The sequence below is a fragment of the Bos javanicus genome, chromosome 5 (genome assembly GCF_032452875.1).
Source record: "Bos javanicus breed banteng chromosome 5, ARS-OSU_banteng_1.0, whole genome shotgun sequence".
In the NCBI taxonomy this organism is placed as follows: Eukaryota; Metazoa; Chordata; class Mammalia; order Artiodactyla; family Bovidae; genus Bos; species Bos javanicus.
In genome coordinates this window covers 37,360,969-37,649,326 of record NC_083872.1, presented here as the reverse complement: position 1 = coordinate 37,649,326, position 288,358 = coordinate 37,360,969, and the positions used below count along the sequence as shown (strand labels likewise).

Genomic DNA, 288,358 nt, shown 5'->3' with positions numbered 1-288,358 from the left:
AAGGCCTCCTTGACCTCTTTCCAGGATGTCTGGCTCTAGGTGAGTGATCACACTCATGAAGATTTTTTGTACAGTTCTTCTGTGTATTCTTGCCACCTCTTCTTTATCTGGGTCATGAAGATCTTTTTTGCACAGTTCTTCTGTGTATTCTTGCCACCTCTTAATATCTTCTGCTTCTGTTAAGTCCATACCATTTCTGTCCTTTATTGAGCCCATCTTTGCATGAAAAGTTCCCTTGGAGAGATCTCTAGTCTTTCCCATTCTATTATTTTCCTCTATTTCTTTTCACTGATCACTGAGGAAAGCTTTCTTTAATTCTCCTTGCTATTCTTTGGAACTCTGCATTCAAATGGGTATATCTTTCCTTTCCTCCTTTGCTTTTCACTTCTCTTTTTCTGACAGCTATTTATAAGGCCTCCTCAGACAGCCATTTTGCTTTTTTGCATTTCTTTTTCTTGGGATGGTCTTGATCCCTGTCTCCTGTACAATGTTATGAACCTCCATCCATAGTTCATGAGGAACTCTGTCTATCAGATCTAGTCCCTTAAATCTATTTCTCACCTCCACTGTATAATCATAAGGGATTTGATTTAGGTCATACCTTAATGGTCTAGTGGTTTTCCCTACTTTCTTCAATTTAAGTCTGAATTTGGCAATAAGGAATTCATGATCTGAGCCATAGTCAGCTCCCGGTCTTGTTTTTGCTGACTGTATAGAGCTCCTCCATCTTTGGCTGCAAAGAATGTAATCAATCTGATTTTGGTGTTCACCATCTGGTGATATCCATGTGTAGAGTCTTCTCTTGTGTTGTTGGAAGAGGGTGTTTGCTATGACCAGTGCATTCTCTCGGCAAAACTCTATTAACTTTTGCCCTGCTTCATTCTGTACTCCAAGGCCAAATTTGCCTGTTACTCCAGGTGTTTCTTGGGAGAAGGCAGTGGCACCTCACTCCAGTACTCTTGCCTGGAAAATCCCATGGACAGAGGAGCCTGGTAGGCTGCAGTCCATGGGGTAGCAAAGAGTTGGACATGACTGAGCAACTTCACTTTCACTTTTCACTTTCATGCATTGAAGAAGGAAATGGCAACCCACTCCAGTGTTCTTGCCTGAAGAATCCCAGGGACAGGGGAGCCTGGTGGGCTTCCATCTATGAGGTCGCACAGAGTCGGACACAACTGAAGTGACTTAACAGCAGCTTAGCAGCCAGGTGTTTTTTGACTTCCTACTTTTGCATTCCAGTCCCCTATAATGAAAAGGACATCTTTTTGGGGTGTTAATTCTTGAAGGTCTTGTAGGTCTTCATAGAACCGTTCAACTTCAGTTTCTTCATCATTACTGGTCAGGGCGTAGATTTGGATTACCGTGTTATTGAGTGGTTTGCCTTGGAAATGAACAGAGATCATTTTGTCGCTTTTGAGATTGCATCCAAGTACTGCATTCTGGACTCTTGTTGACTATAATAGCTGCTCCATTTCTTCTAAGGGATTCTCACCCACAGTAGTAAATATAATGGTCCTCTGAGTTAAATTCACCCATTCCAGTCCATCTAATTCACTGATTCCTAAACTGTTGATGCTCACTCTTGCCATTTCCTGTTTGACCACTTCCAATTTGCCTTGATTCATAGACCTGACATTCCAGGTTCCTATGCAATATTGTCCTTTACAGCATCGGGCCTTGCTTCCATCACCAGTCACATCCACAACTAGGTGATGTTTTTGCTTTGGCTCTGTCTCTTCACTCTTTCTGGAGTTATTTCTCCACTGATCTCCAGTAGCATATTGGGCACCTACTGACCTGGGGAGTTCATCTTTCAGTATCCAATCTTTTTGTCTTTTCATACTGTTCATGGGGTTCTCAAGGAAAGAATACTGAAGTGGTTTGCCATTTCCTTCTCCAGTGACCACATTTTGTCAGAACTCTCCACCATGACCCATCTGTCTTGAGTGGCCCTATGTGGCATGGCTCATAGTTTCAGTGAGTTAGACAAGGCTGTGGTCCATGCTATTAGATTGGTTAGTTTTCTGTGACTGTGGTTTTCAGTCTGTCTGTCTTCTGATGGAGAAGGATAAGAGGCTTATGGAAGATTCCTGATGGGGGAGACGGACTGAGGGGGAAACTGGGTGTTGTTCTGATGGGTGGGGCCATGCTCTTTCTATGTAAGAATTAACAGTTACACAATTACTGTACTCCCAGACAATATCCAGTTCAAAGCAATGTCTCACCTCTTATATCCTCCTCTAAAGCACTTATCCAAGCCTTAATCCATAACAAGTTCTTTCTGACCCTCTCTCACTCAGATGCAGCTCAGGTCACCATAGTGAGTGATCTCTCCAGTGGAACAAGTAAGAAACACAATGGTTCAGCTTTACATATGTTCACGGTGGCTTTGGCTGGAGTGACACTAAGAGGTTAAACACCTTTTCACAGGTATATTAGTCAGAATAACCATCAATGGTGAGTTTATTTTGTTTGCAAGAAAATCAGAGAATTCCAAAACTCTCTAGCATCTCCTTTTATTCATTTTTTCTGAAGTCTGTTTGTGCCCTTTGACCACTATCTATTGCCTTGTTTTTCATTTTGTTATATATTTACACTTTTCTGTTATGTATTTATGTTTTCTAGATATAAAGCTTTTATAGATAGCACTAAAATTTTGTGTGCTTAGTCATCCTTATTGATATTTTTATGATTTATGATCTTTGTGACCTAAAAACTACTTCCTTGTATAAAAGTCATAAATATATCCTTTTGAAAAAGATCTAATATCAAACTTTTTTTTTTTTTTCACACTAACCTCCTAGAATTTATTTTATGTGTGGTAAGAGGTATTAATATGATTCCACTTTTTTTCTAGTCTGGATAACAAAATATCCTGATATTTAAAATGTATTGGATAGTCTTTCCTTTCCCCATCCATTTATAAAAACTTGATCTTTATCAAGCTTCCAAAGATGTGTGGATCTGGCTCTTGATTCTGTTTTTTTTCCACTGTTTTTTCTATCCCTGAATCAGTAAACAGTTTTCATTGCTACTGAGTCTTATTCCTTTCTTTCATAATATTCATAATTTATAATTAAATACATTTTTCAGTAATGTGTAAGTTTCTCATTAGACCACAAAGTTCTATGTGCTAAGCTCAGTGTTTTGCACAGTGTCTAATACACAGTGAAAGAAAGTAAAGTCGCTCAGTCGTGTCTGACTCTTTGTGATCCCATGGACTGTAGCCTACCAGGCTCCTCTGTCTATGGGATTTTCCAGGCAAGAATACACAGTAGAGACTCACTATACATTTGCTGAATGAATGGATGAGTGACTAGAATAAAGAACTCATATTAGAATATCATCATAATACTCAAGTAGGTCAAGCTGAAGATGGCAAGAGTGGCATATTAATGGCAAGAAGGTTTAACAAGGTTTAACAAGGACCTAGAAGAAATAAAAAAGAGTCAATATATAATGAATAATGCAATAAATGAAATTAAAAACACTCTGGAGGCAAGAAATAGTAGAATAACAGAGGCAGAAGATAGGATTAGTGAATTAGAAGATAGAATGGTAGAAATAAGTGAATCAGAGAAAATAAAAGAAAAACGAATTAAAAGAAATGAGGACAATCTCAGAGACCTCCAGGACAATATTAAATGCTACAACATTCGAATCATAGGGGTTCCAGAAGAAGAAGACAAAAAGAAAGACCATGAGAAAATACTTGAGATAATAGTTGAAAACTTCCCTAAACTGGGGAAGGAAATAATCACCCAAGTCCAAGAAACCCAGAGAATCCCAAACAGGATAAACCCAAGGCGAAACACCCCAAGACACATATTAATCAAATTAACAAAGATCAAACACAAAGAACAAATATTAAAAGCAGCAAGGGAAAAACAACAAATAACACACAAGGGAATTCCCATAAGGATAACAGCTGATCTTTCAATAGAAACTCTTCAAACCAGGAGGGAATGGCAAGACATACTTAAAATGATGAAAGAAAATAACCTACAGCCCAGATTATTGTACCCAGCAAGGATTTCATTCAAGTATGAAGGAGAAATCAAAAGCTTCTCAGACAAGCAAAAGCTGAGAGAATTCTGCACCACCAAACCAGCTCTCCAACAAATACTAAAGGATATTCTCTAGACAGGAAACACAAAAATAGTGTATAAATTCGAACCCCAAACAATAAAGTAAATGGCAACGGGATCATACTTATCAGTAATTACCTTAAACGTAAATGGGTTGAATGCCCCAACCAAAAGACAAAGACTGGCTGAATGGATACAAAAACAAGACCCCTACATATGTTGTCTACAGGAGACCCACCTCAAAATAGGGGACACATACAGACTGAAAGTGAAGGGCTGGAAAAAGATTTTCCATGCAAATAGGGACCAAAAGAACGCAGGAGTAGCAATACTCATATCAGATAAAATAGACTTTAAAACAAAGGTTGTGAAAAGAGACAAAGAAGGTCACTACATAATGATCAAAGGATCAATCTAAGAAGAAGATATAACAATTATAAATATATATGCACCCAACACGGGAGCACCACAGTATGTAAGACAAATACTAACAAGTATGAAAGGAGAAATTAACAATAACACAATAATAGTGGGAGACTTTAATACCCCACTCACACCTATGGATAGATTAACTAAACAGAAAATTAACAAGGAAACACAAACTTTAAACGATACAATAGACCAGTTAGACCTAATTGATATCTATAGGACATTTCATCCCAAAACAATGAATTTCACCTTTTTCTCAAGCGCACATGGAACCTTCTCCAGGATAGATCACATCCTGGGCCATAAAGCTAGCCTTGGTAAATTCAAAAAAATAGAAATCATTCCAAGCATCTTTTCTGACCACAATGTAGTAAGATTAGATCTCAATTACAGGAGAAAAACTATTAAAAATTCCAACATATGGAGGCTGAACAACACGCTGCTGAATAACCAACAAATCACAGAAGAAATCAAAAAAGAAATCAAAATTTGCATAGAAACGAATGAAAATGAAAACACAACAACCCAAAACCTGTGGGACACGGTAAAAGCAGTCCTAAGGGGAAAGTTCATAGCAATACAGGCACACCTCAAGAAACAAGAAAAAAGTCAAATAAATAACCTAACTCTACACCTAAAGCAACTAGAAAAGGAAGAAATGAAGAACCCCAGGGTTAGTAGAAGGAAAGAAATCTTAAAAATTAGAGCAGAAATAAATGCAAAAGAAACAAAAGAGACCATAGCAAAAATCAACAAAGCCAAAAGCTGGTTCTTTGAAAGGATAAATAAAATTGACAAGAATGAACATCAACATTTTAGGAATCAGTGAACTGAAATGGAGAGGAATGGGTGAATTTAATTCCGATGACCATTATATCTACTACAGTGGGCAAGAATCCCTTAAAAGAAATGGAGTAGCCTTCATAGTCAACAGTAGTCAAAAATGCAGTACTTGGGTGCATTCTCAAAAATGACAGAATGATCTTGATTCATCTCCAAGGATTCATTGATGAATGAATTTCAAAGAGTTCATCCATTGATTCAAATGAATCAATGATCTTGATTCATTCAGCATCACAGTAATCCAACTCTATGCCCCAACCACTAATGCTGAAGAAGCTGAAATTGAATGGTTCTATGATGACCTACTAGAACTTCTGGAACCAACACCTAAAAAGATGTCCTTTTCATCATAGCGGACTGGAATGCAAAAGTAGGAAGTCAAGAGAAATCTGGAGTAACAGGAACGTTTTGCCTTGGAGTACAAAATGAAGTAGGGCAAAGACTAACAGATTTTTGCCAAGAGAACACACTGGTCATAGCAAAGACCCTCTTCCAATAACACAAAAAATGATTCTACACATGGACATCACCAGATGGTTAAAACTGAAATCAAATTGATTATATTCTTTGCAGCTGAAGATGGAGAAACTCTGTACAGTCAGCAAAAACAAGACTGGGAGATAACTGTGACTCAGATCATGAACTTCTTATTGTAAAATTCAGGTTTAAATTGAAGAAAGTAAGGAAAACCACTACATCATTCAGGTATGACCTAAATTAGTTCTTGTATGATCATACAGTGGAGGTGACAGATAGATTCAAGGGATTAGATTTGGTAGACTGAGATCAGAAGAACTAAGGATGGAGATTTATAACATTGCACAGATTTGTGATATTGACCAAAACCATACCAAAGTAAAAGAACTGCAAGAAGACAAAATGGTTGTCTGAGGAGGCCTCACAACTAGCTTAGAAAATAAAAGAACCAAAAGGCAAAGGAGAAAGAGAAAGATATACCTAACTGAATGTAGAGTTCCATAGAAGAGCAAGGAGAGATTAAAAAAAAAAAAGTCTTCTTAAGTGAATATTGCAAATAAATAGAGGAAAACAATAGAAAAGGAAAGACAAGAGATCTCTTCCTGAAAATTAGAGATACCAAGGGAACATTTCATGTAAAGATGGGCACAGTAAATGACAGAAATGACAAGGAAGGACCTAACAAAAGCAGAAAAGATTAAGAAGAGGTAGCAAGAATACACAGAAGAATGATGCAAAAATGTCTTAATGACCCAGATAATTGTGATGCTCTGTTCACTCACCTAGAGCCAGACATTCTGGAGTGTGAAGTCAGGTGGACCTTAGGAAGCATTCTTATGAACAAAGCTAGTGGAGATAATGGAATTTCATCTGAGTTATTTCAAATCATAAAGGATGATGCTGTTAAAGTGCTGCACTCAATATGCTAGCAAATTTGGAAAATCAGCAGTGGCCACAGGACTGGAAAAAGTTTTCAATTCAATCCCAAAGAAAGGCAATGCCAAATAATCTTGAAACTATGGTTCAATTGGTATCATTTCACATGTTAGCAAGATAATGCTCAATATTCTTCAAGGTAGATTTCAATATGACTACTGGTCATACATTCAGTAGTCATGTATGGATGTGAGAGTTGAACCATAAAGATGGCTGAACAGTGAAGAACTGATGCTTTCAAACTGTGATGTTGGAGAAGACTCTTGAGAGTCCCTTGGACTGCAAAGAGATCAAATCAGTCAATCTTAAAATTAACACTGAAGATTCATTGGAAGAACTGATGCTGAAGCTGCAATAATTTGGCCACCTGATGTGAAGAGCCAGTGTCATTAGCCATGTCATTGTCATGGTCATTAGAAAAGACCATGATGCTGGGAGAGATTGAAGGCAGGAGGAGAAGCGGACAACAGAGGATGAAATGGTTGGATGGCATCACCGACTCGATGGACATGAGTTTGAGCAAATTATGGGAGATTGTGAATGACAGGGAAACCTGGTGTGCTGCAATCCACGGGGTCACAAAGAATCAGACGTGACTGAGCGACTGATCAACAACAAAGACTTTAATAGTACTTGAACCAAGAACTTCCAAATGCACAAGCTAGATTTACAAAAGGGACAGGAACCAGAGATCAAACTGCCAACACCCATTGGATCATAGAAAAACCAAAGGAATTAAAAAAAAAAAAAATCTACTTCTGCTTGACAATGCTAAACCCTTTGACCATGTGGAATTTACCAAACTGTAGAAATTTCTTAAAGAGGTGGGAATACCAGACCACCTTACCTGTCTCCTGAGAACCTATATGTGGATCAAAAAGCAACAGTTAAAACTGGACATGGAACAATGGACTGGTTCAAAATTTGAAAGGAATACATCAAGGCTGTATATTGTCACTCCTGCTTATTTAACTTCTTTGCAGAGTACATCATGGGAATTGCCCAGCTGGATAAATCACAAGCTGGAAACAAGATTGCCAAGAGAAATGTCAATAACCTCAGATATGCAGATGATACCACTCTTATGGCAGAAAGTGAAGAGGAACTAAAGAGCCCCTTGATAGGGGTAAAAGGGGAGAGTGAAAAAGCTGACTTAAGACTCAACATTCAAAAAGCAAAGATCATGGCATCTGGTCCCCTCAATTCATGGCAAAAAGATGGGAAAAAATTGGAAACAGTAACAGATTTTATTTTCTTGGGCTCCAAAATAACTGTGAACAGTGACTGCAGCCACAAAATTAAAAGATGCTTGCTCCTTGGAAGAAAAGCTATGACAAAACTTTGTTGTTGTTGTTCAGTCACTAAGTTATGACTGACTCTTTGCAACCCCATGGACTGCAGCATGCCAGGCTTCCCTGTCCGTCACCATCTTCCAGAGCTTGCTCAAACTCATGTCCATTGAATCATAGATGCCATCCAACCATTGCATCCTCTGTAGTCTCCTTTTCCTCCTGCTTTCAATCTTTCCAAGCATCAGGGTCTTTTCTAATGAGTTGGCTCTTCATATCAGATGGTCAAAGTATTGGAGCTTCAGTTTCAGCATCAGTCCTTCCAATGTATATTTAGGATTGATTTCCTTTAGGGTTGACTGATTTGATATCCTTGCAGTCCAGCAGACTCTCAAGAGTCTTTTCCAACACCACAGTTCCAAAGCATCAGTTCTTCAGTGTTCAGCCTTCTTTATGGTCCAACTCTCACATCCACACATGACTACTAGAAAAACCAGGAGTGTGAAGTCATTCAGTTGGGTTCGACTTTTTGTGACCCCATGGACTGTAGCCCACCAGGCTCCTCTGTCCATGGAATTTTTTAGGCAAGAGTACTGGAGTGGGTTGCCATTTCCTTCTCCAGGGGATCTTCCTGACCCAGGGATTGAACCTGGGTCTTCCACATTGCAGGCAGATGCTTTACCATCTGAGCCACCATGGAAGACTGAAAAATCATAGCTTTGACTAGATGGACCTTTGCTGGCAAAATAACGTCTCTGCTTTTTAATATGCTTTGCCATCCAAACATCTTATAGTCTATTGCCCTCTTATGCCTTCAATCTTTCCCAGGATCAGGGTCTTTTTTAATGTATCAGCTCTTTGCATCAGATGGCCAAAATATTGGCACTTCAGCAACCATCCATCCAATGAATATTCAGGGTTGATTTACTTTAGCTTGGATTGGTTTGATCTCCTTTCTGTCCAAGGGGCAAACCTAGAAGTGTATTAAAAAGCAGAGACATCACTATCACTTTGCCAGCAAACAAACAACTCTTTTTCCTTTTTTCATGATCCATTCTGTTCAGTAGCTCAGTCATGCCCAAGTCTTTGTGACCTCATGTATTGCAGCATGCCAGGCTTCCCTGTCCATCACCAACCCTTGGGGTTTGTTCAAACTCATGCCCATTGAGTTGATGATGTCATCCAATAGCAATGTCAATAATAAATGCTTACTTAGTAATATGTCCTAGGGTCCAATTGACAAGTATCTTATAGTAGTTCATCTAATCCTCACAAATATCCCATGTGTATGTGCACTTTATTACAGCTGTTTAAAGATGAGGAAACAGGACAGAGAATTTAAGCAACTTCCTTAAGGTCATTCAGCTGGTATATGGTTAAAACAGAATTTGAACTCAGGTAGTCTTGCTGTATGGTTCGTGCTTTTGGAGGAGAGAATTTAAATGTTTGTGTTCATAGCTTATTTTATGCAGACGTTGTCAAGTCTCTATTTTGAAATGTTTTTCTAATCAAACTATTTTTTAGAAAGATAATTTGTTAATTGCATAAAGGGAATATTCACGGGTAGGTCTGGTTTCATTGGCGAAAGCTATGGAACTGGACTCTTCAAGTCTGCTTAGTTATGGCTTGAAATCCTAAAGGAAAATTTTCCGTCTTTCAGGATCCACATATTAGAAATGATCATATGCATAGATACACATTACCTTTTCTTCTCAACTATCTCTGTTTTCTCCAGAGTCAGATGTTTTCCAGTGTTCAGGTGGCAAGCTTCCTTCTACATAATAGACACCTAGAGCTGAGAAGCAGAAGGAATTGAATCAGCAACCACCCCCAACCCCTCTAACTGCTCTGCCTTCCCCTCACATAGCTTTTAATCTCTTTAAAAAGAGCTTTGTTTAGCTTGAACTTACAGTCTTTGTACCCATGAAAGTTGGGGTTGGAATTAGATTGAGTTTGTCTTTTATCACTCCCTGTTTTTAAAGTGGGCAGATCTTTAACAAAATTATAAGCCTTCTCATTTTTCCCATGAGTGTCTCACACAGAGCTATTAGAGATTCTACCAGGAAGAGAGTTCCCACTAATTTTTTCCTCCAGAAAAATTTCACACCTGTCTTTCAGTTTGGATTCCTCATAGTCTCTGGACTACTGATGGCCCTGTGCTATTTGGACTTATTTTATTTAGTACACATTTCCTATAATTTAATGGGGTTGAAGAGGAAGGAAGTTTAATACATGTTCTCTATCTGTCATCTTGAACTGGCAATCAGAATAGAAACACTTTGTGAATTCTTGAAAAAGATTTCAAATTTCCCTAGATATATTGCTTGACTTTTACAGGTACAGAAAAATTAATGATTTAATTACTATTTCAGACAAAACAGAGCCATCTTCTATCACATAACTGGAAGTATGCCAATGATCACAAACCTTGTAGAATTTTGCAGAAGCTTTTCTTGGCTTCTCCATTGGTGGCAAATATATTTTGCCACTTGCTTTCATTTTCATTTTATTTTAAAATTAATTCTCCAGAGTGCTGTGCAATGCTTAGTAACTCAGTTGTGTGTGACTCTTTGTGACCCCATGGTCTGTAACCTGCCAGGCTCCTGGGTCCATGGGGATTCTCCAAGCAAGAATATTGGAGTGGATTGCCATGCCCTCCTCCAGAGGATGTTCCCAACCCAGGGATCAAACCTAGCTCTCCCTCATTGCAGGCAGATTCTTTACCATCTGAGCTACGAGAGAAGCCCAATTCTCCAGGGTAGGGTGTCTTTTTTTCCAGATAAGGTGAAACAAGGAATAAAACATTTTTTTTAATATATAATATAATAATATGTATTTTTAAAAAATCTCTCCATAGCCTTTATTGTTTGACTTATCAACCTCAAGGTTAAATGGGAAATTATTATAATAACTTTTAAAACTAATTATAAAAGTGGTTCATGTTCATTATAGAAAATTGGGGAAGACATACAAACATAATAATGAAATAAAACATATCTCCTAATCTTATCATCAAAATGAGGAACTTCTTGAATCTCTACTTGGCCTGTGACTTCTCAAAGTGTTTAATAATGAGAACCAAGAAATTTATCAAGGACTTTGCTCATCTGGTCTTTCTAATGATCAGTCAGTAAGTTGCTTTCCCAGAGTTATACAGCAAGCAGCACTAATGAAGACTTTAGAATTAGTTTTTCTTTACCAAGGCATAACCTAAGCTCTAAAAGATTTGACAAATTGTAATTTTTTTACATGTTCTCTTTATTTTTTTTAATTTTTTGGTCAAAATATAGATTCTTCAGTCATTCTGTACTGACTCTAAAAGTCAGCAATTCCAAACCTGGCTTGCCTGTATTTTTCCTCTTTTTGTTTGTGCAAGTAAGATTTGAAAAATGCATGTGGGTTTTGAAACTCCTGCTGCACCAGCCACGATTTCCCATAAAACTGGGAACATTTATTTGTATATATGAAGACCTGGACAGCAGTACTTGGTCAGACGTGAGACAGATGTATGTGTGCACAGCTGTTTGTGTTTAAGGACAGAATACAGACATAAATAAGGTTAGATATTCTTGGTTTGATGCTAGAATATTTTCATACACCATATTCAAAGGAATATCTGTCAGAACTGAAAACAAGGGGAAATTTATCAGAAACAGAGCACAGACCCCTTCCCTACAGCCAGGAAAAACAAAACCAATATGGGCCTATGAAGCTACAGTCTTTTAAAATAAACTTCACTGTACAAAAGAAAACCACCTTATTTATTCATAAAAATATTGTCAGAAAGTACTGTCATTTATGAAATTAAAGACTAGAGGTAGATTTCTCTGGCTTTTCTGTTGCTATCAAAATTGTTATTATGTATAAAGCTAATAACACTAGAATACAAAGCTCCATGAAAGAACACTATCGCTGTCTTTGCCATTAAGTTTCCTTCTTTAGCTAAGACATACTGACATCCTTTTTCTTTCTCATTAAAAAGCTTGTAATGAAACAAAAACCAACACTTCTATAGTATATATCAATGGCCAAATGATTTCCAAAAGATGTTTTCTTGTGCATGATACAAAAAGCATAGAATAAAAAATGACAACTCTGAGACTCAGGGTCACAGAATTTTCTAAGGAATCCTAGAATTTGTTTTTTGTGATGATGACCCTGAAGTCTGAGAAGTGTGCCTCAGAAAACAGACTAACAGGGAATTTTAAAAATTCCTTTGTTCTTATTCTTTTAGCTTAATCTAGTTAAGAAATATTATTTACATTATGTTCTATATTGATAAAGTAAATTAATTTTAAAGCAAAATTCATTGAAATAACCTTTTCTAATTAATGGTATAGATAATATTTATTTTCACACTATATCTGCCAAGATTTTCATGTTTCAAATGCTCCTTTCCCTCTCCCCAGGGCTTCCCTTCAAGAAAATCTCTTTAACAGCTTAGAACAACTCTTCAAAGTAACTACACATTTTGTTTAGAAGGTACTCTTGTTTTGATGAAAATCCTAAAACAACTCCTTTAAAGGGTTTGTTTAAAAGAATCCAAGATGCAGAGATATCCGTAATACTGAAATGTTACACTTTATTTACACAACTTTGGACTTTGAAGAAGTGTTTTGTTTTGTTTTCTTGTCAACTCAATAAATCATATTGAGAATCATGGGTGACTTACAATGTTCAAGACCCAAAGAAGACAACTTAAAGTAGTCTGTCCTTTTAACCTCTACTATGATAACTTGGCCATTATTAGCTTAAGACATGATGAAAACAGAAGACTAAAAGAATTTTCTGTTAGAATTTTTGCCTATGTAATTGAAGCATTTTATACTATGTCTCAAATCAGAAACACTTGCTAAGATTTTACATGTATTCAAAAATTGTAAAATTTCTCTATGTAGCCCTTGTTTTTCACAATTTTGAGAATTACATATTTTAGGTCATTAAATATAAAGAGAAATATAACAGGAAAACAATGGAAAGAAAGTAAAATTATGAAGCAATGAAAAGTCCTTTTCGTTCATCTCATATACTTGAAATTAATACGTGAAGCGGTGTTGGAAAGAAGTTCATACTGTAAAACAAAGTGTGTTTTTATTTCCATGGATATATGGTAGCATCATAATTTGGAGGGGGAAAAGTAACCTGAAGAGTTTTATATTCCCAAGAGGAAGCTTTTTAAATTAAATTATTTTTTGTATAAACTTCTTGAGAGAGTTCAGATTTTGTGACTTGATTATTTTATTCTCAGTCTATTATTCACTTTGAGTACAGCAGTTCCTCTACATGCAAACCTTCAAGTTGTGAACTTTGAAAGATGCAAAAGTGTGTTCCATCAACTTTAGGCATGAGTGGAAACTGCAGCTTGCCTTCCATCTCCTATGGCTGATGATCCTTCAGCTCTACCGTCTCCCACCCCCTCTGCCTCCTCCAGTCAATAACTCTTCTTGTCTATTCACCTGATGCCAGTTCCTATATGCCATCTGTTGTACTATACTACTGTACTTTTCAAGGCACTGTACTTAGAGATTAATTTTTTTTTGTTTGCTTTTTATGTCTTGTTTGTGTGAAAAGTATAATAAACCTATTACAGTACAGTACTATATAGTCAATTGTGTTAGTTGGATATGTAGGCTTAATGAACGAATTGGACTGTTGAACGCACTCTCAGAACAGAACACATTTGTATATAGGGTGCTTTCTAAATAGTCTTAAGAATAAAGACTGAAGGCTACTAGCAGAGAAATAAAATTTGCAAATTTACAAAGTAAAGTACTGTTGTGAGTGACAGGGAAAATTATGCACTATATGGTGATGCAAAGATTTTCCCCAATACCTGTTTTCCCCAGTGCTTGTTTGATGCCATGCCTGTCAACGTAATACCTACAGCACTGGATGACAATGGCTTGTTTTCTTCTTGGTCTTTAACCTTGGACTTCACCAGGAAAAACAGGATCATATTTTAAGTCATTTTTTTATACTATCCACTTGGATAACGTTAGTTTTGTAGAAGAAAGAGCCAGTTTCACCACATGAAAAATAAGAACAATACATCATAGTCCATCTGATAGTATCACCATTCCCAAGAGTGTTCTATGTGGAACTTTTAGGCCCAAGCAATTTTAACTTCTTGGTATCAGAGGAGCATCATCACTTCATCTTGTTCCCATAAACGTGTGTCCCAAATTCTCTTCTTTGATTCATTTTCTATGACACCAACCCAACATACACACACACCATTCAATTTACTACTTCTGAGTCACCAAGCAGAATAACTATATTAGGTATAGACTTCTCAGTGGGCCTGAACAGCCTCTATGAAGCCTGTGCATTGGTGTATTTGTGTTTGTCTCCAGATTCCATCAGGGGGCTACTTCCCCACCATAACACCTCAGTGGCTCAGTTATAGAGTTCCTGGCCAATGAGATGTGAATGTAATGGGAAAGAGTGAGAGTTCTGCCCATCTCATTATAAATGAAATATTCCAAGCATACAAAAAATTGTATACAATGAATCTCTGTATATAATCTCTCTATATAATAGCCTTATTAAATCTCAATATTTTGCCATATCTGCTTTAGATCTCTCTCTTGTTTGAAGCAAAGTATCACTAGAACAGATATGGTTCAGTTCATCATGCCACCCACTTTGAACCCAGTCCACCCCTGCCCATGACATATATGAAGATCAGCAGTATTCCACATTTGGTGGATATCATTTCCTTGTGTGGCTTTGTACTTCTACTGTATCCTAAATACATCTATAATCATTGTGTATTATTAACCTGTTTAGTTTACACAGAGATTTTAGTACCATTTTTGTATTTCATTCTACAACTCTTCTTTCTTTCAGTATTATATGGTTGAGATTTTTATTGATTTTGAGTTATTGTTATGTATACATCTAGAACCTAAGATATGCTCTTTATAATGTTTCTGCATTCTATAAAAAATACACTCACTGTAAATAACGAAATCCAAAAAATATTGCAAAAGCACTTCAAAAGTATGTCGTTATAAAACTGCCAAATTAAACTCTATGTTTACCCATTTAGCCAGTAGACAAGCAATTACTCTGTAGGAAATGTCCTCAAAAATGAACAAATTAGTTGACATACGAGACTGAATGGTATGTTCATTCCTTACTTATAAGATATCAAGAATCTCTCAGACGACCAGCTAAGAGCCAGCAGGAGTCCCTGACCACTGGGAAGGAAAATATAGATCCACACAAAACGCAGTAGGATGAAAGAAGGAAGAGAAAAAGAGGAGGAGAGTGAGCTGGGACCGGATCTGCACCCAGGGGGTTGGGGAACTGAAGCAGGGATGAGATCCCCACATCGGGGCAATCAGTTGGGACAGAGTAGACATGTTTGAGGCTGTCAGAGAGTGAAGCAGCTGATCTGTGAATGAATGGAGTGAGAACCACACAGGCAATTTGTGCTGTGGGCCTACATACCCCAGACAGGGACACACGCCCACTGGAATGAGCAGCAGCTGGGAGCTGGAGTCTAGAGACTGGAGAGCAATCCCAGTGCAAGGACTGCTGTTGACTTCAGGAAGATGGCTGGAGAAGACAGGAGGGAGGAGATTGCAGCACAGAATGCCTTTGGAGGAAAGCTGAGCAGCCAGGGAGGTAGAGTGCTACTGCTGAGTCATGCACAGAGGGTGGAGCCATCTCTGTAGCCACTCTATCCCAACAGGCTGGTGCCAGCAGCTGACCAATAGCGAAAGACTCCATCAAGGAACCTTTGAGTTCCTGACACATTGCAAAATAGAGAAGGTCCAGCCAGGAAGACCTTTTTGAGTGCCAGCTGATAGAGGCTGGAAAAGGATTCTAACAGTGTTATGTCTTCTGTGCTCACAGCTGCTGGCTTCACTGCACACCTGGCGCTGCTGAGGTCTCCACAATCCAAGAAGCCACAGCACCACCACACTCAGTACTCACTGGGGGAGAGCTGCCAGAGTCTAGAAAAAGACTTTAATAGCAGCATGTCTCCGGCACTTGTGACTGCCAGCTTCCCTGCATACCTGGCACCTCTAGGGTCCCTGTGATCCAAGCAGCCATACCACTGCCACACTCAGTCCTCACTGGGGAAGAGCTGCCAGAGGCTAGGAAAGAGTCCTCAAAAGGCCATATTCCCCATGTCTAAGGCCTCCAGCTTCCCTGTGCACCTCTCACTGATGGGGTCAATGCAATCCAAGCAACTGTGACACCTCCACACCTGGTCGTCACTGGGGCAGATCCAAGTCCACCAGGGCAGTCTTGGGAGAAGACTTCTGTGGACGACTCACATGCAGAGATGGGGATAAAACCACAGTTGACCTCTAGGGGTGGAATGGCTAAGGAAGAGGATTGAAAACCTTTAACCAGCTATACAAGCTTCAGATTAAATCTGAATGATCAACTAGGTAGATTCTGTGTCTATGGAATATATAAAAGGACAACCATTGTTCCCAAAGAAAATGCCCTAGCTCTGGCAGCTGTGGACATTGGAGGTAAGAACGCACAGGAGTAGGACCAGATTAGCATCTGAATTGTCCCCACAGTAGGTCCAGAAACCAGTCCTGCTTCAGATTTGGAGGGCCTCCTAGGAGGTAAAGGTGGGCTCTGGCTCACAGTGAGGGAAAGGAGGCCAACAGCTGAAACTCAAGAAAAACATTTATTATTCTTATATTTTGATTCATTCTGTAGTTGGTTTTAGGGATTCCTAGGTGGTGCTAATGGTAAAGAACCTGTGTGCCAGCGCAGGAGACATAAGAGACGTGGGCAGATCCCTGGGTCAAGAAGATCCCCTGGAGAAGGAAATGACAACCCACTCCAGTTTCCTTGCCTAAGAAATCCCATGGACATAGAATCCTGGAGGGATACAGTCCACAGGGTCACAAAGAGTCAGGCACTACTGAAGCAACTTAGCACATGTAGCTGGCTCTGGGATCTTTCTCTTCTTTTTTCTTCTCTGATGCTGAGGTTGTTGTTTTTTATAATTATTATCTCCATTTAGGCTGTTGAAAACTTTTCTTTTTTCAATCACACTGTATTTCCTTTATATACTTCTACTTCTTGGCTTACTGTAGTTCTGTGCTTTTTCCTTTATTTTTTTTCCCCCACCATATTTGTTAGTCTATTTATTCTCTTTGTTTTATACTTAAGTTGGCAGTCTGCTATGGGCTTGTTTTCTGTTTTGTGTTTTATTTAATTTTGTTTTGAATTGGTTGATATCATTTTGATTTTCCTTTGCCCACTGAGTCACTCTTTTATTCTTTGTTTTCTATGGACTCTTTTGGTTTTGTTTCTGTGTGTATGTTCCTTTGTTTTTGTTTCTTTGTCTGATTTTGCCTTTACCATTTGTCTGGGGTTCTTTTATGTTTCTTTCTTGTCTGTTTGTCATCTGTTTGTTTTAATCTCATTTATTGCAATAACAGACAGTTTGTGGGATCTTGGTTCCCCGACTAGAGATCAGGCCTGACCTCTGGAGTGGGAGTGCTGAGTAGAGGACACTAGACTGCCAGAGAACTCCTGAACCCAGGGTCTATTAACCAGTGAGAACTCAATGAAGGCCTCCACCTGTATCCAAGACTATCATCACCCAACTGCCAGCAACACCCAATGCAGGGTGCCTCACCCAAATAGCAAGCAAAACAAGAACACAAACCCAATCAGCAGCAGGCAGGATTCCCACAGACACAACAAAACCTGCTTGTCATACAAACCTGCCCATCAGAGGCAAAAAAAGTCTCCTCCCACCAGAATACAGTTACAAGTTCTTCCCAAGACAGAGCCTACATAATCCACTGGACCAACCTCAGCCACTGAGGGTGGAGACCAAAAGAAAAAGCAACTACAACACTATATCCTGAAGAAAGGAGACCTCAAATAAAGTAAAGTAGATAAAATGATAAGACAGAGAAATATTGTGAAATGAAGGAACAACATAAAAACCCACAAGACCAAACAAACAAAGAAGAAATAGGCAAACTACCTGAAAAAGAATTCAGAGTAATGATAGCAAAGATGATCCAAAAACCTCAAAAATAGAATGGAGAAAATGCAAGAATTACTTAACATATTTAACAAAGGCCTAGAAAAAATAGAGAATTAACAAAAAATTATGAATAACAGTTACATAAATTAAAAATACACTAGAGGGAATCAAAACCAGAATAATTGAGACAGAAGAATAAATAAATGAGCTGTAAGATAGAATGGTGGAAACATCTGCTGAATAGCAGAATAAAGAAAAAAGAATGAAAAGAATTGAAGATAATGTGAGAGACCTCTGGGACAATATTAAATGTACCAACATTTGAATTGTAGGGGTTCCAGAAGAACAGAAAAAGAAAGAGTCTGAGAAAATCTTTGAAGGGATTACAGTCTATAACTTTCCTAACATGGGAAAGGAAATAATCAAGTTCAAGAAGTGCAGAGAGTTCCAAGGAGAAACATGTCAAGACACATATTAATCAAACTAACAAAAATTAAACACAAAGAAAAAATATTAAAAACAGAAAGGGACAACAAGTAACATACAAATTAAACTCCATAGGATTTGCAGCTGATACTTCAGCAAGAATTCTACTCACCAGAAGGGAATGGCAGGATATATTTAATGTAATTCAAGGGCAAAATTTATAACCAAGATTATTCTGCCCAGTAAGGATCTCATACAAAATTTATGGAGAAATAAAAAATTAACAGACAAGCAAAAATTAAGAGAATTTGGTCCCATCAAAGCAGCTTTACAACAAATGCACCAAACCCACCACACTTCTTTTTTCATGGGATTCTCCAGGCAAGAACACTGGAGTGGTTTGCTATTTCCTTCTCTGGGATCTTCCCAACCAAGGGATTGAACCTGGATATTCTGAATTGCAGTTAGATCCTTTATCATCTGATCCACCAGGTTGGCTAAAAATACTTCCATATAGGCAGGAAAAACAAGAGAAGGAAAAGACCTACAAAAACCCAGAACAATTAAGAAAATGTCAATAGGAGCATATATATTAATAATTACTTTAAATGTAAATGGATTAAATGTTCCAACCAAAAGACACAGACTGGCTGGATGGATACAAAAAGAAGACCATACACATGCTGTCTACAAGACCCTCTTCAGACCTAGAGACAAACAAAGAATGAAAGTGAGAGGTTGGAAAAAGACATTCCATGCAAATGGAAATAAAAAGAAATCTGGAGTAGCAATTTTCATATCACATAAAATACACCTTAAAAGGAAGAATATCATAAGAGATAAGGAAGGGCACTAGCAAATGATCAAGGGGTCAATCCAAGAAGCAGACATAACAATTGTAAATATTTATACACCCAACATAAGTAGCACCTCATTACGTAAGGCAAACACTAACAGACATAAAAGGGAAATTGACAGTAACACAATAATAGTAGCATGCTTTAACACCCCACTTACACGAATGGACAGATCAGCAAAAAACAAAAAACTAATAAGGAACCACAAGTCTTAAATGACACATTAGAACAGATGGACCTAATTGATATCTTTAGACATTCTATCCAAATGCAGAAGAATACACTTTCTTCTCAAGGGCACATGGAGTTTTCTCAAGGAGAGATAACATCTTGAGTCACAAATCAAGCCTTGGTAAATTTAAGAAACTGAAATTATATAAGAAATCTTTTCTGACTACACTATGAGACTAGATAAAAGTTACATTAAAAAAAAAAAAAACTAAAAACACAAACACATGGAGATTAAACAATATGCTTCTAAATAACCAACAGGTTACTGAAAAAAATCAAAGAGGAAATAAAAAAATCTGGAAACAAATGACAGTGAAAACATGATGACTCAAAACCTATGAGATGCAGCAAAAACAGTTCTAAGAGGGACATTTATAGCAATATATCTTATCTCAAGAAACAAGGAAAACATTGAATAGACAACCTAAACTTATATCTAAAACAACTGGGAAAAGGAGAGAAAACCCTTAAATCAGTAGAATGAAAGAAATTGTAGAGATCAGAGTAGAAATAAATGAAAAAGAAGTGAAGAAAACGATAGCAAAGATCAATAAAACTAAAAGCTGATTCTTTGAGAAAATAAACAATTGACAATTCATTTGCTAGACTCATCAAGGAAAAAGGGGAGAAGACTCAAATCAACAAAATTAGAAATGAAAAAGGAGAGGTTACAACAAACAATGCAGAAATACAAAGCATCATAAGGGACTATTATGAGTAACTATAGGCTATGGTTTTTCCTGTGGTCATGTATGGATGTGAGAGTTGGACTGTGAAGAAGGCTGAGCGCCGAAGAATTGATGCTTTTGAACTGTGGTGTTGGAGAAGACTCTTGAGAGTCCCTTGGACTGCAAGGAGATACAACCAGTCCATTCTGAAAGAGATCAGCCCTGGGATTTCTTTGGAAGGAATGATGCTAAAGCTGAAACTTCAGTACTTTGGCCACCTCATGTGAAGAGTTGACTCATTGGAAAAGACTGTGATGCTGGGAGGGATTGGGGGCAGGAGGAGAAGGGGACGACAGAGGATGAGATGGCTGGATGGCATCACTGACTCGATGGACGTGAGTCTCAATGAACTCCGGGGGTTGGTGATGGACAGGGAGGCCTGGCGTGCTTCGATTCATGGGGTCACAAAGAGTCGGACACGACTGAGCGACTGATCTGACCTGATATACCAATAAAATGGACAACCTGGAAAAAAATGGACAGATTCTTAGAAAAGTTCAACTTTCCAAGACTGAACTAGGAAGAAATAGAAATTATGAACAAGCCAATCAGAAGTACTGAAATCAAAACTGTGATTAAAAAAATCTTCCCAAAAATGAAAGCCCAAGGCCAGATGGCTTCACAGGTGAAATCTATCAAATGGTTAGAGAAGTGCTAAAATCTATCCTTCTCAAAGTCTCCCAAAAAATTGCAGAAGAAGGAACATTTTCAAATTCATCCTACAAGGCCACTATCACCCTGATACCAAAACCAGACAAGGACAACCCAAAAAAAGAAAATTACAGGCCAATATCACTAATGAAAAGAGATGCAAAAATCCTCAACAAAATTCTGCAATAGAATCCAACAACACATTAAAAGGATCATACACCATAATCCATTTGGGTTTATCCAAAGGATGAAAGAATTTTTCAACATATGTAAACCAATCCATGTGATACACCATATTAACAAGAAAAGATAAAAGCCATATGATAATCTCAAGAGATGCAGAAAATCTTTTGACAAAATACAGCACCCATTTATGATTAAAAAAAAAACTCTTCAGAAAATAGGCAGAAAGAATCTACCTCAACATAATAAAAGCCATATATGATAAAACAACAGCAAAAATTATTCTCAATGGTGAAAAATTGAAAGCATTTCTTCTAAGATCAGGAACAAGACAAGGGTGCCCACTCTGGCCACTATTATTCAATAGAGTTTTGGAAGTCCTAGTCTCAGCAATCAAAGGATAAAAAGAAATAGATCAGATCAGATCAGTCGCTCAGTCGTGTCCGACTCTTTGCAACCCCATGAATTGCAGCACGCCAGGCCTCCCTGTCCATCACCAACACCCAGAGTTCACTGAGACTCACGTCCATCGAGTCAGTGATGCCATCCAGCCATCTCATCCTCTGTCGTCCCCTTCTCCTCCTGCCCCCAATCCCTCCCAGCATCAGAGCCTTTTCCAATGAGTCAACTCTTCGCATGAGGTGGCCAAAGTACTGGAGTTTCAGCTTTAGCATCATTCCTTCCAAAGAAATCCCAGGGCTGATCTCTTTCAGAATGGACTGGTTGGATCTCCTTGCAGTCCAAGGGACTCTCAAGAGTCTTCTCCAACACCACAGTTCAAAAGCATCAATTCTTCAGCACTCAGCCTTCTTCATAGTCCAACTCTCACATCCATACATGACCACAGGAAAAACCATAGCCTTGACTAGACGAACCTTTGTTGGCAAAGTAATGTCTCTGCTTTTGAATATGCTAAAGAAATAAGAGGAATCCAAATTGGAAAGAAGATTTAAAACTCTCACTGTTTGCAGATGACATGATGCTATACATATAAAACCCTAAAGATACTATCAGAAATTACTTGAGTTAATCAGGGAATTTGGTAAGGTCACAGGATATAAAATCAGTACACAGAAATTCTTTGCATTCCAACACACTAACAATGAAAAATCAGAAAGAAAAATTATGGAATCAATCCCATTTACCATTTCAGCAAAAAGAATAAAATACCTAGGAAAAAACCTACATAAGGAGACAAAAGAACTATATACAGAAAACTATAATACACTGATGAAAGAAATCAAAAAGGACATAAATAGATGCAGAGGTATACCATATCCTTGGACTAGAAGAATCTATATTGTGAAAATGACTATATTACCCAAAGCAATTTACAGATTCAATGCAATCCCTATCAAATTACTAATGGCAATTTTCACAGAACAAGAACAAAGTATTTCACAATTTGTATGAAAACACAAAAGATGCTGAATAGCCACAGAAATCTTGAGAAAGCAAAAGGGAGCTGGAGGAATGTACCTTGACTTCAGACTATACTACAAAGCTACAGTCATCAAGATAGTATGGTATTGGCACAAAAACAGAAATGTAGATCAATGGAACAATATAAAAAGTTCAGAGATAAACCCATGTACCTATGGAAACCTTACTTGTGGCAACAGAGGCAAGAATATACAATGGGCAAAAAACAGTCTTTTCACTAAATGGTGCTGGGAAAATTGGATAGCTATGTGTAAAATAATAAAATTAGAACACTTCCTAATGCCATTGACGATAATAAACTCAAAACAGATTAAAGGCCTAATTAAATGTAAGACCAGAAACTGTAAAACTGTTAAAGGAAAATATAGGCAGAATGCAGTATGACATAAATCGTAGTTATATCTTTTATTACCCACCTCCTAGAGTAACGGAAATAAAAACAAAAATAAACAAATGTGACCTAATTTAACTTAAAAGCTCTTGCAAAGGAAACCACAAATAAGATGAAAAGACAACCCTCAGAATGGGAGAAAATAATAGCAAGTTAAACAACTGACAAAGGGTTAATCTCCAAAATATACGAGCAACTCATGTAGCTCTAACCAGAAAAACAAACAATTCAATAAAAAACTGGGCAGAAGATCTAAAAGGACATTTCTTCAAAGAAGACATACAGATGGCCAACAGACACATGAAAATATTCTCAGCATTGTTCTTTATTAGAGAAATGCCAATTAAAATGAGATCCTCACAAAAGTCAGAAAGGCCATCATCAAAAAATTTACAACAATAAATGCTGGAGAGAATGTGGAGAAACAGTTGGTGTCAATGCAAATTGATACAGCCACCAGGGAAAACAGTATGAAAGGTATCTTTAAAAACTAGGAATAAAACTACCATATGACCTAGCAGTTCCTCTGCTGGGTATATACTCTGCTGCTGCTGCTGCTAAGTCGCTTCAGTCATGTCCGACCCTGTGTGACCCCAGAGACGGCAGCCCACCAGGCTCCCCCGTCCCTGGAATTCTCCAAGCAAGAATACTGGAGTGGATTGCCATTTCCTTCTCCAATGCATGAAAGTGAAAAGTGAAAGTGAAGTCGCTTGGTCGTGTCCAACTCTTCAACCCATGGACTGCAGCCCACCAGGCTCCTCCGTCCATGGGATTTTCCAGGCAAGAGTACTGGAGTGGGGTGCCATCGCCTTCTCAGATATACTCTGAGGAAACCACAATTCTAACAGGCTCGTATACCCCAATGTTCATTGCAGTATGATGTACAATAGCTAGGACATGGAAGCCACCTAGATGTCCATAAACAGATGACTGGATAAAGAAGTTGTGGTACACATACATACAATCAAATATTACTCAGCCACGAAAAGCAATGAATTTGAGTCAGTTCCAGTGAGGTGGATGGACCCAGAGTCTGTTATACAGAGTGAGGAAAGTCAGAAGATAAAAGCAAATATTAACACATATATATGGAATCTACCGAAAGTGGTACTGATGAACCTATTTTTAGGGCAGCAATAGAGACAAAGACAAAGAGAACAGACCCGTGGGACACAGTAGGGGAGGGAGATAGCTGAATTGAGAGAGGAGCATTGAGAGAGATATACTACCATATGTGAAAAACAGACAGCCAGCGGGAGAAGGCAATGGCACCCCACTCTAGTACTCTTGCCTGGAAACTCCCATGGATGGAGGAGCCTGGTAGGCTGCAGTCTGTGGGGTCGCTAAGAGTCGGACACGACTGAGCGACTTCACTTTCACTTTTCACTTTCATGCATTGGAGAAGGAAATGGCAACCCACTCCAGTGTTCTTGCCTGGAGAATCCCAGGGGCAGGAGAGCCTGGTGGGCTGACGTCTATGGGGTCACACAGAGTCGGACATGACTGAAGTGACTTAGCAGCAGTAGCAGCAGTGGGAATTTGCTATATAATGCAGGGAACTCACCTCACTGCTCTGTGACAACCTAGAGGGGTGGAATGGGGTAGGAGGTGGGAGGGAGGTTTAAGAGGGAGGGCACATATGTATACCTATGGCTGATTCATGCTGATATATGGCAGGAACCAATACAACATTGTAAAGCAATTATGCTCCAATTAAAAATAAATAATTTTTTAAAGATTAGATTAAATTTTAAATAAAATAAATACATTTTAATTAAAGATAAATCTAAAAATATATAAAATGTTTTAAAAGATACCAAGGTTCTATACAACTTTTAATATTCATCTGAATAATTTATAAAAAAAGTTATTTCAACAAAAATGATCCTTGAAGTGAACATACATACACATTTATTCTATTAACAGTTGGAATGAAATACATTGACTATTAATTTTAATGAATGAAATGTCTGATACAGAAAAATATAATGAGCTTATCTCAATTTGTGTGAAAAATTATATCAAATATATATATATATATATATATATATTTTATAAAGGAGCAAACTGCTTAGATTTACTGAATCAATTGTAAACTTACAACCACAAGAAGGAGCCTTCCTGAAAAATACAAGTCACATACTTTGTTCCTAAATTACTGATACAATGATGGCAAAAAGCCAAACAAAGAAGGAGATAGTGAACAGAAAGTGAAATATTGAATCTACTGATTTTTATGTTCCATTAAGGTGCTATCTAAAAACATATTGTCAATTTTTAACGGACAATATTTGTTAAATGGGCTTAGACCTTCCCTTTTACTTGTACATTATTAAATTATATCAATGCAATGGCAATAACAATAAAAACTACATCTTATCAAGCTTAATATTTGCATGATACCGTATAAAGTGTCAATAGTGTACAGATGATATACTATACATAAAATACATACATTATATAACAAATGTATAATTTTCTTGACAATCCTTTAAGGTATGTTTTCAAGGGGGTTTTTTGTTTTGTGGTTTTTTTATTTTGTTGTAGTTCTGTTTCATCTTATGATTTAGGAAATTGAAGTTCAGAGGGGTTAGGAACATTTTCCAAAGTTACTCAACTAATAATAAATGGCAGACTCAAGCCCATACCTATGATATTCTAAAGTAAGGTTGCCAAATTTAACCGATACATGTGTGACAACCAGTTATTTTTAATTTCAGATAAACAACAAATGTTTAAAAACAAGTAAATCCAATGTAGAATTTGGGACCTACATGTGCTAATTACTTGTTGCTTACCCAAACCTTATATTCACCTGGGAGTCCTGTTTTAATGGACAACCCTGCTGCTGCTGCTGCTGCTAAGTCACGTCAGTCATGTCCGACCCTGTGCGACCCCATAGACGGCAGCCCACCAGGCTCCCCCGTCCCTGGGATTCTCCAGGCAAGGACACTGGAGTGGGTTGCCATTTCCCTCTCCGATACATGAAAGTGAAACGTGAAAGTGAAGTCGCTTAGTCATGTCCGACTCTTAGCGACCCCATGGACGGCAGCCCACCAGGCTCCTCCGTCCATGGGATTCTCCATGCAAGAGTACTGGAGTGGGTTGCCATTGCCTTACTATAAAACTAATTCAGTCTTAACTCTGTTATTTTGATCTCAAAAATTAGAAAGTCTGTCATGGATGAACAGCCACTCTTCTGCTTGTCTAGACAAGTGAAGGTCAGTGATCTGGGTCTAGTTGCGCTTTCACTGGAGTAGTTCAGTGTTTCCCAAACGTTAGAGGATGTAAATACCATCTAATGTGCTTATTGTAAATATACATTCTCCAACAACCTTTGGCCTGTATACTCCTAGAAGTAAAATTTTAACAAGTCTCGAGATGTTTCTGATGTAGGCAGTCCTTGGCCTACTACTTGAGAAACAGTGAAATAGCTGCTTTACTCAAGAAAAATATAATGACATTGGAAAATGTGTTAGAAAAAGTTAAAATCATTTTAGGGACAAGGTGAGCCACCCTGTGAAGTCTGACTGAAATTATTATAAATGCAGTTTGAAAAAACATAAACTGAGGAAAAAATATAATTGAATGTCATGCTGTCATGACACCCAGAGGTCAATAATATTTCTTAATGGAGTAACCAATTAAATTCAATGTTCATTTGATAGGCTACTAACATTCTTCTGGATCCTGGCCATGGGAATTAAGGCTGATATCCTTGAACATGCAATATACATCAAAATTTAATGTTTCCTTTTCTTCAGGTCAGAATTACTCATTTCCATGACAAAGTCTACTTTAATTATTTAGGTTGGCCATTCAGGCAGAGATGATTCAATCAATCTGACCTTCTTCCAGATGATTAATTACTTCCTGATCCTGAGAATCTTCATGTAGATTAAGAAATTAAAATGAGAACCAATTTAAATGAATGAGTGAAACTAATTGTTTTTCTGCTAAATGGTATAAAGGAGCCCAAATCCCAAGAAATCTTAGAAAGATATCATTAAATTACTTTGAAGTTTGATCTCTCCATATTCTTTCAAATGCTGCCTGCAGGTATTCTAGCATCTGTATTTTTAACCCTTTTTGCTCTTTCAGTAAGGTATTGAAAACGGGGGCAAGAACCAGGGGAGACATGCTAAACCCGGAGATGAAAGAGTAAATACTAAAGACATTTTAATGTTAGAATGAATAGAACTTGGAAATGTATTTGATATGTAGAATGAGAGTGATATCAATTTTTCTCTATTGTCATCATAATGATCATTTTATTAGTAATTCTTTTTAAGTAATATGGTGTCAATGTTGGTATCTATTGGACTGTGAACAATTCAGTTTCTTTTTTCTTTAATTAGAGGATGGCTTGATGATGGCTATTCTTTTAAAATGTCCACTTTCAGCAACAGTCTCACTTCCCCTGTTTTGCTGTTTTCTCCCTTCTGAGAAGAACTGAATGCCACCAGTAGGTGACAGCTGATCAAGACATTTACATTAATCATCTTAATTTTCTACATTATCCAAATGGTTTTCTCAAGTTGTGTATACTTAAAGATAATGTTGAATAGGTTTTGACTTGCAGTTAATCTCAGAGCCATGGCTCAGGTAACTAGGCACAGTGAATCTTCAGAAAGGTAATGACATGTGAATTATTTCCCAGCCATAGTAGACACTGAAACCCTTTTTTCTGAAGTTCCTGTCATGGACCTGATGTTCCATCAAATACACATGCACAAACATACTCACTTAAAACTGTGTATTTTATTTGTGTTAACAAATTTTGGACTTACAGCAGGAGACTTACATAGACTTCCTCCATGAAGATATTTTGTTGTATGTCACTACTCTTTCTGGATAGTCGAGTTGCTGGGTAAATGAGATTGTACCATTCTGTCCTCACAGGAATTACATATTCCCATCAGTAGATATCATGTGTAACCCCACCAATCTAAAGAATTCTGGGTTCTTTGCCTTTCCACATGAATTTTTTAGTTGGCTTATTAATTTTTTAAAAAAAATAGTTACCCGGATTTTGAGTAGGATTGCATCAAATCTATAGATTGGTTTAGGAAAGATGGCCAAGTTACCAAATTGAATCTTCCAATTCATGAACATGGTCTTGCAATTCATGAAAATATTCCTCCACTTGTTTAAGTCACCTTTATTTCATAAAGTTTATTTTTAAGTTCTAGAATTTCCATTTGGTTCTTTTTTTTTTTTTTTTTTTTCAGCTGAATTTTCATTTCTCCATTGAGACTTTTATCCACTGAAAACATGTCTTTCTGTTTTTTGGGGTTTTTTTTTCTGTTTGGGGTTTTGTTTTACTTTATTAAGAAGAGTTATAATATTACTTTAAAATCCTTGTCTGATAGTTTCAATATGTAGTTCATCTTAGGTTCAAACTGTATGAATTTTTTTTCTCTTGAGACTGTTTCTTTTTCTTGGTTTTTCATATGTTGTGTAATCTTCAACTGTATCCTGGGCTTGATGAATTTTAAGTTGTGAGGATTCTAGATTTTGTTCTTTTGCTGTGATAAGCATTTGCTTTTAGCAAGCAATTTTCTCCACTGAGCTTGAACTACAAACTGCTGAATATCTTGACTGACTTCTTTCATTTCAGTTCAGGTCTTTTGCCTTTACCTGGTTGCTTGACTCTGCTTCATGCATGCATTGTTCAGGTGTCAGTCGAAAGTGTTGGCAGATAGAATTTAAGGATTCATATTTTGGCTCAGTGGATCACATTTTGGGGATACATGTTTCTAATTTCACTGGCCAGAATGTCTGGATCTTTCCACATGAACCCCTACTCTTTTTGTGTTTATTCCCTGGAGTGCACTTAGCCCAGGATAAGAGCTGCTGAGAAGGGAATTTATTTAAGGAGAATACCCCCTGTTTGCTCCTTCAAGTGAGCATAGACTCCCCATCAGTCTGTCTTCTCCTCACTGTCCAATACCTTCAGGTAACTGTTTTATGTGTTACTTCCAAGTTTTAAATTATTTTCTGCTGATTTTTCTTCCTGCTGCTGCTAAATCACTTCAGTTGTGTCCAACTTTGTGCGACTCCATAGACGGCAGCCCACCGGTTTTCTGCCGTCCCTGGGATTTTTCTTCCTAGTAGGGTCTTAATCCATCGATCTAAGAAATGAAACCCTCTACATAAAAATCTGTTCTTACAAATTACAGAAACACCATTGAATCTATGAATTCATCTTGGGGTTGTTTGAAATACCATCTCTACCCCACTAAAACAACTCCCTAAAATTCTGTTGAGTCCAACATGACTATATTATCTCAATTATTTAGTGATGGTCATTCTTTAATATCTAGCTTCCAGTAATTATACATGTTACTGTGATACTACATTCTTTCTTTCATCAGTATGGTCATCAAATGGCAAAAAATTCAAAGTTATAAACCCCTGGTCATTGTTTTCAGAAGACTTAAAAAAAATAGGAGAGATACTGTATAGTTTTGACTTCTGTGAGATTTAGAAGTTCCACAGGATCTGTTTTCTCATGCTGTCCTTCACGCTTAGCTCTGTTTTAGGTGTACTACCGTGTTCTGCCAAGTTTCTTCTTGACATCAACTTTAATTTCTCTTTTTATGCAGTGCATTCACCAATTTACTCATTACATATTTATTTTCTAAACTTTAGCTTCCTTCTCCTAATTGCATTTTTTTCTCTACTTATTGTCTCCCCCGTTTTCTTCTCTTTTAATGGGCCACCCATAAAGCCAGTAAGTAGCCTACCTTTGCTATAATTTTTAACTGAGCAGTTTTTGTTTCATTCTTTCATTCTCAAATCTCTACCCATTATGACAGAGACTGGTTACAAAAGTCTGCATTTCTTTCCTTCCTTGACATCATCCATTTTCCTCCAACAACTGACTTAGGGTTGTTCTTGGAATAGTGTAAATATTTGCTTAGGATTTTATCCTAATATCCCACTCTGTGAGACATCCATGCTGATAAAACAGCAGAGATATGTCACAGAGAATTTTTTACATTCTACAACTTAAACTTAAGGGGATCTTTCTTTAATTAAAATTTTTTATCTTATTTCTGCTCATAAACAGCACTGAATTTCCAGGCCCCTTATTTGCATTTTTCATTTCCTTTATAGTTATCATGTCTTGAGGTCTTGACTAGACATCATCAGAAAAGTCATTTTCACTTGAGTCTGAGTAGGACAGGGAGGCCTGGCATGCTGCAGTTCATGGAGTCACAAAGAGTCGGACACGACTGAGCTACTGAACTGAACTGAACTGATGAGTAACAAGTGGAATCTCTCTCTTAGGCATACTCTAGGTTTCCCAACAGTTTCAGAACAGAGCAGATCACTATCAGGGCCACTGTCTTTGAGTATCCAAAATCACATAGGTCTGGACATGTAATCAGAGAGGTCAGACAAGATATAAATCAGCTATCAATAATTATTTTAAAAGTACTTTTTACCTGTAGGTTAAAAAAAGATAAGATATAGTTCTATACAGATAGAAAATAGTTCTGCAGTACTTACAAAGGAAAATCTAATAGTAAGTTGTAATTAAAAACATTAGCTGTTTTAGTAAAGTCTGGGAATTAGTGATGTAGGGCTGGTGAGTTGGCAGAATTAAAATATTCTTACAGTTTTGCTCTGTCAACAAACAAGTGTGGGCAAGTAACAATGTGCTAAAGCTCTTATCTTGATGAAGAGACACTAAACTGGGAACAAAAATGACATCATGTGGTGGGCAGTGGGTCAGTGTCTTATTTCTATAGAAGAGTGGAGAAATCTGCATTTGATTACAGGCATCAAAAAAGGAAGGGTATTTCTGAGAAATAGACCTCCACTGCAGGCATGTAGCCAGAATCTGCAGAACAGGCTGGTCAGGAAGGGTGGTGGGCGTTAAGGGCCCAACCCTTTACAAATCATCTGGGAACAGCAAAAAGGAATTTCTCACACCTGGTCAGAGCCTTGCACTCTGTGGGTGGTATGGTCCACAGCTGTACATAATCTAAATATGCTAGCATCTTTTATGAGCTGCCTGTGGTGGAACACAAGAACATAAAAATATTGTGACCTAAAGAAATTGCCCTACTTTGAACTCTGGGAAAAGTTGTAAACATTGCTGACATTTTTTTATGTCAATTGGATTGTAGTTTCTAGCATTCCTTCTTAATTGATTTTGACTTGACTGAGAAATACTGATAACTACAGTATCCTTAAGAGTTATATCTACAATTGTCCAAAAGTCTTTAAGAAACTAGAGCACAGTACTAAAACTGCTTGAGATAAAAGTTTAAAAATGACTTTAATAATCATGAACATGAGTAGTCAGGAGAGACTTTTAGGCAAAAATCTGAAGATTTTTATTTGTCTCTAATGTCCATTTCCTATCCCTTGCCTATTGAACTGGATGCTCTCTGAGCCATCATGCATTCTGTGCTTGCTTGCTGTTTGGAGTGTCCTTGGAAAGGGCTGGGAATTCCTTTTTACTTTTCATACAAAATTAGCACACTTAATAAAGACAGCATGCCTACATTCAACTCCAATGTCATTGAAAAGGGAAATGAATTGTTCAAAACGAGGAAAAATACTAATTTGAACACATTGCTTGATATGTCTGATTTAGGATAGTACACTAAATCTAGTGAAAAACAGAGGGGAATGTATTAATAAGCTATTACATTAGAGCAAAGTAAAAAAGACACTTATTTGAATTGGAAGTAGCAGCATGACTTATGATCTGGGAAAAGGGAGCTAATTGGAATAGTTTGAGCTTGGGACAGGCTACATGTCTATGAGGATGCTTGACAAAGACAAAAAATATAAAGCATGCTAAACAAAAGTTGTACTTACTGATGGGAGTCAAAGATCAATGTCCAATGTCTGCTAAAAATTGAGAAGATTCAGAGAACAAGCCATTCTATTAATAACAAGGATCAAATATTTTGATATGTTTAACTGATACATCCTCTTCCTTATAACTCTGGTTGGGAAGTGAAAAATATTAAGGAAACAAGAAACCAAAGAAATAAAGAAAGAAACATGAAAAGAAAGAGAAGGGAAAAGCAGTCCTGCTGAGTTGACACAGATGGCAGTTGGGGTCCTGGAATGGGAAATAAGAGCAGTCTTTAGACAAACTGAAGCCTGAGTTCACTGAGGAGTACTCTGGGCTTTAGGAAATTGATCTTTGTTTTGTCCAATATCTCAGTAAACATCTGGAATGTGTTGGAATTGTTTATATCAGCCACTTGCTTCTGATGAACAGGCCAGTCTTCAGAACAGCCAGATGCGAAGGAGATCAAGGAAGAAAGCCCATGTGAGAATTACAAAGAGCTTCTTCTGGCCTAGTAGAATCTGCACTCCTGTGAGAGAGTGATATCATTCACATCCCATAGCTTTTGTCATTGAAAACATTTTGCATCCTCTTCTGTTGGCATCTGTCAGTAACACCATTATCTCATTGTAACAAAGGATAAATTCTAACTACTAGTAGAGGAGATAGCAGAATTCACTTCTAAGTTAGCAAGTGGAAATTTTTTTAGGTAGCAAAATCACATACATATACAGGAATATAAAGAGAGCAGAAATAAAATAAAATGTATTAATGTATTAATATTATTTTAAAATGCATTAACATTACAAAATTAAAAGTGATCAAGATTAATTCCCTTCTTAAATGATTTTTGAGATTAGGTTAAAAAAATCAGAAAATATTTTTTAGGTAAAATGTACTGCTGCTGCTGCTAAGTCACTTCAGTCGTGTCCAACTCTGTGTGACCCCATAGATGGCAGCTACCAGGCTCCCCCGTCCCTGGGATTCTCCAGGCAAGAACACTGGAGTGGGTTGCCATTTCCTTCTCCAATGCATGAAAGTGAAAAGTGAAAGTGAAGTCACTCAGTCGTGTCTGCCGGGGTCCAGCTCCGGTGGATCCAGGGAATTCGAAGCGGGGACGGCATCGGCGAGGATTAGGAAACAACTGCTTAATTAAACTTTAATTAAGGATATAAAGAGTAATGGAATAAGGATAGCTCAGTGAGGAAATTCAGTGGAGAAAAGAGGCTGAATAATTCAGCCAGAAGGTAAGAGAAGGAACGACATGGTGAGACCAAGTTTCGGTGAACAAGGCCCGCACTTTATTTTCCAAAGTAGTTTTTATACCTTAAGTTATGCATAGAGGATAATGGGGGAAGGGGTAGAGTCATGCAGCAAGCCAGGCTTTCTTCCTGCAAACTTATCATATGCAAAAGCTTAGGTGATTTGCATCATCTTCTGGCCCAGAGGCCTGTTAACATTTTAAGACCCTTTCTTCAGAAAACTTATTTTTCTCTAAAGGTGATTGGTCAGGAGCCACCCTCCAAAAGCATTAGATAAAGTTGCATTCCTACAGAGCAAAGGTGTGGTGGGCTATAACAAGAAAAAGAATTAACTCAAGGGTCCCAGGTTACAAACATTAAAGCTACTTACACCAATTATATTAATCAATACACTGCCAGGGACACAGCAGGTAAGGGATATGGAAACTTAGCAGCAAACATTGGCCCAACAAGTGAAAATCCCTTCACCAATACAATTTCTAATCAATCTTTTAACTACTCAAAAGAATCTGTGTTTAGACAGTTTAGAACATCTCCTGCCTCTCACAGTTGGGAGGCTCTGAACAATCACCTGTGGCCAGAAAAACCTATTCAGGCAGGCTAGAGGATTTCCAAAGGAGTTTGTAGGTTGAAACACTGTCACACCCAGGAATTATTAACTGGAGCTGTAACCTAACTCTTTTTTCAGAGAGAGGTAGTGGGGACAGCCCCCCGTAAAGTCAGAGGTGTAGGTGAAAGCACAAAGCAGAAAGTAGGCAGACTCTGGTTTTGGGGGTAGATGGGGGACTCCTGAGGCTCGATCCCGCCTTTGTGTATGCCGAGCCTCCTTCCTCATGACCTTTGTCATGGGCGGAGTTCCTCACACTGGCTCCTGGCAGTGATAGAATTCCAGTTGAGCTATTCCAGATCCTGAAAGATGATGCTGTGGAAAGTGCTGCACTCAATATGCAATATGCCGGCTCCTGGCACGCGACTCTTCAAGACCCCATGGACTGCAACCTACCAGGCTTCTCCATCCATGGGATTTTCCAGGCAAGAGTACTGGAATGGGGTGCCATTGCCTTCTCCGAAAATGTACTAAAAACTAGATAATACTACATACATGCACACAATGGAATGGGCAAAAAGTGAAAAGCAGAATGATAATATTAATAACAGAGAAGGTATAATTTAAGAAAATTACAAAATAGGGTAATGACATCATATGACTAAAAATCGTAACTCATATATATCAAATAAAAAGAAGATAAATATGCAAAACAAAAACAACGTAAATACATATAGAACTTGATTAAAAACTTGCAGTGTCAGATTTAGTATAACTCCTTCAGAATCAGACATACTTAGTAGAATACATAAAAGAAAGAAATATTTTTTAAAAACCAATCTACTGCATTATTTCCCACAAACAAGCCTAGATGAAATAAAAAATAGTAGAGCTTTTAAAGGCTACATTTTTTATCATAAATCAAATAAAATATAAAAAGGTAATAGGAAGTCTTTATATATAGAACAATCTGTAAATTAGGAATTATCTTTCTAAAGAAACTCTAAATAACAAGCTAAAACCAAAAACTATAGAACTATATACAGAAAAAAAAAAAAAAAAGAAAGCATTATATCAAAATCTCAGATACAGCTAAAACTGGAATGCCTTCAAATTTAAGGAAGGAATACAATATAAAAACTAAGACTGGCAGAATTAACCAAAAAGATACATGGACAAAAATCAAATATAAAATTTCATAGCTGATTTTTCTCTGATCTTAAAAACAGGTAGTCTCAGGATATATTGTATCTTTACCTGACTATAGTAAAAGGATATAAATATTCTTAGTTTATTTTATCAAACCAGACACCTCAATACCAAAACCTGATATGTATGCTCTGTGCTTAGGCATTCAGTCATGTCCAACTTTTTGTGACCCTATGGACTATAGCCCACCAGGCTTCTCTGTCCATGGGAATTCTCCAGGCAAGAATACCGAAGTGGGTTCCCATGCCTTCTTCCAAGGGATCTTCCCAACCCGGGGATCAAACTCAGGTCTCCTGCATTGCAGGCAGATTCTTCACCATCTGAGCCACCAGGGAAGCCCTGATATGGTACCAATAAAAGAGGAAGAGAGAGACAGAGACAGTGAAAAAGATATAAATAGAAACATAGAGAAAAAACAGAAAGAGGAGAGAAAACTATTGGCCAATCTCTAAATACAATATTAGTTTAAAAATCTGATTAGTAACTCAAAAATGACCATTTTATGACAAAGAACAGTTGATCAAGGAATACAATGTTAGTTCAATACTTTCTTCTGCTTCTGGCATACCCATTCGATATATATTAGACTGATAACGTCCCACAGCATTTGAATGCTCTGTTCTATTTTCACTCTCTTTTCTCTTTGTGTTTCAGTTTGGGTAATATTTTTTGACCTCTCTTCATGTTCACTTGTGCTTTCCTTAGCTTGTTGCATCTACCCGTGGGCCCATCAAAGGCATTCTTCTTTGCTGTTAGCACACTTTAGATTGTTAGCATTTCCACTTGATTTTGTTTGAATAAATGTACCACGTGTGCCTGAAAAAAACGAGATTATGTTCTTGTTGGAGGCTGTGTTCTATGTAGGTTAATTACTCCTTCTGCATTTTCCGTATTCAATTGAGAAAGGTGTATTACAGTCTTCACTAAGATAGCAAATTTGTCTCTTCCTTTCTTTTTAAACTGTTATTGGATGCATACAGATTGATGATTGAGATATCTTTCTGCTGGAAGAGATCATTGTATAATGTTCTTCCTAATCTTCAATAATGCTCTGAGCTTTAACGTCTATATTTTCTTTGGTAAGAATAGTCACATCAGCTTTACTTTGGGTAGTGTTTGTATGTTATAGTTCTTTTCTCTTTTTTAAATTTATTTTTTAATTGAAGGAAAATTGCTTTACAATGTTGCGTTGGTTTCTGCCATAAAACAATGTGAACCAGTCAACTTTATATATGTATATATATATATATATATATATGTGTGTGTGTGTGTGTGTGTGTGTGTGTGTGTGTATTTATGAAATATATATAGCCTCCTTCTTGAGTTTCCCTCCCCTCCTCCACAACTCACCTCTCTAGGTCATCACAGAGCTGGCCTCCCTGTGTTATACAGCAGCTTCCCACTAGCTATCTATTTTACACATAATATTGTATATACATCAATGCTACTTTCTCAGTCTGTCCCACCTTCCCTTTCTCCCATTGTGTCCACAAGTCAGTTCTCTACAACTGCATCTCCATTGAGTTCAGTTCAATTCAGTAGCTCTGTCGTGTCCAATTCTTGCTACCCTGTGAACCGCAGCATGCCAGGCCTCCCTGGCCATCACCAGCTCTCAGAGTCCACCCAAACCCATGTCCATCGAGTCAGTAATGCCATCCAGCCATCTCATCCTCTGTCGTCCCCTTTTCCTCCTGCCCCCAATCCCTCCCAGCATCAGAGTCTTTTCCAGTGAGTCAATTCTTTGCATGAGGTAGCCAAAGTATTAGCGTTTCAGCTTCAGCATCAGTACTTCCAATGAACACCCAGGACTGATCTCCTTTAGGATGGACTGGTTGGATCTCCTTGCAGTCCAAGGGACTCTCAAGAGTCTTCTCCAACAACACAGTTCAAAAGGATCAATTCTTCTGTGCTCTATCACATCCATACATGACCACTGGAAAAACCATAGCCTTTACTAGATGGACCTTTGTTGGCAAAGTAATGTCTATGCTTTTTCATATGCTGTCTAGGTTGGTCATAACTTTCCTTCCAGGGAGTAAGCATCTTTTAATTCATGGCTGCAATCACCGTCTTCAGTGATTTTGGAGCCCCAAAAAATAAAGTCTGACACTGTTTCCACTGTTTCCCCATCTATATGCCATGAAGTGATGGGACCAGATGCCATGATCTTAGTTTTCAGAATAATGAGATTTAAGCCAACTTTTTCACTCTCCTCTTTCACTTTCATCAAGAGGTTCTTTAGTTCTTCTTCACTTTCTGCCATAACGGGGGTGTCATCTGCATATCTGAGGTTATTGGTATTTCTCCCAGAAATCCTGATTCCAGCTTGTGCTTCTTCCAGCCCAGCGATTCTCATGATGTACTCTGCAAATAAGTTAAATAAGCAGGGTGACAATATACAGACTTGACATACTCCTTTTCCTATTTGGAACCAGTCTGTTGTTCCAAGTCCAGTTCTAATTGTTGCTCCCTGACCTGCATACAGCTTTCTCAAGAGGCAGGTCAAGTGGTCTGATATTCCCATCCCTTGAAGAATTTTCCACAGTTTATTGTGATCCACACAGTCAAAGGCTTTGGCATAGTCAATAAAGCAGAAATAGATGTTTTTTTGAAACTCTCTTGCTTTTTCGGTGATCCAGTGGATGTTGGCAATTTGATCTCTGGTTCCTCTGCCTTTTCTAAAACCAGCTTGAACATCTGTAAGTTCACAGTTCACCTATTGCTGAAGCCTGGTTTGGAGAATTTTATTTTATTTATTTATTTTTTCAAGTTTTTTATTTATTTTTTTAAATATAAATCTATTTATTTTAATTGGAGACTAATTACTTTACAATATTGTATTGGTTTTGCTATATATCAGCATGAATCTGCCACGGGTGTACACGTGTTTCCCATCCTGAAACCCCCTCCCACCTCCCTCCCTGTACCATCCCTCTGGGTCATCCCAGTGCACCAGCCCCGAGCATCCTGTATCATGCATCGAACCTGGACTGGCCATTCATTTCACATATGATATTATACAAGTTTCAATGCCATTCTCCCAAATCATCCCACCCTCGCCCTCTCCAACAGAGTCCAAAAGACTGTTCTATATGTCTGTGTCTTTTTTGCTGTCTCTCATACAGGGTTATTGTTACCATCTTTCTAAATTCCATATATATGTGTTAGTATACTGTATTGGTATTTTTCTTTCTGGCTTACTTCATTCTGTATAATAGGCTCCAGTTTCATCCACCTCATTAGAACTGATTCAAATGTATTCTTTTGAATGGCTGAGTAATACTCCATTGTGTATACGTACTACAGCTTTCTTATCCATTCATCTGCTGATGGACATCTAGGTTGCTTCCATGTCCTGGCTATTATAAACAGTGCTGCAATGAACTTTGGGGTGCATGTGTCTCTTTCAATTCTGGTTTCCTCAGTGTGTATCCCCAGCAGTGGGATTGCTGGGTCATATGGCAGTTCTATTTCCAGTTTTTTAAGAATCTCCACACTGTTCTTCATAGTGGCTGTACTAGTTTGTATTCCCAACAACAGTGTAAGACGGTTCCCTTTTCTCCACACCCTCTCCAGCATTTATTGCTTGTAGACTTTTGGATCGCAGCCATTCTGACTGGCATGAGATGGTAGCTCACTGAGGTTTTGATTTGCATTTCTCTGATAATGAGTGATGCTGAGCATCTTTTCATGTGTTTGTTAGCCATCTGTATGTCTTCTTTGGAGAAATGTCTCTTTAGTTCTTTGGCCCATTTTTTGACTGGGTCGTTTATTTTTCTGGAATTGAGCTGCAAGAGTTGCTTGTATATTTTTGAAATTAATTCTTTGTCAGTTGCTTTGTTTGTTATTATTTTTTCCCATTCTGAAGGCTGTCTTTTCACCTTGCTTATAGTTTCCTTTGTTGTGCAGAAGCTTTTAAGTTTAATTGGGTCCCATTTGTTTATTTTTGCTTTTATTTCCAATATTCTGGGAGGTGGGTCATAGAGGATCCTTCTGTGATTTATGTTGGAGAGTGTTTTGCCTATGTTCTCCTCTAGGAGTTTTATAGTTTCTGGTCTTACGTTTAGATCTTTAATCCATTTTGAGTTTATTTTTGTGTATGGTGTTAGAAAGTGTTCTAGTTTCATTCTTTTACAAGTGGTTGACCAGTTTTCTCAGCACCATTTGTTAAAGAGATTGTCTTTTCTCCATCGTATATTCTTGCCTCCTTTGTCAAAGATAAGATGTCCATAGGTGCATGGATTTATCTCTGGGCTTTCTATTTTGTTCCATTGATCTATATTTCTGTCTTTGTGCCAGTATCATACTGTCTTGATGACTGTGGCTTTGTAGTAGAACCTCAAGTCAGGCAGGTTGATTCCTCCAGTTCTATTTTTTCTCAAAATTGTTTTGGCTATTGGAGGTTTTAAAAATATGGAACGCTTCATGAATTTGTGTGTCATCCTTGCTCAGGGCCACACTAATCTTCTCTGTATCATTCCAATTTTAGCATATGTGCTGCCGAAGTGAGCACTGGTTTGGAGAATTTTTTTTTTCTAAATTTTTAAAAAATTTATTTATTTTAATTGGAGGCTAATTACAGCTTCCAGATGTTCAAGCTGGTTTTATTTTTTATTTATTTTTTAAAATATTTTATTTTATTTTTAAACTTTACAATGCTGTATTGGTTTTGCCAAATATCGAAATGAATCCGCCACAGGTATACATGTGTTCCCCATGCTGAACCCTCCTCCCTCCTCCCTCCCCATACCATCCCTCTGGGTCGTCCCATTGCACCAGCCCCGAGCATCCAGTATCGTGCATCGAACCTGGACTGGTGACTCGTTTTGTACATGATATTATACATGTTTCAATGCCATTCTCCCAAATCTTCCCACCCTCTCCCTCTCCCACAGAGTCCATAAGACTGTTCTATACATCAGTGTCTCTTTTGCTGTCTCTCATACAGGGTTATTGTTACCATCTTTCTAAATTCCATATATATGCATTAGTATACTGTATTGGTGTTTTTCTTTCTGGCTTACTTCACTCTGTATAATAGGCTCCAGTTTCATCCACCTCATTAGAACTGATTCAAATGTATTCTTTTGAATGGCTGAGTAATACTCCATTGTGTATATGTACCATAGCTTTCTTATCCATTCATCTGCTGATGGACATCTAGGTTGCTTCCATGTCCTGGCTAGTATAAACAGTGCTGCAATGAACATTGGGGTACACGTGTCTCTTTCCCTTCTGGTTTCCTCAGTGTGTATGCCCAGCAGTGGGATTGCTGGATCAAAAGGCAGAATGGCTGCGATCCAAAAGTCTACAAGCAATAAATGCTGGAGAGGGTGTGGAGAAAAGGGAACCCTCTTACACTGTTGGTGGGAATGCAAACTAGTACAGCCACTATGGAGAACAGTGTGGAGATTCCTTAAAAAACTGGTTTGAAGAATTTTAAGCATTACTTTACCAGCGTGTGAGATGAGTGCAATTGTGCGGTAGTTTGAGTATTCTCTGGCATTGCCTTTCTTTGGGATTGGAATGAAAACTGATATTTTCCAGTCCTGTGGCCACTGCTGAGTTTTCTAAATTTACTGGCATATTGAGTGCAGCACCTTCATAGCGTCATCTTTCAGGATTTGAAGTAGTGCAAACTGGAATCCCATCACCTCCATTAGCTTTGTTCGTAGTGATGCTTCCTAAGGCCCACTTGACGTCTCATTCCAGGATGTCTGGCTCTAGGTGAGTGATCACACCATCATGATTATCTGGGTCGTGAAGATCTATTTTGTACAGTTCTTCTGTGTATTCTTGCCACCTCTTCTTAATATCTTCTGCTCCTGTTAGGTCCATACCATTTCTGTCCTTTATTGAGCCCATCTTTGCATGAGATGTTCCCTTGATAATCTCTAATTTTCTTGAAGAGATCTCTAGTCTTTCCCATTCTATAGTTTTCCTCTATTTCTTTGCATAGATCACTGAGGAAGGCTTTCTTATCTCTCCTTGCTATTCTTTGGAACTCTGCATTCAAATGGGTTTATCTTTCCTTTTCTCCTTTGCATCTCCATTACTTTCCTGCAAATATGTCCATCAGCACATTTTTCTAGATTCCGTATATATGCATTAATATACTATATTTGCTTTTCTCTTTCTAACTAACTTCACTCTGTATGACAAGCTCTAGATTCATCCACATCACTACAAATGACTCAAAGTAGTCTCTTTTATTATTCCATTGTATATATGCACCACATCTTCTTTATCCATTTATCTGTCAATGGACATCAAGTTTGCTTCCTTGTCCTGGCTATTGTTAATAGTGCTGCAATGAACACTGGGGTACATATGTCTTTTAGAATTATGGTTTTCTCAGGGTATATGTCCAATAGTGGGATTACTAGGTCATATGGTCACTTCATTCCTAGTTTTTTAAGGACTCACCATATTATTCTCCATAGTGACTGTAATTCTTTTTAAACTTTCTGTGTACTTATATTTAAGAGGTCTCTTGTAAGCTGCCTGTAATAATCTTTTGGCCCTTCATCCGTCTGACAATCTATTCTTTTTTTTTTTTTTTTTTGAACTATTTAGACCATTTACTGATAGACAGGTAGATGTATTTCCCACATCTTCTAGAAAGAGGCCTGTCACCCCGCGACAGGAAGCATCACCAGAAGAATGACTTTCACCAACAGCTCCCTCAGGGTCTGCCTCAGTTGCAGGGGAACCTTCACCTCCACATTTCCCTGCTTTGTCCAGAGCTGCACGGCACTTGGAGATTGAGCCAGTTGTAAATGCCTGGCCATTTCAATACAACCTGGGACAACTCTGAGGGCAATACCTACCTCAGAGCTCCCTGCCAAGTTGGCAAAGAATTTGTTGCACCTGAATTTCACTTCCACCTATTCCTCTGCCCAATCTCCTCCCTTCACCACTGTTAAGCACGGTTCTCATGATACTAGTTTTCAGCTAGAATTTTTCCTTGGCTTTTTGCTGTAGTTGAATGTCAAATTTTTATCCCAAGATATTTCTTGTTTTATGATTCCTATTGCTTATGGTTCACTCAAACCAAACTCTTTAGTGCTTCATTAATGTATCCCCAAAATCACCGCTACTTGCCATTTTCCAAGTTACATTTAGTAATTTTCTCTTTAAACGTTCGCTTTAGAAATCCTACCTGTTATCCATGTCACTATTTAAGTACTACTTTTTTAATGAAAATTTCATTTATGCTCCAGCAAGATCTCATGAGTTTGCTTGGCTCTACATCTTCCTGTTGTGTGTGTGTGTGTGTATTAGTCACTTAATCTTTGAGACGCCATGCAGTAGCCTCTGTCTATGGAATTTTCCAGGCAAGAATACTAGAGTGAGTAGCCATTCCCTTCTCCAGGTAATCTTCCTGACCCAGGGATCAAACCCAGGTCTCCTGCATTGCAGGTAGATTTTTTTTTTTACCAGCTGAGCCACCAGGAAAACCCCATCTTCCTGTTATATAGTTTTAACTTGTCCTTCGGTGCTTACTAAATTCTGTCTAACATTATACTGACTTGTATATCTCTACTACCAAAATGTAAAATTTAGAAGTCAGGTACTATTTGGTTATATATATATATATATATATATATATATTCATTAATCACATTTTGCTCAACAAAGAATAATAAACATTCAGTTCATTTCAGTTCAGTCACTCAGTCATGTCCAACTCTTTGCAACCCCATGAACCACAGCACACCAGGCCTGCCTTTTCATTACCAACTCCCGGAGTTCACCCAAACTCAGGTCCATAGACTCGGCAATGCCATCCAGCCATCTCATCCTCCATCGCCCACTTCTGCTCCTGTCCCCAATCACTCCCAGCATCAGGGTCTTTTCCAATAAGTCAATTCTTTGCATGAGGTAGCCAAAGTATTGGAATTTCAGCTTCAGCATCAGTTCTTCCAATGAACACCCAGGACCGATCTCCTTTAGTATGGACTGGTTGGATCTCCTTGCAGTCCAAGGGACTCTCAAGAGTCTTCTCCAACACCACAGTTCAAAAGCATCAATTCTTCGGCGCTCAGCTTTCTTCACAGTCCAACTCTCACATCCATACATGACCACTGGAAAAACCATAGCCTTGTCTAGACAGACCTTTTTTGGCAAAGTAATGTCTCTGCTTTTCAATATGCTATCTAGGTTGGTCATAACTTTCCTTCCAAGGAGTAAACGTCTTTTAATTTTATGGTTGCAATCACCATCCGCAGTGATTTTGGAGCCCCCAAAAATAAAGTCTGACACTGTTTCCACTGTTTCCCCATCTATTTGCCATGAAGTGATGGGACCAGATACCATGATCTTAGTTTTCTGAACGTTGAGCTTTAAGCCAACTTTTTCACTCTCCTCTTTCACTTTCATCAAGAGGCTTTTTAGTTCCTCTTCATTTTCTGCCATAAGGGTGGTGTCATCTACATATCTGAGGTTATTGGTATTTCTCCCAGAAATCTTGATTCCAGCTTGTGCTTCTTCCAGCCCAGTGTTTCTCATGATGTACACTGCATATAAGTTAAATAAGCAGGGTGACAATATACAGCCTTGACGTACTCCTTTTCCTATTTGGAACCAGTCTGTTGTTCCAAGTCCAGTTCTAACGGTTGCTTCCTGACCTGCATATAGGTTTCTCAACAGGCAGGTCAGGTGGTCTGGTATTCCCATCTCTTGAAGAATTTCCACAGTTTATTGTGATTAACACAGTCAAAGGCTTTGGCATAGTCAATAAACATTGGTAAATGAATAAAAGAGTGAATCACATATGTATTCAAAAATAAACTGATGTCAAATTGTATAGAGATTGTCTAGTGTGGGAGCCTATTCTCTCCCCCTTCAACTTTTATTTTCACTATATTTCTGCAGTCTTGGGGGTGGGGGTATTCAGAGTACCTGTAATGATTACTTGTACCAAGGTCAGCCTCTTCCTTGCCTCTTCTCTTTAAGCCTGACCACCTTCAAACCCATCGTACAGAGAGATGATTTGGAGCAAGTACAAAATATTTCTCAAAGCAAGATAATATGTTTGTTTTGATTTACAGTCAATCTTAAAGTTTAAAAATTCAGTATTTATCCACAAAGTGCTTTCAGCACCTCAGAACGATAACATAACTCAAATCCAAAGTGCCATTATGTTGTTATCTTCAGTTTCTTGGGTTATGCAGTCATGCTTATTACTCATGTAGTTGGATACTTTACATTTAACAAATACTTCCCAGAAACAGTCCCACCCTAAATAAAATTGTTCAAAGTAAAGACACTTAGTTTTAAAGTATAAATAAATAAATGATGAAACTTGTAAAATGATCTTTTAAGCCCTATTTGGAACAACAACAACAAAAATGTCAATGAGAAGCTTTATACATGATGCAGAGAAACACATTTCTGCATTAGCTAAATTCCTTTCTGTCACCTGTGAAGGATCAATTGTCATGTTCTATAAAACTATATGAGTCATGAGTTTCCAAAAAGTACTTATCATTGCCCATCATCAGCTTATGTGGACTTGGAGTTTAAGAAAACAAACACTAGAGTCTCAAGCTTGAAACATTAATAATATAGTTGAAAGAGATTATACCAGGCAATCTCTCTCCCATCACTGGATAATCTGATAAAAGCTATTTGGGTTGTATTTACATAAGAAAAATAAAACTATTTAATTCAGCAAATCTGGTTTTTGAAATGGGTAAATTAATAGCCAATTAATGATGTATTTAATACATATAAATACATTGATGCAGCCTGTATTTAATACATATAAATCATGTAAATAAAATAACATATATGTTGTGATGTGCATAATTTTAAGCACTCCTGTCTCTACATTCCACTATTAAATTGAAAAGTAGCTGAGGATGAACATCAAGGTCAAGAGTGAGGACTCTGAAAAACTAGACTGCCTTTGTTCAAATCCCAGCTCAAAAGTTAACTATGTAATCTTAAGCAAATTAATTAAAATCAAGGTTCTTACATATTGCTTACCTTGATTGGAGAGTTGGTTACTGGATGTAAAAATTTATCAAATTCCATTTGACTGAACATTTAAAATGTGTGGATTTTATTTTATATAAATTATATCTCAATTAAGAAGGACAAAATTGCTTTAAAATTATCATTACTGTAAGAAGTGGGGGGAAAAATCACAGTAGTTATCACATAGGTTTGTTTCATGGCTTAAATAAGACAATGCATTCAAAAATTCACATCAAATCATAACTGTTATCATTTGAATAAGCCATCAAAATTTTGCAGGGTAAAATTTGTTTTGAACTAATGAGGAAACAGTCTCAGAAATGTGTACTAACTTGCCAGAGATTTGAAACAGAGTATTAAATCGTGGTCTGCTGAAAGTCAGAGTTTTCTGCACTCTAAGAGAAAATTACAGTGTGGACATTTTAAAGGAAGTTTAAAGTTGGATTGAATGAGCAGTTAAGTGGAGATTCCGGTTTTTCTTGCAGTTTAACCATGAGAAAAGAACTCAGAGATTCAAATGTTTCAGTTTAAAATATTCTGCTTGCAATAAATTTTAGTTTGAAAGTTTACAATTGAAAATTTTATAGTAGTAGTAGTGTTAATCGTTCAGTCGTGTCTGACTGTGCGATTCCAGAGACTGTCGCCCAACAGGCTCCCCTGTTCTTGGGATTTTTCAGGCCAGAATACTAAAGTGGGTTGCCGTTCCTTTCTCCAGGGGATCTTCATAACCCAGGGATCAAACCCAGGTTTCCTGCATTGCAGGCAGGTTCTTTACCATCTGAGCCACCAGGGAATAAGATATAATAGAAAGGAAAAGTAATATTAGGGAAGATAGGAACTTCATTCTTGCTTTCTGCTAGCTACAGAGGGACTATTTCTTTGTCTCAAGTATGTTTAGAACTGGTAATTTTCATACTGACAGCCTAATGGATGATACTACAGAACAGAAAAAGAGACTCTATTTCCTCCTCAGACACATGGAGAGATATACATAAACATATGAAATTGGCTTCAAACTCATTGGTTATATGGTCCGAAAAAAGAAAACTACCATGAAATATATGGTTTGTCTACATAAACATATTTCCAAATGACACTTTGTAGGTTATGAAATATCTAAAATTATTTATCATTCCTATATTTAAAAAGTTTCCAAATTTCTGCTAAACTACAGATGAAGTTAGCTCCACTTTTTAGCTCATCACCTTTTGCCATATGATGAATATGATCTTGGGAATTAAGCAACACTTTAAATACTAAATTATAAGCTTTGATTCTATGTAAGTATTATAAATTCATTTATATATTATTATTCATTCTAAGTTTTGAAATTCTAACAGTTTTAAAGTTTTTTAATATATACCATTTTTAAAAGTCTTTATTGAATGTTATAATATTGCTTCTGTTTTATATTTTGGTTTTTTGGCCAAGAGGCATGTGGGATCTTAGCTCTCTGAACAGGAATCAGTCTCACCCCCTGCATTGGAAGGTGCAGTCTTAACCACTGGACCACCAGGGATGTCCCTGAAATTCTAACATTATAAAGAACTTATTTAAAAGATTTGACTATTTTTTAGAAACCTTATTTAAAATGCTTTTTATATTGCTTTGTTCAGTTGCTGTCCTGTTCAACTCTTTTCAACCTCATGGACTGCAGCATACCAGGCTCCACTGGCCTCCACTATCTCCTGCAATTTGTTCAAATTCATGTCCAACTGAGTCAGTGATGCTATCTAACCATCTCATCCTCTGTCTCCGCCTTCTCCTTTTGCCTTCAATCTTTCCCAGGGTCCTTCCAGTGAGTCAGCTCTTTGCATCAGGTGGCCAAAGTTTTGAAGCTTCAGCTTCAGCAACAGTTTTTCCAATGAATATTCAAGGTTGACTTCCCTTAGGATTGACTGGTTTGATCTTGAGATTCAAGGGATTAAAGAGTCTTCTCCAGCACCACAATTTGAAAGCATTGATTCATTGTCACTCAGCCTTCTTTATGGTCCAACTCTCACATCTATACAAGACTACTGGAAAAAACATAGTTTTGAGTAGATGGAGCTTTGAGTAGATGGACCTTTCTCAGCAAAGTGATATCTCTGCTTTTTAATACTCTGTATAGGTTTGTCATAGCTTTACTTCCAAGAAGAAAGCATCTTTTAATTTTGTGGCTGCAGTCACCATCCACAGTGATTTTGGAGCTTGAGAAAATAAATTTGTCACTGCTTCCACTCTTTCCCCTTCTATTTGCCATGAAGGGATGCAACCAAGGCCATGATCTTATTTTTTTGAATGTTGAATTTCAAGTCAGCTTTTTCGCTTTCCTCTTTAACACTCATCAAGAGACTCTTCACTTTCTGCCATTAGATTGGCATCATCTGTTTATCTTAGGCTGCTGATATTGCTTCTGGCAATCTTGATTCCAGTTTATGATTCATCCAGCCCAGCGTTTTGCATGATATATTCTCTGTGTAAGTTAAATAAGCAGGGAGACATAATACAGCCTTATTTTACTCATTTTTCAATTTATATAGCAGCATCTTAATATAAAAAAATCACTATGTTTCCTTTATTCATCTGTTAAATAGCACTAGTAGTCACATTCAGAAAGAAAATACCTTTACTGAGTTTCATATACAAAGGCATCTTCAATGAACTTTCAGTTTAGCAAGGGGAAATCATATTTTTGCTGAAGGGGCTATAATAAAAATCAATGACAACATTTAACCCAAGACCAGTGTTTAGGAAAAGGCAATTTATTCTGAATAGAGAAAGTTTGTATGTGAAAATCTTATCTTTGATATAATAAGAATACAGTAAAGAGTATAACTGAGGATGATCTGAAAAAAGGAATCAAAATAAGCAGTGGCACAAGCACACAAGAACAGAGATTCGAGAGGAGAAAAATAAATAAGAAGATTAATAGCAATTGGTATAACTAAACATTTCAGGTAGTAGAGAAATGAGAGATAAGTATTTGAAAGGATGGTCGGAATCAGAATTTGAACGTCTGAAAATGCTAAGATAAATAATTTGCACATTTACTCTCCAGCCTCTGAAGTCCTGGCTTTATCTTTATTCGAAGAAGTGGTTCTCAAAGTGTTGTCTAGGGAACATCGGAGCCTCCATGAGGTTTTCAGAATCCACGAAACTATCTTCATAAGAATACTAAGATATTCATAGCCACTGTTACTCTCATTGTCCCACAGGTTTACTGCGGAGTTTCCCATGATGTGGGACATCACAAAAGATTAATTGCACAAGCTGATGTGAGAATCCATGTGTATTCTCTTAAGGTAGACATTAAAGACATTTATGAAACAAAAACACATGCCATTTTTCTTGATAAGTGTGCTTTGTTTTGGAGAATATAGTTAATTTTTATAAAAATATATAATTTACATCAATATGTATTGGCTTATTAAAGTTAATTTATAATAAACTAATAAATATTTTTGAAGTTCTCAGTTTTCATATATATATATATGAATACATATACCTATACATATATCAATGCAGATGTAACTCAGCTGAACAAAAGCTCTTTGGAGTCTTCACCAATTTTTAAGAGCTTAAAGAGGCCCTGAAACAGAAGGTTAGAGAACTGTTGCTATAACAGTAACTTGGCCTTGGTACAATTCTATCATGGCCTCTAGAGAACACATCCAGCCATTTTGTAAACATGCAGAAAACTGATTCAATCACCAAAATAAAAGAACATAATTAAAATTTTTAATAAGCCTGTATATCTAAAAATATAATTTTGACATGTAATCAATGTAAAACAAGATATAATGAATTCAAAAGAACATCATTTGAAATCCCACTTATCAATTCTTCTTGAGACTTCAGTGAAAAAGCTTTTCTACCAGAGGTGCCAAATCCAAGTTCAGCTCATTTGGCTCAGACCAAGGTCTCTCGAGGCCTCCCTGATTCAAATCACCTGAGCAGCTGTCTTCAGAGGAAGATCCCTAGGTCTTACCAGAACTTCCAATCGTCTCTTATGGAAGATCCCATATGCATTCAATCAAAAGTTGCACACTGTTCTTATGAACACTGCCATTTAAAATTCTTGTTTTAGGATATTTGTGGTGTACTTAAAGAATTGACAAAAAAAGCATCACAAAATGGTGGTTAAAACATACACTGTGTCAAACATTTCACTTAACTGGAATTTCAGTTACCACAGATAGAGGTATTTTTCTATTAGAAGGTATCTCATTGTCAGGCAACAGTTGAGAACCCTGACCTTTACAGAACTTGTCCAGAGAAAAATAGTTACTCATGGGTCCCTGAAAGTGAAAGTATTAGTCACTCAGTCCTGTTCAACTCTTTGCAACCCCATGGACTGTAGCCCACCAGGTTCCTCTGTCCATAGAACTCTCCAGGTAAGAATACTGGAGTGAGTTGCCGTTCTCTCCTCCAGGGGATCTTCCTGACCCAGGGACTGAACCCAGTTTTGCATTGCAAGCAGATTCTTTACCATCTGAGCCACCAGGGAAGCCTATGGGACCTTGCTGCTGCTGCTGCTGCTGCTAAGTCGCTTCAGTCGTGTCCGATTCCCATAGACGGCAGCCCACCAGGCTCCGCCATCCCTGGGATTCTCCAGGCAAGAACACTGGAGTGGGTTGCCATTTCCTTCTCCAATGCATGAAAGTGAAAAGTGAAAGTGAAGTCGCTCAGTCTTGTCCAACTCTTTAGCGACCCCATGGACTGCAGCCCACCAGGCTCCTCCATTCATGGGATTTTCCAGGCAAGAGTACTGGAGTGGGTTGCCATAGTGAGACATAAATTCATCAGACATCACTCTGCCATCATGGAAGAAGAAAGTGTGGATAAAACCTGAGCTTTTGAGACTTTTAAGGTATACAAGAGAATCACCAAAGATTACAAAGCCAATATTTACTATATGATCATTTACAGAAAAACATTGCTGTCTCCTGCTCTAAATGAATACTTCTTAAACGTTAACAAATTAATCTTTCAGGACTCTTGTTAAAATGCAGATTCAGTGGATCTGGATTCAAGATTCTTATTTCTAATCAGCTCCCAGGGGATGCTACTGGCCCACTGGCCACCACAGAGCAGGTGTGAATTGCAAGACTTCAGGCCAACTGCAGTCCTACTGAACTGGAAGCTGTACTTCACTGGGATCCACGGATAAGCCTCATGCCCACTGACTACACCAGAAGAACTGATGTAGATTAGAAAAAAGGGTGTGACCCTTGACTTCAGACGGAGCAGAACCAGAATCCCTCCTTATTAGGCATGGGGATGCATGTGTGCATGCAAAGTCATTTTAGTCGTGTCCAACTCTTTGCAACCCTATGAACCTTAACCCACCATGCTACTCTGTCCATAGGATTCTCCAGGCAAGAATACTGGAGTGGGTTGCTGTGCCCTCCTCCAGGGGATCTTCCTGACCCAAGGATCTAACCTGCATCTCTTATGTCTACCTGCATTAGCAAGTGGGTTCTTTACCACCGGGGAAGCCCAGTCATGGGGATATCTGCATGCAGCTCAAACTCTCCAAGCCCCTATTTTTTCCACTTCTAAAGTGGGGACAAGAATACTTTGTTCACCCACCTCATAACTATTGTGAAAATCAAACATGACAATGGAAATAATTTATAAATAACACTAACACATATGGAAGGGTTACTATATCCACGCTACTATGGCAATTAATTTACAAATAAAGAGATTGAGTATCAGCGAGGCAAAACAACTTGTCAGGATTCACACTGCAGACCAAAGAAGAGTTCAACTGGTATTCAGTCCCAACGAGTAGTTACCTGCTCCCACACTTTTTATGACCAAATGATTGTGCAACTTTTAAGGTCTTTCAGCCCTATTCCAACGTCTGTGTTGGTGATTTCTATTTTTTTTTGCAATCGTACTCCAAAATATATCTCCATGAATAAATGAAAGAAATCTACAATCTGGGGAATAGGGAAAATGCTGCAAACCATATTGTACACATTTGACCTTGCCAAGAAGTCAAAAAACAATGAAATAAATCAAAATTGTCTGAACCCATATATTACATCAGAGTAACTTTGTTAATTAAGGTCAAGTTTCCAGAAATCCAGGAATGGTCAACTCTTAGGCTGACTAATCGTATATTGAAGGAAATAGCAGTATACACATGCTTCAATTATACAGTCTCCTGATTTTTGAAATCACCTTTGAGCATTACTCTCAGGACAGTTTTTGGCAGCAAAGCCTCCATCTGCTTATAATTTCCCTTGCATTTTCATGGACTTTTCAGTCCTTGCTGCTTTACCCAGCAGGAAGTCAAATTGGGTGAATCATTTCCACCAGGCAATCCCCATCTCTGCAACTCACTTTCATTTTCCCTTCATGCCCTTGGTAAAGGGTCATAGCCCTGGAAAACTGTCTTTGAAAGAGGAGCAACAGCATCCTCTACTGACTGTGGGTTACAGCGTCAAAGGGGCACCAGTTCCCTTCAGTATTTCAGTGGGATTTGCACCATTCTTCTTTAGTGCCCTTGTCAGTGTTTCTTATGTCTTTATTTTAGGCTGTTTAAGAATGAAAATAAAACCTTGGTATTTAACTTTTAAAGCCACTTTATTGAGGTATATAACTAACATGCAAAAAACTGTACATATTTAATATATACAACTTGATGAGCTTGGAGATAAGACTAAAATCATCACCACAATCTATACCATAAACATACAAATCAGATCACAAAGTTGCCTTCTACTCTCTATTATTGTTATTATTTATGATAAGCATAGTTAACATAAGAACTGTCATCCTGAACACTATTGGTGGGAACATAAATTGGTAGAGTGACTGTTGAAAACAGTATGGAGGTTTCTCAAAAAACTAAGAATAGTTTTTTGTTTTTTGGGGGACAGGGATAAAAGAGATGACTTCTGCTGTTTTTGCTGTAGAGTGGTTACCTTAGAAGTATTTGAGTGGAACATGCTGAGTTTCACTTATGCAAAGCTTTAGTTGTCTCTTACGCTTTATATGAAATGGATTCACTGGTATGAGAAGAAATGAAGAACTTCCAGATAGTAGCCACTCACCAAGACTCTTTTACACAGCAGCATGTTAGTGGTAGTTTCTGCTCCCGAGGCAGCACTTCTGGATCCTTCCTAAGCAAATTGTATTTGTTCATTGCTTGCCAGAGATGAACAGAGAAAGTTTTGTTTCATTTTGTAAGTGCTATCCTTCTGAGTTTATTTGAAGGGAAACATTTCATGTAATGTAGTTATAGCGAACACTGGAAAGATTTATTATAAAATTATATTCTTGTATACTTTGTAAATGAGTCTCACTAGGTTTTTTTTTTTTCTTTAAGCATAAGACTAAACTTAAATTTGTTAATTTTAATAGAATCCGGCACAGGAAGAACACAAATTGTGTAAATTAACATAAATTGTTCTTGTTCTAATATACATATATTTTTCTATTTCTGTCATGCTTGGAAAACTAGTAAATAATATGTCTAAGATAAAAAAAAAAAACTAAGAATAGAACTACCATATGGACCAGCAATTCCACTCATATATATATACCAAAAACACTAATTCAAAAAGATACCTGCACCCCAATATTAATAGCATCATTATTTACAATTACCAAGACATGGAAGCAACCTAAGTGTCAATCAACAGATGAATGGATAAAAGAAGATATGGGTTTTTTTTTTAAAACTTTACAATATTGTATTAGTTTTGCCAAATATCGAAATGAATCCACCACAGGTATACATGTGTTCCCCATCCTGAACCCTCCTCCCTCCTCCCTTCCCATACCCTCCCTCTGGGTAGTCCCAGTGCACCAGCCCCAAGCATCCAGTATCATGCATCGAACCTGGACTGGAGACTCATTTCATACATGATATTATACATGTTTCAATGCTATTCTCCCAAATCTCCCCACCCTCTCCCTCTCCCACAGAGTCCATAAGACTGTTCTATACATCAGTGTCTCTTTTGCTGTCTTGTACACAGGGTTATTGTTACCATCTTTCTAAATTCCATATATATGCGTTAGTATACTGTATTGGTGTTTTTCTTTCTGGCTTACTTCACTCTTTATAATAGGTTCCAGTTTCATCCATCTCATTAGAACTGATTCAAATGTATTCTTTTTAATGGCTGAGTAATACTCCATTGTGTATTTATAATTAAGGAACTATTCAGCATAAAAATGAAAGAAATTTTGCCATTTGCAGTAATATAGAGAGTCTCACGGAGAAGGCAATGGCACCCCACTCCAGTACTCTTGCCTGGAAAATCCCACGGACAGAGGAGCCTGGTGGGCTGCAGTCCCTGGGTCGCTAAGAGTCGGACAGGACAGAGCAACTTCACTTTCACTTTTCACTTTCATGCATTGGAGAAGGAAACGTCAACCCACTCCAGTGTTCTTGCCTGGAGAATCCCAGGGATGGGGGAGCCTGGTGGGCTGCCGTCTATGGGGTCGCACAGAGTCGGACACAACTGAAGCGACTTAGTAGCAGAGAGTCTTAGGAGGCATTAGGGAAGGAATTGGCAACCCACTCCAGTATTCTTGCCTAGAGAATCCTGTGGACAGAGTGGCCTGGTGGGCTGCTGTCTGTAGGGTCTCACAGAGTCGGACACGACTGAAGCGACTCAGCATTCATACGTGCATTGGAGAAGGAAATGGCAACCCACTCCAGTATTCTTGCCTGGAGAATCCTATGGACAGAAGGGCCTGGTGGGCTGCTGTCTATAGGGTCACACAGAGTCAGGCATGACTAAAGCAACTTATATAGCAGCAGCAGCAGAAGGCATTATGGTAATTGAAATAAGTCAGACAGAAAAAGACAAAAACTATATATCACTTATATGTGGAACCTAAAATATACAACAAAGAAGAAGCAGACTCACAGATATAGAGAACAAATTAGTGGTTACCAATAGGCAGGTGAGAGGAGCAATATAGAGGTGGGTGAATGGGAAGTACAAGCTATTGGGTGTAAGATGGCTCAAGGATGTATTGTACAACACAGGGAATACAGCTAACATTTTGTAATAACTGTAAATTGAAAGTAACTTTTAAAAGTGAGTCCCTGGTAGCTTAGCTGGTAAAGAATCTGCCTTCAATGCAGGAGACCCTGGTTCGATTCCTGGGTCGGGAAGATATGCTAGAGAAGGGATAGGCTACTCACTCCAGTATTCTTGGGCTTCCCTGGTGGCTCAGCTGGTAAAGAATCTGCCTGCAATTTGGGAGACCTGGGTTTGATCCCTGGGTTGGGAAGATCCCCTGGAGAAGGGAGCAGCTACCCACTCCAGTATTCTGGCCTGGAGAATTCCATGGACTATACAGTTGCAAAGAGTCAGACATGACTGAATGACTTTCACTTCACTTCAACTTTTAAAAATTGAATACTTTTTTTTTTTTTTTAAGATTTTAAAGTAAACAGTCTCTCTACTATCCCTGAGACTCTAGGTTTCCAAAGGGGTACACACCCAATCTCTCGATACATATAACATGTTTGTATACTGTGAAACTAGTTCACAAAAGCATTATCTATGATCCCACAGGTCATGATGAAAGTAGTAATGACAGTTAACACTTTAAAAACTTATTGGAGAGAGAAATCTAGGAAAATGGTGTAGTAAGAATTCATCAAGAATCTGTTTTCCCACCTAGAAAACAATTGTACTGGCAGAACCTGTCTGATATAACCATTTTGGATCTCTGGCATCTACTGAAGCTTTGCAACTTCCAGGTGATGGCTTGGACAGTAAATTGTGATCAACTTCAGTCAATTTGGGGGCTTCCCTGGTGGTTCAGATGGTAAAGAGTCTGCCTAAAATGCAGGAGATCTGAGTTTGATCCATGGGTTGGGAAAATCTCCTTGAGAAGAGAATGGTAACCCACTCCTGTATTCTTACCTGGAGAATTTCATGGACAGAGGAGCCTGGTGGGCTACAGTCCATGGAATCACATAGAGTTGGATATGACTGACTGACTATCATACATACTCTTTCAATTTCAGATTTAACTCAACAGCATACCCATAGCCTGTTCCCATTCCCAAGGAAGACAGTCATGATTTGTTCCTGGAGGAGCTTGCACATAGCTTGAGGAATCCAGGGTGAGCAAAAAGGACCTGTCCTGAAAGTGTGGGGGACATATGTTTGTTCACTGTGAGCTGCTTCTGATCATGACAATACAGATATGGAGACAGGCAGTTACTATGAAACACATCCCCACATACACACCCACTGTTGCAATCCCCTCACTCTCAGCCTAAAGAAACTTCCAGGAGATTTAAAGGGCGAGATCTTTTTCCCTCCTTTGCTTTTCTCTTTTTCCCCTTTTGGGAGCCAGACATTAATGACCAAGACATTCAAAAGCAATTGTATTTGAATTTAGAAAGTCACTGTGCATGGTTTGGAAAAGAAGCAGACTCAAAAAAGATCTGAGAAGACTTTACACTTACATCCAAGTTGATTGTTGGCACAGAGATAGCCTATAACAGTCCAAACCAAGAAAGAAACAACAAAGAGCAAATCCTTTTTGAAAAAGAGAATCTGACTGCCAGAATTTCTACATAATTAAATTTAAATGTTCCATTTTCAACAAAATGTCACAAGACATATCAAAAAAAAACATGTAAGTATAGACCATTCATTGGGAAAAAATAAACCAACAAAACAAAAATGCCCCTGAAAAAAGACTAGATGGCAGACCTACTAGATAAAGATTTTAGAAAGATGCTCAAAGAACTAAAGGAAGATTTAGAGAAAGTCAAGAAAATGGAAATAAATGGAAATATCAGTAAAGGCATAGAAAACCTGTAAAGAAATTTTTAAAAACTATAATTGAAAAGTAAAATACACTAGGGAAATTCATAGGTAGGTTTGAGTGGCAAAATAACCCATTAACTTGAAGACAGGATAATTTAAATTATCAAGTCTGAGAAACAGGAAGAAAAACAATTGTAAAAACAAGTGTGAATAGAGCCTAAGGGACCTGCGGCACACCATCAAACAGACCATCATATGAATTGTGGGAATCCCAGAAGGAGAAGAGAGAAAGGGGCAGAGAAGTTATTTAAAGAAATAATGACCAGGAACTTTCCAAATCTGATGAAAGATATGAACAAAAGTGTACAGTAAGCTCAATGAACTCCAAGTAAGATGAACTAAAAGAAACTCAAATTGACACACGTTAAAATCAAACTGTCCAAATTCAAAAAGAAGCAGAGTATTGGAAGCAGCAAGAGAGAATTAACCCATCATATTCAAGTGATCCTTAATAAGATTTTGGACAGATTTGTCACCAGAAACTTTGGAGTTCAGGGAGAGGGAGAGGGTGGGAAGATTTGGGAGAATCGCATTGAAACATGTAAAATATCATGTATGAAACGAGATGCCAGTCCAGGTTCGATGCACAATACTGGATGCTTGGGGCTAGTGCACTGGGACGACCCAGAGGGATGGTATGGGGAGGGAGGAGGGAGGAGGGTTCAGGATGGGGAACACATGTATACCTGTGGTGGATTCATTTTGATATTTGGCAAAACTAATACAATTATGTAAAGTTTAAAAATAAAAAAATAAAAAAAAGGCAGTGAGCTAATACATTCAAAGTGTAAAGAGAAAAAAAAAAAATCAACCAAGAATCCCATATCTGGCAAAACCAGACAAAGATTAAGATATTTCCAGATAAACAAAAGATGGAGCTTATTACTACTAGTCTTGCGCTGTAAAAAATGCTATAAGTACTCCTGAAAGTTGAAATGAAAGAACACTAGCTAGTAACTTAGTTATAAGAAGAAATAAAGATGTCAATAAAGGTAAATAAGTGACTCATTATAAAAGCTAATATTATTTTAAAATTTGTTTGTAGCTCTAATTTTGTTTTCTACATGATTTAAGAGAATAATGTATTATGAAAATCAATTACTAACTTATGCTTTAGATCACATAATGTATAAAGCTATACTTACATGACATCAATAACTGAAAAACATGGGAAGGAGCTGTAAAAAAATGCTTTTGTGTTTTTGAGGTTAAGCTGGTATAAATTCAAATTAGAATATTTTAACTTTAGAATATTAAATGTAATCCCCATGGTAACCACAAATAAAATAGTTATAGACTATCACAAAAGGCAATAAAAGTGGAATTAAAATACTTTAAAAAAGTTATTGACTAAATACAAAAGAAGACAATAATTCAGGAAATGAGGTACAAAAAAAGCATCATAGAGCACACAGAATATAAACAGCAAATAACAGATGTAAGACCGTATCAGTATTTACTCTAAATGTAAGAGAATTAAATTCTCTAATTAAAAGATAGAGATTGGAATAATAGATAAAAAAATATGATATACTGTTATGTTAATTATATGCTGTTTATAAGAGACTCAGTTAAGTTCAGTCACTCAGTCGTGTCCGACTCTTTGTGACCCCATGAATCGCAGCAGGCCAGGCCTCCCTGTCCATCACCAACTCCCGGAGTTCACTCAGACTCAAGTCCATCGAGTCAGTGATGCCATCCAGCCATCTCATCCTCTGTCGTCTCCTTCTCCTCCTGCCCCCAATCCCTCCCAGCATCAGAGTCTTTTCCAATGAGTCAACTCATCGCATGAGGTGGCCAAAGTAGTGGAGTTTCAGCTTTAGCATCATTCCTTCCAAAGAACATCCAGGGCTGATCTCCTTTAGGATGGAGTGGTTGGATCTCCTTGCAGTCCAAGGGACTCGAAAGAGTCTTCTCCAACACCACAGTTCAAAAGCATCAATTCTCCTGTGTTCAGCTTTCTTCACAGTCCAACTCTCACATCCATACATGACCACTGGAAAAACCATAGCCTTGACTAGACGAACCTTTGTTGGCAAAGTGATGTCTCTGCTTTTGAATATGCTATCCAGGTTGGTCATAACTTTCCTTCCAAGGAGTAAGCGTCCTTTAATTTCATGGCTGCAGTCACCATCTGCAGTGATTTTGGAGCCCAAAATAATAAAATCTGACACTGTTTCCACTGTTTCCCCATCTATTTCCCATGCAGTGATGGGACCAGATGCCATGATCTTCGTTTTCTGAATGTTGAGCTTTAAGCCAACTTTTCCACTCTCCTCTTTCACTTTCATCAAGAGGCTTTTTAGTTCCACTTCACTTTCTGCCATAAGGGTTGTGTCATCTGCATATCTGAGGTTGATATTTCTCCCAGCAATCTTGATTCCAGCTTGTGCTTCATCCAGCCCAGTGTTTCTCATGATGTACTCTGCATATAAGTTAAGTAAGCAGGGTGACAATATACAGCCTTGACGTACTCCTTTTGCTATTTGGAACCACTCTGTCGTTTCATGTCCAGTTCTAACTGTTGCTTCCTGACCTGCATATAGGTTTCTCAAGAGGCAGGTCAGGTGGTCTGGTATTCCCATCTCTTGAAGAATTTTCCAGTTTCTTGTGATCCACACAGTCAATGGCTTTGGTATAGTCAATAAAGCAGAAATAGATATTTTTCTGGAACTCTCTTCCTTTTTCGATGATCCAGTGGATGTTGGCAATTGGATCTCTGATTCCTCTGCCTTTTCTAAAACCAGCTTGAACATCTGGAAGTTCACGGCTCACATACTGCTGAAGCCTGGCTTGGAGAATTTTGAGCATTACTTTACTAGCGTGTGAAATGAGTGCAGTTGTGAGGTAGTTTGAGCATTCTCTGGCATTACCTTTCTTTGGGATTGGAATGAAAACTGACCTTTTCCAGTCCTGTGGCCACTGCTGAGTGTTCCAAATTTACTGGCATATTGAGTGCAGCACTTTCACAGCATCATCTTTCAGGATTTGAAATAGCTCAACTGGAATTCCATCACCTCCACTAGCTTTGTTCATAATGATGCTTTCTAAGGCCCATGACTTCACATTACAGGATGTCTGGCTCTAGGTGAGTGATCATACCATCATGATTATCTGGGTTGTGAAGCTCTTTTTTGTACAGTTCTTCTGTGTATTCTTGCCACCTCCTCTTGATATCTTCTGCTTCTGTTAGGTCCATATCATTTCCGTCCTTTATCTAGCCCATCTTTGCATGAAATGTTCCCTTGGTATCTCTAATTTTCTTGAAGAGATCTCTAGTCTTTCCCATTCTGTTGTTTTCCTCCATTTCTTTGCATTGATCACTGAGGAAGGCTTTCTTATCTCTCCTTGCTATTCTTTGGAACTCTGTATTCAAATGCTTATATCTTTCCTTTTCTCCTTTGCTTTTTGCTTCTCTTCTTTTCACAGCTATTTGTAAGGCCTCCCCAGACAGCCATTTTGCTTTTTTGCATTTCTTTTCCATGGGGAATGGCAAACCACTTCAGTATTCTTGCCTTGAGAACTCCATGAACAGAATGAAAAGGCAAAATGATAGGATACTGAAAAAGGAACTCCCCAGGTCAGTACATGCCCACTATGCTACTGGAGATCAGTGGAGAAATAACTCCAGAAAGAATGAAGGGATGGAGCCAAAGCAAAAACAATACCAAGCTGTGGATGTGACTGGTGATAGAAGCAAGGTCCGATGCTGTAAAGAGCAATATTGCATAGGAACCTGGATTGTCAGGTCCATGAATCAAGGCAAATTGGAAGTGGTCAAACAGGAGATGGCAAGAGTGAACGTCAACATTCTAGGAATCAGTGAACTAAAATGGACTGGAATGGGTGAATTTAACTCAGATGACCATTATATCTACTACTGAGGGCAGGAATCCCTCAGAAGAAATGGAGTAGCCATCATGGTCAACAAAAGAGTCTGAAATGCAGTACTTGGATGCAATCTCAAAAACGACAGAATGATCTCTGTTCGTTTCCAAGGCAAACCATTCAATATCACAGTAATCCAAGTCTATGCCCCAACCAGTAACACTGAAGAAGCTGAAGTTGTACGGTTCTATGAAGACCTCCAAGACTTTTCAGAACTAACACCCAAAAAAGATGCCCTTTTCATTACAGGGGACTGGAATGCAAAAGTAGGAAGTCAAGAAACACCTGGAGTAACAGGCAAATTTGGCCTTGGAATACAGAATGAAGCAGGGCAAAGACTAATAGAGTTTTGCCAAGAGAACACACTGGTCATAGCAAACACCCTCTTCCAACAACACAAGAGAAGACTCTACACATGGACATCACCAGATGGTCAACACCAAAATCAGATTGATTATATTCTTTGCAGCCAAAGATGGAGAAGCTCTATACAGTCAGCAAAAACAAGACCAGGAGCTGACTGTGGCTCAGATCATGAGCTCCTTATCGCCAAATTCAGACTTAAATTGAAGAAAGTAGGGAAAACCACTAGACCATTCAGGTATGACCTAAATCAAATCCCTTATGATTATATAGTAGAAGTGAGAAATAGATTTAAGGGCCTAGATCTGATAGATAGAGTGCCTGATGAACTATGGACTGAAGTTTGTGACCTTGTACAGGAGACAGGGATCAAGACCATCCCCATGGAAAAGAAATAAGAGACTCACTTTAGTTCAAAGACAAAAATAGGTTTGAAGAATGGAAAATAATATTTCTTGCAAATACTAAACAAGAGAGCCACAGGAGAAGCTATACTAATAGACAAAATGACTTTAAATCAAATAAAGGTATGAGACAAAGAAAGACATCATATATAAGTAAGAGTTTCAACACAGCAGGAAGATATAATAATTAGAAGCATTTATACTAATAACAGATGACAAACATACATGAAATATAAATGGACAAAATTGAAGAGAGAAAGAGACATTTCTGCAATAATTGACACCAATGCTCTACTCTCAATAGTGGATAGAGCAATCAGACAGAAGTAAGGAAATAGAGAACTCATAACACAATAAACCAATTAAATCTAACAGACATATACAAAACTGTAACAACAACAGAACACACATTCTTCTCAACTGAACAGTGGACATTTTCCAGCAAGGAATATATGTTAGGCCACAAATTAAGTCTTAACAGGTTTAATAAGATAGATATCATACAGAGTATTTTTTTATAACGGAGTATTTTTTTTTCATCTAACGATGAAGTTAGAAAATAAAATAGAACTAAAACTGGAAAATGCACAAATTTGTAGAAATTAGACAACATACTCTTAAACAACAAATGCATCAATGGAGAAATCACAAGGGAAATTAGAAAATACTTATAGATGAATACACTGAAAATTATGTGGGTGCTGTCTCATCTGACTCTTTGAGACCCTATGGACTGTGGCCTGCCAGTTTCCCCTGTCCATGGGATTCTTCAAGTAAGAATACTGGAGTGGGTTGCCATGCACTCCTCCAGGGAATCTCATCCCAGGACTTAACCTGTATTTCTTGCATTGGTAGGTGGGTTATTTACCACTAGCACCATTTGGGAACATAAAAACAATGCTAACTAGGCAATTTATTGTTACAAGCACATTAAAAAAGAAGAGATATCTCAAATCAACAAGCTAACTTTGCAACTTAAAGAACTAGAAAAGAACCAACTAAAAATAAAACTAGCAGAAGGAAGAAAATAATGATTAGAGATAAATGAAACAACATAAATATAATAAAGAAAAATCAATAAAACCAAAAGTTGATTCTTTGAAAATATGAACAAAACTGAAAACCTTTAGTTGGCCTAAGAAAAGACAGAGTAGAACTGAATAACTAAAATAAAAAATGAAAGTGGCGGCATTACCATCAACAATAAATATAGACAACAAAAAGGATTATAAAGAGTAAGATGAACAACTTTGTGCCATCAAATTGGATAATTTAGATGAAATGGACAAATCTGAGAAACACAAAACCAATCAAGATTGAATCACAGAGATATAGAAAACATGATTAAACTGAAACTAGTTAGGAGGTTGAATCAGAAATCAAATGCATTCCAACAAAATTCCTGAACTTAATGGGTTCACTTGTGAATTCCATTGAACATGTAAAGAAAAACTAACACCGATTTTTCTCAAACTTTAAAAAAATAATTTGAAGGTGAGAGAACATTTTCTAACTTCAAATTTCTCATCCTATGAGGACAGCATTCCTCTAACATCGAAGTCAAAGACACTAGAAGGAAAGGAAACCACAGACCAACACCCTTATAAACATTGATGCAAACTATGCAACCGAAAATATATACTTGCATATAAAGGAGTAATATCCAGAATAAAACCCAACAATAACAGCAAAAACAAACAACCTAATTAAAAAATGGGCAAAGAACTTGAATAGACATTTTTCCAAAGAAGGTATATGAATGACCAATGAGCATATAAAAATGCCAAAATTATTAATCATTAGGAAAATGTAAATCAAAACCACAATGAGAGAGCACCTTACATCCATTAGTGTGGCTACTATCAAAAACATTCGGAGAAGGCGGTGGCACCCCACTCCAGTACTCTTGCCTGGAAAACCTCATGGACAGAGGAGCCTAGAAGGCTGCAGTCCATGGGATCGCTGAGGGTCGGACACGACTAAGCGACTTCACTTTCACTTTTCACTTTCATGCATTGGAGAAACATTAAAAATAATCACTGTCAGTGAAGATATGGAGAAATTGGATCTGTTCATGGGATTGTAAAATGGAACAACCACTTTGGAAAACAGCATGAAGCAGTATGGTGGGTCCTCAAAAAAATAAACACAGAACAACCATATTATCAATAATTTCACTTCTGGGTATACACCCAAAAGAAGACAGAGTCTCAAAGAAATTCTTGTACATCCATCTTGACAGAGCATTATTCACAATAGCTAAAACATGAAAGGAATCCAAATGTCCACTGACAGTTGAATGGATAAGCAATGGATTATGTATACAATGAAATATTATTAGTCTTAAAAATAGAAGGAAATTCTGACACATGCTACAACATGGATGAACATTAAATGGGGAATTACTGTTTAATGGCAGAGTGTTTCAGATTTCCAAGATGAAAAGAGTTCTGAAGATGGATGGTGGCGATGGCTGAAGTACTGAATATCCCTAAACTGAACTTTTTAAATGGGTAAGGTGGTAAATAACATGTACTTCATATCTTCCACAATAAGAATGTTTAAGCAAAAATGGTTTTTAACCTAACTTATGAACCTGACCTAGTGCCAAATTTTTATAGATTAATATTTTAGCCACAAAGTGAGAAAGATACTACTAACAGCTCACATGTATAGTTACCATAATGTTCATAAAAAGTCTGTTATTTTCCCAAGGTCATAGAGCTTACATAAGCAGCAGAACTGGAGTGCAGACCTTCAGAACCTGCTGCTTGGTCACTAGAGCCCTTTTGGAATTATTTTCTATGTTTAACATTAAAGAAGATAGCTAATTTAGGACTTTCTACCATTCAAGGCATATTCACAAAAAATAGCCCATTTAATCTCATAATTTATATATTAGGAGGGCAAGCAGTGAAATTTTTCTTCCCACCATTTTACAATTTACAACATTGAGGTTAAAGTTGTGTGTCTATTATGAGACCCAAAAGATAGAAAATGCAAAGTACATCAAAAACTCAGGCAGACTTAACTATGAAACACTGTGAATGAAATCTTTTTGCTTTGTTTAGTAAACTGAACAGGTTTTGTGCATTAAAAGTGTTGATCTACTCCATTCCAGGACTGCGTTATTTCCTCACAATTAAATACTAAATAGTTTTGTTTCTTCTGGTTCAAAATGGCAGAGTAGAAGGATAGGCACTCATCTCCTGCTGGAGCACCAAAATCACAACTAACTGTTGAATAACCATCAACAGGAGGAGGATGCTGCTGCTGCTGCTGCTGCTAAGTCGCTTCAGTCGTGCCCGACTCTGTGCGACCCCATAGACGGCAGCCCACCAGGCTCCCCCATCCCTGGGATTCTCCAGGCAAGAACACTGGAATGGGTTGCCATTTACTTCACCAATGCATGAAAGTGAAAAGTGAAAGTGAAGTCGCTCAGTCATGTCCGACTCTTAGTGACCCCATGGACTGCAGCCTACCAGGCTCCTCCGTCCATGGAATTCTCCAGGCAAGAGTACTAGAGTGAGGTGCCATTGCCTTCTCCGAGGAAGATGCTGGAACCTACTAAAAGAAGATACCCCATGTCAAAAGACAAAGAATAAGCCTCAGCAAGATGGTAGGAGGGGTTAATCATGATAAAATCAAATCACATAGCCGCTGTAAGGATGACCCACAAACTGGAGAACAATAATACCAAAGAAGTTCTCCCACTGTTGTGAAGGTTTGGGACCACGTGTCAGGCTTCCCAGCCTGGGGACCCGACAAAGGGACTAGGAAACCCCAGGGAAGCTGACCTTGAAGGGCAAAGGGACTTGATTACAAAACTTCCACAGGACTGGGGGAAACAAAGACTCAAGTCTTAGAGGGTACAAACAAAACCTTGTGCACACCAAGACTCAGAGGAAAGGAGCCATGACTCCACAGGAGACTGAACCAAAACTACCTGCTAGTGTTGGAGGGTCTCCTGTGGAAGCCTGGGTCAGCAGGGCCTCACCACAGGAATGGAAGGACTGGCAGCAGCTTTCTGGGAAGTTCCCTTTTGGCCTAAACCCTGCTGGAGGTCACCATTAACCTGACCATACAACCCTTAGATCAAACAGCTGGGTTGCCTCAGACCAAAAAACTACCAGGGAGGGAGCTCAACCCCACTCATCAGCAGATAACTGGATTAAGTTTTACTTGATTAAGTTTTAATTGTAAGTTTTACTCTACAAGGCCCTCTCAACAGTTCAGTTCAGTCCCTCAGTCCTTTGAGACTCTTTGTGACTCCATGGACTGCAGCACTCCCTGAGCTTACTCTAACTCATGTCCATCGAGTCAGTGATGTCATCAAACCATCTCATTCTCTGTCGTCCCCTTCTCTTCCTGCCTTCAATCTTTCCCAGCATCAGGGTCTTTTCCATTCAGTCAGTTCTTCCCATCAGGTGGCCAAAGTACTGGAGTTTCAGCTTCAGCATCAGTCCTTCCAATGAATATTCAGACTGATTTCCTTTAGGATTGGTTGGATCTCCTTGCAGTCCAGGGGACTCTCAAGAGTCTTCTCCAACATCACACTTCAAAAGCATCAATTCTTCAGCACTCAACTTTCTTTATGGTCCAATTCTCACATCCATACCTGACTACTGGAAAAACCTTAGCTTTGACTAGGTGGAACTTTGTTGACAAAGTACTGTCTCTGCTTTTCAATGTGCTGTCTGGGTTGGTCATAGCTTTTCTTCCGAGGAGCAAGCGTCTTTTAATTCCATGGCTGCAGTTACCATCTGCAGTGATTTTGGAACCCAAGTAAATAAAGTCTGTCACTGTTTCCATTGTTTCCCCATCTATGTGCCATGAAGTGATGAGACCAGATGCCATGATCTTAGTTTTTTGAATGTTGAATTTTAACACAGCTTTTTCACACTCCTCTTTCACTTTCATCAAGAGGCTTTTTAGTTCTTCTTCACTTTCTGCAATAAGGGTGGTATCATCTTCATATCTGAGGTTATTGATATTTCTCCTGGCAATCTTGATTCCAGCTTGTGCTTCAATCAGCCCAGTGTTTCTCATGATGTACTCTGCATAGAAGTTAAATAAGCAGGGTGACAATATACAGCCTTGACGTACTCCTTTCCCAATTTGAAACCAGTCTGTTGTTCCTTGTCCGTTTCTAACTGCTGCTTCTTGACTTACATACAGATTTCTCAGGAGACAGGTAAGGTGGCCTAGTATTCCCATCACTTGCAGAATTTTCCAGTTTGTCGTGATCCACACAATCGAAGGCTTTATTGTAGTCAGTGAAGCAGAAATAGATGCTTTTCTGGAACTCTCCTGCTTTTTCAATGATCTGTTGGATGTTGGCAATTTGATCTCTGGTTCCTCTGCCTTTTCTAAAACCAACTTGAACATCTGAAATTTTCACAGTTCACATAGTGTTGAAGCCTGGCTTGGAGAATTTTGAGCATTACTTTCCTATCATGTGAGATGAGTGCAATTGTGTTAGACAAAATATAAATTCAAACAGTTGAATATTGCTCTCTACCCCATCAGATCAGAAAAAATTGACATGTCACTGAGAATGTAGATATTCTAATATTTGTACACAGAGGCAGTGGTAATTTAAATTTATTCCATCCCTTTAGAAAGTAGTACTCTGGCAATTTCTGGTGAAGTTGAAGACAGGTGGACATAAAATCTTATTGTTCCCAAGGATCTTCTCCCTCTCTTGGGAGAAGATTGTGAGTCCTCACTCATTTCCATACATCTGGCCATCGTGCCCTGTAGCGGAAGTATATTTCCCCGTCCCATTGCCCAGGATTTGGTCATGTGATTTAATTTGGCCAACTGAATATGAGTATACATGGTACCCCTTCTATAAACAGAAGTCATTGCAAATTTCTGTCAGCCCCATGCCCCTATTTCCATAAGGGTGTGCACTAGGCAGGAGCTATTTCCATTGAAATTGCAACAATTAGAGTAAAATATTTTAGAATTTCTGAAGAGATTTTCCAGTTACAGACTTCTTTTGGTTAAGAATTCTTTTTTTCTTTTTTTTTTTACATGTAAGGAAAATGAAAGCAAAGTCCCAATGTATCACACAAATATCTTTATTATTCAAATGTTTATAAATTATATGATTTTATTTATGCATAAAAACATTTCTAGAACATGTTATACATTTTGTAATAATGTTTGTAACTGGTTTCAGGCACATAGTGCAAAATACTTCTTTTCTGATACAGAGATCCCTAAATGTTTATTTAACCACACTGGTACAAAATTGCTTTAGTACCTTATATGGTACAGTATACCCCTAATAGTTTGAAAAATAAAAACTTTGTGGGTAAAATTACTATACTACTATTTCCTGGCAAAAATCTATCATTAGATTCAGCTTCCTTGGTTTATAGAGGAGGTTATCATAGAAAAATATTATCTATGATTCTTTTAAAATCAAATGGTTGTATAATACACAATTAAATTATTCACCTAAAAAAATCTTAATACCTGAGCATTTACTCATGAATAGTTAATTTTTATACTATCTTTCATGTTCTGGATTTGAGAGACCTCAGATATAAAATAACTTGAACTCTCTAATAAAAATTTTGCATATGTAAACATAATTTTATGTTTACCAAAACAGGTTCTTCAAAATGTCAATAATTCTTAATTTTCTACTTGATTAATAAAATACAGTACATAACTTTGAGAAAATAAATTTTTTAAGAGTAGACATATAGGCGTATAAGTTATAAAGACATGATAGAATATAAACATTTTAAAAACAATATATTGCTCTTATAAGTACAATCAAATTAGAGGTAGGTGTTTTTAAGTGAAATTCTACTATATCATATCTTATTCTGTATTATACCCACAAAATTTCATGTTTAGTATTTAACCCAACTATATACTTTAATTACAAAACTATATTATATTTTAGGATGATTTTTTTGAAGCACCATAATGCACAGTTAAAAATTAAAGGAAACATAAAACAAGGTATCTAAGCTGTATCAGTAGAAAGTATAATGGCTATGTACTTTTTTGATGTGACCATTGATTTGTTATTCTCCTGACAGATTCAATAATGTTTATGATTTAAGTTCATTTTCCTAATTTTTACTTGCTCCATTTTAACAAGTAGAATAAGCATTTCATTGTACAGTAGGATGTGAGCAGAGATTTACATGTGTGTTTACAGGCATAACATAATTCTGGTCCAGTGCAATCTGTTAACAGCAGTATTATCTTAGCATAGTTCAAACATCCCTGTATGCCCTACCATAAATTATTTCATCCTTTTAAGGATCCTGATTAGAACCATGTATCATTCAGTTTACTTCAAAGGCCTTGAAAAATCAAGCAGTGATTGACTCCTCATGAACATCCTAGAAAAAAGGCACAAATATTTTAGACATAAATCTCAGGAAGGAATAAAAAAAACAAGCACCAGCTATTTGCAGGTTCCAGAGAATGTCTCCTCTTTGGGACACACTTTCCTTCTGAATGTTCATACTACTTGAATTGGGAGACCAGTAGTCATGTGAGGAATACACTTTCCACAGAATCCTCCACATCTGCCATAGACTTTGGTTCCATCCTGAAAAGAGAAGAGGCAGAGATACAGGAGAATCTGTTACATGCTGGTATCTGTGTGCACAAGGCAGAAAAGCAAACGCTTTGAATCATGTGGCTGAAATAATTAGCCAAAGTTTCCTATAACAATTACACTTGAAGTCAAAGATTATGCCATTTCAGGATTAGTTGAAATCTGTGGTCACAGGAATTAGAGAACCCGAGATTCATATTAGCCACTTGATGATTATAAACCACACTTTACGTTAGACAATTCATCTCAATCCATGTATTTTTCATCAAGGTATCTACTTGCTTCAATGAGTTTATTAAAACCTCTCACAATTTGTTGTCCAGTGTTTCTAACAGACTGAATAAAAGAAAGGTATTAGGATTTTATATAAGATTCTCATGGACTGAATAAAAGAAGGATATTATGCAAACTTGACCTTAACTTCAAATATCTCCTGGAAGCATTAGAAACACAGCTTAAAGAAAACATAAAAGGTGATAGAATGGAGGGAAAAAACTGGATTGAAAGTAATACTTATAATTAGACACAGAGTTAGACACAACTTAGTGACTAAACAACAACAAAAAAGGAGATTCTTCTTCGCTTTTTTTTTTTTTTTAGAAAAGCAGAGCTGCTAACTGAGGAATGGGTGGGCAGAGGCTGGTGAAGGAAGTGATGAGGACAGGGTAGATTTTCTTTCCAGACTGTCCTCCAACTTTAGGTCCAAAAGTCAAAAGGCCTTTTGATAGGATGAAACAAAAATAGTTTGAACTCTTATGGTTTCTGCAAAAGGTAAGTTTTGCTTTATTTATTTATGTTTTTCTTTTTTTAATCTAAGGAGGAAGGATAGGAAAGGAAACTGGGTTCCTGAAACTTTTGAGGATAAAGAATGTTTTGAGATCAGGGGCTTTTGAAGTTGCCTCTTCTTTCAGAAGCTTTCTACACTCTAGAGAATCTGAGTAAACAGAGAAGGGGATGGCAGTAAAAATTCCAATTTATATACATTCCTGTCCTCAAATGGATCAAGTAAACCCCTAATCTTGTTTAACTTTACTAGGAAATGAAAATATGTGTTCATTTCCATAAGTACATTTGGGTTTCATAAGTCAGAGTTTCATTCACACCATGTATCAGATCTCAGGAAATACCTTCATGCGCAAAATCTTTGATTGAGGAAGAAATTCTTAATTAAGTAAACAAATAGTCTTTACAATAAAACTTAAATGCGAAAGGAATGATTGTACTAAATATTCATTTTTACTGCTGCCCTTGGCCAGCTGTCATTTAACCAGAAGATACCTAACAACTGGATAAAGTCAGCATTGCACTGTCTAAATTTTATACCTGCTCAGAACATATTTTAACTAAGTAATTGATTTATTTCCATTCTTCTACCCAAAAGGATGAGACCTAAATTTGCCAAATAAATATTTAGAAATAAATAGCCATTTTCAAAGCCTACTGTTTACCCATATGATAGAAATAATACAAATATAAATTCTTTAATTATTAATTAAAACACAATTTCATAATAGTCAGAAATAAAGTATTTTAAAGTCTGCAAATATCAGAAAATTGAATTTAATTTACAAGTAGTATTCATATATAGGAATGAAGTCACTTTTAGCAAAAGAAAGAAAAGTTATAAAACCTTGGAGTCGGCAGGGACTGTTGATGGTACTGATTTAAATGGTGCAATATAGGTGAGAACAGAAATTATAACACAGATCTTGATTTAATGTACATCAGGTCATGCTATCTAAGATGTGGTAATTCTAAGTACCAGGAGCCATCTCATAAGTTTTATGTGCTAGCACACTACACCAGCACCAAAATTAGGAGGACAGCACATTAGATAATACTTTAGATAATACATGTGCTATAGGAAAAATTAAAATCCCAGTGCACCGGCTCTGAGCTCCCTGTCTCATGCATTGAACATGGACTGGTGATCTGTTTCACACATGGTAATATACATGTTTCAGGGCTATTCTCTCAAATCATGACAATATTTTCTAAATAAAGATAGATGAGGAAAATGTTCATACAACCATAAAAATATTCCTAATTCTTGAAGAAACTATAAAGGATGTTCATTAAATGACAAATGACTCCGACATCACTAAATCACTAAATCAAAGCAGTGAGGAAAATAAACCAAAAATTTACCTCTCACTTTGAAATATTAAAATGTAAGTCTTTAATAATTAGAGTATAGCTAAAAAGACTACCTCTTTTTGAAGCACCTGTTTTACAAACCATTAGCCCCAAACTTGAACTACTTAAATCTATATGCTCTGGCACTTGATTTCATGCACAGATATGTATAGCCTAAACATTAATGTGTATATATATAAAACCTCCATAAGCACATGAAAAAAAAAGAACCACATTCCATAATTTCATGTTAGTTATACCTCATCATAATGTAACATACCCCATTATATGAAAGAACTCATTAGTCATTAACTTCATAATTCTGGATTTAAGGTAGAGGAATTTAATACTACTTCACAGCACAGAAGTATTTCAGACAGGCTTTTTGGTCCAGCAGGACTTACCTGTGATCTGTGAATGATCACAGAGGCATAACTGCCCTGAGCCAGCCACTTTGCTGTACTGGATATCTTCATCCCAGTTCCTGCCAAATTAATGCTGAACTGTCCCTTGATTATAAATAAAAAATAAAAAAATAAGACTAGATGGAATTAGTAAAAAAATATTTAAGCATGTACTTGGCTGGAAACACATGATTTGGCATGATCTAAAAAACTTGCCTTTCTAGGTTCTTTAGAAAATGAAAGAACATTGATACAAACCATACACTTTCTTACACTAACGAAATGAACAAGCTAAAGATTTTTTTAACTTATTACAAATAAATCTTCTCAATTACAAGGGAAAACTGAAATAATGCCAGATTGTGTTATTTGTTGAAGAGTAATTCTGTCCAGTCCTTGGACTCTAGCAATTGACAGCTAGAGCTTACATTACTTTTTTTTTTTTTTTTCCAGGTTTTAAATATCTCTTTGCAGTAGATAATCTTATTTACATTGATACAGAATCATTTTACATTCTTAGAGCAGACACTAGCAGATGCTTTATTTTAATAAATTATGGGGGGGAAACAGAAAAGACACTAGTCAGAAGGGTTCTCCATTAGCCTGTCTTGCCACAGCGGGGGGATCTAGAAACACAGGGGAACCTGCACGTCCCAGAAGCCAAGGCTGGGAAATGGTGCTTGGTCTGGCTGGATGCTGGAGAACCTTCGATTGCTGAGACTACGTTCTCCTCTGAACAAACACTCGTATGGGAAAAGACAATGATTCTCAGCATTGAATAATTTAAACATACATCTGAAAACAAGTCAGTAGTGAGTGGTGAGACCCAAGGCCCTGATAGCAGCGGGGCAGGGCTGGGGTTGAGAGGCCCTCAGTCAGCCCCAGACCATGCCAGCTGAGGTCCAACAGAAGGGCAGGAGCCCCACTTACGCGTGCCTTAGAACAACACAACTCCACTGTCGGGGGACAGGGCCACCCTGTCCGTCCTGACGGAGATCACAGCCCATGTGATCAAGAGTGGCCTCTGCAGGGACTGTCCTCTAGGCATCACCCCAGGCCCCAGGCCCCCAGGTTCCAGCTGCTCAGTACCTTTGGGAATTAAAACCAACTCCAGCTGAAGGGTGGGTGACACCAGCGGGGCATGTGCCCCAGGTTCCCGGAAAGGACAACCTGTCAGGAAAGACTCATTCTGGAACGTCCCGGAGGTTTGCTGAGAGGGAAATCAATCACGTCACAACTTGGTGCAGCTTAAGGCTTCATTTTCAAGCTGTAAGCATGGCCTTTAATTCTTTAACCACATTCAGTTCCAAATTAAGAGTTTCAGCTCTGCAGGAAGTGTCCAGCCGTCTGACTTTGCCAGAGCCTGAAGAGGCCAAGTTACCTACCCACAGACAGGAAACTACCAGCCCTGAGGCCAGCCATGCCTGACTGCCCAGGGTCTGTCCCGTCCGCAGTGACCTTCCGTGAAGAGCTGCGTGGTCACGAGAGTTTGCTGTTGCCAAGGCGGCCCGGAGGCCTCTGCAGGCAGGGGCTCAGTGCTGCCGTGGGGAATCCTCCTGCGTCCAAGGTGCCCTGGCCACGAGGAGGTGCTGCTGCTCCCTGCCTAGTTCCCAGTGGACCGTTTTCCAGTGCTTGCGTTGGTGAGGCCGTTCACTGTCCCTTCCACGTCGGTCTCGTCCTCTGCGTAGCTCAGGATCAGGCTCTGCTGCCGGCTTGTCAGTCTCTTTGGAACTCTGATCTTGATGTGAATGTAGTGGTCTCCGTAGCCATAACTGTTAATCCGCGGGATGCCCTCCCACTCATCCGAATCTTCTGATCTGACTGAGTCCCAGGGGGGATCGTCACGTTGATGGTCTCGTACAGGCCCTGCGTTCTGGCGGTGCCCCCGAGGATGGCCTGAGCTATGGAGATGAAGAGGTCCGAGTGGATGTCTGCGCCATCCCTCCGGAACACAGGGCTTTTCTGCACCCTGAATGTGATGAAAATTTCTCGTTTTCCTACAGGCATCCTCACAGTCTGGCCATCCTCAACTCCGGCAGGCACGGGGATCACCACCTTCTTCTTCTGCTTAGCCTGTCCTCCTCCTCTGCACACCACAGAGGGAGAAGTGATGATGGAGCCCCGGCCACCACACCTCCGACACGTGGAGCGCATCACAAAAGGGCCTGTGTTTATGGTTTCCATGCCGGAGCCACCGCAGTAGTGGCAGTGCTGAACTTTGGTTCCGGGCTCGTTCCCTTTGCCATCACACCGCTCACAGGTGTCAGTGATGTTCACGGTGAACTCCTTGTTGACGCCCTTGGCAGCTTGATTGAACGTCAAGTCCATGATGTACTCCTGAGGCTGATTGAACACACTCTGGAAATCGCCAAAGGAGGAGGATGAGAACTCCCCAAAGATCTTCCTGAAGAGCTCCTCTGGGTCAACCGTGGGACCTCCTTTCCAGTAGCTCTGCCCAGAGCTGCCGGCCCCAGGATCGAAGCCAGCGGAGCCATAGGTGTCATACTGTTTCCTCTTCACTTCATCACTCAGGACCTCATAGGCCTCTGCCAGCTGGGAGAATTTCTCCTTGGCTTTGGGATCATCCTTATTCGTGTCTGGGTGATATTTCTTGGCAAGCTGGTAATAGACTTTCTTGATCTTCTGGCTGGCGTTCCGGGGCACTCCTAGTATCTGGTAATAATCTTCTTTAGCCAAATGGGTGCTCGTGTGGAAGGAGGCAGTACAAACAAAAGGGTACCGTTTTATTCCTGTGAAGCTGACACCGGGTCTCAATGTCAGCAGCGCCCCGGGACCGCGACCTCCCAGGGAAGGCGGGAAGGCGGTGACGCTCAAATTGCGGCCCAGCGACGCCCCACCACGCCCCCCATGGGCGGCTGGGCCCCTTTCCCCGCTGCAGCCGGCAGCCGCGGGGTCCCCACAGCCACCAGCAACCAGTGTGTGGAGCGCCGCGCCGCCATCTTGGCCCGGGGACACTTGGAGCTTACATTCCTATAGCATCAGCAACAGCAAGTCTAGATAGAAGGGGCGTCATAGGGACTGGTACCAGACTAGCATTTATCCAGTTTCAATTTTTGACCCCTCATTGCTAATTTCACTGATAAGTTACATCTATTTAATGTATTTCCTTCTGTTATTGTGCCCTTACATCTATCACACAAAAACTATTGAATATAGTATTATGGTCCCAGCTATCACATCCTTTTAAGTACCCAAAAGTGTTATGCAGATATGTGATACCACATGAATTACACACATGGTATGTGAGCCCCCTAGTGGCATTATGGTCTAATTATTTTCAAGACACAAGAACCATTTTATGTCAAAATATTCTAGACTATCACTGTTAAAAACTAAACTTTAAATATCTGTTAAGTAAGAAAGCACATGACTAAAATGGATAAAATTTGTGGCATTCATGTATATGATCTCACAGTACAGAATCACACACTGAAAAGCTGAAGTATTTAATGAATGCTAACTAAGCCTATGCCAATGTTCAATATACATATAGATTTAGAGCTATATTAGGCCAATCTTAGATCACATCACAATATTCTGTGGCCTAGGGCACAGGAATCTTGAGCAAAACTGTGATAAAACATTAAGGATTATGTTATGTGATGGGAAATATTGTCTTTCATGAAAGCAAAAGTAAAATAGATTTCACATATATTTGTAATATAAATTACTACAATTGCTAAAAATTATGTATCAATTCAGTTTATTAAGTTATATTTCTTATCAATCACATACTTATTTAAAATCAAAATAGATTCAAATGTATTTATAATACAATGATAATATATGCAGAATTTTCCCCAAAACAGAAATAATTTGTTTTAGATAAATTCCAAAGAAAGTTTATTATTATATACATCATTTGGTTATGGAATTTAAAATACCTGTATGTTTGCTTCATTGATGTAATCCTAGATTCCAAAAGAAGGCCTAGGAACCCAGTGTGTGTGTGTGCTTAGTCACTTAGTCATGTCCAACTCTTTGCGACCCCATGAACTATAGTCCTCCAGACTCCTCTGTCTATGGGGATTCTCCAGGCAAGAATACTGGAATGGGTTGCCACGCCCTCCTCCAGAGGATCTTCCCAACCCAGGAATCAAACCCAGGCTTACACATTGCAGGAGGATTCTTTACCAGCTGAGCCACCAGGGAAGCCAAAGAATACTGGAGTGGGTAGCCTATCCCTTCTCCAGCAGATCTTCCCAACCAAGGAATTGAACTGGGGTTTCCTGCATTGCAGGTGGATTCTTTACCAGCTGAGCTACCAGGGAAGCCCATTAGGGAGGTAGGCAGCAGCCAAATTATGCAGAGACTTCAGGGTATGTCAGAGGTGTTAGATTTTATATGAAGAAAAGGCCTGCATTGCAGGCAGATTCTTTACTATCTGAGCCATCAGGAAGGCCCATTCAGGTACTCAGAAAGTGTTTTTAAATGGATGAATTAAGTGCAATATTATAAATATTAAATTTTAGCACCATAAAAGTTAATATATAAATACATATCTAAACCCTTTATACTTGTGATAATGAATGACATTAACACTAGACACATCAGAATTTTATATTAGTAAATATTTAAATTAAAACTAATTCTAAGGATATATTCTATTATTTGATACTTAGTCATCTGATACAGGTTTTGGACTAAATACTTAATCCCACATTAACTCATAAGTCAGCTTCTTGCCAAACAAAAGAAATGGAAATATATTCTGTGAAGTAGCTCTTCTGTAACTAACCATTTATGGCACTCTTGTTGTGTCTTGCAGTATTTTCACAACTTAATATTTATCATTTACCTCCCTGCTCAACCCTGCTGGGAAGCATTCAAATGTATATACACTGGAAGTGAAAGAAAAAAAATCCAACTGAGTAATGAGAGAGTCAAGTGGTCATTAACACAATCAGTTGGATCTAGAAATATCTATTGCTTCTTTCCTCCAGATTAATTTTCAAGAGCTTTGCTTACGTCTTTAGTCCTTCTTCAAAAGCTACATAATGGTACTAAGAAGTAGAAAAACAGATCATCTGAAACTGGGGATGATATCAATTGAGGTAAAAATACATTTCATTCATTTGTTCAAAATTGAGTGGCAGACTTGGTGTCAAGTAGCCACAGGAGTGGAAAGGTCAATCCTTATCCCAATTCCCAAGAAGGGCAGTACTAAAGAATGTTCAAACCACCAAACAATTGCACTCATCTCCCATGCTAGTAATGTTATGCTTAAAATCCTGCATGCTAGGCTTCAGCATTATGTGAACTGAGAACTTCCAGATGTTCAAGCTGGGTTTAGAAAAGGCAGAGGAACCAGAGACCAAATTGCCAACATTTGCTGGATCACAGAGAAAGCAAGGGAATTCTAGAAAAACATCTACCTCTGTTGCATTCACTGTGCTAAAGCCTTCAACTCTGTGGATAATAACAAACTGTGGAAAACTCTTAAAGAGACAGGAATACCAAACCATCTTACCGGTCTCTTGAGAAACCTGTATGCCGGTCAAGAAGCAACAGTTAGAATCTTATACAGAACAACTGACTGGTTCAAGATTGAGAAAGGAGTACGATAAGGCCTATTTACTGTCACCCTGTTTATATAACTTATAAGCCGAGCACATCATGAGAAATGCTGGGTTGGATGAATTACAAGCTGGAATCAAGATTACCAGGAGAAACACCAACAACCTCAGATATGTGGATGGTACCACTCTAATGGCAGAAAGTGAAGAGGAACAAAACAACCTCTTGATGAGGGTGAAGGAGAAGAGTGAAAAGGCCAGCTTAAAATGAAATAGTTAAAAAACTAAGATCATAGCAACCGGCCCATCACTTCATGGCAAACAGAAGGGGAAAAGGTGGAAGCAGTGACTGATTTCCTCTTCTTGGGCTCTAAAATCACTGCAGACATTGACTGCAGCCATGAAATCAGAAGACAACTCTGGGAGATGCTGAGAGACAAGAAAGCCTGATGTGCTGCAGTCCATGGGGTCACAAAGAGTCAGACACAACTTGGTGACTGAATAACAACAACTATGGGAGTACAGAGAAAGGTCTTAGTCTTGATCTGAGAAGGGAAGCATGGACTGATGGTTGCCAGAGGTAGGAGTCAAGAGGAAGGGAAGTGTGTGAGGGTGGACAAAAAAGAAAACCTTCCAGTGACAAGATGAATCACAAGTGGAAGTAAGGTGATTCCAAAGAACTAAGATTTCAACAAATAGGAATGTCTTCCTTGAATAATTAGCTTCATTAAAGGAAAATATACTTATGGATACAGAGGGAAAGCATAGAAATAGATGCAAGCTTTAAAGTTCCACTTCTTGGACTGACTGCTTGGTTCATACATCCCCATTATGTCATTAGGTTTTACAGTTTTAAAGTTTGTCCCCATAGTGGCTGTACTAGTTTGCATTCCCACCAACAGTGTAAGAGGGTTCCCTTTTCTCCACACCCTCTCCAGCATTTATTATTTGTAGACTTTTGGATCGCAGCCATTCTGACTGGTGTGAAATGGTACCTCATAGTGGTTTTGATTTGCATTTCTCTGATAATGAGTGATGTTGAGCATCTTTTCTTGTGTTTGTTAGCCATCTGTATGTCTTCATTGGAGAAATGTCTATTTAGTTCTTTGGCCCATTTTTTGATTGGGTCATTTATTTTTCTGGAGTTGAGCTGTAGGAGTTGCTTGTATATTTTTGAGATTAATTGTTTGTCAGTTGCTTCATTTGCTATTATTTTCTCCCATTCTGAAGGCTGTCTTTTCACCTTGCTAATAGTTTCCTTTGATGTGCAGAAGCTTTTAAGGTTAATTAGGTCCCATTTGTTTATTTTTGCTTTTATTTCCAATATTCTGGGAGGTGGGTCATAGAGGATCCTGCTGTGATGTATGTCGGAGAGTGTTTTGCCTATGTTCTCCTCTAGGAGTTTTATGGTTTCTGGTCTTACGTTTAGATCTTTAATCCACTTTGAGTTTATTTTTGTGTATGGTGTTAGAAAGTGGTCTAGTTTCATTCTTTTATAAGTGGTTGACCAGATTTCCCAGCAGCACTTGTTAAAGAGATTGTCTTTAATCCATTGTATATTCTTGCCTCCTTTGTCAAAGATAAGGTGTCCATATGTGTGTGGATTTATCTCTGGGCTTTCTATTTTATTCCATTGATCAATATTTCTGTCTTTGTGCCAGTACCATACTGTCTTGATAACTGTGGCTTTGTAGTAGAGCCTGAAGTCAGGTAGGTTGATCCCTCCAGTTCCATTCTTCTTTCTCAAGATCGCTTTGGCTATTCGAGGTTTTTTGTATTTCCATACAAATTGTGAAATTATTTGTTCTAGCTCTGTGAAGAATACTGTTGGTAGCTTGATAGGGATTGCATTGAATCTACAAATTGCTTTGGGTAGTATACTCATTTTCACTATATTGATTCTTCCAATCCATGAACATGGTATATTTCTCCATCTATTAGTGTCCTCTTTGATTTCTTTCACTAGTGTTTTATAGTTTTCTATATATAGGTCTTTAGTTTCTTTAGGTAGATATATTCCTAAGTATTTTATTCTTTCCGTTGCAATGGTGAATGGAATTGTTTCCTTAATTTCTCTTTCTGTTTTCTCATTATTAGTGTATAGGAATGCAAGGGATTTCTGTGTGTTGATTTTATATCCTGCAACTTTACTATAGTCATTGATTATTTCTAGTAATTTTCTGGTGGAATCTTTAGGGTTTTCTATGTAAAGGATCATGTCATCTGCAAATAGTGAGAGTTTTACTTCTTTTCCAATTTGGATTCCTTTTATTTCTTTTTCTGCTCTGATTGCTGTGGCCAGAACAGTGTGGAGATTCCTTAAAAAACTGGAAATAGAACTGCCTTATGATCCAGCAATCCCACTGCTGGGCATACACACTGAGGAAACCAGAAGGGAAAGAGACACGTGTACCCCAATGTTCATCGCAGCATTGTTTATAATAGCCAGGACATGGAAGCAACCTAGATGTCCATCAGCAGATGAATGGACAAGAAAGCAGTGGTACATATACACAATGGAGTATTACTCAGCCATTCAAAAGAATACATTTGAATCAGTTCTAATGAGGTGGATGAAACTGGAGCCTATTATACAGAGTGAAGTAAGCCAGAAGGAAAAACATAAATACAGTATACTAACGCATATATATGGAATTTAGAAAGATGGTAACAATAACCCTGTGTACGAGACAGCAAAAGAGACACTGATGTATAGAACAGTCTTATGGACTCTGTGGGAGAGGGAGAGGGTGGGAAGATTTGGGAGAATGGCATTGAAACATGTAAAATATCATGTAAGAAACGAGTTGCCAGTCCAGGTTCGATGCACGATACTGGATGCTTGGGGCTAGTGCACTGGGACGACCCAGAGGGATGGTATGGGGAGGGAGGAAGGAGGAGGGTTCAGGATGGGGAACACATGTATACCTGTGGCGGATTCATTTTGATATTTGGCAAAACTAATACAATTATGTAAAGTTTAAAAATAAAACAAAATTAGAAAAAAAATAAATAAAGTTTGTCCCATCTATTTTACTATGAAAGGGATCTAATGCATTCCAAAAAGAGAACTGATTCTAAAATTTATATAACTTTATATTTATATTTATTTTATAAAGAAATTAAAATAATTAAAACAAGTTTGAAAAAAAAAAGAATAAAGTTAAAGGACCCACACTACCTTGTTTTAACACTTATTATAAGGCTATCACTGGAAAAGGGCATGGCAACCCACTTCAGTATTCTTGCCTGGAGAACCCCATGGACAGAGGGGCCTGCTAGGCTTCAGTCCATAGGGATGCAAAGAGCCAGACACAATCGAGCCAGACACAATTTAGCACACATGTGAGCATAAAGCTGTCACAGGTGGTGCTAGTGTTAAAGAACCTGCCTGCCAATGCAGGAGATATAAGAGATGTGGGTTTAATCCCTGGGATGGGAAAATCTCCTGGAGTAAGAAATGGCAACATGCTCCAGTATTCTTGCCTGGAAAATTCTACGGACAGAGGAGCCTATCAGGCTATGGTCCATGGGGTCAAAGAGTCAGATGCAACTGAGCACACACACACATCCACACCCAAACATAAAGCTATCATAACCAAGGCAGTGCTGTGATGGTGAGAGAGAGACATGGATCAGAACAGAGAGTCAGAAACAGACTCAAAATATGTGCAATTGACACATGCCACACCACATGGCAAGTGGAATCTTAGTTCCCTGACTAGAGATAGAACCTGTAGCCACTGCATTGGAAGCACAGATTCTTAAACACTGAACCACCAAGGAAGTCCCCTCCATTTGATTTTTGACAAAGGTGGAAAGGAGAGAAACAACTGCCTTCTCAACAAGTGGTGTTAGGACAATTGGATGTCTATAGGCAAAACTCTTCCAACTTCATACAAAATTAGTTCAAAATCAATCATAGGTCTAGATGTAAAACATACAACTATAAATTTTTTTAAGAAAACATAGCAGAAAATCTTTGTAACTAGGACTAAGTCAAAGAGTTCTTAAATATGACACTAAATGTCATAAAGAAAAAAAATGGTAAATTTGAATTCATTAAACTTTAAAACCTCCACTTAAGTATAAGACACTAAAGAAAAAGAAGAGATAAGGTCCAGACCATGAGTGAAACATTTGCAAACCTTATATACAACAAAAGATTTGTATCCAGACTATATACAGAACTTTCAGGACTTCCCTGGTAGTACAGTGGATAAGAATCTGCCTGCCAATGCAGGGGACACAGATGTAGAAAGATTTGCTCCTTGGTGTAAGAAGATTCCACATGCCATGGGGCAACTAAGCCCATGCACTTGGAGCCCATACTCGACGACAAGATAAACCACTGCAATGAGAAGAACACACACCACAACTAGAGAGAAACCCCTGCCACCACAGCTAGAGAAAGCTGATGAGCAGCAACAAAGACCCAGGGAAGCCAAAAATTAATTAACTAATTTTAAAAAAAGAACTGTCAAAACTATAAACATTAATGAACAATTAGGAAACAAACAACTTAATTGTTTAGATGAGAAAAGACTTGGATATACACTTTACCAAAAAGGATACTCAGATGACAAATAAGCACATGAAAGATGCTTAACATTATTGCTGCTGCTGCTGCTAAGTCGCTTCAGTCGTGCCCGACTCTGTGCGACCCCATAGACGGCAGCCCACTAGGCTCCTCTGTCCCTGGGATTCTCCAGGCAAGAATACTGGAGTGGGTTGCCTTAACATTATTAGTGAAATATAAATTAAAACTACAAAAAGATATCACTGAAGATGGAGAAATAAAAAACTTGACATTACTAAGTGCTAACAAAGAAGAAAAACAACTAGAAATTTAATCTTTGCTGATGGGAATTTTAAAATGGTACAGTCACTGTATCAAACAGTTTGGATGGGGGGTGGGTAGGAGGGAGGTCCAAGAAGGCCGGGATACATGTATACTCATGACTGATTCACATGGCCGTACAGTGAAAACCAATACAACATTGTAGAGCAGTTATTCTTCAATTAAAAATAAACTAAAACAACAAAAATAAACTAGTTTGCAAGTTTCCTATAAAGTTAAACATACATATACCATATGACCCTACAATCTCACTCACAGGCATTTATCCCAGAGAAATGAAAATACATGTACACACAAAAACCTGTACACAAACGAGCATATCCACTCTATCCATAATTTCCAAATTCTATAAACAACCCATTTTCTTCCAACAAATGAACCCTGTAGGATAACTGTATGACATCTGATTGATGAAACAATGCTTAGCAATGAAAAGGAACAAATTATTGACACATGCAGCATGCAAAAAACAGATGGACCTCAAAAGCATTACATTGACCAATGTAATGAGAAGGAGGCCAATCTCAAGAGGTTACACATTGTGTGACTTCAATTCTATGACATTTCTATGTCATCCCAGAAAATGCAAAATTAAAGCAATGAAGAAAAGATCAGTGTTTACCAGGAGGTAGGTGGGAGGAAGGAATTGACTCCATGGAGGAAGTGTGAGGGAGTTGTTCTATATTCAGATTATGGTGCTAACAACATGAATTTGCATACATGTTTCAAACTGTATACTAATAAAGGCAATTTTACTGTTAGCTTTTTCAATTTAAAATGTGAATGGATATAACATCTAAAGAAAAAAACATTCCAATTGACTTGAAAGCAAAACCCAACTACATTCTATATGTAAGAAACACATTTCAAACAAAGTGACTCAGAAAAGCAAAAATTAAAAGTATGTGCGGCAGTGAAGAGAGAATTACTGTGCTGACTTACGGTGATTGTCTTAAAAAAATTAAAATAAATTAATTAATTTTTAAAAAAAGGATGTGCAAGACTACACGGACTTCCCAAGTAGTGCCAGTGCTAAAGAACCTGCCTGCCAATGCAGGAGACAGAAGAGATGTGGGTTTGATCCCTGGGTCAAGAAGATACCCTGGAAAGGGACACGGCAATCCACTCCAGTATTCTTGTGTGTAAAATCCCATGGACAGAGGAGCCTGGTGGGGTTATAGTTCACAGGGTTGGAAAGAGTTGCACATGACTGAGGTGACTTTGCACACACACATGCATGCAAGAGTATACCTGGAAACTGGGCATAAAAAGAGAGCAAGTGAAGCAAATCCTGATAATGTAAAATAGAATTCAAGTCTGAAATCAGGAAAACATGACAAGGAAGTGCTGAAAACCATGATCCACAATGAAGATATAGCACATGAATATTATACACCAAATAACACAGCTACTTTTATGAAGCATAACTACAGGAGATGAAAGGAGACATAGGTAGAAACACCCTAATAATAGGAAATTGTAATATACCACTTTTAGCAACAAGATAGGTCAAGAGGACAAGAATAAGGAGAAAGAGGATCTAAGCAATATAATCAAAAGGGTATGCATATATATCTAACTCGACACATTATAACAAAGGATACACATTCAAAATATTTAAAAACTGGCTCCAAATACTCAAAATGTATGCTGGCCATGATCCTTTGGCACTGGGCATTTCTCCTGTTCTCGTATAATCAATATTAATTACAAAATAGCTAAAGAGATACACATTGGGGATTTCTCTTTTTTGTGGCTCTGTGAAAAGTACCAAACATTTTACTTCACTTCACTTTTGATATATGTATTCTAAAGTCACATCACACTCCTTAACTTCATCTTATATTACAATGTGGCAAAGTTTATTTTCCCTGAATATTGCCATATGTGTCCATTCTCTTTTTAGCATTTATGTCCTGGGGTGCCCTGTCATATGCAAACACAGAGGATGTGGTTTGGATGAATGCTAAACAACAGAATAAGTTCTTTCTGTGACATTAAACATCTGGAGAGTATTCATGAAAATGTTGTATAAATTAACACAGAATCTGGTTTATATATTTGACAGAATATCTTCAAGAATACTGGGCAGTTTGTACTCTTAGTAACAGTAACTTCAGGCAATTGGACACAGACTGGGAAAAAAATGGGCATATCTTTTTTTGGAAGCACATACTTATGCCCAGTAACATCTAATTTTGGAAATAAAGCTTTGTGTTCCAGAAATGCCTAGAGAACTCTGTGGGGAAGACATCTCACCTTGATGAGCAGGAGGAGCATTTTATTACTATAATGATGCTGCCTTTGACTTTCTCAAGGATCTTAGAAAGGTTGTTGACACAGAGTGTCTCTTTCTCCAACTGTAAACTGGGGTTACCTAGTTTATAACTACAAACTCTCTCAAGATATTGTAGGGGAAAATGACCATTTATTACTTATTTGTGTATCAGTCTCCTGTGAAATTTATTGATGTCTCATTGACCAGGGGCTTCTGAGGTGGTGCAGGGGTAAGGAATCTGCAAGAGATGCAAGAGACAAGGGTTCAGTATCTGAGTTGAGAAGACTCCTGGAGAAGGAAATGGCAACTCACTCCAACATTCTTTCCCGGGAAATCCCATGAACAGAGGTATAGTCCATGGGATCACAAAGAGTCGGACACAACTGAGTGACTGAGCACAGCCATAAATGTTTGTTTACAAGTCTCTATGTGAACATATGTCATACATCTTCTCATTTTCCAGACCTTATTCAATTCAACATGTTATACAAAGGACCAGCTTTCCAGAACTTCATGATCTTCCCAAAATGATGGTACCTTGTAGCAGACTCTTCACATCTCTAGGTGGCATCTTCAATTTCCTTCTCTCTGATCATATCAAGTACATGACCAAAAGGAAGAGATTAGAAGGAAAACGGATTATTGGACAAAGCTGACCAGTCTTGACATGAGTTGGTCATTGGAGAATGAATAATCTCCATTTAAAAGAGTAAAAATGGAAATGTTATTTAAAAATACATATATGAGGGAAAAGATTGTTTAGAGCAGTAAAAGTTTAAGATTACACATCCTTGACCTTGGAACAGGTGTTCAAAGAGATGCAATATAAAACTTCAGAAGGGGGAGTTCATCAGGGGAAACACAGTCCTGGGCAAAGAACTAAATAAAAGATGTAGGTCAGAGAGTCATCATCTTGGAGAGAGACCAATCGTCTGGTAGACCAACATGAGAGAAGGAGAGAAAGAGAAGAATGGACATGAATCAAGCTGCCCAGGCTCAAAGATTGAGTGAGACCTTGAGATTCCTCTGAAAAGTTATCTACCTTAAAAAACAGAGCCAAGAAAGGGAGCACTTTTGGAATGACAATTTGAAGAGACCTGTGGACTAAAGAGTGAAACATAGGGAAAGACAGGAATAGAGGGGAATTTCCTCAACTTGATAAAGAAAATATACCAAAAGTCTGTAGCCAACAATTCAGTTAATGATGGAAGTTTGACTGCTTTCCCCCTAAGATCAGAAGCAATTAAAGCATATTCACTATTGCCACTCTTCAAAATGCTAGAAGTTACAGACATATGTACTAATATGATTCTACTTATATAATAGACAAAAAAAGACAAAAATTACGGAAAGGAAGACTAGATTAGTGGTTTCTAGGGGATAAGGTGAAGCTGGTGGTGCAAGGGGAGTAGTTGTCATTATAAAAGTCCTTGTGATGATGAAAATGTTCTGTATCTTGATGTAGTGGTGTCAATATCCTAATTGCAATATTATACTATAATCCTATAAGATGTTACCATTTGGGGATACTGGGTACATGGGATCCCTGTATTATTTCTTAGAGCTACACGTCAACGGTTATCTCAGAACAAAATGTTTGATTTCAAGCAATAAAAAAATTATAAAATACAACAACCATTTAAATTCTCTTGAAATCACTGGTGCACTAAGCACAGGCAGCTGCAACCGGCCCACTAAGCGTGGCTGTGAGGAGCTACCCCGCGGCCAAGGTCAGGGGCAGAAGCCGGGAGGACCCCATGCCTGAAGGGTGGCGGCCAAGAGGAGTTACCCCACATCCAAGAGGAGTTACCCCACGGCCTTGGAATATGTCCGAGGTCAGGGGCAGCGTCTGAGAGTGCCAGGCTGCGATGGCGCAGGAATGGCCAAGAGGAGCTACCCCGCATCCGAGGTCAGGGGCCGCGGCCAGGAAGAGCTACCCCATGCCCCCAAGCCCGAGGCCAGGGGCTGCAGCCGGGAGGAGCAACCCCACGCCTGAGGCCAGGGGCAGCGGCCGGGAGGACCAACCCCACGTCCAAGGAGCAGTGGCTGTGTGGGCGCAGGAGGGCCTAGAGGAGCTATCCCATGTTGAAGGTCAGGAAGGGTGGCGGTGAGGAGATACCCCTCGTCCAAGGTAAGGAGCAGTGGCTGCGCTTTGCTGGAGCAGCCCTGGAGAGATACACCACGCCCAAGGTAAGAGAAACCCAAGTAAGACGGTAGGTGTTGCAAGAGGGCATCAGAGGGCAGACACACTGAAACCATACTCACAGAAAACTAGTCAATCTAATCACACTAGGACCACAGCCTTGTCTAACTCAATGAAACTAAGCCATGCCCATGGGGCAACCCAAGATGGGCGGGTCATGGTGGAGAGATCTGACAGAATGTGGTCCACTGGAGAAGGGAATGGCAAACCACTTCAGTATTCTTGCCTTGTGAACCCCATGAACAGTATGAAAAGGCAAAATGATTGGATACTGAAAGAGGAACTCTGCAGATCATTAGGTGCCCAATATGCTACTGAAGATCAGTGGAGAAATAACTCCAGAAAGAATGAAGGGATGGAGCCAAAGCAAAAACAATACCCAGCTGTGGATGTGACTGGTGATAGAAGCAAGGTCCGATGCTATAAAGAGCAATATTGCATAGGAACCTGGAATGTCAGGTCCATGAATCAAGGCAAATTGGAAGTGGTCAAACAAGAGATGGCAAGAGTGAATGTCGACATTCTAGGAATCAGTGAACTAAAATGGACTGGAATGGGTAAATTTAACTCAGATGACCATTATATCTACTACTGCGGGCAGGAATCCCTCAGAAGAAATGGAGTAGCCATCATGGTCAACAAAAGAGTCCGAAATGCAGTACTTGGATGCAATCTCAAAAACGACAGAATGATCTCTGTTCTTTTCCAAGGCAAACCATTCAATATCACAGTAATCGAAGTCTATGCCCCAACCAGTAATGCTGAAGAAGCTGAAGTTGTACAGTTCTGTGAAGACCTACAAGACCTTTTAGAACTAACACCCCAAAAAGATGTCTTTTTCATTATAGGGGACTGGAATGCAAAAGTAGGAAGTCAAGAAACACCTGGACTAACAGGCAAATTTGGCCTTGGAATAAGGAATGAAGCAGGGCAAAGACTAATAGAGTTTTGCCAAGAAAATGCACTGGTCATAACAAACACCCTCTTCCAACAACACAAGAGAAGACTCTACACATGGATATCACCAGATGGTCAACACCGAAATCAGATTGATTATATTCTTTGCAGCCAAAGATGGAGAAGCTCTATACAGTCAGCAAAAACAAGACCGGGAGCTGTCTGTGGCTCAGATCATGAACTCCTTATTGCCAAATTCAGACTTAAATTGAAGAAATTAGGGAAAACCACTAGACCATTCAGGTATGACCTAAATCAAATCCCTTATGATTATACAGTGGAAGTGAGAAATAAATTTAAGGGACTAGATCTGATAGATAAAGTGCCTGATGAACTATGGAATGAGGTTCGTGACACTGTACAGGAGACAGGGATCAACACCATCCCCATGGAAAAGAAATGCAAAAAGCAAAATGGCTGTCTGGGTAGGCCTTACAAACAGCTGTGAAAAGAAGAGAAGTGAAAAGCAAAGGAGAAAAGGAAAGATATAAGCATCTGAATGCAGAGTTCCAAAGAATAGCAAGAAGAGATAAGAAAGCCTTCTTCAGTGATCAATGCAAAGAAATAGAGGAAAACAACAGAATGGGAAAGACTAAAGATCTCTTCAAGAAAATTAGAGATACCAAGGGAACATTTCATGCAAAGATGGGCTCAATAAAGGACAGAAATAGTATGGACCTAACAGAAGCAGAAGATATTAAGAAGAGATGGCAAGAATACACAGAACTGTACAAAAAAGAGCTTCACGACCCAGATAATCACGATGGTGTGACCACTGACCTAGAGCCAGACATCCTGGAATGTGAAGTCAAGTGGGCCTTAGAAAGCATCACTACGAACAAAGCTAATGGAGGTGATGGAATTCCAGTTGAGCTATTCCAAATCCTGAAAGATGATGCTGTGAAAGTGCTGCACTCAATATGCCAGCAAATGTGGAAAACTCAGCAGTGGCCACAGGACTGGAAAAGGTCAGTTTTCATTCCAATCCCAAAGAAATGCAATGCCAAAGAATGCTCAAACTACTGCACAATTGCACTCATCTCACATGCTAGTAAACTAACGCTCAAAATTCTCCAAGCCAGGCTTCAGCAATATGTGAACCGTGAACTTCCTGATGTTCAAGCTGGTTTTAGAAAAGGCAGAGGAACCAGAGATCAAATTGCGAACATCCTCTGGATCATGGAAAAAGCAAGAGAGTTCCAGAAAAACATCTATTTCTGCTTTATTGACTATGCCAAAGCCTTTGATTGTGTGGATCACAATAAACTGTGGAAAATTCTGAAAGAGATGGGAATACCAGACCACCTGATCTGCTTCTTGAGAAATCTGTATGCAGGTCAGGAAGCAACAGTTAGAACTGGACATGGAACTACAGACCTGTTCCAAATAGGAAAAGGAGTACGTCAAGGCTGTATAATGTCACCCTGCTTATTTAACTTCTATGCAGAGTACATCATGAGAAACGCTGGACTGGAAGAAACACAAGCTGGAATCAAGAATTCCGGGAGAAATATTAATAACCTCAGATATGCAGATGACACCACCCTTATGGCAGAAAGTGAAGAGGAACTAAAAAGCCTCTTGATGAAAGTGAAAGAGGAGAGTGAAAAAGTTGGCTTAAAGCTCAACATTCAGAAAGCGAAGATCATGGCATCCGGTCCCATCACTTCATGGGAATAGATGGGTAAACAGTGGAAATAGTGTCAGACTTTATTTTTCTGGGCTCCAAAATCACTACAGATGGTGACTGCAGCCATGAAATTAAAAGGCGCTTACTCCTTGGAAGGAAAGTTATGACCAACCTAGATAGCATATTCAAAAGCAGAGACATTACTTTGCCAACAAAGGTTCATCTAGTCAAGGCTATGGTTTTTCCAGTGGTCATGTATGGATGTGAGAGTTGGACTGTGAAGAAAGCTGAGCACTGAAGAATTGATGCTTTTGAACTGTGGTGTTGGAGAAGACTCTTGAGAGTCCCTTGGACTGCAAGGAGATCCAACCAGTCCATTCTGAAGGAGATCAGCCCTGGGATTTCTTTGGAAGGAGTGATGCTAAAGCTGAAACTCCAGTACTTTGGCCACCTCATGCGAAGAGTTGACTAATTGGAAAAGACTCTGATGCTGGGAGGGATTGGGGGCAGGAGGAGAAGGGGACGACAGAGGAGGAGATGGCTGGATGGCATCACTGACTCGATGGACATGAGTCTGGGTGAACACCGGGAGTTGGTAACGGACAGGGAGGCTTGGCGTGCTGCGATTCATGGGGTCGCAAAGAGTCGGACATGACTGAGTGACTGTACTGACTGAAATCATCCTAAGGTTATACAACAGTTGGAGAAACATTCAAGAAAATCTATGAAATATAGGTTAGAAGAGTAAGCATCTGTGACATTTGAACCATGACCTGTCTATGGCCTGTCTTCTCTTTTCCCCACCTCAGCAAGATGATAGCTCCACTCTTCATGGGTACAGCTAAGAATAGAGGATTTTATTTCCCCCACCTCTCTGTTAGGGATAAGCTTTCTCCAGGGTATATGTCAAGGGCAGCAGGAGGCAGGCAGGACACCAGCCCTCCTCATCTCACCCAGCTCTGTGCTACAGAAGCTGGATCAGAGGTAAGAACTACAGAGATCTGCAGCTCCTGTCCACCACTCAGTCCTTACTGAGTGGTCAGGAGATCTGCCCCAGGCAATGTTGGCCAAGAACTCAAGGCCTGAATCATTCCCACTTAAAATCACTGGTAGGGCACAGGTTTCATGCTGAGCAGTACAAGCTGAAAAGACCAGGGAATAATATCCTGACCCATCATTCTGCTTATAGACTGGGGATCTAGATCTGCAAAGTGGGATCTACCCACTCAATCCACAGAATGGGTGCAAAGGCTCTTCCTCAGGGAAAAATCAAGTTGTAAGAACAGAGAGTTTCACAGATTTTCTTAAGTAGCCTGAGTATTTGGGACAGAAAATGAGAAAGTTCAAGCCTAAAGGGGCTATTGAAAAAAAAAAAAAGAAAAGATTTTAGTGGTGTGTAGTTAAGAGGAGCATGGGAGTAACTGGATGAGAGTAACAAGCAAAACAGTAGGTCAGATCTCAGTTTAACAGAGAAAATCAGGGAAAGAGATAGCTAAGAATGTCTCTTTTTGAGGTTTTTCTGACCTGACCTCAAAGACTGACCTATAAGCCTACGCCGGCCCTGGGGCTTGAGTTTAATTGGCTCAGACCATAGAGTAATTTATGCCTCCAGGATGTTATTGAAAGAACAGAGCCATCATCTACCAATTAGTAGTGGGTAAGAGTTGAGTGTGATATCAGTAGAGGCAGACCAGCTAGAAACTTCATCAAAGAGAGCCCAGCTAAAAACACTGTCTTTCCAGAAGGATTGGGTGACTGTGTACATGTCCCAGGCTGAGCCCTCTGAGGAGTGACACTAAAGGCTACATATCACAGGGGAAATATATGTCACTGAAATAGCCCAGTCAAGGAGCTAAACAAATAAACAACTAAGCAAACAACAAATCCTAAAGGGGAAGGGAAATTTAGCATCCACTGTTGCTAAAATATACTATCTAAAATGATCCATTTTCAACAAAAAATTGTGACACATGCAAAGAAACTGGAAAGGATGACTCATATAACGGCAGAAAAGGCAGCAGAAACTGCCTCTGAGAGGTTTCAGATGTCAGAGTGTGCAGATAAAGATTCAAAGCAGCTATTAAAAATATGTCCAAAGAACTAAAGAAAACCCATGTTTAAAAAAGTAAGAAAAATGATAATAATGTCTCATCAAAAGAGAGTATCACTAAAGAGATAAACATTATATTTATAAAAAGACGTAAAGGATAATTCTGGAGCTGAAAAGTACAATAACCAAAATAAAATTTCACTAGAGGGGATCAACCAGCAGATTGGAGCTGGCAGAAGAATCAGCAAACTTGAAAAGATACCAATAGTGATGATACAAGCTGAAAAAGTAGCAAAAAAAAAAAAAAATGAAGAAAAATAAATAGAGCCTCAGAGAAATGAGGGACACCATAAGTACACAAAACCATGGATGATGGAAGTACCAAAAGGACCAGATAATATATTTGAAGAAATCCTGGCTGAAAATTTTGTAAGTTTGGTGAAACTACATTAATCTACACATCTAAGAAGTCAACGGATTCCAAGTGAGTAGACACAAAGAGATCCATATCCAAATATATCACAAGAAAGATGCTGAAAGTCAAAAACAAAGGAAAAAATCTGAGAGCATCTACAGAAAAATAAGCACATATATGGGAATCTCAGTAAGATAAATTGCTGAGTTCTGTTGTTCATCTAGAAGCCAGAGGACAGTGGGATGGCATATTTAGACTCACAGACTTAGGGAATGAATTTAAAGTTGCCACAGAAGTAAAGCATACAAGTAAAGATAATTTCATCAATAGCAACTATAAAAGACATTATAATTGTATGTTTCTTTATTCTCAACTTATTTAAAAGTAATTGTTTAAACCAGCATGTATGTAATTATACCATTGACCAGTAATATACAGAAACGTGGGCTTCCCAGGTGGCGCTAGTAGTAAAGAACCCACCTGCCAATGCAGGAGATGTAAGAGACACTGGTTTGATCTCTGGGTGGGGAAGATCCTCTGGAGAAGGGCATGGCAACCTCCAGTATACTTGCCTAGAGAATGCCACAGACAGAGGAGTCTGCTGGCTATGGTGCATAGGTTGCAAAGAGTCAGATATGACTGAAGCGACTTAGCACACATACAGAAATTTAACATACTTGAAAAGATTGCCACAAATGAAGCAGGTGGAACCAAAGATGTTTGGGAATAATTAAATGAAAGCAGCTGATAACTGAAATCCACAGGAGGAAATGAAGAGAAGCAAAAAGTTTCACAGACACACAAAAAAACTCTGTGAAATTTAAGTTCTCTCATTTCTTACCTCTAAAAGATATAAAATTATATAGTGAAAGTGAAAGTTGCTCACTCGTGTCTGACTCTTTGCAACCCCATGGACTATACAGTCCATGGAATTCTCTAGGCCAGAATACTGGAGTGGGTACCTTTCCCTTCTCCAGGGGATTTTCCTAACCCAGGGATCGAACCCAGGTCTCCTGCATTGCAGGTGGATTCTTTACCAGCTAAGCCACAAGGGAAGCCCCAAATTATATAAAGTAATATTATAAAAATGTATTGTGGGTTTGTTATATAGGTTAGATGGTGTATGCGTTACAAATACAACAACAGAAAAGGAAAGGGCAAAAAGTATATGTAGGAGTAATACTTCTATGTCACTGCAATTAGGTAACATAAATCTGGAGTAAATTCTATTAAGATGTACACTATAAGCCCTAGAGCAACTATTAAGAAAGCAATTAAAAACATAGTGAGTTTTCTATATATAGGTCTTTAGTTTCTTTAGGTAGATATATTCCTAAGTATTTTATTCTTTTCGTTGCAATGGTGAATGGAATTGTTTCCTTAATTTCTCTTTCAGTTTTCTCATTATTAGTGTATAGGAATGCAAGGGATTTCTGTGTGTTGATTTTATATCCTGCAACTTTACTATAGTCATTGACTAGTTCTAGTAATTTTCTGGTGGAGTCTTTAGGGTTTTCTATGTAGAGGATCATGTCATCTGCAAACAGTGAGACTTTTACTTCTTCTTTTCCAATTTGGATTCCTTTTATTTCTTTTTCTGCTCTGATTGCTGTGGCCAAAACTTCCAAAACTATGTTGAATAGTAGTGGTGAAAGTGGGCACCCTTGTCTTGTTCCTGACTTTAGAGGAAATGCTTTCAATTTTTCACCATTGAGGATAATGTTTGCTGTCAGTTCTAATGAGATGGATGAAACTGGAACCTATTATACAGAGTGAAGTAAGCCAGAAAGAAAAACACCAATACAGTATACTAACGCATATATATGGAATTTAGAAAGATGGTAACAATAACCCTGTGTACGAGACAACAAAAGAGACACTGATGTATAGATCAGTCTTATGGACTCTGTGGGAGAGGGAGAGGGTGGGGAGATTTGGGAGAATAGCACTGAAACATGTATAATATCATGTATGAAACAAGTTGCCAGTCCAGGTTCGATGCATGGTACTGGATGCTTGGGGCTGGTGCACTGGGATGACCCAGAGGGAGGTAGGGGAGGGAGGAGGGAGGAGGGTTCAGGATGGGGAATGCGGGTATACCTGTGGCGGATTCATTTCGATATTTGGCAAAACTAATACAATATTGTAAAGTTTTAAAAATAAAATAAAATTAAAAAAAAACATAGTGAGAAAATTATTAAAGAAATTAAAATGTTACACTTGAAAACATTCACTGAATTTTTAAAAAACAGAAAAAGGGAACAGAAATGATATGACATATAAAAAACAAAATGGCAAAGATACAGATATATCAATAATAACATTAAACAGTCCAATCAAATGGCAGAAATTCAACAAAATGCTCTCTGTAGGAGACAGTATTAAGAGTCAGAATTATATAAGTCAAAAGCAAATGGGAGGAAAATATATATACCACGTACTATAAACAAGCTGAGTTGCCACTATAATATCGGATAAATTAGACTTTAAAACATAAAATGATACTACAGATAAAAGGGAACGTTTTATAAAGACAAAAGTGTCAATATATCAGGAAATTATGACAATTATAAACAGACAATCATGTGCAATAAAAATCTCAAATAAATTACATACAAAGTAAATGAAACTAAAAGATTGATGTGAGAAGTAGATAATTCAGCAATAATAACTGCAGTTTCAATAGATAAAATAACTAGGGAGATCAACAAGGAAATGGAAGAGTTGAACAATACTTTAAACCAACTAGCCCTGACAGACATCCAGAGAACACTTCACCCAACAACAACAGAACACACATTCTTTCCAAGCACACACTGCACATTTTCCAGGATAGCCATATGCTATGCTATAAAACAAGCCTCAATAAATTTCAAAAGATTGAATAATACAAAATGTATTTTCCAACCACAATGGAATGAAAGTAGAAATCAGTAACAGAAGGAAATGTGGGAAATTCACAACAGAGGATGAGAAGATTAGATAACATCACTGAATCAATGGACATGAATTTGAGCAAACTCTGGGAGATAGTGAAGGACAGGTAAGCCTGGTGTGCTGCAGTCCATGGGGTTGCAAAGAGTCAGACAAGACTCAGTGATGCAAGAACAAAACCACCACACTCTTAGATAACCAGTGAGTCAAATAAGACATCACAAATGATAATAGAAAACACTCAAGATGAATAAAAATGAATGCACAACACCAAAACTTAAGGAATTCTGCAAAAGAAGTATTTAAAGGGGAATTTATAGTTGTAAATGCCCATATTAAAAGATAAAAAGGCTCTCATTCCAATGACCTAAACTTCTACCTTAAGCACTGAAAAAAAAAAAAAAGGTAGGGGGGGGAGCAAATTAAATCTAAAGCAAGCAGAAGGAAAGAAATGATAATGAATAGAGTGGAAACTGAAGAAACAAATGAGAAAAATTACAGAGAAAATCAGCAAAATCAAAAGTTGGTTTTTTGAAAAGAACAAAATCAAGAAAAGAGAGGAGATTCAAATCACTGAAATCAGGAACAACTGCAAATCTTACAGGACTATAAAGGATTATAAGGCAGTACTATGGACAATTGTAAGCCAACAATTTAGATAACTTTGATGAAATGGACAAACTCCTAGGGGAAAAAAACTACCAAAATAGACTTAAGAGCTAGAAAATCTGAAAAAATCCACAATAAATAAAGAGATTGAATTAGTAAATAAAACAACATTCAAAAAGAAAAGCCCAAGCTCAGATGGCTTTGCTGGTGAATCCCACCAAACATGACTTTTTCACAAACTCTTCCAAAAAACTAGAAGTGGGGGTGTACTTACCAATTTATTCTATGAAGCCAGTATTTCCCTGATACCAAAACCGGACAAAGGCATCACAAAAAAAGAAAATGATAAGCCACTATCTTTTCTGTAAACAGACAAAAAATTCTCAACAAAGCATACCAAATCTAGTGACATACAAAATGGATTAGATATCATCAAGGATTTCTCTCAGGAATGCAAAACTGCTTCAACACACAAAAATCAGTGTGATACACCATTTCACTATCACTATAGTAATGAACAGTAACCACAGGATTATCTCAACAGATGCAGAAGAAGCATTTGACAAATCCAGCATTCATAATGAGCCTCCCTGGTGGCTCAGCGGTAAAGAATCTGCCTGTCAATGCAGGAGAAGCAAGAGACACAGGAGATGGGTTTGATCAGGTCAGGAAGATACCCTGGAGGAGGAAATGGCAGCCAACTCCAGTATTCTTGCCAGGAAAATCCCAAAGACAAAGCAGCCTGGTGGGCTACAGTTCATAGGGGTCACAAAGAGTCAGACATGACTGAACACACACACAACATTTATGATAAAACCACTTAAATTAGGAATAGAAGGGCACTTCCCAAATTGATCAAAGGCATCTACAAAACACTCACAACTAACACAATAAATAATAACGGACTTAATGCTTTTCCTCTGCAATCAAGAATAAGACAAGGATGTCCACTGTAGCCACTTCTATTCAGCAGTATACTCAAAGTTTTAGACAGTGCAATGAGGCAAGATAAAGAAATTAAAAAAAAAAAAATCCAGACTGCAAAGGAAGAAGTAAAACTATTTGTAGATAACATTCCTCTGTATACAGAAAATCCTAAGGAATCCAACAAAAAATTATTACAACTAATAAATGAACTTAGCAGGCTTGCAGAATACAAGATCAATTTACAAAAATATGGATAAAAATTAGTGATTTACTGAGGCCTCAGATTTTGCAGAGTGTCTCCTTACTGGAAAACTCTCTCTGACAAAAGTCTTCTTTACCTTAAGCTGGAATCTTCTGTCCCATTAATATCTCCTTGAGTAACACATACCGATGCCACTGCTCTCTCATGGCACTCTCAACATACTTAATGATAGTTAATCTAACCCCTTTTCCTGGCTACCTTCTTCATTTTCTTTACAAAACATGACTTAGACCTTCCCCTTTTCCCCCCTGATTCTACACCTAGATAGATTAAAATTTTATCTTTCTCAGGCAGAAAATTTTAAATAAATATAATATTCCAGTGTCAAGTACAAATAAATCTTTTGGTCTCAACATTGTTTTGGTACCTTAGAATTATACTGGGCAGTTTAGACATTACTACATGGTCTACATGAGTCATATTGGACTTAGGGTGGTTGAATGAAAAAACCTACTGCACAATTGCACTCATCTCACACGCTAGTAAAGTAATGCTCAAAATTCTCCAAGCCAGGCTTCAGCAAAACGTGAACCGTGAACTTCCAGATGTCCAAGCTAGTTTTAGAAAAGGCAGAGGAACCAGAGATCAAATTGCCAACATCCTCTGGATCATCAAAAAAGCAAGAGAGTTCCAGAAAAACATCTATTTCTGCTTTACTGACTATGCCAAAGCCTTTGACTGTGTGGATCACAATACACTGAGGAAAAATCTTCAAGAGATGGGAATACCAGACCACCTGACCTGCCTCTTGAGAAATCTGTATGCAGATCAGGAAGCAACAGTTAGCACTAGACATGGAACAACAGACTGGTTCCAAATAGGAAAAGGAGTACATCAAGGCTGCATATTGTTACCCTAATTATTTAACTTATATGCAGAGTACATCATGAGAAATGCTGGGCTGGAAGAAGCACAAGCTGGAATCAAGATTCCTGGGAGAAATATCAATAACCTCAGATATGCAGATGACACCATGCTTATGGCAGAAAGTGAAGAGGAACTAAAAAGCATATTGATGAAAGTGAAAGAGGAGAGTGAAAAAGTTGGCTTAAAGCTCAACATTCAGAAAACAAAGATCATGGCATTCGGTCCCATCACTTCATGGGATATAGATGGGGAAACAGTGGAAACAGTGTCAGACTTTATTTTGGGGGCTCCAAAATCACTGCAGATGATGATTGCAGCCATGAAATTAAAAGACGCTTACTCCTTGGAAGAAAAGTTATGACCAACCTAAATGGCATATTCAAAAGCAGAGACATTACTTTGCCAACAAAGGTCCATCTAGTCAAGGTTGTGGTTTTTCCAGTAGTCATGTATGGATGTGAGAGTTGGACTGTAAAGAAAGCTGAGCACTGAAGAATTGATGCTTTTGAACTGTGGTGTTGGAGAAGATTCTTGAGAGTCCCTTGGACTGCAAGGAGATCCAACCAGTCCGTTCTAAAGGAGATCAGTTCTGGGTGTTCTTTGGAAGGAATGATACTGAAGCTGAAACTCCAGTATTTTGGCCACCTTATGCAAAGAGTTGACTCATTGGACAAGACTCTGATGCTGGGAGGGATTGGGGGCAGGAGGAGAAGGGGATGACAAAGGATGAGATGGCTGGATGGCATCACTCACTCGATGGACATGAGTTTGAGTGAACTCCGGGAGTTGGTGCTGCAATTCATGGGGTCACAAAGAGTCGGACACAACTGAGCAACTGAACTGAACTGAATTGAAGTCACTTTCATATCACTGTGCTGTGTGCTGTGCTTAGTCACTCAGTCATGTCGGAGTCTTTGCAACCCCATGGATTGTAGTCAGCCAGGCTCCTCTGACCATGGGATTCTTCAGGAAAGAATACTGGAGTGGGTTGCCATGCCCTCTTCCAGAGGTCTTCCCAACCCAGGGATCAAACCCAGGTCTCCCACATTGCAGGTGGATTTTTTACCTACTGAGCCAGCAGGAAAGCCTAAGAATACTGGAGTGTGTAGCCTGTCCCTCCTTCAGGGGAACTTTTCGACCCAGGAATTAAACCTGGGTCTCCTGCTTGCAGGTGAGCTGCCTGTTCAATTCAGTTCAGTCATTCAGTCATGTCCAAGTATTTGTGACCCCATGGACTGCAGCATATCAGGCTTATCTGTCTGGTACCAACTCCTGGAGCCTGCTCAAACTCATGTTTTCATCAAGTTGGTGATGACATCCAACCATCTCATCCTCTGTCATCTCCTTTTCCTCCTGCCTTCAGTCTTTCCCAGAATCAAGGTCTTTTCCAATGAGTCAGCTCTTCCTATCAGGTGGCCAAAGTATTGGAGCTTCAGCTTCAGCATTAGTCCTTCCAATGAATATTTAGGACTGATTTCCTTTAGGAACCCCCAGGGAATCTGAGTTTTAAAGCCAGTGGGATTTGATTACAGAACTTTCACAGGTCTGGGGAAACAGACTCTTGGAGGGCACAAACCAAACCTTGTGTGCACCAGGACCCAGGAGAAAGGAGCAGTGACCCCACAAGAGGCTGAGCCAGACTTGCCTGTGAGTGTCCTGGAGTAGCCAGTGAAGATGTGGGTCAACAGTGGCCTGCCATGGGGTCGGGGCACTGAATACAACAGCCCTGGCATGAGTCCTTTTGAAGGAGGTTGCCATTATCACCATTTGGTTTAGCTGCTAAGTTTTGTCTGACTCTTGCAACCCCATGGACTGTAGCCTGACAGGCTCCTGTCAGGACTTTTTACTGACTGAGCTAATGGAACCCCATTTCCACATCAAGTTTGGCCTCAGGCCAAACTACAGGCAAGGAACACAGTCCCATCCAACAACAGAAAATTGGATTAAAGATTTACTGTGCACCCTCCCTATCAGAGCAAGACCCAGATTCCCCCACAGCCATTCCCTCCAATCAGGAAGTTTCCACAAGCCTCTTTTCCTTATCCATGAGAGGGCAGACAGAATGGAAACCACAATCACAGAAAACAAACTGATCACTTGGATCACAGTGCTGTCTAACTCAATGAAACTATGAGCCATGTCATGCAGGGACACCCAAGACAGATGGGTCATGGTAGAGAGTATTGAGGAAATGTGGTCAGGTAGAGAAGGGAATGGCAAACCACTTCAGTATTCTTGCCTTGAAAAACCCATGAACAGTGTGAAAAGGCAAAAAGATATGACACTGAAAGATGTGGATGTGACTGGTGATGGAAGTAAAGTCCACTACTATAAAGAGCAATATTGCATAGGAACCTGGAATGGAAGGCCCATGAATCAAGGTAAATTGGAAGTGGTCAAACAGGAGATGGAAAGAGTAAACATCAATTTTTTAGGGATCAGCGAACTAAAATGGATTCCAGATGAGCTACTTCAAATCCTAAAAGATGATGCAATTAAAGTGCAGCACTCAATATGCTAGCAAATTTGGAAAACTCAGCAGTGGCCACAGAACTGGAAAAGGTTAGTTTTCATTCCAGTCCCAAAGATAGGCAATGGCAAAGAGTGTTCAATTCTTTGTGTTGACATCCAGTCACATCCACAACTGGGCATTGTTTTCATTCTTTGTGGAGCTATTTCTCCACTCTTCTCCAGTAGCATATTAGGTACCTACTTGCCTGGGGAGTTCATCTTTCACTGTCGTATCTTTTTGCCTTTTCACACTGTTCATGGGTTTCTCAAGGCAAGAATAGTAAAGTGGTTTGCCCTTCCCTTCTCCTTGGACCACGTTTCCTCAACACACAACTGCACTCGTCTCATACACTAGCAAAGTAATACTCAAAACTCTCTAAGCTAGGCTACAACAGTATGTGAACCAAGAACTTCCATATGTTCAAGCTGGATTTAGAAAAGGCAGAGGAACCAGAGATCAAATTGTCAACATACATTGGATCCTAAAAAAAATAATAGAATTCCAGAAGAACATCTCAGTTCAGTTGCTTAGTCATGTCCGACACTTTGTGACCCCATGGACTACAGCTTGCCAGGCCTCCCTGTCTATAATTAACTCCTGGAGTTTTCTCAAAACTTGTGATCTAGGCACTTCCTTTGCCTAGATTTGTGCTTGTACAGTACTGAATGCATTTTTGTGGGGAAAGAAAATGAACACAGGCCACATCTTCATTAAATACAGTGGAAGATGGATAATTAGTATTACAAAAGATGCTCTTTTCAACCACTTACTCAGTAAAGGAATTTTCCTGCTTCGTAGCTGGCATTTGTGTTTCTCTACAAACCATAAAGTCAAAACCTTTATTTGAAATTTTCTTTGTACAGTATGCCAAATCAATATCAGTTCAGTTCAGTCACTCAGTCGTGTCCAACTCCTTGTGACCCCATTGACTGCAGCAAGCCAGGCTTCCCTGTCGATCACCAACTTCTGGAGCTTACTCAAACTCATGTCCATCAAGTCAGTGATGTCATCCAACCATCTCATCCTCTGTTGTCCCTTTCTTCTGCCTTCAATCTTTCCCAGCATCAGGGTCTTTTCTAGTGAGTCAATTCTTTGCATCAGGTGGCCAAAGTATTGGAGTTTCAGCTTTAGCATCAGTCCTTCCAATGAATATTCAGGACTGATTTTCTTTAGGGTAGACTGACTGGATCCTCTGCAGTCCAGGGGAATCTCAAGAGTCTTCTCCAACACTATAGTTCAAAAGAATCAATTCTTCAGTGCTCAGCTTTCTTTATAGTTCAACTCTCACATCCATACATGACTACTGGAGAAACCATGGATTTGACTAGACAGACTTTTGTTGGCAAAGCATATCTCTGCTTTTTAATATGTTGTCTAGGTTGGTCATAACTTTCTTCCAATGACCAAGAATCTTTTGATTTCATGGCTGTAGTAACCATCTGCAGAGATTTTGGAGCCCCCCAAAATAAAGTCTGTCACTGTTTCCACTGTTTCCACATCTATTTGCCATGAAGTGATGGGACCAGATGCCATGATCTTAGTTTTCTTTTTTTTTTTTTAATTTTATTTTATTTTTAAACTTTACATAATTGTATTAGTTTTGCCAAATATCAAAATGAATCAGCCACAGGTATACACGTGTTCCCCATCCTGAACCCTCCTCCCTCCTCCCTCCCCATACCATCCCTCTGGGTCGTCCCAGTGCACTAGAGCCAACTTCTTCACTCCCCTCTTTCACTTTCATCAAGGGGCTCTTTAGTTCTTCTTCACTTTCTGCCATAAGAGTGGTGTCATCTTATATCTGAGTTTATTGATATTTCTCCCAGCAATCTTGATTCCAGTTTGTGCTTCATTCAGTCCATCATTTCTCATGATGTACTCTGTATATAAGTTAAATAAGCAGCGTGACTATACAGCCTTGAAATACTCCTTTCCCGATTTGAAACCAGTCTGTTGTTCCAGAAAGGAGTAAGACAAGGTTGTATATAGCCACCCTGCTTCATTAACTTATATGTAGAGTACATCATGGAAAATGCCGAGTTGAACTGAGCAAAAGCTGGAATCAAGATTTCTGGGAGAAATATTAATAACATCCGATATGCAGATGACACCACCCTCATGGCAGAAAGCGAAGAAGAACTAAGGAGCCTCTTGATGAAAGTGAAAGAGGATAGTGAAAAAGTTGGCTTAAAGCTCAACCTTCAAAAAACTAAGATCATGGTATCTGGTCCCATCACTTCAGGGCAAATAGATGGAGAAACAATGGAAACAGTGACAGACTATTTTCTTGGGCTCCAAAATCACTGCAGATGGTGACTCTAGCCATGAAATTAAAAGATGCTTGCTCCTTGCAAGAAAAGCTATGACCAACCTAGACAGCATATTAAACGGCAGAGACATTACTTTCTCGACAAAGGTCCGTTTAATCAAAGCTATGGTTTTTCCAGTAGTCAGGTATGGTTGTGAGAGATGGACTATAAAGAAAGCTGAGTACCAAAGAATTGATGCTTTTGAACTGTGGTGCTGGGGAAGACTCTTGAGAGTCCTTGGACTGAAGCAGATCAAACCAGTCAATCCTAAAGGAAATCAGTCCTGAATATTCATTGGAAGGATCGATGCTGAAGATAAAGCTCCAATACTTTGGCCCCTTGACTCAAAGAGCTGACTCTTTGGAAAAAACCTTGATGCTGGGAAAGACTGAAGGCAGGAGGAGAAGGAGATGACAGAGGATGAGATGGTTTAATGGCATCACCAACTTAATGGACTTGAATTTGAGCAAGCTCAGGGAGCTGATGATGGACAGGAGAGCCTGTCATGCTTCATTCCATGGGTCACAAAGAGTCAGACACAACTGAGTGACTGAACTGAACTGACTAAAATGTACTGGAATGAGCTACCAGGGTAGCCCTCATATCCCTTTACCAGGTTCTATTTGTATTTCTGGGTCTAAGATTTATATATTTATCTCAGTTAACTTTTTTCATATTCATTTGAGCCTATAGTTCTAGTGACCTCCTTTAAGTGCACTTCTCTAATACAGAAAAAGTCCTCTTTTTTTTAACATTAAGCATATCTTCTATGCCATTTGATGGAAATTGTGAATACAAAATTCCTGGAAGAGACAATACAAGCAAACTGTTGACTACTTGTCTTCAAAATGACATCAATATTATAATTAGTCCTCCTGTGCATGATTTTAAAATTTTCAATAAATCTACCTAATGATGCTATATTCACCTAGCTTTTATCTCTCCATCTTATTATAAAAATATTGCTCGCTCATAACAACTCTATAAAATCCTTTATTAAAAATGAGATAGTAAATTTCTTCTAGAAAACACACTTTGTACTAGAAATCTCAAAGGTGACATAAAAAAATATATGAAGAGGACCCTGGAAAAGAAAGAATAAAACCAAGAAGACATGGAAATGTATTACTTCACAAATAATAGAAAATTATTCTGAGAATGTTACAGGCCCAGGAAGCTAAAATAACTGATGTTAGTAGCAGTGTAATGAAAGTCACATGCTTGTGATGCATTTCTTTACCTTGTAATATATGTCTATTCATTTCTAGGAACTAAGTGGAAAGATTAAAAATAATAAAGCATTGTGGAAGGAGAAACAGGATCTAAACTATTTTAAATTCTTATATTATACCTTTCAAACAAATGCAATATTAGCAAAGATGCTTTTCTTCCAAAGTTTATCTATAAGCTTTGCAATAAATTTCATCTAAGAAGTTAGCATTTTCTATTTACTTATGTTTTTGCAGTACTGTGGTCAAGAAAATAAATGAGGACAAATATTATTAATTTTTTTCAGTGCGAAAATAATAAACAAATATGAAATACCTGTGGGCATCTGGCAGCACTATAGCAATCTCCAGCTGTGGCAAATGGAACTGCATTTCCAAATATTGTCTGGGCAAAAAGAAGGTCTGTAGCTAGAAAATAATAAATGAAACTTTTCAGCACTAAGACACTGTATTCAAATCTTCATTGAATACAAAACATACAGTCTTCACATTATATTCTTAAATACATTCATATAATTAATCCAAAACTTAAGCAAAACTGTTGCACAATTGTCATATATAACATAGATTAGGCTCTCAAATTTTTATTTAACATAAAAATGTTCATCTCAAAAACTGCCCTAAAAATGGCAGGGACATCTGTAACTAATCCAGATGTTTTAAAAGCTAAATATGTGCTCTATTGTATTTTAGATCATAGTGAATATCTAAAATAGATAAAGTGGGGTCAAGGAACAAAATTAGAAGAAGCATTATTTAAATATAAATAGGTGTGGAGGCATGGGTTGGCAGGGACTTACCACAGGGATGGTGGCACTGGAAGGTCCCCCAGTGTAAACCCCCTTGGAGTTAACCATTAACCCTACCATAGAGCCTATAGACTCCAGGCTGGGTCACCTCAGGCCAAACAACTACCAGGAAGGGAGCACAAACCCACCCATCAGTGGATAACTGAATTAAAGCTTCATTGAGCAAGGCCCTGCCCACCAGAGCAAGACCCAGTTTTTACCATCACCATTCCCTCCCATCAAGAAGCTTACACAAGCCTGTTAGCCTCATCCATCAAAGGGCAAACAAGTAGAAGCAAGAAGAAGGATAGTTTTAAAGCAGCTAAAACAAAACCACATTAGATAAAGTTAATCATGATGAAAATGCATAAAATTATATCCCAGATGAAGGAACAAGATAAAACCCTAGAAAAACAAGCAAATGAAGTGGAGATAGGCAACCTTCCAAAAAAAGAATTCAGAATAATGGTAGTGAAGATGATCTAGGATCTTGGGAAAAGAATGGAGGCAAAGATTGAGAATATGAAAGAAATGCTTAGCAAAGACCTAGAACTAAAGAACAAACAAACAGAGATGAATGGTACACTAGAAGGAATCAACAGCAGAGTAACTGAGGCAGAAGAATGGACAAATGACCTGGAGGACAGAATGGTGGAAATCTCTGCCACAGAACAGAATATAGAAAAAAGAATGAATAGAAACGAAGACAGACTAAGAGACCTTGGGGACAACATTAAATACACCAATATTTGCATTATAGGAGTACCTGAAGGAGAAGAGAGAGAAAAAGCACCTGAGAAAATATTAGAAGAGATAATAGCTGAAAACTTCCTGAACATGGGAAAGGAAACAGTCAACCAAGTCCAGGAAGCACAGAGAGTTCCAGGAAGGATAACCCAAGGAGGAACACACCAAGACACATACTAAAGATAAATAGGGAATTCCAGTGGCTAGGACTCAGTGCTTTCACTGCTCAAGGGCCCAGGTTCAATCCCTGGTCCAGGAACTAAGATTCCACAAACTGTGGTGTGACCAAAAAAACAAACAAATTTTAAAAAAGATAAATTATGACAAAGCAATATGCAAGTGCTTATAGAGAGTACACATTATCAATTCATTTAGGGAATTCAAAAACACCCAGCTAAAAAGTATGCTATTTCTTTGATTTCTTATATTATTACATTATATTATTATTTCATTCCTATTTTACTTTTTCTAATGATGTTAACAAAATTTCTTGATTGGAAAAAATGCTGGGGATTCTACATAAAGTATCAAAAAAATAGAGATCTTGGCTCAAAAATAGGAGAAACCCTGAAGATAAGCTGGACCAATCACTTTTTGATGCTTAAACCACTTAATATTACAACTAATGTTCATTCAGTCAGTGGATTTCACCTCTGCTAACGTTGTTTCAAATACTTTTCAAGAAGACTGCAAGACCACTGCATGCCCCAGTGATGACACTAGTCCCCTAGAGGCAATCCCCAAAGGTAGTATCTCTGGAAATATTTATCATATCTCTAAGAGTAGTTTCCAAATCCAGGAGGCCTTCCGTGGTGTGCCAGGTCAGCCTGTACCCAATCATGAGAACAAGTTTGGTGTGTCTTTTCCTATCTGCATGCAAAATAAGCTCATGATGGTAGCTTAAAATTGGTCGTGGTGGGAATATATACCTCAAGAAACTGAAAAATAATACAAATCAAACTTTTTCCCTGGTTGTTAAGAGTTGATTGTTGAACATTTACCCATTGCTTATGTATGTCACTTAGGGTTAGGCTGAGGCAAACAGACACAATTTTCAAATCATCCTTTGCTGTGGTCTCCTACACCATTACCTGGATAACCCCAAAATAGCTTTCACTTAAAGAGTCCAAAGAAAGCTGAAAGCCCAAGAATTGATGCTTTTGAACTGTAGTGTTGGAGAAGACTCTGCAGAGTCCCTTGGACTGCAAGGAGATCCAACTAGTCAATTCTAAAAGAAATAAATCCTGAATATTCATTGGAGGGACTGATGCTGAGGCTGAAGCTCCAATATTTGGCCGACTCACTGAAAAAGATGCTGATGCTGGGAAAGATTGAAGGCAGGAGGAGAAGGGGACAACAGAGTACAAGATGGTTGGATGGCATCAACAACTCAATAAACATGAGCTTGAGCAAGCTCCAGAAAGTAAAGGACAGGAAAGTCTGGCATGTTGCAGTCCATGGTGTTGCTAAGAGTCAGACACAACTGAGTGACTGAACAATAACAGGTCCCAAGCTAAATGCAATTATCCTTTCATGTCACAATTAACATTTCATGCCACAAATCCCCATATTCTGTCTGTTAGAAAATCACAGAGTGTGCCTCTTTAATATTCCTCTCAGGTTCTCATGCTCTCTGTCTTAAACCTTGTCCTTAATAATTTAGACCCTCATCACTTTCTATCTGAACTATTATATTATTAATAATATTAGCTTTCTAATCATCTTCATGGATAAAATTTGTTTTCCCTCCAAATAAGTCTGTTTCCTCCTTTGCTTATACTTTTACCCCAAAGGTCCTCATAACTCAAAAGAAAAAAAATATATAAATTCAATGTATAGTTTAGTATACATTGTCATTTATGATCTTCTTTCTGGGAAATTCTTTAACAAACTGCTACCAACATCCACTCATTTTATGCTTAGGCAAAACTGGATGACTTAATCACTGATGGAACCAAGATGCTTCACCATCCCATGCTTTGTTCAAGATGTCTTTGCCTCCTGAAACTCCATTTTCTCTCTTTGGTTAATACAAATTTGGCTTCAAGATTTCCTGAAGATAGCTTCTTGAGGAAAGTTGACTCATTCAGCAAATATTTCTTCAGAACATATTATGTATTGGGCATTATTATAAGTACTGCAAGTGAATGAAACAGGGCCCGATGGACTCTGAGTGCTACCAGAGAGAGAGATAAGTAACAGAGTAGATACTATCATATGTTACAGGTGATTATTGCTATAGGAAAAATAAACAACCAGGAAAAGGACAGGGGAAAAGGAAGTTTAGGCATGGAGAGGGTCTAGGATGCATTCATTGGGAAAGTATATTTAAGCAGAGACTCAAAAAATATTAAGTGGTAAATCCAACATATAACTGTGGGACAATCATTCTAGGCAGATAGAACAGAAAGTGCAAAGGCTTTATGGAGGGATGGGGTAGATGCTTGATGTATTGAAAGAACAGCAAAGGGACAAGTGTGTCTGAAGCAGTTCATGCACGGGAGGAATGTGGAGGGAAGGAGCAGAAAAATAATGGGTTGGGAAGGTCGTGTTGAGTTTTACTGGCCACTGGCAAGGTTTTTATTTTATGAGTTAGATGGGAGATGTTTGGAGAGTTTTGAGCAAAGGTTGGAATTGTTAAAAAGATGAAAGCAGATCATGTGTGAGGCATGACATGGCTTGTTTTATGGATCACTCTGGCTTTTCTGCTGAGAAGAGAATCTAGGTCAGGAGTAGGAGGAAAGGTAAAAAGGAACTTGAGCACTACGAGAGTAAACAGGGATGCCACTCCATAGGTATAAGAATTCAGGTGGAAAAAAATAATATAGACTTCTATCAAGGTAGTAGCTAATGAGGAATATCAAAGAGGGACTTGGTGTGTGTCTTAGCTCAAGCTGCCCTAACAAGCTCAAAGACTGGGTGTCTTAACAGAAACTTATTTCTCCCAGTTCTAGAACCTAAGATCAGGTGCCAACATCATCAGGCTCTGATGAAAGTCCCCTATCTGGCTTGTAGAACTTGGTAATGGATGGCATGCAGGTGTGAGAGAAAGGGGGGAGTTAAAGATGTTGCTATGTTTCAACAAGAGTAACTAGAAGATTATAGTTGCCATATATTGAAATGGTGAAAATTAGGGGTAGAAGGAGTTTTTGTGAAGAAACATTGAAAGTTGAGTTGTGGATACATTGTCAGGTACCTATTAGATGTATGTATGCTGAGAAGGGAGTTGACTCTTGAAATTCAGGGCAGCAGTCCAAATTGGAGCTATACATTTGGGACTGTCATTTAACAGATGGTGTTTGAAATCTGTAGGTTGAAAGAGACCTCTAAGGAAATGATGGAGTCCTGAATTTCTTCAATACTCATTGTTGTAGAAGATAAAGAACCAAGTTGAGAAACAGTGAGAAAAATGGAAGAAAGAGTGACCAAGACAGGTACCAAATGATGAGCGTGTGGACTCCTGGAAGCCAAATGCTGCTGATGGATCGAGTGAAATAAAAACCAAGAATTTGTCACTGGATTTAGAGAAATGGAGGAAAAACTGGTGATGTAAGAGAGAAAGGAAAGCTTGCTGAAATAATGTTCTGGAGTTGGTTCCAAGCAAGAAACCCAAAGCACAAGTAGAGAGGGTTGCCTCAAATGGGAGCGGGAACAGTTCATCCACAGTAACCAGGAGAGAAGGCAAAGTCTAGGTCAAGGTTTAGGTGGGTTAGTAGTTGTGATGTTACCAAAAGTGGGATCCAACTGCTTGCCACTCTAAAGCCAATAAAGAGTCAGAAAGCGAAGTCACTCAGTCATGTCCGACTCTTTGTGACCCCATGAACTGTAGCCCTCCAGGCTCCTCCATCCATGGGATTTTCTAGGCAAGAATATTGGAGTGGGTTGCCATTTCCTTTTCCAGGGGATCTTCCTGACCCAGGGATTGAACCCAGGTCTCAAGCTAATAAAGAGTCAGAAAGTGAAGTCACTCAGTCGTGTCTGACTCTTTGTGACCCCATGAACTGTAGCCCTCCAGGCTCCTCTGTCCATGGGATTTTCCAGGCAAGACTGTTGGAGTGGGTTGCCATTTCCTTCTCCAGGGGATCTTCCTGACCCAGGGATTGAACCCAGGTCTCCTGCATTGCCGGCAGACTCTTTACCATCTGAGCCACCAGGGAATCCCAAATAGTTAAGTGTGGTGAAAAGGAAAGGTTGCTTTATTTCAGAGACCAGCAACCAGAGGACTGGGCAGGCTCCTATCCACAAGCTGGTTCCCCCACCACTGACAGTCAGTGGGCAGAAGCTTTTATAGACAGAGGGAGGGGGCTACATGCAAAAACAGCACAGTCAGCTCTGAGAGTCATCTTGGAATTAGTCGTGCAGTAGTCTGATCAGAGTCATCCTGATTGTTTTAAGTACAGTTAGTTTTTAGTTCCAGGCTTTCCAGGTAGTGCTAGTGGTAAAGAACCTGCCTGCCAAGGCAGGAGACATAAGAAACTCTGGTTGGATCCCTGGGTCAAGAGGATCCCATGAAGGAGGAAATGGTAACCCACTCCTTGCACGGAAAATTCCATAGACAGAGGAGCCTGGAGGTCTATAGTCCATGGGGTCGCAAAGAGTCAGACACGACTGAAGCATCATGCACACACACACACACAGTCTTTAGTTCCAGGATCAGTTTCTTCCCATTTCTTTAAGGCCAGTTCTCAAAATTGTGGCAGCTTATGTCACAGCTACAGTCTGATGATCATCATGTAGTTATCTTCTTCAACATGGTGGGAGTTTCAGTATCTATAAGACAGCTCAAAGGATATGGCTCAGAATATTATCTATAGCCCTTGGGCTTCCCTGGTGGCTCAGACGGTAAAGCGTCTGCCTGCAATGTGGGAGATCCAGGTTCGATTCCTGGGTTGGGAAGATCCCCTGGAGAAGGAAATGAGAAGGAAATGGCAATCCACTCCAGCACTCTTGCCTGGAAAATCCCATGGATGGAGGAGCCTGATAGGCTACAGTCCATGGGGTCGCAAAGAGTCAGACATGACTGAGCGACTTTACTTTCTTTCACTTTGGGAGAAACTAAAGATCTTTGACTTTGCTTAATGACTATTGGTCTCCTTTGACTGTTTTCCTTTGTTTCTGCATTTTCTCACTTCTCTGATTAAACTTACTCTTTGGCTAAAGTTTCTCTACAGACAGAAGGCAAGCTGAGAACATGAAGGGCAAGGACCATAGGGTCCTGCACCATTTCAGTGGTAGTTTGCAGAAATTCCATTCTTGTTGTTCTTAGTTTCTCAATGAGAGAGGAAACAGATCATCAGTAATTAGGGACTAGAGTGGAGGTATTAGAAATTTTAGAAACTTGAAGCTGGAGAAGAAGCTGTGAGTTAGACATTGAAAGGGGTGGAGGAGGAATGGAGTAGGGTCCATGCAAGCTCAGGAGTCAGCATTTAAAGTAAATCAGTCAGGAGGCCTGTGTATTATTTGCCACACACAAATTTCATGGTGCAGATGCAGAGCAGGTGCAAGGTTTAATTTAATCAAGACTGGAGTTTTGGCACACAAGTCTGAGGAAGGACAATGAAAGCAAGTGGAAAGTGTATACATTTAATATTGTATCTTCAGAGCCCAGCCCAATGCCTGGCAAAATGGCAGGTTTGTTAGATAAATGAATGAAAAATAAAAAGTTAATGAACAGCAAATCAGTTCCTAAATGTCCATTATTTACTCAGCAATGCTGACACAGCATATATTATTAAATAATAACATTATTTATAGAGCACTTACTACCTACAGGGAATTTACTAGGTATGTTGCAAGTATTATCTCTTAATTCTATCCAAAAACAAAACATAAATAAAGAAAAGAAGGAAAGAAGACATAAAAAAAAAAAAAAAGAAAAAGCTTGAGAGGCATCTTACTTTAGGCTTAGAGAGACATGCCCAAGGTCACAGACTAGTAACCAGATGCAGACAGCTTACACTCAGGAGTCTAACTTCAGTTTATGATCATATCCAAAGCAGCATAATCCTTACCCACTACAGTAACGGTGGGTGTTTAGCACATGGTAGCCACTATTACTGACAGTAATAGTTCACCATCATATGACTGCAAGTTAGAGATTACGTATTCATGCATTCACTGTCTCAACAAACATTTTTTTGTTTCTTTTTATGATTTAGGCACTGTGCTAGGCTTTGGTGATTTAATTTTGATTTAGAGTTTCTGCTTCTGAAATGAACTTCTTTGCCTTTTCATGTCACTATGTAATATCCAGGAGGGTAGACTGTCTGATGGTCAGTGTATGTCAGGGTTCATAAATATACTTCAACTTTACTGTTCTGTAAATTGATTCCTAGAAAGGCAGCTGGTCCATAATCTGGGATTGTGGGTGGGAGGGACTTTATCTCTGCAATGCCAGTTACTAACTCCAAGAAGTGGGGCAAGTCACTTAATTCTGTAAGTGTATCCTAATTTTATCACTTGTAACAATATGATGAAATACTGCCTTATCTAGTATAAGGTCGTTAAAAAAATCAAAACAGACAAAGTATAAGAAAATATTAGACAAACTGTCACCTGAAACTAATGTTAATTATTACTTTAAACCTTTCCAGGAAGCTTATACAACTACATTTAAAATATTGATTTCCTTGTTTTTAATGTAATTTGGAATTTTAGGGTACAGGGTTATACCTCGGAAGGGCGATATCTTTACTACAACAGTATCTTTAGTAATAACAGTGTCATTACCACCACATTTTTATTAAGAACTCCCAAGGTCTATACTGTTGAATTGAAGTATGTAGCTAATAACACTTTTTTTTAAATTTTAAGTAATTATTGTACTATGCTAGACCCCAGTCACCACATACACCATATAGCATATTGTTAAACTTGCACCAGCAAATAAATGTTTCTCATTATACAACTAGAGATTTAGTACTTACTTTTAATTTGCATGGAAGTAAGATCAATTCTTATTTTGCTAAAAACAGTGTGTCCAGCAGCCATATAGTCATTTTTACATTCACAGTCTTGCCTCCTGCTTCCATTAAAGGGACATTCATATGGATTTCGTAGTCTATAACAACATTAGAATATTTTGGTGTTAGGTACAGTTATTAGACCATAATGTAAATAGTAACTTTGGAAGTGGGAGGGAAAAAGAAACCCTCTTCAATATTTTTTGTGTCAACAAGTTAAATGTGAAAGAAGTAAAAATCACTCAAGGTTAATGTACAAAATGATCAATGGGAAATTCAAGACCAGTTTGTAGAAAAATAATTCAGCTGTAGTTCTCCTAGCTTTTGTTACCGAAATGAACTTGATTTCTACGAAAACATACACAGGTCTTAAATTCTACCCTCCTCTGTTGTCCCATTGCTCACCCACAGCATCCCCTTATTCAGTCTTTCTGTGAGTACATGTTAATAACCAAAGTTTTATTACTGAACAGGCATGGACAACATCTGGCTTATGTCCTAATATGTCCACCTGCTCTTAAATTACTTGTCCCACTGCGAGCTATTCAACTACCACTCTGATCTCTGGAACTTCTAATTCTCTTTATGGTCCATAAAAATGCACAGAGAAGGCAAAATATAGCTCATACCTAAAACCATACACTTCAGAAAAGTTGTCTTCTTCACCTTTGACCAATGATATATATTCCTTAGGGTTCTGCAAGTGCATGCCAGCACAATAGATCTAAAGGGAAAATGCAAAGATCTGGAAAAGCTTGTTTCAAAGTCAATGGTCAGTGTTAAAATCAAATAGAAACTGTTTACGTAATACCTTTGTTATTCTTCCTTTAATGTTAAGGTAATAGTCACCATCCTTGGTAATGTTGTTTTTCATTTGTATTTCTTTACAGCTGGTAAATGTTTTACCTTCAAGGACAAGTGAGTACAACTTATCAACAATGAACATATTACAGACACAACATGAATTTAACTTAATTATACCAATATTGTTATACTCTGAAAAAAGAAACCTTCATTTTGTGGAGCTTATGACTACTCTAAATATTTTTTTCAAATTTTAACTAAAACTTCTTTAAAATACTTAGTTTCTAAATATATTTTTGAAGTCTTAACTTACAGTCACTGACATAACATTTCTTTTGAGCATCTGGTTTTAAATGCTTTAAACATAAATCACTGGACAGACCATTATCGGCCATACATTCCACTCTTCTCTCCATCATCCCAACTCCACAAGTCACAGAGCACTGTGAATAGAGCAAAATTGGAAGGTAAACTATAAGACGGATAATAAGGCCAGTAAATACACATCTCCTCCTCCCTGACTAGGTCCTTTTGGAACAAATTGATGATCAGTAACGTCCAGGAGGCTGGAGAGTCACAAGTGGGATTAATCCTTAATAGACTGAATCTATTCTTTCTTGGTTACTAACTTCTTTCCCTTCATTTTGTATAGTTATCTCAGCAATATGTTGTAAATCCTTGATAAATATTATTTAATGATGGTTATTCAAACTCCTGAGTTTTTACTCAGTGAAACAGGTTAAGTTTGCATAGCAATATTTACCTGCTTTCTATCAGTTAGATTGGAAATGGAGCAGGGTGCAAATAACCTGTATTACTCATATGTTACATTTATTTACTTTTTCACTGAACTAAAAAATACTGCTTAAGTATTGCTCAAAATGCAAGCCACTGTGCCAGGCTCTCTGAGGAACAGACACAGGATTAGTCATAAACCAAGTTATAGGAAACATAGAGACTAGATATTTGTACAAATAACGGATAGTGATTGTTAGAAAACAGGGGTATGAGTCAACTCTGATATCTAGATAGATGTGCAGATAGCCATGCACCCCACAACTAGAAAGTCTCATTCATAAGATTTTAAATGCATAATTACATACTGACCTTGCTCCATTTTCCGACTTTCCAAGTGGCCATATGCAAACAGGTCTTAAAATTGCATTTGTAAACCTGAGGGGAAGGCAGCACAGGGCATACTCGATAGTCTATAGGCCACAGCTCATGAAGCTTATGTTTCTCCATAGATTGGACCCCAATGCAATATGTAATCCTTTGTCGATAATTAAATCCACAGTTACCTGCACACTGAAAAATACAGTGTTACAAGGGGTGAAGAAGATGCCCTTCAATTTAAGGGTTCACTGCTTAGAGTTTCCCCACACAATCCTATATATTAGCCTCGTTTACAGATGGGTAAACAAAGGTTCAGAGACATTAGGCAACTTTCCCAGTAAATGGAAAGGATCTGGATTCAGGACTGACTATTTGTAGTGCCTATGTTTTTTGCTCATTTGGGTTCTTTTTTTACTTCGCTTATTTTTCTTGTTGATATTTAAGAATAGCTTAACTGAATGAAAAGTTATCTCCTGATAAGCACAGATTTGGAAAAATGAAACATCAATGGTTCTTAACTGAAATAAAGAACATTTATTAGTGTTAACATACTTGTAACTCTATATAAGTTTAGCATACATCTATCTTCATACACACAATGTGATGTATATTACCATTGACTAGAATAGGTAAGTGATTTAGATATAAATGAAAGATCCAGAGCAAAAATGGGCAAACAAATTTCTGACTCCAGGAAAAAGGAATAACAAGGAATAGAGTTACCTTCTAACCTAAAACAACAGAAACACCTGGACAAAATATATAAAACAATAGCTCTTAAAACACTGGATATTAGGCGATAAAGGATAGTGGTCCCTGGGAGAGGGAAACAAAGTGACCCTGTAATTCCTCCAGCTTCCTGCCTTGAGAGAGTGCCCAGGTTTTGGAACAAGGAAAGGGACCCCAGTGGGACAGCAGAGTTCAGACTAGTGTAAACATGTGAGGACACCAACTGAGGCCAAGGTTGGACTGATCAAAAAATGAATCACTGTATCTGGCACTCACACAGGACCAGATACAGTGTCAGTTCCCTTCATTCAGACTGTAAAACCTTATATACATGCAGCAATAGGTACCGTATTCAAAAGGGTCTTGTGGCACAGTAGAGGGGAATAGCTAACCCTAGACTAAACAATGCACTGTGCAAGCATGCTAAGTCACTTCAGTTATGTCTGACTCTCTGATCCCATGGACTTAACCCATCAGGTTCCTCTGTCCATGGGATTCTCCAGGCAAGAATACTGGAGTGGTTTGCCATGCCCTCCTCCAGGGGATCTTCCTGACCCAGGGATCAAATCTAGGTCTCCTGCATTGAAGGCAGATTCTTTACCATCTGAGCCACCAGGGAAGGCCTAAACAATGCTTTGGGATTTTCTTTATGTAAGACCAGTGTCACAACGCACCTGTCTCACATAAAAAAATTGTAAGAGCTAGACAAGAAAAGAGCAAACTGCTTACAAACAAAATAACTACATTCTGGAACAAAGTTCAAAATATACATACAGATACAAGAATAAAAACTATCCAGTAGCCAACACAATAACAATCAAAATTCACAATAAAAATAACTAGCACGCAAAGAGACAGGAAAATATAAACTATGATGAGAAAAATCCATCTATCAAAGCCGATCCTGAGGGGTGAGTGACATCAGTGAAAATAGCAGAGCAAGAATGTCTGAAAATGTTCTCTGCTATAAACGCAGTGAGAAAACTGGCAAAACTTGTGAAAATCAAATTTTTCCGAGCTTTGTAAACTAACCAAAGGCTTGCAGCAATCCTAGAAGCATTTATTAAAGAAATAAGGCTAAGTCTTGGGAAGAAGACTTTTGTATGTTTTAGGTGCCCTATTCCCATTCCCCCTCTCCAGCCCTATCGTGGCCTTGAAAATCAATACCTCTGCAAACATAGATAGGAACAAAAGCCTGGAAGCCACCAGAGGAACTGAACTGTCTAAGCCTCATTTCCAGAAAACTATCATTATTTGAACTGTTGGGTGGTTTTCTGAAAGACCTCCCTTGCAAGTCTCTATTTGACTTTATTCAGCATTTGCCCAGTGCTAAAAGCCTTCTCCTTGAGGGCATTTTTGGACACAATTAAAGGCTATGTTTAACTTTGCAACTTCCACAGGAGGTGGATAAGCAGGCAATCAATGGGCAAATCAAAAAAGTTTAAAAGGAAAAGCTTGGAAAAGAAATGTCCTAAGTTTGCAACAGCTCTAGATAAACTTGTGGATGTCCATGGCCTCCTAGTTGTTTATGACTCTGTTGGAGCCTTTAAAGCCTTGTGGACAAGTGTTTATCTAGGGCTGTTGCAAACTTAGGAAATAACTGAGAAGCGCCTACACTCTCACTCCTGACTGATGTCAAGATTCTGCATAAGCAGGAAGTAAAGTTAACGAACAGTTGTCTGTTAAAGGTGCTCACACATTACACAGGGCCCCTTGGCAAAGACTGGAGATTATTGGTTCCAAATAACTCAAAAAGTAATTGTCCAGTCATAAGTTTAAAACTAAATTAATCACATAGAGACTTTAGTGACCACATGTGACAAAGAAAATAGATGTTACAGTTAGTTCAGAAAAGTCACAAAGAACAACAAATAGTAGTAAAGAAACTATGGGGAGATGGGAGAACATGTATAGAAATCCATGTAGACCCATAAACAAGTAAATAGGTTGAATTAATAATCAAAAAATTTCATATAATCAAAAATCCATGACTAGAGGCTTCATTGGTGAATTGCCCCAAATGTTTAGAGAAGAATTAGCACCAACTCTTCCAAAACACTTCCAAAACACAGACTAGAAAAGAACACTTCCTGATGAGACCAGTATTTCCCTCACACCAAAACTAGATGAAGACATATCAAAGAAAAAATACTACAGACCAATATCTTTTATGAATATAGATGCAAAAACACTCAACAAAACACTAAAAAAACAATCCCAGAAGCAAATAAAAAGGATTGTACATCAAGACAAAGTGAAATTTATCCCAGGAATGTAAGATTGTTTCAATATATGAAAATCAATCAATGGACTACATCATAAGAATAGACTCATATACAAAGACCACATAAGTATCTCAATAGATGCAGAAAAAGCATTTAACAAAATCTAACACATTTTTATGATATAAACACTAAGCAAACTAGGTATATAAGGACATGATAACAGAATCTACAAAAAATTAATAGCTAACATATTTAATTATGAAAATTTTCCTCCAAAGAGGAAGGTGTCTGTTTTTACCACTTGTACTCAACAGATTTGGAGTTTCTAGCCAGGGAAACTAGGCAAGAAAAAGAAGCAAAAAGCATCCACATTTAAAGGAAGAAGTAAAACTATGTGAATTTGCAAACGATATACTTCCGCATATAGAAAAGTAATCTACACAAAAAAAGAAATAAATGTGCTGTAACATACAAAAATTAATTATATTTCTGCACATTATAAATGGATAAGCAGAAAATGAAAAGAGTACAATTTCATTTTCAGAAGCATAAAAAATTAACAAAATTCTTAGAAACAAAATTAACCACAGAAGTGTAAGGTCTGCACAATGAAAATTATAAACTTTAAAGCATCCTTGAAAGAAATTAATAAGACCTAAATAAATGAAAAGACAGGTCATATTCATGGATTAGAAGACAATTAAGATGGCAATATTCCTCAACTTGATCATGATTCAATGATGCTCAAGTTTACACACAATATGACAAGCTGATCCTAAAATTTACATAGGCATGTGAGGGACACAGCATAAGCAAATAATCTTGAAAAAGAAAAGCAAAATTTGTTCCCTCCAGTTCCTGATTTCAAAACTTACTATAAAACTACCTTACAATAAAACCATGATTATGTGGAACCAATATAAGGATAGACACATAGGTCAGGTAACTGAATTGAGAGTGCAGAAATAACTCTTCAATAACAGATAATTCAATGCAGAAAGAATAATTTTTCCAAAAATTGTGTTGAAATATCTGGATAGCCACATGCAAAAGGATAAAGTTGGATCCCACTTTACATCATATACAAAAAAATAATACAAAGTGGATCACATGCCTAAATGTAACAGCTAAAGTTATAAAATTCTTAGAAGAAAATATAAACTTTGTAACCTTATTTTCTTAGATATGATACCTAAAGTATAAGTGAACAAAAATAAATATGACTTCATCAAATTAAATATATTTGTACATGAAAAGACACTAAGAAAATTAAAACATAGGGTGAAAATTTACAACTGACATCACAGAAATACAAGTATCATAAAAGATTACTCCAAACAATTATATACCAACAAATTAGACAACCTAGAAGACATGGATGGATAAATGGATAAATTTCTAGAAATGTACAGTCTCCCAAAACTGAACCAGGAAAAAACAAAATATATGAACAGACTGATTACCAGTAATGCAATTATATCAGTAGTAAAGCAACTCTTAAAAAACAACAATCCAGGACCAGACTGCTTCACAGGTAAATCCTACCAAACATTTAGAGAAGAGTTAACATCTATCTATTCAAAATATCCCCAAAATTGATGAAGGAACACTTTCCAATTCATTCTACAAGGCCAACATTAGCTTGATACCAAAACTTACAAAAACTAGACAAATATCTCACACACACACACACATACATACATACAAATACAGGTCAATATCACTGATGAACATAGATGCAAAAATCCTCAACAAAATATTAGCAAACCAAATTCAAGTGGAGTTTAGTCCAGGGATGCAAGACTGTTTCAATATCCACTAGTCAACATGAATAATGCACCACATTAAGAAAATGAAGGATAAAAATCATATGATTATCTTAATAGTACAGGCAACATACCTAAATATATTAATAATAAAAATTATATATGATAAACCAATAACTAACATCACACTTAATGATGAAAAGTTGAAAACTTTTCCTCTAAGAACAGGAAAAAGTCAAGAATACCCACTTATCACCTTTATTCAACATAGTTTTAGAAGTTATAACCATAGTGGTCAGATAAAAAAAGAGACAAAAGGCATTCAAATGGGAAAGGAAGAAGCAAAATTTTCACCATTTGCAGAGGATAAGATATTATATATAGAAAACTCTAAAGACTCCACCAAAAATCTATTAGAGCTAATAAATGAATTCAGTTAAGTTGTGGAATACAAAATAAATGTACAGAAATCTATTGCATTTCTATACATTAATAATGAGCTGTCATAAAGACAAAAAAAGTTTAATTCCATTTATAGCCTCCTTTAAAATAATAAAATATCTAGGACTACATTTAACCAGTAAAGTGAAATACCTGCACTTGGCAAACTATAAGACATTGGTGAAATAAACAGAATAAGACACATATAAACAGAAAGATGTAGCATGTGCATTTGGACTGGAAGAACTAATATGTTAAAGTGTCCATACTACACAAAGCCATCTACAGATGTAATGCAATCCCTATCAAAATATCAGTGGAATTTTTCACAGAAGTAGAACAAAGAATCCTAAAATTTGAATTGAATAGCCACAGCAATCTTGAGGGAAAAAAAAGGTTGGAGGTACCAAACTCTGCTTTCAAACTATACTATAAAGCTATAGTAATCAAAACTCTATGGTACTGGCGCAAAAACAGACACACACATGAATGGTACAGAACAGAAAGCCCCCAGATGAACTTATGCTTATGTGATCAATCAAACAACAAAAAAGCTAAGACTATACAACGGAGAATAGACAGTCTTATCAATAAATGGCATTGGGGAAACTGGACAGCTACATGCAAAAGAATGAAACTGGACAACTTTCTTACAACTTATACAAAAATAAACTTAAAATGACTAGAGATTTAAATATAGTGCCTGAAACCATAAAACTCCCAGAAGAAAACATAGGCAATATATTCTTTCACACCAGGCTTAGCAATGTTTTTTCTTTTTTTTTTTTGTATACATCTCCTTAGGCAAGGGTAAGAAAAGCAAAAGCAAACAAATGGGTCCTCGGCACATTAAAAATCTTTTACACAGCCAAGGAGACTATCAACAAAATGAGAAGGCAGCCTACTGAATGGGACAATATATTTGCAAATAATGCATCTGATAAGAAAATACCTAAAATAAATAAACTTACACAACTCAGTATCCCCCCCCAAAAAAAGCAAACAATCCAGCTGAAAAATGGGCAGAGACTCTGAATAGACACTTTTCCAAGGAAGACATACAGATGGCCAACAGACACATGAAAAAATGTTCAGCATTATTAATCATCAAGGAAATTCAAATCAAAACCATGATATCACCTCAGACTTGTCAGAATGGCTATAATCAAAAAGATTAAAAAAAAAAAAAACAAGTGTTGGCAAGGATGTGGAAAAAAGGTAACCCCCATGCACTTCTGGTGGAGATATAAATTGGTACAGTCACTGTGGAAAATAGTATAGAGTTTCCTCAAAAAATTTTAAGTAGAATTACCATATGATCCAGCAATTCCATTTCTGGATATTTTTCTGAAGAAAATGAAAACACTAATTCAAAAAGATATATGCACCCCAATATTCATAGCACCGTTACTTACAACATCCAAGATATGACAGCAATCTAAGTTTCCATAAATAAATAAATAAATAAGGTATATACTTCATATATACACCTTAAACTTGTACAGTGCTGTGGGTCAATTATACCTAAATAAAATTGGAAGAAAAACATTTTTTAAAGCAGCCAACTATGCAGGGCCAGATGCCAAACTGTTCCTGGTAGTTGGTTTCCCAGTTATCACCGCTTGACACTTCAGAAATGCACCAGAATTTAACATGTATGTCACTGTTCTTGTATTTGCATCATCTAATCTCCCAGCGCTTTTATTTCTTAGGTTAATATACACACTATTACCCGCTCCAGTATTCAAATTCAGACTCAGTTTCAACTGTATCAAATTTGAGATTCAATTTTACTTTCTAAGAGTGAAAATCCTCAACTTCCTTTCTTTGCCTTACCTGGGATGAGTCTCCTGTTATCACGATATACTTGCAGGGAGAGTTTCTGCACTTTTTGATTGCGAGAGGTCTGGTTGCGAGGTCACAGAAACTCTCACTCACTTCAATGTTTTGTGCATTCAGGCACTTCACTTGCCGATATGTCTCTCTTTTCTTACATGATATTGAGCACTAGAAATACAATGATGAAATGAAGAACACTCTCTCACTGAACGGCTGTGTGAAAGCTTACTTGACAATACTCACATCCAACCATTCTCCTGCCACCCAGTGGTACTGTGTGCAGTTCCGATGCCAACACTCTCTCTGAAAATAAGGCCGTGTGGATGGATCACACTTTTCCTCCGCCACCCGACCAACTCCTCTCAGTCTGCAGTACACATCCCGTTGCTGAACTCCGGAGCCGCAGGTCACAGAGCACTATGAAGAAGCCCAAACGATTTGAATAATCAACTAACAAACATCAAATTATGTAAAAATCACAAAATAGAGTCATGACCTATTTTCTTGTTTCTTTTAACATAGCCTGATATTATATCACAAATAAGAAAATACATGCAGGAAGTATTTTTAACATTGGTCTGGAGCAGCTATTCGAATACACAAATAGATGTTCTTTATTTTGCAATATTTATTCAAGTTGTATAGAAACTATGACCTGATACTCCATCCGAATTGGTAATTCTCTTCTGACTTAAACATGCTTAATATCTACAAAATTTGCCACAACATTCAATCAAACTATTCTACTATTACATTGCTTTTGAAAATTATTTAAATCCTTACACTGTATGCATAATTTCCCTCAAAGCAACAATAATTTCCAAGTTTGGGTTCTATTCATCTTTATACCTACAGTAGGTAGTATAGCTTGGGATCCAAATATTTGTTGACTAATGATTATATTTCAATAAAGAGGTGTTTGAGGAAACTGCATCAACTTACAGTTTACCTAGGCAACCTTGCCTTAACCTCTCCAGGTCTCATTTGCCTTATTTACACAAAGAAGATTTTGCATTGTTTGTAAAATTTCATAGAACTTGTTCCACACATTTATTCCTGACAGCAGATCTCCAAAGGACATACCAAGACTGAGGTCCTGAGACTCAGAGATGTTAGGTCATTTGCCTGAGCTGCTGCCTGGAGTCACTGGTGAAGCAGATTTAAGCTCACTTCTTTTCAAACTCTCCTTGTGCTGCCTCCAGGGAATGGAGAAGGACTTGGCAGCCTCTCAGGGCTTTTTCAGCTCCACAAGGCCAAGCCGTAAAACAACAGAGCCTGACCACAACCAGGAGCTGTGATGCCAACAGTAATAAAGTATGGACAATGTCTAAGGGTATTTATTTAATTTGTGAGCTTGGTTTTTATACTCTTTGTTATTCCAGAAGGGACTGGAGGTCATATTGAGTGTTATGTGGGGCCTTATCATTGTTCCCAACTGTGATAGTATAAGGGTAAAAATTCAGGTTTTTCATTAAGGTCTTTATTTCTACAAGATTCCCAGAGTCATTGATCTCTCTTTCCTAACAGTAAATATTTATCTGCAGAATATAGTTTCATCATGAACTTAAAAAAACATTTAAAGCCACAAATGCTAAAAAACGTAGTTCACTTGATAGATTCAAATTTCTCTAATAGATTCTTATATCAGTTTTACTCTAGAGGCCCCTTTAAATTTAGTTTTTTGGGTTGTGTCTGTAAATAGCAACCACTGACTCAAAAGAGAATTTTTATATTATTTTTTAACTTACGAAGAATACTCTGCATATCCACGTAGCTTACTTATACGCGCATGCTAAGTTGCTTTAGTTGTGTCTGAGTCTTCATGATCCCATGGACGATAGCCCACCAGACTCATCTGTCCCTGGGATTCTCCAAGCCCTCCTCCAGGGGATCTTCTCGACCCAGGGATCGAGCTCGTGTTTCTTCTGTTGCCTGCATTGGCAGTCTGGTTCTTTACCACTAGCACCACCTCGGAAGCCCGTAGGTTACTTATACTAACCCTCAATCAATGCTTTTGCAGTTGAATTTTGCCAAGTTGTTGAATGTTTTAAAAAAAAAGACATGGCTCCTTTGTATGCAGATAATAATCACATATTATTTTGTATATTTTGTCCAGGGCACAATATTAAGCAGGTGAAGATGTTGGGATGTGATTTTGCTTATTTCAACCTCTGGCGAAAATGTTTAGCCTATAAAATAAGACTCCTGCAAATATTTTCCAGCAATAATTACAGAAATATAAACTATATTCAGAAAACTTTCTACCTCTAAACGTGAAAAAAAAAATATTCCTGAGAAAGAAATTCACAAAGACAGCTTAGTAAAACATTTTGTCACACAAATATAATATTCTGTAATGCAATAATCCAAGTTGCTGATTGATCCTGACTGACCATAGCACAGGTTTAGAAGACTCCACTGAGGCCACGAGTAACTACTATTGTGGAGCTTATCCTCAAAGGAAACAAACCAACAAACAAAAAAAATGAAAAAAACTGGACTATTGGACTACTGCTTGCTTTTCTTTTCTTTTTTTAAGAGAGAAGAATATAAAAGAGTAAACTGATGTATTTCAGATTTGAACAGAGAAGAGAACCCATTGCTTAAATGAAATATTTCTTAGCTGAGTGTCATCAATAACCCTAACTGCCAAGTCCAGCAAAAACTTTTCTTGTCTTTTCTTAGTTAATCTCACTGACACATTCAGCACCACTAATCATGTTCTGTTGAGCTATTCTGGCTTCAATCCTCTCTGGTTCCAGGTACTTTTCTCTTGGAGTCCTTAATTGACTTTATTTTCTTTGTTTAGCCTTTAAATGTTAGTGTTTCCCAGGGTTTATAACTTGCTTCTCTTTATACCTTCTGAGGTCTCTCTGAGCAATTTCTTCTATATACCAATAATTTCTAAATCTGTTCTCTCCAGCTGGAATGGCAACCCACTCCATAATTCTTGCCTGGAGAATTCAATTGACAGAGGAGCCTGGAGGGCTACAGTCCACAGGAATGCAAAGAGTTGGACACAGCTGAACAACTAACACTACTTTTTATACTTTTTTATCTATTGACAAGATTTTCATGTGTTTTCTACATAGATTTATCAAAGGCACCTCAAATCCAACATTTCCAAAGGAGAACTTAGGGCCTTTGCCCATTAGCTCCTCTTCCAGTTGTAAATGCTGTGAAGATATGATACCTCACTCTTAAGTCCAGCAATATATTACTATTAGAATGACCTCCCAAGGTATATCCCTAACTCCAAAATAGGCACCCTTATTCAACAGCTTTATAGAGCCACATATTTATAAGCATGTTAAATTTTGTCTTTCTTTAAAAATCCAAGTAACTCATATGAAGGCAATTTGAGGTCATTATTATAAGTATGACACAAATAAGTGATTTAAGGCACTAACTCACCACCACTGTATAATTTAATTCAGATAGGAAAAGTCTGCCAAATCTCCTACTTATGCATAAATGTGCTACAACACTACAACTGTCCAACATAAGCCTGAAGTGTGAAGTGGAAGTGTAGAAGATACATTTTAGCCAATCCACAGGTACATAGCCACGTTAGCTACTACGGAACACAGATGAAGAAATGTTAGAACATGCTTTGCCAAAATGGGTTCATTAATGCTAATTCACTCTGTCATTTAAGAAACAATCATTTAAAATGTAATTGTATTGGAGCAGTAGGAGACGATTTTGAGTTAAAAAAAGACTCTGCTGCTAAGTTGCTTCAGTCGTGTCTGACTCTGTGCAACCCCACAGACAGCAGCCCACCAGGCTCCCCCATCCCTGGGATTCTCCAGGCAAGCACACTGGAGTGGCTTGCCATTTCCTTCTCTGATGCATGAAAGGGAAAAGTGAAAGTGAAGTCGCTCAGTCGTGTCCGACTCTTAGCGACCCCATGGACTGCAGCCTACCAGGCTCCTCCGTCCATGGGATTTTCCAGGCAAGAGTACTGGGGTGGGTTGCCATTGCCTTCTCCAAAAAAAAAAAAAAAAAGACTCTAGAAATATCTAATTCCAATTTCTCTTCAATACTGAAATCTGTTTTACAGCAGTGGTGAATGAATGAACATCAAATCCATCCAGACTTCCATAGCTTCAATATGGGTACCTTCACTATATCCTTAAAGCATTCTGGTTTTGGTTTAGCTGACTCCGAAGTTAGCAAATTCTCTCCTATATTGAGCTGAAATATTCTTCCTTAAACTTTTACCCACCGTTTAGAATCTGTCCTCCCTACCAACATAGAACAAATGCATACTGACTTCCATGTGAGAAAGTATAAAGATGTGAGGCCTGGAACTGTGGCAGCTGTTTTACGACCATTAGCAGTTGATCAACAGAACTACACAAATGCCAATCCAGCATCCTTGCCATTGTAGAACTCCTGAATCTAACTTAAATCTAGTGACTTTCTGATTTTATTATGTAAAGAATAAACGTCTTTGAGTTCAAGCCACTAATAATCAGGGCTTTTCCTGCTTGCAACAGAATACAATGGAACTTATACAAAAGAGTTATAATTCAATTGTGCTTCTCTGGGGATTTGGTAATTTGGCAAGACTTTTCTTTTAGTGTGGGTCTCAGAATAGGTACTACTCCAAAAATCTGAGCAGAATTTATTAGTGCAAAGATATGAACACTTCACCTATTAATGTAATCTAATATGTTGCTAGTGATTTAATACATGATCAATAGAACCTTCAGTTATTTACCTATGTTGTGTGACATCCATGTATACCTTAAATTGATGCAACAGATTTTATATATAAGTAAGCCTGTAATGAACTCAACACAACATAGAAACCATATTTCTCTTGAATGCATTATTATGTGTAGCCCAGTGACATTCGGCAGTTGTTGACTTTAGGTGCTTTGTAAGAGGAGCAATGGGTTGCTAAGGAAGTAAAAGATGTTGCTAAGATAATATAAAGACAAGCTAATGTAAAATGATAAAAATAAAATAATTATGGCAGCAATTACAGTAGGGAAAACTCAGACTAGCATTCAAATGCTCATCTGTCTCCCTATCACTTCCTGCCAGTGACCTGCACAAGCTACTTAGACCATTTAAGCCTTGTTTCCTCATATACATAATGAATAAGACCTACAATTGTGAGGAATACAGAAGTCTCTCACACAGTGTTAGGAGGTCACTGACCCTTGCTGCTTCCTTCCTATTCCTATTTTTTCACTTTTCTTACAGAAATACAATTATCCCTGCCTTGAAAAATTTCTCAACACATGCCTCAAACCAAAGAGTATTAGTCATCTCAGCCCACTCAAAGACAGACTGTCTTAAGTATCAAGAAAGATGATAAAGGAAGAGATTTCACAGGCAGCAGACAAGTGCAAAAACAGAATTGCTGGCACTAGCTAGAAAAGATTGAGAACCATATTCACCCATTCCCAGAGCAAAGAGGCATCCTCCTTCACCTTGGGCTCCAAGCTGTCTTCCTAGAAGAAACACTCAACCTGGGTATAAAGATGAGGGGCCCGTGGGAGCTTAAGGTTTACTATCTTTTAGATTATAAAAGATATATATGTATACAGTGGAACTTTTTCAAGTATGACTATATACATATGTGCATGTGTGTGTGTATTTTGGAAATATAGAAAATATGGAATTACAGAGAAATACCAAATCACTTAAACATGCCAGCGTTTAGCAGATAGTTTCCAAAAAACTCTTTTTCCAGATCAGGGGGTTTGGGAAAGAGGGCACTAACCAACAGATTTGTGAGATTTTTGGAACACATATCACCTTTGCTTCCAGCTCTGATCTTAAAATACTAGAAAGAAAATGATGGGTCTCTAAGAAGGGGAACCAAGTAAGTGACTGTAGTCACAAGGTTTTTGATTCACTAGCAAGGCCTGAGATTAGGTCCTTTCTAAGCTGTCCAGCAGGTTTCTCTTGATCAAGGGGAAGGGAGAATTCTGAACAACTTTTTTCTGAGCATGTAAACTATGTTGGGATGGCACTGAACTAAGCATGAGACATGAGGAATCTAACACCGGCCTAGCCTTAAAAACTTGAATTTATAAGTAAAGCTGGTACTCTCAAATGGGTAAAATTACGTGAAAACATAAATAAAAAATGTCTGGTTCCAAAAAGAAGAGGATGAGCCTTTTTTTTTTTTCTTTTTAAATGATTCTAGTATTTCTGTTGTATCTAATGGCATACATCTGGACTCAGGAGACAAAATTCTATGCAGTAATGTTTGTTCCTGTTTGGTTGCAGTCATTAAAATGCATTACTAAATCCTTTCATTAAAAAAATGATATCAAATACCAACTCAGAAGTGTTAACTTCAAAATTCATTGAACACCTCTGTGGTCACAATTTGCCAAACAAATCTTTCCATTGGAGGTATAATGTAAAATAGTAATAAAATGAAATTATTTTCTAGTGAGTGCTATTAAAGCAATGTTACAATTTATGCAGTCAGAACAAAGTAGTAACCAGTAATTATCTCTTAACTACCTCTGAAATTATGCTTCTGTTAAATATATTATTATATGTAGCACAGCGACAGCCTGCGATCATTAACTCCATGTGGGTACTTTTTATAGAATAAATCAAAAACCAATGACTTCACAAGTGGTCATTTGTTTTTGGCAGAGTTTTAGGTTCTGTGTGGGTGTATGAAGCTAATTTCTATGACAAGAAAATCAATTCAAAGAGAAGAAGGTCGACTCTGTACAAAAGCATCTGTGATTTTTATAGTCTTTACATATTCATATCTGTATCTTACAAACCCCTGGAATATGTTCCTTTAGTGAATCTTATATAATTTCAGACTTGGTGGCAAGCCAAGGCTGAGTTGTTAGCAACAGTGATTGATTAGCTCTTGTGGGACTGGAAGCCAAGGGTCAGGAAGAGTCCCTCACGAATAGCAACCACAGCAGCTACAAGGCAGCGAAAGAGTCCTGGGGATCACCAGGGCTACTGCTGGCCAAAAGGGGAGTCTCGCCCACTCCCATCCCCCAGCATCTCCCACCTGACGTCAGAATTGAAAGGTTTCTGCCACGTGCGGGGTGCAGGGCCTTTGGAAGGTTTGTCTCTCCAGTGGAAAGCTGCTTTGTCGTTACCCTGCCACATCTTGGTCCAGATAAAATAAAGCCTACCCCTACTTTAAGCAAAACCACAACGTGAAAAATGTATAAATTAACAGATGGCAGGTCCTTTTTTTTTTTTGCAACTGAATTATAGAATTCAAAGGAAGAAGTATGTAGCTCTGTACTAAGCTGGGCACTTAGTGAACAAGATATCCATTGTATCTAAGATTTTGAGGCCTGTGATAATGCTAAAGAAATAGGCATGGTTAGATAAGTGTTGTAAAGAGTCTGCCTGCCAATGCAGGAGACACAGGAGACATGGGCTCAATCCCTGGATTGGGACAATCCCCTGGAGGAGGAAATGGCAGCCCAGGCCAGTATTTTTGCCTGAAAACACCCATGGACAGAGGAGCCTGGCGGGCTACAGTCCATGGGGTTGCAAAGAGTCAGACACAACTGAGCACGCACTCACAAAGACTTTAAACTAAGCCATAGAAGAATTAAGACTTCTTCCAGAGCTCATACTATGTGTAAGTAAATAATGGCAAAAATGTATGTTACGAGGTCACCTGGAAACAGATGATGATGAACTAGACTGGGGTGATTGCCATGGAGACGCAAGAGTGACGCTGATGGAAGAATTGAGAGAAGCTAGGGGAGCTACAGTCCACGGGGTCGCAAAGAGTTGGACGCAACTGAGCGACTTCACTCACTCACTCACTCAGGGAATAACTGTGGGGTCACGGAAAACAGAATGACCCAGTGTTTCTTTCTTGAACGACTTAGTGGGTAGCAGTGGCATTCACAGATTAATGTGAAATCTTTTAAACCATGGTCTCTGCTAAACCATGAAAAATAATTTCATTTACTGTGTGTGCATGCTCAGTCACTTCAGTCATATCCGACTCTTTGTGACCCCATGGACTGTAGCCCACCAGACTCCTCTATCCATGGATTTTCCAGGCAAGAATACTGGAGTGGGTTGCCATGCCCTCCTCCAGGGCAATCTTCCCAACTCAGGGATCAAACCCATGTCTCTTGAGTCTCCTGCATTGACAGGTAGATTCTTTTCCAGTAGCACCACCTGGGAAGCCCCAGTCTCAAGGAGTGAAGGATAAAATTTAGGGGCCCAGTGGAACCCACTCCCAGCTCCTGTCTGAGTCCCTGTCTTCCTAATGTAGCTCCTACATCAGACAAAGACAAGAAAGTTCCATCAGCAGAAGATGGGTTTCTTTTCCCCACGGCAGGACTAGCTCTTTTAAAAGATGGATACATACCCTGAGATACGGCGGCAAGCAGCCAGGTAGCTTTGCTGAAAGCTTAGCCCCACTGAAATCAAGCTTCAGGAAATTATTCTGGTTAACATTTCTGGCCTCATTTATGTTTTTCTCCTCTTTACTATTACCCACACTGGTCTTTGCTGAATAACCACATTCAAATACATGCCTTTCCAAGTTTAGATTTGGAGTTTACCTCTCTGAGTGTGCCAAAGCAAGTATCCATCAGCCTGCTTCTATAACCTGACATTCTTAGCCCTGTTCTCATCTCAGTATAAGCTTTGTTTTTGCTGAGTCTTTCCAAGTGTGTCCACTCTGGCCTTAGACCAGCCAGGCTCCCTGGATCTGTCATGTCCCTAACTCTTAAACCATCTCCAATTATGATCCATCTGGAACTTACCAGTCCCTTTTCCAAGTTGCTACCTCAGCGCAAATCCAAGACTTTAGTGCCGTAACAAGGCAGTTACTAAATACCTCAACATATGTATTTTACAGTTAGACCACCTGGAATAATGTTATAATCATTGGTAGCCTCCCTAGTATTCAGTAACAGAATTTCTTGTAAAGTTTATAGCCCCCAAAATAATCAAGACTAATTTGTTATTAAACTATGAACTTAGCAAACGTGTTAACACTGTATAGTATCAATTCAGAGCATAGTGTGAAAAAAAATGTGTAATAGAATAAAACACATTTAGTGGGTTTCAAGGTTATTGAAAGCATGCAGAATGAATTAAGATTTTCTTTTTAAATCCAAAAATACATATATAACCATAAAACACCTTACATACCTCCTTCCATCTGTTGGCTTTCCATGAAGGGCATCGGACAGATCTACAAGCTTTATGCGTTCGAGGTTTCCGTAGATGACTGCAATATTTTTCTTCTAATTTCCCGTGGAATTGGTCAATGCAAAGCACCTCACGGTATTTTAAACCTTTACCACAGGAAGCTGAGCACTGGAAGATAAATATGAATGCACTTGATTCATTTTACCTTGACTGATTTATCTATAAGAAGCAGGAAATGAAACAATCAAAACATCATTGCTTTGATATTTTCATCAAATTATACTTTGATATTTCTAAGGAGAGAATTTAAAATTTGCCAGTCTGCACTAGACCATAAATCAATGTTGGTATCATAAGGTAACCATTTATATTATAAAAAGTATTGATTAACTACCAAACACTAAGCACTCTTCTGGCACATAAATGCTTTAGCTTTTTTAAGATTAAAGACTATCTGCAACTAACTACCGTTACCATACATATTCCAATAAAAAACTTGCTTTCAATTTTGTACGGTCATGTCCTACTCTATTTTTAACCCTATATGTCTTGCCACAGTGCAAACTATGTTTTGAATGTTAAAAAAAAAAAAAACTCTCAAGGTAGGAAAATATGAGAAAGCAGAAAATTTTTTTTCAATACATTAATTTATTTGGCAGCATTGGGTCTCTATTGTGGCACGTGGGATCTTTCATTGCAGTGCACAGACTCTAGTTACAGCACACGACTCTCTAGTTATGGCAAGAGGGGTTAGTTGTTTCATAGCGTGCGGATCTTAGTTCCACGAACAGGGATTGAACCTGCATCTGCTGTATTGGAAGGCAGATTCTTAACCACCGGACCACCAGGGAAATCCTCCAAATTTATTTTTTTTAAGCATGATTCAATTGAGGTTTTTTTATTTTAAATCAATCTGGCAATGGTATCATTCCAATACAAACCCTCCAAAATATTTTGCAGAAAACTAACTAAAATCTCTGTAAATATACAGGTTAAATAATTTGGCTTCTGTTTTCAACCAGTTACCATTTTATGAGTGAAGTCATTGCAGAGGAGAAGAGCTGGTGCTCTAGCACTAAATACCAGCTCTGCCACTTACTAGCTGGGTGATGTTAGACATATTTCACCCCCTGTCGAAGCCTCGGTTTCTTCATTATAAAGATGATAATTTCACCAATATTACTGGTTTATTATGAAGATTAACATGAGATAAAGTGTATGGACTGTCTGGTCCTGTTACACATGGTGCATCCTCAGTGAGTATTAGCTTCTCCTACCATTTTCCTTCATAAACTCTCAGGATGTTGATAATTTTCAGCATGATATATGCACCAGGGAAGAGTTAAGCTAAGAAGACATGGATTCCAGATAACTCCTGTCATTCTCCTGGAATGGCTGGTCACATATGGTTTCATTTGAAAACATATACTGAGTTCTGAGAACATTAGATAATATATTATGCATTTTATGTATGAGTTCAAAGACTGCATATCTAATATAGACTACATATTGCCTAAATATTTTAAATTAAAAAATGAATAGTTTGAGGATAATTTACCTTTATTAGATTGCAATGGTATATCCCATTTGAATAGGCAATTAATTGAACTTGTTGCCTTGATTATTAAGACTTATTACCATATCTGAGATGTTCTCTTTCCCTTAGCACCTACACCCTTACATGTGACTTAAAACATATTTAATTTTGTGTGAATTGCTAATGGATCTTCATAAATTGTATTGTGTTCATTCCTTCTTGCTACTGATCTTCTCTCTCAGATCTACCTTTCTGTATGATGTACTTCCCCTGGCTGTTTATCTTAGGTACTTCCCTGCCTGCTTCTTGACTTCAGTGTTTACTTTTTTTCAAAGAATACAACATATTTTATACTTTAGTATAAAGTATACTAAACTTTTAAAAATCACATACTGTTGAATAGCAAGCATATATTATCAGGGAGTATACATGCATGTTCACACATAGAAGAATGCTTTTACCAGCAAGGACCTACTACATAGTGCAGAGAACTACACTCAAAATTCTGTATTAACCTATAAGGGAAAAGAATATGAAAACTAATAGACATACATGTATATATAACTGAATCACTGTGCTTTACACCTGAAACAAACACAGCATTGTAAATCAACTATATTTCAATTAAAAATATATTAAGCTGCATTTTAAAACACACACACACAGACACACAAAGAAAGTTTTTCTTCTCAGGTTCATATAATTTTTTCTAACTTTTCAATTGTGACCTTTTGAACAAAAGAGCATTCATTACTCTCCCTGAATGCCCCTTTTAAACAGTAATCATTTGTAAATATTCATGATATGAATGCAGCAATACTTATGGAAGATGGGAAAACACTTATTATTTTATTCTTTCTGTGAATATTATCACGTTTCTACCATACCAAAAGTAGCATATAAGTATAGATTCATTAAACAACTTTTGCCTTTGATTTATCCTCAAAGTGCTTGTAATCCAAATGACACATATCACCTATTAAATGAATAATGTCAGTTCAGTTCAGTTCAGTTCAGTCGCTCAGTCATGTCTGACTCTTTGCGACCCCATGAATTGCAGCATGCCAGGCCTCCCTGTCCATTACCAACTCCCAGAGTTCACTCAAACTCACGTCCATCGAGTCAGTGATGCCATCCAGCCATCTCATCCTCTGTCGTCCCCTTCTCCTCCTGCCCTCAATCCCTCCCAGCATCAGAGTCTTTTCCAATGAGTCAACTCTTCGCATGAGGTGGCCAATGTACTGGACATCACCAGATGGTCAACACTGAAATCAGATTGATTATATTCTTTGCAGCCAAAGATGGAGAAGCTCTGTACAGTCAGCAAAAACAAGACCAGGAGCTGACAGTGGCTCAGATCGTGAACTCCTTATTGCCAAATTCAGACTTAAATTGAAGAAAGTAGGGAAAACAACTAGACCATTCAGGTATGACGTAAATCAAATCCCTTATGATTATACAGTGGAAGTGAGAAATAGAAATAGATATAAGGGACTAGATCTGATAAGAGTGCCTGATGAACTATGGAATGAGGTTCATGACATTGTACAGGAGACAGGGATCAAGACCATCCCCATGGAAAGAAATGCAAAAAAAGTAAAATGGCTGTGTGGGGATGCCTTACAAATAGCTGTGAAAAGAAGAGAAGCGAAAAGCAAAGGAGAAAAGGAAAGATATAAGCATCCGAATGCAGAGTTCCAAAGAATAGCAAGAAGAGATAAGAAAGCCTTCCTCAGCAATCAATGCAAAGAAATAGAGGAAAACAACAGAATGGGAAACACTAGAGATCTCTTCAAGAAAATTAGAGATACCAAGGGAACATTTCATGCAAAGATGGGCTCGATAAAGGACAGAAATGGTATGGACCTAACATAAGCAGAAGATATTAAGAAGAGATGGCAAGAATACACAGAAGAACTGTTCAAAAAAGATTTTCACAACCAAGATAATCACGATGGTGTGATCACTGACCTAGAGCCAGACATCCTGGAATGTGAAGTCAAGTGGGCCTTAGAAAGTATCACTACAAACAAAGCTGGTAGAGGTGATTGAATTCCAATTGAGCTATTTCAAATCCTAAAAGATGATGCTGTGAAAGTGCTGCACTCAATATGCCAGCAAATTTGGAAAACTCAGCAGTGGCCACAGGACTGGAAAAGGTCAGTTTTCATTCCAATCCCAAAGAAATGCAATGCCAAAGAATGCTCAAACTACCGCACAATTACACTCATCTCACATGCTAGTAAACTAACGCTCAAAATTCTCCAAGCCAGGCTTCAGCAATACGTGAACCGTGAACTTCCAGATGTTCAAGCTGGTTTTAGAAAAGGCAGAGGAACCAGAGATCAAATTGCCAACATCCGCTAGATCATGGAAAAAGCAAGAGAGTTCCAGAAAAACATCTATTTCTGCTTTATTGATTATGCCAAAGCCTTTGACTGTGTGGATCACAATAAACTGTGGAAAATTCTGAAAGAGATGGGAATACCAGACCACCTGACCTGCCTCTTGAGAACTTTGTATGCAGGTCTGGAAGCAACAGTTAGAACTGGACATGGAACAACAGACTGGTTCCAAATAGGAAAAGGAGTACGTCAAGGCTGTATATTGTCCCCCTGCTTATTTAATTTATATGCAGAGTACATCATGAGAAACGCTGGACTGGAAGAAACACAAGCTGGAATCAAGATTGCCGGGAGAAATATCAATCACCTCAGATATGCAGATGACACCACCCTTATTGCAGAAAAGTGAAGAGGAACTCAAAAGCCTCTTGATGAAAGTGAAAGTGGAGAGTGAAAAAGTTGGCTTTAAGCTCAACATTCAGAAAACGAAGATCATGGCATCATTAGATGGGACAAAAACTAAGATCATGGTCCCATTTTTCATGGGAAATAGATGGGGAATAATGCCAGAGTACGTCTTAAATAATATTACTCCATAAAGATCAGAATAAAAATATAAGACAGTAAAAAAAAATTAAAATAATACAATAAAATTTATGATTAAATTAAGACAATCATGAAAAATAGCCATTTCTTTATGGGATATTTGGTAAGCACTCAGGAAGATGTGATACTTAAACTCAGTCTTGAAGATGTAGGTTTGTTGATGGACAAAGGTGGATGGTCTTATATATTTGTTTGTTGTGTCTTATCTAGACATTGCCGTTGTGTCTCTGTTTTTCAGCATTCTCATAATTTTTTTATCAGTGCCAAGAATCCAAGAATCTCACAGTAAACATGCAGTAAATTGTTGATGTTTTTTATAAGAATGACCAATTCACTTAACGAAACTATGTAACATAAGAGGAGACATTCAGCCAAAGATACTACTTTAGAATGAACAATACATTTTCTCTATAAGCAACATCTTTGTATGGAATGTAAACTGTGACACTATAGTTCACTGCTAAAGTGAAGACTGGCTTCTCCTCATGTAACTCAAAGTCTCCTTTGATTCTTTCTCTTCTTTGTTATTCTAATCTGTAACCAAGACTACGGTTAAACATAGTTTTAAGCATATTGCTTTTTTTCTTTGCTTAAGAACTGACAATGCATCATTATTGTCTTTAATGGTGAACCAAACTTACACTCTTCTTTGCTTTCTTGATCCACCAGTCAATATCCCTTTCCAATGTCGTATTCTGTTTCTTTTCAACACACAACCTTTGCTCTAATAAGGCATAATATGATTACTTTCCCTTTAAGGTGACATCTTCACTCACCGCAATGCCTGACTGGTATTATTTCCTTTTACCTGGACTACTCACTTGCCCTGGTGTTTCTAAATATATTATATTTAACACTGTATATATTAACACTGATATATTAACACTGTATAACTCATTTCCAGCATGCTTCTCAGAATTTTTTTCTTTAAAAATCACCTCTACACCTTTGACAGACAATCTCCTTCTGAGATTTTTCCATAAATACTGTAGAGGATTAGTTACAGGAAGTGGTGACATTAAATACAAGTAACCTGAATTGACTATTCTTATAAATTAGGTGAAGACACGTGCCTATTTAAGGAAAACAGAACATATGAAACAAATGTAGAATTTGCAAGCCCTAAAAATGCAATGGAATATCCAGAATTGTACAGGCTGGGTGGCACATTCAATCCCAAAATGGACAGTTGGAATTAATGAGTCCATTTTCACATTATTAACTTTGGAGCAAAAGTCTAGTTTTTCAAGTGAAGTTGTATATAATTACAGAATAAGATTCCTTCTGATATTATAAATGTGGACTATTGCTCTTTTTGTTTACATATAAGGATACTATAGAAGAATAAATAGACAATTTGTGAGAAACTTGTTGATTAATTCTACAAACTTAAATTGCAAGACAAAATAAAATAAGGAAATGAAGTTTATCTAGCTCCAGTTCTAGGAAATGGGAAACCATGGAGGGGGGTGGTGTGTGCGCGAACATTAGACTTTCATAAATTTTAATGGTGATCTAGGTCTCTATCATCTCTGAAAGTACTGGGAAACATACTGATACTGGGTTAATTAGTTTATATCCTAATTAAAAAAAAAATAGCCCTGAAAAGTAACTATTACACTGTACATTAGCCATATGTAAATTGCCTTTTATTGACAACAAACTGGGTGACTTTAGGTAATTTTTTAAATCTCATTCAACCCCTATTTTTCACATGTAATATTAGTAAAAGAACAACTATTTCATATAAATGTCTGGGTAAAGGTAAGGAATAGAGGAGGAAATGGCAACCCACTCCATTATTCTTGCCTGCAAACTTTCACAGACAGAGGAGCCTGGCAGGCTACATACAGCCCATGGGGTCACAGGGAGTCAAACACAACTCAACACATGTCATGACATGACACAAAGGTGAGGAGAAAGAGATTTTTTAAACAAGAGAAATGACCGGACTCAGAAAACTCTAAAGAATTTATAAAGCTATAGCAAAATGTAAAAATAAAATTAATAAAGAATCCTGCAAAATATAGTGTTGATTACATGAAGGACAACCTTGAAAATGTCTCTCATAATGTAAAAGAAAATGGGAAGATGACATAAAGAATACCGTTTCCTGGAAAATGCTTTGCTCATCCCCATCCCTTTGTACATGTAATTTCCTCCAATCCTAACACCTTTCTTCCATTGCATCCCTACAAATTTTTCAATGCTAAATTTTAAATTACTTTCCCTTCCTCCTTTCCTGATATCAGAGCCCAGACTAGATTAGGTGTGGCTCTTACACAGCTTTTTTTCCTCAATACTCAGTTACCTGTTCCATGTCTCATTTACCTGCTAGACTATAAATTCTCCTGGGAACAGACCTACTGCAGGAAATCATGGAAAATGAAAAAGAATCCAGAATCACTTGTTTCTAATTAAATGTGTTATGAACTATTCTTCATATCAAAGGAAGAAGTAATTCCTGTGTACCATGAACCATAGGCCTTCTAAAATAATAGCTATTTCACTGGTGGTACATAAGCTGACTTAGATGATATGTTTTAAATTTAATGCTTATTTTACATAGCAATGGTCACCCTCAATTTTAGCTAAGAAGTAGATTTAAAAAAAAAAAAGAACATAAAGTTTGGCCTACTGAATAACAAGTGAAGTCAAAGTTAAGTGTAAGAATTAATTACTAATTATTTTAATTAAGTTTGACTAGAAGGAGCCTGGCAGACTACAGGCCATGGGGTTGCAAAGAGTCGGACAAGACAGAGTCACTAACATACAATTTATAAATACATTTAGAAGTGTATCTAGACTAGAAATTTGACTAGAAATGTTTATTTCAATGCTCCTGCATAGCGTTTTCTATGAACGAAGGAATATATTTTTGTTTCTATGTTCCTTATGTAAATTTTAGCTAAATAACTCTAAGGATAAGTATTAAAACTAACATATGATTCTAAATATTAGAAAATTATTATTATAAATACCTAATATTAGAAAAGAGCTCTAACATTAACAGCAAGTTCTACATTAAATATTTTTAATGATTATCAAGATAAGCAAACAATCAGCGAAAGTACAGATTTTAAAGAAAACCTCAGAAATTCATATAGATTCTTGGTTTTCCACTTAAAATTTCTAAATTAATTTGATATATAGCCTAAATAATTTCCAGTTTTCTAAACGGACTTCAGTCAGTAAATTTGGTGATGACCCCATTTTCAAAGTGAGCAGAGTTAGTCATTCATGGTCAATTCATCATAACTAGAAATATCTTGTAATAATAAAAGTACAGCTTCCTTAACACTCTTATTCAATTGCTGATAAGGAAAATATTAAACTATTATCAAAATTTGATGGTACTATATAAACATTTTATTCAATATTACACTTTTTCACAAACCATTTCAGGGATGGTTAAAGTTATGACATTTGGTTTTTCAGCTATCAGAAATACCTTGACTTTAGTTTTACAAAAAATGATGTTATACAAAAAATGATTAACAAGCAAATGTAAAACTGAATATAAATAAGTTGAAAGTGAAAGTGTTAGTCACTTAGTCATGTCTGACTCTTTGCTACCACATGGACTGTAGTTCGCCAGGCTCCTCTGTCTATGACATTCTCCAGGTAAGAATATTGGAGTAGGTAGCCTTTCCCTACTGGGGGATCTCCCCCATCCAGGAATCGAACCCAGGTCTCCCACATTGCAGGCAGATTCTTTAACATCTGAGTCACAAGGGAAGCCCTATTAATCAATTTATCTTTGCTTTTCAAAATTTTTGGATTTTTCTGATTGTTTTTTGAAACTAATTCTTATGTCATTAGGCAATCTGATGAAGAAAAATTTTTTTACTTTATTTCTAGATATTGCATCATCTCTTTGTTTCATATACAGCAAGGTTCACAGTCATTAGTTGAAAAAGTAAAAGCTCACAACCAGATGACTGGATGTCATGTCTACCTGATTGCTTATGGTATGGCAGATATTAGCTAATTTCTTCAAACAACCAAGAAAAATCTGCTACCAAGTGACAAAGGGGTTCACACAGAGTCTGTTTTAGGAGAGCTAAACTCACAGAAATGCAATCATTCAATACACCTTCTTACTACAAACCCCAAATCCTTTCTATCAAGACAAGGGCAACTGAATGAGAAGCATCAATTTACCAGGAATAAAATGGAGTGATGTAGATTTAAACACAAACATATCATAGTAGCTAAAACATAATTGGGTATTTGAAATGTCTTTCTTGAAACACTTTAAGAGGATTAGTTGTGTTTTTTTTAGTCCTTGTGGAAACTCCAAAAGTATCAGTGGATTTCTCTGTAGGAATATGTATTATCTTTGTTTTGTACTTTTCAAAACTAAACTATCATATACTTCTGTAGCAAAGCTAAATTTAAAATTTTTCTCATGGGATATATTTGATCATTATTTTTCTAGACAATTTTTTAGAATTACATTTTCATGATCATGTTAAATGTCTTTGTAACACGAATGAAACAAAAGATTTGTCTATGAAATAACATATTACAAAGGGAAATAATAGAGCTTCAGGTCAAACAGACCAGAAATTAGATATCCTGTTGAATAAAACACTATGTATGTTTCATTTTTCTTTCTGATTTTTAAGAATAAAGAAGCTAAACAACAAACAACAACAACAACAAAAACAGGCCAAACCTAAACCCAGGAGCAGCATGGTTTTTGAAATTTCAGGAAGCCAATGATAACTATCCACCTAAGAGAAAAGCCCCACTACAGAAAAACTGTGGGCTTCCCAGGGGGCGCTAGTGGTAAAAAAAAAAAAACCCTGCTGCCAATGCAGAAGACACAAGAGATATGGATTTGATCCCTGTGGCAGGAAGATCCCCTAGAGGAGAGCATGGCAATGCAGTCCACCATTCCTGCCTGGAGAATCCTGTGGACAGAGGAGCCCGGGGGGCTACAGTCTATAGTGTCACACAGAGGGGAACACAACTGAAGCAACTTAGTGCTCATGCATGCACAGAAAAATATTAGATATGAATTTTGTACAACTACTTTGTAATTAAGAGCATTCCCTACAATGCTAGAATACTGTTTAAAATAGAGCTCCTAAATTATTAGAGAAGTAAAACATTAACATAGCAAGAAACGGCCAAAGTATAGTAGAGTATCTCTGTGTTTAAACAGAAGCACACACACAAAAAAGTCAAAATATGCATATTAAATGTAGTGTCAACTCTATAAAATAGTACTGCTACTGTTCCTTTAATTCGATGCATATGTGCAGTAAGGAGCAAGATACTAAATCTATCAACAGGGACCCCATTCACAGTATTTCCTGAAAGATTATACTTAGAGTTTTAAAGTTTAATGGAGTCTGAAAATTTCCTTTTTAACCTGTTACAGACACCCTTTGACTATGTAGCTTTAACAACCCAAGACAGCATTTGGTTTTTAAAACATGTACTACTGAAATATTTCATTCAGTTGTACTGCATCTGATTATATATAAAATTTGAAAATTCAGACATCTAAAACATTTCAAGTCAGGTTTATCTGCAAAGATGTTTGAGTTTCAACTTAAAGGACAAAGAAACATATGCTTAATAATAAACATATCCAATAAATTTTCACTATATTTATATCATAAAATTAGAATATTTTAATTTCTATTTCATGTTCTAAAATTTTAGAGTATATATGTATATATTTATGAACAAACACAAAATACATTTACAATTCAAAACTAATCAATACAACATGATTATCTCATGCATAATTCATTTGGCTAATTCAATTGTAAGTAATGCTTAAAGATAATTTACTATAATATGGAAAAGTTTTGTGATTATTTTTTAATGTAAAACCCAAAGCAAAATTGCATTAACTCAAGAAAGTACTTTATACAGAAATTTTCACTTATCATACATTATTTTCCACACACAAACACTAGAAAATCAGAATGAAAAATCATCTCAGTAAATGATAACTAAAATATTCAATAATTGGATTCATTTTCTTCAACAATAAGACCTGACAAACAATCATTACAAACCCAGAAACATAAGTTACTGAACTCAGGTTTATTGTGCTAGAAGTAACAGTAAAGTGAGAGTGAAGTCTCTCAGTCGTGTCTGACTCATTGAGACCCCGTGGACTGTAGCCCACCAGGCTCCTCCGTCCATGGGATTCTCAGTAAATGTATTTTTAATTCAAAACGTAAGCACTATTTGTAGCAAAAAATTGTCAAGAAAAACTTCTATTAATTTAAAACTTATAGTTTATTGTTTTAACTTTCTAATAGTATGGTTTGTGTGTATTACAAAGGAGTAATGGACATTTCAGACTCCTCTATAAAATCTGCTTAGCAAGTGGAACTCATCAAAAGACTTCCTGTTCAGAGATTTTATCGACTCTCTGAGTAACACAAATCTTTACAATTATATGGCCACAAGACTGGTAAAGGTCAGTTTTCATTCCAATCCCTAAGAAAGGCAATGCCAACGAATGCTCAAACTACCACACAATTGCACTCATCTCATACGCTAGTAAAGTAATGCTCAAAATTCTCCAAGCCAGGCTTCAACGGTACGTGAACTGTGAAATTCCACATGTTCAAGCTGGATTTAGAAAAGGCAGAGGAACCAGAGATCGAATTGCCAAAATCTGTTGGAACATCAAAAAAGAGTTCCAGAAAGACACCTATTTCTGCTTTATTGACTATGCCAAAGCCTTTGAGTGTGTGGATCACAAGAAACTGTGGAAAATTCTGAAAGAGATGGGAATACCAGACCACCTGATCTGCCTCTTGAGAAATCTGTATGCAGATCAGAAAGCAGCAGTTAGAACTGGACATGGAAGAACAGACTTGTTCCAAATCAGGAAAGGAGTACATCAAGGCTGTATATTGTCATCCTGCTTATTTAACTTATATGTGGAGTACAAGAGAAACACTGGACTGGATGAAGCACAAGCTGGAATCAAGATTGCCTGGAGAAATATCAATAACCTCAGATATGCAGATGACACCTCCCTTATGGCAGAAAGTGAAGAAGAACTAAAGAGCCTGTTGATGAAAGTGAAAGAGGAGAGTGAAAAAGTTGGCTTAAAACTCAACATTCAGAAAACTAAGATCATGGCATCTGGTCCTATTACATCATGGCAAATAGATGGGGAACAGTGGCAGAGACTTTATTTTGGGGGGCTACAAAATCACTGTAGATGGTGATTGCAACCATGAAATTAAAAGACACTGACTCTTTGGAAGAAAAGTTATGACCAACCTAGACAGCATATTAAAAAGCAGAGACATTACTTTGCCAACAAAGGTTCATCTAGTTCTTGCAGTAGTCATGTATGGATGTGAGAGCTGGACTATAAAGAAAGCTGAGTGCTGAAGAATTGATGCTTTTGAACTGTAGTGTTGACTCTTGAGAGTCCATTGGACTGCAAGGGGTTTCAACCTGTCAATCCTAAAGGAAATCAGTACTGAATATTCATTGGAAGGATTGATGCTGAAGCTGAAACTCCAATACTTTGGCCACCTGGTGTGAAGAACAGACTCATTGGAAAAGACCCTGATGCTGGGAAAGTTTGAAGGTGGGAAGAGAAGGGGACAACAGAGGATGAGATGGTTGGATGGCATCACCGATTCAATGGACATGAGTTTGAGTAAACTCCGGGAGTGGCTGATGGACAGGAAGGCCAGGTGTGCTGCAGTCCATGGGGTCACAAATAGACACTATTAAGTGACTGAATTGACTGAACTGAGGGAAAAAATATCATTGTCAATATGAGACTAATATGCTGCTACTGCTGCTAAGTTGCTTCAGTTGTGTCCAACTCTGTGCGACCCTAGAGACAGCAGCCCATCAGGCTCCCCTGTCCCTGGGATTCTCCAGGCAAGAACACTGGAGTGGGTTGCCATTTCCTTCTCCATGAGAGACTAATACAAATCTTCTAATTTTAACAATTTGTTATGGGTCATTATTGTGTATTTACTTTTTCTTGATGTTTTTATATAAATGACAACAACTGGGACATTACTTTTGTTAGATGGTATGGCACATTCCATGATGCAAACCCACTCCTATTTTATCCCCTGGGAGCTTACATTTAGAACCATGAGCATCTGCTTTCCTGAATGGAAAAAAACAGAAAACTATTCAGTGTGGGTGGGCCATAAAAAGTTAACGAAATCAGAAAAATAACTAACTGAAACCTTTAAAAATATATTGACTTTCAAGGCATTACTTACTATGGTAACATTTACAAAATTCTTAAAATCAAGTGCTAACAAAATAGCAGGATTTACCATTTCAAGTTTCTTCAAATGTTTTTGCACTAGCTGTGGGAATTAGCAGAAGTCAAGCCAAGAAATTTGCTTTCCAGTAGGGTTATAAGGGTCTGAAAAGGAATATGTACCGAGAACTCTCCGATGAGAAATAAAAAATGAGCTCTATGAAGGCTTTGATAAGGGAAAAGTCAAAGTTGAAATTAAAGGAATAATATCCACAGCACCTATTTATGTCTATTTGTCATATGCAATAAAACTTGTGAGAGTGTTATAGGGATTAATTCTGAGTGATTTTAAGCTAATTTTAAAATCATCTTAATCAGATAAAAGTAAATTATTTATGTTAAAATTTAAGGTTGGGTTTTATAGTTTTTACCACTGTGGTGTGGAAAATAGAATAATAAAAAAGACATGAGATTAGAATCACAGACCTACACTTGAAACTCAACTGTCAGCTGTTGAACAGCCTTTGGCCAGATGCTTAACCTTTCTGGTCCTCAGTTTTCTCATCATAAAGCGGCAATAACAGCACCTCAGGGTGCTTGTGAGATTAAAGGTGATAATGAATGAATGAATCTAAAACAGTGCTTGACACAATACTCTAATGTCATATTAAACCTCTTTTCCCCTGTCTTTTTTCTTCCTTCACAGATCCTCAGAAAATATAAAATATGTCATGAAAATACAATCTATGGTGTAGGTTTCTCTGTTAAACACTCGAATGGAACAGGTGCATTGTTCAATGCTCTTACATTTAGAGATTATTCATAGGTGAGAGAAGGAGGGTAACCACTTCAAGTGAATTTCAGTAAGATCCTATCTTGTTTTTCCTGCAAAAAAAATTCTTTTTACCAAGATACTAAAAAACACATCAGACATACCTCAAGTTATTTCAGACTGGAGAGAAAGAAAAGAAAATAGAATAGAAGGTGAATAGACATATGGTCAAAAAACCATAATCAATTTCAGTTAAAAATGGTGGAGCGACCATATGTATTCATTTACCCTCCCTGATCGATTTTCATTTTCAACCCACAATATCAAAGTATATAAAATAGATTTGGAAGATGCAAGAAGAGAAAAGAAGACCAGTGTGAAGCAAGACAACCTTGTACCAGCAGGACCAGTGAGTGGCTCAGTACCTGGATGCAACAAGGAAAGCTACAACTCCTCCACTCCTTCTTAGGCAGTGAGTGAAAATTGCTCAGTCCTGTCTGACTCTGCAACCCCATGCAGTCCATGGTATTCTCCACGCCAAAATACTGGAGTGGGTAACCTTTCCCTTCTCCAGGGGATCTTTCCAACTCAGGGATCGAACCAGGTCTCCCGCATTGCAGGCAGATTCTTTACCAGCTGAACCACAGGGGAAGCCCAAGAGTACTGGAATGGGTAGCCTATCCCTTTACCAGTGGATCTTCCGACCCATGATTCAAACTGGGGTCTCCTACATTGCAGGCGGATTCTTTACAAACTGAGCTATGAGGGTAGATTAGGGGTTTATTTTACAGAGAAGTTAAATGTGGGAGCCCCAGAACTGAGGATGCTGGAGGACGAACAAGGGAATTCTTCACATTGAATTCTTGACCCTTGGTCTCTTGGCACATAGTACTCTTGCTCACAGGCAAGGCATTCCAGGGTCCTTTGAGAAACGGAGACTCCAAGAGAAAAGATCTAAAATAGTGACTTACAGGGGGAATCACCCGCCACTAAACTCTATCCAAATGCAGTTTTATATCAATTCTCTATTGCCTAACTCTTAAGTAAGAATGAGCTGCAGAGGATTATCAACTTTAGGGGGAAAAAAAAAAAAATTCCTTAGGAAAACCAGAAAACCACTCCCACTCTTATCCTTAAAAAAATGGGTCCAAAGGATAAACAGACAATTAAGAGAGACTCTCCCCTCAAAAAACAGTTATTAATGTGAGGTAAACTAGATGTTATATGGACAAAAGAATAGACTAGTATGACCCCAAATAATGAGAAGGCAAGAAGAGACTTTGAATTAAACATATAATAACATTAATAATTCAAGAGATGGCTTAGACATTGACAAAGTTTCCCATTAAGTAAAACCAAATGATAGAGATAGACCATAAGATAATAAAAACAAAATTCAAAAACTCTAATATTCAATGAGAAAGAGTTGAAGAAAAGAAAAACAAAGAAAATAGTTGCATAGATATTACCAAAGAAATAATAAAATTGATTTTCTCAGCACAAATCTCCTTAATGAAAAGGCCTATAGAATGCCTATGGATTTCCCTGGTGGCTCAGATGGTAAAGAATCCACCTGCAATGCAGGAGACCTGGGTTCAATCCCTGGGTGGGGAAGATCCCCAGAGAAAGGAATGGCAACCCACTCCAGTATTCTTGCCTGGAGAAATTCCATGGACAGAGGAGCCTGGCAAGATACAGTCCATGGGGTCGCAGACAGCTGGACATGACTGAGTGACTAAGAACAGCACATAGCATGGCACAGAATGCCTAACAAAGTGAATTTTAAACACACACACACTAAGCCACTTCATGCAATATCAGAACAACAAGGACAAGGATACCAAAGTTTCAGTGGCACAGGCACAGCGTCAAAGGCACTTACAACAGGGATTCAGAATCACCAGATTTCTCAAAAGGCTAAAGAGTAAGATAAAGCCTTAAAATTCTGAGGGAAATTATTTTTCTGCTAGAATTCTATAACTGGCCAAGTTATCAAGGAAATATGAGGACTGACTAAAGACATTTTCAGATTTGCATAAAAGGAAAAGTGAATCTCCCATTTTTCATCTTTCAAGAATATACAGGGAAAAGTGCTTTCATATAAAAGAGTAAATAAAAAAAGTAAATGAGATGCAAGAAAAAGTCATCAAAATAGAAATTGAGTGAAAAGACCTCACAGGATGAAAGAATGATCAGCAAGGTTAAGTTCATCCTAACCAGATCAGAGGGAGAAGATCAGGGTTTGGGGGTGGGTGGCTCTGGGAAATGTTTAGGAAAGAGAAACTATCTGAGCATTTAGGGGAAAAAAATTAATAGAGCTTTTATGTAACTGTTCAAGCTTAAGAGAAAAAATAATCATTGGAATGTTAAGAGAAACTAAGCAAATTTTTAAAGGATGCAATTATTAACTCCAGGAAAATCAAAGAGTTATTCAAGAAAGGAGCAGTGCTTCAAAGTACATTACTTGACTTCACAGTGACATAAGAAAAACCATCAACTGAATCAAAATTCATTTGGGGTACTTCCCTGGTGGTCCAGTGGTTAAGAATCTGCTTTACAATGCAGGGGACATGGGTTTGATCCCTTGTCAGGGAACTAAGATCCATGTGCCATGGAGCAACTAAACCCCCATGCCATAACTACTGAGTCTGCATGGAGAACACTATTCATTACTTTATGAAAACATGAAGAGCATGCTTCCCAATTTACTTTTGACATAAAGTTAGAAGGATTTATTTAACTGACAAAGGATTAATCTCCAAAATATACAAGCAGTTCATGCAAACTCAATATCTAAAAAACAAACAACCCAAGCAAAAAATAGGTGGAAGACCTAAATAGACATTTCTCCAAAGAAGACATACAGATGGTCAACATGAAAAGATTTTCAACATAACCCATTATTAGAAAAATGCAGATCAAAATTACAAAGAGGTATCACCTCACCCAGTCAGAATGGCCATCATCAAAAAATCTACAAACCATAAATGCTGGAGAGGGTACGGAGTAGAGAACTCTCCTACACTATTGGTGGGAATGTAAATTGGCACAGCCACCATGGAGAACAGTATGCTAAGTCGTTTCAGTCGTGTCCGACTCTGTGTGACCCCATAGACAGCCCTGGAGTGGGTTGCCATTTCCTTCTCCAATGCATGAAAGTTCGCTCAGTCGTGTCTGACTCTTAGCGACCCCATGGACTGCAGCCTACCAGGCTCCTCCGTCCATGGGATTTTCCAAGCAAGAGTACTGGAGTGGGGTGCCATTAAGAGAACAGTATAGATGTTCCTTAAAAAACTATAAAACAATGGCACCCCACTCCAGTACTCTTACCTGGAAAATCCCATGGACGGAGGAGCCTGGTAGGCTGCAGTCCATGGGGTCGCTAAGAGTCGGACACGACTGAGCGACTTCCCTTTCACATTTCACTTTCATGCATTGGAGAAGGAAATCGCAACCCACTCCAGCGTTCTTGCCTGGAGAATCCCAGGGACAGAGGAGCCTGGTAGGAGGCTGTCTATGGGGTCACACAGAGTCGGACACGACTGAAGCAATTTAGCAGTACTACTATATGACCCACTAATTGCACTACTGGGTTCATAATCTGAGAAAACCATAACTGAAAGAGACACATGTACCCCAATGTTCATTGCAGCATTATTTACAAAAGCCAGGACATGGAAGCAACCTAAACACTCATCAATAGATGAATGGATAAAGAAGTTGTCGTACATATATACAATGCAATATTCAGTCAGTTCAGTCGCTCAGTCATGTCTGACTCTACGACCCCCTGAATTGCAGCACGCCAGGCCTCCCTGTCCATCACCAACTCCAATGGAATATTATACCAATGGAATATTACTCGCTTGTAAAAAGAAATGAATTGGAATCATTGGTAGTGATGTGGATGGACCTAGAGTCTGTCACACAGAATGAAGTATGTCAGAAAGGGAAAAACAAGTATCATATATTAACGCATACATGTGGGGTTGAGAAAAGCAGTACAGATGAACCTATTTGCAGGACAGGAATAGAGATGCAGATGTGCAGAAGGGACATGTGGCTACAAAGGGAGAGGAGAGGGTTAAATTGGGAGAGTAACATTGGCAGATATACACTACCATGTGTAACATAGCTAGATAATGCAAAGGTTCTGTATAACACAAGGAGCTCAGCTCAGTGCTCTGTGATGATCTAGAGGAACGGCATGGGGTGGAGGAGGCTCAAGAGGGAGGGGATATATGTATACTTCTAGCTGATTCACATTGCTGTACAGCACAAACTTACACAGCATTGTAAAGCAATTATACTCCAATAATAAAATTTTTAAAATAAATAAAATGAATCCTTTCACTGGAAAAGAATTTAAAAATAAAATTCAGATATAAGAATTTAAAAAGATATGTGAATCCAAAATATTACAGAAAAATGGAAGTTCTATACTTTTGCTTAAAAATATCTACTGCTATGGATAAAAAAAATGATTCATAACCCTATCATATACTATACATATTAGGCTTATACTGATGTAAATAGTATAAAAAAAGACTAGGTGACAACTAGGAACTGAATTTTGATGCAATATTGATTATATTGGGCACAGTGTTCATATCAAAGGTGGCAATATTCTTTCTAGCTATATTCTTAAGTTAGACCAATTTTGCCAATGAATGAAATTCTAGATGTCAGATTTTACACGAGTAATGATAAGGTGATTGTGATGATTGAAGAGCTGAACAAAATAGATATATTTAATGAGGAAAACAGAAAAATAGCTGCCTTCAAATATTTGCCCTGTGGAGAAGGAATTTGATGTATTCTTACTTCAGGGTGCAGAATGAAAGTTACAGATGAATATTTCATATATATCAATTTCAGCTCAAAATACAGAACAGAAATCACATAATTTTCTTAGAAAGAAGTGGGTTATGTTGTGTTATGCATAGTCTCCAACCTTTAGAAATGTTCATCAATATAGAAACTGTGTATAATTCAGATGAGAAACTTAATAATGTATGCTTTGTGTAGTAGGATATGAAAGAGGAAATTGTAAGTCTTTCCCAATTTTAAAGATATAATACCAAAAAATGTAAGAAAACAGTATTTTTAAAATATTTCAAATATCACAACAATCTCTTTAGATACATATATTTAGGGGTTTATTTTAAAAATTGTATTATTTACTAAAGTGGGAAAATGAAAATTTCTGCACACATGAATTATAGGACATCCTTCAGTTGGAGAATATGCCATCCTTTAATTCTTAAGAATTTCAAATAAATTTTATAGTTTGATATTGCTTCATTTACTATGACAGAGAAGGCAATGGCAACCCACTCCAGTACTCTTGCCTGGAAAATCCCATGGACAGAGGGTCCTGGTGGGCTGCAGTCCATGGGGTCGCTAGGAGTCGGACACGACTGAGCGACTTCACTTTCACTTTTCACTTTCATGCACTGGAGAAGGAAATGGCAACCCACTCCAGTGTTCTTGCCTGGAGAATCCCAGGGACGGGGGAGCCTGGTGGGCTGCCATCTATGGGGTTGCACAGAGTCAGACACGACTGAATCGACTTAGCAGCAGCAGCAGCAGCATTTACTATGACATAGGTATCGAGTGAAATCCTGAAGTTATTCCCAGACTTTTAAATTTTAATTTCTGATAAAATAGTTTTGAAAAAATAATCTGTTTTTTATTACAACAGATGTAAAATAAAAACATTCCAACTAATTTCTCCTTTAATAACTTTTCTAGAAACTTCCTAAGCACTCTATATGGAAACATTTTCCCAATAGATAAGGAAGTGAGTTTTATTTAAAAGTTTTCTCCATATTTTGACTTTAAAAGTAACTATAAAGAAATCCTCATAGTTTGATAGTGACACAGTCACAAAAAACTTGAAAGTGAAAGTGAAAGTCACTCAGTCGTATCTGACTCTTTGCGACTCCATGGACTATACAGTCCATAGAATTCTCCAGGACAGAATACTGGAGTGGGTAGCCTTTCCCTTCTCCAGGGAAATCTTCCCAATCCAGGGATTGAACCCAGGTCTCCCACATTGCAGGCAGTTTCTTAACTTGAAGAAAATATTTAATTTCATAAAATACAAAAAAAGTCTCCAGTGCTCTTCTCAGTTTAAACCATAATCTTAAATGGCCTATTTAATATATCTAAATAAATAGCATATCCTTCTTAGCACAATAAACATTTAGATATTAGGATGATTTTCATGTTTAAATGATGTATCAACAAAAATACTTAGATTTTCTATCAAAGTATGCATACACATTAAAGGTGCTGAAATAAAGAATAAATGAGAATTCTAAACTTAATAAGGTCAGAAACCATATCTATAAACGTTTACCGAATAAATGTCGGTATGAGAAAAAATGTATGAGCAAATACACACAGATCAGATCAGATCAGATCAGTCGCTCAGTCGTGTCCAGCTCTTTGCGATCCCATGAATCACAGCACGCCAGGCCTCCCTGTCCATCACCAACTCCCGGAGTTCACTCAGACTCACGTCCATCGAGTCAGTGATGCCATCCAGCCATCTCATCCTCTGTCGTCCCCTTCTCGTCTTGCCCCCAGTCCCTCCCAGCATCAGAGTCTTTTCCAATGAGTCAACTCTTTGCATGAGGTGGCCAAAGTACTGGAGTTTCAGCTTGAGCATCATTCCTTCCAAAGAAATCCCAGGGCTGATCTCCTTCAGAATGGACTGGTTGGATCTCCTTGCAGTCCAAGGGACTCTCAAGAGTCTTCTCCAACACCACAGTTCAAAAGCATCAATTCTTTGGCGCTCAGCTTTCTTCACAGTCCAACTCTCACATCCATACATGACTACTGGAAAAGCCATAGCCTTGACTAGACGGACCTTTGTTGGCAAAGTAATGTCTCTGCTTTTGAATATACTGTCTAGGTTGGTCATAACTTTCCTTCCAAGGAGTAAGCGTCTTTTAATTTCATGGCTGCAGTCACCATCTGCAGTGATTTTGGAGCCCCCCAAAATAAAGTCTGACACTGTTTCCACTGTTTCCCCATCTATTTCCCATGAAATGATGGGACCGGATGCCATGATCTTCGTTTTCTGAATGTTGAGCTTTAAGCCAACTTTTTCACTCTCCACTTTCACTTTCATCAAGAGGCTTTTTAGTTCCTCTTCGCTTTCTGCCATAAGGGTGGTGTCATCTGCATATCTGAGGTTATTGATATTTCTCCCGGCAATCTTGATTCCAGCTTGTGTTTCTTCCAGTCCAGCATTTCTCATGATGTACTCTGCATATAAGTTAAATAAGCAGGGTGACAATATACAGCCTTTCCTATTTGGAACCAGTCTGTTGTTCCATGTCCACTTCTAACTGTTGCTTCCTGACCTGCATACAAATTTCTCAAGAGGCAGATCAGGTGGTCTGGTATTCCCATCTCTTTCAGAATTTTCCACAGTTTATTGTGATCCACACAGTCAAAGGCTTTGGCACAGTCAATAAAGCAGAAACAGATGTTTTTCTGGAACTCTCTTGCTTTTTCCATGATCCAGCGGATGTTGGCAATTTGATCTCTGGTTCCTCTGACTTTTCTAAAACCAGCTTGAACATCAGGAAGTTCACGGTTCACATATTGCTGAAGCCTGGCTTGGAGAATTTTGAGCATTACTTTACTAGCGTGTGAGATGAGTGCAATTGTGCGGTAGTTTGAGCATTCTTTGGCATTGCCTTTCTTTGGGATTGGAATCAAAACTGACCTTTTCCAGTCCTAAGATTATTTAAATATGCAGTTTATGTTACTTGAATGAGGTAGAGTTGGATGAACTTTAGTTCTACAAAAATTATACAGAAAGGAAAGTTTCATCTAATTTACATCTCTTTCCTCAAGATTTTTGATGTTGTTGTTCTGATTCTATGGGGTACCCTGTGGGTCAGCAGAGATGAGAAGAATGCAATCTTCTGGTTGTATCTAAAATTAAGATCTTGCAGCAAAATGCTGACTTGGAAACAGGAGCCCATATGAACTCCTACTGTTCTTTTGAGCTTCGACATTGATGTGGGAGGAGCCAAGCCTGGTTATCGTCCCTACTCTGAGATGTGAAAATGCTCCAAAGGCCTAAGAATAAACAGTGAAAAAGTTTCCCTTAGATGGAAGGGTACAAACTTTGGTGGTAGAATATGGAAACATTTTTTATTAGTGTGGCAGTAAAAATTTCCTTTTATTCTTTCATTCTCCTATAAAGACTATATTCTCACAGAGCACACATCACCATTTATACAGTATAATTTGCACATTTTAATTCTTACACTATATTTAATGATATCCCAAACATAGTGAATAATCTTTAATCACAGAAAATGCTTTTTGGTTCTACCTGTCAGTTTGTTTATGATGGGTAAAATCTACCATAAGAAAGAAACTTCTGTGAATGTTTATATTGTTGTTGTTTAGTTGCTAAGTTGTGTTTAACTCTTTTGAGACCCTTAGGACTCAAAACCCAGACCCAGAGGACCCACCTGGCTCCTCTGCCCATGGGATTTTCTAAGCAAGGATACCAGAGTGGATTGCCATTTCCTTCTCCAGGGGAATTTTCTCAACCCAGAGTTCAATCTGTGTCTCCTAGATTGCAGGTGGATGGTTTACCACTGAGCCACCAGGGAGGCCCAAATATGTTTATACTCCGAAAGAAAATTACAGCCTATAAACAAAAATGGTTCTACTGTGGATGAGCCTTTCTCTGGCAATTGTAATAACTGGACCAGATTTATGTTCCCCAGAAATCTGATTACTTGTCACAGTATTTTCAATTATGTTTTTATTTAGATTTTGGAACTAGGTTCAAAACTGACCTGGAAAAGGTCAGTTTTCATTCCAATCCCAAAGAAAGGCAATGCCAAAGAATGCTCAAACTACTACACAATTGCACTCATCTCACATGCTAGCAAAGTAATGCTCAAAATTCTCCAAGCCAGGCTTCAGCAATACGTGAACCGTGAATTTCTAAAACCAGTTCAAGCTGGTTTTAGAAAAGGCAGAGGAACGAAAGATCAAATTGCCAACATCCGTTGGATTATCAAAAAAGCAAGAGAGTTCCAGAAAAACATCTATTTCTGCTTTATTGACTATGCCAAAGCCTTTGACTGTGTGGATCACAATAAACTGGAAAATTCTGAAAGAGATGGGAATACCAGACCACATGACCTGCCTCTTGAGAAACCAGTATGCAGGTCAGGAAGCAACAGTAAGAAGTGGACATGGAACAACAGACTGGTTCCAAATAGAGAAAAGAGTACGTCAAGGTTGTATATTGTCACCCTGCTTATTTAACTTATATGCAGAGTACATCATGAGAAACGCTGGGCTGGAAGAAGCACAAGCTGGAATCAAGATTGCCAGGAAAAATATCAATAACCCCAGATATGCAGATGACACCACCATTATGGCAGAAAGTGAAGAGGAACTAAAAAGCCTCTTGATGAAAGTGAAAGTGGAGAGTGAAAAAGTTGGCTTAAAGCTCAACATTCAGAAAACGAAGATCATGGCATCCGGTCCCATCACTTCATGGTAAATAGGGAAACGTGGAAACATTGACAGACTTTATTTTCTTGGGCTCCAAAATCACTGCAGATGGTGACTGCAGCCATGAAATAAGACGCTTACTCCTTGGAAGGAAAGTTATGACCAACCTAGACAGTATATTCAAAAGCAGAGACATTACTTTACCAACAAAGGTCCATCTAGTCAAGGCTATGGCTTTTCCAGTAGTCATGTATGGATGTGAGAGTTGGACTGTGAAGAAAGCTAAGCGCCAAAGAATTGATGCTTTTGAACTGTGGTGTTGGAGAAGACTCCTGAGAGTCCCTTGGACTGCAAGGAGATTCAACCAGTCCTTCCTAAAGGAAATCAGTCCTGAATATTCATTGGAAGGACTGATGTTGAAGCTGAAACTCCAATACTTTGGCCACCTGATGGAAGAACTGACTCATTGGAAAAGACTCTGATGCTAGGAAAGACTGAATGCAGGAGGAGAAGGGGACAACAGAGGATCAGATGGTTGGGTGGCATCACCAGTCAATGGGCATGAGTTTGAGTAAACTCCGGGAGTTTGTGATGGACAGGGAGGCCTGGCATGCTGCAGTCCATGGGGTCGCAAAGAGTTGGACACGACTGAGCAACTGTACTGAACTGAACTGGAACCAGGTTAAAGTTATATTTCCTGCTATTGATAAAATTACACAACAAAACAAACATTTGTCTCAAAATTATGATAGTCATAATTAAATGTATAATTTGTGTTTAGTCTTTTCTTAACCAGTAATATGTACTTAACCTATAATTTGTACTACCTTCTATCTCTTGATACATTTGTATTTTTACCGTCCACATCTAGTACTGCATAACTATCACTAACACTTTCTAACTGCTACATAAATATCCAGTACTTCTTAGTAGATCAGTGATAATACAAATCAAAGTAATGGAATCTTTAAGTAATGAGCTCTATGTCAACCACTTTTCCATTGTTCCTTTTAATACTAAAAATTGTCCTCTTTAGATAGGCACTATTTTATACTCTAAGAAACAAAATCTTAGAAATGCTAAGTAACTTTCTAAAAGTTACTCTGCTAAACAATAGCAATTTTAACCCAAACCTAGGCCTGCTACCACAATTCTTAATCTAAAGATAGAGGAGAGACTTAATATTTAAAGACTCAGGAAGCTTAAGAATAATAGTATTGCTTCAAAGCTTTTTTGGTAAATGAAAAATCATATTTCTCTTGGTAAAGTCAAGATTACATTCTCTTACATGAAACTAACACAAAACCAAGCTACGCATCATCAAATGAGCTCTTCAATCTGCAGTTTGTAATTCTAATACTCATTGCCCCAAATGTTTACTCTCTTCAAACCCAAACTTAATTGATCTGATAATTATCAACCATGACTCTTCTCAGCTTTATTATCTTGACAGTAAAGTTGTCAATATAATAATATCTTGACAAGGTTTTCTCTTACACATCTTTTCCTCCCATTTGCAAAGTCCAATAATTCCATGAATCTCTCCTCTACCGGCTTCATCTACTCCACTACAGTTTGAGTGCTGTGAGTCATCTGTAAATATGTGATAAAAACTGCTGCTGCTGCTGCTGCTAAGTTGCTTCAGTCATGTCCAATTCTCTGCGACCCCAGAGACAGCAGCCCACCAGCGTCCCCAGTCCCTGGGATTCTCCAGGCAAGAACACTGGAATGAGTTGCCATTTCTTTCTCCAATGCATGAAAGTCAAAAGTGAAACTGAAGTCGCTCAGTCGCGTCCGACTCTTAGCGACCCCATCGACTGCAGCCCACCAGGCTCCTCCATCCATGGGATTTGTCAGGCAAGAGTACTGGGGTGGGGTGCCATTGCCTTCTCCTGGTCCCTAAATCATCACCCTAAATTTTTAGAAGAGTCCTGTCCTGGATTTCTCTAGTCTCTCATGTTCTGAATGTTTTCATGATGAGAAATGCCTATTATAAATCTTCCTAAAACACCATTGTGATCCTACTCCAAAAAATTCAATGGCATATAAAAAAACTTAAAGAATTTTCAATTTTAAAACTCTCAAGTATAACACTCATTGTTCCTCCTTGTTGTGGCCCAACTCATATTTCTAACTTTATTCCTGTCCCTTGTCTCTCACAAACCAACTGACACCAGTCAAATGAAACTACTTTTTTTGGCCTCTGGCTTTGCTCAGAGCAGTCTCCAATCTGGTACCTCTTCTCCCACTTAAATCCTATCTATCAGGGCTCATGCCTTCTTCAGAAAGTCTTATATACATTTATTTCTGTCTTGTTACAGTTATTTGTGTGTGTATTTATTTTTCCCTGAACTGTGAGTCCTTTGAATACAGTATATCATTCTTATTCATCTTGAGCTTTTTTAGCCCAGTACCTATTAAGGATGGACTCTTTATAACCTTGAATGGATTGATGGGAGATTTTTTTTGGCAGCTCAGTAGCTACCATTCCCTTCATAGTTACCTCCAAAGTCTCTGAGTTTCCCTGGGTCACAACTGCAAAATGTCAAAAGTTCAAGAAGATTGAAAATAGCTCAGAGTGGTCTTAGAGGATCACCTTAGAGCACAGTTACAACTGGTATACAAGAATTTGTTATGTGATCTACCAAAAACTTTGTAATATTTCATTGAATTATCCCAAATATATGAATATAATATGATATATATATATCATATGATACCAGTTTTAGTACAAAGGTCATATCACAATAGGACATGATAGAGTAATTTCCTACTGGATTTAGGTACATTAGTGAGTTTAAGTACAATCTTAGGGGTGGGGGAGTACAACCAGGAAGCAGATGATAGTGTCTATGAAAACAAATTACATAATTCCAGTCTTTCCTGTGTAGCATATGAGATTTTAGAGATGTTACTGAACCTTTAAGTGTATCTCAGAGACAAGATGATTCAATGGAGTACCCAAAACATTTTTAATATTTCTGTTCACATTTGTTTTTATGGAGTTATATGCCAGCCTGATATGTCAAGCATATAATACATCAGGTATCCTGGCAGGGAGAGCATCACTTGCAACTCACCTTCAGTGTACTCAGCACATGTCACACACACCCATTTAGAAAGATGAACAATTATACACATTTATACATTTGTAACACTCTAATGAGATGAGTGTCATGACACACCGCTGCTGCTTTTTTCTCTGTTTTAGGCCCAGTGTGCTAAATCACTTCAGTCATGTCCAACTCCATGGACTGTAGCCATAGTGTATGTGACTATGTGTAGCCATGTGTAGTCTATGTGACTCCATGGACTGTAGCCTGTCAGGCTCCTCTGTCCATGGGATTCTCCAGGCAAGAATACTGGAGTGGGTTGCCATGCCCTTCTCCAGAGTTTTACACATTGTATTCAAAGTACCAAGTGGGCTCATGAAGATGAAGTAATTACTAACTCTATTACAAAAAGAGGCTTGTTCAAAATTTGCTGAATTTTTTCTATGATAACGATAAAAATGTGATACCTGTCACTTAAACAAAATAGACTCCTAATCTCTCTTTAAGGCAAAGGAGACATTTAACACTGCATGGGAAAACACTGCTTTGGGGGGACTGCCCTGGTGGTCTGGTGGTTAAGACTCTGAACTCCTAACGCAGAGGATCTGGGTTCAATCCTTGGTCAGGGAACTAGAGCCCAAATGCCTCAACTAAGAGTTTTCATGCCATAACTAAGACCTGGTGCAGCAGAAACAATAATGATAATAATAACTGCTTCTTTAAAATCCTTCTCCTAAGGAGAGAACATTTTGAAATGCTTGGATGTATTTCTAGTGTTATGGGATTCCCTGGTGGCTCAGAGGATAAAGTATCTGCCCACAATGCGGGAGACCCGGCTTCAGTCTCTGGGTTGGGAAGATCCCCTGGAGAAGGAAATGGCAGCCCACTGCAGTATTCTTGCCTGGAGAATCCCATGGACAGAGGAACCTGGAGGGCTACAGCCCACGGGGTCACAAACAGTCGGACACGACTGAGCGACTTCACTCACTCACTCACTCACCGTAAATATACCAACTATAAAAACTCTCCATTGTATTTAAAACTTTGGAGCAAAATTTTCTAATATGTTTAAATTGTTTCCAAAGCTTTCAAAGTGTCACTCAGTTTTAACACTATTTGTTAAAATACAAAGATATAACTCCTTTTAGTATAATACTTTTCAAGAAGTGAATGACAGAATGGAAAATGGAAATTTGTTAAATTTCAATAAATTTTTTTCAATAACTAGAATATTGGATTTAAACTGAATTACTACTTTATAACAGGAACATTCAGTGGTAATGCTACATGGAGATATGCACTTTTGCAAAGTAATTTTTTCAGCTATGGAAGCTATTGAAATCACATATTAGAATAACACAGATTTTTGAACCACTCTACCTGTGCTGAACAAAGATTTCAAACTAATGAAAATAATGAAACATTCTACCACTTTTAAAAATGAGATGACTATAACAATAGCTCACTATTGAAAAAATAGAGAAAAATGTTGTTATCCACAATATTAAAAATATATTAAATATTCATCTTATCCTCTTAAATTCTTATTTGTATCTATTCTATAAATTACATTTATATGTTAGTTTATGCTTGTAATGTATAGATTATATAATAATATATAAGGGTATATGATCAAACTATTTTACTGAGAAATATACATATAATTAAAAACTTAGAAATTAATTGTGTAGAAATGTCAAATAGACTTTTAAAAATATTGTTTGACTTTGTTGTCAATTATATAGGCACTAAATCTTATTCTCAAGCTACCAAATGTTGATACAAAATTATAACAAAAAATCAGAGTATCTAATAAACATGCTAATATTTATAATGCCCATATATTTTATATGTATAGTTTTATATAGCACATAGATATTGTAGAATACTGAGACTACGTTCTTCTAAAACATCTAAAAATCCATTTCCAGAGATTCTTTTTAATATATATTTTTGTAACAAGTGTTTTATTTATTTATTTATTTTACTTTATGATATTGTATTGGTTTTGCCATACATCAACATGAATCCTAAATATTCTGAAGCACTATGTCTGGAAAAATAGAATTACAACAGAAACATGATTGTCTATTTTTTAATATTAAGAAAAATACATATATCACCATTTAATGATATAGTTAACTTTGCTGCTGCTGCTGCTAAGTCGCTTCAGTCATGTCCGACTCTGTGCTGCCCCATAGACGGAAGCCAACCAGGCTCCCCCATCCCTGGGACTCTCCAGGCAAGAACACTGGAGTGGGTTGCCATTTCCTTCTCCAATGCATGAAAGGAAAAGTGAAAGTAAAGTCGCTCAGTCATGTCCAACTCTTAGTGACCCCATGGACTGCAGCCTACCAGGCTCTGCCATCCATGGGATTTTCCAGGCAAGAGTACTGGAGTGGGGGGCCACTGCCTTCTCCAATAGTTAACTTTAGTTAACTACAAACTATAGTTAACTATAAACTATATAAACTTTTAGTTAACTATAAATATAATGATAAAGTTAACTTTTTAGTTATTTCAAATTACATTCTAACGTCACTCAACCAAACACACATACAAATGTCTTTTCTACATTCTCATCATTAGATCATCTCCTTCAGTTTTGCCTAGATTGCACATGTCAAACCTGCAAGGCCCATCTGTGCCTCTAAAACTGTTTTCAAAGCATCACAGCTAGGGCAAACTATAAATCAGTCCACATCCTCCCTTTTGGTGACTCATGAAATCTATGCATACACAAAAAAAGAAAAAGATGTTGCAATTACACAAAAACTAAAGTATTCTTCTAGCATAGAGACCTCAACACCACTCATCTCTTGCCAGGTTGTAATGGAATATATCATACTAGTTTAGGCTTTCTAGAAGGAATTGTTGGAATAATAATTATGGCACTGCAGATGGTGACTGCAGCCAAGAAATTAAAAGACGCTTACTCCTTGAAAGAAAAGTTATGACCAACCTAGATAGCATATTCAAAAGCAGAGACATTACTTTGCCAACAAAGGTCCATCTAGTCAAGGCTATGGTTTTTCCTGTGGTCATGTATGGATATGAGAGTTGGACTGTGAAGAAAGCTAAGCGCCAAAGAATTGATGCTTTTGAACTGTGGTGTTGGAGAAGACTCTTGAGAGTCCCTTGGACTGCAAGGAGATCCAACCAGTCCATTCTGAAGGAGATCAGCCCTGGGATTTCTTTGGAAGGAATGATGCTAAAGCTGAAACTCCAGCACTCTGGCCACCTCAAGCGATGAGTTGACTCATTGGAAAAGACTCTGATGCTGGGAGGGATTGGGGGCAGGAGGAGAAGGGGATGACAGAGGATGAGATGGCTGGATGGCATCACTGACTCGATGGACATGAGTCTGAGTGAACTCTGGGAGTTGGTGATGGACAGGGAGGCCTGGTGTGCTGCGATTCATGGGGTCACAAAGAGTCGGACACGACTGAGCGACTGAACTGAACTGTCAAGTACAATCCTCATTACAAATTCTTGAATAATTATAGTCTATTAAGCCCCTAATATTATGAGTCTTCACTATTATAAATCACAAGGTTGTTACTGAAAAGAGATAGGAATCCCATTCTGCTTCTGATCATCTGTTTATTTAGTACTACTACTACTACTACTAAGTCGCCTCAGTCATGTCCGACTCTGTGTGACCCCATAGACGGCAGCCCACCAGGCTCCCCCATCCCTGGGATTCTCCAGGCAAGAACACTGGAGTGGGTTGCCATTGCCTTCTCCAATGCATGAAAGTGAAAAGTGAAAGTGAAGTCGCTCAGTTGTGCCCAACTCTTAGCGACCCCATGGACTGCAGCCCACCAGGCTCTTCCGTCCATGGGAGTTTCCAGGCAAGAGTACTGGAGTGGGGTGCCATACATTCACCACTAAACTGCAAATTCCTTATACACAGAGATTGTGCCCAGTTTACTTCTAGTGACTAACACAATGCCTATAACATGTAGAGGATGCTTAGAATTTGGGGGAGTTACTGAATGTACCATAGAACTGTATGGCAATATAACAAATAGAAATATTATTTCAGTGGATTTCCATGATAAATTGGTAATGAAGTAGATTTCCAGCCCTTTGCTATACTTATGTGTGTCTTTTCCAAATTTAAGAAAATAACCAATTACTATACTTTTACTGAACATTCTACAAAGAATTGACAGCTTCTTGAAACCATTTCCCCACACATTACCTTGTTCCCCTGGCTGCTGCTGGACTTAGGAGCAAGTTCCTTTCCAAGTGCATTCCACCTTGAGTGGGAGCCCAACCCCTCTGCTCAGACCCTCAATGTTCTTTTGTTACACAAAACTGTTAAATTGACAAACTGCAAATTTACTAGGTGTGTGCAGCTACCCCATGCCCATTTCTGAAAGTGTTTTTATTTGTCACATTCCATTGTATCTTAATAGAAATTTAGTCATACACACACACACACACGTATACATATATATGTTTTAACACAGTGCTACAGGAGGGTACTATTTTATAAAGAAATGCTTTGAGAAAAGCACTAGGATCAAGAGGGTTCAAGTACCAAGCTTTCATCTTTTTAAAAAATATTTTCTCAATTTTAGAAGAAAAAACAATCTTAAATGAAAAAATTATTCTCTTTACTTCTGTTGGATCATCAACTCCAGAAAACAATGGAATGCACATTATTTTCTTACCAAATATGAACTGATTTTATGTACAGAATGAAAACAGTCTAGAAAAATGAATTACTTAAATGAGGCCTATGGGGAAATATAGAGAAATTAATATAAATTTATTTAAAGAGCATTTGCTAAAATAGTCTATGTTACATGTAGTGCCCCTCACTTTATCAAAGAAAAATAAAAATTTTACTCACCTTTTAAAGACTATCCTGGGCATGAGTACATCTATTAATTTACTAAGTAAGTTTGTTCACACCATAAATTTTTATTCATTATTTATAGTATATAAATATTAAAATTCCTAGTATTTAAAAAGTGATAGCTAAACAATAAATCTTATTTTTAAAAAAACAATGTTAATTTCTAATAGGATTACATAAAAATAACAGTAGCTTATATACATACTCAGTAAAATTATGAAAACATATACTATTCAACAATTAAATGTTTAATAAGAAAAGTTAACAATTTGTTATTTTAAAAAACCCTCAAAAGAAAAAAGGCATTCTTTACAATACAGAATCGGTTCAGTGACTTAAAACATTTTAGATATTGGTTCAAGGAATAAAAATACAACATACATGTGAATTAAGAAAAGCACAAGGCCAGCAACACATCATTAATAAGCAAGGGTTAAAATACAATCATTTCACATTGACTAGTCACAAAAATGTAGTCATTAACAGATATATGTTAAGATTACTTTCTTTCTTTAATCATGCTTATAGATTATTACAACACAAAGTTTCCAACACACAGAAAATTTACATGTATATTTACAACTTCATTCCTAGCTACATTTTAATTATTTAGCACTTGGTACTTTAATTTTACTTTAAAATGAAAAGTGTTTAAGATTTCATGTCATTTATATATGTTTACTTATATACATATATACACGTTTTCTTACTTTTCTAACCTAGTAAATAGGATATTCTGAAATTAAAGTTATGCATGAAAGAATATTAACCTGATATGTTAATAAGAGGTATTCTGAAATCTGGCTAATATGTAGCAACACTGAAAGAGGTAAATTAAAAGGTTATAACTGGTTTTAACAATAAAACTTCAGATCCCTTAAACCCTTTTAATATAAAAGGCTAATTTAAGGATTAAAATTCTTCATATAATAAGAAATCCTGAAACTTTACTGATATATATTTACTTTATTAAAAGTTAATAAATAAAATTATTGTAATTTTTAAATTATCTTCAATTTATAAAAAAATTTACAGTTCTTTACTAGTGCAAAGCCTGAATTAATCAATGAACTCCTTTGTGGGATAGACATGTAATAAACAATGAAGAATTATATACTTCTGTTTTACTATTTTGTAATTTGAAATTATTGTTTTCTTGGTCACTTGTTTTTGTGAGGTTGACAAAGTTATCTCTGCAAAGGGTCTTTAGTGAACATTTGGGTTTTTCACTTATGACATACCAAAAAATATCATGATACAAATTATTGGAATATAGCATTTGATGCAATCAAACACAATCAAAATTTTGTGAGGTTGTACACTTTAAACTTACACAATATGACTACATCTCTCAATAAAGCTGGGGCAAAATTATATAAATACTATAGTGAACATGTAGAAAAGATTGATAAACCTTAAAATATTTGAAACTATTAAACAAAGGATCAAAAAATCTAAAACTGACTCCAAATGAATATTTGCAATTCCAATATGCTATAAATTTAGGTATGTCAAATTTTTAAAGTTTTATGATGTTTATTAAATAGAACAGGTATCAACAAACTTTCCCCAGAAAGACAAAATAGTAAATATCTCAGGCTTTGAGGGTCGGTCTCTATTGTAAAAGAAAGTCTCTATTGAGTCTAAGAAAGTCTCAAAAGCAGCCATAGATAATACATAAAAAATGTGCGTGCCTGTGTTCCAATAAAAGTTATTTATAAAAATAGACAATGGGCCAGGTTTGATAATTTGCTGATCCCTGATATAGAAGATCTGATTCAAACCACTTATTTTAGGAACTTCAATATAGAGCACAAAGCAGAAGCCATGAGTAAATGTTGAATGCTTTGTGAATGAATGAATTCATGAATGAATAGAGAAAATAAAACCTTTATGTCTGCTGTCCAAATTGAGGCAAATTCCAAGAAGGCAATCTATGGATTAAGTCTTATTAATGACGAGGCTTATAATTAAACCAATAAAACAAAAGAAAATGTAACAGATATAGTACAGAGAAAGTGAATTTCCAACCAAAAATGACTAACAAAAAAAAATCTATAGTGACTTGTTACAGGACTTCAAATCTCTCCAATTAGATTGTAAACTCCACAGGATAACAAATACGTCTTTATATTATCATGACAGTGTAGTCCCTAGGATATAGCACATGGTCAGTGAACCTTCTCCGACATATGCTTTATAGCAAAATGCTTTTGTTAGTTCCCAGAAAGTTATGGCTCTAATTCTAATGCAGCAATTTAAGGTCTTCCCTTAAAGTTAAAATGCTCTGCTGTTCTGTATCAGTCATAGTGACTAAAAAGATGAATTTAGTGTGAACTAGAACTTGACCTATTCTTCAAATAGCATGAATTGAAACAGGTTTACATTTCACTGTAAAACTTTGACCTGGGTGAAGCAAAACACGTGCATACATCAGGTTTGGGTATAAAATCAGAGTTAATTATTTTCCAAATAAAGAACTGTTTAACTTTATAATCTTAATTATAAATAGATTACAGGCTCCAATCATTTTATCACTGGAAAGAAGTATACTTGGTTGTTTGTGATTTAAAATATCAAAATTGACCAAAATGCTAGTTTCAATGTATCTATATATTAATTTTTCTTCAAAGCCTGGGTAGTTGAAAAATACTAGAAGAAATTAATCATTCATGACTATTTATGAATTTTTATCTATGGCTTCAAAAAATAAAAAATTAAAACAGCCCAAAATACAGTAACTCCACACAGTGGAAGATATGGACATTCATATAAATTATTATATAAATCATACTTTTTCATGATGTATGTAACAAATTGTAAACAATTAACTTACTTTGTGTAAGTAAATTTCTCTTTTTTAATACAATATTTTCACATTTCCAAACAAAATATTAAAGTTTAACAATGATAAAAATGTTATTTGCTTTTAGATCAGTTACTGGACATTGACAGACAAAAGCCACAAACAGTTATACACTCAAACAAGACACAGCCTTAACTTGCCATTGTTACAAGCACAATGTTAACATTACGTACAAATGTAAATAGTACAACATTTTCAATTAATTTGTGGCAAGCCAAAACGGTACTGGAGAAAAACACTTCCATTAGATTAGTGCTATGGTTCAAAATTCACTTATAAAAAATAAATACATGTAAAACTATTATATATATATATATATGTATATATTACAGTACTTGAATGAATTCTCTTTCAAACTATCAAATTTAATGACACAAGCCAAGATGGCCAATGGTCTGCTTTAAAAAAGTATTGAAAGATAAAATGTGTGCATCACCATTTATAAAGAGAGAAAATTAAAGTAAAAGGGACAGAATAAAACAAAACAGAAGGATAAAAATGAGAGTGCTATCGTACCGATTTCCATGGTCCCCGATGCCATGATACATCATCAGGGCAAGCACGTATATGACACTGCACCACACTAGGTGGCTTGTTCAACATTTCACAGTTTTGCTCTTGTGACAGTTGGCCATTGGGAAACTGACATATTACAAATCTCGATTTTATTCCTCCTCCACATGTTTGTGTACACTAAAAATAAGAAGGAAGAGAAAAACTATGTGGCTTCAAAGAGAATATTATGTTGGTTGATTCAGTGATGAGTACATAATCAGAACTGCTAAAGCTTAAAGTTTATCCTTTCTTCATAACTCTTAATTTCTTCAAAAATCAAAGTTTCAGTTCCATCCTTTTATTTTAAAAGACAAAAGTTTGAAAATTAGTACTGTAATAGGTAATAACTACCTATTACCTGTATATGGTATCCTATCAAAAGATACATAGCCATGTATCCATGAAGGGAAATCTAAATTTATAAAGATAGAAAGATGTTGAATATATCTATTACATGAGAACAGCAGGTGGCAAAGCAACATGTATAATTAATGAACCTATTTCTGAAACCCACACCGAACTAAAGTCTGGCAGGAAATGTACCAAATATTAAAAGTTCATATCTTTTCACAATTTTTCAAATTATTTGAATTTTCACAAGAATTAACTCACAACTGAAAAAGTTACTTTCATTTTGGAAAATTGTAAAAATATATTTTAAAGACATACTTTATATTTATTAGCACCTGATCAGAAGTGTATCTTTAAACAACGATTTCCAAATTCCCTATGGAGAGAAAACAGGTACTGAAAATCATTAAACAGGGGACTTCCCTGGTGGTGCAGTGGATAGGAACCTCCTGCCGATACAGGGGACAGGGGTTTGATCCCTGGTTCGGGAAGACTCCACATACCGCAGAGCAACTAAGCCTGTGCGACACAACTACTGAGCTCGCGCATTGCCAACTACTGAAGCCCATGCGCCTAGAGCCTGTGCTCTGCAACAAGAGAAGCCACTGCAATGAGAAGTCCGAGCACTGCAATAAAGAGGAATCCCAGTTTGCTGCAACTAAGGAAAGCCTGAGCGCAGCAACAGAAACCCAGTGCAATCAAAAATAAATTAATTTAAAAAAATCATTAAACACAAATATTTGACTAAATTAGGTGGCTTGTTTTATTTATCCAAAGCCAATGTAAGTCTTTCTTCTTTCTCATGCATAATACAGGTGTAATTAGTATTCATTACAACCATTTTAAAAATTATCCTCATATCCCAGTGCCTAAAAGAAGGTCAGGACATGAAGAAAGTGCTCAATAATTGATAGCTATTCATTTTAGATTCATCAAATGAATGGTTCCATAATAGGATATTAACATGGCCTACATATCACTCTATTTTTCTGTCTTTATATCAATTAATTTTCTAAGAAATTAAGACAATAATGTACTAGTTTTAGAGAGGTATTGCTGCTGCTGCTGCTAAGTCGCTTCAGTCGTGTCTGACTCTGTGTGACCCCATAGACAGCAGCCCACCAGGCTACCCCGTCTCTGGGATTCTCCAGGCAGGAACACTGGAGTGGGTTGCCATTTCCTTCTCCAATGCATGAAAAGTGAAAAGTCAAAGTGAAGTCGCTCAGTCGTGTCGGACTCTTAGCGATCCCATGGACTGCAGCCCACTAGGCTTCTCCATCCATGGGATTTTCCATGCAAGAGTACTGGAGTGGGTTGCCATTGTCTTCTCCGTAGAGAGGTATTAGGAAGTCACCTACTGGCTAGCACATAGCATTCTATCAAAAATCTGGAGCATATATTTCCTATCATAAATGAGTGATTTATACCATGATACAATGTTTATTAAAAGATTATAGTTTTAGTGACTCAATTTTTAAAAAATCTGTCTAGTGTAGTGAAGTAAGATTATTCAACAGGAAGAGTATGAAGTGCTTAACTTTCGGTCTTAGGGGCTGTCATAATTTCCACAAGTTTAGGAGACAGTAGGACTTACTTCTCCCCAGCTTCCATAGATCCACTGTGGACAAGGTCCCGAATCACAGTGCTTTGACTCTGGGGGTTTGGACGCTGAATCACAGTAACTGGCACTTTGTCCATTTTCATCCTGGCAGACCACAACTCGACGTTGAACACCTGCAGCACAACTGCTAGAGCACTGGAAAGGATGGAACACAGGAACACACAGACTGAGACTCCATGTCACAAAAGTACATTATAAAACACCAAAATAAAAGAAAAACAGTTCTTTGACTCAACTTCAAGCTCGCCAAATTACCCTCCCTTTGGAATCATAATTTGAAGAAAGAATATCTGTCCAAAAAACCTGGGTATTACTAGGGGTTTCATTAAAATTTATTGATAGGAAGGTAAATCTTTAAAGTTTGCCATAAAAAATTCACCCTTGTCCTAGGCATTAAGTAAAAAGGAATTCAAGTTTTCAGGTCTCACTAAGAAGGAAAAAAAAAAAACAAAAGATGATGTTAAGTTTCTCAGCTTTCACAGTGTTTTTCTTTACTTGCTATCATTAATCTCATACAAAATACAAACCACAATTGTACCTTTTGTACAAAGTAATCATGGTTTTACACCAGCTTACTGCACTGTTATCATAGTAGTTTCTGGGTTTGATTTTTTTCTTCATAGACATTGGTAATCTTAACACTTAAAAGATTTCATTTTTACTATAATGGACTCTAAGATTTTTTTCAAATGGATTCCTCTATAATCATAATACCACATTAGGGTATAATTCAATTAGAACTCAAGAGATTTGCAATCTGCATCAAAAATAGCTTAATCTTTTTAAGATTTAAACTACTGATCTTCAGAAATAATTAGCAGTAAAAGCATCTGATGTCATTATGTACATTTCTGTTAAAAGGCCATATAACATAACAAAATTACAGAATTAGTATAACTAATAAAGAGGGCTTACTGATCCCCATGGTCCTGTTCTCCACTGGTTTTCTCTGATTGATGGATGGATCCCCTGATTTTGATTATCTTCTGGTTTGTGAGTTAATGGAAAATTCCTGCCTGGAAAATGGCTTGGCTGCTCAGAGGAACTCGGAAAGTGGCTGTACGTGGGAGGGCAGGCTGCCAGATTACATTCTTGTTCTATCACAGGGCGGACTTCGGGGTCACAGTAATTCTCATTAACTGGCTGATGATAGTTGATGCATAAAACTTGGCGAGTCATTTTTCCACGGCCACAGGAAGCTGAACACTGATCACAAATTTAGCCAATACACTGCATTACCTCAAAGTTCAAATATTATATTTAAATTTCTCATTTCACTTTTTTTGCAAAAAAGTACTTACAGGTGACCAATTCCCTGTTTGCCACTCTCCACAAGGGCTAAAACAGACAGCTATTTCAGCTGGTCGGGGTAAGTGGGCACAAAATGATTCATCTGCTATTCCATCATGAGCATCACGACAACTTACATAGCGGGCTTGATTTCCTCTTCCACAAGACACAGAGCACTGAAAAATTGAATAATACCAAAGCATTATACAGGACACTCCTACAGCCCTTACACTTGGCTGTTGTTCAAATTTCTAAACCTCAAGATTTTTGAAAAAACTGAATTTATAAATATTATCACCTGGAATCATTTCTGAGTCAGAGACAGGGCAGTGAATATTTCAATGAGTTTAAAAAATAAACTTCACAAATCAGATGCTTGTGATAATAAAACAAAACACTCAACTTTTCAGAATAGTGATTAGCTATTTGTCAAAATTAAAGAAAAGATTATAGATAAGAGAATCTTAAGATAACATTTAAGACAACTTTGAAAGACCTAGGTAATAGAGAAGATAGGATCTCATAATTAAAATATTCAGAGAATATATGAAACTTAAAAATATATCTTTCATATAAGACTAAAGCAAGTATATATTCCAAATCTAATAAAAGTCTAATATCACATCTGCTTCTCATAACAACCTATGACATAAATATTATCCTTATTTGGTAGGATTAAAAAACAGATCTAGAAAACTTAAATTCTTGCCCACAGAAACAGAGCTCTTGAAAGACAGAACAGGATTTAGTTATTAAATTACCTAATTCCCATCACTTCATGGGAAATAGATGGGGAAACAGTGGAAACAGTGTCAGACTTTATTTTTCTGGGCTCCAAAATCACTACAGATGGTGACTGCAGCCATGAAATTAAAAGACGCTTACTCCTTGGAAGGAAAGTTATGACCAACCTAGATAGCATATTCAAAAGCAGAGACATTACTTTGCCAACAAAGGTCTATCTAGTCAAGGCTATGGTTTTTCTTGTGGTCATGTATGGATGTGAGAGTGGGACTGTGAAGAAGGCTGAGAGCCAAAGAATTGATGCTTTTGAACTGAAGTGTTGGAGAAGACTCTTGAGAGTCCCTTGGACTGCAAGGAGATCCAACCAGTCCATTCTGAAGGAGATCAGCCCTGGGATTTCTTTGGAAGGAATGATGCTCAAGCTGAAACTCCAGTACTTTGGCCACCTCATGCGAAGAGTTGACTCATTGGAAAAGACTCTGATGCTGGGAGGGATTGGGGGCAGGAGGAGAAGGGGACCACAGAGGATGAGATGGCTGGATGGCATCACCGACTCGATGGACATGAGTCTGAGTGAACTCCGGGAGTTGGTGATGGACAGGGAGGCCTGGCGTGCTGCGATTCATGGGGTTGCAAAGAGTCGGACACAACTGAGCAACTGATCTGATCTGATCTGAAACCCTATGCTCTTCTAACATCATCTCCATCAAAATACCTGAGAATGAATGTATATATTAATTTGGCAAATCTGGAGCAACTGAAAGCCTCCATAGTAGAAATACTGTCTCTCTTAAAGAAATTCACTTACTGGGGTCCAAGAACCATATCGCCATTGTGTTATCTTTCTCATGGGAACAGCTGGCAAGGAAGTGGCCCCAATTTTAGGGATAACTGGGCAAGGTATAACAATACAATCCTGTTTGAAAGAAAAATGGACCTCATGAAACATTAATGAATTAAACACTATGATTGATACTAAATCCTATACTTCATTTCTTCTTTCAATTATGTAAGTCAAGAACAGCTGCATAGTAAACTACAAATAAGCGATGTAAAGGTTTTTATTTTCCAAAAGTACAAAGTACTATCAAGGGCTAGAAGTGGATAGTATGACTCTGAAGGTTAAAGTTTGGATCATTCTGCCCAGTGATTTAAAAAGAAAAGAGTAATAGTCTTTGAAAAATATCACTAAGCTGAAACCTTCTGAATGAACACAGATCACTACCTTAAGCCACACTTGAGAAGTTCATTATACTCATAATAATGCATCATCCTTCTGTTGTTCAAAGGATGGAAACATAAGTTAAATGAATGATCCAATATAAGATAAAGAGTAAAAATAAATCCATCAATAAAGCTGGCAAAACCAAGAACAATAAACTCTCTGATGCCCACATACATTTTTAAGGCATATACGTTTAAGTGGAAAAATACATATGGAAATAATTTTAACACATCAATAATCTTCCTGTATCAAACATTTTGGTTTATAATCCATGGAGAGGTGTCGTTTACCTGCCTTTCACTTGGGCGACTAGCTCCATGGCACAGTCTGTCATCTAGCACTGCACTAAATAGCTCGTTGACACATTTCACAGCACGCATCTGGTACCCCTGTCCACACGTGGCTGTGCACTGGAAGAATATAAGCAGATACGAAACACCATTGCTCAGACATTACATAAACTTAATTTTCTTAACATGTACACAGTTAAGAATCTATTTTCAGTAGATATTTTTATTAGTCCTTTATTCCAGATTCTAGACTTAAAATGAGGAAATTTAATCAACATACATCTTTATTCAAATTTATATAGATACTAATAAAATAGGCAATGCCAAAGAATGCTCAAACTACCACACAATTGCACTCATCTCACATGCTAGTAAAGTAATGCTCAAAATTCTCCAAGCCAGGCTTCAGCAATACATGAACCGTGAACTTCCAGATGTTCAAGCTGGTTTTAGAAAAGGCAGAGGAACCAGAGATCAAATTGCCAACATCTGCTGGATCATCGAAAAAGCAAGAGAGTTCCAGAAAAACATCTATTTCTGCTTTATTAACTATGCCAAAGCCTTTGACTGTGTGGATCACAATAAACTATGGGAAATTCTGAAAGAGACAGGAATACCAGACCACCTGACCTGCTTCTTGAGAAATCTGTATGCAGGTCAGGAAGTAGTAACAGTTAGAACTGGACAACAAACTGGTTTCGAATAGGAAAAGGAGTATATCAAGGCTGTATATTGTCACCCTGCTTATTTAACTTCTATGCAGAGTACATCATGAGAAAAGCTGGACTGGAAGAAACACAAGCTGGAATCAAGATTGCTGGGAGAAATATCAATAACCTCAGATATGCAGATGACACCACCCTTATGGCAGAAAGTGAAGAGGAACTAAAAAGCCTCTTGATGAAAGTGAAAGAGGAGAGTGAAAAAGTTGGCTTAAAATTCAGCATTCAGAAAACTAAGATCATGGCATCTGGTCCCATCACTTCATGGCAAATAGATGCGGAAACAGTGGAAATAATGACAGACTTTATTTTGGGGGGCTCCAAAATCACTGTAGATGGTGACTGCAGCCATGAAATTAAAAGATGCTTACTCCTTAGAAGGAAAGTTATGACCAACCTAGACAGCATATTAAAAAGCAGAGACATTGTTTTGCCAACAAAGGTCAGTCTAGTCAAAGCTATGGCTTTTCCAGTAGTCATGTATGGATGTGAGAGTTGGACTATAAAGAAAGCTGAGCACAGAATTGATGCTTTTGAACTGTGGTGTTGGAGAAGACTCTTGAGAGTCCCTTGGACTGCAAGGAGATCCAACCAGTCCATCCTAAAGGAAATCAGTGTTCATTGGAAGGACTGATGCTGAAGCTGAAACTCTAATACTTCAGCCACCTGATGTGAAGAGCTGACTCATCTGAAAAGACCCTGATGCTGAGAAAGATTGAGGGCAGGAGGAAAAGGGAACGACAGAGGATGAGATGGTTGGATGGCATCACCAACTCAATGGACACGAGCTTGGATAAACTCCAGGAGTTGGTGATGGACAGGGAGGCCTGGTGTGCTGTGGTCCATGGGGTTGCAAAGTGTTGGATATGACTGAGCAACTGAACTGAACTGAACTGAAAATAGTGAAATTGAAATGGCAATTATTATTGTATCTTTAAAAAGATGTCATGTAAAACTACCAATAGAAGCTTCATATTTTGGTGGCAGAGTCAATACAGTTTAGGCAAACTAAATACTTTTCAAAATTGACCTGGTGTATGCATGTCACAATATACTAAGTAAATTTTGAAGAGATAAAGAAAGAAAAGAACAGGAAAGAGTTAAAGGGCAGATGAGAGCAGTTTTCCTGGCAAGTGTGGCAATCTGCACAGAATACTAAGCTGCCCACAACTCATCCATCAGATTACCTCCTAGCCACCTGTTTGGCAAAACTTCCCAACAAGGCCTACTCTAAATACAGGAGAAAGAATAATTTAGGCACCAATGATGAAAATGAATAGTTTACATAAAGTTGATGAAAGCATACTGCTGCTACTGCTAAGTTGCTTCAGTTGTGTCCAACTATGCGCGACCCCATAGACGGCAGCCCACTAAGCTCCCCTGTCCCTGGGATTCTCCAGGCAAGAATACTGGAGTGGGTTGCCATTTCCTTCTCCAATGCATGAAGGTGAAAAGTGAAAGTGAAGTAGCTCAGTCCTGTCCGACTCTGAGCGACCCCATGGACAGCAGCCTACTGGCTCCTCCGTCCACGGGATTTTCCAGGCAAGAGTACTGGAGTGGGGTGCCATTGCCTTCTCCGGATGAAAGCATAAATTGTTTACTTTGGTACAGTTGATTAACAATGCTATGTTAATTTCTGGCACATAGCAAAGCGAATCAGTTATTCATATATATATTCTTTTTCATATTCTTTTCTATTATGGTTTATGGCAGGATACTGAATACAGAAATTTGTAGTATTGTAGCTAACAAAAGTGAGTTAAAAGTCAAAGCTAGAATATTTTCCACAGAAAAATTAGCAGTACTAAAAAAACTATACAGGTACAGTTTACATTTCAGAAATCTTTCTCCAAGAGCCAACCCAAAATTAGATGCAGCCACTAAAAGACTGAATATACTATAATTCTGTGCTATTCTGTAATGATGGATTGGAGCAGAAATCCATATACTGTCATATACTCACAGAACCCCAAGGTCCTACTTGCCAGGAAGTACACGCATGAAGCTCACAGGGTCTCTGAGACTCAGGCTTGGTGCTTGGGTCACAGAAGCCGTCACTCAAGTGATCTTCATTCAGTTGACACCACACCTGCCGCTGGTTTGTTCCTTTTCCACAGGTAACCAGACACTGGAAAAATCCAACTGACCATTACTTTCAGTATTAATCAACACAAATACCCCCAAAAATGCAATGATCAATTTGTATATTCAAATACAGTTAAAGACCATCCTTAAGGACATTTTCCCTCCACGCCTCAGAAAAACCAGAGATCTTCATGGGGTAAAATCAGCCACCCCAAATTTCTGCTGCCCAAATCCCAGCACAACATCTATTTGTTCCAGAAATAAAGGTACAAAACTGACCTGAGAACAAGTATGTATCTCAGCCTACTGTGCACACCATGAAAATGTACTTAGTCACTCAGTCGTGTCTGACTCTTTGTGACCCCATGGACTGTAGCCTGCCAGGTTTCTCTGTCCATGGGGATTCTCTAGGCAAGCATAATGGAGTGGGTTACCATGCCCTTCTCCAGGGGATCTTCCCAACCCAGGGACTGAACCCAGGTCTCCCACATTGCAGGAGGATTCTTTACCATCTGAGCCACCAGGGAAGCCCCCAGGAAAGCCCACTATGAAAATGGTTATAGATTAAACACCAATTATGTCATTTTGGGCCAGATACTGTAAATAGCTTAATGACCAGCCATTTTTAAATTTTACTACCTTGATAATACAGTTATTTACCAAATGATAAAGCAAATTGAAATATTTTTTTGGATTACATAGCCTTCCATTACAAAGATCTCCTGTACAATGTTATAATAATTCTAAGCCTCAAGTGTTTAATGTTACCTCACTCCACTCACTAGTGGCCCAACTGGGACAGGAAAATTCATTGCAATTCTCTACTGTCACTCGGGGAAGTTCCTGGCATTCTCTGTCAGCAAGACGGTGGCCAAAGTTATTTATACAGTAAGAGTCTCGAGACCTCTCCCCTCCTCCACAACTTCTGGAACACTGATTAAACAAAGAAAAGTGGTGAAAAATGGACACAAAATAAAAAGTTTAACAAAACGCTTCTCTGAAGTGACAAATATTTAATTAGATGTAAAATAAAAGAGCAACTTTTCTTAAGCTATACTTTTTTCTTTGTACCTGAGACCATTCTAAATAATGCCACCTTGTTAAGACACAATCACCATGGCAGGGTTCTCGGGTTGGAGGCTTAAGTTGGTCACTGCAGTAGTGGTCAACTACTGGAACAGTCTGTCCGTTATGAATGGAATACTTCATACAATGGACGTCCAGTGACTTGTATCCTTGACCGCAAAGGGCTGAACATTCACTTTTGCCAATGATGTGCCACCTATAAAAATGATGTTATTATGCTTAGAAGGTGTGCTGATGAACACAATTTAAAACATGGATTCAGAAAAATTCACACATATTATTCAATTTTAAAAATTATGTTAGAATTTATGGACAAGCCACAATAAATATATTTGATATATCATGGATTTAGTGATGAAAACTTCTTAGAGATCATAGAGTCCAAACTTTCATCATATAGATGAGAAAATGAAGCTCAGTGGTGCCGTGCATTCAAATGGTATATATGCTTGGCTTCTGTCAGAAATTTTACTTTACTCTAAATAAAATTTAACATTTACTCCAAATCCATAAAAGCTGGAGGTAGGGAACCAGCACTACACCCAGGCATTTCGAGGAACCACAAGCCTCACCCTAGAGGAACCCCAGGGACATTTGAGTTCTCTTCCTAGGAATCCCAAGCCTCTCCCTAGACTTTTGAAAACAACTGGTTGAGATTAAGATTGAGATTAAGGTTACTAAGTAGCAGATTTAAAACTATAACCAAATATATCTGACCTATAATCAGGTGGTGTCTCCCTATGCAACATCTTTATTTGAGGATCAGAGAACATCTGGGAACATGACTACATCAAAAGCCTTTAAAAGTTGGTAAACTCGTCTTTATAAAGCATATCACATTTTCTCATTAACTCATATAATCTACTTTTAGACATGCTTTCAGAGAGAACATTTTTTTTCCACAAGTAAAATCTGCCAGCGTTAGCCAAATTATCCCAATTACACTCAAGCAATCTCTCAGACAGTATGAGCGCAGCAGTACAGCAAAGAAGAGAATTCATGGAGCTTCTTTCCATCTGAACAGCAGCTCAAGGATTTCGTTGCACTTCACTCTACTGCAAGGCAGCAGATGCAACTTGTACATGCCATTCTACCACGAGCCTTGCACCATATGTCTCCAAACACCACCATAAGTACATAAAAATTCTCATCCTTGCTGAGTAACGGAGATTCTGGCCATCTCTGAATGTTGACTGTCGCCTGCTAGATGGGGTTATTGCTCTTAGCATCACTGTAAGACCCACCACAAGAAAACAAATGACAAGAATTTTAGAAGAAAAAACTTGCCTACCATGATCTAGGATCTCATTACTTAACAATGGACACAATGCTGATAAGATAGACAAATCAATCTATTGATTCTCTAATCCTCAAACTTTAAAAGTTTATTGGTACATGAGTTCAGTGGGAATTAGAGGATCATGCTTAAATATATTGTTTCAGAGCTTTAAACCATAGGTTTTCAGATTAAGAGTTTTCCTGTATTTACTTTACAGACAAATTTGTTTCCATTTCTTACACAAAATATTGAGGTCTCTATACTGAAATTCAGCAAATACTATGAATAAAAAACTCAAACCAATTGCTGAGTTTCACAATAAATTAGTGGGTCTAAAGTTTTTTTAAGGGAATGGGAAAGGACAGACATTAATTACATGTCCACCTTATACCAGGCAGTGCAGTAGATTCTTTACATCTTATCTCACTTATTGATTTTTATCTGGTTACATTATACGTTATTTCTTTTTTTCTTACCTTAGTTCACAGTCTGTATTGCACCTTTCAGTCACCAGCAATGGAAGTGGTATGTGGTCACAGCTTTGATCAGACACGACCATATGATCACTCTTACGTACACAAGTAATTTTTCTTCTATGAAGACCTTGGCCAAAATCAAATGAAAAATAAAAATTAAAAGGAAAACTCACATAAGGAGATGTTCCATAATAATTTACTTCTGCTAAAAGCTTGAAGGATGCAGCTAAGAAAGCAAAAACAATTCCAACATAGCATACAAATAGGCTAGCATATTAAACTAGTCAGGAATCACTTTCTACAATAAGCGAGCTGAATCCTGAAACACTGAGGAGTTTGCTGAGTAAGGAGATGTAAGGAAGGTGGGGCAAGTGTGTGAAATAAGAAGAAATTTATTACAGCTGGATGGAAGGGTTGCTAGTGGAGAACTGAGTGGGCAGGGTCCATGCTGATATGATATAGTATACTACTGCTCCCCATTATTTGCTTGCCTTTTCACTGCAACAAAATTATACATCTCTACTTGCTACAACATTTCTATAACTTCCCGGAGGAGGAGCAGACCTCCCTGCCCATTGACAGCAGGTTTGTGCCAACCACCTGAAAGGGAATATGACTATTCCAGTTCCAAGCAGAAGCTCTCAAAGTCTTTTCCTGCTTCTGCCAACTCTTATCTCTCTGTTTCTAAAACAGCCTTCTCCAGATGGGGCTGATCATTCAAGCCTGGAATCCTGAATGAAAAGGCAGCCTGGTCAGACTTCAGTTGATAGTAATGGACCAACTGGAATAAACATGCCACATGAATGCAAGATGGTAATAATAGGGGAACTGGGGAGGGGTTGTAGAAGAAAAGGGAATATAAGACTTTCTTGTAGTTTTTGCTCAACTTTCTATACACCTAGTGTGAAAGTGAAAGTCGCTTAGTGGTGTCTGACTATTTGTGACCCCATGGACCACAGCCTGCCAGGCTCCTCTGTCCATGGAATTCTCCAGGCAAGAATACTGGAGTGGGTAGCTGTTCCCTTCTCCAGGGGACTTTCCCAACCCAGGGATTGAACCCAAACCTAAAACCCCTCTAAAAAAATAAAGTCTATTAATTTGTTTGAGAATGACATGGATGCAAATAACAAGCTGAAGAAGAGTCAGAACCAATTAGCAGCCACCACACAGTATGAGCGAGAAATAAATGTTTGTTGTTCTAAGTCATTGAGATTTAGCAGTTGTTTATATGGTGCATAACCACAATGAAGGAAACTTAGAGAAGTCAGAGAGGCCAGAGTAGATTGAACTTTGCACTTTCCACAATGAAGAGATAGGAAAAAGTTCAAGCTGTCAGTGGCATGATCAAATTTCTGTTTTCTCCAAGTTCAACTGTAATCTTCCAGTTGGCGAAACATGAACATGCATGTTTATCTCTGCATGCATACCATCTGAAATAATTATAAAGAATTTTGAAAAGGCAAAAACCTGAAAGAACAAAAAGAATAAAAGAGGGAACAGTAGGCAGGAAAAGGAAAATTTAACTATGAAAAGAAGATGGAAATTACTATTTTAACAGAGCCAAGGAAGCTGAAACCTGAGCCTGTGGAGGAAGAAAGTAAGAAACAAACCATTCATGCCACAGAATCCAAGCAAAGCCCAGGAATCAAAAACACCAGGTTCCCCTGAAGAGGTGAATGTGTGAGGCATAGGCCTGAAAAAATGGAGACGTGATTGAAAAGTATTCATGAAGAACAGTCAGACTTCCACCTAAGAGTCAACAGTAGCGCTATCTAAAAAAAACAATGTGAACCACATGTGATTTTACATGGTCTTGTAGTGACATGAAAAAGTAAAAAGATACAAATACCCAAATAGGATCATTTCCACATGAGGTCAACAGAAACACTATTGATGATATATTTCACATTCTTTTTTCATCCTAAGCCTTCAGAATTCATTGTGCACTTCACACGTACCATATTTCAATGGGCTAGCCACATGTGGCTAGTAACTACCAAACCGGATACTGGATAGCATAGCTCCAGAGCACACGAACTTGGGGGCACAGACACAGCAGCTGAGGGAAGCTGGGGAAGCGCTGTACTGAAAAGAGAGGGACTCAGTAAAAGTCTCCATACTGATATGATGAGATTCAGGCCCACTGGGCTCACCCTCCATTTCCCTCTGGCTCCAAGCCAATTTTTACAGTTTCTCCAGTCCCCTCACTGGCCATCAGAAGATGGGAGAATTCCTTTCTTGGAAAACTCTTTAGCTCAAGAAGAAAGATTAAGTGACAGCAACATTTGAGCCTTTCCCCCAAAGACAAAGTAAAGAACTATAAGAAGACTTATTTAACCCACACAGGACTTTCAATTAGCATTTTAGTCTTAAATATGAATAAACATCAAAGGATCAGTAGGCAATATAGGAAAGACAACTCACACAAAAGAGACCTAAATAAGCAGAAACAGAATTAAAAGGAAATAAATATGTCAGGGAGAAGAAGAAAGTTCCAAGACTATAATTAATACTCTCACAGACACAGGTATTGCATCCATGAAACAAAAGCAAGCTGTTGATAAGAAACACTAAGGAAAAAATATACATTTGGAGAGGAAATTACGAGATAAGAGATCAGACCAGGAGGCTGTATATCCAGACAATATAAATTTTACAAAGATAGAAGAGAAAATTTAATGTGGAGAAATTATCAAAGATATCATACATAAAACTTCTCAGATCAAAGAATCTGTGTTTCCAGTTTGGAAGGCATCCTAATTACCAGGGAAATAGATGAAAGGAAAAGCCAACCCAACACACAGTGTCCTGACATTTCTCACTCCCGGAATTTAGGAGGGGAGACACAAAATTTCTATACCAGGAAGTATCATATCCAAGCCCTGGAAATTGGAAAACAAGATTTTCAGCATTCTAAAGGAAAATAATCTATCTCAGAATTTTATATAAGCCAAGCTATCAATCAAGGGTGAGAACAGAATAATGCCATTTTCAGACAGGAAAGGTCTCTAAAAACTGCCTTGCTTTCTCAGGAAATGTCCGACAGCTATGTTATCCTCAGTGGAAGAAATAAAAAGAGGAATTCACAGAATTTGGGACACAGGGAATCCAACACAGAAGAAAGTTAAAGAGACCTCACAGGATGATAAAGAAGGGAAAGCACATGATGACAGCCGTGTAACAGGCCTGAAAAGCAACATGGCCAAGTGAGAGCAGGAGAGGAGAGGGCCAAGGGAGCAACAGATAAGAAAAAGGAAAGGAAAGCTGAAACCAATACACTGAATATAGAGCTCCAAAATATTAACACAAAATTTATAGCATTCACAAAATGTTTGGAGCCTGATCATTTTCAGTGCACAGGGAAACAAGTAAACAAATCTAAAGAAACTTCACTTTAGAGAAACCCAAAAGCTACACACATACAAAAGGAACTATAATCATAGTATATACTTTGTGGCAATTGAATTAATGGCTCCTTTCCTTCTGTAGGAAGGAGATCTTTCCTGGTTCAGACTCTCAAACTATCTCAAGATGCCTTCTGCAGCCTTTCATTTTGCATCTTGCTATGTGTTTATTTGGTGTGTCCCCCATATTTTAGAATGTTCCTTCATTCAACTATTTATTTAGATTTCTTCTAGCTCCCCATATCTACTGCCACAGACCAGTTTTACCCAGTTATGTTGGAATACTGGTCCCAGATGCCCAAACCACTTCTCTATGCTCTTCTATAAGCACAACCAGGTTCTTTTTGCCGACATGAATTCCTCTGTCTTGTGTGTTACCAAAGCTTTGTTCCTACTTGCAGTGTTTGCACCAGTCAGCCTGGCATCATCTGCTTCAGTCTCCCTCCCCGGAGACACTGTTCAAACAGGAATGCCTGTTTCCACACCAGCATCCGGGCACTGCTGTTCTAGTACCACAGGACCAAGTCTGTGCCTTTTTCTGGGATGGGATACCACCATTCCTTTGGTACCTTGAGGTCAGTTTGTTAACATGCCCTTCAAGTTCCCATCTTCTGTGATTACTGCCTCTGGCCACCTACCTTCTTCAGCTCATTTCTGTACTGTTCGGAGCTGTTTCTCCTCTGACTCACTGCTCTCCTAATTTCCAGACCTTGTCTCTAATGCCCCTGGGAACTACTTTTCCACTCTACACCTATTTCTATCTTCCCATTTCACCTCAAACTGCTCATTCCATCTCTCCTGGGGTCTCCTCGATGCATACTTGTGACATGGCTTTTACCATTTAAAATTAAGAAAATTTACTTCTTGTGTTTCATCCACTAGACTTTAAAACTTGAATGCAAAATCAGGGTCCTATTAATCCAAAACAATAGTCTGTCGATAAACATTTACTGATTCAAACAAAGGTAGCATCACACAACCAGGTATTCAATTATAGACTGCCCAAAGACACCAGTCTCTTCACTTGCTTTTCTACTATAACGTCACGGCTTTTTCATCTCCCCCTGCGCTCCTTTCAGTTATTCATCCATCAGTACAAACACATTTCCCTGTGGTCAGAGAAGGGAAATAATAGGATGGGAGAATGTTGACCTCACAACGCTAAAAGAAGGAGATGGGTGTCTGGGAAAGTGGATGGAAGAAAAAGGACAAGAAGGTGAGCATTTCACTAGAAAACAGTGTGACGGTAAGCGAACCTTTCTTAACTGCGAGAAAGAGATTAAGGACATGGTAGGAAAGGAGCTGTGATGCAAAACGTTGAAAAGGGCTGAGATAAGGGAGGCTGTTAAGCATAAGAAGCCCAGAATGAGTGCGGAGAAAAGCAGACAGAGAACAAAGACAGGAAACCTTTGTAAGTCTATGTGGTATAAGTATGTGGGTTCCACAGGCAGCCAGACTCAAGAGCACCCCAAATTATACCAGCATGCCACAGCTGAACTTATGTCCCTTTTATTTAATTCTAGTGTACCTTGACACATTTTTGTACAGTCTTGCCATGGTCCATATGGGTCCCATGTGAATAGATCACTCTTCTCTTCCACGGGGATATTGAAGGAATAACGTACATCAGGGTTGTATAGATTACCCACACACAAAACCTCAATAAAAATACAAAGGGGCACACAATCAATTCATAAAAGATATATTCTTAAAAGATATCACTTTATGTTTAATAATAAATACAAATCATTTACTTAAGCATCATATTTTACTAATATGATTAAAATTGTCTTAGTAACAACTACTAAGAATTTACCTGCAAAACAAGTTCTTCTTCCAGTCGATCAGTACTATTAATCCTTTCAATTGAGTTGTTTGAACCACTGTATTCAAAAATAGCTCCTTGTACGTTGATTTCCCTTTTGGACATACTTACAACAAAATTCCCATTCAAAAGAAAATTCCCTTGAGTGTCCGATAATGCTGTAAAAGGATAGTGCTCATGAAACAGCAAAACCAGTCAACGGTCCAGAAACAGTTTTAACATTTACAATTCACATTCTTTTCTTCTGCAGTTAGAGAATATAAATATAAATTAATACAGAGGAAATAAACTTTATTTTACTATAAAGTGGTATCTAACCCATAAGCAGCGAAACTTCAGCGTATCAGCCAAACCCATGAAAATACATTCACTCTATAATTTTTCTTTCTGAGAAGGTCATCTTCCACAAAGCATGCAGCACCAGGAGAGACATACAGGAAGTGGAAAAACAGAGAGAAGTCATGCAGACAGATCAGCTAAATCAATCCTGGTCATCCACGGGGAGGAAAGAAAGGGCAGCCAGGCTGCTGTAGTGTTCTGTTTACCTTGGAAAACAAGTATAAAGCTTCAACATCCTAGGGTCAATATTTTAAAAGTCCATGCCTGTCCACTCCTCCCTCTGTAAACATCTGGATCTTTTTCATGGGAGGCACTCATCATTGGTCACGCCTGTGTGAGTGGCTACTTTTTCAGAACCCTCCCACTGCCCCCTCTGTTCTTGCCCCTGGTGATTCTTGCACTTTCCCATGGACAGGTATTAACATCAGCATATCAAATAAGTATATGTGTGCCTATCTATACACTAATATTTACATGTGTATATGAGTATGGAACAGAGTATGTATTCATAATTTGTTACTTTTGTAAATACAAAAATGCATGGTGTCCACAGTGTTGTGGTCGTAAAAAGACCACAGGACTTGGTACGGTTGATTTAAATTCAAATTGTTCCAATTAATTACTATGTGATCTTGGATAAACTACTTGCTTTTTAATTGCATAATAGGAATAATAAAAATTCCCAACTCACAGGCTTTTAATTAGAATAAAATTTGGAAACTGTTTTTTTTTTAATGTATAAATTGTAAAGCACTGTGCTGTTAGTTTAAATTTTCGAGAGGGTGTCTAATATTTTAAACTTTACACTAATAAAACCCCCATGTTAATTAAATACATCTTTGCTGATTTTCTATACTTCTCAGTGGAATAATCTTTTTGGAAAACACTTATTTGGTCTTCCAGGAAACCCTACCCAAAGCACACAAGTTACCATGACTAAACTTAACAAATACTACACGCCTTAAACCAATGCTGAAGGGAATACTATCAAATATGCTTGGTGATTCTGTGTCTGTGTGGACTATTGTGATTGTCTTTATACACTACACTGAATTCAGTGAAGAACCAACAAAATGAAGATCACTCTGTAAATTTGCACATTATCAGAAGTGGACAGACCTGTTTAAAGGACTGCCTGTTACACTAAAATTAAGGGAAATAAACAAAACTTTACTGAGAAAAACTCTATACCTTTCATTATTTTTAGTTACCAAAGCAAATTACAAGTCCTTTCTAAAGACTCCACTCATATATTTTGCTCCCCTATTTAGATTTTGATATTTCCATTAGTAGTTCTTTTACAAAGTATACTGATATTTTAGTAGTGAACATTTCTAATCTTTAAACTTGAGCAGAACCAAATATCTACATTTGGATCCTAAGAGAGACATAATAAATTATCTATAATACGTATGGCAAATGTCTATGCCAAATGATATATATGGCATATATCTATGTATGTGCAAAAGAAAAAGAAGTGCTACTAAATGTAAACAGTTAAAACATTTACGTTTGATTTTCTTTAGGAATTTTTTTTTATAGAGATGAAATTAACGAAACCAGAATTAACCATTTTAAGTTGAACAACTTGATGGCATGTAGTACATTCACAATGTCGTGCAACCTCTACTAGTTTTCGAAACTTTTTCACCACCCTGGAAGGAAAATCTGCATCCATTCAGCAGTTGTTCTTTCTACAATTGACTCTATAAAGCCAAATATAATTTCTGAAATGGGCTGTTCATTATTGATTCAGATTCCCAATCAATTCAAAGCATTGATTACTTGAGCCAATATTTCACATTTCATTAATGTGAGGCAGGTGTTTTTGCATTATCAGCTTTATATCGCCAGCTTAGTGAATTACATGTAAGTCAATATTAAGGTATTTATCAGACAGAAACAAAAGATTTGTAAAGCATTCTTTTCATCTCTGGGCCTAAGTGAAATACTTTAAAGTCAATTTCCAACTGGAATGTATATTCTAGAAATAGCTAAAAGAGAATATATTAGGACTATGTTCATTAACATCTAAAAATATGAAACTATAGTTCTCTTTCTGTCACACAAGAGCAATAAAAATACAATCACAATAAAAACTGTATTTAAAGACTTGTACTACATGGTAAAGATATTTAAGAAAAAAATTTTAAAAACATTTCCCTTCCCTGGTGGCTCAGATGGTAAAGAATCTGCCTACAATGTGGGAGACGCAGGTTCGATCCCTGGGTTGGGAAGATCCTCTGCAGAAGCAATGGCAACCCACTCCAGTACTCTTGCCTGGAAAATCCCATGGACAGAGGAGTGTGGTAGGCTACAGTCCATGCGGTCACAAAGAGTCGAACACAACTGAGCGACTTCACTTTTTTAAAAACATTTAACCCCAATGAGGTTTATAACTAGAGAACTTTATTCTAAATACACACACAACTTTAACTGAATATAACCCTTGGTTATTTAAAACACCCTCATGGGGAAAAAAGCTTAATTTGTCTTCCAGAATTTAATTCAGTATCTTTAAAACATGATATGGTATGTAATTCAAAAAGAGAACACATATATGGAGTCAGATGACTTGGCTTAGTCTGAGTCGAAATTGCATGTTTATTCAAGGGGCTCTTCTTGCCTTCCAAGAATTTACAACCACAGACCTCCATGAAACTGCACATACTGGCTGCCATTGAACTAAAAATGTTTACCCAGGTAATTGTCATCTTCTGGTTTTCCAGAATAGCTGTGCTGAAGAATATCAATGTTTGTTGCTCCTGGGGGAATCTTTACAACGACATTATAACCTGCAATATAATTTTATACATGTTAACTTTCACAAAAAGCAGATGGCCCAGAGGCTAGTACTGCTGAGTGAAAAATCTGAATAGTATAGTCAGAATTAATTTCATTTTATCTCTGAAAGATGATATGTGCTTATTCTTTTTGAATCAATGTCTTATACAAATTACTAAGGATTAACAAAAAGTGGTTGTTGTCTAGAAATACAGAGTTTGGGATTCTTAAGGTGCACTTCCTAATTTCTCTTACTTTTAAAATTCTGAATATAGAATAAAAATGAATCTAGTAATTTAGCTCCTGAACTACTTAACACACGCATTAATTTTTAAATGTGACCAATACTGTTACATTTTATACTTCCTAATGGGGAAAAATACAGGATTCCAAGTGCTATTCACAAATCCAGGAGATATAAAAATAGTTGACCATTGCTAGATGTTTACACAGACTCAGTGAACAGCAAAATAGTGAACATTAAAGAGAAATATTTTTCTTAAGCTTTTAGGTTCCAGTGTAAGCAGGAATCTCCATAGCTATCCCCCAAATTTTACATTATTTTTTAAAGTCTACTAACAAATTGTCAAGAGAAAAGTAAAAAGTTTACTCTAGAGAAATGTTTTATGAGACCAAATTCAATAACACTGGCACTTCTCAAAATATGAGGAAACACTATATCAAATATACATTACATTACATATACAAATATACATTAAACAAGAAACATTTTTCCTGCACTAAAACCACTCATGTCACATCGTTTTCCAAATACTCTCAGGTTTTAAGTCAACAATTAATTCTGCTCTAGTGATATTATTCTAAGGTTTTCCTTTCTCTTACTAGGATTTTCCTCTTTCATTTAATATAAAAACAAAAAGAGTTGAAATTTTTCATATACATTAAATTTTATAAATATGAAATTAACTTTAGAAGAGGAAGTTTTAAAAGAGGTTAAGCCTCATATGAGATTATCTTGTGTTTTCAGAGCAGCCTTATTTATTTATATCTCTTTAAGATATCACATTTAAATATAAGGTGATAAATGGTATGGTTATTCTGTATACATTAAATGCATACTGGTTGTAGATTATAAGCCTACAGAAACAATTTGACTCATGATTCTTTTTCACTACAAAATGTTCCTACCAGCTCCACTATTTATGTCTTTGCTATGCTTTTCAAGTATTCCAAGGCATTGCAAATGTGACAAGATGAAAGCTAACACTAGGGGGCAGTAATGTGACAAATGCTGTTCAGAACCTGCACATGAATTTAATCTTTTTCCATTTGCAAACTGATTAATTCATAGCACAATTTTGCAAGGTTAAATTCTAATTTTGTGCATTCGGCTTTATATAGCAAAATTACTTTTCAGTGAATACAGACCGGATTTTGATAAATGTGTGCCACTGATGATAAAAAGGGATCAAATATATACGGTTTCCAAGAAATAAAGAATCATAACAACTAGAAAAATAATGTCAAATCATCTAGTAACTTAGATGCATAAGCATGACCAGAGTAGTAAATGTTCTACACTTTTCATACAAATATAGTGATCTAAATGACTCTGTTTTAACTGAATCAATTCTTACTACCTTAAACAACTCTGTTCAAAAACAAGTGAATACAATTTGAAGCTGAACAATAAAACTGTAAAACATACATCATTTATTTTGCAAAGAAAGTTTTAATGGGTTTATTTTATTACCATAAAATAAAAAACATTTCTCAGAAAATTTAATGGAAAATATCTGATATATTCTCATAAAAATTTTCAAGAAAAATGAAGCCATGGCCAAATATCAATTATATCTGTAATCCAGACTTACTGAAAAATCAAATGTAATGATAATTCCAAATTAACATTTAAGTTAACGGCTTCATCCTTCACCTTCAATCAGTTTCAATATATCATCAATAAAAAACAACAGATAGAAAATAAAAATAAAATAAGTAAATTAATTTAAAAAAAGAGTAAAAAAAAAAAAAACAACAGATAGGCCAGATCACACAGAAAGCATGTGGTTCAGATGATTAAAAATAATTGAAAGCAAACTTCCTGGAAAGATTATAAACATATACAATATAGATTGCAGAAGCAGCAGTAAAAACACTTCATTAACTGGTACGACAGGGGGACTATTTACACATCATTGTCAAATTGTACTGGATTTATTCTAATAAATGCACCTAAACTTTTTTTAAGAATTAAACTTGTCTTAAGCAGGTAAATTCATTAATTCAATCATACAACTTGTACAAGATTTAATTAATCATTTTGAACTAAAATACAGAATAAACAATAACAAACCAACACTATTATTCCTTAATGATATAGTCCCATTATTATATCCAAAGAGAAAACTGGAAAGAAATGCAAAGCTCACCATAATGTGCACTGTTGAAGACACCTGCCATTGTTCTGCAGGAGGAGTTATCCCCACCACACACACCACACTTGTCTCTCCTGGCCTTGGAGTTTAACACATGATCACAGCCAGCTTGCTTCAAAATATAATAATTACAGTCAAGATTATTAAAATGACCAGCAAACCACTAACGGGGCTTTACAAAGTTCTTTCCAAAAATATTCTTTCAATTAACAGGAAATTCAATACAACAGGATTTTTTCAGAATATCTAATGATCTTGTTATATGTACACCGGTATTTTCACACAGCTGTTCACATGGTTGAAAAAGCAGTTTTTTAAAGGATCATCTACATACTTCCTGCATCAAAATCACCTGGTGTGGGATTTAAAGATAGATTCTTAGATGTTCTTAAAAATTCCTGGAGGTTAAAAACTAAGAATCCACATTGTAATAAATATTGACAGTGATTCCTATTTCGATTATTTGAGAGTAATTCTTTAAGGACATGTGATTCAAATGGGACAAAAAGTAACACACTACACTAACTTCAAAAAGAGGTCGTTGATGATTTACTTTTTTTTTTTTTAACTTATGACCTTAGAACTCTGGGGATAAACTGAGCATATCTGAAAGAAATAACTTACTTCCTTAAAATTAATATCCATCATAATAAAGTATTTCAGAAACAAATGAGTAAATAAATAAAGGTGAGAGTACACAGTTTGACCCAAGGCTTTGAAAGAACAAATGCAGCTCTTTTCCATACAGATGGTGCCCTCTGCATACACTGCAGTAACACTTAGTTCTTTGGAACACTCTTTTAAATTTAGTGACCAGGAGAATAAGAAAAATTCATAGGCCTTATGACTTGTATTTACAAGGTAAATATTTCCAAAATGAAAATTTCATCCAGATATTTTCTGAAAGTAATATGCATCTTTATGTTCAGACATATGTCATATTTTCTCATTATATCTGACTCTCTGGGTTTAACTTAGATAAAACAAGTTTTCAGGCACCAAGTGCCCTTTTCTCACATTTAAAAGTCAAATAAAGTGAAGTGAAAGTCGCTCAGTCATGTCCAACTCTTTGCAACCCCATGGACTAGCCCGTGGAATTCTCCAGGCCAGAATACTGGAATGGGTAGCCTTTCCCTTCTCCAGGGGATCTTCCAACCCAGGGATCGAACCCAGGTCTACCCACATTGTAGGTGGATTCTTTACCAGCTGAGCCACAAGGGAAGCCCAAGAATACTGGAGTGGGTAGCCTATCCCTCTCCAGAGGATCTTCCTGACCCAGGAATCAAGCCTGGGTCTTCTGCACTGCAGGCAGATCCTTTACCAATTGAACTATCAGGGAAGTTGAAAGCTATTTCCAATCTGTAAGTTATTTTCAGCTTCTCTAAACATCTCATTAGCCCTTTGGGTGCAAGGCCTTTATCACCTAGGTAATAACAGATGTTTGGTTATAGGGAGAAGAATTGGTCCTATTAAGTTCCACTTAAGGAATGAGTTCACAAGATGATACTTATATTCTTTAGACAATATTCACTATCCTAGTTCTCAAACTCACCATCCATTTTTAGGATTGCCATCTGCAATTTACATGCTTTCATTCAGGGGCTCATCTGCTCTCACCTAAAATCCTGCCTGAGTGCATGTGTGCTAAGTCACTTCAGTTATGCCCAACTCTGTGCAATCCTTTGGACTGCAGCTTGCCAAACTCCTTTGTCCATGGAATTCTCTAGGAAAGAATACCAGGGTGGGTTGCCATGCTCTCCTCCAGGGAATCTTCCCAACCCAGGGATCGAACCCACATCTCTTATATCTCCTGCATTGGCAGGCCAGCTCTTTACTACTAGCACCACCTGGGAAGCCCTGCTAAATGGCCTACCTAACTCCAGTTTCCTAACAACTCAGTACATTCTGAAGATTTTAACATGCAAATCAAATCACCCCTCTTGCTTAACTCCAAATCCTTGGATCTTCAAGGACTTCGGAAAACACTTTCACCTAACAACCATCAGCTGGTGGCCACCTCCAACCTTGGTCCCTTACTTCTTCACCTTCCTAAAACTTTCTTATCCTAATAATTAGATCCAGACTCACACCCTGCATGAGCCTCCCCAAATCCTTTACCCACTTCCCCATAGACTAAGACACACCATCTACAATGTCCACATGCCACCTTGCAGATAAGCCCACAGCCCTGTGTGTGCACCCATCTCCCCCACAGATCTGTCACCATGTCAGAGGCGGGTGTTCTTTTCTATCCTTTCATCTCAGTGACTAGAACAGTATGTTGCATTCAGAGTGTGTGTGTGTGTACTCAGTCGTGTGTGCACTCAGTCATATCTGACTCTTTTCAACCCCGAGGACTGTAGCCATCCAGGCTCCTCTGTCCATGGGATTCTTCAGGCAAGAGTACTGGAGTGAGTTGCGATTTCATCCTCCAAGGGATATTCCTGACCCAGGGATCAAAGCTGTGTCTCTGTGTCTCCTGCATTAGAAGATAGATTCTTTACCACTAGTGCCACCAGGGGAGCCCAAATAGAAATTTGGTAAAAGTTTGTCAAATGCATATAAGTAGGAGAATGGAAAGAGGGTGGGAGGATATCACCACTTCCAACACAGAGGGAAAAAGTGTCGCCAAAGAAGGTCACGTTCAAACTAGCGAAAGGACTTTGCATTCCTTGGGTCCTGAGACATCTTAGGAAGTTGACTTCATCCCTCATCTTGATTTTGAGCACCATAAGCAAAACAAAACCAGCAAACTCATCTTACTGCTTCGTGAGTCACTCCTGACGGCAAAAAATAGCTCCTAACCATGTTCCTATAGACAGCAGGGTAGCAACAAAGGATGCTGCACTGAAATTCATAAGAACGTATATCAAGTTGCAGAAGTAATATCTGGCTAGAAAAATAGAAGGAAAACAGTATTCTGAAAGTCATTTTAAATGCAGTAATTTTACTTACCCGACACAGGCCTTGAACACAGATGTCATTTGTTTCAGTTCCACAAGGAGTACCATCGGCAACCCTGTCCTTCAGTTGGTAGAAGCTAGTGGTTCCAGCCACCCGACAATAGAGTTTACAACGATCTTTTACAGCAACTGTAAGAAAAAGTCAAATTTGGGTGGACACGAACACAGCTGTGTGTTCCTTTGTCTCAAAACTGTTCACAGCAAAAAAACATTCTAATTACTTACTCCCACTGTACTTTGGAAGCCACCTCACGTTAGGGGAGAGACCATTGATGTTGAAATGTTTACCATCAAAATCAGAGCACTGCTTCTCACGGAAGTCTTGCTTGCCTTTTGGACATGAATCAGTGTTACATGATCGAAATTTCATCCTGCGGCCCACACAGTACTTGCCTCCGTTTCTTGGCCTAGTCAAATTCATTACAGTTTAAAGCACATCAGTACAAGGTTATTTCTGCCATTTCATTCTAAAACTGTTCCATCCCTTTCCAGGATCTGGAAAACCACTGATGTCCCACTAACACTTTTTGTTTTTAACAGAAGTACGTAACATGATTGGGAAGCAACTCTGTGGTTAAGGAACTATAGAAAATCCATTTGAACATGGACATTGTGGCCCGGAGGGCAGAAATGATGTCTTATTCACAACTAGATTAACTAACAAGGAACTAATGGTGGGGATTTGTTTATTCATTTTGGAGGCAGGGAGACATATAGAGTGAGCCCAAGATGATCATAAACGAAGATGACACCATGTTAAAATTAAAAAGAAGTATATATGACTCTTTGTTGTGTATATCCTACATATCACTCAGTTCAAAGAATTTCATGCTATCAATCTATAGACATCCAATGCCATTTCAATTTATGTTGGAAGATTAAAAACTTATATGAAGACTTTCAGCATAATTCAACTATTTTAAAATTCAAATAAACTAAGTCATACTCTATTCATACAATGTCATATTTCTGCATTAAAAATTCTTTATTTATATCTATAATAAGAGAGCCATTTTTAAAATTTTTTATGGAATGCCTAAATTCTTTTAAATAGTTTGGTGAGCAGGATCTGTGCTTCAGTACTTATTCAAGCTAAAGACACTGAAGCAACTATAAGATGAAAATAAGAAAAAGAAAATATGACATGACAAATTATACCAAACAGTAAGAACCGGTAACAAAACTACCTATTTTACCCAGGAAAACCAAAGCACAGTTGAAAGGGGCCAGGCTCTTTCAACAAAAGCACAGTAAAAGTAAAAATGCCATTATATTACTGTCGTTATTTGCAACTATTTCTCAAATTTACACTAAATCAAAAAAGAAAGAAAATGGCTGTCTTAACTCAAATTCTTAAAAGTATTTTACTTTTTTTTTTTTTTAAGGTCTGAATCTACCAAGATAGAGAGTAATATGGCTTAAAGTATTCCAGAAGTTTTCTGAATCTCAGAAACTTACAGACTGACCTCCAGTTTTAGAAGTGAATGAAACTGATGTTTACTTTCTGGTGCCTTGAGATAATCTTAATTTACAGTGACATAAAAAAGACATACTCGGGGCGATTACAGAGCCTGCTTGTGCTTTTGATTCCACCTCCACATGTTCTTGAACAAGAACTGTAAGGTCCCCATGGTCCCCAATCGCCATCTACAGGACGTGTTTCCATTTCTTTATTTACACATAGCCCATGGTGGCAATGCTATGAAAATGACACAAAAAGAAATGATTCGCGTGTTATCTAGTTAGGACATCACAGTAATAATAACAACAGCAGAAAGACCAGTAGAAGAAAATGCATACAACTTTAAGCAGAATGTTATCAATTCAGAAATGAAATTACATTTGATACCATTTTGTGAATATTTGCTGAGTATATACTGAGTAACTGTAAACAAATCAACAGAATGCAAAAAAGAACAGGAAATCTACTGTGCTTATGAGAGCTGAAGTCTCACTGGAGAGGGAAGACCTATACCTATGGGGAAAACTTAATAATGGAAAGTGTTTTTGAAAAAGAAGCAAACAAATATTTGATTAATATGGTATATAACCATGTTTCTACCTTTTATGCAAAGGTATCTATCACTCTCCTACTCTTTTGGCTAACTTTCTACTCTATCTTACTCAAAGTCTCAAAGATCACTTTGTTTCTTGTTTTCATCAAGAAAGTAGAAATCTACAAAAGAATGTGTCCAAAATGTCCCACAACCTCTTCCACCCACCCAACACCCAAAATCTCCCACCATCCCTTCTGCCCAGTACGCAGCCTTCCTGCCCATTAGTAGATATGAAAAATCCAAAATCAGTCCCTCCATCGTGCACCTAATCTCATCTCTTCTCACCACTTCAGCAATTCTCCCATCTCTCCTACATCATCACTGTTCCAGTTGCCACTATATGAGAGCTAATCAAACTGTAGTCCATGCACAGATGCTGGTCTTTGAACTAGTCACTGTCAACTGGGAGAAAATGAGTACAGAAGATGAAAGTAAGCATTTAGAAACTTTCAGAAGACTTAGAAGATTTTGACTGATTAATTTTGTTCATTAAAGTTAATAATTATAAAATCAGCTTATGTTTTATTTTTTAATATTTATTTATTCATTTATTTTCGGCTGTGCTGGGTCTTTGTTGCTGGTCATGGCCATTCTCTGGTTGTGGTAAGCAGGGTCTACTCTTTGTTGCAGTGTGTGGGCTTCTCATTGCAGTGACTTTCTTGTTGTAGAGCACAGGGTCTAGGCAAGCAGGCTCAGTTGCCCTACGGCATGTGGATTCTTTCCTGACCAGGGATCAAACTATGCCCCTGCATTGGCAGGAGGATTCTTAACCACTGGACCACCAGAGAAGCCCTGTTCTATTTTTAATTGTGGTGAAATTCACACAACAAAATGTACTCTTTTAGCCATTTCTAAGTGTAGAGTTCAGTGGCATTAAGAACATTCACATTGCTGTGCAACCATCACATAGAGCTCTTTATCTTCCCAAATGGAAACGCTGCACCCATTAAACCTGGCAACCACCACTCTACTGCTTCTATGAATTCGACTGCTCTGTATATCTCATATAACTGAAATCATACAGTATTTGTCTTTCTGCACACGTGCTAAGTCATTTCAGTCACGTCCGGCTCTGTGCGACCCTACAGACTGTAGCCCGCCAGGCTCCTCTATCCATGGGATTCTCCAGGCAAGAATACTGGAGTGGGTTGCTATGCCCTTCTCCAGGGGATTTTTCTCAAACCACGGATCAAACCCTGTCTCCTAAGTCTCCTGCATTAGCAGGCAGGTTTTTTACCACTAGCGCCACCTGGGAAGCCAATTTGTCTTTCTAGGACTGGCTTATTTCACTTAGCAATATGTCCTCAAAGTTAATCCATGTTCCAGCATGTGTCAGAATTTCATTCCTCTAACAATTGAAAAATATTCCATTGTATGTATATATCACATTTTCTTTATCCATATATCCACAGATGGACACGGATTGCTTCTACTTCTCAGCTATTGTGAATAATGCAATTCTTTTGGATATATACCCAGAAATTTTTGTGTTAGGTCACATGTTTCTATTTTTAATCTTTTTGAGGAACCACCATGTTGTTTTCCATAGGAAAAATTGGCTCACACTTGGAATGTCTTTCTTCATTTCATTTTTACCATTTTGTACAATAGCATGTTTATAAATGACCAGAAATATTTTAAAAAGAATACTAGTCCTTTACGAGAGATAGTTTGAGAAGTACTCCACTCATTCTTTTGAAACAAAAATATTAGATCTCATTTCCTTCACCAGTTATTGTCCTATTTTTCCTTCAAAGAGTTGTCTTTGTTCGTGGTCTAACTCTCTCCACCTCTTCTCTCTCATTACCCGACTGTGCTGCCACTGCTGCTAAGTCACTTCAGTTGTGTCTGACTCTGTGCAACCCCAGAGACAGCAGCCCACCAGGCTCCCCCGTCCCTGGGATTCTCCAGGCAAGAACACTGGAGTGGATTGCCATTTCCTTCTCCAATGCATGAAAGTGAAAAGTGAAAATGAAGTCCCTCAGTCATGTCCGACTCTTCATGACCCCATGGACTGCAGCCTACCAGGCTCCTCCATCCATGGGATTTTCCAGGCAAGAGTACTGGAGTGGGGTGCCATTACCTGACTGTAGCCAGAGGCTTTCACATCCCACTTTCCATGAACCTGCTTGTGTGTACATCACCAGTGGCCTCCAGGACACCATGACCAGTGGCTAGTTCTCAGTCTCTGCCTTCTTTGCCTTATATGACATAGCATGTGACATAGCTAATCATTCTTCTTATTTGATACACTTTTTCTTCTCTTGGTTTCCAGGACTCTACCCACTCTTGGTTTTCTTTTCTCGTTAATGATTTCTCTCTGCAACTTCTTCTTATTTCTAATCTCTTAATGTCTCTGGGCTCAGACCATGGTCCTCTAGTCATCTGTTTCATCAGTCACTCCCAGTCCAGATCTCTTTCCTGAACTCCAAACTCAATGGACAGCTGCTTCCTCATTTTTGTTTCAATGTCTAATAGCCACTTCAAGGATAGCATATCCAAAGTTGAACCTGCCCCCTCAAAATCTGCTGAGTGGATCTCAGTTATTAGCCAAATACATAGTCATCTTATCTCTTCCTCCTCTAATATTCCATAGCTAATACATTAGCAAATGCTCTAGTTCCTTTAAAAACATATATAAAGTTGACTTTTAATCATCACCTGATTTGAGCCGCCAACATCTATTTTACTCCAACAGCTCCCTGAGTACATCTCCTCCTTGTCTACTCTTGGCCCTTAGAGTTTAGTCTCAAAAGTTGTCAGAACAGCCATGATCCTTTTTTAACATAGTTTAAAAATTAAGTCAAATTAGGTGACTCCTCTGTCAAGTCTTTCAATTATCTCACTCTGAGTAACACAAAATTCTCATAACACCTGAAAGTTTTTCTAGTAATTCCCACACACCTCTCTCTCTCTCTCTCTCTCTCTCTCTCTCTCTCTCTCTCTCTCTCTTTCTCTCTCTCTCTCTCTCTTTCTCTTCATTCCACTCCAGTCGAAATGTCATCTTTGCTCTTCCCTGAACACTCTAGGAAAATTCCAGATTTAGAAGTCTGGCTATTCCCTTTGCCTGGAGCTCAACTCCCCTGCGATGTCCTCATAGCAAACTCCCTCACTTCCTTTAAAACAGCTCATTAGGCAACTTCCCATAAGATCACCCTTACCATCATATTTTAAATTGCAAATCTGCCCTCTCTTATCACACAACATCTAATCCCTTTTCTGCTCTATTTCTCTTATTCATGGTGCCATTATATTGTTCATAATACTGCAGTATCCAACTAGAATATAAGCTCCAGGACAGGGGCAGGGATCATTCCTCTTTTGTTCACTGATATATTCTGAGCACCTAGAATAGTATCTGACATGTAGGAAGCCCTTGACAAATTTTTGTTGAATGAATTAATCCTATAACCAAGATTATTATCAGAAAAAAAAAATGCTTTGTGCACTCCATTAGAACAAATCATTTAATATGAGAAAGCCATACTAGAAGTGAACAAAAACAAAATCTCAAAATAAAATATACTGTGTGCATGTAAATTTTGTGGGCATCTTCCAGAAATGTTTAAATAATCCTGGCACATTTCCTTTTTATTTATTTGTTTCTGAAGGAACAGACCATGAAAAAGAATGCTATGTTGTTCATTGTGCAGTAAAATTAACTCATTGTCAGATGGGTTTAGCATGTCTACATGCAAATAGATTTTCTACGAAAAGCATTTAACAGACATCACCCACGTAAGATAGTCACAAGATAAAAGAACTAAAGGAAAAATTATAGGATATTTGTTTAAACTTTCCTTGAATAATAGGACCTCTTAATACTCAATATGGCTAATGTATAGGGACTCACTATTTTCAGTTAATTTTTTTAAAGGGAATTTATACCTAGCATGATTTACATTTTATGCCAAATGTCACCTCTACTTTTAATCTACATGGGTTTTAAAGTAGGTCTTGGTATCTCACCATATTTACCTCGACTTCAACAAACCCATACTCTTCATACTGTCTCATTGGGGAAATAGTTAAGTGAGCTAATAAAAAAAAAAAAGATGCTCAAAATTGATAATAATTAAGATAATACAAGCCAAAATAAGAATTAAATTTTATTTCGTACCCTCTAGAATGGCTAAAAGTTTGTTAAGGCTAACAAAATAAATTGGCAGGGAATACAGAACAATTCAAACTTTCTTATATTGGTTGGTGAGTCTAAAATGGTTCACGTACTTTGGAAAATAGTTTGGTACTTTCTTATGAAGTTAAACACACTCCTACCCTATAACCTAACAATTTACTCTAGAGAAATACAAACATATGGCCACAAGAAGATTTATATAAGGATGCTCACAGTGGCTTTATACATAAAAGCCCCAAACTTGAAATGACCCAACTATCTATCAACAGAAATATGGTAAACAAATTATGGCACAGCTGAATTAAACTGCAACATAAAGGAAGACGTATTGATGCACACAATGATATGAATAAAATTCAAAACCATCATGTTGAACAAAAGAAGCTTGACCCACTAGCTCCTAGCCAAGAGAGAGTATACTAGATAGTTTCATTTACTTTAAAATAAAGAACAGACAGGAGATGGGGCAAAGATAGTGGGCCCTGAGCTCACCTCCTCCTAAGGACACACAAAAATTACAACTATTTATAGAGCAACTATCAATGAGAGTGACCTGAAGACCAGAAGAAAAGACTATAACTAAAGATATAACGAAGGAACCACAACAAGTTGGGTAGGAGGGAACATAGTGTAGTTAAGACCCACACCCCTGGGTAGGCAACCCACAATCGAAAGAATGATTAGAATTACAAAGGTTCTCCCAAGGACCCAGAGGTCTAAACCTCACAGCAGGCTCCCCAGCCTGGGAGTCCTGCACCAGGATCACGAGCCTCACAGTGTTTGGCTTTGAGTGCCAGCAAGGCTTACTTTCAGGAAAGTCAGAAAAATGTAGGAAACAGAGACTCCACTCTTAAAAGGCACACACATACACAAAATATCACATGCTTCAAGACTTAGAGAGGAAGCAGAAATTTGAAAGAAGCCTGGGTCAGACCCATTTGCTGATTTTGGAGAGCTTCCCAAAAAGAAAGAAAGCATCTGGGCCTCACCCTGGTAACACAGAAGCTGACAGAAGGCATTTTAGGGAGCTCATCCCACCACGAGGACACTGGTACTGGCAAGCACCACTTTCACTCCTGCTAGCTTATTAGCATCGGGACCTGGCCCCACTCACTAGCTTGCTGGCACATACTTTGGGTCACCCCATGGCAAGCAATTACCTGGGAGGGAACACAGACCCATCTTCTAGCCATCCAGTTGCCATAGGACCTACTGAGACCCCAGCCACTCCAAAAGCTGGTCTTGACCACCAGAGGGCCCAGGACCCAGCCCCAACCACCAGTGGATCATCACTAACCCCAAAGTTCCAAGAGATTTGCAGCCAGCCATCAAAGAAGACTCCATCCAACAGGGGGCAGGTACCAGCGCTTGTAACCCCTGGGCTCCAGCCATACCACCTGCTGGCCCACACTGACTCTGGGACCAGCAGGGCCCTGAAGTCAGGAACCCAGACCAGGTTCAGCCACCAGTAGATCCGATCAGTCTTAGGGCTTCCTGGGCCTTAGCCTACCCACCAGGAAACTAACACCAGCTCCAGGACATCCCAGGTACACAGGGACCCCAGAACCCAGCTCCATTCGCCATGGGCAACTACTAGCTCTGAGGCCAGATTCAGCCACTAGTGGGCAGGGACAAGCACCTGGATTCCCTGGACCCCACAGACACCATTCCTGGGAACACCATGGCTCCATAGCCAGCTGTGTAAAGACCTGGACCACCCATCAGGAGGCTATCAGCAGGCTGGTTCAATCCGTGGGTCAGGAAGATCCCCTGAAGGAGGGCATGGCAACCTGCTCCAGTATTTTTGCCTAGGAAATCCCATGGACAGAGGAGCCTGGCAGGCTGCAGTCAATAGGGTCTCACAGAGTCGGACATGACTGAAGCGACTAAGCAGCAGCAAATCAATCAAATAAAAAATGAAAAAGAAGTTACAATTGACACCACAGAAACACAAAGGATCCTAGGAGATTACGATGAACACTTACATGCCAATAAAATGGACAACCTGGAAGAAATGGATAAATTCCTAGAAATGTACAATTTTACCTTATTGAATCAGGAAGAAAATGTAAAAATACCAGTTTATGAACTTCACTAGTAATGAAACTGAAACAATAATTTTAAAAACTCCCAACTCTTGAAAGTCCAGAACCAGATGGTTTCCCAAGTGAATTCTAACAAACATTTAGAGAAGAGTAACACCTATTTTTCTGGAAGTGTGAAAGTCACTCACTCATGTCTGACTCTTTGTGACCCCATGGACTATACAAGTTCGTGGAATTCTCTAGGCTAGAATACTGGAGTGGATAACCTTTCCCTTCCCCAGGGGATTTCCCAACCCAGGGATCGAACCCAGGTCTCCCGCATTGCAGGCAGACTCTTTACCAGCTGAGCCACCAGGGAAGCCCATTCTTCTCAAACTATTCCAAAAAATTACAGAGGAAGGAATGCTCTGGAATTCATTCTACAAAGCCAGCATCACCCTGATAATGAAACCAGACAAAGGTATCACAAGAAGGAAAATTACAGACCAGTGTCACTGATGAACATAGATGCAAAAACCTTCAACAAAATATTAGCAAACTGAATTCAACAATACATTAAAAGGATCACACACTTGACTAAGGGGGATGTGGAGGCCTGGCGTGCTGCAATTCATGGGGTCACAAAGAGTCGGACACAACTAAGCGACTGATCTGATCTGATTGTTCAATATCCACAAATCAATATAGGTAATAGATCACATTTCATTATCATGGTGAACCCAGTCACTTCACATCATGTTGGCAGATTTACATAAGTTTATCACTGATGCTAGAATGGAAAAGATGCAGTATGATTGACAGTTTGTCTTAGAGATACAATGTATTTTAAAACACTAAAACCAATACAGTTCTGAAGAAACTTAAAACTTTCATTTATATTTATCTGAATTTTTAGGAGAAATGTATACAATGGTAAATCCTTAAATTTGGGAGTATTTCAGATATTTTCTGAAATACTTATGGCTAGACACATTTTTAATAACAAGACTATAATATGCTTACATAAGTAAATGTCCATGTAATTATGTAACTATAATATCCATCTGCTTTATCTTGAAAGAAGGATAAAATTGAAATTCTAGTTCACTTGAAAACATACATTAAACAAATACAGCAAAAACATTAATTCAACTAGCAGAAGAAAATATGACGGTGAATAATGAAGAGTGCTGAAACACAGAGCAATCACATCCTTGGATAATCTCTTGATACAAAACTCACCCTTCGAGAAAACCTACCATCCCAGGACCACAGTTTGTTCCATCTGCCAGTGGCATGTGTTGAGTGCGACAGCCCTTGTGAACTCCTTCTGCACTGGTACACCAGAGACGCCTGCATTGTTTCTGCAAAGTAATAAAAGGCAGGCAAGCAAGAGTAAAAATAACACTACAACAACCAGATCAATTCAGTATCATGCATTGATTTATACATTGATCCTAGATACTTCCTGGTTTCATGGTCAGAGCTGGAAATAATCAGTAATAATCTTTTACTAGGGCTTCACTGGTGGCTCAGACAGTAAAGAATCTGGCTGCAATGCAGGAGACCTGGGTTCGATCCCTGAGTCAGAAAGATCCCCTGGAGAAGGGAATGGCTACCCACTCCAGTATTCTTGCCTGGCAAATTCCATGGACAGAGGAACCTGATGGGCTACAGTCCGTGGAGTTGCAAAGAGTCAGACACAACTGAACAACTAACACAGATACACATAATAACCTTTACTAAGTCAGTCTTGGTCATCAATTTTCCTCTAAACACATAAAATGGCAACATTTAGTTTTTTAAAAATTGGATTATCATCAAACACTGAACAATGGAAGAGAGGACTTGGAGTGAAGCATTCAAAATTACTGAGATACTTTTCTCTCTTTGCAAGACATTTTTCTAAGGGATTTTTTGTTGTTAAATGTTATTCACAAGGAGTTTCCAAAAGTCCTTTTGATCCAACAGTGGAATGTATGAATAATGTGCATAGAAAAACTGTATAATGTATCTTGGTTTCCTATTTTGTAAATATAATGCATACTTTCAATTTTTGAACATAGGGTTCTGAAGTTTTCACAAGATATGAAAATCCACAGAGGCTCACAGGAGCTATGCCCAAGATAATCCCTTTCTTTCTTTGGATTTAAATTCAAAGTTCATTCAGTATCCAAGTCAGTATGAAAAAAAAATGTATTTTTTATAAAAAATAATTGACGTAAATCTTCCCCTCTTCAGAGTGGATATTTAAAGACATAAATAATTGTCATTTTAAATTTAAGATTTTTTTTAATTTTATTTTTAAACTTTATAAATTGTATTAGTTTTGCCAAATATCAAAATGAATCTGCCACAGGTATACATGTGTTCCCCATCCTGAACCCTCCTCCCTCCTCTCTCCCCATACCATCCCTCTGGGTCGTCCCAGTGCACTAGCCCCAAGCATCCAGTATCGTGCATCGAACCTGGACTGGCATCTCGTTTCATACAAAATAAATAAAAAAATAAAAAATAAATTTAAGATTTTAGGAATAATATTCACTATATGCAGTATGCTTTACATGTCCCTGTGCTCACTGTTAAGTACCTTTCATTTATTCATACATCCATTCATTCATTCATAAATCATTCATGTATTCACTCATTCAACAGTCAGTAAACATTTGTTTTTTTGGCTCCTATTATACGACAGATCTGAACTAAATCCTTGGAGTATATCTTTATTTAAATGAATGAACAAGGTGAGATTCCTGGTTCAATGATCTTCACAATCTAGCAGTATAGTAAGCAATTTGGCAAAGGTCTGCACGGGATTGAAGAAAATGAAATGAGTATTCTGCTTGGGAAAGCAAGGCATGGATTCACCAAAGTATTGACATTTATTAGAACTAAATCCTAAATTTACCCCCAAAAGAAGACAAAATCTTGGCTACAGAGTCAATAAAAATGTCAACTCAACTTTTTCAGAGGTCAGTGTTCATTCCAGTCCCAAAGAAAGGCAATGCCAAAGAATGCTCAAAGTACCACACTATTGCACTCATCTCACACACTAGTAAAGTAATGCTCAAAATTCTCCAAGCCAGGCTTCAGCAATACATGAATCATGAACTTCTGGATGCTCAAGGTGGTTTTAGAAAAGGCAGAGAGGAACCACAGATCAATTTGCCAACATCTGTTGGATCATCGAAAAAGCAAGAGAGTTCCAGAAAAACATCTATTTCTGCTTTATTGACTATGCCAAAGCCTTTGACTGTGTGGATCACAAGAAACTGTGGAAAATTCTTCAAGAGATAGGACCACCAGACCACCTGAACTGCCTCCTGAGAAATCTGTATGCAGGTCAGGAAGCAACAGTTAGAACTGGACATGGAACAACAGACTGGTTCCAAATAGGAAAAGGAGTACGTCAAGACTGCTATTGTCACCCTGCTTATTTAACTTCTATGCAGAGTACATCATGAGAAATGCTGGGCTGGAGGAAGCACCAGCTGGAATCAAGATTGCCAGGAGAAATATCAATAACCTCAGATATGCAGATGGCACCACCCTTATGGCAGAAAGTGAAGAAAAACTAAAGAGCCTCTTGATGAGAGTTAAAGAGGAGCACGAAAAAGGTGGCTTAAAGCTCAACATTCAGAAAACAAAGGTCATGGCATCCGGTCCCATCACTTCATGGCAAATAGATAGGGAAACAGTGCTCCAAAATCACTGCAGATGGTGACTGCAGCCATGAAATTAAAAGATGCTTACTCCTTGGAAGGAAAGTTATGACCAATCTAGACAGCATATTAAAAAGCAGAGACATTACTTTGCTAACAAAGGTCCATCTAGTCAAGGCTATGGTTTTTCCAGTGGTCATGTATGGATGTGAGAGTTGGACTGTGAAGAAAGCTGAGTGCCGAAGAATTGATGCTTTTGAACTGTGGTGTTGGAGAAGACTCTTGAGAGTCCCTTGGACTGTGAGGAGATCCAACCAGTCCATCCTAAAGGAGATCAGTCCTAGGTGTTCATTGGAGGGACTGATGGTGAAGCTGAAACTCCAATACTTTGGCCAACTGATGCAAAGAGCTGACTCATTTGAAAAGACCCTGATTATGGGAAAGATTGATGGCAGGAGGAAAAGGCTACAACAGAGGATGAGATGGTTGGATGGCATCGCTGACTCAATGGACATGGGTTTGGGTGGACTTCAGGAGTTGGTGATGGACAGGGAGGCCTGGCAGGCTGCATTTCATGGGGTCGCAAAGAGTCAGACATGACTAAGCGACTGAACTGAACTGAACTGAACCTATGAAAAAATCCTTGAAACCAATTATAAAGTAATGATTAAAGAAAACTAAACAATAGGCTTCAAATTTCATTCCTTTGGATTCAAATCTGTATAAAGTAAAATACAGTCTATGAAATTCTTGGGGTCTTTAATACAATTCATTATCAAAGCACTTGTATTATCTCTCCCACCCACAAAACAACATCATTTGAAAATAACTATTTGAATGTTTTAATTTTCATTAACCTGTATGTGACTCTGTTTTCTGACTGAGGATATTTCATAGGATTTTGTGAGAGATGCAGATGACACCACCCTTACGGCCGAAAGTGAAGAGGAACTAAAAAGCCTCTTGATGAAAGTGAAAGTGGAGAGTGAAAAAGTTGGCTTACAGCTCAACATTCAGAAAATGATGATCATGGCATCCGGTCCCATCACTGCATGGGAAATGGATGGGGAAACAGTGGAAACAGTGTCAGACTTTATTTTTTTGGGCTCCAAAATCACTGCAGATGGTGACTGCAGCCATGGAATTAAAAGACGCTTACTCCTTGGAAGGAAAGTTATGACCAACCTAGATAGCATATTCAAAAGCAGAGACATCACTTTGCCAACAAAGTCCGTCTAGTCAAGGCTATGGTTTTTCCACTGGTCATGTATGGATGTGAGAGTTGGACTGTGAAGAAGGCTGAGCACCGAAGAATTGATGCTTTTGAACTGTGGTGTTGGACAAGACTCTTGAGAGTCCCTTGGACTGAGAGGAGATCCAACCAGTCCGTTATAAAGGAGATCAGCCCTGGGATTTCTTTGGAAGGAATGATGCTAAAGCTGAAACTCCAGCACTTTGGCCAGCTCATGCGATGAGTTGACTCATTGGAAAAGACTCTGATGCTGGGAGGGATTGGGGGCAGGAGGAGAAGGGGATGACAAAGGATGAGATGGCTGGATGGCATCACTGACTCGATGGACGTGAGTCTGGGTGAACTCCGGGAGTTGGTGATGGACAGGGAGGCCTGGCGTGCTGTGATTCATGGGGTCACAAAGAGTCGGACATGACTGAGCGACTGAACTGAACTGAAAGATAATTTTTAAGTATCTAACAAAGTGAAAGTGAAAGTTAGTCACTCAGTTGTGACTAACAAAGAGTGACTCTTTGCGACCCCATAGACTATATCTACCAGGCTCCTCTGTCCATAGGATTCTCCAGGCAAGAATACTGGAGTAGGTAGGCATTCCTTTCCCTTGGGGATCTTCCCAACCCAGGGATCGAACCTGGGTCTCCGACATTGCAGGCAGATTCTTTACCATCTGAGCCACCAAGGAAGCCCATCTAAAACAGCACCTGGCGAATAGTAAGTATTCAATAAATTATAGTTTCCCTTTTTTAAAAACCTCTTTCTGACAAACACCAAATTTTTCTAATATTTAAAAATCAAGATAAGTTCAAAACCCTACCTGTCTAAGAGAATAAAGTACATTTTGAAATATATCTTAACTACAACTTTATGATAGTTTTCAAACAAAAGAACATAATTTTCCTTACTAAATATGGACACACTTGTGATCCAGGACCAAACATAAGCTCACATTGCTTGTTTACATCATACATTAATCCAGGAAGCTGTGAAGATAGATCGTATATTCTTCCATTTGGTTTGTCAAGGAGGCATTCCCCATGACCGGTACTGCAACAACGACAGGGAACAAAATATTGTGAATACACATGGATGTATTTCAGTAGAAGATTCTTTACCACATTTTTCTGTAGCTCTGCACTTTCAAAGAGAACATCAGTATTTTTTCATAATTTAAAAACCAACTCACACCAAAGTCAATAAGAAAACTTCACAGTTTATAAAGGACTTATTCTATGTGTTTGTTCTCATTTAATCCCCACAACTGCCTTAAAAGTAAAATTTTTTTAAAAGAATAATGAAAAATAAACAAAAATGCATCAAATATAATGTTTAAAACATGCATTCCTATGTTGATCACACTACACTTTTGGTCTGCTTTGCTATCCAACAGGAATGCCCTATATCTAATGTCCAATCTGTCAAAATGTAAAAAGTAACATTTTCAGATCATCTGAGAAAGTTCCTTTATAGTTGACAACAAAATAAAGGAATTTCAGAAAGTGCTATGCTGTCTCTGTCTCAAACAGATTTTCTTAGGAAAAGAATAAAATGCAGAGTAAAGAATGCCAGCTTTGGGACTTTGCATTTGGGTGTCACCACTTTCCGAATTGCATGGTGTGAACAAGTTAGTTAGTCTCCCTGGGTCTAAGACTTCTCATCTGCAAATTGAGAGTAGAAATGGTTGCCTTGCAAGTTGCTATTAAATGCATGATTTAATATCTTTAAAGGAGTTTGCAAAATAGTAGATAGTGGCAAAAATGTGTATTTGCTACTCCTAGCTTGTCAAGTAATATACAGTATATAGAAAACTGTGAAAATGTTCAGCCATTCCAATTCAGTTAAAAGCAACCATTTGTTCAATTTGAAATAATTAGAAGAAATATTTTGGGGGGAATTTTTTACTGGCTAGAGGGCATAATAAATTTTGCCCCCCAAAAATGAACATGTACCTTTTAAAATACCCATTGGCAAGAATCATATCACCCCTTCCAAAAATAAGCATACCTACTGGTATTTTTAATCAGTGCTTCAGTCAGCAATCGAACAAAGCCATATGCCACCATGTACAGATCAGCAACTATGTGCTGTGCTTTTAAATCAAGTTCCCATACAAGGATAAATAATCACTGCTAATCATAACTAAGGGATACATTTATAAATATATATTCCAAAAGATGGTTTCATTCATTCCCATAGTTCTCATAGAGATAGGTAAGTGAAACTGTATAAATTGGTGATTAGAATATGTAGTAGAAAAAAATCAAACAATATTGTGTTTACACCAAAAGATTACCTGGAAAGAGTTTGGCTTTGCTTTTAGAACCAGTTTCAGTAACTAGAATATAAACACCATTTGGATAAGTTGGGAAGCAGAGAAATGTAGGAGATGAAGAGGCAAGACCAGAACAATCTGAATCTGAGCTAGCAATAGCCTCCAAAGGACAGGTAAACCCAGACACTCCACATCTCTTTAGGGAACTATTTGGAATATTCATAATTTGACTTGAGCTATTCTCTGTCCTTCAAGGACACCTCAAACTTGAGCCACTCAAACTCCTCTCAAAATATTAATATCAGCTTCTGAAGATATTCTAATACATAAGGAAGCTTTGATTCCCATTTAGCATCCCCCTAAGAAGGAGTTTTTATCGTAACAGGAACCCAAATTAAAAAAAAAAAAAAAGCTCTGAATTTAAATCCCCCACCAAAAAAAAATATAGTTAAGAATGAAATAATAAAACTCTTTGTCTTTAAACATCCATTTGTACAGTGGAAGCAAACTTAAATTTAAGCAATAAAAAACTCAACAGAGATTGAACTATTCTAAAAGAATACACATTTCAAACTTACAATCTAATAAATGTTCAATTATGTAACTAAAGTAACACGAAATCACTTACTCTAGGAATTCAGTGATATATTTCTGACTACATTTTGACCAGGTCCAAGGACTTGTGTGGTAATTTAAAGTTGGAGCCATGACATGATACTGATGTTTAATTCCAGTTTCCTTACATTTAAAACTATCATCGTGTGGAACATTAAATCTAAAAATAAAAATAAACACTTACAAAAGAATAATGAAATGTATACAACATTAGAAACAGATCTCTTATTTTATAATATAATCTAAAATGTAGATCAATCTGATTATATCAGGATTTGTACTCTTGATCTCTTCATAAAGTACTAAAATGCTAGGGTTACCTTCATGTTTAGAAGTGCATGATGTTTAAAAAATAGTAGATTATAACTCTGATCAGTAGCACAGTCTGTTGCTTTGGTATGTGAATTTCAACAATCAAATTCTTTGGATTCTGGCTCACCTCATCACAAGATCAACACAGCATTCACATAAAACAATTATAATTTCCAACATGCATACCCGAGGCAATGTGTGTGGAAAGATTAGGTAAAGGCTCTACCACAGGAACTTCCAGACTACTGACTATCACTACAGAATTAAAAAACAAAAAAAATTATTTAATTCTTAATTCCATATCACTTTATGCTTTCCACCTATTTCACATGAAACAGCTTAACTGCTCTTTTTGGTTTATAATCATAAAGCGATTACTGATAGAACTGGAATAGTAAAAATATTTCCAAATAGCAATCAAATCTTTACAAGGGCAATGACATTAAATGATCAGCTGGTCAGCAACAGATTCTACATATTTTTTGAGGATCCCCTAGAAGGGATATTGAAACCACTTGATTCAGTCCTTACCTGTCAAAATTTGTACTTAATATCAGTGTTTTAATTAAACTACTTACTGATATTCTAAACACACCTAAAAAATTTCTCAGGAAGAAAATAAAAGGTAGTATCCTTTGCAAGAACACTGTACTAGTTAACACCCTTGGTAACCAACAAACACTGCCTTCAGGATGTTACCACAATGCATGATATACCTCGGGCATGCTGCTGAACCTGCTCTACTTCAGCAAACACATACAAATCTGAGTGTGCATTTGGTGGGTGATCATGAGATATAACTATGCTACAGGGAACTGAAGAGGAAATAGTTTAATAAAAATTATCTCTGCCTGAAATTATTCCAGTTGAATACTCTAAGGATGTCAAGGCATGACCAGGAAAAGACAATGGAGTTCAAGCAAAGCAGCTCCAGCTTCAATTCCTTATTAGCAAATAACCAAAAAATCAAAAGAGTACGGTGGGTACATTGGGAATCATTTTTCAGAGGATGAATTTCTAGGGATTTCTGACTTTCTATGGGAGCTTCACAGGTATCACGGGAAATCACGGCCTCCACATTCTTAGAGCATAAAACCCCAGCGGAATTTTTAATAATATAAGAACAGATGGGAGAATTCCAAATGTTTACCAAAAAAAACCACTATAGATCTGGGAGAAAAAGTTTTAAGAAAATATTTCAGTGATTAAGAAATTCCCACAGACCACATACTCTGTTGGGGCTCTGAGCAATAAGAGCAAGAAATGAATTGATACTAGAAATATTTGGGGGAGTTCCCTAGAACCAGGGGACCCTACAGGCCCTCCCATAAGACGGTAGAGCACAGTACCTGGTCATGCATAGGATAACAAGGGATAGAGGCCAGAAGTGCTTGTCATATAATCCAATACAGTAAATGAAAGAAAAGAGTTCCAAAGTTCTAGTTCTTTGCTTAGTCTGTTGATCTGTGTAGCCTGTCTGACCTAACATAGATCACAAAAGAGCCAGAGTTAGCATTTCAGGGGTTAAAATTACACTACTAATATTTTGTAAAGATATAAAGATGCTAATTCCTCAGTTGAAGACAGAATTGTAGACATTCATGCAATGCTGTGTAGAAGGCACACTACTGAGGTGACAGAAGGTACTTACACATGACCAAGCTCATGGGCTATGGTAAAGGCAGCACTGAGTCCATTTTCTTCACTAATGGAGCAGCTCCGTAAAGGATCGCACAGGGTACCTAATTCTGCTAAACCTGAAAAATTTCATATTTGTATTTCAACAAAATGGGGAATAGCAGAATCATAAAGAAAGCACCAAAGCATGTATCATTTGGCATTACTACTTAGAAATAAATGCAGAGTTGACTGTTAATATTGCACAGATGTTTTATAAGGCAAAGAAAAAAAAAGAACAGAATGATTTTCTGTAGCTGAAACCATATACTTTTACTGAAGAAAATAATCCAAAATATAGGATAAGCAAACAATTTTTTAAAAGACAGGAAAAGGAAAAGGCCACAGGAAGAATGAAATTTTAGGCCACGTTAGTGTTATTAGTGGAGAAGGCAATGGCACCCCACTCCAGTACTCTTGCCTGGAAAATCCCATGGACAGAGGAGCCTGGTGGGCTGCAATCCATGGGGTCGCTAAGAGTTGGACACAACTGAGCGACTTCACTTTCACTTTCCACTTTCATGCACTGGAGAAGGAAATGGCAACCCACTCCAGCATTCTTGCCTGGAGAATCCCAGGGACAGAGGAGCCTGGTAAGAGGCTGTCTATGGGGTCGCAGAGAGTCAGACATGACTGAAGCGACTTAGCAGCAGCAGCAGCAGCAGCAGGGTTATTAGTAGGAAAGGTAATGAATGTCTAAACTGGTAACAGTACTAATAAAGAAAATAGTCCAGAACAATATAAATTATAAATTTTATTTAATTTTTTAAAGCTTTGAAGCAGCAGACACTTATTCAATTACCATATGATAATTAAATGACTAAAAATATGTTAAATACTTAGAATAGTGCCTGTAGTTAATAGATGTTAAATAAAGCATGATAATGACATAATCATTGGAAGCACTTGATTTTGTAACCATTTTAGCAGTGGAAAACGTATCACACATCAAGATCTAGCCACTCATTTAAATAACAACTTGCAACTGGAATTGCTGCTGAAAAATGATGACAATATGAACTGGCTGGACACCAAAGACAATAGTTACAACTGATATAGTCTTTTAATCTAGGATAAGAAATATAAAATAAATGCTCATTACAATATTCCATATTTCGTCATCAAGTTAGCATTCCATTTTACTTTTTAACATAACACCATGGCTTTTACTATTGCTATCCTTCAACATTTGCTTACAAATTTATCTTCTCTCCTATGATGATTCCTTTGATTAAAAAAAATATTTTCATATGTACAATAACCAGTTTCTTACTGTAAAATTTTTCATTTATAAATTTCTTAATATAAAATAAACAGACATATTAGCTACTGTGTTTTAGGTCTTTCCTATTATGTGTACCTAAAAAAAAGAAATAGAAGTTAACTAAAGAATCTAAAAATACTGGAAAAAAGTCAAACTAATGCGTTCACTCACCAATACATTCTTAACAAAAATGAAAGATGCCCTCTTTCTGACTCTAATGCCAAAAAGCCTTGCTTGGGTAAAGTCGCCCCCAAAAGAACTTTTCCTTAGTTAGAATCAAGACCAAAGCAAGAATGAAAAAAAAAAAGAAAGATATTCTTTCTTTAACAGTCCTCTGAGAAAGAATGAGAGAATTATTATTGTCTTTAAGATTTTAAAATTCATACTGTATGCGCAATTTTTAGTCAATTTTGTATTTCTCCTTTGTCAAAATAAGTTAAACTGTACACATTGCTTTTTAAGAATATGTGCTGTTCCCTTGCCTTCACTAGTATTTTCAATTTGCCTAGTGGCTCAGTTCCAGTGTACTATTCATTTACAGTGCTGGGTATTTGAAATACAATATTGACTCCATTGGGTTCCCATGGTGGCTCAGACCATAAAGACTGTGCCTGCAATGTAGGAGACATGGGTGCAATCCCTGAGTTGGGAAGATCCCCTGGGGAAGAGAATATACCCACTCCAGTATTCTTGCCTGGAGAATTCCATGGACAGAGAAGCCTGGCAAGCTATTGCCCATGGAGTAGCAAAGAGTCAAACATGACTGAGTGACTAATACTTTAACTTTTCACTTTTTTCATTGACTCCATTACCACCCAAACTGCTTCATGCTTAAAGATGGGTGGGACTTCCCTATAGCTCAGATGGTAAAGAATCTGCCTGCAATGCAAGAGACCCAGATTCAATTCCTAGGTCTGGAAGATCCCCTGGAGGAAGAAATGACAACTCCTTCCAGCTTAAAGATGGATATATTCTAAGTTGAACATCTTAGCCACAAGACATATCTGTAAAAATTAGCATTGCATATGATTAAAGATCAAGCTCAAGCATGTCCATTAGATAAACAAGACTAACAAAAATCAAAGTGAATGGATAGCCTTATAGTACCAAGCAGTTGGCTGAGAGTTTATGCCTAGATTCACTCATTCACTCGTTCAGGGCTCTCTAAAACTGGGCAGAGATATTAACAAAATAAACTAGCACAGCCCAAATTTGACACAGGCTCCCTGTGTTTGAAAGTGCAAGAAGCTGCACAAGTCACCAAGTCTTGAAGAATAACAATTTTTAACTTACTTTGTAAAATATGCCCAGACTACGACAACATTACTTGCAAAAGGAGATATAAGCAGGAAACCTAGTAATTATTGCCAGTATCTTGTATTTGTTATTAAGAACTATTCTTAGTTTGTTATTTTTTCCACATATTTTAGAAGGGAAACTAAAATACTAAAACTTGGGTTAATACAAGTTGTGTAGACTTGGGCAAATTATTTATCCTCATGTATAAAATTGGAATAATAGGTCTTCATAGGTTTGTTGTAAAGATTAAATGAGTATAATCATGTTAAACCTTAATGTAGTGTTTGATACATAGGCACTCAAATATATCAGCTATCATCATAATCACTGCTACTCTTGATTTAAAGGATTAACAGGACTACTTTTATTTGCATAGTCTATGTTTCTAGACATCAGTATGATTTATGTGCACAGGAGTAGCTGAAAACTGCAAAAAATGAATGGGGAGTGAATAACCCAAAATTTAGTTTTAAATTATTTTTTAAAATAGAAAAATATAGCAAATATATTCATACTTAACTTTTAGTATAAATATGTGAAAACAAGGCAAAGATAATCTAAGAAATATAAAACATATGTATCTGAGTACCAAGTCACTTCAGTTGTGTTCAACTCTTTGCGATCATATGGACTATAGCCTGCCAGGCTCCTCTGTCCATGGGATTCTCCAGGCAAGAATACTGGAGTGGATTGCAGTACCCTCCTCCAGGGGATCTTCCTGACTCAGGGATCAGCACGCATCTCTTACATCTCCTGCATGGCAGGCGGGCTCTTACCACAAGCACCACCTGGGAAGCCTGCTGCTGCTGCTAAGTCGCTTCAGTCGTGTCTGACTGTGCAACCCCATAGACGGTGGCCCACCAGGCTTCCTGTCCCTGGGATTCTCCAGGCAAGAACACTGGAGTGGGTTGCCATTTCCTTCTCCAATGCAGGAAAGTGAAAAGTGAAAGTGAAGTCGCTCAGTCGTGTCCGACTCTTAGCGACCCCATGGACTGCAGCCCACCAGGCTCCTCCGTCCATGGGATTTTCCAGGCAAGACTACTGGAGTGGGGTGCCATTGCCTTCTCCGCCTGGGAAGCCTAGATATATAGAATAATATATCTAGATATGTAAATGTATCTAATTATATAGAATATATCTACAAAGTTAGAGAGTAGCTTGCAAGGAGAAGAGAATGAGGTCTGTTGTAAAAATTAGAGTGGCAGGTGCCTACTTCCACATTTGTGGAAGATTAACTTCTAGACAGTCCTTATAACACAAAGAAACACATCCAGTAATAAAAACTACTTTTTAAATGAATACTGAGCTCATGATGTATGAGAACTATCAAAATCACACACCTCCAAAACCTAAGATATATTCTGTCCCTGCTCATCTCATACCTAATAATGCATGCATACATACATATAAACAATTATATCATGTGAGTGAAAGTCGCTCAGTCGTGTCCAACTCTTTGCAGCCCCATGGACTATACAGTCCATGGAATTCTCCAGGCCAGAATACTGGAGCGGGTAACCTTTCCCTTCTCCAGGGGATCTTCCCAACCGAGGGATCAAATCCAGGTCTCTCGCATTGCAGGCAGATTCTTTACCAGTTGAGCCACAAGGGAAGCCCCATATGATTTATATCATGTGCTAAATCCTAAACGGCAAGCAAGGAATAGTAATAGGAGTTACTCTGAGAGCAAATATGAGAAAAGCAATATGATGCAGAGACTAAGAGCTTGCTAGAGGAAGCTTCAAAGTAAAGAATCTGATTCTGAAGTCCCTGCCTTAAGTCAGGGACCTTGGTTATTAACACCCTTCAGATTACAGCAAAAACAACTGAAAATCTCTCTAGAGGAAAAAACACTTTTTAAGCAGTTCACCACTAACCATATGGATGATTTTTATATAAATATGAACTTACACTTAGAGATCATGAAACATACAAACAAGTAAACATAGCATAAAATTAGCAGAAACCACATATTTGGTTATCAAATGTTTAGAATATGGGAACTGCCAAAGATGGAATATAAAATTACTCCAAATAAAATGTTTCAGTAAATATGAAAGGCAATGATAAATATGAGAAAATATAAAAAGAGTATAAACAAAATAAATAGGCAGATTTTGAATAACAACTAAGTAGAAAATTTGAAATTGTAAAACATGTTGAAATGGAAAATACAGAAGATGAATGAAATACCAAATTAGATGCAGCCAAAGAAAAAAAACAATAAAATGCACATTAGAGCTGCTGGAATAAAGCATGAAGATAAAAAGAAAGAAAAGATGGAAAACAATTATAATAAATGTAAATGGACAAACTTCAGTAGTAACAAAGATTAATAGGGATATAATTTTTTAAATCCAATTATATGATGGATTTATCTAAAGAATGAGACTCTGAAAAATTGAAACAAAAGATATACCCAGCAAATATTAAACAATAAAAAGTTGGGTTAGTTATAGTATTGCTAGACATAATATAAAAATAAAATTATAATGACTATATTTTCTTGAAAAAGCATTAGAGATAAAAAGTCACTATACAACTGCAAACAGTACAAATCAAACTTATATGCACCTAATAAGTTAGCCCAAAAATAGATGAAACAAAGTATCTGAACACTGTTATTGAAGAAATTTTAATGTCAAATTAAAAATAAAGAGTAACAAAGGTATATTCATATTTCAGGTTAGTGTCCTAGTAAGCAAAAAAAAAAAAAAAGTAAATACATAGTTGATTTGAACAGCATAAATTGATTTAACAGACATAGTTAAGAATACACATTCTGTTTGAACATACACATTTTTTAATTGACCACATAATAGACCATACAGTTGAAGTCTAGCATGGAGGATTTTGAGCATGACCTTGCTAGCATGCAAAATGAGAGCAGCTGTGCAATAGTTTGAACATTCTTTGACATTGCCCTTCTTTTGGATTGGAATGACAACTGACCTTTTCCAGTTGTGTGGCCACTGCTGAGTTTTCCAATTTACTGGCATACTTAGTGTTGCACTTTCACAGCATCATCTTTTAGGACTTGAAATAGCGCCACTGGAATTCCATCACCTCCACTAGCTGTGTTGCTAGTGATGCTTCCTAAGGTCCACTTGACTTTGCACTCCAGGATGTCTGGCTCCAGGTGAGTGATCACACCATTGTAGTTATCCGGATCATTAAGATCTTTTTTGTATGGTTCTTATGTGTGTTCTTGCCACCTCTTCTTAATATCTTCTGCTTCTGTTAGGTTCACACCATTTCTGTCCTTTATTGTGTCTTCTGCTAAGTCGCTTCAGTCGTGTCCGACTCTGTGCAACCCCACAGACGGCAGCCCACCAGGCTTCCCTGTCCCTGGGATTCTCCAGGCAAGAACACTGGAGCGGGTTGCCATTTCCTTCTCCATTATTGTGTCTGACTTTGCATTAAATATTCCCGTGGTATCTCTAATTTTCTTGAAGAGAACTCGAGTCTTTCCCATTCTATTGCTTTCCTTTATTTATTTATTTATTTATTTATTTTGCATTGTTCACTTAGGAACTCTTTCTTATTCCTCCTTGCTATTCTCTGGAACTCTGCACTCAGATGGGTATATCTTTCCTTTTCTCCTTTGCCTCTCTTCTCTTCTTTTCTCAGATATTTGTAAGGCCTCCTTAGACAACCATTCACCTTTTTGCATTTCTTTTGCTTGGGGATAATCTTGATCACTGCCTTCTGTACAATGCTACAAACCTCTGTCCATAGTTCTTCAGGCACTCTGTCCATCAGATCTAGTCCCTTGAATCTTATTTGTCACTTCCACTATATAATCGAAAGGTATCTGATTTAGTTCATACACTTAATGGCTTAGTGGTTTTCCCTACTTTCTTCAATTTAAGTCTGAATTTTATAATAAGGAGCCCATGATCTGAGCCACAGTCAGCTTCTGGTCCTATTTTTGCTGACTATATACAGCTTCTCCATCTTATATACACATAGAGAGAGCTTATATAGAAAACTTGCAGATGTACAAGCTGGATTTACAAAAGGCAGAGGAACCAAAGATCAAACTGGCAACATCCGCTGGATCACAGGTAAAGCAAGAGAATTCCAAAAAGCATCCGCTTCTGCTTTATTGAATACACTAAAGCCTTTGACTATGTGGATCACAACAAACTCTGGAAAATTCTTAAAGAGATGGAAATGAGACCACCTTACCTGTCTCTTGAGAAACCTGTATGCAGGTAAAGTAGAAACAGCTAGAAACGGATATGGAATAACAGACTGATTCAAAATTGAGAAAAGAGTACATCAAGGCTGTATATTGTCACCCTGCTTATTTAACTTATATGGAGAGTACATCATGTGAAATGCCAGGCTGGATGAAGCACAAGCTGAAATCAAGATTGCTGGGAGAAATATCAATAACCTCAGATATGCAGAATAGCAAGAAGAGATAAGAAAGCCTTCTTCAGCGATCAATGCAAAGAAATAGAGGAAAACAACAGAATGGGAAAGACTAGGGCTCTCTTCAAGAAAATCAGAGATATCAAAGGAACATTTCATGCAAAGATGAGCTCGATAAAGGACTGAAATGGTATGGACCTAACAGAAGCAGAAAATATTAAGAAGAGATGGCAAGAATACGCAGAAGAACTGTACAACAAAGATCTTCACGACTCAGATAATCACGATGGTGTGATCACTGACCTAGAGCCAGACATCCTGGAATGTGAAGTCAAATGGGCCTTAGAAAGCATCACTATGAACAAAGCTAGTGGAAGTGATGGAATTCCAGCTGAGCTATTTCAAATCCTGAAAGATGATGCTGTGAAAGTGCTGCACTCAATATGCCAGCAAATTTGGAAAACTCAGCAGTGGCCACAGGACTGGAAAAGGTCAGTTTTCATTCCAATCCCAAAGAAAGGCAATGCCAAAGAATGCTCAAACTACCTCACAATTGCACTCATCTCACACGCTAGTAAAGTAATGCTCAAAATTCTCCAAGCCAGGCTTCAGCAATATGTGAACTGTGAACTTCCTGATGTTCAAGCTGGTTTTAGAAAAGGCAGAGGAACCAGAGATCAAATTGCCAACATCTGCTGGATCATAGAAAAAGCAAGAGAGTTCCAGAAAAACATCTATTTCTGCTTTATTGACTCTGCCAAAGCCTTTGATTGTGTGGATCACAATAAACTGTGGAAAATTCTGAAAGAGATGGGAATACCAGACCACCTGATCTGCCTCTTGAGAAATTTGTATGCAGGTCAGGAAGCAACAGTTAGAACTGGACATGGAACAACATACTGGTTCCAAATAGGAAAAGGAGTCTGTCAAGGCTGTATATTGTCACCCTGCTTATTTAACTTATATGCAGAGTACATCATGAGAAACGCTGAACTGGAAGAAACACAAGCTGGAATCAAGATTGCTGGGAGATATCAATAACCTCAGATATGCAGATGACACCACCCTTATGGCAGAAAGTGAAGAGGAACTAAAAAGCCTCTTGATGAAAGTGAAACTGGAGAGTGAAAAAGTTGGCTTAAAGCTCAACATTCAGAAAACGAAGATCATGGCAGCCGGTCCCACCACTTCATGGGAAATAGATGGGGAAACAGTGGAAACAGTGTCAGACTTTATTTTTCTGGGCTCCAAAATCACTACAGATGGTGACTGCAGCCATGAAATTAAAAGACGCTTACTCCTTGGAAGAAAAGTTATGACCAACCTAGATAACATATTCAAAAGCAGAGACATTACTTCGCCAACAAAGGTTCATCTAGTCAAGGCTATGGTTTTTCCTGTGGTCATGTATGGATGTGAGAGTTGGACTGTGAAGAAGGCTGAGTGCTGAAGAATTGATGCTTTTGAACTGTGGTGTTGGAGAAGATTCTTGAGAGTCCCTTGGACTGCAAGGAGATCCAACCAGTCCATTCTGAAGGAGATCAGTCCTGGGATTTCTTTGGAGGGAATGATGCTAAAGCTGAAACTCCAGTACTTTGGCCACCTCATGTGAAGAGTTGACACATTGGAAAAGACTGTGATGCTGGGAGGGATTGGGGGCAGGAGGAGAAGGGGACGACAGAGGATGAGATGGCTGGATGGCATCACTGACTCGATGGACGTGAGTCCCAGTGAACTCCGGGAGTTGGTGATGGACAGGGAGGGCTGGCATGCTGCAATTCATGAGGTCACAAAGAGTCGGACACGACTGAGCGACTGAACTGATCTGACCTGATCTGATGCAGATGACACCACACTTATGGCAGAAAGCAAAGAAATAAAGAGACTCTTGATGAAAGTGAAAGAGGAGAGTGAAAAAGCTGGCTTAAAACTCAACATTCAAAAAACTAAGAACATGGCATCTGGTCCCATCACTTCATGGCAAATAGATGGGGAAACAATGGAAACAGTGACAGACTTTATTCTCTTGGGCTCCAAAATCACTGCAGATGGTGACTGCAGCCTTGAAATTAAAAGATATTTGCTCCTTGAAAGAAAAGCTGTGACAAACTTATATAGCATTTCAAAAAGCAGAGACATTACCTTACTGACAAAGGTCCGTCTAAACAAAGCTATGGTTTTTCCAGTAGTCATGTATGGATGTGGGAGTTGTACCATAAAGAAAGCTGAGCACTGAAGAATTTATGTTTTTGAACTGTGGTTTTGGAGAGGTCTCTTGAGAGTCCCTTGGACTGCAAGGAGATCAAACCAGTCAATCCTAAAGGAAATCAGTCCTGAGGATTCATTGGAAGGGCTGATGCTGAAGCTGAAGTTCCAGTATTTTGGCCATCTGATGGGAAAAGCCGACTTATGGAAAAGACCCTGATGCTCAGAAATACAGATCAGGAGGAAAAGGGGATGATAGAGGATGAGATGGTTGTATGGCATCACCAACTCAATGGACATGAGTTTGAGCAAGCTCTGGGAGATGGTGAAGGACAGGGAAGCCTATTGTGCTGCAGTCCATGGGGTCGCACAGAGTCAGACATGACTGAGTGACTGAACAATAGACCATACAGGGGATATCAAAAGACTTCAAAGAATGGGTATCATATAGATCATGTTCTGCAACTACAATGAAATTCAATAAAAAACAGTAAATCTCGATACACTCATAAAATTTTAAATGCATTTCTAAATTATAAGTCTAGTCAATAAGTGAAGAAATCAAGATGGGTTTACACATACTTAGAATTTTTAAATTTTAAATGTCATTGAAAATATCTATAAAAACATCTAGGACATAGCAAAATGATACTTTGAAGTAAATGGGTAGTCTTAAACAAATTAGAAAAGAAAAATTTGGGGGGTTTTTGAGCTAAGCAAGCATAAGTAAATTGAGAAAAAATGAGAGAAAGAAAGGAGAAATTAAAGAAAAATGAGATTAAAAGAAAGAGTTGATTTTCAAAAAAAAGACAAATTGTAATAGACAATATTTCAGTGAAATTAAGCCATTTAAAGAAGTTCAAATAAATAATATCGGAAATAAAATAAGGCTTGTAGACAGCTATAGACAAGAGAGTTTAAAAGAAAATGCTATGAGAATAATTTAAGTTATAAATTTTACGACTAAAAGAAATGGTATAATATCTAGAAAAACAGTTTTTAAAGATCATTCAAAAAGATGTTTTTTTAAGTCTGATTATCCTTGGAGAAAGTAAATGGTAAAATGTATTTCCACACAGGAAAGATAAAACCCAGATGGTTTTCTAGGTGGGATCTCCCATGCTTTCAAGGTATAGATCACTCCAACAGTACATAAAATCTTCCAGATGGAAAAAGAAACAATATACTCTCAACAAATTTGGCATGGTGAATAAAACTTTGGTATCTGTGTCGCTCTTCCTACTCATGACACCAACTGTCTTGCTGTTCACACTGTCCGCGCTTTTCGCTAAACCCAGGCTAGACAAGGAGAAGGCAATGGCACCCCACTCCAGTACTCTTGCCTGGAAAATCCCATGGACGGAGGAGCCTGGTAGGCTGCAGTCCATGGGGTCGCGAAGAGTCGGGCACGACTGAGCGACTTCACTTTCACTTTTCACTTTCATGCATTGGAGAAGGAAATGGTAACCCACTCCAGCGTTCTTGCCTGAAGAATCCCAGGGATGGGGGGGCCTAGTGGGCTGCAGTCTATGGGGTCGCACAGAGTCGGACACGACTGAAGTGACTTAGCAGTAGCAGCAGCAGGCTAGACAAGGCGTGAGCTGAGAGGCTGGAAGGAGCCGTAGGAACTAGACACATTTATTCTCTCTTGGCTGGCACAGCAGCCATAACACAGCCACTCTCCTGACTCACGTAGCAGAAGTAGCAGCAGCCACAACATAACCATAATGCAGCAGTAATATAGCCATGGCATAACCTCATATAACCATGATGCCACTCCAATGTAGCCCCAATGCCATAGCAGCTACGGCTTTTGTTGTGAAGCTCTGACGGGCTTAAGGCACAAAGCAGCTTGTGACCAATCAAGTATCTTGTGATGAGCATGCACAGTGCTGTATGTGATCTCAGCTGTTACATAGTTATTATTTACAAAACGTGCGGTGAGAGAGCCTGACCAGGCCATCTTGGATAATTTGGTATCTCCTCACAGTATCGGACAGGACTGAAGTGACTTAGCAGCAGTAGCACAGTATCAAAATCAGAGAAATACAATCAAAGGAATGTCATTCCACTCCTGAAAATATATGCATGGAATGAAATCTAGTGGTGTGTTTAGAGACAACAAAAAAAAGAAAAAACCTTAATCAAGATTGGTTTAGTGTTACAAAACTCATAAAAGGAATTCATAAGATTAAAATAATCATATGATCATTACTAGATCTGCATAATTTTTTAATAAAAAGTATACATTTTCTAAGTTTCAGAAGAACTATGATAAGTTTATCAGCCAAGAAGAACCTAGGCAAATATTCCTAATGGTGAAACTTTACAAATATTCCCTTTAAAATTCAGGGAAAAAAGGCTATCATCATCATTTCTATTCAACATTCAACAAGGTTTATATCTTACTTTAAGACAAAAAAAAAAAAAAAAGGAAAAGAAAAAGATTAAAAAAAAGGAAAAAATATTATAAGGATTGAAGAAGGGAAAAGAATAACAGCCATAATTCACAATGATATAAATGCCCACAGGTAAATTATGAGATTAATTAATGAATCAGGTGTCTATATTTAAAATCAATAATCCAAATAATTTATTATATTTCTATCAATCAACATCATACACCAATATACTAATAAAAGAGGTAAATGAAAGTTGGGCACAATAAACTCTGAACGAAAATAATACATATTACTAAAAAATATTTTAAAAGACCTTCATAAATAGATAATTGTTTCATAATGACTTAACATACTGGTCTAAAATTTTATAGGAGATCATAGGTCCAAGAATAGCCACAAACTCTTGAAGAAAATTAGATGGAGTATATACTCTATGAATTATGATGATTTATTATAGAACTATATAATTTGAATTTATGGAATTGGTAGATGAACTAAATAAAAAGTGTTGATTAATGAAACAGCAGGATTTTACACATGTCAGTGCAAACAGAAATTTTATATGTGGCGTCGCAGATTCTAAGGAAAGGTACTGCAGAGTCTAGGAAACTAATCAAAACATGATCTCAGGAAACTGGATATCTACACAGAAAAGAATCTTATAAAACTGGATCCTTATTTGATACCATATCAATAAACTCAAATAGTATAGAGATTTAAATGTGAAAGGACAAAATTTTAAATCCTTATAAGAAAACAGAATAATACATTCAGATTTTGCATTACAGAATACTTAGAAGGCTATAATTTCATTACTAAGACATAAAATTTCTAACTCTAAAATTATAAATTCAGCTATAGTATACTTTTTCATACAAATACAACAATAATCACTAAGGAACTAATCACTAATAGACATTTACAATACATATAATCCAAAAACGGTTTGGTATCAAGAAGTTATAAAGAACACTAAAAGGCATAAGAAAATGAAAAGTACTACAGCAGAAAAACAGGAAACTTTTTTCATTTATTTCATTCCTCTCAGAAAAGATATATAAATGGCTAGTAAATATATAAAAAGATGTCCAGGCTCATTAGTGACCAGGGAACTAAAAATTACTACTATAATGAAATATATTAAATTTAGATCAGCAAAAATGAGAAATTTGAAGATTCTTGATAAGAATATAATCAAAAGAAATGCTTATACACTATTGATAAAAAATGAAAATTGGTACCACTTTGGAAAATAATTTGGTATATCTTATAAAGCTGAACATGAGCACATTTAATGACATGAAATTCTAATCTTAGGAATATACCTTAGGGTCTTATAATAAAGTTTCTAATAGAAAAAAGCTGAAATCAGCCCAAATATTCACTGACAGAATAAAGATATGTGAACCGTGATTGAAATATTCTGTAACAGTGAAAATGCATGAACTAAAGCTCAAAAATAAGCATAATCAAGCAAATTCTTTTAAGAATACATACATGTGCCATAAAACTATTTTTCGAAAAAATGGAAGGAACTGGCACATACAACATTTATGCAACTGATTATCTCTTGGGGGAAATGCAAGGGATAGAATAAGGACAGCACAGGCCATAGAACAGTACTGCTAAATTTCTAATTCTTAAATCTAATTCATAAATCTGATAGTGGATTCATGTCCATTCATTTTATTTTTCTTGTTTTAAATTTGCATATAAGTTATTATGTACTATTTTGTATGATCAAATGATACATAATAAAATACTTTAAATATGTCAAGCTTTGCACAGCACTTGATGTTTAGTAATTGTTATATAAATAGTAGTTCCTATTATTCTTTAGAGCTTATAGAAGCAAAAATCAAATAATAGTGACACTATAATCATTAATCAAGACAATTAAACAAAATGATTAATATGTAAATTAAAAGAAAGATAATCTAAACATCATCCTAAATAATTCAGTAAACAATTATATACGCTATATTTACAAAATAACTTACCTAATGTGTCACATTTCTCTCTAGCTCCACAAATGTCTTCCCTTGAAACAAAAGATTTTGAAGCATTTTTAGAAAATATTTTTGCAACAAGCCAAAGCAAAGACGAGAAAGCTTTAATTTTGACATATCTATTGCCCTAAACTGACTTTAAGATCTAGTTCTCTCAAGCTCTCAATAAGTTTAAACCTAGAGTAATGCACCATTTTTGCATACCAATAAGCAAATAGGTACAGTATAGAGGTGACTGCTATAAACAGCTGGAGCTTAATCATTTTCAATGAAAAGCCTTCTCAATGTATTTTTCACCTCTCTGCCTTTACCTTTGCAGTAGTATATGTAATACTCTTTTCTTGATGTTTCAACATCATTATGAAGTAAAGCTATTATTCTCTGCTGCAAAATAATGATGTTCTCAAATGTTACCAAGTTGCTTAAAGTTTTTGCTTCTGCATTACTCAGTCTCTAACCATTCAATATGACAATTCTCTAGTCTCTTTCCCCATGGTCTCCTCTTAGAGCCCTTTTCTTCCCTCCCATTTTAATATGTTATCTCTAGCCATAACATAGGGCATTAGAATACAGTGTATAAATGTGAGCAATTCTGCTTTACTTTGGAAAACAGATAAAGCACATGGACTATGTCAGTTGTTTTACATTGACTAAAGGTTTTCATTTCAGGGTTCTAGAAAGTCAACATTTCTCTGAGTCTAATCTTCAAGCAAAAGATTTTTTTCCCCTTTGGCCAACCAACCAAGCAAAACAAACTACAAACCTGGGATTCTTATACCATGACGGTTGCTGAAACAACAGTGTGAATTAACAATGTACTTGTAAAATAATCATTTTATAATAATAGCAGCTGTTTTTCATATAAATAAATAGGGTTGAGAAAAAAGCCTAGCAAAAGCAGCCCAGTAATTAAGATACACACTGAGCAACAAAACACAGAGCAGATAGGTTTTTTAAAAAGTATAAGGAGTCCAAAAAAAATTCAGAGGCTTTCTTTTCCAAGCGATTGGAAGGTCAAATAGGGAAGAAACAAAATGCGTTCTCAGTTCCATAACTATGTTAATTTTCAAATAATTTTCCTAATTCTGTTATTCTGTCATTAACATACTAAGGAAATCATTTTGTTTAGGTCAAGCCATTACTTAGCAACCTAATGCTGCTAATTTCCTAAGGAATCAGGCAAGTGTTCTGGTCTAAAAGAAACAGAAGAATGCTTTCATTCAAGGGTATCTTTCATAATACAAGTTCTCATAGAACACTACTATGTACTACTGATATAACAAGAAGTATCAGTGATCATGCAGGAGAGAAAGGGTAAACAATTTCATTGGAAGGGTTATTTCTAGAACTGTACCTTGTGATAAGAACAGCAGTATCATGGTGGGATGGGTGGGAATCGTCAAGAACATTTTGAGTTTGTTGCCATAAACAGAAGTTGCGTAATGTGGTAGCTGCATTAAAACTGATGACTGGTCCTTCCTACACACAAAAAAAATCAGCAATTTAATATTACATCAAAACATTCATGCCCTCTCCCTTCCAAACTTGTCAGTGTTTATGCAGTTCATTAAATAGCATTTTTATAGGCAAATGAAGAAGTCACTTCATTGCTCCCTCATGCCTCAAACATATTTTAGCAATCCTTAAAACGTTGTGATGAAAACAGAATTGAATTAGATGCTTCTCAATGTAAGCATCCAATATTTCGGATCAAAAAACTAACTTCTAAAATTTATATTTTAAATCTAACAGTAGAATTATAAAAAGTGAATATCTGATTGTTATCAACCTTAACTTTTTAAATTGTTTATTACTTTCTGTGACTTCCTCTGTTCTCATTTCATTTCCATCATGATGGAAAAAGTCAACCTCATTCCTTTCTGAATCAAGATTTTTAACATGTATTTTTCAATTATCCCATTTCATGATCTACATACATATATTCCTGCTAAGAGCTTACTACAACTAGGAATATTAGTTTCAGAACTGTTTCTTACCTGCTCATCATGAATTATAACTAATTTTACAATTACTATGTTTATAAGATTTCCAATACTTGAGTCCTTGTAGATTGCTGCAACCTGCAAGGAAAAAGTATAAGATTTGATGCCTAAAATCAATGTTTTTTTCTCAAAAGGAAATTAAAACCAATCTGACATCATCAATTCTCCAATTCATTTGCACACTGGAATCTCCTAGGGAGCTTTTCATAAACCTTAAAGCTCAGGCCACATTCCCCCTTATCAATTAAATCAGAATCTCTAGGGTTGAGACACAGGCATCAGTATCTTTTAAAACTCCCTGGCATTTTTCTGATTCCAATGTGAAGCCAAGTTTGAGAAACAGTATCCTTAATCTTCTTACTGAGATTAATCCATTGATCAGCAGCATCCATATCACCTAGAGCTGATTAGAAATACAAACTCTCCACAGGTATACACGACCTGTGATGGATTCATTTTGATATTTGGCAAAACTAATACAATTATGTAAAGTTTAAAAATAAAATAAAATTTAAAAAATAAATTAATTAATTAAAAAAAAAAAAGAAATACAAACTCTCAGGCCCATCTGGACAAGTGAGCCAGAAACTTTAGTTTAATAAGATCTCCAAGGCATCTGAATATGGATTGTGGCTTGGAAATACTGTTCTAGATGATTCAGCAAAAAATTGTGTCACAGTCCACAATTTATGTGACCAAAATACTCCATAAAAATAAACACATAAATTTTACCTATTCTTTGGTAGTTTTACCTAATCTTTCTTGCCATGACTGGGTATTTTCAATTCTGAATATGCTTATGGTTTTTAATTGCTTAGCACCATTAGAATCCATGGAGACAAATTCATCAAGAATCACAAAGAATCATCAGTTCAGTTCAGTCACTCAGTCATGTCCAACTCTTTGTGACCCCATGGACTGCAGCACACCAGGCTTCCCTGTATATCACCAACTCCTGGAGCTTCCTCAAACTCATGTCCATCAAGTCAGCAAAGAGCCGCAGAAGTCATAGGTCACAATCTGGTCTTCCACTCTCCAAAATTGGAGAATGCAATTCTACAAAGGACTCTGCATGGGCTCAGTTTGTGACTCAGTGAAAGTGTTGTACAATTCACCAATTAATATCCTCCTCTTACAGCTACCATGGAGGTTGCCAGATAGCAAGAGTGTATTCCATGACTAACGCCTCTGCCTAGGATTTCTGTAGAGATACACCTTTCTGGAGCTGGGCCACCCATGCCATGAAAATTGCTTCTGAATGTGGATCACCATCTCCTGGACCACTGCCCAAACCAAGACAGCAATTCCTTCAGGAAGTGCTACTTCTTTCATTTATTTAATTAATATTCAGCAAATATTCCTTCCTTTATTGGTTACAGACACAGAGACAGGGAAGAGAAGATGGTCCCTGACCTTGTGGAGCTTACAGTTTGCTAAAAGAACCAGTAGTGGAGCCCTGATGCTATCAGCCAAAGTTGCTTCAACATAATGAATAACATGAGAACCATCAGAACCAGGCCGAAAAGCATCTCTGGAAATGCTGACCCTGTAGGTCAGCATGAACTTAAATAAAGTTTCTAGCATTTTTCCTATTGTTTTAGCTGTACAACCACAAACACAGATTGACCATCTTTACCTGTAGAGATGTCTTTTGTTCTAGTATTTTTTGGCAAGAGTGATGGTCACCCCAGTGGAGTTAAGAGTTCAGTTAAACAGAGACAGGCAGATGACTGGCAATTGCATGCTGATTGGCTAGTATTGCAGTATTGCTCACTTTAAAATGGCAGCTGTGGAAAAATCTATGGCTGAACTAATATATAGAGAGTTACATGGAAAATGAGCATCTATTGTAAAAAACAAAGTATACCCATATGTGTGCCTTCTGAGTTATCCTCTGATCATGTGAGATTAAAAGTAGATGTTTCCCTAAGTCAAACTAGAAGGTAAACAAAGCACCTCAAAGGTAAGCACAAAGGCTCTTTTAATGAAAGCCAACTGAGAAGAATTGTCACTGGCCAGCATGCATTCCTGGTCCTCCAGAGATAAAAGCTTAGGCATTGTGAAGTATCTAAATGGCTAATTTCTCTCTATGCATTGCCTGAAATGTGCTGCCTACAAATGACAATCTGGATATGTAATATAAACTATAAAATAACCACAAAAATGTTTTCAGTTTCAGAAGAAAACAGATGTGGCACCTTGAATGACAAGTGACCAAGCAACCAGCTAGAATTTAGAAACACATTCCCAGTGTTCTGACACTATGTTTTTAAATATATTACTTCAGCAAAATTTCTTTTAAAATTTAACTTTAGGAAAAAAAATAATTCAAGTAATTATGTAAGATGGGCAATGTTATGAAGCAGAGTCCTTTTAATTCCAATTTTAACTGCCACTTGTTGATAACACCTAATTACCAGGCTGCTATAAAGATTAAATAAGATGGTGTACAAAAAGCATTTAGATCACTAGAAAAATAGTGCTGATGAACCTATTTTCAGGGCAGGAATAGAGACACGGACATAGAGAAGGGACTTGTGGACATGGGCGGCGGGGAGGGGAATGAAGAGGGGAGGGTGAGACAAATTAAGAGAGCAGCACTGACACACATCCACTTAGTGTAAAACAGATAGTGAGTGGCCAGTTGCTGTCTGGCACAAGGAGCTCAGCTCAGTGCTCTGTGATGACCTAGAGGCGTAGGAGGGAGTGATGGGAGGGAGGTTCAAGAGGGAGGGGATATATATATACACATATAGCCCATTCACTCCATTGTACAGCAGAAACCAACAAAACATCATAAAGCAATTATACTCCAATTAAAAACAAACAAACAAAAGCAACAACAATAAAAAATAAAGAACACTAGTTATTTTAAAGAAAAGCATTTAGATCAGGGTCTGGGTCACAGTGATCAATGACAGCTATTATTACTACATTCAGAAGAAAAGGCATATGTTACATATAATGTTTATTCTAGTTCATGTGTTTCAAATTAGTTATCATAGAATGGCAAATTGAAAGCAAAGGATCCAAAAGCTTCACAGTTTTATCTCTTTCAATATTTATTAACTATCTACTGGCTTACCTAATACCATTAAAAATTCAGTCTTCCAGGGGTAAAAGACACAGATGGTTCAGTTTAAATAATTATTCATATCTACCCCCCAAAAAATCCTCAGGATGGTATTTTGCTTTTACACTAAAATGCCATGTTTCTATATACACGTTCGAGCGTAAAACAGATAAGCTAGTGGGAAGATGCTGTACAGCATAGAGAGTTCAGTTCAGTGCTCTGCGACAGCCCAGAAGAGTGGGATGGTGGGGATTGGGAGGGAGGCTCTAGAGGGAGGGCATATATGTATACAGATAGCTGGTTCACACTGTTGCACAACAGAAACTAACACAACAGTGTAAAGCAAATACACGCCAATAAAAATTAATTAATTACAATTAAATGGCATGTCTCTTCCAGGTCATTTTGCTTATTTAACTGTAGACACTTACTTCTTACTGTTTTATGTATTGGCCTTTATAATCTATGTGCTCATACTCTATACATATATATTTTTTACAGTTTTTGGATATTTAGAGGTGCTTTCATTGAATAACTGTTCAATTAAGCTGAATGGTGAATCAGGCAGGTAAATGATCAGAAGGCCTACTTGTTACTTCAGAAGCTTTTCTAATTATCATGACAACATGCTTCTCTTATCCCTAAAACTGCCACCCCATAATAGGCCACCATAATGACAGGGTATCATGTTTGCAACTTCCTCATCAATACATAACTAGAAATAATATTTATTGAATATTTACTGTGTGTCAGATGTGATCTAAGTTTTAAATGTATTAATTCATTTAATAATTCTCACAACAGTATCAAGATGAGTGAATACTATCCCCGCCCCCCAAAAAAGATCTGGAACAAGGCAAAGATGTCCACTCCCACCACTACTGTTAAATACAGTAATGGAAGAACTAGCCAGATAATAAGGCAAGGGAAGGAAATAAAAGACATATAGATTGGAAGAGAAAACATAAAATGGTCCCTATTTTCAGATGAGATGATGCTTTACTAGAAAATTCCAAAGAATCTACAGATAAACTCCTAGAACTCATAAGTGAATTTAACAAGGTCACAGGACACAAGACCAATGCATACCAAAAAAATCAATTGTACTTCTATATACTCACAATGAATACGTGGAAACTGAAATTAAAAATACAATACCACTTACAATCGCTAAAAAAAAAAAAAAAAAGAAATACTTAGGTGTGGAGCTAATAAAACATATACAGGAATTGTATGCTGGAAATGATAAAACACGGATAAAAGAGATCAAAGAAGTGAAGTGAAGTGAAATGAAAGTCGCTCAGTCGTGTCCGACTCCCATGGAATATACAGTCCATGGAATTCTCATCACATCATCATATATTTCTACGTTTAGATAAAAACGGAAATAACCTTAGTAGGATAGATATTAGTAGAAAATAGTGAAGTTATTAAAAAGAGAAATTTTGAGTACTCATTACTGTTTTTTTAATATAATGTATTGTGAGTTTGAAAGTGAAAGTCGCTCAGCCTGGTCTGACTCCTTTCACCCCATGGATGAATTCTCCAGGCCAGAATACTGGAGTGAGTAGCCTTTCCCTTCTCCAGGGGATGTTCCCAACCCAGGGATTGATCCCAGGCCTCCTGTATTGTAGGCAGATTCCTTACCAGCTGAGCCACAAAGGAAGCCCACAAATACTGGAGTGGGTAGCCTTTCTCTTCTCCAGCGGATCTTCCTGACCCAGGAATCAACCCGGGGTCTCCTGCATTGCAGGCAGATTCTTTACCAACTGAGCTATTGGGGAAGCCTAATCAATGGTCTAAATAAATAAAGAGATATTTTGTATTGATGGATCAGAAAAACTAGATGAAGCTGTCAACTGTCCACAAAGTGATATACATATTTAATGCATTTCCTATCACAGTCTCTATGTTTTGTAGATAGAAGCAAGGTTAATCTAAAAAAATAAATAAATAAATAATTCTCACAACAAATTTTATGATCTGGAAACTATTGTGTCCATTTTACGTATAAGAAAATTAAGGTACAGAGAAATTCATAACACACTCAAGGTTAGGTGGCTGGAAGCAGCGGAGTAATTTCCACCCGAGGTAGTCTAGCTTCAGCTCTGACTACTTTGTCTGATCTTATGAAATTTCAGCACTCTATCCTAAGTACTTCCTAAATAGCTCTTGGCACAAACGTTATTTTAGACCCTGATGTGATTCATGCCCTACCCCCTGACACCGTCCTGCTACTTGACCATGGCCTCAGAAGTCTTACGCAGACAGGAGACCTAGATTTCCGTTCTGGCTCTTACTAGTTACAAGCCAGTTATCCAGCTCTGGAAATAGATTTATCTACTTTTTGCCTCAATTCCCCCCACCGCAGTGAGCACCAAGCACCCTTGGTCACAATGCCCTGGTGTATTGGATTAGTATTCACCAGAAGCTGTTGGGAAAAGGGTGTGAGAACATTTGTTTTAAAGAAAAAAATTATTCCACAGTTGGAGAAAAGTTGAGCAAAAAGATATCTTCAGGGATATCTTGGAGTAGATAACTCTTAAGGATAACTCTTCATGGAGTCTTGACTAGGCTAAGTCTTGACTAGCCTAGAATAGTCTTGACATGCATAAATATTAAATGTACAAGAGAGGTATTTATTATATGCAGCATCTCACTCAACTGTCTGGCCAAATTCTCTTTTCCCCTCCATGAACAAGCCACAGGACTAGTATCCCACCCCAGAGACTATACTGTAGAAAACACTAGATCAGATTTCTAATGTATCTTTTCTGTTCTATAAAACCATGTAATATTATTATATACAACTGTAATCACTCCATTTTAGAGTACTATGCATTAGGACTTTCATTGATCCAATTAAAATGTGTTCAGTCCTTTATTCTGTAAGTGTTTTTTTTTCCCCTGGCATATAGAATTCATATTGCTTTATAGGACTCATAAAATAGTAAACATTGCTTCATAGATAATTAGCAAAAGGAAAAGAAATGCTATAAATTGTTTAAATATTTTAAGAAAATCTCAGGCAACATACAGTTCATGCAAAGCACGAAGCAAATTATATCTCTATTAACGGACCACTATTTTGAAACAGAGCTTCAGCAAATGTTCACATATGGCATGTTTAGAGATCATCTTTTTTTTTAAGCCATTTAAAAAAATTAAGAACTGACATATATCAGTGTATTAATTTTAGGTATTCAATGATTTGATATGTGTGTGTGTATTGCAAATGACCACTACAATAAGTTTAGTTAACATCCATTACCATATATAGTTGTAATTTTTTTTTCTAATAGGACTTTTTAGATCTACTCTCTTAGCAACTTTCAAATACAAAATACAGTATTGCTAACTACAGTCACCACCTGTACATTACATTCCCCAGGAGTAATTTATCTTATAACTGGATATTTGTACCTTCTGACCACCTTCACCTTTGAAGTTATCTATAAAAAAACTGATTTTAGCAAAGTGAAGAGATTTTGTTACATAGATCCTTACTCATCAGAAAGATGTTATTGTTTTTAAGTTAGAAAATGAAATTCCACATATATCCAAAGAAAATATATGCAAAGAATTAAGAACAGGTAGAGCACTGAGTTGAAGGAAAAGGTAACATAAAATGGTTAAATGTGATGTACGAAAGCAAATCATGAGTTTTTATTCTAATATTGTTGAAAATTTTCCCCATCCTAAATAACATCAGTAAAGACAACTCAAAGAATTGAAAGCAATGATATTAAGTCAATGTAATGTAGGTGAAACTTTCTAGTTGATAAATGCCTCTAATAGCAACTGTGTTTTTAAAAATAGGGCTAATTCCTGACAAATGATGCTCTTGAGATTTACATTATTAAATCTGTAACAAGGTAAATATTATCAAATCAAACTTTGTAAACAAAAGTATGGAGGCTTCTGACAATATTTCCAAGGTTTATTAAACAGAAAGTCACTGCATATCAAAATAAATCTGCTGAAAAAAGTATAATTTTCCTAATTTAAATACTATTTAATAGTTTAATAATGAATTTAAATTGACATTTTAACCTGATCAGTCAGTTCAATCAGCTGCTCAGTCGTGTCCGACTCTTTGCAACCCCATGAATTGCAGCATGCCAGGCCTCTCTGTCCATCACCAACTCCCAGAGTTCACTCAGACTCATGTCCATCGAGTCAGTGATGCCATCCAGCCATCTCATCCTCTGTCGTCCCCTTCTCCTCCTGCCCCCAATCCCTCCCAGCATCAGAGTCTTTTCCAATGAGTCAACTCTTCGCATGAGGTGGCCAAAATACTGGAGTTTCAGCTTTAGCATCAGTCCTTCCAAAGAACACCCAGGACTGATCTCCTTTAGAATGGACTGGTTGGATCTCCTTACAGTCCAAGGGACTCTCAAGAGTCTTCTCCAACACCACAGTTCAAAAGCATCAATTCTTTGGCACTCAGCTTTCTTCACAGTCCAATTCTCACATCCATACATGACCACTGGAAAAACCATAGGCTTGACTAGACAGACCTTTGTTGGCAAAGTAATGTCTCTGCTTTTGAATATGCTATCTAGGTTGGTCATAACTTTCCTTCCAAGGAGTAAGCGTCTTTTAGTTTCATGGCTGCAGTCACCATCTGCAGTGATTTTGGAGCCCCAGAAAATAAAGTCTGATACTGTTTCCACTGTTTCCCCATCTATTTCCCATGATAATATCACCCAAATTCTCTAAGGAAAAATTTTAGAGTAGCGAAAAACTGAACATCTCTGCTCATTTAACACACACTTATTTCATTAAGTACACTATACACCACAAATGCATTTTTCCCAGCTAATTTTAATGTTATTTCTAGAAACTCTTTGAATAGAGATCACTAAGTTATTTTTACAACATGAGTAAAACACTCTAAAAGGTGAATTAAATCACACATTATTTCTATATTCACTGCACTCAGATATTGTTAAACTGTTGAAAGAAAAGGAAAAGTTTGAGAAGACAGCAGAATTGTTTACTTTGTATGGGATGAGTAAGGGTAGATAATCACCTCTCTAAAGTATGTATACAATCCATCTGCTCAATGCTGAAAGCATTTGGCACTCTCCCCCACTATATCTGGAGCTCAACACAAAATCTCTTTCATCACTTTGAACTTTTCTCTAAATGACTCTCAATCATAATCCAGGTGTAAATCACATGCTTTTGTCTTTTTCCTAAATTACTATGACCAAAAAATATTATCAATATGCCAAGTGTGTCAGAATAAATACAGTTAATGTCTCTCTAAAAATTAGGACATACACAAAATTTGAATGGCTTCTTCTTCAACTGGCAACATTTGGGGACAGTTTTGGGGAGACAGCATTCCTCTTACTTCTTTAGAGCAATCTGGAAATGGACTTCACAAGTGCAGATAAAACAAGCTGGATTATATTTGACGAGTCTCTATGTACTATGACCAACTGTCCCTGTCTGCTCACGACTGAGGGATTTCCAGGGATATAAGACTTTTAATACTAAAACTAAGAAATTCCCAAGCAAAACAAGTCTGTTGACTCTTTCTCCATGTTTCTTTTTACCTTTAATATGGTTTACATCTACAAACATAGCTATAGCCATTATTGTTAACTAATAAAATAACAATGCATGTCCAAAATCATAAAGTCTGCTGACTTTCCTATATCCTTATTTAAACATTTAATGAAAGAAAAAAGGATAGAGAAAACAAAAAACCCAGGTAATCTGAAGTCATCTGAAATTAGACCTCTGAAGAGGAAAAAGTATGTGTAAAACCAAAACTACCTCAAAAGGGAGATTTATCCTTCTAAATTTTTCCTCCTATAGTCCATGGGGTTCCAAAAGAGTTGGACATGACTTAGTAACTAAACAACAACATCTATATTTGGAATATCCCCCTGTTCCTCAACTGTGGCAGTATTTCCCTATGAATGAAAGCTAAACACAAACTAACTGACAGCATCTATGAACATTTCATCTTAACTGAAACGGGCTCTCCTAATGTAATTAAACATCTAGGGAATGGTACGTGCACGCACTGGTCTGCGGTTTCAAGCGATCTCAGAACAGATTTACTTTTCATGATGGCAGAAGGTTGACTTTGTTATTGATGAACTCTGGTTTTAAAACCCCCATGGACAACTTCACAAGGTACATCACAATATCCTCTAATTGATACTGTGATTATAATGATTTTAATCATAAAATACACATGACAAAACTTTTCTGAGGATGGTACCATCACCAAAACTGTATATAGCTATTCAAAAATTACTCTTGTGTTCCTTTACCTCTTAGAGTCAGTATTTCCAAAGCACTGATAAGGGAGTTGTCATTTAACATCAAAACCTGCTGTACTTAAAAAATCTAGTATTTTTCTTGAGTATCTCTATCACCTTCCCAATTTTATTAATAAATATCTTCTTCAACCATATAAAATTCCCAAGTTTAACCCACACTATTCCAGGCTTCAGCAATACATGAACCGTGAACTTCCAGATGTTCAAGCTGGTTTTAGAAGAGGCAGAGGAACCAGAGATCAAATTGCCTACATCTGCTGGATCATTGAAAAAGCAAGAGAGTTCCAGAAAAACATCTATTTCTGCTTTATTGACTACGCCAAAGCCTTTGACTGTGTGGATCACAACAAACTGGGGAAAATTCTTCAAGAGATGGGAATACCAGACCACCTGACCTGCCTCTTGAGAAATCTGTATGCAGGTCAGGAAGCAACAGTTAGAACTGGACATGGAACAACAGACTGGTTCCAAATAGGAAAAGGAGTATGTCAAGGCTGTATATTGTCACCCTGCTTATTTAACTTGTATGCAGAGTACATCATGATAAACGCTGGGCTGGATGAAGCACAAGCTGGAATCAAGATTGCTGGGAGAAATATCAATAACCTCAGACATGCATGTGAAACCACCCTTATGGCAGAAAGTGAAGAGGAACTAAAAAGCCTCTTGATGAAAGTGAAAGAGGAGAGTGAAAAAGTTGGCTTAAAGCTCAACATTCAGAAAACAAAGATCATGGCATCTGGTCCCATTACTTCATGGGAAACAGATGGGGTAACAATGGAAACAGTGTCAGACTTTAATTTTGGGGGCTCCAAAATCACTGCAGATAGTAACTGCAGCCATGAAATTAAAAGACACTCCTTGGAAGGAAAGTTATGACCAACCTAGATAGCATATTCAAAAGCAGAGACATTACTTTGCCAACAAAGGTCCGTCTAGTCAAGGCTACGGTTTTTCCAGTGGTCATGTATGCATGCGAGAGTTGGACTGTGAAGAATGCTGAGTGCCAAAGAATTGATGCTTTTGAACTGTGGTGTTGGAGAAGACTCTTGAGAGTCCCTTGGACTGCAAGGAGATGCAACCAGTCCATTCTGAAGGAGATCAGTCCTGGGTGTTCTTTGGAAGGAATGATGCTAAAGCTGAAACTCCAGTATTTTGGCCACCTCATGCGAAGAGTTGACTCACTGGAAAAGACTCTGATGCTGGGAGGGATTGGGGGCAGGAGGAGAAGGGGACGACAGAGGATGAGATGGCTGGATGGCATCACTGACTCAATGCACCTGAGTCTGAGTGAACTCTGGGAGTTGGTGATGGATAGGGAAGCCTGGCATACTGCGATTCATGGGGTTGCAAAGAGTCAGACACGACTGAGCAACTGAACTGAACTGAACTGATTCCATATAAATGATATAATTTCCTATATATCAATCAACATCCTCCATGTCAATGTTCTCATTAGAAGCCCTTCACAATGAGCATGCCACACCAGTATCTAAATAATTACACATCTAGATAATTATACACATCTAGATCGTTACTTTGGATTCAGAGGTTAAAAAGTAATCAGGATAAATCTGTATGTAGAGCTGTGTTGTCACTTTAAAAATTCAATTCAAGTAAATAAAATACATCTACACTGCACAAATTTCAAAGCGTCATTTTAGATTATATGTTTGTTTCCCATTATAATGTCACTTATTCTGAAAAAAGTATTACCTTAATCATTTATCTACTTATTCTTTTACTAACTATTGAGTGCTCATTTCATAACAGATACTTTGTTTAGACACAGAAGCAATGTATTCCTAGCACGTATAAGAATTTAAGATAAAATGCTATATGTAAGGAAAATACCAAGGTCTTAGGGTCTTTTCAGTCACAGTGAAGTTGATCGGAGAGTTCTTGCTAAGTGAAATTTATAATAGATGTGTCCAGGTGCCATCATTTCAGCCAAGCAGCCCTGAATTCCCTCCCTGTGAATATGAGATATGATCCAATACCCTGAATTTGTATAAATAGAGGAAACTATAAATTTCATCAGCTAAACCAAGATACTCCTGAGCATGAAAGAGCTGCTTTTAGCAATTACTTCAAAAGAACAGGACTTAATCCAGGAATGTCCCAGACAGTAGGTACAGGTGTGTATATATGTATGTGCATTCGTCCCTCAGTTGTGTCTGACTCTTTATGACCCCATGGACAAGCCCACCAGGCTCCTCTGTCCATGGAATTCTCCAGGCAAGAATACTGGAGTGGGGAGCCATTCCCTTCTCCAGGGGATCTTCTCCAAGAGATTTTTCCCACCCGGAAACCAAACCTGGGTCTCCTGCACTGGAGGCAGACTCTTCACCATCTGAGCCACCAGGGAAGCCCAAACATATGTAATGTATGCCTATGTACTTTTATGTATATAGAGTGCTACACTAACACAGAACTGGTGCTCTTCACTAGCCCTAGAAATCTATTCATATGCCACCACCACTGCTCAACAGAGACGTTAACATCAGATCAAAAGTTCTTAGAGCTACTGTGATCTTATTGTTCGTTGTTGTTCAGTCACTAAATGACAGACTCTGTCTGACTGACTCTCGTGTCTGACTCTGCAACTCCATGGACTAGAGCACACCAGGCTTCCCTGTCCTTCACTCTCTCCCTGAATTTGCTCAAACTCATGCCTGTTGAGTCCATGATGCCATCCAACCATCTCATCTTCTGTCACTCTCTTTTCCTCTGGCCCTCAATTTTTCTCAGCATCAGGGTCTTTTCCAACAAGTTGCCTCTTCACATCAGGTGGCCAAAGTATTGGAGCTTCAGCTTCAACATCAGTCCTTCTAATGAATATTCAGGGTTAATTTCCTTTAGGATTAAGTGGTTTGATCTCCTTGCTATCCAAGGGACTCAAGAGTCTTCTCCAGCACCACAGTTTGAAAGCATCAATTCTTCAGCACTCGGCCTACTTTACGGTCCAACTCTCACATCCATACATGACTACTGAAAAACCATAGCTATGACTTCATGGACTTTTGTTAACAAAATGATAAAAAGATTAAAAAGTCTCTGCTTTTTAATACACTGTCTGGGTCTGTCATAGTTTTTCTTCCAAGGAGCAAATGTCTTTTAATTTCAAGGCCGCAGTCACCATCCAACGATTTTGGAGTTCAAGAAAATAAAATCTGTCACTGTTTCTATTTTTCCCCTACTATTTGCCATGAAGTGATGGGATCGAATGGCACGATCTTAAGATTCCTCTTACATTCCAAGTTTGTTAAAGCCCTATTATTAATAGAGCTCCTTTTATTACCATAAATACCTTTATAACTTAAAATATGTGTCCCAATTTGATTTGGTGAATGCAGTAGTAATAAAATTAGTATTCCCTCCTTCTATACAGAAACAAGATTAAAACTTCAGATTCAAAGGGCAAAAGATCAATTTTGTCACTAGGGGGCAGAAGTCATTCACATGATGAAGTCAAGATTGAAGCACTTTCTGTTAAGTGATTTGTTTAAAAGATTTTTAGATCCTTTAAAAAATTGTCCAAGACTTTTGGATTGCAGCCATTCTGACTGGTGTGAAATGGTACCTCATAGTGGTTTTGATTTGCATTTCTCTGATAATGAGTGATGTTGAGCATCTTTTCATGTGTTTGTTAGCCATCTGTATGTCTTTTTTGGAGAAATGTCTATTTAGTTCTTTGGCCCATTTTTTGATTGGGTCGTTTATTTTTCTGGAGTTGAGCTGTAGGAGTTGCTTGTATATTTTTGAGATTAGTTGTTTGTCGGTTGCTTCATTTGCTATTATTTTCTCCCATTCTGAAGGCTGTCTTTTCACCTTGCTAATAGTTTCCTTTGATGTGCAGAAGCTTTTAAGGTTAATTAGGTCCCATTTGTTTATTTTTGCTTTTATTTCCAATATTCTGGGAGGTGGGTCATAGAGGATCCTGCTGTGATGTATGTCGGAGAGTGTTTTGCCTATGTTCTCCTCTAGGAGTTTTATAGTTTCTGGTCTTACGTTTAGATCTTTAATCCATTTTGAGTTTATTTTTGTGTATGGTGTTAGAAAGTGGTCCAGTTTCATTCTTTTACAAGTGGTTGACCAGATTTCCCAGCACCACTTGTTAAAGAGATTGTCTGCAAATAATAAATGCTGGAGAGGGTGTGGAGAAAAGGGAACCCTTTTACACTGTTGGTGGGAATGCAAACTAGTACAGCCACTATGGAGAACAGTGTGGAGATTCCTTAAAAAACTGGAAATAGAACTGCCTTATGATCCAGCAACCCCACTGCTGGGCATACACACTGAGGAAACCAGAAGGGAAAGAGACACGTGTACCCCAATGTTCATTGCAGCACTGTTTATAATAGCCAAGACATGGAAGCAACCTAGATGTCCATCAGCAGATGAATGGATAAAAAAGCTGTGGTACATATACACAATGGAGTATTACTCAGCCATTAAAAAGAATACATTTGAATCAGTTCTGATGAGGTGGATAAAACTGGAGCCTATTATACAGAGTGAAGTAAGACAGAAGGAAAAACATAAATACAGTATACTAACGCATATATATGGAATTTAGAAAGATGGTAACAATAACCCGGTGTACGAGACAGCAAAAGAGACACTGATGTATAGAACAGTCTTATGGACTCTGTGGGAGAGGGAGAGGGTGGGAAGATTTGGGAGAATGGCAATGAAACATGTAAAATATCATGTAGGAAACGAGTTGCCAGTCCAGGTTCGATGCATGATGCTGGATGCTTGGGGCTGGTGCACTGGGACGGCCCAGAGGGATGGTATGGGGAGGGAGGAGGGAGGAGGGTTCGGGATGGGGAACACATGTAAACCTGTGGTGGATTCATTTTGATATTTGGCAAAACTAATACAATTATGTAAAGTTTAAAAATAAAATAAAATTAGGGAAAAAAAAAATAAGCATAAAAAATTGTCCAAGTAACAGAATGGAACACTTGCTATATACATCTATATATTTAAATTTCATTCAGATATTTTGGCTTAAATGTAAACAATTTGCTTACATCTAAAGTTTGGGGAAATTTTTAATTAAAGGTGAAAAAATATTATGTAAAACATTTTAGAAAATATAAAGGACCTGTTAAGTTTACTTACAATTGACATCAGAGTTAGTACGTAGTGCTGCAAGTTCTGTCCGTGATGATGAACCATTTTAGAGTCAGCTGTAACCATAACTTCCACGTATCTTGGATATGATAAAAAACGTTTTTTCCTGGAATGCAATTGACTTCTTTCATCTTCCAAAGATATATTTTTTGAAGTGTATCCTAAAACTCTTTCCTCCTTTATATTGAGATTTTCATTCACGTCGCTGTAGTTATGAAAGGGTAAAGTAGTTTTCTTTATTTCACTTTCTGGTGGGGGAAAAATATAATAATGTAGAGTCATTAAATTGGATGTGACTCAAAATACTGCACAGAATAGAAGGGCCAAAAATATTTAATATTTTTACATCTGCTTCCAATATGAAATATAAGGACAAAAAATTTATTTAAAGTCTTACACCGCATTAGCATAAGCATTACTATTACTCATAGTAATATAATGTTCACATTTTCATATATTGCAGTAACAAAACCATATATAAGTCTTACTTTAACAGCCATGACTATTAAAAATGTGTATTAACCACTGGGGAGAAAATAAAAACAAACCAAGGAGAACTTAGGCTTTTTTCAAATTGGGTCCTCAAGCCACTGACTGCATCTAATCTCATTACAGAGAAATTATATTTTATAGGATAAAGCTTCATAAAGTACAGAAAACAAATATATTTTTTTGTTATGCAACATCTAAAGAGCATCAAAAGAAAATGATTCCATATGGCAATAGATGGCTTTTCAAACCCAGAAATTCAAATGTTGATATAAATTTTGTAATACTTGATTATATAAAATACCTGATTACTTTGATAATGTTTGTTTATATATAAATACAGCATTAAAACTGCTAAAACATTAGGGATTATTATGGCAACCACTTTAAGTCCTTCTATAAAAGTCACTTCTAAATTCATGATTATTTGTGCCAATGGAAAAAATTTCATAGGCAGCTTGAGTGTTTGTTCTATTTCCTTCTCCTTCAATTTGTTCCTCTACTCTCTTTCTTATTTTTCTCTGCTAATTTTTCTGATAATTGTTTGGTGAAAATATTTAGAACAGGAAAGTAGATCAAAGCAAACAGGTAAGAAGAAATCAAAGGTCCTGGATAGTTCATAAGTCAAATCATCAATACTACAACAATCAAGATTTAGTTGTATTACAAGGATTAGACAGAATATAAACCTGTATTACAAAAATAATTCATTTCCCTTAAAATTAGTAGCAACTCTATGGTTGTAAAAAATGAAACTAAAGTCCTTGAACAATGTTTCTACAGATGAACTGCTTTTCCTAATTTCTAAAACTATCCTGCCTTTTAATATTACTACACTGTTAAGTTTTAAAATATAGCTCAGTGGGAGACTATGGGCATCTGACAAACTGAACATAGATTCCTAACATTTTGTCTTGCCATATTTTTCCTAAGGTGAGTCAACCACCAAAATGTGCTGTGCTGTGCTAAGTCGCTACGGTCATATCAGCAAGGCTCCTTTGTCCATGGGATTCTCCAGGCAAGAATTCTGTAGTGGATTGCCATACCCTTCTCCAGGGGATCTTCCCAACCCAGAGACTGAAACTGCATCACTTATGTCTCCTGCGTTGGCAGGCAAGTTCTTTACCACTGGTGCCACCGGGGAAGCCCACCAAAATATTCATGACTAATTATTTGACCCTGGAGAAGATCTTAGATGTATCCGATGTACACAAATCCCAGCATTATCAGGAAAAAGGTAAATATTCATGTTTTGATTATTTGTTCACTCATTTCATTCATTCAAAATAAACTTTCACTGAGTACCTGCCCAATGTCACCAAACATCAGAAATTAAGCAGCAAATAGCATCTAATAAAGTTTATACTCCAGTGGGAAGAGTAAAAAAAATGAACACATATCAAAGGACTTAAAGTTATTTCTCAAATTAATCCTTAAATAACAATTCAATCAAAAGATTTAACAAAATGGCTAAAACTTAAAAGACTGATAATACCAAGTATTGTCTCAGCCACTCCAGAATACTATCTGGCAATTTTTAAATTACACATGTACCTATCCTATGACCCCACAATTGCAATCCTGATACCTAAAAGAAGGAAAACATATGTCCAGAAAACACTAAGAATGTCCATAGCATAACCTGCATAAATACCAATGGAATAAAGAACCAAGAAAGAAACCTTTATGTATATGGTCAAATGATGTTTGACAAGTGTGCTAAGGACAGCCTATGAAGAATGAATAGGTTCTTCAACAAATGGTGTTGGGACAACTAGATATGTCCATGCAAAAGAGTGAAACTGGACTTCATCTTATATCATATATAAAAAGTTAACTCAAAATGGATTAAGATCTAAAACAACTTTGAAACTCCTAAAAGAAAGCAGAGGAAAAGCTCCATGACAGTGGGTCTGACAGTGATTATTTGGATATGACAACAAAGCACAGGCAATAAATGCAAAAAAACAGACAAACATGATTGCAAACTTAAAAATGTATGTGCATTGAAGAACACAATCAAAAGAGTGAAAATGCAATGGGAAAAATACTTGCAAATCATATCTGATGAGGAGCTACAGAGGTAATACCCACTACACATACACACACATATATATATATATACTTATAACTCAATAAGGGCTTCCCTAATAGCTCAATTGGTAAAGAATCCACCTGTACTGCAGGAGACCCGAGTTTGATTCCTGGGTTGGGAAGATCCCCTGGAGAATGGATAGGCTGCCCACTCCAGGATTCTTTGGCTTCCCTTGTGATTCAGCTGGTAAAGAATCCACCTGCAATTGCAGGAGACCTGGGTTCGATCCCTGGCTTGGGAAGATCCCCTGGAGAAGGAAATGGCTACCCATTCCAGTATTCTGGCCTGAGAATTCCATGGACTATATAGTCCATGGGGTTGCAAAGAGTCAGACACGACTAAGCAACTTTCACTTTCATGACTCAATAAAAATAACCTGATTTTTTAAATGGGGAAAGGACTTGAATAGACATTTTACCAAAGGTAAAAAATGTACAATCGCATATAAAAAGATGGTCAATGTTACTTATCATTAGAGATATGCAAATCAAAACTACAATGAGATATCATTTCAAACCGATTAGGATGGCTAATATTAAAAAGAACAGAAAATAATAAGTGTTGATGAGGATGTGGAGAAACTGGAACCTTCATGAACTGTTGGTTGGATTATAAAATGGGGTGCAACTGCTATGGGAAATAGTATAAAAGTACCTCAAAAACTTATATACAGAACTACCAAATGATCCAGCAATTCTACATCTCAGTATATATCCAAAAGAATTAAAAGCAGGGTCTTTAAGTAATATTTGCCCACTCATGATCACTGCAGCATTATTTACAATAACCAAAAGGTGGAAGCAACTCAAATATCTATTGATAGATAAACAGATAAATGAAACGCGGTATATATAGCAAATGGGTTACTCATCTTTAAAAAAGGAAATTATTACATGCTCTGATATGGATGAATCTTGAGGATAGTAGGATAACTAGAAATGAGCCAGCCACAAAAGTATAAATCCTATTTGATTCTACTTATTAGCTATCTAAAACAGTCAAAAATCATAGAAACAAAATTGAATGGTTGGTTACCAGGGCCTGTCAATATCTCCACCTGAGATAGCCCCCAAAGTTCTGTCCAGCCTGGGTGCTACAAAATTAAACATCTCACTGGTTAATAGTAAGCTAAACAAGAACACAATTGAGGAAGTACTATGGCTTGAAGGAGTCAGATTGACAGTAAGTTGGAATAGGTAACTCTCTGTAGGCTGAAATAATGAAAGAAAGAAAGAAGAACTACAAACTGGAATGAAAACATTGGATGAACAATATACACAGAAAAAAAAAAAAAAGAATCCTTAGAACAAAAAAATATACAAATTCAAATTTAAAATTCAATTCTGGAGTAATTGTTTTAAAAAGGGAAAAATAAACATTAAGAAGATATTATAAACAACTTGATACAAACAAATTAAGAAATGTTTTCTAGAACATTTCTGAAAAAAACACAACTTATCAAAACTGACCCACGAAGAATTAGAAAGTCTAACAGCCACATAACTTAAAAAAATTGAACTCTAATCAATTCTTCCCCAAAAACCCAGTCTCAAAGAGCTTCACCAGCAAACATGACTAAGCATTTAAAGAAGAAATAGCACTACTTTCTCAAAACTTTTCTAAGAACTTAATAAAAGGGAAAGATCTCAAACATGTTTCATCTGTCTTTTAAATGATGATATATCAGAACATATTCATGACCTTGGTTTTTGTTTGAGAAAGGACTTTAGGAGACAAAAAATACTAACCAAAAAGACTATTCATTTGAGTAAACCAAGACTTTGAACTGTGTTCACCAAACAACATTATTATGGGTAAAGGAAGAGATATCTGGAATAAATATAAACAAAGGACTTATATACAGATTATATCATTAACCACTGCAAATAAGATAATAATAAAAATAAGGGAGACTTGAATACTTCACAAAAGGCAAAATTCAAAGGCATAAACACAGGAAACAGTACCAAAAATTACCAATAATCTGGGAAATGCACATTAAAATGCAATGAAATTTAACTATATATCCTCCCAAATGGCTAAAATGAAAAATATTGAAAATAACTAGCCATGGTAAAATAATGTGGGGTTCCTGAGCCTCTCATATACTGCTGGAGACAGTGAAAAGTGGAATAATCACTTTGTAAAATTTCAGTGGACTAAGAAGGAATTGGGATATGTCACATAGCTTAGTGCAAAAAGGATACAATTATTATATTCCTTTAAAATCAGTAAGTATAGGTATGCATATATACTGCTGTTAAATAAGCACATTACCAAAGGAAAAAGATACTTAGTACAAATTCTAAATTCAAAGTGTTGTGGGATGACTTAAGAACAGAAAAATCAGCAAAAGTAAGGAAATAGAAAAAAAAGCAACAGAATAAAATTAATATGAAATACAAATAACACAATGTATATTGTCTATTATAAATCAAGTAGAGATTATCCATGAACAGCACAGGCTTGAACTGTGTGGGTTGACTTATACATGGATGTTTTTCAATAAATATGTACTATAGGACTATGATCTGCAGATCTGAAGATGCAGAAATACAGATATGGACAGCCAGCTGTAAAGGTAAATGCAGATTTTACACTGAATAGGGGAGTCAGCACCTCAAACTCCTTCCTTGTTTATGGGTCAAATTTTCATTTCTAACAAATTTACTTATATTAACTCATCTAATTTTTGTTTAATCACTAAGTCATATCCCACTCTTTTGGACTGTAGTCTACCAGGATCCTCCGTTCATGGAATCTGCCACACAAAAAGACTGGAGTGGGTTGCCATTTCCTTTTCCAAGGGATCTTCCTGACTCATGAATGGAAACCACATCTCCTGTACTGGCAGGCAGGTTCTTTACCACTGAGCCACCAGGGAAGCCCAACTTATTTAACGGTGGCATATAAAGTGAGTACTATTATTAATCCCACTTTATAGATGAGTAATCCACAATACACAGAGATTAAGGAATTAACATGCACAGTTAATTAAATTTGTATGCAGGTCAGGAAACAACAGTTAGAACGGGACATGGAACAACAGACTGGTTCCAAATCAGGAAAGGAGTACATCAAGACTGTATATTGTCACCCTGCTTATTTAACTTATATGCAGAGTGCATCATGAGAAACACTGATCTGGATGAAGCACAAGCTGGAATCAAGATTACTGGGAGAAATATTAATAACCTCAGATATGCAGATGACACCACCCTTATGGCAGAAAGTGAAGAAGAACTAAAGAGCCTCTTAGTAAAGTGAAAGAGGAGAGTGGAAAAGTTGGCTTAAAACTCAACATTCAGAAAACTAAGATCATGGCATCCAGTCCCATCAATTCATGGCAAATAGATGGGGAAACAGTGGAAACAGTGGCAAACTTTATATTCTTGGGCTCCAAAATCACTGCAGATGGTGACTGCAGACATGAAATTAAAAGACACTTACTCCTTGGAAGTAAAGTTATGACCAACTAAGATAGCATATTAAAAAGCAGAGACATTACTTTGCCAGCAAAGATATGTCTAGTCAAAGCTATGGTTTTTCCAGTGGTCATGTATGGATGTGAGAGTTGGACTATAAAGAAAGCTGAGTGCCAAAGAATTGATGCTTTTGAACTGTGGTGTTGGAGAAGACTTTTGAGAGTCCCTTGGACTGCAGGGAGATCCAAACAGTCCATCCTAAAGGAGATCAGTCCTGAGTGTACACTGGAAGGACTGATGTTGAAGCTGAAACTCCAATACTTTGGCCATCTGATGTGAAGAGCTAACTCATTTGAAAAGACCCTGATGCTGGGAAAGATTGAAGGCGGGAGGAGAAGGGGACGACAGAGGATGAGATGGTTGGATGGCATCACTGACCCAATGGACATGAGTTTGAGTAAACTCTGGGAGTTGGTGCTGAACAGGGAGGTCTGGCGTGCTGCAGTCCATGGGGCCACAAAGTTGGACATGACTGAGCAACTGAACTGATTGAGCTAAAAATGAAAACAAATAACTGGTTCATTTAAAAAACCAGGAAAAAAAAAGTAACTGGTTCATATACAAATAAAGGTAGTTTAAATTTGTCAATCAAAAAGCAAAGGCTTTATAGAATTAGATTAGTAAAATACAGCCACATTTAATTAATAAGTAGCACATCTGAGATTGAAATCCTAGATATCTGGCTTCAAAGTTGATGATTTTAACCACTAAAACATATTGCTTGACAATGAAGGTTAAAGGAAAAAAAGAAAGAAAACTGTAATTTAACAACAAACACACTTTCACCAAAACAGATATCAGGGGTTTGATCTCTATAGAAAATGAAATAATGATAAGAATATTGTGCAGACTTTGTAAAATATTTGATTTGGAAGACATCTGATTTCATGCTTTAACACACAACTATATGAGTGAATTTTGTTAATTACAAGTGACAAAAATGAAAAAAATGAAATCCGACATGTTTTTATGTAGCTTAAAAAACAAAATAAAGATTTAAGAAATATGGATGCAATAACACTACATAAAAAGCAGGGAGATGACATGCATGACATTTAGAATGATCAGGTGAGGGGAGGTAGGTGGACTAAATGAGAGGGTGGGTGCAAGCAAAATTGTGTGGCCATATATAGGCTGTTGTCCAAATGCTGTTTTTCATATTGGTTTATATATTCATGACTTTCATTATTATTATTAGCAAGTTCTTAACAAACAGTAATTTACAAAACCAACTACTTTTAAAATAACAGGACCGTTCTGATTGCCATCATACAGTAGTTTTAGAAATGCTAAATATTAGGAAAGAGATGCTGAATATTAGAAAGTTTTTTTGCTAATGTTTTGATTCTGCAAATCTAATTTTGCAAAGACAAATGGCTTTGATAACTAAAATAACCAAGAGCCCACATTTAAAATTTTTTAAACAAACAATCCTCAACAAAGGAATAGTTCAACAATGGAATGTTATGCAGATATGAAAAAAAATGAATGAGGTCTATGTGTTTTCATAAGGAAGGATGTTCATGATTCATTTTTAAGTAAAAAGTGTTAAGTGGAAAAATAATATGAATGATAGTATGATCTCATTTTTGTGAAAACAAACTTTTACAAAATATACAGATTCATAAAAACTTATGTGACGAGCCAGAAATACATGGAAGTATATACCTCAGACTTTTTGCACTGGTCATAAGGAGAGGTGTGACTAGACAACTACTAAATTCTTTCATTAATATCTCAGTCTCCTTTAAATCATTACAATGAATTTGTTTACTGGTTTCTGAATTATAGTATTATTTTTGAAAACAGTATCCGTAACTATCTTACAGGCTAAACATTTTATCTCATTACCTTTTTCTGATATTTATGCTTAAGTACTATAATAAATGATCATAAAAATGACCTTTCCAAATACCCTAAATAAATGAGCATTATGCAAAGCTCTTTGCCAATTCAATTACACCATTTCTATGCAATGCTCCATTAACTCAAATGTTTAAACAATGTCTTGTCCTTTATTAATAACAAGTGTAGTATGACTCAAAACTAATTTAGACCAAAGCACTACATCTTAAACATCATGCAATGATGATAATCTGCTTACTAGAACATAAAATACTTAAAATTACAAAAGCAAAAATAACTCTTACAACAGCATACAGTATTCTAGAATGCAAAGTGATTAAATAATCTATGCAAATATAAACTACTAAAAAGTTTGTCAAACAATAATGAAATTATCTATAATTTGACTTGAACATTCTACTGACACCTCATATTCAAAGCATATAAAAATGAGTTAATTTTCTTTTCCCATCTTGAGTTTCCCTTTTTCTATCAATGTGGGCAATAACCTCCAAATACCATACTGAAACTAAACTCTACACCACAATTGGGCTCTTCCTGTCTTTCCTTCACCGTTTGTATCTGATCACCAAGTTTTGCCACTTCTTCATATTTTTTCTTGTATTGCTCCTGTTGTCAATAATATTATTGCCTCAAAACTTATTCAAAGCGTTCTCACTTAAGAGTAACATTGTTGCAATCAGTTCAGTTCAGTTGCTCAGTTGCCGCGGACTCTGCAACCCCATGGACTGCAGCACCCCAGGCCTCTCTGGCCATCACCAACTCCCAGAGTTTACTCAAAGACATGTCCATTGAGTCACTGATGCCATCCAACCATCTCATCCTCTGTCATCCCTTTCTCCTTCCGCCTTCAATCTTCCCAGCATCAGGGTCTTTTCAAATGAGTCAGTTCTTCACATCAGGAGGCTAAAGTATTGGAGCTAAAGTATTCAGCTTCAACATTAGTCCTTCCAATGAATATTCAATGATTGATTTCCTTTAGGATGGACTTGTTGGATCTTCTTGCAGTCAAGGGACTTTCAAGAGTCTTCTCCAACACCACAGCTCGAAAACATCAATTCTTCAGCGCTCAGCTTTCTTCATAGTCCAACTCTCACATCCATACATGACCACAAGAAAAACCATAGCCTTGACTAGACGGACCTTTGTTGGTAAAGTAATGTCTCTGCTTTTTAATATGCTGTCTTGGTTGGTCATAACTTTTCTGCCAAGGAGCAAGCATCTTTTAATTTCATGTCTGAAGTCACCATCTGCAGTGATTTTGGTGCCCAAGAAAATAAAGTCCGTCACTGTTTCCATTGCTTCCCCATCTATTCACCATGAAGTGATGGGACCAGATGCCATGATCTTCGTTTTCTGTATGTTGAGTTTTAAGCCAACTTTTTCACTCTCCTCTTTCACTTTCATCAAGAGGCTCTTTAGTTCTTCTTCACTTTCTGCCATAAGGGTGGTGTCATCTGCATATCTGAGGTTATTAATATTTCTCCCAGCAATCTTGATTCCAGCTTGTGCTTCATCCAGCCTGGCATCTTGCATGATGTACTCTGTATATAAGTTAAATAAGCAGGGTGACAATATACAGCCTTGACATACTCCTTTCCCGATTTGGAACCAGTCTGTTGTTCCATGTCCAGATCTAACTGTTGCTTCTTGACCTGCATACAGATTTCTCAGGAGGCAGGTCTGGTGGTCTGGTATGCCCATCTCTTGAAGAATTTTCCCCAGTTTGTTGTGATCCACACAGTCAAGGGCTTTGGCATTGTCAGTAAAGCAAAAGTAGATGTTTTTCTAGAACTCTCTCGCTTTTTTGATGATCCAGTGGATGTTGGCAATTTGATCTCTGGTTCCTCTACCTTTTCTAAATCCAGCTTAAACATCCAGAAATTCATGGTTCACGTACTGTTAAAGCTTGGCTTGGAGAATTTTGAACATCACTTTGCTAGCGTGTGAAGTGAAGTCACTCAGTTGTGTCCGACTCATTGCCACCCCATGGACTGTAGCCTACCATGCTCCTCCATCCCTGGGATTCTCCAGGCAGAAAAACTAGAGTGGGTCGCCATTTCCTTCTCCAGGACATCTTCCCAACCCAGGGATCAAACCCAGGTTTCCCATATTGCAGCCAGACGCTTTACCATCTGAGCCACTAAGGAAGCTCATTGCTAGCATGTGAGATGAGTGCAATTGTGCAGTAGTTTGAGCATTCTTTGGCACTGCCTTTCTTTGAAATTAGAATGAAAACTGACCTTTTCCAGTCTTCTGGCCACTGCTGAGTTTTCCAAATTTGCTGGCATATTGAGTGTAGCACTTTTACAGCATCAACTATTAGGATTTGAAATAGCTCAACTACTCCCATCACGTTCACTAGCTTTGTTCGAAGTGATGCTTCTTAAGGCACACTTGACTTCTTAAGGCCTGCCTGAATAGTAAATTAAAATAAGACACAAACTATCTCTTGAATGATCCCACTATCATCATCAGTCTCTTCTCCGTCCCATTCACCCTTCATTTGTATCCAAAATGATTCATTTTTAGGACTATCCTTTTCATCTCATCCTTATTCAAGAAATTACAATGGATCTTCTTTGCTGATAAGATGAAGTCCCAAGCCCCTCCCCATCAGCCCATCATCCCCACTACTATCAAGCAATATACTCTGTCAAGGCCTGAAAACACTGCTGGGCATTATGTTCTGCCCTTTGGATATGCTTAATAAATGTTCAGGGATCAAGACCATCCCCATGGAAAAGAAATGCAAAAAAGCAAAATGGCTGTCTGGGGAGGCCTTACAAATAGCTGTGAAAAGAAGAGAAGCAAAAAGCAAAGGAGAAAAGGAAAGATATAAGCATCTGAATGCAGAGTTCCAAAGAATAGCAAGAAGAGATAAGAAAACCTTCCTCAGCGATCAATGCAAAGAAATAGAGGAAAACAACAAAATGGGAAAGACTAGAGATCTCTTCAAGAAAATCAGAGATACCAAGGGGATATTTAATGCAAAGATGGGCTCGATAAAGGACAGGAAAGGTATGGACCTAACAGAAGCAGAAGATATTAAGAAGAGATGGCAAGAATACACAGAAGAACTGTACAAAAAAAGATCTTCACAACCCAGATAATCACGATGGTGTGATCACTGACCTAGAGCTAGACATCATGGAATGTGAAGTCAAGTGGGCCTTAGAAAGCATCACTACGAACAAAGCTAGTGGAGGTGATGGAATTCCAGTGGAGCTATTCCAAATCCTGAAAGATGATGCTCTGAAAGTGCTGCACTCAATATGCCAGCAAATTTGGAAAACTCAGCAGTGGCCACAGGACTGGAAAAGGTCAGTTTTCATTCCAATCCCAAAGAAAGGCAATGCCAAAGAATGCTCAAACTACCGCACAATTGCACTCATCTCACACGCTAGTAAAGTAATGCTCAAAATTCTCCAAGCTAGGCTTCAGCAATACATGAACCGTGAACTTCTTGATGTTCAAGCTGGTTTTAGAAAAGGCAGAGGAACCAGAGATCAAATTGCCAACATCCGCTGGATCATAGAAAAAGCAAGAGAGTTCCAGAAAAACATCTATTTCTGCTTTATTGACTATGCCAAAGCCTTTGACTGTGTGGATTACAATAAACTGTGGAAAATTCTGAAAGAGATGGGAATACCAGACCACCTGATCTGCCTCCTGAGAAATCTGTATGCATGTCAGGAAGCAACAGTTAGAACTGGACATGGAACAACAAATTGGTTCCAAATTGGAAAAGGAGTACGTCAAGGCTATATATTGTCACCCTGCTTATTTAACTTATATGCAGAGTACATCATGAGAAATGCTGGGCTGGAAGAAACACAAGCTGGAATCAAGATTGCTGGGAGAAATATCAATAATCTCAGCTATGAAGATGACACCACCCTTATGGCAGAAAGTGAAGAGGAACTAAAAAGCCTCTTGATGAAAGTGAAACTGGAGAGTGAAAAAGTTGGCTTAAAGCTCAACATTCAGAAAACGAAGATCATGGCATCCGGTCCCATCACTTCATGGCAAATAGATGGGGAAACAGTGGAAACAGTGTCAGACTTTATTTTTGGGGGCTCCAAAATCACTGCAGATGGTGACTGCAGCCATGAAATTAAAAGACGCTTACTCCTTGGAAGGAAAGTTATAACCAACCTAGATAGCATTTTCAAAAGCAGAGACATTACTTTGCCAACAAAGGTCCATCTAGTCAAGGCTATGGTTTTTCTTGTGGTCATGTATGGATGTGAGAGTTGGACTGTGAAGAAGGCTGAGCGCCAAAGAATTGATGCTTTTGAACTGTGGTGTTGGAGTAGACTCTTGAGAGTCCCTTGGACTGCAAGGAGATCCAACCAGTCCATTCTGAAGGAGATCAGCCCTGGGATTTCTTTGGAGGGAATGATGCTAAAGCTGAAACTCCAGTACTTTGGCCACATCATGCGAAGAGTTGACTCATTGGAAAAGACTCTGATGCTGAGAGGGATTGGGGGCAGGAGGAGAAGGGGACGACAGAGGATGAGATGGCTGGATGGCATCACTGACTCGATGGACGTGAGTCTCAGTGAACTCCGGGAGTTGGTGATGGACAGGGAGGCCTCGTGTGCTGCGATTCATGGGGTCGCAGAGTCGGACACAACTGAGCGATTGAACTGAACTGAACTGAACTGAATAAATGTTCGTGGAAAGAAAGGAAAAGGAGAATGAGGAAGAAAGTGAGGATGATTAATTTGGAAGTGAGATAGAAAAAAGGAATATAGAAGGAGGGAGATGGAAGAAAGGAATATAATGAGGAACAAGACAATAAATTTATCAGAGGAGCACATCAGAGCAGGGGTAATCCAATCAGTTGTCAGCTGCTTCATGTGCAAATGGTTTCTCCCATTCTGAGGGTTGTCTTTTTGTCTTGTTTATGGTTTCCTTTGCTATAAAAAAGCTTTTAAGTTTAATTAGATCCCATTTGTTTATTTTTGTTTTTTTTGTTTCTTACTCCAAGAGGTGGGTCTAAAAGAGCCTTGCTGTGATTTCTGTCAAAGAGTATGTAAAACAGGTAACTAGTGAGAACATGCCGTGTATAGCACAGCTTGGTGCTCTCTGATGACCTAAGGGAGTGGGTGGGAAGGAGGTTCAAGAGGGAGGGCATAAATATATACCTAAAACTGATTCACTTTACTGTACAGCAGAAACTAACACAATATTGTAAGGCAATTATACTGGAATTTAAAAAAAAAAGAACATATCAAGTACAACATTCATTCTGGTCTCTGGGCTGAGGCTGGAATTGATATTCCTGCTCTGTATTTAACCAGATGAGTAAACAAATTTTACATTCTCCAACAGCACGTAATCATCCATTTTAAAAACAAGCATGAAATCACATGAAGCTCATTCTAGACTTTCAATATTTCAAACTACTTGTTAAATACTCAATAGGACTCTCAGCTCAAAGAACTGAGTGTGCCTTGAAATAAAAGACAATCATATTACATATACTGTGAAATCTCAATTATATTTTCTTATGATTTAAATTGCTTTCTGGATCTAGTATATGTCCTATATTGCAACCCTATTGAGTTTTCTTCTTAATATTACTAGCAACAATAATGGCAAACATAATATTCAATGAATGCTTATTATGTATCAGGTACTTGTAAATTATCTCATTATTAACAACTTTATAAGGGGTGTTTTGATTATCTTTATTTGAAGAAAGCAAGGAACAGGAGGGTCAAGTAAACTGTACATGCTAACATAGCTTATAAATATAATTTCAGAACATATTTTTTAAAACAGTAGTATTCCATAATATAAAAATTCATAAAAATCTATAGTTCTCTGATTTGTCAATATTAGAAATATCAACCCCTGTTAAAGAATTTGCTTATAAAACACTTTATAATTCTTTATTTTAAAGAGGTTCACAAGTTAATAATTAGAACCCCATCTATTAGTGATAAATGTGCAGAACATCATGGACTTGCCTGTGGCCAGCTGAAACACGAAATATAAAAGCATTATTACATCATTAGTCCTCATTACATCCCTGAATCAGCTACTATTATAGTGTACTTTTAAAAAGAGAGACATGTGACACAAGTTACATAAAATTTCAACAGCCACCAAAAATAAGTGGCATAACAAAGAGATGAATTCATATTTTCTCAATATCAATGATTACATCTGAATTCCACATCACATGACCCTTTTAAAGGTCAAGTGTGGGTAATTCATGCAGAATGTTAAGAATTTAGTAATTAAGGTTATAATGGAAAATCCTGCCTCCTACAAAATTAAAAGAGGAGTTAGTCATATGCATGAAAATATGGGGTCTTGTCTTCTTTGCATTACAGAGCCATAGAGTTGAGCTAAAATTCTGATATAAAAGGGTTTAGCTTGATCTTTTACTTTACTTTTTACTTTAGTGGCCCTCAAGGAGAAAAAAAAGGGGACACTGGAAACCCCCAAATTACTCCCATTAATCCTACATATAGCAAGAAATTCTAGTTTCTTCTGCTGTGTGTTCTGACAGGGCAAAGGGCACACTGGTAAATATTACAGAGTAAATATCCTTTCTTCCACATTATCAAAAGTCAACCTTTGGGGCTAGCTCTGAAGATGTGCAAGACAATTTCTCTAATAAGCTGAATCAAGGATTCTTGTATAAATCAAGAGTTAAAAACAAGCATACATTCATTCATAAATTCAAAACCTTTAAGATTTGTTAAATGGAGAGGAATACACATCCATTGTCTCCTATCAGCTTTTTGCACCCCAACCTCCATAGAATAGGAGCACTTGTGTTGCCCTTTGCATTTTAGGAAGTGCCTTTTCAGGTCTTAAAATCCTATCTCTTTTCAGAAATTCTAAAAAAAAAGTGAGACTAAGACAAACTAATCAAATGATACAAATGTAAGAAGAATCTGAATGTACAATTACATACATTGATATAACAATGTTATATTGTATATTGATAATAACAACTGCTTGAAAAGATGCTGAAAATCTTAATGAGTTAAATTTATACCCTTAGCAACTAAACATGTAAATGAAATGTGACATTTCATTCTTTAAAGAAAAGTCAGTTATTCAGAATTCATGCTGAACACTACATATCTCATTGATATGTAGTGAGCTTATTTTGCAAGAGTGCACGACTGCTGAAATTAGAACAGAGCATAACACTATTAAAATACACACCAATTGAGAATTCTACCTCATTAGTCTTGTCTTCCTATTTTCAGATGAGCTTTCATGGCAAGCCACTCCTGAACCACAGCCACTTACTATTACTTAATAGTAGATAAAATAACTCCCTCTGCTTTCCAAACTTTCCATGACTTGCTCCTAGAGCTCCATTTCCCCATATTATCTGACAATCTGCCTCATGTGGAATCATTCCAGAACTGCCTTGAGATAATTTTAACTACTAAGCATCCTAGAACACCTCCCAAAGTACAAAGTTAGTTCTAAGCAGGCATTTATAAGCATTACATGCTACTTGGGTCTTCCCTGATGGCTCAGCAGTAAAGAATCTGCCCTCAATGCAGGAGATGCCCATTTGATCCCTGGGTCTGGGAAGATCCCCTGGAGGAGGAAATCGCAACCCACTTCAGTATTCTTACTTAGAAAATCCCATGGACTGAGGAGCCAGGTAGGCTATGATCCAAGGGTTGCAAAAAGCTGGACATGACTGAGCATGCACACACACCCTATTTTCTCTATCCCTGAACTGATATACTATTTTTCCACACTATTACTAAGTAACTCTTTAAAATCTTACACTTCCTGTAGTGTTATTAACTATGATTTAAGTCTCAGATTTTTTGGAAAATAAAGTTATAACTCATAAAAATATAAAATGTAACACAAAGATAAACTTTAACTTTTTCTTTATTCCAATGTTACTGCAGTCATTACAATTTATTTCTTAAATATATATATATATATATATATACATACACACACACTCTTCCTGACTCTAAAATTCCTGAAACAGCTTTGGCTGAAAATAGACTTCTTGTATGAAATATTCTTTGAAACTTTAATATTTGCTTAATTTTTTTTAAAAAAAGAAATATTAAAGGTATTTCCCAAAGTAAATTTAACAGTGAAAAACTCAGAGCTCTAATTAAAAGACAGTCATTAAATGAACATAAAATGTTAAAAATTAAAATTTTATGCAATATCTTAACAGTAATTAACATCTTTATTATAGACTAAATTTTTATTCACATTGCTTTTGTAAAGGCTTTTATTAAGCCCAGTTCTTTTAGTTACTAACAAAAGTGGGGGAATAAAATCAAACTCTGAAAACACTGATAGGTCAAATTCTTATTTGCAAGCAGGTATTTTGTTTATCTTATGCTACACTTCAGAATTTAACAAATTACCACTTTCTAAAAGAATATTTTTGTCAATTGTACACCAGGAAGTTATTTTATATCTAGGTACATTTGTATTAGGCAAAAGAAGTTGCAAACTGCAGATCAGATCAGAGTGGGAAGGGAGTTTTTATCTTCAGTTTTCTGGCTCTCTTCCAAGGAAGAAAAGCACAGGGAAGAAGCCTCCTTGGGGGAGGTCCAGAGAACTGGATGCTTTCCACATGAAACAGATGTCTGTCGCTGACCTGACCACTGGCCCAGCTCTCACTCTACCAGTAATGATCCTCACAAAGAGAGGAACACCAGCTGGGACCAGCCAAGAACCTGGCCCATCCTTGTGCAATTTTCCCCAACATTTGTACTCATTGTGAAAGTAGACAATCTCATGTCTTGATGTCTTTAAACAGAGCTGTTTTTTGAATGCTGCAATTCTGAATTAGATTTTAATTGAAAATAATTAGAATCTTGCATCTTCTTCCTGAGAAAAGCATCATGTGACTCAATACTAGCGATCAAAGATTAAAATTTACTTCACTAGCGTTTGCAGTTAAGTCATGTGTTGGAAGAAAAAAAATTGTAAAATGAACAATCTGGCTGATTAGTAAATTAATACTTTACATAGAAAATTTTACATTTATTGCTCTCCAAAAATCTATTGAATTATTTACTTCTTTACTTTTTGAGTAATTCTAAAATAATATCAAGTGAGTATATGACAAATGACTATATAGCTTATATTTCACAGTCCATCATTTTAATCATTCTTTTCAATAGTCCTTCATCTTCCTTGCTCTTTTCTATGCAATAAGGGAAAAATTACAAACCAAATCCATTCATAAACATAGATGTAGAAACTCTAAAGAAAATATTACCAAAACTAGTCTGATAAGAACCCAAGCCAGATTTGCCATTTGAGAATCAAGTAACTGAACAAAGGGGGAAAATATGATCACCTTGGTACATGAAGGAAAAAATGTTTTGATAAAATTCAATATCCATTCTTAATAAAATTTCTTTATGAAGCAGGAGTTTAGGGGAACTTTCTTAATCAAATAAAAATTGATTTTTCTTCCTAAGAAAGACCTGCAACATTTTGTTGTAGACATTGTGCACATCAGAAAACATCAAAAGCTTTCATTCCAAAACTGGTAATGAGGCAAGAATTTTCATCACTGCAATTTCCATTCAACATTGTTCTAGAAATCCTAGTCAGTGCAATAAGGCAAAAAAAGAAATAAAATATGGAAATAATCTTTCAAAGAAAGAAAACTGTCTTATATTTTCATATACAAAACCCAACAGTATAAACAGATAAACAGAATATATAAGCAGAACAAGATTAATATAAAAATGTGCCTGCATTTTTATGTATAATAATTAGCAAATAAAATTGTTATATATAAAATTTATACATTTTATGTATAATAATTAGAAGATAAAATTTAATTATATCATTTACAATAGTGTCAAAACTGACTAAATACCCAGGAAGAATCCAAATATACAAGACTTCTACAAAGAAATCTAGAAGACATTAAATGAGAAATTAAGCAGGACTTTACGGATATGTCATATGGATAGATTAGAAGATAATACTGGAAAGATGTCAATGCTTCAAATTGATCTATTAATCCATTTAAATCCAATAAAAATCCCTTTTATTCTTTTGTAGAAATCAACTATATATATATCAAGAATAGCCAAAACAATCTTGAACATATTTTGAATAAAATCAAGGATCTGTTATACCACATTTCAAGACTTATAACAGAGCTATAATATTTTTAGGACTGTTTTTAGCTTTTTTTGTCTTGGCACAATATCATAAATAGGCCAATGGAAGAAAAAAATTATATCTAAAACAGATCCACATATATGAACACTTTTCAAAATAAATGTTATGCAAAATGTTTTAAATTCCTATGAAATATCTCAATTGATTTACATGAAATAAACTTATTTACACTGCTTTCAAAAACTTTATTGAGTTTACTATTTCTGGATTTTGACAAAAGGAACAAATCAAAGTTTGAAATGGATAAATTGAGCTCTTAATTTTCAAAGATATAGTTTAGTTTATTTTATGCTGCATTCCAAAGCTTAATGTATCACTTTTTCTACAAAAGTTTTCACCATTGACAGGATTAGTCCTCTCAAAGCCTGCTGCTGCTGCTAAGTCGCTTCAGTCCTGTCCAACTCTGTGCGACCCCATGGACTGCAGCCTACCAGGCTTCTCCGTCCATGGGATTCTCCAGGCAAGAACGCAAGATAGTTAATCTAAGTCTCCTTCATAATACCTTAATTTTATGAATTTTTATTCCTGAAAATATTCTGGAACTCATTCCAATTAGCACAATACTTAGGGTCACCAATCATCTCTACTTTGCAAAATCCAATAATCAGTTCTAAATCTTCATGTTCTTTGAATTCTCAGCACATTTAGCCAATTAGTCTTATCTTTTGAAAAATCTTTTATCACTTAGATTGGGACACTATTGCCTCAGCTTTTTTATTATCTCCCTACTTCTCAGTCTTCCTAGTTTTCTCCTCATCTCCACAACTGCTAAAAATCAACATGCCTCATTGTTCAGTCCAGATTTTTTCTCTTCTGCATCTAATCCATTCCCTACACAATTTTATACAAACTATCTTAAAACATCATTTATATGGTCTGACTTCAAAATTATTATCCCAAGCTTAGACTCCTTACTGATCTTCCAACTCATATATTCCATTGCCTACCTGACTATTCTCCTTTTGGATATATAATTAGCATCTTAAATTTAAAATATCTAAAGGCTAATTTCTTGATATTCTCTTCTAATCCATGGTTTCCACAGACTTCCCCATCTTGGTAAATGACAATTCTTCCATTTGTTCAGGAAAAACAAACAAATATAAAACATAAATAATATGTGACAATTTTTACTCTCAACCCCCACCTTCACTCCACCTATCAGCTTGACAATTAAGATGTACACAGTATCTGTACACATGGCTAACTTCATGGCTATTGCCCCAATTCAAGACATCATTTATCAACTTGATTACTGCAATATCCTCTTAACCTTCCTTGCTTCTGCCCTTCTGCTAGCGTTGCAGGATTCCTTACAACAATCCGAGTGATACCTTTAAAAAACAGGCTGATCAGGTAGGTCACTCCTACGTTCAAAATCCTACAGTGGCTTCCAGTGCTGAAGTTATAGCCAAAGCCATTATTGTGTCTTACAATGTCCTACATGTTGAAGCGGGTTCACCATGAATCTAAAATAGCTTAACTTTCGATCTCTCACTTACAAAGTCCCTTTCAAAGACCTTGAAGGAAACCTAGAAGCTTTTCACTAGCTTCACCAAGAAGCTCCCCTTGTGAAATCTCCAGGTCCCACAACCTGGATTCACCTACATCAATAGGATCTAGCCTCCCATAGATGTTTACTTCATCTCCTTCTACCCTCTCACCCTGCTCACAGCAATTGTACTTGTACAGGGATGAGTTATAATGCCCCAGCACCACTGTAGCATCAGTGAAGGAGGTGCTCAAATATATATATTATAAATGAATGAACAAATGAATAAACAAACCCACATTAGGGGCAAATTGAGACTTCATCCTCCAGAGTTACTGATGTGAAACAAGAACCAGAGTCTCCTCTTAGCAGTCAGCTCTTTTCTCCACTTATTCAATTTAAGCTCACCCCAGAACATGGAGCAGGGAAAATTTGCACACATATTTCACCACCGAACTCTTCTTGCGTCCCTTCTTCATTCTTCTTCTAGCACACCACAAGACAGACATGCTTATTATTTATTGACCCTACATCATATATTTTCTCCTTCCTGCTGAATGCTATAAATGGAGTCCCCTAGGGCTAGTAGTGAATGTATTACTATAGTAAAAGAGAAAGAATTCAGAAATTTCTTCCATTTTCTTGTGGCACAAATTCAAAAGTCATAACCTGAATAATCATCTTGGTCTTTCTATTTGGATTCTCTCCATCACCAAAATAAAAAACTGAGAAGTGGTCAGGAAATCCAAATTTGCTAGCATGTATGCAAAATTACTGAATACCATGACAGCAGAAAAAAATGAACTGACTGAAAATTCTGGACAGTGTTACACTAAGAACAAAATTATTAGTTCTCTTACTTGTACCATAGCTTGTATTTTAGTTATTAATATCTCAGTCCTCTACTCATTCTGTATATTTCAACACAAAGTTCAGCTACTAATCTGTTAATGTCAGAAATATTCTCTTCATTCTGTACTTATCAGTTGTTGGCATTTTCCTTTGCCAGTGCTCATAGGCACCAAACAATTTTTATAACACCAGTATTATAACTGCCCATCTTGTGTTTCTGCAGTTTCCCCTCTCTAACATTTATTCACCTAACTTCTCACAACAGTCCCCGATTTCTCTTCAGGTATCTATCCCCATCTATTCACTTAGTCAATAGTTCCAGTTACACTCACCTGACCCTACCAGCCGACTGATGTGGCTGATTACATCTCTGTCTCCCAATAACAGCAATTAATTCAGACCAAGGTCAGGCCAAAGGACATAATCAGACCCCATATCAGGATCTTTGTTTGACCTTCTTGAGGAGATGACTCTCAGTATCTACAGGATCAGTGCTGAGGTAAAGCCCAAACCCCTAATCCAGTTTGTACTGACCTCCATGAACATTCCCCTGTTTACCTCCCCAGTATTAGATCATCCTGCTTCTGTATGGAATACTTTTCATCCTCTCCCTGTCTAATCCCTACTCTTCTTCTAGGTTTCAGATAATGAGCTATTTTTTCAAGTAAGCTTCTACAACTTTCATATCTGAGTTAGACTGTCTTTGTATGATGCCCCAAATCATCTTCTAAATGAACCTCATCTTTCATACCTATCTGTAAGCAGTACAGTTATTTTAGTACTAACAATTTCTCAACTATTTACATGGCATGTATTATAAGCATAACATAGTATTAGTTGCTGTGAGGAATATAAAAAATGAAATAAAATATAACCCTTTAGTTTAAGGAGCATAAACAAAGAATCTTAAAACTGAGATGTAGGATAACAGAGCACATAAGAAATTTTAAAACAATACAAGATAGTGTTAATTATGTGCAGAATAAATACAGCAGCCCCTAAATTGTGAAATATTACAGAGCCAGAAATTCAAAAGTCCATGATCTTAATCTGACAAAATCATGGGCAGGTATGTTAACCATAGGAGAATGAGTAGGATGCTAATTATAAGTAAAATGAATAGCAATTTTTAGTACAGTAAGAAACTATACTAAGATATCGTTAGTAAAAGAGCTAAAAACTAATAACTCCATTCACATTTTTATCTCTATAAGTGAAGAGCATCTTAAATATCTAAATAAACATATTTACAGCAAAGGGATTTTTTTAGAAATTTGAGGAGATACCTCTCCCTGTAGAGAAAACATTAAGGAGAAATTTCTTTAAAGAACAAGTGACTAAGAATATGAAAGAAGCCAAAGGAAACATATGGTGGAAACAGAGCACTGAAGAACAAGTACTGCTACAATAAAGGGTAAATGGAGATGTATTCAATTCTAGCAGTGAGGCTTATATTATGGTCAAGGTAAAACACATAGAAAACAATCAAGTTGCAAAGTGACTAAGAACACTACATAAGAAATTTCAAAACAGGAAGTGTATCAATCTGAAACAAGGACAGAAAAGTTCTTAATGGAGGTGGAAGAGAAACACAGACTCACAGTGCATTTCAAAGAAGGATTAACAATTTCAGTCTCACCTCAACAGAGATTTGATGAACACATGAACCAGAACAAGTTGACATCAGAATGCCTAGCAACAAAAAAAAAGCTGTAATTTTACAGCGAGAGATAAGCAAACCTTTAACAGAAACATAAGAAGTGGTTTGACACTATTATGTTTAAGACACAGGTGTAGTTTACTCTTCAATTAGGGGTTATAATTATGATTGTTTCTTTTATACCTCGAGAAGCACAATTCTCCCCATCATTCCCAAGTTAGTACAAAGACAACATCAAGAAAAAGACTACGCTTCAAAACTAGAAGAATGGATCATTATTCCTACCAGAAAAACATTCTCTAGTTTAAAGACAGAGTATGAAATATATAATCCCAATACAGAGGAAGGAAGATTTTTAAAAACTGTTAAATTTTTAAGAGTGGGTAGTCCTCTGGTAGTCCTTCCTGGAAAGAACTGTTGTTACCACAGTTAAAATATGAAGGATCACAGTGACTTTCCATGATACATATTTTCAAAATGCACCTGTCAGACTGGATAAACATATCCTCTGGTTCCCAGCATGTGGGTTCCCTTCTTCATATCCCATTTAAAACACAATTCACCCAACGGGAATCATTAACTTCATTACAAGTAAAACTAGATAATATAAGAATTCACAAATAAAATAGGATTTCAAAGTTCTAGGAACTGCCACAGACATAATAATGACAACACAAAGTAAGTATCAAAAACGGCAGACTGATCCTTCTCTTTGCAATGAATTATTGAATACATGCACATTTCAATATTATAGCAAGCAGAACACACAATTGGCAAAATAGGTCAGCTAATAAAATAATGCTATATGCATAGAACAAATAATTGTCACACTACTACTAGGTCTTCCCCTCACAGAAAACATGTATGAGCCAAGGATGATTACAGCTCAGAATTACTCTAAGGAACAGTGACACATGACTATAAGGAGTGCTTTGAAAAGTACAGATCCATCCAAATATATATATATGGGCTTCCCTGGGAGCTCAGCAGTAAAGAATCTGCCTGCCAATGTAGAAAACACAGGTTTGATCCCTGGGTTGGGAAGATCCCCTGGAGAAGGAAATAGCAACCCACTCCAGTATTCTTGCTTGGGAAATCCCATGGACACAGGAGCCTGGCGAGCTACAGTCCATAGGGTCACAAAAAGTCAGACACGACTGAGTGACTAAACAACAACAAGATATATAGATATATAGATATATTCTATTCCATAGCATTCACAGTCTCAAAATCTTAATAGGTTGGTCAAATTTCACAGTTTGGGATTTTTCTTTTCTTGGGATGAAACTGAACTTAAGAACATTGCTAGTATAATAAGATGAAGAATAGCCACTTAAGCAAATAAACTACTTTTATGACTTTATTTATTTATTTTTTTTTTAATTTCAGATATACACATGCTCCCCATCCTGAACCCTCCTCCCTCCCAACCTCCCCATACCATCCCCCTGGGCCTTCCCAGCGCACCAGCCCCAAGCATCCAGCATCGTGCCCTGAACCTGGACTGGCATCTCGTTTCATACATGACATTTCACATGTTTCAATGCCATTCTCCCAAATCTTCCCACCCTCTCCCACAGAGTCCATAAGACTGTTCTATACATCAGTGTCTCTTTTGCTGTCTCATATACAGGGTTATCGTTACCATCTTTCTAAATTCCATATATATGCGTTAGTATACTGTATTTATGTTTTTCCTTCTGGCTTACTTCACTCTGTATAATAGGCTCCAATGCTGATTAACAAATCAAAAAAGAAAACCTAAAGGTTGAAGCAAATAATCTGTTATTCAAATATAAATTAATCTTTTCTAGTTAACTGAACAGGACTTTAAAAAGTAATACTTGTTAAGTTTGCATCATATAGCATATGCTTAATTTCAACAGAAATTTGAACACCAAAAACATACAGGCTTCTTTTGGGGAGTGCAGGTAAAAAGGGAGATGGAAGAGAGAGTAACTTTGGATTCAGACGTATTGAATCTAAGATACCCTGGGACATCCAAGAAAACACTGGCATCCGGCAGTTGTAACCCTGAGATTTCATCTTAGGACAAGCTGAAGATGAACATGTTTCAGTTCTGTGTCATTTAAATTAGTAGCTAAAAATTAGAGAAGTACAAAGAAAATCACATAGACTATGTAAGAAGTGGTATAAAGCGGTGGCCAAGAGGTGCACTTTTAAAAAATATTCAACTTAGAAGATGGGAATAGCAATAACAACCACGAAGAGAAATGGGAAGAAAGGTAAGAAAGAAAAGGACACTGAGAAGAGAGAGACAGAGTAGTGATGGCAGAACGGGAATAAGGAAGGAACACAGACCAGCTCTGATCTGCCTTGAAGAGTGAGTAATGGCAGAACCACGCTTAGCAGAATCCAGAGGGTTATTTTCATTCCTATCAATCTTTTCAGGGTTTCCCTCCCCCTTGGGTTTTAATTTTGTTACTGTGTGGTTGTTTGTTCCTCTTATGGGTTTTATGAGCTTATTTGGCCATTTCCACTGGATTTTACTTCTAATATGTCTGATATCTACCTGGAAACCTGGCATCTACAATGGCTACGGTTCAGCTACCAAACATAATTCATATGGCCACATGATGAAATCTGATGTAAAAAAAAATTTAATCCATCAAGACTGAAGCGACTATGAATTACAGCATTTTAGAATTTTAAATAAATTTAAATCAAGAGAAATATGGGGAAAAATGGCTTTTCCTTTTCCAATTAATTCTTTTGGTTCATAAGTTAAAGCTTTAGGCCTACCTACGTGAAGAATTCTCCTCATGTTTTTAGAATATATAAGATCCTGCAAGTATTACAGAACAGCAGTGTGTGAACTGGGGACGAAGAAAAAAACCTTTGATAACATTTTACTAATGACATTTACAACTCTCCATTTTACTAACAGGATGATGATTAGCAGCTAATTATTTAGGCCATTAATTGTTGCCTTTTTAGTGATTAAAAATATGTATGTTAATTATACCTAAAAATGTAGATAATTTAAGAATTGAAAAGAATGATACTACTTTAGCATTCTAGTAGATAAACATTTTGGGAAAATATATCATAATTAAAAGAAAACTAAAACTCATAGCTTTCTATTTGCTTGCTATTTGTAGTTTTTATAACAAATCTAATTTAGTACAAGGTTTTTTTTGTTGTTGTTGTTTTTTGTTTTTTTAAACAAAAGGGTCTGGCTTTTCTTGAACCATTCTCTTTCTGATAATGAACAGATTGTGAATGCAAAACCCTGCATATCATTATGTGAAACATTTACGCATTCAGAGTGTCTACTTGGTGGCTTTCTTCTTAAGAAGCTAAACAATTCATTAAACAAGCTGCTCGTGAATGGTGGATCAGAACAAGCATAAGCTGCCTTCCGTAGAATTCTATTGTGGAGCTGTACCCATTTGTGTTTTCTTTGAAGCCATAAAAATGAAACCCTTATGCTCATATTAAAAGCATAAGAAAGGCATCTATTATGTCAATAGATTTAAAACACGGCCTTAGACACAGTGAGAACCACTCCAAAATGGCACTCATATAATAGCAAAGGTTAAGAAGTGCATTCCCAGGGAAAACCTTCAAAGGCCTACATATCATTATATCCCAAAACAGATGGCAATGCACTGTTTGGAACCATAGTTCACGGACACCTACAATCTCAAATAAATCCTTTCTAATCCCACTCTTGTCTAGATTTTATACTTTGATGGTAAGTGCAGGTGCTTTTCACCATTCTTCATAGAGTGACATAAAATGATATGATGAAGATTCATGTATATTAGAAGGACTCAGCTCTTAATACAACTTCTATGCAATATACAAGTATTCTACTAGCAACAGACTTACAGTTTATAGAAATCATCAATTCCTAAGTTCTAAACCATGAATAATCTTCATTAGTTTGAATTTTATAGGGAAAAAAAAGAGGAACATACTTCTCTCATATATTGCTGGAAATAAAAATTGATTAAAAAAAAACACTTTGCAAAATAATGTGGAATTCTCTAGTAACAATGTGTATACTCTGGATGGACTCAAACACAGAGATGAGGATGAGAATTTTCATTGAAGCATTTTGTATAGTAGCAAAACACGGCAAATAACCCATAAGTTCATTGACAGGAAGATGGATATGTGAACTGTGATATATACCCCGCAATGAAAATGAACAGCTGCTACATGTACCAACATGGCCAACCCTTAGAAACAATGCTGAGCAAAAAAAGTCCCAGAAAACTATCTGAAATATTTCCTTTATACAAATTTAAAAGTATGTAAAGTTGAGCAACATGTTATTGTTACTAAGGTTCAGTTTTTTCAGTCATTTGAATTTTGCTGAGAAAAATCATACTACTATCACTAACAGATTAAAGTAAAAAATTTCTGATTCTTTGTTACAAATCTCAAATACAGTGGACTCTGAACACAGGTTAGAATTGCACAGGTCCACTTTTATGTGAGTTTTTCTCACTAAATACTTACTACAGTACTATGCAATTTATGATTGGTTGAATCCATGGATGCAGAACTGCATATAAGGAGCATTAACTGTAAAGTTATACACGAATTTTCAACTGGGCAGGGGATCAGTAACCCTCATGTTTTTCAAAGGCTAACTCTACTGAATACTTTTTTGAATGTAAACTTAATGTACAACAAAATTGTCTATAGATAAATTTCTAATGGATCCCTCGGGTCAAGAAAATTTGTTTAAAATATCACATATATCAAAATTTAAAGAAAATACATAAATTCTAAACTAAAAAAGATAAAAATAATATTACAGTTTTACCATAAAGAGTTTTACTTCACAGTTTACCTGAAACATCACAAGGCTTGTGAGACTGCAGAAAATAGTTCCTCTTTAATTCCTGTCTGTATATAAGATGTGGCTTGTTATGATCATCTTCATGTTCACTCCCATCTGCCTTCATTATAGGTTCTAAGAAATATTCACCATCATGTGCTTTAAATGTTCCCATCTGGAAATAAAGAAAATAAAAATTAATTTTCTTCTGTCACTAAATAGAAAAAGTGTTGTGCTGTCCCACAGGTTAAAATGAGGACACAGAACAAGATAGCCAGGAGTTCATTCACTAAAGTCATCAACTGAACATAATGTTCCCTTTCCTAGCTCATGTCTTCTTCTTATGTATAAAGTCACGGAGAATGAAAAATATGCCAATAAACAGAGTTTAAATGACAGGGATTTTAGCTAGAAAGAATAGCATAAGCAACTGCATCAAAATAGCCAAAAGTTTAGCACATTCTAGAAGTGAGAAAGCCTGTTTGGCTTGGTCTATGTAAGGTAATAGTGTGAGACAAGTCTTAAAAGGAAGGCTGCTGCTGCTGCTGCTAAGTCGCTTCAGTCATGTCCAACTCTGTGTGACCCCATAGACGGCAGCCCACCAGGCTCCACCGTCCCTGGGATTCTCCAGGCAAGAACACTGGAGTGGGTTGCCATTTCCTTCTCCAATGCATGAAAGTGAAAATGAAAGTGAAGTCGCTCAGTCATGTCCAACTCTTTAGCGACCCCATGGACTGCAGCCCACCAGGCTCCTCCGTCCATGGGATTTTCCAGGCAAGAGTACTGGAGTGGGGTGCCATTGCCTTCTCCAAAAAGGAAGGCTAGGGTCAGATAAAAGATCTCGAGTGTGATACTAGCAATCTAAAATTTGTGAGAAGTTGACAGCCATTGAAGAGTTTTCACAAAGACCTGTCACCTGAACTCCAGAATGCAATATCCAACTTGCTTTTTGACATCTCCACTTAGATCAACAGTAGCATTCTCAACCTCAAATGTCCAAAGCCAAACTCTTTATTTTCAGTCCAAACTGCTATTCTTCAACGCTCCCTCTTTCAATAAATGGCAACAGTATTATTCAGGTTGCTCAGACAAAAGCCTTTGAGAAAAATGAAGGATGGCTCTCTCTCAAATCTCACATTCAATTCATCTGCAAATCTAAATGGCTCAACCTTCAAGATATAATTGAAATCCAACCACTTCTCCCAAATTTTACCACTATATCCATGAACTAATCTAACTTTCTCTCCTTCCTGAACTACATCAATAGCCCTCTACAGTCTCTACAGAGGAGCCACAATAATTTGTCTTTAGTCGAGATCATGTTGCTCTCAAAAAAGAACAAAAACAAAAAAAGTATTACAACTTTTCAAATCACTCAGTAAGATACAAATTCCTTATCATGGTCCACAATGTCCTTCATGATCTGCCCACTCCTTTCCACCACCCCATCCCTCCAAACACACAGACAACCAAGAGCTCTGACTTCATCTTCTGCTCTTCCACTTTGGCTCATTCTAGAGCTCCAATCCTGATGTCTTTGCTATTCTTTTTTTTTTTTTTTTTAACTTTACAATATTGTATTGGTTTTGCCAAATATGACAAGTATTCTCCTAGCTCAGGACCTATGTCTTACTAAACCTGCCTCAAGCACTTTTCCCAGCTGGCTCCCTCTATGACTTGTTTCAGGTCCCTGCTCAACACTCATGACTCTATGTATTAAAATGCTACCCAGCCTCCTATGTCTATCCCCACTATCCAGTTTCATTTTTCTCCATAATGCTTATCACTACCTGATAGATTATTACTTATATGTGTTACTTGTCTGACACCATTCACCAAAATGTAAGTCCATGAGAATAGAGCTTTGTCTGTCTTCTCTGCATGCTTGTCATGCCTACCACATAGCATATTGGACAATATATATTAAAGGAATGAATAATACTGTAGGCAATAAAATTTAATCTAGTGACACTGTGTGTTAAAATACTAGAATTTATAAGGTAGAAGCTATAGCCCAGAAGGGAGGTAACAAAACCTAAATTATGGTGACAGTGATGGTACAGCAGCTGGAAGAGAAAGATTACATGATGTCAGTGCCTAAGGAGAGCAGAAAAGCAGACAGTGAGAGGAAGAATTTATGACAGAGATAATTTTCTGGGAAAATATTATTTATCAAAATGACTTCAGAAATGGTAAAAATCCAACAAACCTCTTTACTACCAAATAATAGAAAAAGATACCAGAGTTACATCATAGAAACTCCTGGCCTGGATAATTTCATAGAGGAATCCCACCAAACCTAGCAAGAGCAGATAATTCCACTGTTACTTTCACCGTTTCAGAATATGAAAAAAAACACTAGTTATTTTTATGAATAGTGTAAACACATGGTAAAACCTACTTAAGACAGCACAAAAGCAAAACAACTACAAAAAAAACCAAACCAAATATAGGACAAGTTCACATGTGACTATCAAGCTAAAATCCTAAATTATATAAACAAACAAAAGTCAGTAACTCCATCTGAAAATGACCAGATGGAGTTTATCATAAGAATATAACTATGGTTCAACATTTGAAATCTTAATTCATCATAGCTACTTACACAAACGTGAAAAAAAAATCACAAGCTTTTTGAAAAAAGTCAACATTCTTGATTTTAAAAACATCAATAAAATATAAATAGACAGATGCTCCCTAAACAAGATAAATTCAATCACAGCCCAAAGACAGTATCATGAGTAACAAAGGCACTCCCACTTAGGTCAGGAATACAAGGATGCCCAGTATCACCTGTTCTAGATAACAGAATTAGATAAAAGATTAGAAACAAAAAATTAGAAGAGTTAAAACTGTCATCTTCATCAATGTACACCTTAACAAATAAGAATTGAAAAACTACTATAAAAACTAAGTGACTTTAGTGACAGAATATACAGATTAAACAGTATTCATATATATAAAAAACAATGAGAAGATATTATGGAAGAAGCAATTCAATTTACAAATGAAACATGACTCAGCAACACCACTGAGCATATACACCGAAAAAACCATAATCAAAAAAGACACACGTACCCCAGTGTTCATAGCAGCTCTACCTACAATGGTCAAGACATGGACACAACCTAAATGTCCATCGGCAGATGACTGGATAAAGAAGACGTGGTACGTGTGTATAATGGAATATTATTCAGCCATAAAAAATGAATTTGAGTGAATTCTAGTGAGGTGGATGAACCTAGAGCCTGCTATGCAGAGTAAAGAAGTCAGAGAGAAACAAATACAGTGTATTAACACATATGTACGGAATCTAGAAAAATGGTATTCATGAACCCATTTGCAGGGAAGGAATGGAGATACAGATGTAGAGAATGGTCTTGTAGACATAGTGGGGGAGGGAAATAGATCTCTTTCTCTAGTTTGGTGAGGCTAAATCACAGAGGACAGGCATTTATCATTATCTCAGTAGCTAATTCTGAAATATACAGCAGATATCATTCATATACATTCATCATTGATTTCCACATACCAATAACTCTGAGGCAAGTTATTATTATCCTTACTTTACAGGTGAGACAAAGGAGTAACAGTAAAAGCACCTTGTCCAGGTCTTACACCTGGTAAGTAACAGGATCAAGGTGCGAACCCAGGTAGCCTGGCTCCATAGTTTGTGCCTTAATACAGTGCACTGTGTTAGTGATCGGACACCAATTCTGGTAAACCCAAAAAACAGCTGACAAATATTTAAAGAGCAGGCAGAGGTCGAGGGACTAGACATACAGAGGTGAATATGACAAAATTTCCGCTTTCAAAGAAATCACACTTATAAGGGAAAAGACAGATTAAAAAAATGCAATATGCCTGGTGGTAATAGGTGCAATAAAGAAAAAATAAGGCAGGGAGACAGAATCCCAGAGATGGAGGCACTCTGGGCTGAGGCTGGAATAATGAGGAGGTAGCCATGGAAAACTCTGGGAGAACACTGCAAACAGAAGAGCAGTGACTGAAAGGCCCAGTAACGGGGAAAAGCTTGGCAGGTTCAAGCGACAGAGAAGAGTGAGGCTGAAGATTTGCAAACAAGGGATACACAGCAGAAGCTCAACAGGCAGGAGCCCACTGTACTCATTACATTTGACAGTGAAAAGCACTCATCATGCCTCCAAAGACAAATATATACGTTTACCTACATGTAAAACTTGGCAAATTTCCACTTAGAAAAGCATATTTCTATAATAGCAAATGAAGCAACCGACAAACAACTAATCTCAAAAATATACAAGCAACTCCTACAGCTCAACTCCAGAAAAATAAATGACCCAATCAAAAAATGGGCCAAAGATCTAAATAGACATTTCTCCAAAGAAGACATACAGATGGCTAACAAACACTTGAAAAGATGCTCAACATCACTCATTATCAGAGAAATGCAAATCAAAACCACTATGAGGTACCATTTCACACCAGTCAGAATGGCTGCGATCCAAAAGTCTACAAATAATAAATGCTGGAGAGGGTGTGGAGAAAAGGGAACCCTCTTACACTGTTGGTGGGAATGCAAACTAGTACAGCCACTATGGAGAACAGTGTGGAGATTCCTTAAAAAACTGGAAATAGAACTGCCTTATGATCCAGCAATCCCACTACTGGGCATACACACTGAGGAAACCAGAAGGGAAAGAGACACGTGTACCCCAATGTTCATCGCAGCACTGTTTATAATAGCCAGGACATGGAAGCAACCTAGATGTCCATCAGCAGATGAATGGATAAGAAAGCAGTGGTACATATACACAATGGAGTATTACTCAGCCATTAAAAAGAATACGTTTGAATCAGTTCTAATGAGGTGGATGAAACTGGAGCCTATTATACAGAGTGAAGTAAGCCAGAAGGAAAAACATAAATACAGTATACTAACGCATATATATGGAATTTAGAAAGATGGTAACGATAACCCTGTATATGAGACAGCAAAAGAGACACTGATGTATAGAACAGTCTTATGGACTCTGTGGGAGAGGGAGAGGGTGGGAAGATTTGGGAGAATGGCATTGAAACATGTGAAATGTCATGTATGAAACGAGATGCCAGTCCAGGTTCAGTACACGATGCTGGATGCTTGGGGCTGGTGCGCTGGGACGGCCCAGGGGGATGGTATGGGGAGGGGGAGGGAGGAGGGTTCAGGATGGGGAGCATGTGTATACCTGAAATTTAAAAATGTTAAAAATTATTTTAAAAAAATAATAATAAATATGAAATTTTTATTTAAAAAAAAAAAAGAAAGAAAAGCATATTTCTGGGAAGAGCCAATTCAGAAATGAATTACTGAATTATGGATGCTATGACAACTACAGTTTTAGTGAATGAGGCTTCATTTCCATTTCTTAATTGTAAATATCCTTAAATTATTTAGGGATAATAACTTTCAAATTGTTGCTTTAAATTTCATTGTTAATAACGTATTTAAATCATTATTTTAACCGAATAGTCACTCAAAGCTATTTAAATGACTCAGGTAATTATAGTCATAAATTCTTCTCTACATTCATAATTATTACCACACAAAAGCAGCCAAGTCTTTACTATTTCTACAGTTCCAAAATCTAAACCATTGCCTGAGACATGGCAGGCACTCAACACATATCTACAGAAATAAACATTTTTGTAACATGGTAATGTACCTGATTTCCCCACACCATATACACATTACTGATCTTTTTTTTTTCTCTAATATTTTTAAGTTACAATAGTTTAGAGACTTGGCTGAGATTAGCATGATTTCTTTCAATGTTAAAAATTTAAATGTTCAGGCATTCTTGGTAACATAATGTGCAAATATATTAGGAATACACATTTTAAAGGCTTAATATAAAGGAAATTTCATCAGATATATAGACATTCTATAGTGTAGAAAAGATATATAGATATCTTTTCTTAGTATATTATATGTATGCTTCTTAGTATATTATATTCTAGCATATTTCATTCATTCTACCAGTGCTTTTTTTCAAACACAACTACAAATCACTTATTTTCAACGCATACCAGAATTCTAGCTTTCTTTGCCTTCCCAGAAAAATAATTAACTATACTTAGAAGTAACAGACTATTTTTGAAACCTGAGTAAAGGGACCCAAAATGAAAAATCACTTTCTGCCTATTTTAAAAAGCATGCTGAGGAGGGAAAATGTGATAGCATCCTGGTAAAAGATACAAATAGACATGAGGAGGCTTGTTACTCATCCCCAAAATGTTTTGAATAATGTCACATTTTTCCCAAGCAATGCTGAAAATATCCATATCTTGGAAACTTTTTTATATTCAGTGGTAATGTTCAAATAAACCCACACACAGGTCCAACTTTCATTCTCATATGAAAGGTGAATATGGTTGTATCAAGTCCATTAATACCTCCTGGAGTCATGCAGCTGCTGCTGCTGCTGCTGTGGCTAAGTCACTTCAGTCGTGTCCGACTCTGTGTGACCCCATAGATGGTGGCCCATCAGGCTTCCCCATCCCTGGCATTCTCCAGGCAAGAACACTGGAGTGGGTTGCCATTTCCTTCTCCAATGCATGAAAGTGAAAAGTGAAAGTGAAGTCACTGAGTCTTGTCCGACTCTTAGCGACCCTAGGGACTGTGGCCCACCAGGCTCCTCTGTCCATGGAATTCTCCAGGCAAGAATACTGGAGTGGGGTGCCATTCCCTTCTCCAGGGGATCTTCCCAGCCCAGGGATTGAACCCAGTCTCCTGCATTGCGGGCTGTTTCCTTACCAACTGGGCCACTAGGAAAGACCCTATAATACTACCCTGCTAATAATAATACTTTTATAACTCAAAAGTCTTTTCTTCAACAAAATTTCATGTTTTAAAAGAATTAGTTCAAGAAAAAAATAATTGTCCTCAAAGGGGTTTACCTGTATTTATCAGTGAAAGAAATATTTTGTTTCCAACAATTTTCCTATAAACCACTCCACTGCAGAGGACTTTCTGCACAAATAATAAAAATATTAGAGCTTTGCCTAAAGGCTCCTAATGAAGCACTTATTTTTTTTTTTAACTTGGAAAGGAACCTGGTAAGGCATTGGAACAGGTGGCTCATAGAATTATATTTAGAGCATGCCATATTTTTAGCAACTGCCTCTGTACAGAGAGTCACTGCAACTTGATTCATGAGAAATGCCAATTAAATTCCAAACTCTTCCTTTTGATGACTATTAAAAGCAGAATAATTAGCTTTCACTTGAGCAAGGGGTTCCAAATTTCTTGAAGCAATAATCTGCTACTTGCCACACTGTTTTGAAAGGCAGTAAGTGATTATACAGTAAGTTCTAATTTGCTCTCATAGGCTAAAATTATATGTTTAGAGGATTTTCATACAATTGTTTTTCCAAAATGTTTCTATTTCACTATTGTGACATTCATTCATGCATACTTTTTTCTAATAACATGGCAAGCACATGTACTGTGGCCACAAACAATAATGTATTCTCAGATTTTATTAAAGGGTAAAAAACAAGCACAAAATATAAACCATTTGGACTCTTTTCCCAAAAACTTACAGCTAATCACATTAACATTGGCAACTACAGAACTACTTCAAATTGCAGTACTATTGAACAAGACAATTAGAGCCAATATTGAGAATATATTTTAGTAACAAATACCTCCCAACTATTAATAAAATCGGATTTTTATTTAAGGATTGAAACACTGGTAATTAATATCATGAAGTCAAAATGTTTAGTTTCTCAATCTTTAATTATTAAGTCATATGAAAATCACTTTGACACTATTTGTAATAAGGAAGTCTGAATCCTCGCTTTGCACTCATGGAATCTTGTGCAAGCCACTTCATATCTCAAACCTCATTTCCACAACTTATAAAACAAACAAATAATTCTATCTATCTAACCTCCTTAGAAAGGCAATGTCTGTTAAAATGATGTCACTGGGCTTTCCAGTTGGCACTAGAGGTAAAGAACCACCTGTCAATGCAAGAGACGTAAGAGATGTGGGTTTGATCCCTGGGTCTCAGGAAGATCCCCTGGAAGAGGGCATGACAACCCACTCCAGTATTCTTCCCTGGAGAATCCCATGGACAGAAGAGCCTGGAGGGCTACAGGCCATAGGGTCACAAAGAGTCAGACACGACTGAAGAAACTTAGCACGGTCCAGCACCTAACTTCCTTAGAAAGGCAAAGTGTGTGTTAAAATAATGTCAATAACTGTTTTGAAAGTCAGTACATTTTGACACAGGATGGAAAAGTCTCCACTATAACCACAAATGTTACAGCCACTATTTTTTATTCTAAATAAAGTATAAGTGTTATGTAATAAAAGATGATAAAGATTAACTCTGAGTTTTATCTTTATTTTAGGGCACTCTACTCAATGCAAAAGGACTTTTCCCCTGACAGCTCCTCATTATTACACTAATAATCATGCCGAGGAAATGGTGTATTATACACAAGCACACACTGAATGAATGAACAGATGATAGGAAGAACATGTAACTGGCCCCAGGAGCCTAAAGCAGGAGATTCACTGCAAAGTTTTTGAAAAGATGGGTCCTCTCTCCTCTGGTTCAGTTCAGTTCAGTTCAGTTGCTCAGTCATGTCGGACTCTTTGCGACCCCATGAACTGCAGCACACCAGGACTCCCTGTCCATCACCAACTCACAGAGCCTACCCAAACTCATGTCCATTAATTCGGTGATGCCATCAAATCATCTCATCCTCTGTCATCTCCTTTTCCTCCTACCCTCAATCTTTCCCAGCATCAGGGTCTTTTTATATGAGTCAGCTCTTTGCATCAGGTGGCCAAAGCACTGGAGATTTTGCTTCAATATCAGTCCTTCCAATGAACACTTAGGACTGATCTCCTTTAGGATGGACTGGTTGGATCTCCTTGCAGTCCAAGGGACTCTCAAGTCTTCTCAAACACCAAAGTTCAAAAGCATCAATTCTTTAGTGCTCAGCTTTCTTTATAAGTCCAACTCTCATATCCATACATGACCACTGGAAAAACCATAGCCTTGACTAGACCTACCCCTGTCAACAAAGTAATGTCTGCTTTTTAATATGCATCTAGGTTGGTCATAACTTTCCTTCCAAGGAGTAAGTGTCTTTTAATTTCATGGTTGCAAACACCATCTGCAGTGATTTTGGAGCCCAGAAAAATAAAGGCAGCCACTTGTATCCACTGTTTCCCTATCTATTTGCCATGAAGTGTTCTGCTTTATTGACTATGCCAAAGCCTTTGACTGTGTGGATCACAATAAACTGTGGGAAATTCTTCAAGAGATGGGAATACCAGACCACCTGATCTGCCTCTTGAGAAATTTATATGCAGGTCAGGAAGCAACAGTTAGAACTGGACATGGAACAACAGACTGCTTCCAAATAGGAAAAGGAGTTCGTCAAGGCTGTATATTGTCACCCTGTTTATTTAACTTATATGTAGAGTACATCATGAGAAACGCTGGACTGGAAGAAACACAAGCTGGAATCAAGATTGCCAGGAGAAATATCAATAACCTCAGATATGCAGATGACACCACCCTTCTGGCAGAAAGTGAAGAGGAACTCAAAAGCCTCTTGATGAAAGTGAAAGTGGAGAGTGAAAAAGTTGGCCTAAAGCTCAACATTCAGAAAACGAAGATCATGGCATCCGGTCCCACCACTTCATGGGAAATAGATGCGGAAACAGTGGAAACAGTGTCAGACTTTATTTTTCTGGGCTCCAAAATCACTACAGATGGTGACTGCAGCCATGAAATTAAAAGACGCTTACTCCTTGGAAGGAAAGTTATGACCAACCTAGATAGCATATTGAAAAGCAGAGACATTACTTTGCCAACAAAGGTCCGTCTAGTCAAGGCTATGGTTTTTCCTGTGGTCATGTATGGATGTGAGAGTTGGACTGTGAAGAAGGCTGAGTGCCAAAGAATTGATGCTTTTGAACTGTGGTGTTGGAGAAGACTCTTGAGAGTCCCTTGGACTGCAAGGAGATCCAACCAGTCCATTCCGAAGGAGATCAGCCCTGGGATTTCTTTGGAAGGAATGATGCTAAAGCTGAAACTCCAGTACTTTGGCCACGTCATGCGAAGAGCTGACTCATTGGAAAAGACTCTGATGCTGGGAGGGATTGGGGGCAGGAGGAGAAGGGGACGACAGAGGATGAGATGGCTGGATGGCATCACTGACTTGATGGATGTGAGTCTGGGTGAACTCCGGGAGTTGGTGATGGACAGGGAGGCCTGGAGTGCTGCAATTCATGGGGTCGCAAAGAGTTGGACACGACTGAGCGACTGATGTGATCTGATCTGATCTGATGGGACCAGATGCTGTGATCTTTGTTTTCTGAATGTTGAGCTTTAAGCCAACTTTTTCACTCTCCTCTTTCAATTTCATCAAGAGGCTTTTGAGTTCCTCTTCACTTTCTGCCAGAAGGGTGGTGTCATCTGCATATCTGAGGTTATTGATATTTCTCCAGGCAATCTTGATTCCAGCTTGTGCTTCATCCAGCCCAGCGTTTCTCATGATGCACTCTGCATATAAGTTAAAACAGGGTGACAATATACAGCCTTGACATACTCCTTTTCCTGTTTGGAACCAGTCTGTTGTTCCATGTCCAGTTCTAACTGTTGCTTCCTGACCTGTAAACAGGTTTCTCAAGAGGCAGGTCAGGTGGTCTGGTACTCCCATCTCTTTCAGAATTTTCCACAGTTTATTGTGATCCACACAGTCAAAAGCTTTGGCTTTGTCAAAGCCAAAAAGTCAAAGGCTTTGTCAATAAAGCAGAAATAGATGTTTTTATGGAACTCTCTTGCTTTTTTGATGATCCAGCGGATGTTGGCAATTTGATCTCTGGTTCCTCTGCCTTTTCTAAAACCAGCTTGAACATCTGGAGGTTCACAGTTCACATATTGCTGAAGCCTGGCTTGGAGAATTTTGAGCATTACTTTACTAGCGTGTGAGATTAGTGCAATTGTGTGGTAGTTTGAGTATTCTTTGGCATTGCCTTTCTTAGGGATTGGAATGAAAACTGACCTTTTCCAGTCCTGTGACCACTGCAGAGTTTTCCAAATTAGCTGACATATTGAGTGCAGCACTTTCACAGCATCATCTTTCAGGATTTGGAATAGTTCAACTGGAATTCCATCACCTCCACTAGCTTTGTTCATAGTGATGCTTCCTAAGGCCCACTTGACTTCACATTCCAGGATGTCTGGCTCTAGGTCAGTGATCACACCGTCGTGATTAATTGGGTCATTAAAATCTTTTTTGTACAGTTCTATGTATTCTTGCCACCTCTTCTTAAAATCTTCTGCTTCTGTGAGGTCCACACCATTTCTGTCCTTCATTGAGCCCATCTTTGCATGAAATGTTCTCTTGGTATTTCTAATTTTCTTGAAGAGATCTCTAGTCTTTCCCAATCTATTGTTTTCCTCTATTTCTTTGCATTGATTGCCGAGGAAGGCTTTCTTATCTCTTCTTGCTATTCTTTGGAACTCTGCATTCAAATGCGTATATCTTTCCTTTTCTCCTTTGCTTTTCACTTCTCTTCTTTCACAGCTATTCGTAAGGCCTCCTCAGACAGCCATTTTGCTTTTTTGCATTTCTTTTTCTTGGGGATGGTCTTGATCCCTGTCTCCTGTACAATGTCACAAACCTCTGTCCATAGTTCATCAGGCACTCTGTCTATCAGATCTAGTCCCTTAAATCCATTTCTCATTTCCATTCTATAATCATAAGGGATTTGATTTAGATCATACCTGAATGGTTTAGTGGTTTTCCCCACTTTTTTCAATTTAAGTCTGAATTTGGCAATAAGGAATTCATGATCTGAGCCACAGTCCACTCCCAGTCTTGTTTTTGCTGACTGTATAGAGCTTCTCCATCTTTAGCTGCAAAGAATATAATCAATTTGATTTCAGTGTTGGCCATCTGGTGATGTCCATGTATAGAGTCTTCTTTTGTGTTGTTGGAAGAGGGTATTTTCTATGACCCATGCGTTCTCTTGGCAAAACTCTGTTAGCCTTTGCCCTGCTTCATTCTGTACTCCAAGGCCAAATTTGCCTGTTACTCCAGGTGTTTCTTGACTTCCTACTTTTGCATTCCAGTCCCCTGTAATGAAAGGACATCTTTTTGGGGTCTTAGTTCTAAAAGGTCTTGTAGGTCTTCATAGAACCGTTCAACTTCAGCTTCTTCAGTGTTACTGGTTGGGGCATAGACTTGGATTACCATGATATTGAATGGTTTGCCTTGGAAATGAACAGAGATCATTCTTTCGTTTTTCAGATTGCATCCAAATACTGCATTTCAGACTCTTTTGTTGACTATGATGGCTACTCCATTTCTTCTAAGGGACTCCTGCCAACAGTGGTAGATATAATGGTCATCTGAGTTAAATTCACCCATTACAGTCCATTTTAGTTCACTGATTCTTAGAATGTCGACGTTCAGTCTTGCCATCTCCTATTTGACCACTTCCAGTTTGCCTTGATTCATGGACCTGACATTCCAGGTTCCTATGCAATATTGCTCTTTACAGCATTGGACCTTGCTTCTATCACCAGTCACATCCACAACTGGGTGTTGTTTTTGCTTTGGCTCCATCCCTTCATTCTTTCTGAAGTTATTTCTGCACTGATCTCCAGTAGCATATTGGGCACGTATCGACCTGGAGAGTTCATCTTTTAGTATTCTATCTTTTTGCCTTTTCATACTGTTCATGGGGTTCTCAAGGCAAGAATACTGAAGTGGTTTGCCATTCCCTTCTCCAGTGGACCACATTCTGTCAGACCTCTCCACCATGACCCGTCTGTCTTGGGTGGTCCCACACTGTTGGCCTACTTTCATTGAGTTAGACGAGGCTCTGGTCCATGTGATCAGATTGGCTAGTTTTCCGGTAACATTCTTTATTCCCCACTCCACAGGACAACTCCAGATCTCCAGTGTGAACATGAGAGGAAACACTGCTGATACTCACCAAAAAAGACAATGCTCTCACCACGTCCTGACCCATAAGGATTAAGAATATAAAATAGACTGTGGATCCATCTACCTAAGATTCATGCAGCCAAATGACTCAGCTATATAAACAGTGTCCCAGAGACATCACTAACAAGGAGTAAATTCTGTAACATTTCTTTTTCCTGGAGGAACTGAGATGTGTTTGAAGTCATGTGGACTCACTAGAAGTGGAGAGAACTGTCAAAGAAATGGCCATATTCTTGTGGAGTCTGGGTAGTGGTCCTCAGAAAAGTCTCTCCCAACCTCTTACTAAAATATCTGTGAAGACATAAGGCCTAAAGCCATTATAACAAATTATAAATTTAAAACAATAAGAAATGACTAAGAACTACTCCATAGATGTATAATGAAAAAATGCTCATGATCTAGTGTCAAAACATTATAAAGCAGTATTACTTAACAAAGATTTATATGTAAGTATTATGTATATAAAATAGCTAGAAGGACACATATCATAAACCTGCCAGACCATCTGTCATATTTACAGCATATATTTTCCTAGTTTCAGTTTAAATTTTCAATTTATTTACAATTATTCTGACATATGGTACTCTTCAATTATTAAGCAAATAGCATCTTTATCACTCGTTATGTCTCCCTTTACATTTTTCTCTAATGATTATAATATACAGGAAGTTTATTCTGTCAATACTTTAATACAGTTGGAATTTGGTTTACCGAAGATGAGAATTCAATATTTTGCTTCTCTTCATAGAAGAGTCTTGGAATTCACGGATTTAATGTAAATGCCTTTCAGCTTTGGTAACTGTCACAGGAAACTAATTTGAAACAATTACCAAAACTTGACTTCCCATCAGAAGTCAACTGGGTTTTCGAGATTACATTTTCCAAGATACATGAGCCTAGACTAAAGAAGCCCTGGACACTTTCATTGTAGAATAATCTACAGACCCTCAGAACTACCCCAACATTCTGTAGGAAGTTAAAATTTGAATTACAGCCATGCTGTATATTGGGTTGGGGGTGGTGCAGATAATTTACCTTTTAATTCAGTAATAGCTAAACCACAAGGAGCCACATCTGAACTTTATGGCAAAGACTGTGCATTACCCAGAGATCCTGCACATGAGCAGAAACAGTGCCCCTGAAGGCTTGTCTCCTTATATACAATATAAATATGTTTGAAGTGTAAGAAGAGAAAAGCAAAGGTATACTTGGTGAACAGAAAAAGAGCCTACAGTGAAAAGTGTTGGTGATCACCAGAATGTACTGTCCTCTCTTCCTCATGGGCATAGCACCGTCCCTCATTTTCTAACCCCTGACATCTAGGCAGAGCCAGGCAACAAGTTTTCATCAACAAAATGTAGATAGAAGTGGTGTGTGTCACCTTTGGACTGAGGGAGTCAAGAGGTTAGGTATGCCTTTCCAATTCTGTTACTATGGTAATAAAGCATTTATGTAACTCATGAATACTTTTAATTAATAGATTTACTGCTGTTGTAATAAGGACAGGACTGTATGTCATATATAACAGTGGCTGGTACATAAGAACTGATAAGGATCAGTTGAAAGAATGATCTATTTCTTCCTCTAAATATTAGTATGAAACGGACAGCTTAATTAACATTATTTTATGGGAAACAGCAGTTACAAGATAAACAGAAATACAGCCACAAGTAACAAAGGTTCAGTGTAAGCCCATATAAGTGTTAGTCTTTCAGTCAAGCCTGACTCTTTGTGACCCCGTGGACTGCAACCCATCAGGCTCCTCTGTCCATGGGATTTTCCAGGCAAAGATACTGGAGTGGTTTGCCATTTCCTTCTCTAAGCCATATAAATGAAGTAATAAATGGAACACAACTAACTTGGACATCTGAAAAATATTCAATCTATATGAAAAAAAAATTTAAATATGTCCAAGTATTTCAAAATTGATAAAATTGATAAAATAATTTTCTTGCACTGAATTCCAGAAAAGAGTTAACCTAATTACCTGGAACATATACATAAAAGTTGCTTTAGATCACTCATTCAAGTACTGAACATTTCTATATGCTATACTGGGTACTAAAGTAAACAGGACTATCATTCTCTTACTTAAAATCTATAAATGACAGAAACGTGGACAAATGACCACAATTCCATATATGATGTATATAAAGTCTGGTGGTGGAATGAAGGTAGGCCTGGTCAGTTCTTCCTAGAGAAGATCAGAAAGAAAGAAAGGAAGGCTCAGGATGGCTCTAGTAAGATGAGTAGGAGTTTTAGGAAAAGGACATTCTAGACAAAGAGAAGAGTAAATATGAACTCAAATCCTTCTGAAGATTAAAATATATCTGTGGTAAAATCAAACAAATATTTCTAGAATAAGTATCTCTTTCTTGCCACCTCCTCCTGGTATTGACTTTCTGGGTTAATGGCTACAGGATCACTCAGTCATTTAAGTCATGAGTCATTAGAACCATATTTTGACTGCTCTTCTGGTCCAAAATTCTAATAGGTCCCCTACAAGGCTGCGTAACTTCAGCACCATTGACATTTTGGTATGCTTCATTGTTCTGGGCATCGTGGGATGTTTGGCAACATATCTGGCCTCTACGCACTGGATGCCACTAGCTTGCCCTGGCCCCTGCACAGCTGTGACACCAAAAGTTCTTTAGGGGACAAAACTGCCCCAATTGAGAAACACTGTTCTCCATGTGCAATGCCCACAGGGACCCACTCCTCTTGCCACTGGAACCACATCACTTCCAGCGGCTCCCCTCCCCTACCCGTACAGGGGTCGTCCTTCCACAACGGTGGTCTTTTCAGCGCCTCCTCCGCCCCTGCACAACGTGCATAAGGGGAGACCACTCCTAACACATCGGACTCATATACCACCTACAGTTTAAGCCCTCACTCTCTCATAATACATTTCAAGCCTTAATCTGAACTTAACCTTAATTTTCTCCCTTACTCCACAAGCCACTCTACGCTTCAGCACCTGAGACCCACAAGAAGCCCTTGAATTTTCACATCCCCAAGTGGTTAATCATCCCTCAAAGTCCAGCTGAGAAGCCTCCTACAGCCTAGGTGTCATAACACTCTTACTCGCAGCCTTCTCAAAGTTCACCCAGCACTTCTTGTACTCCTCCGTTAACAGCATTTAACAGACTATTTCATTGAATGGATGTGTGTATGCGTGTGTGTGTGTGTGTGCCTGACGTCACTGTGTGGTGGCCCTGAGAAGGCTGAGCATAATTAGCTAAGGACTCCCACAGTAGGCTTTGAAATCCATCGTGCTCGTGCCCCAGCAGTATCTCCCATGCACCACTCAGTCAGTAACCAAGTGTGGCCTGGCTATGAAGAGGAAACTTTCTCTCAGGAGGCAAGGGATTCCTCTGAAGGACAAACAGTTTTGAGGGGGAGTTTTGCGGAACCTTGCTTAGACTGCCCTGCAGCCTGGGGTACTTCTACCCAACACTGTCATCCTCTCTGCACCAGTTTCAGACTCCACTGCTCTCTCCTTTTCTCTAACACAGACACTTCCCCTAAATAAACTCTTTGCACAGTTAACCCCACCTTGCCATCTGAGGACCTAGGCTAACACTACAGTGTTAAAGGCGGAGGCATAAGAAAGTCTCCCTAGTGTTGTTTATTTAACTGAGTATGGGAATAAATAAAAGGGGTCCCTGTGAATTTTACCAACAAAAAATATAGACTAGCATGTGTAATGATCGAAGGCTATAGGACTTCTGAGCAAATAGAAAGTTTAGAAAATAAAAGTTTTACAAGAAGACAAAAAAAACAGTAAAGACACTATTGATGGTTTCCATGCAGTTATTTCCTGTCTGAACAAGGAGTTACTAGAGCACCTCAATAATCAGTCATCAGAGGGCATTAGTGTCTGACATGCTGCAGAATGGTTCACATGAGAAACTTCAAAAAAGTGCACACAGACACTGCAAGCTACTCCGTGAGAATACTGTAAAAGCCAGATGCAACGTCTGGTTTTATGACATCTGGAAACTGTTTCTTTCAACCAAAAAGACTGCATTGCTTCAAATCCCACCAAGAAACAGTGAAGTTAATTGTCTAGGCAGTCGGGTTAGTCCCTGAGGGCCTTTGGAAGAAGGGAACCCACCAGGTAATGTAAGAGAGCTGAGAGACAGGGGTTGTCGGGAATGTCTCTGTACAATTTACACATGCCATCCTGACAAGGATATGCCCCCAATATTATATCTTATGGAATACTGACCTCTACTTTGGCAACTGTCTATCAACATTATGAGAAGATAGATAATATGACCATAAAAAAAAGTCTGTAGTTGAATCTAGGGGTATTAAGGCCTGATAACTATATAGTCTGTGACTTTATCAGTGAACTAAAAACAGAGTTTGATTAGCCATTATATTGCTTATAGGTAACTTTATGATTTGGCTGTATTTTCATATCTACTGTAGATTTTAGAAACATAAAAATAATCAGAAATGTTTGAGCATGTGATAAATACTTATTAGAAAGAAAAATTACAGGGAAGGGAAGGTTAGAAAAGCAAAAGTTATACCCACATGAAACAAAGAAAATTTCTGGCAGACTCATAGCCCCTTCTGGTTCTTAAGACACTTAAAGTGTCTTAAAACACTTAAGAAAACTAAACAATACAAGTTATGGTTCAGTGGTTTAGTGAAAGAGAAAAACATGTAAAACCTAAGACTTCCAGAAGTAGGGAAAATATAGCTGAATAGAAATTAAAAGAAAGCTTTAGTTTATATATCTGAGTTGCAACACTAGCAACTAAAAGGAATCAATAAATATGTTGTGGTGTCAATTTTTTTAAAGGCTGTATGCTCAGAGATGTTTGGAAAATAGTAATTTGTTTTTTATTCCCTTCCTCTAAAAGTCAAGTTCCTCAGCAGCCACCAGAGAAAGGAAGGACAGATGCTACTTCAAGTGAGAAGATAGAAGGGGAACAAGTCAAGTGAATGAGACATGAAAGGAGAACTTAGTGGATTCCAGGAAGAAAAGAAGGATGGGTGCAAAGGAAACAGTTGGAAGGAGGTGTGTGCGCTGACTCTTTCACTGGGGGTTAAGGTCTGGAAGCAGAAGGCGAGTTAGATGGTCTAGGGGGACTGCCAAGATAAGTGCTTCAGCGTGCTACACAGGATTCAAGGAAGGGATTTCTCTCTGCAAGGCCCTCTCACACACACACTGAACTAAGAGGCAGGGCAGAGTCTGGCAAGGGGAACAATCAAGTCCCCATGCCCTGGAGGGTCTCAGAACCTTAGTGGGGTCTGGAAGATTACCAATGGCATCACCAAACCACCTTACATAGGGACAGCACTGCACAGGAGTTAAGTGACCCTGTGTCGAGGGCTGCACAATGCATCGGGCAGACAAGAAATCAAACAGGTGTTGCAGCCAGAACTCAGAGGGACACACAGCACTAGAGAGAACCCAGGAGGGAATGAGTCAGTGAAATCCAACTGAAAAAAGAAAAGCCATCAGGCTCAGAATATAGCTGCTGGTGCCAGAAAAATGCAGAGAGACCAAGGTACAAAAGACACTGGAGGCCAGAGGAACTGGAGGACAATATGATTTCCCCACCCTCCTCTCAAGCAATACAAAGGCCTCAGAACACTTTATGGCCCTGTATGAGGTCATTTTCATCAATGGTCAACATTTGCCTGAATCCAGCAATGTTCAAGATAATGAACACTAACGGAAAAAAGAAAAATTAGGAAGTCTCGCACTCATTCAAGATATTTGGGAAAACCATTTAACTAAGTACAACATCTACTCATGATTAAAAGCAAAACTAAAAGCAAGGAGCAACCAGAAAAAGAGAACCTCAGTAAGACTTGCTCTAAATATCCTTCAGTAAATCTCAAATTTAGCTATTAATAGACTGACAGAGATCAAAGCTGGATCATTACAGCAGCACATATACAAAGTCACAAAGATGATCTGAGAAACAAGCAGGACCAGGGCTGTAGGTGAGCATTACTGACAACCTGGGCATTGCATCAAGGTGGATCTGCAAAAACTCAGCTGGTTCAGGTTGTGGGTAATGCAACTTTATCTGGATCTAAAGACTAATCTGAGATTAAAAAAAGAAATCTGGTGTTACAACAAACGGACTCTAAAGCCTACCAGAAATTCTGCCACCTGATGGAACTATTATTCTAAAGAGTGCTAAGGAGAGAGTCGAAGTAGAAATAAAACAATCATAAAGTGAAAGTTGCTCAGGCGTCGTGTCTGACTCTTTGTTACGCCATGGGCTATACAGTGTGTGGAATTCTCCGGGCCAGAATATTGGAGTGGGTAGCCTTTCCATTCTCCAGGGGATCTTCCCAACCCAGGGACTGAACCTCAGTCTCTCACATTGCAGGTGGATTCTATACCAGCTGAGCCACAAGGGAAGCCCAAAATAATAGCTAATATCTGCTCTAGTACTAATATCATAAGTGAAAAAAATCAAAGAAATGTCACTAATCTCATTAGTGATTCAGACTTATAATTGGTCCTCATCACACTTCCTAAAGAATTTTAGATCCTGGTACCTCTAGTTATTTGCTGTGTTACTGGAAATTTTCTATCTCTGCCATGACTGATGTCTTCAACACAGACTTACACATACAAAGAAAGTGAGATAAAGCTGAGTTATGTAGGTATGAAAAATATGTTTTTAAATGTTAAATCAAATTAAACTCTGATAATATCAATAAGTCTATCAAAAGCAAAGTACATACATAAATCAAATTAATAACGCAGGATAAATAGACAACTATGTCCAAATTGATGAAGTGATAGGAAAGGATGAACTTATGTTAAGATTTAAAAACATTTTCAAAAAGGAGATGCTGAAAAATAATTTGAACTACACCAACATTATGAATCAACATGAGCAGAAACATCATTCCTAACAACGTTTCCCATCTGGACTTTTTTCCATGCCTTAAATACTAAATCAAGAAAACATATTGACCGTGGCAAATTTGTGGTAGTAAATCTAGAATTGTCCAGACAAACTAAACATTTTGAAAGTTTCTAGAAAAGAGAATATTTTTCTTTCCTTTTATGTGTAGATGACTGTGTAAATATTAGCATGTTTCTGCCATTCTGATGTTGAATTTTATATTTATCTATAGCAGGAAAGAAAATTGTCCAAGGCATTCCTTGTATGTATAAATCAAAATAATAATTTTATATATATATAAATATATTGATATATATACGTAATATCTTGATATATATACTAAGATAATAGCAGGGAAAAGAACAAAGAGACATTCCAAATCTACTTAGTAATGACCAATACTCACACCCAGAAAGACATCTTACATCAATTACCCTGGAAGGAAGTATTATATTTTGCCTAGAGGGAACTGTTATCAATTTTCTACTTCATCAAAAAGTAAATAATGTTGATGTTCTGAAACTCTTCTAAATTTTGACCAATGAAAGCCAGAATACTTGGAGAGAATCCTGTAGCCAAATTATTAGTGTCCTCTTCTTGAACACTAACTTACATGAAGTAAGTTCATGTATGTTTTAACATTAAGCATTCACAACTACAGGTTCTGTGAACTTGGATAGAAAAGTGTTACATCTTTATTTTCCCTAACCTCTGATACCTAACATTCCCTTCAATTATGATTGCAGGTAAAACTACAGTCATTGTGACTTTGTTAGCAACAAAAGAATAGCTGTGCATTCGTGCTCAGTTGCTTCAGACGTGTCTGACCCTTTGTAACCCCATGGACTATAGTCGTCCAGGCTCCTCTGTCCATGGATTCTCCAGGCAAGAATACTGGAGTGGGTTGCCATGCCCTTCTCCAGGGAATCTTTCCAACCCAAGGATCGAACCCTCATCTCCTGTGTCTCTTGTAGTGGAGGTGGAATCTTTACCACTGAGCCACCAGGGAAGCCCCAAAATAGCTACTTCAACACTAACATAATGCAATATGAAACTATCTGGATTATTTATTCTCATTACCACCACAAAAGTATATAAGTAGTCTTCTCCCCAACAGATATTATTTAATGCATTAATAAAGAAGGAAGTATTATGACATCACAAATTATATACTTATAACATTTTGATTATTGTTAGTATTTAAAAGAAAGCCAATTAAAGAACATGTATGCTATTTTGCACGGTAAAATTATGCTGACAGGAGGTCCTGAGTTTCCCCTAGAATGCTGAAAAAGTTGATGGGGAAAAAAAAAGAAGGTTTAGAACCTCTGTTTTAGAAGGAGAAAAACAAATAAAACACAGAATCCTTTATTTCCTCTCTCTACAATGAGATTTTTAGAAAATCCACATCTTTTACTCTTGTCATTCTGATAATCATTTCTCATTTGCTGGCACCAGATCTTTGTAGATGGTCTACATTTTTAAGTGAACATTTTAAACAGACACATTCAACCCTTTCCCTATCCTGTAATTCACAGATTAACGATTATCCCCACACTAGCCAAAAAAAAAAAAAAAAACTCTTTTCAAACCCTATATTCATTCTCTTTTTCTTCTATCACTCTTCATTCGAAGAACATATTTAAGTAAATTCAGAGGTGTTGGCCTCAACAGAGTCTAGCATAGATGTGTAAGTTAAAGAGCCTGCCCTCCTGCTGGAAACCGCACTTCACGTAAGGGCAAAGAGCCCTGCCTGCCTCCCCAACTAGCTCAGCATCTGACACTTTTTCTCACAGCTTTGCAAAAGAGGGTCAGTTTTGCCCGGCAGGGAGGGACAGGCTGATCCTCTACACCCCTCTCCCCCTGCAGGAAGGAGTGGCCTCTGGCTTGGATTCGTCTAGGTGTTAACCCCTCTGGTGGCGCACTCTGATCGCTTGGGTCCCCCAACCGCGCACTCAGGAAAAGCCAATACCCGGCTTACTGAACTGGATCCCAAGAAAACGCTAAGGGACCGAAGGGAGCTTACCAAGCCTCCACAGAGGCTGAAGACGGCTGTGTGATCCTCGCGAGCATTGACCTGGCCGCGGTAGAAGCAGTGGCGTAGGTCTGGGGGCGCCGCGCTGCGCTCCTCCGCCGGGTGCGCAGAAGTGCCTAAGTGCACCTCGGTGTATCCCGCAGCCAGGAAGGCCGCGTCGGCGCTCAGGTTCAGCTGGAAGAGCTGCCCGTAGGCGCGGATTCGGTAGTGGGTTCTGAACGGTGTGGGCTCCAGAGTCTCCGAGCTGCGCTTCCTCCGGCTGAAGTGGTGGCTCTGTGGGAATACTTCGCCGAACTCATTGACCCGCGCGGGGGTCACCACTTCGTAGGAGGCCAGTGTCCTCACTAAGGCTTCTGCAATCACAGCGATACGGCCATTGAGCCCCACCCGTTTCCAACTTCCCAGCCTCGAACTCCATCAACCAGACTTCCTTTCCAAAGGGCCGAGGCCCCAGGTCCCCATATCCCCGGCCGGGCGCGACAAATGGACACACGCTGGCCAGCGCGCGCGCATACACACACGTGCGCTCTGTGAGTGTGCCTGCCTGCTTTCCCACACCCCCGATTCTCTCCACCCTCCCCAAGCAGGGACTCTGACATTCAGGGTCCTCAGCAGCCACCTCCTTCCCGCGTCCCTCTTCTCCTCCCTGTGGCCGCCAACTCGTGCCCGCTGGCGCCCTCGCCATCCTGCCCCTCGCGCCCCCGCCGCGTGGTCCCCGAAGGGAGACGTGGTCCCTGCGCGCGCGATTCCTAGAAACCCAGCATAGCCGCAACCTCCGGGGATGCTTCGGGCTGACGGATCCCGGAGTCCCGAGACCCCCGGCAGGGCTACGGTCCCCGAAAGGACAGAGTCGCTCCCCCGCCTCCGTCCTCCCACCCCCTCTGGCCCGCGCCCCACCTCGCTCCTGAAGTCGCCCCGCGGTGACCTTACCCTGCCTGGGGTGGAAGTGAACTTCCCAAGACCTGGTGATGAAGAGCGAGAGCTGGTAGAGCAGCCCCGTCAGCCACTTGACCACCCGCATGGTTCCACAGTGGGGATCCCGACCGGGGAGGCCAACTCGAGCCGCCCGCCGCCCCGCCGGCTTCCCAGCGCTCCGCTGCCTTTCCTGCCTCTCGCCTGTCGCTCTCCGCGCCGGCCGCCGCGGCGACTCAGCAGCCTCCGGAGCAGCAGCCTCGGCCCCCGGCCGGCCCGTCGCGCCACACTGCCAGTCTTCGCTCCCTGAGCCGCTGCTTCATCTCACTGCAGCCCCGCAGCCCCCGGCTCGCTCTCGGCAGCCTCGCTTCGCTTTCTGCGCCCGCACCGCCCTCAGAAGCCCTCTACACCAGTCCAGCCCAGCGCGAGGAAGCAAGCCGACCTAGCAGGAACGGTGCCAAGATAACCACCCCGGGCCGGGCTAGCGCGGGGGAGAGCCCGCCCCCAGGGGCCGCGCCGGGCCAATCAGCGGGAGGCGCGGCCTGGGCTCGCCCTCCAGCAAGCGTCCCGCCCCCAGCTCCCAGCCGCACGCGGAGTGCGGTCCCTGAGGGCTCCCGCTGTGGGCGTGCAGCGTGGTGAGTCGCCCGAGGCCCAATTGGACACCATCCAGGTACCCGTAAAACCTAGGACTCAAGTTGAGCGGCCGAGGTCCAGATAGGGGATAGGTATGTGAGGTTTTAGTTCTTACAATGAAATGGCAAGCATCAGATGAAAAGTTTCTGTTATTTATGCTTCATCGTAATGTTTGGTTTCTCAAACAAGATAAAGTAAACGACAGCGGGAAAATCTTATAGGCAGAGGATGCTACCAATGATGCTTAATGGCCAGGGCTCATTTGCAGGGCCCCTTGTGCACCCGAGGAGTTGTTGAGAGTTTCAGTACTCGAGTGGAAAGCAAAGGTGCAATCAACAAACTTCTGGGGGAGAATTTCTGACAATCACCTAAAGAAATTCAACAACAACAAAAAAGAAGCGCAGTCTCCAAAGTTAGAGTAGTCATCGTATTTTTTTTCATTTCAATGTTCATTTTTTGCACCTAATTTTGCATAAAGGGCCTCGCCAAATTATGTAAATATCAGCCACCACAAAATTTGGATCTACCCCTGTCTGTGGGCCATTGTTTTTAGGAGACTTTCTGCGGGTAGTTTCACAGTATTCATATGACCTTTGTTTATAATACCCAAATAGCCCCATGTATCCACAGTTATCTTCCTCAGCATTTATTGTAGCTCTGAACCCAGCTGTGTCATCTTGTGGTTTGTTAAGCTGGATAAAGCTCAGTGGCAGCAAAAAGTGTCATCATTTCAGAACTCCTTTCTTATTACCCAAATCCACCTGTTTAATTTACAGATTCCATATTGCTCCTCTCAATAACCAATATGAAAAAAAAAAGAGGAAGTGGTCAGATATTCTCCAAATCCAACTAAGGGAGAGAAAAAGTATGAGTATAAAAAATAAAGGAATTAGATGAATAAATCTTCACAATCGTAAAGAAATACACTCTCAATTTAGTCCCTGGCTGTTCTTTCTCCTCTGAGCTCTCCACAATGAAAATACTGTTCACTCTGAGTTGACCTCTCATAACAAGCCTCTGTTTCATGCCCTTGGTCCATCTGTTCACCACAAATGTGGAAGTCTTGTCCAAGGAAGATTTTCTTACTTTTGCCAAGGAAATTACCCAGCTTGATAGTGGTAATTCTTCCACAATCCATCCCCTTCTCATCTACCCCTTGCTCACAAGTGTCATTTTTTATTCATCACAGAATTACAGACTTCTCATAGTGTTTTTCTAAATTAATCCTACTGTTACTCTAAACAAAGCAAAAATGGACTTGACCCACAACTATTTGGTGGTTACCTTCAGTATACTGTAATTTAGAGTCATTCCGATTGCCCTGCAGCTCTGAATGCATCGTTACCTTAGGAGCCATGCCTGTGTGTGCGTGCTAAATCACTTCAGTCGTATGACTCTGTGCAACCCTATGGACTGTAGCCCACCAGGTTCCTCCGTCCATGGGATTCTCCAAGAAAGGGTACTGGAGTGGATTGTCAGGCCCTCTGCCAGGGAGTCTTTCCAACCCTGGGATCAAATCTGCATCTCTTACATCTCCTGCATTGGCAGGCAGATTCTTTACCACTAGTGCCACCTGGGAAGCCCAGGTGTCGTGCCTGCTGCTGCTGCTACTAAGTCGCTTCAGTCGTGTCCGAATCTGTGAGACCCCAGAGACGGCAGCCCACCAGGCTCCCCCGTCCCTGCCTACCTTCATACAAATAACAGAAAATAGAACTGCACCTGTTTAACTGACTATGACTGCCGACTGCAGGCAAAATAGATATTTCATTTTCATCACAGAATGTTTGTCATTCAAAGTAGTATTTGCAGTGGAGCATTTGATTTTTTTTTTTTTTTTTGATCTGCTTTAACTTTTTGGAAACAATGTCCTAGGAACTGGACTGTTTTTTCTTGTTTTAAAGAAGCAGGAAGATGTACAGGATATGTATTTTATGTCATTATAATCTGCACAGTGTTTAGTAAAGAGCATTATTTCTTTCCTTTTATAATAGATAAATGTTACACAATATCTAAGTAGCTGACTGGATTTCTAAAAACCCTGACACCAGAGTTTTTTTCATTATTCCAGACTAGAACTGTTGTGATGAATATCACAACATTTACTTATCTCTCTTTATTATCTTGCATT

At 37.7% G+C, this 288,358-nt stretch overlaps 2 protein-coding genes and 1 non-coding gene across 5 annotated transcripts; all 3 read right to left on the bottom strand.

Annotated features, from left to right (window-relative positions):
• Positions 1–39,200: 39,200 nt before the first annotated feature.
• LOC133249049 (U6 spliceosomal RNA) lies at positions 39,201–39,306 on the bottom strand. Its single transcript, XR_009736856.1, has one exon. It is a non-coding gene; the product is annotated as a U6 spliceosomal RNA (small nuclear RNA).
• A 28,207-nt stretch (positions 39,307–67,513) lies between these two features.
• ADAMTS20 (ADAM metallopeptidase with thrombospondin type 1 motif 20) lies at positions 67,514–286,014 on the bottom strand. 3 transcript variants are annotated; one of them, XM_061416399.1, is made up of 39 exons: positions 285,616–286,014; positions 284,677–285,038; positions 262,762–262,924; positions 235,807–236,066; positions 221,293–221,376; positions 220,650–220,774; positions 219,287–219,327; positions 205,711–205,816; positions 203,761–203,907; positions 201,766–201,907; positions 197,209–197,313; positions 189,284–189,429; positions 187,956–188,137; positions 187,723–187,859; positions 184,762–184,879; positions 182,284–182,379; positions 179,237–179,403; positions 178,949–179,078; positions 174,017–174,143; positions 172,247–172,457; positions 171,944–172,108; positions 171,054–171,218; positions 168,369–168,488; positions 167,662–167,769; positions 166,121–166,285; positions 165,735–166,025; positions 164,793–164,954; positions 162,809–162,985; positions 128,510–128,677; positions 119,615–119,788; positions 119,369–119,539; positions 112,363–112,563; positions 111,569–111,698; positions 111,263–111,357; positions 111,081–111,175; positions 110,416–110,549; positions 102,271–102,362; positions 70,375–70,479; positions 67,514–67,825 (listed from the first exon to the last, which is right to left on the bottom strand). In XM_061416399.1, exons 1-39 carry the CDS (start codon positions 285,704–285,706, stop codon positions 67,736–67,738), a joined length of 5,748 nt encoding a protein of 1,915 aa, XP_061272383.1. In that variant the 5' UTR covers positions 285,707–286,014; the 3' UTR covers positions 67,514–67,735. The 3 variants fall into 3 exon arrangements, with proteins under 3 accessions (XP_061272383.1, XP_061272384.1, XP_061272385.1); XM_061416400.1 differs by lacking the exons at positions 167,662–167,769; positions 168,369–168,488; XM_061416401.1 differs by lacking the exons at positions 205,711–205,816; positions 219,287–219,327; positions 220,650–220,774; ... (3 more) ...; positions 284,677–285,038; positions 285,616–286,014 and adding an exon at positions 205,409–205,679.
• LOC133247510 (dnaJ homolog subfamily A member 3, mitochondrial-like) lies at positions 71,617–73,682 on the bottom strand. Its single transcript, XM_061416403.1, is given in 3 exon segments — positions 71,617–72,168; positions 72,171–73,229; positions 73,232–73,682. Coding segments are annotated over 3 exon segments (1,353 nt in total). The 5' UTR covers positions 73,335–73,682; the 3' UTR covers positions 71,617–71,977.
• Positions 286,015–288,358: the final 2,344 nt, after the last annotated feature.

What these genes read in the sequence shown, in the direction of transcription:
- ADAMTS20 (XM_061416399.1), bottom strand. Translation starts at nt 285,706, where the DNA reads ATGCGGGTGGTCAAGTGGCTGACGGGGCTGCTCTACCAGCTCTCGCTC. An exon ending in ACTGCTGTTCTTATCACAAG is followed by an intron (nt 219,328 to 220,649) that starts GTACAGTTCTAG and finishes TTTTGTTTCAAG; the next exon opens with GGAAGACATTTGTGGAGCTA. An exon ending in AAGTAGGACCTTGGGGTTCT is followed by an intron (nt 168,489 to 171,053) that starts GTGAGTATATGA and finishes ATATTCTTCCAG; the next exon opens with TGCACAGCCACGTGTGGACA.